Source organism: Cnephaeus nilssonii, assembly GCF_951640355.1.
Source record: "Cnephaeus nilssonii genome assembly, chromosome: 2".
In the NCBI taxonomy this organism is placed as follows: domain Eukaryota; kingdom Metazoa; phylum Chordata; class Mammalia; order Chiroptera; family Vespertilionidae; genus Cnephaeus; species Cnephaeus nilssonii.
This window is the reverse complement of record NC_137073.1, coordinates 4,371,419-4,639,870: the sequence shown is the minus strand read 5'-3', so window position 1 is coordinate 4,639,870 and position 268,452 is coordinate 4,371,419. Positions and strand designations below refer to the sequence as shown.

Genomic DNA, 268,452 nt, shown 5'->3' with positions numbered 1-268,452 from the left:
CCCCTATGTTCATAGCAGCACAATTTACAATAGCTAAGACCTGGAAACAGCCTAAGTGCCCATCAGCAGATGAGTGGATTCAAAAACTATGGTACATCTACACAATGGAATACCATGCTGCTATAAAAAGAAGGGACTCTTACCCATTCACAACAGCATGTTGGACATGGAGAGCATTATGCTAAGCATAATAAGTCAGAGAAAGATAACTATCACATAATCTCACTCATTCGTGGAATATAATGTACAACATAAACTGATGAATAAAAATAGAGAGAGAGAAGCATGGAAAAGATCGTCAAACTTCAGAGGGAAGGAGGGGGGTTTGTGGTGGTGGTAAGAGATCAACCAAAGGACGTGTATGCATACATATAAGCATAACCAATGGACACAGACACTAGGGGGGCAAGGGCATGTGCTGGGACGTGGGGGTGGCCGGGGAGAGGTCCAATGGGGGAAAAAGGGAGACATACGTAATACTATATGTAATACTTTAAACCAGGTGTCCTCAAACTACGGCCTGCGGGCCACATGCGGATGTTTTTGCCGTTTTGTTTTTTTACTTCAAATAAGATATGTGCAGTGTGCATAGGAATTTGTTCATAGTTTTTTTTACACTATAGTCCGACCCTCCAACGGTCTGAGGGACAGTGAACTGGCCCCCTGTTTAAAAAGTTTGAGGACCCCTGCAGTTTAAACTATATATATACATATATATATATATTCTCACCAAACAAAAAAAATGGTAATTCTGTGAGGGGATGGATATGTAACTAACCTTATTATGGTAAACATTTTGCAATATATACTTGTATTACATTGTACATCTTAAACGTATACAGTATTATATGTCAATTATATCTAAATAAAACTGGGGAAGAAGGCCAGGCACCTGAGCAAATAATTTGAGGAATTTTTGGTGTCAGGAATCTAGTTCAAATATTTGGGACATAGCACAGTCAATCAGTGATAAAATAAAACTTGAAATGGCACTGAATACACTTTAAGCCAATGTATATTGAGCCTAAATCAATACAAGCATAGATAATTTTGATTCCGAAAATGGAAAGAAGTTGGCACAGAAGACTAGTCATGAAAGGATGGGATCCACAGAAATAACATGTACTATTCTGGTAGTGGTTTTATTAATCTTGCCTTCTACTGACAAGCATCTGTATTTTAAACACAGAATTTGATTCCATGTTTATATATTGCAGGTTGACCATTTATTTCCATCAACACCACCAATATAATCTCGATAGGATCTTCTTAGGAGTTAACAATTTCAAGGCAGTCTTTCTCCTTCCCATTGGCTATGCTATAATCAGATTCTCAATGCCTATAGATGTCCTAATTCTAAATCAGTGTGGCAAAGCCTTTGAGCTTTCCCTAGAGATTTATGAAAGGACTCAAATTCTGTTTCATTAAAAGATATAGGATTTTTCCCCATGACTGGTTTTCTATTAGTGAAGATGCATCTGCTTTATTTATTGCACCACCATGCTTCATAGAATTAGAAGCATTGCTTGAGCAGTCAAAGCTTCCCATGAATCTAAGGCCCAAGATCTGGATTTATATTCTTGTTCTACTGTATACTAGTAGTTTCCTTTAAAAAAATTCATTTCTTCATTTATAAAATAGAATTAATTTTGTCAAATTCATTAAAACTCTAGAAACTAGAAGGGCAATTATTAGAAAACTTTATATAAAACTTTCTCACCTGAAGTGGCAGAGAGTCATTGATGTTTTTGAAATCATTGTCAAAAACAATGGCAGCCAGCACTTTATGAGATGTATAGTCATACTTCACGTACGTCTCAAACTCACTTTCTGAATAAAAGCCATGAACTGTAGAGAGGAAAAGTGTTCACTTAAATAAAAATGTCTGATAATTCCTCATGTGGGGGGAGATACTACTTTACATGGACAAAATTTTGTCAAAATATTGTAAGTTTAAAAACACTGTTTCTCAAATATTGCTATCATAACTACTTAATGGAATTTAGGGTTCAAAACAATTTTAGGTATTTTATAAAGTTCTACTACAATTTTAAATAATAATCATTATAAAGCATATACAGTAGGCAAAAGTAGGTTCAGAGTTGTTCATATAGAAAATAATACAATAATCTTACCTAATAATAGACAAACATGCAAATTGACCGTACCTCCACTACAGCACCAGCCAAGCTGGAGTGATATGCAAATTAACCCAACAAAGATGGCGATTAATTTTGCATACACAGATGCCAAGTGACGGGGACAGGACACAGGTGTTCTGCCCTTCCCCTGGTCTCTCAGGGCCTCTGGGCAGCATGGGAAGGCGGGGCCGGAGTGGAAAGAGGCGGTTCTGGGGCCTGAGTGGAAAGGGGCTGGGCCGAAGTGGAAAGTCCGTGCCAGCAGCCAGGGAAAGGAAAGCCCATTCTAGCATGAATCTTGTGCATTGGGCTTCTAGTTAATAAATAATAATACAAGAATAAACTTTGTGTTTCATGTACTCACAACTGTAAACCTAGTTTTGCCCACCCCTATATAAAGGTAAGTCACTATTCAACAGGAAAATGCAAATCACGAACACAGAGAGATACCACTTCACATCCATTGAGATGGCTACAATAAAAAAGATAGATGACAACAAGTGCTGCTGAGGATGTTGAAATATTGGTTCCTCCATAAACTGCTGACCAGAATATAAAATGGTACAACTTTAAATTAAGCCTGTCAGTCCCTCAAAAAGTTAAACACAGAGTTACCACATGAGGTAGTCATTCTACTCTTAGGTGTATACCCAAAAGAAATGAAAACATATGTCTACATTAAACTAACAGATGCATAGTCACAGAAGTACAATTTATAATAGCTCAAAGGTGTAAACAACACAAATGCCCATCAACTGATGAAGGATATACCAACTGAATACAGTATATTCATACAATGGGATATTTAACGACAAAAAGGAATGAAGTAATGATACATGCTACAACAAGGATAAACTCTGAAAACATTATACTAAGTCAAAGAAGCCAATCACAAAAAAAATTACATATTGCATTTATATAAAATCAATATGGAAAGGGTGTATATAAACATTTTATATAAAATGTTTACAATAGACAAATGTATTTGGAAAGAAAGTAGATGTTTTCCTAATATTGGTGAGGACAGGAAATTGTGGTGTCATGACTAAAGGTTATGGGACTTATTTTTGATGAATAATGCGCTAAAACTGATTGTAGTAATGGTTGCACAACTCTGGAAATATGCTAAAAACCACTGAATTGTACACTTTAAATGAGTGAATGTATGGTATGTGCATTATACCTCAAAAAAGCTATTGGGTTTTTTGTTTGTTTGTTTGTTTGTTTGCTTTTTTAAAAGTAAATCAGAAGATGGAGATAACTTAAAACCATGCTTTAAAAAAACAACACTATTTATGGATCAATAGCTGTATTGAAATACCAGAGGAAGGAATAAGTGAAGATAGATCAGCAGAAATTACCTAATTGAAACAAGAGAGAAAAAAATTTGAAAAGAAGTTGAATAGAGCCTCTTTTGGGAAATACAAAATGTCTGGCATTTATATCTTCATAGTCCGAGGAGAAGAGAAAGAAGGCCATATTGAAAAACAATTTTTAGAAATAATGCCTAAAATTCTCCAGATTTGGTGCACGAAACAAACTTACAGATTCAAAAGGCTCAGTGAACTCTGAACAGAATAAACCAAAAGAAATCCGTGCTCAGACATATCATAACCTAACTTTTGACAAAGAAAGAAAATGTCTTAAAAGTACCTAGAGAGAAATGACACACTATCTATAGGAAAATAAGGATTCAAAGTATCACAGGTTTTTTCTCCCTGAGACCAAGGAGGTCAGAAGAAAGTGGCAAATATATATATTTTTAAATATATATATATATATATATATATATATATATATATATATATATATTTTAATATTTTATTGATTTTTCACAGAGAGGAAGGGAGAGGGATAGAGAGCTAGAAACATCGATGAGAGAGAAACACTGATCAGCTGCCTCCTGCACACCCCCCACCGGGGGATGTGCCCGCAACCAATGTACATGCCCTTGACCGGAATCGAACCTGGGACCTTCCAGTCCGCAGACCGACGCTCTATTCACTGAGCCAAACCGATTTCAGCAACAAATATTTTTTTAAATGTTGAAAGGGACAACTGTCAATCCAGAATTTTATAACAAATGAAAATAACCTCAAGACCATGGAGTTGAAATAAATACATTCTCAGATGAAGGAAAACAAAGAGAATTTGTTTCTAATAGACCTGCTCTAAGAAATTATTTAAGAAATTTCTTAAGAAAGAGGAAAATGATATCAAAAGGAAACTTGCAACTTTTAGGATGAAGGAAGAGCCACAGCTATGGTAAATATGTGAGAAATAGTTTTCTTACGTTCTTTAAAATGTGTGTGCGAATTATAACATTTCCTGGTAATGTTTTCAACTTATGTAGATTTGGAAACTACAACATAAAGAGAAATATATAAAGGGATCTATATATATTGGTAATCATTTGACATTATGACAAGTGGTAAACTAGGCAGAGTGCAAAAATTAAGTATGCATATTTTAACTCCAAGAGCAACCATATATATCAGAAGTGTAACTAATCCATTTTTTTTCTTTCATGGATGATACATTTGGTGTCATATTTGATAATTTTTCAACTAACTCTAAGTTACAAAGATTTTCTCTCCAAATTTTGTCTCATTTTACTTTTAGAACTGATTAATTTTGATGCAATTTTTATTGTTTTGTTTATTGGTGTCCAATTGTTCAGCACATTTGTTTAAAAATTATCCTCCCACTGAATTCTTTTGCACCATTATAAAAAACATTCTGGGCCATTTGTGTAGGTCTGTCACTGGGTTCTTTGTCATCTGTGTCTATCCTTCTACCAAAAGCACGGTGTCTTTAAAACTACAATTATAAGTCTTAAAATTGTAATTTTAAGGTGTAATTCCTCCAACTTTATTATTTTTTACATTGTTTTAGTTCTATAAAAATTAAGGATAATCTGAATTTCTAACCTTGTATACTGATGTTTAAATTCCTCTTCACGTTCTCAATGATCTCTTTGACCACATTAATATTGGAAGGCACGTAAATCAATTCCCACTCCTGAGGATTTTTGAGGAAAGAAGGCAGGCCACTGATGGGAATAGGATTATAATATCGAGGTCCTTCAAAATTTATATTATTAAATGAACGGAATAACAAAAGCAATATCGGAAACACTGCTGCTGTTAGGACTTCAAATAATAAATTAATGTAATGCCTTCTCTAGAAGAGGAACAAAAGATAGTGTTAGTGAAGAATACACATTCAATGCCAATGAATAGTTCTATTATATTCTGCTAATTTAACACCAGAAAATACTAGTGTTTCGTGGTCTTTCTTGTACCACCCCATCCCTCTCCACTACCAACCTTCTTATAGATCAGACTATACTATTGATTAATATAGTTTTGTAGGTTTGGAAGAGCTACCTACAGCTATTAAATTGATTTTTTAAAACACACAAACACACATATCCTGAATTGCAACAGGCGGGAATTTATAGATATTTTCCATGAATGCTTTTACCTACCTTTATGGTAAAATTTTTCCAGAGAAGCACGACAAATTGGTTGAATGTCAAGAAATCCATTCTTCTACAAAGAGTGTATATTCAACTCCAAGTATGGAGAAAAGGTTTTTTAATGTTAAGTTACCTAATAATGTGAAGATCAAGCAAATAGCAGCATTACTCCTTTCTCCCAATTTTCTCCTTATTCAGACTTAAAGATTAATACAAGAATAATTATGTATTTGAGATAAAGAAAATTATATTGTTTATATTTTTCTACCTATTAATTTACTTAATATCTAATGAAGTTCCAATATGTTTAAAACACAAGAAAATAAAGAAATAACAATAAGAAGTGGTTCTATTTCTCCAGAACCTGATGTTCCCTCTCCAAGTTTCTAGGACCAGATAGATCCATAGGTGAATTCTAACAAACATCTAAATAAGAGTTAATACCAATCCTCTTCAAAGTTTTCCAAAACAATTATAGAGTAAAGAACACTTCCAAACTCATTTTAGGAGGCCACTATGATCTTGATACTAAATCCAGATAAGGACCCTACAAGAAAAAGAAACAATGGGCCAATATCTCTGATAAACACAGATGAAAAATCCTCAATGTATTCAAATTGAAGTCAACAGTACATTAAAATCACACATCATGATCAAATGAAATTTATCTGTGTTGCAAGGATGGTTCAGCATATGAAAATCACTAAATGTAATATAACATATAACAGAAGGAAGGTTTAAAATCATCTAATCATCTCAATAAATGCAAAAGAATAGCATTTGACAAAATTCACTCTTTCAGAATAAAAACATTCAACAAATTATATATACAAAGAAAATTTCTCAGCAAAATAAAGGTCATATATGAGAAGCTCACAGCTGACATCATACTCAAAAGTGAAAAACTGAAAGCTTTTTCCTGGTAGATCTAAAGCAAGGCAAGGATGCCCACTCTTGTCACTTCTATTGAACATAATACTAGCAGTCTTGATAAGAACAATTATGCAAGATTATCAAATACATCCAAATAAATAAGTAAAATTGTCTCTGTTCCCAGATGGCATAATCATATATACAGAAAACACTAAAAGCTCCACAAAAATAAACACAGTATTAGAACTAATTGAACTAAAAGAACTAATTAAATGAATTCAGCAAAGTTATAGGACACAAAATCAACATAGAAAATAAGTTGAGTTTCTAGGGAATTAAGAAAAACATAACTGAAAAGGGAATTAAGAAAACAATCCCATTTACACTAGCATCAAAAACAATAAAATATTTAGAAAAAAAACTTAACCAAAGAAGAAAAATTTTGTACATTGAAAACTATAAAACTGACACAAGTAAGTGGAAAGATATCCTGTGTTAATGTATTGGAAAATTTGAAATTGTTAAACTGTCCATATTACCTAAAGGGATCTACAAATGAAATACAATCCCTATCAAAATTCCAACGATTTTAAAGCCAAAATAGAAAACAACCCTAAAGTACACATAGAGGCTTAATAGAAAAAGCAATCTTAGGGGGAGGAGAGCTGAAGGCATCACACTTCCTGATTTCAAAGTATATTAAAAAGCTACAGTAATTAAAATAGGATGGTACTGGCAGAAAAACAAAGATACAGACCTATGGAACAAAAAAATATCACGAAAAATAGAGAAGATCCAAACACAACATAATGAACAAGTTCACTTTATATACATACATACATACATATATACACACACATATATATACATATATACACATACATGTACACACACACTAGAGGCTCAGTGCACGAAATTGTGTGAGACCCAGACCCGCAGTGCCACGAGACACATCAATGCATCTCCTGGTGACTGGTCATTTGGTCGTTATGGCGTTACGGTGTTATAGCCACTGGCCTTTTATAATACACACACACACACACACACACACACACACACACACACACACTACCTATTAATTTACTTAATATCTAATGAAGTTCCAATATGAATTCGTGCATGGGTGGGGTCCGGCCAGCCCGCCCCAATGAGGACTGATCAGGGCCAAGTCGGCGGGCGGGAGGGGAAGGGATGTGGGAGGTTGGAGGGGAGACCATGGCCCCAGTCGGGCCAGTTGGCTGCCGCAGTGCACATCATAGCAACAGGTCGTTCTAGTCGTTCCAGTCATTCCTGTCGCTTGACTTTTAGATATATATAGATATATTTTTCTACACAAAAACTTGTACTGATCAAACACACATGAAATATTTGTGAAAACTGCTCATAGTCTTTCCATAAAAGCAATAGGCAAATAAACGAATTCTGTAAAGTAGCAGGATACAAAATAAATAGCCAGAAATCAGTTGATTTTTATACACCAATAATAAACTATCAGAAAGGGAAACTAAGAAAATCATCCCAATTATAATTGCATCAAAAAAGATACCTAGAAATAAATTTAAACAAGGATGTAAAAGACCTGTACTCAGAAAATTATATGACACTGAAAAATAAATTAATGAAGATACAAATAAGTGGAAGCATATGCCATGTTCATGCATAGGAACATACTAGTATAACATAACAAAATTTCCATAATACCCAAAGCAATATATAGATTCAATACAATTCCTATCATGATATCAATGGGATATCACACAGAAATAGAACAAATATTCCAAAAATTTATATGGAACCACAGAGGAGCCTGAATAGCCATAGCAATCTTAAAAAAGAACCAAGTTGGAGGAATCATGCTACCTGATATCAAACTATACTATAAGGCTATAGTAATGAAAACAGCATATTATTCTAATTAAAACAAACATGCTGATCAATGGAACAGAATAGAAAGCAGAAAAATAAACCCAACCTCAATAAAGCCATGGTCAATTAATATTTGACAAAGCAGGTAAGAATATACAATGTGGTAAAGACCGTCTGTTCATTTAATGATGTTGGGAAAATTGGAGAGATATGTACAAAATAAATGAAACTAGACCATGTACTTACACCATGTACAAAAATAAACTCAAAATTGATTAAAGATTTATATGTAAGACTTAATAACATAAAAAGCATAGAAGAAAACATATGCAGTAAAATTTTGGACATTTCTCATAGCAATATTTTTTGATATATCTCCTCAGTCAAGAGAAACAAAAATAAATAAATATAAACAAACTAGAGGCCCAGTGCATGAAATTCATGCCCTGGGGGGGGTGTGTGTGCCTCGGCCCAGCCTGCACCCTTTCCAATCTGGGACCCCTCAGAGTTAGGGATCGGGCCTAAACCGGCAGTCGGACATCCCTCTCACAATCCAGGACTGCTGGCTCCCAACCACTTCTGCCTGCCAGCCTGATCACCCCCTAACCATTCCCCTGCCAGCCTGATCGATGCCTAACTGCTCTCCTGCCAGCCTGATTGATGCCTAACTGCTCCCCTGCCACCCCAATCATCCCCAACTGCCCTCCCCTGACAGCCCAATTGCTCCCAACTTCCCTTCCCTGCAAGCCCGGTCACCCCTAACTGACCTCCCCTGCAGGCCTGGTCTCCCCCAACTGCCCTCCCCTGCTGACCTGGTCGCCTCTAATTGCCCCCTACTGACCTTGTTGCCCACAACTGCCCTCCACTGCCGGCCATCTTATGGCTGTGGGCACCACCATCTTTGAGGGCGGGGCAGTAAATTAGCATATTCCTTCCTTATTGGCTGTGGGCACTGCCATCTTTGAGGGTGTGACAGTCAATTAGCATATTCCCTCTTTATTGACTGTGGGTGCTGCCATCTTTGAGGGCGTGGCAGTCATTAGCATATTCCCTCCTTATTGGCTGTGGGCACCATCATCTTTGCAACGACATGAGGGTCACTAAGCATATTCCCTCTTTATTAGATAGGATGGGACTACATCTAACTAAAACATTTTTGCACATCAACAAAATGAAATGACAACCCACTGAATGGGAGAACATATTAGCCAATGATATATCCAATAAGGGGTTAACCCTTTGCACTCACTTGCTTTTTTCTCGATTCCTTTATTCTACTCGGGATTTAATTTTTTAAATACCCCAGATTTTACAAAGTGCGGCAGTAGAATAAAAAACTGGAGTTTCTTTTCATACAAACTTATTTATTTGGATTTTTTTATATTTCAAATTATTGATACATTCAAAGAGTAATTTTAATCTCGATGATAACCGTGTCGAGTCACACTCGACATCCAAGTGCAAAAGGTTAATATCCAAAATTTATAAAGACTTTACAAAATTCAACACCAAAAAATCAATCTAATTAAAAAATGGGCAAAGGACCTAAATAAACACTTCTTCAAAGAGCACATACAGATGCCCAATGACATGTGAAAAGATGCTCAATGTCACTGATTAGAGAGATGCAAATTAAAATCACAATGAGATATCACCTCATGCTTATAAGAATGGCTATCATCAATAAATCAACAAAGAACAAGTGCTGGCAAGGATGTGGAGAAAAGGGAACCCTCATACACTACTGGTGGGAATGCAGACTGGTACAGCCACTGTGGAAAGCAGTATGGAGTTTCCGCAAATAAATTAAAAATGGATCTGCCTTATGACCCAGTGATTTCACTTCTGGGAAAATATCCAAAGAAACATGAAACAATAATTCAAAAGAATATTTGCATTCCAATCTACATTGCAGCATTATTTCTTTATAATAGACTAGATTTGGAAGTAGCCCAAGTGCCCATAAAAACTGCGATACTCTCTTAAGGAATTCCAACATGGTGGAGAGCAGGACCGGGGTGAGGGTGCGAGTGTGAGTGGGTGAGCGTGTGCAAGAGAGAGCATGTGTGCATGTGAGAGTGGGGGGCATCTGTCTGCAGAGACTAGGATCTGGCTGTTTGGGTGCTCCTGAAGGGCCAGCTGCTGGCCACAGCAGCTTGGGGTTAGAGAGCATGCCATTTTGGAATACCCACAGGATCCTCCTTGGGAGGAGGCTGTCGGGAGCTGCCAAGACCCAGCACCCTGAGGCTGAAGACTGACACAACTGGCCCGGCCATTGCACCCTGGTGCCCTGGCCAGGAGCCACACCCTGAACCAACTGGGCACCCTAAAAAGACAGGCCCTACAGTCATGGCTCTGCATGCCTGGCTCCCAGCCCCAAGCTGTGGCCTGACACACCTAGATATGTAGACCTACATCACAACCCTGAGTGCTCGGCCCCACTGCCATGAACCAAAGCCCCCATATGCATCTACCTGCTGCTGTGACACAGCGCTTGACCCAGCAGTCTGGATGATCAGCCTGCAGCCATGACTGAGTGCACCCAGAAGACCGCACCAGTGCCATGATCTGGCACTGCTGGCTCAGTGCCCCTGGATGCCCGAATTATCCACTTTAACCTGGATTCCTGGACTGCTCAGGCAGTGACTCACATTGGCCTGCATCAGAGAACCTCCTGGGAGGCATGGGAGCAACACAAGAGGCCAGAGTCAACAACATCAGAGGAAAATCCAGGGAGCTCCACAAACAGCAGATCTAAACACTTGTATAACAGTTGGCAAGATGTGGTCAGGGTTGAGACTTACAGTCAGCAAACCTGAGGGGAGACCCCACCATCAAATGGAGCATCAGCAATCAAGACCCAAGTACAATAGAAGAGCCCAAATAACCTACATAAGGGACATTCTTAGATCATCCAACTCAGGAGATCAATGAGGCTCCACCACTAGGCCCTACAAGATACTGTCTACATAAGGCCTTGCCACGAAGACTCAGAGGCATAGTAGTTCTATCTAATACATAGAAACAAACACAAAGATGCAGCTAAAATGGGGAGACAAAGAACCAACCCCCAAATGAAAGAAAAGGAGAAATCACTGGGAAAGGATCTTAATGAAATGGAGGCAAGCAATTTATGAGTTATAGAGTTCAAAGTAATGGTTATAAAGATGCTCAAAAAACTTAGTGAAAACTACAAGTAAATTACTGATAACTACAAGGTACTAAATGAGATCTATATAAGCATGAACAAAGATGTAGAAACCATGAATAAGAACAAATGAGAAATGAAGAATGATAGCTGAAAGAAAGAATATCCTGAAAGGAATCAACAGTATATTAGAAGAAGTTTGGTACTGAATCAGCAAATTATAAGGCAAGATAGAAAAAACACCCAATCAGAACAGCAATTTGAAAAGCAGGAGGATAATTTAAAGGAGCTTTGGGACAACATGAAACATAACAATATCCACATCATAGGGGTACCAAAGGGAGAAGAATCTGAGCAAGGAATGGAGACCCTCTTTGAAGAAATAAGAACCAAAAACTTCCCTAACCTGGTGAAGAAAAAAAGAGTTTCCCAATCAAGATGAACCCAAAAGACCCATACCAAAAGGTAAAATAGCAAACATTAAAGACAAAGAATCTTAAAGGCTGCAAGAGAGAGGCAGGAAGTTACCTACAAGGGAGTCCCCATTAGTCTGTCAGCTGATTTCTCAATAGAAAAACAGGGCAGAAGGGGATGGCTTGAAGTATACAAAGTAATGAAAATCAAGGGACTGAATCCAAGACTAGTCTATCCAGCAAGGCTATCATTCAAACTTGAAGGAAAAATAAAGAGCTTTCCAGACCAAAAAGAGGGCTAAAGGAGTACATTATCATCAAACCAACATTGCAAGAAATGCTAAATAGACTGCTTTAAGAAGATAATGAAAGAGAGAGGAACAAAGGAGGGTCATACAGAGACAAAGAAGATCACTACATAAAACTAAAGGAATCAATCCAAGAAGAAAATATAATCCCTGTTAACATATATGCACACAATATAGGAGCACTGAAATATATAAAAATACTCTTGATGGACCTTAAAGGAGAGATAGACAGCAATACAGTCATAGTAGAGGACTTTAACACCCCACTGACATCACTGGATAAATCATCTAAACAAAAAAATTAACAAGAAAACAGTGGCCTTAAATGATACACAAGATTAGATTAATTTAATTGATATTTACAGAATATTTAATCCAAAAGTAGCAAAATATACATTCTTCTCAAGTGCACACAGATCATTCTCAAAGATAGACCATATATTAGGACACAAAATAAGCTTTAACAAATTCAAGAAGATTGAAATAATATCATCTTCTCAGATAACTATGGCATGAAACTAGAAATCAACTACAATAAAAACACTCAAAAACATTCAAACACATGGAGGCTAAGTAGCATGTTATTAAACAATGAAATCAAGAAAGCATTGAAAAACTTCCTGGAAACAAATGAAAATGAACATACAACAACCCAAAATCTACAGCAGTCCTAAGAAGGACGTTCATAACACTACAGGCCTACCCCAGGAAAAAAGAAAAAGCTCAAATAAACAATCTAACTGCACAACTAAAAGGATTAAAAGAACAACCAGAAAAGCCCAGAGTAAGTAGAAGGAAGGTAATAATAAAAATTACAGAGGAAATAAATGACATAGAGACTAAACAAACAATAGAAAAGGTCAATGAAACCAAGAGCTGGTTCTTTGAAATGATAAACAAGATTGATGAACCTCTAGCCAGACTCATCAAGAAACAGAGAGGATCCAAATCAGAAACAAAAGATTTGAAGTAGCAACCGACATCACAAAAATATAAAGGATTGTTAAAAAAAACAACAACAACAACAAAAAACCACACACAAAAAAACCCAAAGCTATGAACAACTATATGGCAACAAATTGGGAGCTGACCTGGGAGGTTAGAAGAGAGAAGAGCTAAGATGGTGCCAGGGATTCAGCCAGAAACTCACAAGGCATAGCTCCCTGCATGCCTCCACCCATAGAGAGTAGTAATCAGGTTGTTGCTGACACCCCTCTCAGCGGGGAGAAGCAAACAGCGAACGTTCTTGTGGGAGTAGTCAGTGTGCATTGCACTGAACCCAGTAACTGGAGAGGGACAAAGCACAGAGATGCAGCAATGATTGTATGGCAATTGCCATTCTAAAGGGAAAAAAACGCCCAGAGCCTGCCCCTCACCTCAGCCTCTCAGTCCTGCCAGTGGCCCCACAGAGGGTGCAGCAGTGAGTGTCGGGATGCAGAGCACATTATTTGCAAACCTAAGAACTGAAACTACAGAAACTGTTTTTTTTAGCAAGAGGTGCACTTTGCGACTAATCCCACCCAACGTTGGGTAAAGATACAGAGAAGAGGCCACAGACATCTGCCAATCCTCATTACTATAGAGGGCAGAGCTACAAGAAAACAGAAAACAATCACACTAAATAACCATACATCAATAATCACTGTAAATGGACTGAACTTACCAATAAAGAGGCTCAGAGTAGCAGATTTAATAATAATAAATTTTAAAAAACCAACCATATGCTGCCTTCAGGAGACACATCTCAGCTGCAAAGAAAAATACAGACTGAAAGTGAAATGTTGGAAAATGATTCTCCAAACAAATGGCATCAACAGAAAAGCAGGTATTCTATATAATAAAAGGTCAGCCACCATAAGCATAACGACTGGAACAACCAGAGACCAGAACCACCATGGCCCCTCACCAGACTAGCCCCACCCCCAAACAAGTGGTTAGGGGCAATGAGGCAGGCAGGCGGAGTGGTTAGGGGTGATCAGGTAGGCAGATCAGCGGTTAGGGGTGATCAGGTAGGCAGACAAGCGGTTAGGGGTGATCAGGTAGGCAGACCAGTGGTTAGGGGTGATCAGGTAGGCAGATGGCCCCTTGCCGGGCTGGCTCTGCCCCCAAGCAAGTGGTTAGGGGCAATCAGGCAGGCATACCAGTGGTTAGGGGTGACAGGTAGGTAGGCAAGTGGTTAGGGGCAATCAGGTAGGCAGACAAACCCTCACAGGGCTGGCCCCGACCCCCAGAAAAGAAAGGAGGCCCAGGCCACCAGCGGTGACTCTGTGGCAGGTGTGTAGCTGGCCAGCAATCGCCCTGCAGAGGGAGGCCCAGTCCAGCCAAGCCATCGCACCCCATGCTTGTTGCCTGCAGAGGGAGGCTATAGGGGGCAGCACTGCACAGGTAGCAAGCAGTGGCAGCGGCGGGGGTGGGGCCAGCTGCCTGCAGCCCGGGGAAGGAAAGCCTCAATAGGCCCTGATCTCAGGCCAGGCCTAGGGACCCTACCCAAGGGGTCCTGGATTGTGAGAGGGTGCAGGCTGGGCTGAGGGACCCCCCTCCGCAAGTTCACGAATTTTCATGTATTGGGCTTCTAGTGGTATCACAATCATCTTGATATTCAAAGGAACAAAGTGGCTAAAATATATTTATAAAAATTAACTTGAATAATCAATTTTTGCACATAAGTTTAAATAATATTGAGAGTTTATTAGCTTGTATATAATTGTTTCTGATGAGATTCTTCTCATATATTAGTCCATACATGCTTGCCTTAATCTTTCTTCTCACAGACAATTCTATGGCTATTAAATCTAGAAGGCTGCTAGGTTGAACTTTTCATAGCAAACATTGCTTTTCATCAATAGTACAATGTAATTGCTTCAACAACAAAGTAGTTAATGTAGAGACAAATGAGAATGGCAATATAACATATCTGGGATGTAGCAAAAGCAGCAATGAGAGGGACATTTATATCATTACAGCACTATCTCAAGAAACAAGAAAATTCCCAAGTAAACAACCTAACATTACATCTTAAACTAGAAAAAGAAAAACAAAAGCAGTCCAAAGTTAGCAGAAAAAAAGAAATAATAAAAATTAGAGCAGGATTAAATAAAATATAGAACAAAAAGACTATACTAAAAATTGTGCAAGAGAGAGCTGGTACCTTTGTGGCAGGACAGTAAAAAGCTCTGAAAATTCCTGGACAAGTAAAATAGAGAAACTGAAGCAAGAAAGTTAAACAAATACAAACAATTTGAACAACTTACAGCCAGCTAGTGAATCACAAGACCTTATCTTCTGTAGCCAACAACACTTGAGAGCAAATAATTTATACCTCTCCTTCCTAACCAGAGAACACACAGCGTAAATCAGCGGTCACCAACCTTTCGGACCTCATGGATCGCCAGTGGTCTGAAGACCACGGGTTGGCAACCACTGGCTTAAATCACCTTAGTCTGGGAAATAGAGAATAGAGACCCAATTAGTGCCATTTGTGCCAGTTAAACCCAAGGACTAATGAAATTAGGGGAACAAATAATAAAACCTGATTAGAGCCAGACAGGCCCAAGATAAAAGTAAAACAGTAAAGCTGATGAAAGAGTAACCCCAAACTTATAAGGATATGCTCATTTTGATGCATCAGTATATTAAAAATGCACCTGAAAAGCTAATGAATATTCTGTGGAAACCCTCCCCTAAAATTCTCAACCACATAAGAGATAAAAACCCTGAAGGCAATGATGGGGGTTGGGCTCAGTATAGAGAGCAACCATACACCTACTCAGGCATGAACTTTTTGCTTCCTCCTAAACTCTAAGGGTCCCCATGAGACGTGCAAGCAGGGCAGCAGCAGGTAGCAGCAGCTCATTCTGGGCTCACTCCCTGACCCCGTCTCCAAGCCCCCTTTTCTCTGACTTTCCAGTGAGTTTTCCACCTTGGCTCACTTCTGTCACTGTGACCTTCACCATCCAGTCAGCTAGCAACAGCCCAGCTCACTTCTCTCCTGTAACATTTCTGGCGAACCGAAGCAAAGCACAATCTAGGCTCTCTCCTGTTGCTTCTTCTACCCTAAGTCCTTCCTTTGTTTCCCTCTCCCCAGCTTTAATAAACATACTCTCAAAATCACCCGGAATCGTGTTGTGAAATCTTTCCTATGCAAAATGAAGAACCTACACACTAAAGGCCAGCCTGAGGCATACCCACTCAAGGCCCAGTCCCTGACTGGTAATACTTTGAAAAGATTAATAAAATCGACAAACCTCTGGCTAGACTGACTAAGGAAAAAAGGATAAAAGACTCCAATAAACATAACCAAAAATGAAAGAGGTTACCCACAGACACCACAGAAAAACAGAGCATCATACAACAACTACTATGAAAGACTATATGCAGCCAAATTCAACAGCCTGGAAGAAATTGGTAAGTTCCCAGAAACATACTAGTACAACCATCTTAACTGAATCATAAAGAAATGGAAAATCTAAATAGACCAATCAATTAAGAATGAGGGAATTTAAACAACCGTCAAAAACCTCCAAGTACAAGTCCAGAACCAGATGGCTTCACTAGTGAATTGTACCAAACATTCAAAGAAGATTTGATACCCGTCCTTCTCAAACTCTTCGAAAAAATTAAAGAAGAGGCAATAATTCCTAACACATTTTATGAGGCCAACATAATCATGATACCCAAATGTGACATGGATAACATTAAAAAAGAAAACTACAGACCAATATCAATCATGAATACAGATACAAATATCCTAAACAAAATACTAGCATATCAAATACAGCAATACATCAAAAACATAATACATTATGATCAAGTGGGATTCATTGCAGGGGCACAGAAATGGTTCAACATATGCAAATAGATCAATGTCATACACTGCATTAACAAAATAAAAGATAAAAATCATATGATCATAAGAATAGATGTAGAAAAAGCATTTGACAAAATACAACATGCATTTATGGTTAAAACACTCAATAAAATAGGAATAGAAGGAAAGTACCTCAACATAATTAAGGCCATATGTGACAAATCCTCAGCTAATATACTCAATGGTGAAAAACTGTTTTGCTTCTAAGATCAGGAACAAGACAAGGATGCCCACTTTCACCAATCTTAACACTAGAAGCCCAAAATTTGTGCACTGGGGAGGGTGTCCCTCAGCCCAGCCTGCACCCTCTCCAACCTGGGACCCCTTGGGGGATGTCTGACTGCCAGTTTAGGCCCGATCCCTAAACCAGCAGTCGGACATCCCTCTCACAATCCGCCATTGCTAGCTTCCAACCGCTCACCAGCCTGCCAGCCTGATCACCCCCTAACCACTTCTTGCCAGCCTGATCAACCCCTAACTGGTCCCCTGCCAGCCCAATTGCTCCCAACTGCCCTCCACTGCTGGCCTGATTGCCCACAACTACCCTCCCCTGCTGGCCATCTTGTGGTGACCATCTTTGACCACATGGGGGTGGCCATCTTGTGCAAGGGCATCTTGTGCAAGGGCATGAGGGTCAATTTGCATATTACCTCTTTATTATATAGGATAGTTGTGTAAGTCTTAGCCAGAGCAATCATGCAAGAGAAAGAAATAAAAAGCAGCCAAATTAGGAATGAAGAAATAAAAATATCACTTTTTGCAGATGACATAATTCTGTATAAAGAAAATCCTAAAGACTCCACCAATTAGAAATAATAAACAAATACAGTAAAGTTGCAGGATACAAAATCAATGTGCAAAAAGCTACTGCATTTCTATATAATAAAATTTCAGAAAAAGAAATGGAAAATACAATTCCTTTTGCAATTGCAACAAAAATAATAAAATACCTAGGAATAAACTTAACAAAGGAGGTGAAGGACCTATACACGGAAAAGTACAATATATATTTTAAAGAGACTGAAGAAGACACGAAGAAATGAAAAGATATTCCAAGTTCATGGATTGGAAGATCAGCATAGTTAAAATTCCCATATTACTTAAAACAATACAAATTTAATACAATCACCATCAAAATTCCAATGACATCTTATAAATTAAAAAACAACAACAACACAGTTTTGTATGTAACAACAAAAGCCTGAGAACAGCCAAGCAATCCTGAGAAAACAAGAATGAAGCCAGAGGTATCACACTTTCTGACTTCAAATTATACTTCAAAGCAACAATAATCAAACAATGTGTTATTGGCAGAAAAACAGACACACAAACCGATGAAACAGAATTTGAGAGCCCAAAATAAACCCACATGTATATAAGCAAATAATTTCTACAAAGACATCAAAAATATACATGGAAGACAAGTAACCGTCTTCAATAAATGGTCCTGGGAAAATTGGAAAGCCACATTGAAAAGAATGAAACTAGACTACAGTTTGTCCCCATGTACAAAAATTAACTCAAATGGATCAAAGACCTAAAAATAAATCTGAAAAATTAATTACATAGGAAAAAATTTAGGTACTAAACTTATGCATCTTGGTGTTAGAGAGGATTTTATGAATTTAACCCCAAAGGCAAGGGAAGTATAAGGAAAAGTAAATGAATGGGACTACCTGAAACTAAAAAGCTTCTGCAGAGCAAAAAGAACTACCAACTAAACAAAACAAAGCAACCAGCCTAATTGGAGAAGTGTAGGGAGCGGCTATAGGGTCAAGCCTCGGACTGACCTATGGCAGGGCCATAAACAAGTTCCAGTTTGGAGGGACCTTATTGTCCTCCCTTGTTCCTAGGTAGCTAATGGGCTATGGGAGGTGCAGCAAGTGCTGCCAAAACAAGGATTGAGTAACGAAATAGATTTAAAAATCACAAGAGCCCTAGCTGGTTGGCTCAATGGATAGAGTGTCAGCCTGCGGACTGAAAGGTCCCATGTTCAATTCCGGCCAAGGGCACATGCCTGGGTTTCAGGCTTGATCCCCAGTAGGGGGCATGCAAGAGGCAGCCAATCAATGATTCTCTCTCATCATTGATGTTTCCATCTCTCTCCCCCTCTCCCTTCCTCTCTAAAATCAATAAAATATATTTAAAAAATTAAAATAAAAATCACAAGAACATTGTAAACATGTTGACCTCTCCCCTTGTTTTGCTTTGTGTGATCTGACTATAAAATAAAGCTTCCACTTACAGGCTGGGTCACTGTGTCCTCATCCAGGCACAGTGATCCTACTTAGCCCCAACTGTGTTCTCTTGTCTGCTTTCTTTAATCTTTCACTGCTCCTGGCCGTGCTGGGCCTGGTTCAGGAAAGATAATTGCAACAAAAATTCTGACAAAGGGTTAATATCCAAAATGCAAGGTGTCTCCCAAAAAATGTGTACACACTTTGAATAATTATTATTTCCAATCTGTTAAATGTGAAAAGAAAGAAATATCAATTGAGCTATCAGCTGTTAAATGTGTATACATTTTTTGGACATCCTATGCTAGTATATAAAGAACTCATACAACTTAACACCAAACAATCCAAATGAAAAATGGGCAGAGGAACGCAACATCCACTTCTCCCAAGAAGACATACAAATGGCTAACAGATATGTGAAAGGATGCTCAAGATTCCTAGCTATTAGGGAAATACAAATCAAAACTACAATGAGATACCACTTCATACCTGATAACATGGCTATTATCAACAAGACAAGTAATAAGGTTGTGGAGGAAAGGGAACCCTCATTCACTGCTAGTGGTAATATAGACTACTACAACCACTATGGAAAACAGTATGGAGGTTTCTCAAAAAAAATTAAAGAATAGTTACCATTATGACTCAGAACCCATCTTCTGACTATCTACCCCCAAAATTTTAAAACAATACTTTGCACAAATATATACACTCCTAAGCATTGCAGCATTATTCGCAGTGACTAAGACGTGGAAAAAATGAAAGTGTCCCTCATACATGGTTAGATAAAGAAGATGTATACATATACACATACCATGAATACTATTCAGCCATAAGAAAAGATGAAATACTGCCACTTGTGACAACATGGATGGATCTTGAGGATTTTATGCTAAGTTAAATAAGTCAGACAGAAATCAAGAGCCATAAGATTTCATTCATATATGTGGGATTTAACACTGAGCACAACAAATGAACAAATAAGAAAAAGAAGCAAACAAAAACTCATAGACACAGACGACAATATGGTAGTTACCAAAGGGAAGGGAGGTGGAGGGAAGTAGTAAAGTGTAACAGGCGTCAAATGTATGGTGACAGGGGAGGATCTGACTTGTGTGGTAAACATACAATACAATTATAGATGATGTATCATATAATTATACACTTAAAACCTATATTGTAATCTTCTCTGAAGCAAATAAATATTGAAAGGGGCATGGGACCCAGGATATAATTTTATTAACCAAAGTCACCCCAATAAGTTTAATAAAAAGTAAAAAGAGAATAAATCAAATAGAAAATTTAAAAATATCTTGAAACTAAGGAAACAGGAAACACAACATACCAAAACTAACGGGATGCAGCAAAAGCGATTCTAAGAGAGCATTTTGCAATGATGAACATCTACATTGAGAAAAAAGAAAGATCTGAAATAGATAACCTACCTTTTACACCTGAAGAAACTAGAAAAAGAACAAACTAAGCCCAAAATTAATAGAGGGGAGGAAATAACAAGGATTAAAAGCAGAAATAAATGAAACAGGGACCAGAAAAACAATAGAAATTATCAATAAAACTAAGAATTGTTTTTTTAAGATTAAATTGACAAATGATACCACACTAATACCATGGGTCATGACAGATAACTTATAAACTATTATACACCAACAAACTTGATAATCTAGAAGAAACTGATGCATTTCTAGAAATATACAACCTACCAAGATGAAGTTATTTTAAAAAATTGGACATTGTACAAACCAATAATGAATAAGGCGATTGGATGAGTAATCAAAAACCTCCTAACAAAAAAATAAACCCAGAGAGAGGCAGACTCATAGAGAGCAGGCAGACAGCTCCAGTGTGTGTATGTGTTTGGGGAGAGGGACTGAACAATAACAACAACAACAAAGAGAGAGAGAACTCAAGGACATGGACAAAAGTGTGGTGATTTGTTGGGGGTGGGGGTGGGGTGGAGGTGGAAGAGGGCATAGAGGGGATAAATGGTGATGGAAAAAATAAAATTAACAATAAATTAAAAACAAAACAACAACAAAAAACAGGACCAGATAGTTTTACTGTGAGTAAACTCTTTCAAAAAATTGAGGAGGAGAAAACACTCCCAAAGTTATCTGATAAGCCAAGGAAACCAACCAACCAACCAACCAACCAACAGCTACTTCAGGCCATTGCCAGCCGCTTCTAAAATGAAGAGTTTTTGATGGGCGGGGGTGGTAGAGGGCTTACATAATCTCATTTCATTCACCAGTTATATTTTATTCGGTTCCCTTCAAAATAATCATTAAATTCTGTACAAAAATTGACCTCACGGTAGTTGGTATTGAGCATTTAGTAAACGTCTGCAAAATAAACAATAAGGGAGCTTATTCCTCATTCAAAGGCTCAGATCAAATTTTAAAATAGCAAACACCACTGAAGCCAAGTTCCAAGCTAGACGGCAAATACCTGACAAATAGATCTTCTGATGAATTCAGAGACTAAAAGAATACGTAGTTTTAACAATGAATTAAACGATTTCCGTTTATCCTGTGTCCCACACCCCTTGCAGTCTTTACTTGCTCCAGAGAAGATGGTACTATCACCAAGAGGAAGAAGACAGGGGTCCCCTCTTTAATCTGCCCCCTCTCAGGGAAACAGTCTGGGGCGGCCCGGAGGAGGGAATGGATCTCTCTGCTGCTGGCCCCGGCTCCGGAGCCCTGGGCCGCCGGCTGGCCCTGCCCGAGAGCCTCCTCCCCACGGCCACGGGCGGCCCGCACCCGCATCTGGACGTAACCTCCACTCTGGGTGATGGCTTGGAGGGAAAGAGGTTGTGGAGGCTCCGGTGCCTGTCTGTTTCCGGCGGTGAGGGGCCTGGGGCACGCACTTCAGGGTTCTTTGCTCTGAGGGCGCTCAGCCGGGCGGCCTCCAGGGGAGTCTGAGCAGCAGCCCCTGGGGCAGGGCTCTGGGCAGGGCTCTGCGCTGGAGGACCGGGGGCTGGAGGACCGGGGGCTGGAGGACCGGGGGCTGGAGGACCGGGAGCTGGAGGACCTGGAGCTGGAGGATCGGGGGCCGGAGGACCGGGGGCTGGAGGACCTGGGGCTGGAGGACCTGGAGCTGGAGGACCGGGGTTTGGAGGACCTGGGGCTGGAGGACCTGGAGCTGGAGGACCCGGGGCTGGAGGACCGGGGTTTGGAGGACCTGGGGCTGGAGGACCTGGAGCTGGAGGACCGGGGTTTGGAGGACCTGGGGCTGGAGGACCTGGAGCTGGAGGACCCGGGGCTGGAGGACCTGGAGCTGGAGGATCGGGGTTTGGAGGACCGGGGGCTGGAGGACCGGGAGCTGGAGTACCCGGGGCTGGAGGACCGGGAGCTGGAGGACCGGGGTTTGGAGGACCCGGAGCTGGAGGACCTGGAGCTGGAGGACCTGGAGCTGGAGGACCGGGGGCTGGAGGACCGGGGGCTGGAGGACCGGGGGCTGGAGGACCGGGGGCTGGAGGAAGGGACACTCACCCCTCGGACTTCTCAACCGCCTCCGCCCTGCAGGGCTCGAGCTCCGCCACCAACGCCCCGCCCAACCGCACTGCACCTCTCCCTCCGCGCTGCCCCTCCCTGGACACGCCCCGCGGGACACGCCCTCCCAGCACGTGCCCCCTCCCCCACCCCACCCCCCACCCCATCCGACCAGGAAGCCCCACCTGCGCCCCTGCGCACGCTGCCCGGGCCGCCAGCCCCTCGGTTGACCCCTGCAAACCTTCCTCCTGCTCCCCAAGTCCGCAGATGCTTCTCTGGGCCGACCCCACCCCAACGGCACCTCCGGGGCCCCCTAACGGCTGGGCTCACAGGTTCCGAATCCTGACCCTGCTGTTGGGTGCCACGTGATGGCCTCTGGGTGCCAGGAGCTGGGCTCAGGAGCCACAGGCCAAGCTTCCTCAGAGAGGGCGTTGGAGGACTCGGCTGGACCAGGGCCTCCGCTGCTCAAGGCGTTTGCTCTTGGGCTCTGGCGGCACGCCTGGGGACACCTGCCTCACTCACCTCCCCACACCCCATCGCCGTCCCCCCCCCCCCCCCCCATTAAGCGGGGCTCCCCAGTGGGTCACGCAGGTGCCCCTCCCTGCCACCAGTCTGCCAACCACCCAGAAAAGTGTTTCCTGTTGGCCAGGCCAGGCCACAGCGCCCTGGGGTCCAGCTACCCTGAGGGCATTTCCGATGCTGGCAGGTGGGAAACAGGCCCCGCCCAGGGCCCCTCCGCATCCCCACCACCAAATGGAACAAAACTACACCTTCTCCGAATTTGTTTCTTCCTTGGGTGATTTCCCGTAGCCTTGGGGCATTCTCTTTACCTGTACTCCTTACAGCCAACCGCTGTTCAGGTGCTCAGTAGAGGACCTGATGCATAATATCTTTTGTTTCTTGCTGGAAGATGAAGAGGTGAGCTGGGGGGCAGGGAGGGACAGTGGAAGGGACTACCAGAGTAAAGGAATGTCTTAAAGGGTCAGTGATGAAGCCAACTGGGAGACTAGATGCAAGAGCTACTAAGTAGCTTCTCTCCCCCTTTGAAAGGCAGCTAGCCCGGGAAACAAATTTTGCAATTACTGAACTCGCTTTTGGGAGACCAATGGTAGTAAGGGAATGGGACTCATAGGAGGTTATATTAAGCTAAAAACAATAGAACAGAGAATACCTGTTGGATATCATCTCATACTGTGAGACTGAGACAATGAAAAGCTTGAACAAACCAGCCCAAAATGACTGTGTTGAGTGTCTGCCCCCCTTGTGGCCAGTGTGCATCATAGCGACTGGTCATTCCACCCTTCAGTCATTTGCATATTAGGGTCTTATTATATAGGATACTTAGCATGAAGCACAAACAGGCAACTCATCTAGTCTGAGCACCCCACCCATTGGGGTTGTAAGGGTTATCTGTCTTTTTGTTGCAAGTTTCAAGGTACCCCTCGCCTGGTATTGGGGTTAGCATGCAGAGTTTCAAGCTCCCCTTTGTCATTGAGTGTTGATAATCTTGTCTTGGCAGGTCTCAAGACTACTTTCGGGTAATAATAAGCCCCCTCTCCTGCCTTAGTATCTATCTATCCTACCTAACAATCCAGTTTCTCCTCTTTCCTTCTTAATCAGAGGTAGGCAAGAGTAGGAAGGAAAACATTCTATTTTCAAAGAATGTTTTTGCTTTATGTTCTTGGACTCTAAATAATCTTGGTACAAATATCTTATTTTTGGTATAAAATTATTTTTGGTATAAGATTGGTGAGTGTGTGTGTGTGCGCGCGCGTTGTTCCAGGCATAATGCTTCTCTTACCCATAACTCAACTTAAAAATAAATCTCATGGTCTTCCAGCTGTCCCATCTTACAGCTCCATCATTTCTGGATGTTTCTGTTCAAACAGAATTCTCAGAAATAGGTTGTCCCCACCTTGATGAATGCTGGTCTTACATATTTCTAGGAGAGAGAACATGAATTTCACCACGTCTTTAGATTTGCACATGCTGGACTCACAGGCACCCAGGTAAATCTATAAAGAAGGGACATATGGTCCTTTGGGGGACTCTTTATTACATAAGCATATTTACACCAACGTATACACACGCACAGGAATGCCCCTCTGCGTGTCCAGGTGTGCAGAGGGTGGCCTCAGAAGGCACAGGCCTCGGGTTGGAACTGAATCTCATGGCACCTCCTTGTTGTCATCAAGTCCATTGTTCTCTAGGTTAGCAAAGGTCAGGAAGACTTGTTCCAGTGTTATCTGACTGACAGAATAATCTTCTAAATTGAATTGCTCTTTCGCTTCCTCCAAAATACCAAACACCTTAAACGACAGAAAAGTGCCATCACCATTTGCTGTCCCTCCGGCCCCAACCCAAATGAGCCTCTCCTCCGCTTCCAACCGCTGGGAAGTTAATGTTGGGGAAAAGGCACAGCGGGGAGATGAGGACTTGGGAAGGACATCAACTGAGAACCTGAGAGGAAGCAGTTCTCTGTCCCCATTCGGTTGATGGACATGGACTGACAATGGGATTTAGGGAGCAGAAATGGAAGCAATTAAAATCTAGGGAGTCTGAAAGGTAACCTGCAGTCTCTACAGCCATTACACATGCCTGAATAGCAAATATTTTCCCCATCATTAGTGCTCTCTTAACATGTGATGTTAGAATGCATGATTTCTACAGTCACCTTTGACCAGCTATTGTCCTTGCTGGGAATGTAGTAGTTAAGGATCCCTTGGTTCTCCTGCTTTAATTCACTACCTAAAAAAAAAGTAAATATATTACACATAGGTGAGTGATCTTACAGATTTAATTTAAAATTGCCAAGATATTGCTACATTTATTTAGTTATATATAATTAACTATGAATAGACGCCATTATGACCAAAGGCGATATGATCAAATAACCCACTCTCTTTGATTTATATGACATGGTTAATTCCTTTCAGCAGATTTGTTCCTGAAGAAATAGCCTTATTATGTGAAGTTTATAATAATTAAGGGTGGCTTACAGTCACACACACAAAAAATATCAGCTCACATGCCCAGTGAATGAAACAAGCCTTCAAAAATTCTAATGTTACTACTAATAGACTTTATTTCTAAAGATGGTGCTGAGCATATGCGCCAGGAGGATGTGCAGTGTGCTTGTGTGAGGAGGAGGAATGTTGTACAGCGTGCTTGCTGGGGAGGAGAGCAGGACAAGGCCTCCTTGCTATGATTACACACCATGTAAGAGGGCAGTCATTCATGTACACCACCCACGTGAGGCTGTATTGTTTCTTTTACAGGTAAGAAACCATTTCTAATTAAAACTAACTGAGGTATTTACACTTAATGCATATTTGCAGATTATTGCAAATTGGATTAACTGGAATTAAAATGTGTTAAAGTAAAAAAATACATGTTTACAATGATGTATGGCTTTTCTTAGTAAGAATGTTAACACATGTATTGTGGCCATGATCACATAAAGCTCTGTTTTTGCCTGTTGAAATACTTCAGATAGCTTAATGAGTTATTCAAAGCAAACACTGATGAAACCACCTCATTTAGGTCAAGTAATAGTAACTCCGATAGTTCCATGTGCCACTTCCCAGCCTCTGGCCCCGCAAAAATAACCGATGCCGTCATTATCATTACGGACTCTTCTTTCTTAATCTTCTTCTTTAATGTCTTTATCTATGCACTAGAGGCCCAGTGCACGAAATTCGTGCACGGGGTGTGTGTGTATGTGTGTGTATCCCTCAGCCCCGCCTGCACCCTCTCCAATCTGGGACATCCCTCTCACAATCCAGGACTGCTGGCTCCCAACCACTCACCTACCTGCCTGCCTGCCTGATTATCCCTAACTGCTTCTGCCTGCCAGCCTGATCACTCCCTAACCACTCCCCTGCCAGCCTGATTGATGCCTAACTGCTCCCCTTCTGGCCCAATTGCCCCTAACTGCCCTCTCCTACAGGCCTGGTTGCCCCCAACTGCCCTCCCCTGAAGACCTGGTGCCCCCCAACTGCCCTCCCCTGTAGGCCTGTGTCCCCCCCCCCAACTCTCCTCCCCTGCAGACCTGATTGCCCCCAACTGCCCTACCTTGCAGTCCTGATCCCTCCCAACTGCCCTCCCCTATTGGCCTGATCGCCCACAACTGCCCTCCCCTGCCGGCCATCTTGTGATGGCCATCTTGTGTCCACATGGGGGGTGGCCATCTTGTGTGTTGAAGTGATGGTCAATTTGCATATTACCTCTTTATTATATAGGATGTGCCCCTAAATCCAGGCCAAGGATTCCTACTTTTGAACCTTATATGAATGGAATCAGGTAGGATATGTTCTCTTCTTTCTGCTTCTTTCAGTCAGTGTGTGTAAGATTCATTCATGTGGTTGCATCTTGCTATAATTCATTTATTTTCCTTTCTAAACTATAATCTGGCTTCTAAATATTCCACAATTTATTTTCCATTTAGCCACTGAAACTATAAGAATATTAATCTCCAAAAGACTACGGTCTTTTTCTGATGTTTCCTTGTCTGCTTTTGTTTGGAATGTATTCCTTTGTTTCCTTATTTTGCTTGTCTGTGCTTATTTCTATGTATTCGTAAAACAGTGACATCTTTCATTCTTGAAGGAATGGCCTTTTGTAGGAGATAAACCTTATCAATTCAACTTTGCCCTAGATCTTGATTGTCTCTTCAACCTTTGTGATTATTTTAGTAGCCTGATTTATTATTTTTTTAATACTTTTTTATTGATTTCAGAGAGGAAGGGAGAGGGAGATAGAAACATCAGAGATGACAGAGAATCATTGATTGGCTGCCTCCTGCACGCCCCCTACTGGGGATAGAGCCCACAACCTGGGCATGTGCCCTGACCAGGAATCGAATTGTGACCTCCTGGTTCATAGGTTGATGCTCAACCACAGAGCATCACCAGCCGGGCCTGATTTATTTTTGATAGGTCTCAGTGATCCCAGCCAGCACCTAGTTGGGTGGAAGCCAGATCCTCAGGCAGTAGCTTTTAAAATTGCAAATACAGTCCCGTGGGTCTGCAATTGTAAACACTGCTGACCTCAGGACCAGGAAATCTGCAAGTGACTCCTGGGTGACAGCTGCAAAAAATCAGCTTCAGCTGAGTGTGTAAGTTCCTTTCTGGAAGAAACTAGTGAGCTGTGGTGAGGCCTAAGGATGGCGTCTCCCTCCCTCATTCCCTGAGCACCTCTATAGCCTCCTGATGTGAAGCCTGATCTCAGGTTTGAGCTCTGGGATAACTAAAGGAGTCTTTTCCGTAGGCAGACTGCAGGTGTGTCTCAGTCTGCTGTCTGTGCAGTGCGTTGGGTGTGGTCACCTGCCCTGGGTGTGGTCACCAGGCTAGGGGCCCAGGAACACAAGCTCCTCTGGTCACCAGGGCAGTGTGATCAAGGGAGGTCCCTGTGTGGACTGAACTCCCAGAGTTAGTGAGGCTGGAGAAAGGTGCCCACAGCCTTAACGATGCAGAGGAAGAGCCCTGAAGAGGGAGGTGCCTGGCCTGCACTCCCCCTGGGCTAGAGAGGGAGAGGGAGAGCACAAAAGTGGCAACTTACAGCACCTCCACTACCAAGAAAATCTCAACTGGCCCCTGACCCTCCAGTGGATGCTTTAACCTTTTGCACTCAGATGTCAAGTGTGACTCGACACGGTTAGCATTAAATCCCGAGTAGAATAAAGGAATCGAGAAAAAAGCAAGCGAGTACAAAGGGTTAAGATTAACAAATAGTACGAGTTCCTTCTTTTTTACAGCAGTGTAGTATTCCATTCTGTAGAGGTACCACCTTTTTTTAATTCACTCATCTGCTGATGGGCACTTAGGCTGTTTCCAAATCTTAGCTATGGTGAATTGTGCTGCTATGAACATAGGGGTGCATATATCCTTTATGATTGGTGTTTATGTTTTCTTGGGATATATTCCTAGAAGTGGGATTACTGGGTCAAATGGGAGTCCCATTTTTAATTTTTTGAGGAAATGCCATACTGTTTTCCACAGTGTTTGCACCAGTCTGCATTCCCACCAGCAGTGCACGAGGGTTCCTTTTTCTCCACATCCTCGCCAGCACTTGTCCTTTGTTGATTTGTTGATGGTAGCCATTCTGACAGGTGTGAGATGGTACCTCATTGTCATTTTGATTTGCATCTCTTGGATGATTAGTGACTTTGAGCATTTTTTCATATATCTCTGTAAATTTTGGAGATTAAACCCTTATCTGAGATAGCATTGGCAAATATGTTCTTTCATGCAGTGGGCTTTCTTATTGTTTTGATGATGGTTTCTTTTGCTGTGCAGAAGCTTTTTATTGTGATGTAGTCCCATTTGTTTATTTTCTCCTTAGTTTCCATTGCCTTAGGAGCTGTATCAGCAAAGATATTGCTTCGGCATATATCTGATATTTTGCTGCCTATGGATTCTTCTAAACTTTTAATGGTTTCCCATCTTATGTTTAAGTCCTTTATCAATTTTGAGTTTATTTTTGTGTATGTGTAAGTTGGTGCCTAGTTTCTTTTCTTTCTTTTTTTTTTTTTTTGCATGTTTCTGTCCAATTTCCTCAACACCATTTATTGAAGAGACTGCCTTGACTCCATTGTATGCACCTGACTCCTTTGTCAAATATTAATTGAGCATATTGGCTTGTGTTGATTTCTAGGTTCTCTGTTCTGTTCCATTCATTGGTCCATATATGTTATGCCAGTACCAGGCAGTTTTGAGAACAGTGGCTTTGTAATATAGCTTGATAACTGGTAATGTGATCCCACCAACTTTGTTCTTCTTTCTGAGGATTGCTGAGGCTATTCGGGGTCATTTTTTATTCCAGATGAATTTTTGGAGCGTTTGTTCAAGGCCTGTGAAATATGCTGTTGGTATTTTAATGGGGATTGCATTGAATATGTAGATTGCTTTAGGTAGTATGGACATTTTAATGATCTACCAATCCATGAACACAGAGTATTCTTCCATTTGTTTATATCTTCCTCTATCTCTTTTTTCAATGTCCTGTAGTTTTCTGAGTACAGGTCTTTTATCTTCTCAAATTTATTCCTAGGTATCTTAATTTTTTTGTTGCAATGATAAATGGGATTTTTTTTAGTTTCTGTGAGTTCATTATTTTTGTATAAAAAAGCCATAGATTTCTGGGTGTTAATTTTGTATCCTGCTACATTGCCGAATTCTTTTATTAAGTCTAATAGCTTTTTGATGGATTGTGTTTTTTTTTTATGTACAATATCATGTCATCTGTGAATGATGACAGGTTTATTTCTTCTTTTCCAATTTGGATGCCTTTTATTTCTTCTTGTCTAATTGCAATGGCTAATACTTCCAGTACTATGTTGAACAGGAGTGGTGAAAATAGGCATCCCTGTCTTGTTCCTGTTTTTAGGGGAAATGGTTTTAGTTTTTGCCTATTGAGTATGATGTTGGCTGTAGAGCATTATGCTAAGCAAAATAAGCCAGTCGGGGAAAGATAAATATCACATGATTTCACTCATTTGGGGAATATAATGAATAACATAAGCTGATGAACAAAAATAGTGCCAGAGAAAAAAAATATTTTAGAATATAATAGAAGTAATCCTGTTATTTGCAGGTTTTTTATATTTCCTATAAGTTTTGTGATATTATACTATGTTAGTAAAGTTTTGGTAATATTATTATATTAAAATTTTTTTTGAAATATTAATGTTTATTGCATGTAATATTATTATATTTAAAATAATTTTTATTGGAATATTAATGTTTATTGCATGTAATATTATTATATTTAAAATCATTTTATTGGAATATTAATGTTTATTGTATGTAACATTATTATATTTAAAATCCTTTTTCTTGAAATATTAAAAAATAAATAAAATAAAAAAGATAAATAAATAAAATAAAGATATTTTAACTAAAAAAATAAAGAGTACCTACCAAATAGAATTGTAGTGGGTATAAGTGGGTTCATATTGATAAAGCATTTAGTGCCTGCCACATACTAAGTGCTATCCTAATATTAATGAAATGATAAATCTTCTTAAATCTTCTTCAATAAGTTCCCAAGATAAAACTCTTGACACATGATATGGTTGTACACAGAATGGACACATTTTTATGCTACTTTCCAAGTCTCATATCAGCAAGTGTAATCATTTTACGGTGTTAGAGGAATGTAAAGAAGAAGAAGCCCACAAAGAAGGTGGCACAAAGGTGTAACCAGAACAGAAAGCCATAATAGAGGTACTATATGTTCCAAAGTCTACACTGACTCACATGTGGCCATAAATATTTAAATCAATTAAAATAAAATAAATAAAAATTAATTTTCTTAGTTTCACTGGCCACATTTCAAGTGTTTGATAACCACAGGTGGCTAATGGCTACCACGTTGCACAGCACAGATCTAGAACATTTCAATCATTGCAGAAAGTTCTATTGTACAATACCGATTCACATTTTTAAAGATGGTCCTATTTCATGGAATTCAACTTTTATTTCAACTAAGGCAATTTCTAAATGTGTGATTTGTCAGGTTTCCTACAAAAAGAGGCTCACAAATTTAAAACATTTGTTGTACGGTACACATCTGATTTGGAGATTCATAAATGGCAGACCCATGAAACTCAAAGCACTGGGGAAAACTGAAGTCTTGCCCATAAAGTAGGCACAAGGCATCAGCCACTCCTTCCGAACAAGCTGTGATTGCTCTGTGAGTGTGACTATCTGAATGATGGGTACAGATGTCCCTGGGAAAGTTCCAGGGTGTACATTTGGCCAGATGCCTCCGGGCACTGAACAAAGAACGTTTCTATTGGGAGAAAGGAGGCAAAAACGGAGGCATCACTCAACTTTCCTTCAACGTTAGTCTAGATGTTGATTATTACAATTGAAGTAGATGGAATTAGAAATATTCGTAGGAATCAAATATCCACTGGACAATTTGCGATGAGTTGATTTAGTTTTGCCAGCAATTTCCTGATCCTTTTCTGCAGACACTATTTACCAGCCTCTTTCAATGGATTCTGTGTAGACTCGGATACTTCCTTCTAAACTATCTCTTGTTCACTTCGTAAAGTTCAGAACTAAAGAAATCCTCCGGGAATTGTTACAGACACTTATCTGGACTAGGCTGATTTCATTCTATTGTGGTCATGGTTTTGGTACTTATACTTGGAAAAATCCAATAAGCATCCATTTCCACCCATTGCAGGATACCTTAGTAAGGTAGATTTTTGCCTAGAACATGTTCTTGAATAAAGGGAGTGGCCACAGGAAGGCCACAGTCTATCATAGTGCCTAGAATTATATCATTATTAATAAAATATTTGATGATATAATACCTTATACTTGCATAAAGTGCATGCATCGCCCAATACTTTTACTCACATCATTTCACTTAATCCTCACAATAATCTTATGCTTAAAATAATTATCTACATTTTTACAGATAAAGAAACAAAGGCTGGCAAGGGAGAAAGAGTATAAGTCACTAGTTTAAAGACACCAATGAAGGTAGCAGATCTGAGACATGAACACTTTAATTCCAAGGCCACACACACACACACACAAAAAAAGATTAGCAAATAAATCTTCACACATAATCCACATACCTCTCAAACTGCTGCTGCCTGGGACTTGTTATCCCCCCAAAAGAAGTATCTCAGATCCCACAGCCCCACAACCCCACCACCTAGACGTAGCCTTATTGGTTTCCAATGTAAAGTGTTCTGGAGGGCCTGGTCTCTTCAGTGCAGGTCCCCAGGTTTGGAGCACTTAGTGTGGGCTCTGCCTCTCGCTCTCAGGGAGACGCTCTGAGGCATGGAGATCCCTCCCTGTTGTGGAATCCCTGCACCGGGGTGGTTTCGGTGAGCCTGTGTCTCTGCCTCTCCCACACGTCTCAATGTGGCCCTTTTATTTCTTGTGTGGAAAAAGCTTTTCAGCTAGTTTTTAGTCTTTTTCAGCAGAAATTGTTCCATACATAGCTGTAGATCTGGTCAGAATCTTTCATCTTGGACCCCAGAAAAACTTTCTTAGCTTTAGGATTTGTACTGTAGGGTTCCCTCTTCAGAGTGTTCTGGGATGTATTAAGTCACGTGACTTCTCAGTGTAGACCTTTCTCTGATATTTTCTGTTACCTGCCTCAGTCCAAACCTAAATTAGGGATGCTCTTCTCGACAGAAGATTGCTGTGTGCTCCAGCTTGGAATTAGAGGGTGCTACTGACCACTCAGTAGACGCCCCCTTCACAGGGCCATCTCAGCATGAGCTCCCCAACCTGGAGGCCCAGAGCTTCATCGCTGATCCCAGTGCTGACAATGGTATTTGCTTTCTGGATTTGCATTTTCTCACAGCTCCGTTTCTTTTACTTTCCTTCTTCTTTTCCTGTTTTCCCTGTTGATTGTTAAAGCGTTTTCTGACTTTTGTTTCTGAGCCAATTCTCAGTTAAAGATATAGGTGTTTAATTTCTACCAATTTCTTGTTTTATTTTACCAGGATGGCTTTTCAGAATACATAATCTTCCATATGGCAGAAACAAAATCATCTTATTTGTGCATTTAAAAAATACATGGTTACTTAATTTTCCTTGAGATTATGTAGAATTATTACTAAATATTCTCATTACTTTGGTCCCTTTAAAAATATATATTCTAGATGACTATTGTTTGTAATATTTATTTTCTTTAAAAATCAATATTTAGGTATAGGTTCCATATTAATTTCTTTTTGATTCTGTCATATTTTAATGGCTATTTGTTGAAGGATATTGTGAGGAAGGACTTGGCAACAACCACCTTAGTGTTGAAACTGGGCCTCAAACCCACATGCCCATTAAAGAACACATTTTTGTGTCCACATTGTTGAGGATAGTTCTTGGGTCAGAGTTTAGTTTTCTCCTTCAGGAAGAGCAAGTTGCTAGGACAGTTGACAGTAAAAGGTTTTCTGGTCACAGCTTCTCATTGTGGTAATTTAAAAATATTTGCTGAATGAATACATAAGTCAATGGACATATCAACGTGCATGTGTCATAGGCACTTCATATTCCCTATGACCAGCAGTGAGGAATTGTTTTCCCATATATCTGTTCTCCACATCTGCTCTACCATCCATTTCTTATCAATTTTCTGATTCCCATTTTTACTGGGAATTAATCATACTATTTCCCCTTGCCTAGAGATAAACTTCTAACTCCTCAGGCTGACACACAAAGGGAACTTCTGTGGTATTTTGCTCAACCTAGAAAATTAGAAACTAAGATAAAAACAGAATTATTAAGAGCCTTGCCATGTCCCTGTTTTATGTTTAGGAAAGAGCAATAAAGGAGAGAAAGAGTTTTTATCTCTGGTATTGTACATGTAGGCAGAGAGAGGCTTATTGATTTGGCATACAGAAGCAGATCTGTTCTTTTTAAAAAATATTTATTGTTGAAAAAATTATACATGGCCCTCTTTCTCCCATGGACCCCTTCTAACCACTCCTGCCCCCTGCCAGCAGATCTGTTCTTGAAAGGAAAGAAAAGCTTATTGGTTCTTCTTTGTACTGTAATATCATGTCCTGGCTGAGACCAAAGATCACAGTTACATGTTTGGGCTGGAGGGAAAAAGCCTTCAAACTTCGCATGGATGTTATATAAAAACTAGAGGCCTGGTGCATGAAATCCATGCACTGGAGTAGGGGTCCCTCAGCCTAGCCTGCACCCTCTCACAGTCCAGGACCCCTCGGTGGATGTCTGCCTGCTGGCTTGTGCTATGATGGCCTGCTGCAGCTGCATGGCCTGCTGCTTGAGCTTCAGCAGTTGCTGCACATGCATGGGCTGGGCCACCATGGTCTGTCCTGTGAACACCATCGAGTGGGTGAGTCAAATGCAGAGGCAGGCTCACCCTGAGTTCCCTGCGCTTCCCTGAGTCACTGATTTGTTCTGACTGACTGTCTTCTACAGAGAATGTCACTGGGATTGGGCCTAAGCCAGCAGTCAGACATCCCTCTCACAGTCCAGGACCCCTTGAAGGATGTAGCAGTGCTCCAAGTGGCAGGCAGCCAAAGAGGAGCCCGAATCGGGGCCAGGTGCCATGCCACTCACACTCATCCCGGTCTGCTGTGCCTGTTGCTGCCGCTCGGTAGTGCTGCTGCGGAGTCGGGAGAGGCTTCTGCCATGGTAGCTGCACTTGCCAGCTGTGAGCCCGGCTTCTGGCTGAGTGGCTCTCCCCCTGTGGGAGCACACTGACCAACAGGGGGCAGCTCCTGCGTTGAGCATCTGCCCCCTGGTGGTCAGTGTGCATCATAGCGACTGGTCATTCTGGTCATTCTGCTGTAATGGTCACTTAGGCATATATATATATATATATATATATATATACACACACACACACACACACACACACACACACACACACACACACTAGTGGCCCGGTGCACAAAATTTGTTCACATTAAAAGGGAATTAATTAGAGGAAGTATTTTAATATTGCTATTTGCCCTTTCTCTATAATAGAAATGTCAGAGATGAAAGAAAATTAGTAAAATGTATGTGAAAATCTCCCTCCTTTCAGAGTCTGGGGCACATCGCAGGACCCAGAGTCAAGTCCCTGCTCACCCACGTGCACCTTGAAATTGCGTGAGACCTAGACCCCACTGGCCCCACCCCCATTAGGCAAGATCCAGACCTGGCCAGCCCCACCCCCATCAAGCCCTGCTATGCAGGAGTGGGGGCACGCAGCCTCAGGTCCCATGGCCCAGCGCCAGGGCAGGGGATGCGGCTTGAGGTCCCCTGTCAAGCCCTGCCAGGTGGGGGACACGGCCTGAGGTCCCCCAGCCTGGTGCCAGGGTGGGGGGGTGTGGTCTGAGTTTCCCCATCAAACCCTACCAGGCAGGGGGCACAGCCTCAGGTCCCCCGCCCTGGCCAGGCGCCACACAGCCTTGGGTCCCTGCTGATTGCTCATTACGGCTCGTTACAGGAACCCCGCCTCCGCTTTAGGCGCAGACATCTTGTGTTACGGGAACCCTGCCTCCACTGTGGGCACAGCTATCTTGTGATGGTGTGATGGTCAATTTGCATATTACCGCTTTATTATATAGGATATATACATATATATTTGATAATTATGACTTAGAGATATAATTTACATGGACAGAAGAAATCCAAATCTTATTAAAGTGATATAGGAATTTAGTGTGAACCCTTTTTTTGTGTGTACAAAATTTCTTAGTATAACCAGTCACAAGAAGTTATAGAAACAACAATCCCAAAAGGAATTATATTGGTAATCCATAGGAAACAGTTATTGAAGACATAAAACATATGCATAGTGAGAACAACAAATATGATTTAATACATCTTGAACAAAATAGCCCAATCTAATTTACCTGGGAATGTCATTGTGATGAAATTTTTAAAATCATTTAATTTATCCTTTTGTGTATCAGTCTTGACCTTGACCTTTAGGATGTAAACATTGCCAAACTTGTTCTTGAGATGCTGAGGGCTGCCCAGACACACAAACTTTCCCTTCACCATGATGGCCAGCCTGGTACAGAAGGCATCGCATTCCTCCATTCTAGCAAAATAAGGTACCAGAATAATGTAAAATTGAAACATTCTCTGTTGGAGGGCCTTCTATAATTCAGGATTTTATGATTCTATTTCCAAAGGGAAGTGGAATTTGCCAATCATAAAGCTCATACTTGAGAAGTGGAAATTTTTCAAATAATGAGTATAAAACCCTCCCATAGAACATCTGAACTCCTTGTCCTCTCCCCACTCTTGGTTACATAACTTAATGGGTTCTTGACTCTTCCACTGATTAGGATTAATGAGGAACTCACATTCTCAAGCAAGTTTGCTGTCCAATATTCCTAAGGCCTCCCCTCCTCCAAATTCTCTTGTACAACCACTACAATGCTTGCCCACCGTCTTCCAAGCCTCCCCATGAGTCACACCTGTGGGAGGTTATAATAATGGTTTTCCCACTTTCACGTGCTTGTATCAAAGCATCCCAGAGCAGACGTCGGGCTACTGGGTCCATGCCAGTTGATGGCTCGTCCAGCAAAATGACTGTGGGTTTTCCCATCAGGGCAATAGCAGTACTCAGCCTACGTTTGTTTCCTCCACTTCATGGTCATAGAAGGAGAGAGAATGCAGGGAAAGGGAAGGATATATAAATCAGTTGCTTATAGGATAGTAACATTTCAAATGTTGAGAGTCTCAGCAAGCATAAAACATGAATATCCACAGTGCTGGTTAAATGTGACTTCAATGAAGTACTTCAGGCTCAAGTACAGATGTATATATCAATTATTTTTTTCATTTGAAATGGAAAGGAGTGACTCTTATGTAACTGATTTTAGCAGTATTATCACTGACATTTATTTACTAGTTCTTAGGGTGTTCTGATTTTTCAGGTACATAAATCCCACCATAATTTGTAGGAACACAAAGAACCAAACGGCCACTAGGAAGAATAAGATGCTCCCCTTTGGTATTCAGAGGCTATGGTTCAATCATAACTAAGATTTTGAGTTTCATCTCTGTATAGGAAAGACATGGAACCACATTGATCTGTCTTATTACTGTATTTTAACCTAACAACTCACTAGACAGTTTCACAATTAAATAACTGTGTGATAGGGGGAATTAGGTGATGCTGTAGGCATTTATTTTAAACACCAGAAGCACAGAGAAGCATCACAACATTAGTAGCCACAATGAAAAGGTCAGTATATTGACTCACCTATAGGTTCTGATAATCCTGTCAGCGTGGGACTCCAGTTGCAGTGAAGTCAACCATTTGCTCACATACAGCTGAATCTGGGACTCCGAGATTCCCCATAATCTGGCATACATGATCATTATTTCCCGACCAGTCATATATTCCAGCAAGGCATCAGACTGAGGACAATAGCCAACTCTTGACTTCACCTGATTATAAGAATTGCCTTGATAAGGACCCAAGTCATCAGTCCCACTGAGAATTTTTTAATGAGATAGAACACCTTTAGTTCTCCAGGCTATGCTTCTAAGAGTAGTACCAAGAATTTTCTTTTCTAAAAACTACAAAGTTATGACAAGTGGATCTATTGTCACAAATTAAAATAACAGATTCCCCAATTCAGTTTTAATAATCTGGAGGATGAAGAAGTTAGAAATAAAATCCTACAGCACCACTAAATTTGGAGCATTAGAATATAAGATTCTCCCCTCATTAATGAAGAATTCCAAGGCGTATGGCCACAAGGGATGTTCTTGCCCTGCACAGTCACTGTAGACCTTATTTCATAGAAAGGTTGAACTGGAAGCAAGCCTTTCCCACTCCCATATGCAGGATAATTCAATGAGTTGCTTTATCAATTAACCAAGCCTTTTGTAGATTTGTTTTCAGATGTACATAGACTAGATATCCAGAGAAAAGATATGAATATTAGTGTATTAAAATTAATTATTTAATTTTTTAAAATAAAGTTATTTTAAATAACTAAAATTCATAGCTTTTCTGTGGGATTTTATTAATTCATTTACAGTGATCCTAGACTCTCGGCAGAAATTAACTAAACTCTTTATTCTAGGTATGAAATTATTCTCTCATGTAATTTTTGAACATAAATTAGCTATATGGAAAGATAAGTCAGGAAAAAAATAACATGAATGCCAATATCAGAAACATTTGTAATAACTATAGGTATTGGGATTAGTAGATCAGATGAAAACAATGATAGTACTTACTGTATTTAAATAAATTTTAAAAGTTTAAAACTATTTGATAAAAGAAGAAAGTATAAAGTCATGTAGACCTTTTAGAAATGAACCATATATCTAAACATCCAGAAAAAAGAGTCATATTACAATTTCTGTGAATGGGTTGAATTTAGTTATAATGAAAGAAATTAATCTGCTGAAGATAGGTCATAAGAAAGTTCCTAGAATGCAGCACAGAAATAAAAAGTATGGAACAAATAAAGTATCATTGAAAGATTAGGATGATAAACTAGAAATATCGCATCTGGATAGTCAGAATTGCAGCTGGATAGAAAGATGGGAACAAGAGAAAGATGTGAAAACTAATAAACATTATGTAGAACTAATTTAACTAATTAATAAATTCAAGAATGCCAATAACTTCCAAGAGAATAAAAATTTAAAGATCCACATCTAAGTACTTCATATTGAAGCTTATGTAAAACAAAGAGAAAAATTATAAAGCAGCCCATAGAGGAAAAAAGGTAATATAAAGTATGCCATACTGACAGCTGATTTCTTAAAAGTAGTGGTGGAAGCTAGGTGATAGTGAAACAACATAATAATTTGCTCATTTAAAATAATTGCAGCCCTAGTTGGTTTGGCTGTGGATAGAGCATTCGCCTGCAGACTGAAAGATCCAGGGTTCAATTCTGGTCAAGGGCACATGCCCAGGTTGCAGGCTCGATCCCCAGTAGTGGGCATGCAGGAGGCAGCCAATGGATGATTCTCTCTCATCATTGGTGTTTCTATCTCTCTCACCCTCTCCTGTCCCCTCTGAAATCAATAAAAATATATTTTAAAAATAATAGTAATTGTGAACCTCAAATTCTATACACAGTGAAAATATCTTTTACCAGTGAGGATGAATTAATGGCATTTGCAGAAAGAAAGTGAAAACAAATAATAAAATGCTTTCCCCTGAGATTGTGATGGAGAAACTGTCTTCAATTGCCATTGCTATTCAATGCAGAGTAGAGGCTCTAGCCCTTGCTGTAAACAAGGGAAACAAGCATAGGATTGGGAAGGAAAACAAACCTTTTCTATTTGCAGGTGGTCATGATTGTGTAAGTAAAGATTCTAATATAATTTATAAATAAATATTAGAATTAAGAGAATTTAACAATTTTGTTGAACAAGTTCAGTATTTAAAAGTCTATTGTACTTCTATAGACCATCAATAAGGCATAAAAATAAAATCATTTAAGTTAATATTAAAAACAAAATATATTGAAATAAATTGTACACAATAAGCTGAATTCTCTTATCAATGTAACATCCATGCACAACTATTAAACTATTATTCTGAGGCACTTATTGAGAAACAAATTTATGGAAATGACATGTGTACTATAAATATGTCAATCTTCTGGAATGCCCACTCAAAATCTCAGTAAGTATATGCAAAGATAGAATATTTCCTCAACATATCTATAATTTTAAAAATTCAAGAATAACCAAAGTAACATTGAAGAACAAACTTTTCACTATTAAATATTATGACTTTTTATAAGGCTACTATAATTAAGAAAGTGTAGTACTGGCTAAAGGCTAAAACAAACAAACCTATGAAAAACAACATAGTCCAGAAACTGACTCATATTTAGGTAATACTTGATAGTTGACATTGTAGAGGAGTTGGAGCAATGATAATATCTCACCAAAATGTGCTGGGTCAACTGGTTATATGTTAGAAAAAAAATGAATATTTACCCTTATGGACAGTATGCAGATGAGTTATAGATTTAAAGGTGAAATGTAGGCCTTGGCTGTGGACCCACAGCCAGGACTCCTTCCTCCCCAGAGGCAGGCTCCTGTGAGTTCTGGAGCATGCTCCCCTCCCACTGGCCCAAAGCTTTAGCCCCGGGCACTGCAACCACGCCAGCAGCCACCACCACAACTGCATAAGCAGCCATCATCACCACAACTGGAGGAGCAGCCGCTGCCCACAAACGCCCAAGAAGCATCTGCCACCGTGACTGCTAAAGCAGCCATGTGAGCAGCTGCCACTGCAAATGCCCGAGGAGCAGCCAGGTGAGGAGGCACCACCACGACTGCTCAAGCCAAGCTATCAGTTTTAACCCCAGGCCTGGTGATCATGCAAAGAACCTAAGTATGTGTCCATCATTTTACTTTTTATCCAATCCCAGGAGTCCCCCTCCCCCGCCCTCGCTCAGCTTTGCTTTATCCCACCTCCTTAATCTCCAATGAATTTCATGTAACCCACCTATGTCCCTCCTTTAATTGCAATGTATAAATACAAATGTAACCCGCCATTCTCCAGAGCATTATCTCAATTCATTGAGGTTCTGTTTCCCGGCATATGTTGACAGTTTGGCTCAAATAAACTCACAAAAATTCTTTACAGGTTTCAATGTTTTTGTGTGTGTGTGTTTTTACGTTAACAGGCCAGTCAGGACAGTGCCTTTTGGATCAATCAATTGCAAGGATTTAGAGTTCTCAGTCCAACCAGGGGCCAGGGGTGAGGACTTCTGTCCATGGAAGCCAGCTCCCCTCTGGCTCTAAGTGAGTACTTTCCTTTCAAGACTGAAGACTCATCCCCCTGGCTGAGCTAAAACACTGAGGTTGTCTCGCTGGAGCAGAGTGAAGCAGACCAGTGCAGGCCAGGACAGACTGGCACAGAGCAGAGCAGACCAAAGCACCGGGGAGCAAACTAGCACAGTGCCGAGTAGACCAGTGTGGAGCAGAACAGAGTTGTCTGGCCTTAGGCCTGGCCAGGGCTGCCTCACAGTCGTGCTGTTTTCACACCCTGCTGTATCCCAATTGAGCTGCTTTGCACTGAACAATTTCCTTCTTCATCACACCCCAAACTGGGAATTCCTGATGGCCTTGAATTCCTGCCAATGACCATCAGTTGACAAAAGACATAATAAAGATTAGATTAAAGTAAATAAGTAAAATAGAGATTAAAATAACACTGGAGAAAATCAATGAAACTAAAAGTCAGTACTTGGAAAAGATCACAAAGTTAACAAACCTTTACTACATTGACTAGGAAAACAAGTAAAGACACAAATCACTAAAATCAGAAGTAAAGTGTGAACATTACTACTGATTCTGTACAGATATGGGGTGGGCAAAAGTAAGTTTACAGTTGTGAATATGTGAAACACAGAGTTTATTCTTGTGTAATTTATTAATTATTACATTATTTTTCCATACAAACAACTATAAACATACTTTTGCCCACCTGTGGGAACCATGCCAGGTCCCAGGATAGTCAAGGCTGGTGGGAGCACAGAGGCCTTGTTATCAATACACCAGAATGGCCAAAGGCCGCTCTGGGCATGAGCCTAAATGGAGTGTTCAGGACCCTGAGCCTGGGAATCCTAATCAGGCCAAGACACCATGAGTGGCTGCAAGGCCACACGGTACACTGTGCCCTTCAGGAGCCAATATGATTGATGTCACTGTTGGCAGGAAGCCTTCCTTGTCTAAATGGTATAAAAGTAGGTTACTCACCAGTCTAGTTGGCTGAGGCAGGAGTGAGAAGAAGTCTGCTGGATGGAGAGAGAGCAGCTGGGATGGAGTGTGTGAGGAAGTCTGCTAGAGAGAGCAGCTGGGCAGGAGAGACAGAAGTTGCTGAGCTGGAGAGCTCAGATAACATTATGACGTTAGGCGAGGCGGTGAGTCTAGGAGGCAGTGTGTGGCTGCTCAGGTAATAGCTGTGGGTACAGGGACGGATGCTGCTGTGTGGGAATGTTCACCAGCCGGTGTCCGCTGCCTGCCTGTATGGACTGTGCTGTGAGGACTGTTCTGTCTGATGGCTATGTGGCCCCTCGCTTCTGCAATAAAGACTCATCCTTATACACCCACAGCCTCTCCGGGCTTCTCCGTCTGACCCGGCGTTCTAGGAGGTCCAGCCCCAGGCAGAGGGGCTCAGACCTGACACCCGTGACTAGTGAGCAGAGGATAAAGGAGGAACTTGGACTAAGTTACCAACAGTTTGTACAGTGGGCAGGGCTTGAGAAGGACCAGCTTTGGCGCAGTCGGATAGGAGTATTTAGAAGAACACATGGACTGAGCCACTCAGAGCCAGTCAGCCCAGTAGAGCTCTTGCTGCTGGCTCTGACACTACCCATGTGTAAAGATTATAAGGCACTACCATGAATGACTGCACAGTAGCAAGTTGGATAACCTAGTTCAGTGGTCGACAAACTCATTAGTCAACAGAGCCAAATATCAACAGTACAACGACTGAAATTTCTTTTGAGAACCAAATTTTTTAAACTTAAACTATATAGGTAGGTACATTGTTATTAACTTAATTAGGGTACTCCTAAGCTGGCCTTTGCTAAAAACTCAAGGGGCCAAAGAGCCACATGTGGCTCGTGAGCCGCAGTTTGCCGACCATTGACCTAGATGAAATGGGAAAATTCCTAGAGACACAAATACTGAGACTGAATTAAAAAAATATAAAATCTGAATAGACTGATAACTAGAACAGGGATCCAATCACTAATCATAAACCTCCCAACAAAGAAAAGTCTTGAACAAGATGATTTCACTGGTGAATTCTATCAAACACTTCAAGAAGAATTTGATAGGGGCAGAAATAGGATGTTGGGGAACCAGCTAGAACTGTAAGAAATATTAACTCTGCTCTGTTAACCGTGATGGTTTTGTTCTGGTTAAGGAAGGCACACTCTAACCTGGCTGGCAGTTACACACTGGGGACTGGGAGCTCACCTGGAAATGCAGCCCACCCTCCCCGTTAGGAGCTGCAGATTACATGGGAAGATTAAGAGCTTTGTTGCAGAATCTCCAGCCCTTTGAAGACCCCAGCTCTTTTGCATATCTGTAAACTGCCCATTTGCCCTTTTGCCTACTTTCCGTTGTACTTCTACCAATATAAACAGCCTGCTTATGGTGGGGGCTGAGTAGATTTCTGTGGATGACCTGCTGCTCTCCCGTGCTGCTGGCAGATTGGAATAAATGCTCATAATGATTCAACCCTGTCTCTGCTTAATTGGCTCAAGTGTGACAGACAGCATGGACCCATTGTTTGTCCGGTTACAAGTTAACACCAATATTTCTTAAATTGTTCCAAAATTTTAAGAAGAAAGGACACCTTCTAATTCATTTTTTCGATGTCAGCAATGCCCTAGAACCAAAGCCATAAAAAGAAAACAACAGACCTACATCATTTGTGAATAATGATGCAATACCCCCTGAAATAATACTACAGAACATAATCAGTAGCCTGTTAAAAGGATTATAAACAATGACTAAGTGGGATTTATTTCTGGAATGTGAGGATGGTTTAACATATGAAAATCAGTCAATTTAAGACTCCACATTAACAGAATGAATAACCAACTTAATCAATGAAGAGAAAGCATTTGACAAAGTTTAATATGTGTCCATGATAAAAACACACAACCAACTAGCAATAGAAGGAAACTTCCTCACCATAAAAAAGTAAATATAGAAAAATACACAGCTATCACCACACTCAATGGTGGAAGACTGAAAGCTTTCCTTCAAAGATCAGGAGCAAAACAAGGATGCATGCTTTCACCACTTCTATTGAACACAGGATTGAAATTCTATACAGAGACATTTTCAAGAAAAATAAATTAAAAACATTCAAATTAAAAGCAAGTAAAATTATCATTGTTCACAGATTATATGATCCCATATGTAGGAAACCCCAGAGTCAACAGACACACAAAACCAGTTACAATAGACAAAATTTACCAAAGTTATTAAATACAAAATCAATATGGAAAAATCAGTCACATTTCTATACACTAACAATGAATAATCCAAAGAGGAAATTAAACAACAACAATAATTAAATCTACAATAGCATCAAAAACAATAAAATACTTCATAATAGAAATATTCCGAATAACCAAGGAATCAAAATACATGTACACTAACCTTGGCTGGTTTGGCTCAGTGTACAGAGCATCGGCCCTCAAATTGATGGGTCCTGGATGCAATTCCAGTCAAAAGCATGCGTTGGGTGCAGGCTCGATCCCCGGCCCCAGTGGGGTTGCATGCAAGAGGCAACCAATTGGTGTGTATCTCTCACATCAATGTTTCTCCTCTGTCTCTCCCCCTGCCTTCCACTCTCTATAAAAATCAATGGAAAAAATATCCTTGGGTGAGAATTTAAAAAAAAATAAGAAAATATATGCACACTAAAAACTACAAAACATTTAAATAAGGCATAAATAAATGGAAAGACATCCAATGCTCATGGATTAAGAGATTCAAATTAAGATGTCAAAGTTACCAAAAATTATCTACAGATTCAATGCAATCTCTATCAAAATCCTAATGATTTTTTTTTTTTTGCAGAAATAGAAAAGCCCATCCTTAAATTTCGTGTGGGGATACTTAGGATGAGCCCCACTCACCTTTCTATCCCAACAACCACCCGACAAGACCCACTCACCTTTTCTCATCATCTATCACCCTTCCTCTAGTTCAATAATGTGCATATCCTGAATGCCAATGAATTGCCCATTAGTGAAAACAATCTCAAAAAAGAAGAGATTTAGGGAACTCACTTCTTGATTTCAAAACTTGCTTTAAAGCTACCGTAGTACTGGCATAAAGACAGATATGTAGAACAATGAAACAAGATAGCTCAGAAACAAGCCTTTGCAAAAATAGTCAAATGATTTTCAACAAGGGTGCCAAGGACACTCATGAGGTAAAGAACAGCCTTTTCAACAAATGGTGCTGGGACACCTATATATTCACATGCAAAGACTGATTTAAAAAAAAATTTTTTAAATGATATATTTGAGAGAGAGAGGAAGGGAGAGTGAGGCAGAGAAAAATATTGATGTGAGAGTGAAATATCAATCAACTACCTTGTGCATGCCTCCTACCAGGGATTGAGCCCACAACTAGGGCATATGCTCTGATGAGGAATCAAGCTGGCAACCTTTCCGTGCACTGGACAATGCCCAATCAACTGAGCCACACCAGCCAAGTGCAAAGACTGAATTTTGACCCTTACCTTCTACTATATAATAATTAACTTAAAATGGATTAAAAACCTAAAAGTAAGTTCTAAAACTATAAAACTCTTAGGAAAAAAACATAAGAGAAGCTCATGACATTGGATTTAGTAATGATTTGAAAGCAAAAGCACAGGCAATAAAAAAGTATATAAGTTGTATTTCATCAAAATTTAAAAAGTTTGTGCATCTAAGGATATTGGAAAGGCAACCAACAGAATGAAATAAAATATTTGCAAATCATATATATGGTAAATGATAATTATCCAGATTACACAAAGAACTTTTCCAACAATAAAAATCAAACAACCCAAATTTAAAATGCACTAAGAAACTGAATAGGAAGTTCTTCAAAGAAGATATACAAATGGCCCATAAGCACATGTAAAGATGCTCAACATCAAAATCATTAGAGAAATGCAAGTCAAACCACAATGACGTACCACTTCACTCCCATTAGGATGGGTATTATCGATAAAAAACAAGCAAACCAAAAAACAAACAAGTGTCTGTGATGATGTGGAGAAATTGGAACTCTAGTGAATTGCTGGTGGGAATATAAAATGGTGCAGCCACTTTAAAATACTGGATGGCATTTCCTCCAAAAATTAAACTAATTACCTTATAGTCTTAAAATCTACTTTTAGAAATATATCCCAAATAATTGAAAGATATTTGTACACTCGTGTTCAGAATAGCATTATTCATAATAGCCAAGGGGTGGAAACAGCCCCAATGTTTATCAGTAGATTAATGGACAAGGTGTGGTCCTTTTATAATGGAATATTATTCAGCCTTGAAATAGTATAAAATTCTGATACATATGTGAACCTTGAAGGGATTATGCTAGATAAAATGTCAGGCATAAAAGAACAAATATTATATTACTCTACTGATATGAGGTACCTAGAATAGTCAAATTTATAAAACCAGAAAGTAGAATAGTGGATACTGATAGATCCTCCCTTCTCCCAACTGGTGGGCAGAGTATGATGTAACCTATGGCCTGGACATACCTGAGTACCTAACCAGGCACCTTATATAGACTATACATTGAACCACCAATCAGCACCTGCCAAATACCCTAAGCCCTTGTCCCTATATGACCATACATTAAGCCACCAATCAGCGCGTGCCGAGTACATTAAGCCCCCATTCCTTCCCATTCCTCCCCTCAAAAGGCGCGTTCACCTCTGCACGTGTTGCTGCTCTCCCCTTGCGAGACAGCCCGGCAGGTCCTTCTCCTCTAATAAAGCCTGCAGTCCTGGTTTTCGGCCTCTGTCTGATCTTTCAGACACCAGGGGATTGAGGGGGATGAGGAGTTACTGTGTAACTGGTAGACATTCATTTTGAAAAAATGCAGAAGGTCTGGAGATGGATAGTGGTGAAGTTTGCACAATAATGTGCATGTCCTGAATGCCAATGAATTGCCCATTGTTTACAATGTTTACAATGTTTAAAATTGGTAAATTTCCCGTTACATATTTTTACCACAATAAAATGGACAATGTTAGAAACATTATTAAAGCCCAAGGAAATGAAAAGATCATCTCTCATGTTTCATATGTGCCAACTTGGAGAGATTCCTTGAAGATTGAAAGCTCTCTTAGACTCACTGTATGCACCATTGCAAAAGGCTCCTACTTGTCTGCATCATTTCTTTTTAAATTTGACCCTTTATATGGACTATCTCTTTAGTTCCCAAGTTAGCTTTTCTGTTTGGCACCATCTTCATTTGATTTTTTTGTCATTCCTCACAAACCTATGTCCCCCCGGGGACTTGATAAGTGGTATGGATGGGGATACTTAAGGATGAGCCCCACTCACCTTTCTATCCCAAGAACCACCTGACAGGACCCACTCACCTTTTTTCATCATCTATCACCCTTCCTCTAGTTCCTCAACTTCCTCCAGTCTAGGGATCAAACGGCTCACTGTATAAATTAACCCCTGTCTCATTCTCACAACTCTGAATAAATTCTAAGTCTTCCCTTTGTCTCACAGATAACTTTCTTCAAACTATAATCCAAATTCTTAGCTTCACTTTTGTTACCAGACTACTGTTTATCCTATCCTGCAGGCCGCATGTGGCCCACAACAAATATTTTTGCGGCCCAGACAATATAACGGTATGTAAGAAATGTTTCAATAAAAATTTTGTAACTTAAGTTTTACAATATCCTGTTCTACATAATTATTGGTAACGAACTACAATGTTTACTAATGACTGATTACTACAATCATGTTGCACTCATTTCCCTTACGGGCCTTACGCGCAGGCGCACCATTTCTCTCCACTGATACTAGCAGTGAATATTTTAGCAGCTGATTACCACGTCATTAGTCTTGGACTGACTTGTTTGGTGTGAACAACAGGAAATATTTTGCTTTTGGAGAACAAGAAAAATAGGTTTATTTGCGTTACGCTTATTAATTTGTGCCAGTTATTCAGTGTCTGGTAAGTTAATGTTCAAGAAAAATATTAATTTTTATTAAAATATTCTATTATTTTATGTTAACGATTACTCATTTATTTCAGCCCTTTGTATTCAACATGTCTCTATCGAAATAAACCTACGTTTCTATGAAAATGGAAGCTTTTGTTTTTTTGTAGCCCACATAAACTTACATCTTGTTTATTTGGCTCATGTTAGCCTTTGACTTTGACATGCTTGTCCTACAGTACGCAGGCTCTCCTAACACTGTCTTCTGATGTTATGATGGCAGTGTTCAATGAACTGGGGAGGAAAGAATGCACCATCCAGGCTCCCATCACCGCCTTAGTGCAGCCCCAGTGCAGCATTCCTGCCAGGTTCCTCAGTGCAGTTCTAGTAACTAAAGCCAGTGGACCCTATTTGGGCTTTACCTTGACTGAGACTTCCTTGAACTTGACATATTTGACCATTTTCTCCTTCTTGAATATTTTCCCCACTTAGTTTCTTTTCAAGGTTATGTCCTCTTTCTTACGTAGCATGTGCAGCTAATGGCTGGCTTTTCAGGGATAAGAGGCCAGCTATCTTGTTTCAATTTGGGATTGCTCAGTCAGGCCATCCTGTTCCATCCCAAGAGGAATCAAAGCTTCAGTTTGCAACTCAATTTCAGGTCACCTTCTCCTTCCGGTCAGTCTTTCCTTCCTTACAGCACCCTGTCTGGCATATGTTAGATATTGACAGAACTTACCTTTTACGCTAACAGTTTCAAACATACTCTTGTCTTAGATTTTGCTTTTGATGCTTCACTATCTCTCCAGAATCTACTGTGTCAACAGTATCATATCAATTCCTACCATAATTCCCATCTATTCCCTCCTGCCATCTGCCTGTTACCAGTACCCCACTCATCGTGCACCTCACATCTCAGACAGTAATAGTGTCTTACCTTTTGGATATTGTTAGTGATGCTAAAGCCCTCAATGAACACATGCCCAGAGGTAGCACTCTCTTCTCCAGTCAAAATTTGGAAGGTAGTAGTTTTTCCAGCTCCATTGAGTCCAAGCAATCCAAAGCACTCCCCCTTTTGGATTGTAATGGAGATATTTTTCACAGCCAGAATGACTGGACACTTAAAATATACCTAAAAAAGGAATATAGTAAAGAATATCTGTAGGTCAAGTACAATAATCCCATGGACCACTATCTTCAGACAATAAAAATTCTTCCATTACACTAGAAAATATATACAGATCCCAAAGAAGTACAGTGAGCCCTAGACACCAATGGCATGCTCTGGGGTAGCAATGAGCCAGCTTATACTGGACAGTGAATGATGTTACCTTTATGAGCTCCTTAATAAGCACTGAAGAATCCAGCAGCTCTTGCGGCTGCCCCAGGATCCTCTTCCTTTCATTTTCTACATCTTCATCTTTACATTCTCCAGATAACTCCTTGGACACTTTCCCCTATATTTTCAAGACAAAAATTACAGAAGTGGATACCCTTTAGACCTCTGGTCTGGACTGAATGGCTTCATAAAACCTAAACTGGAAGATAATCTCAAAGATGTCAAAACTGAAGGTTTGAGTCAATTCAAGAAATTTCTGGATATCAGCTCAGCATCTCATGTACACCTTGACTAAGTTTTAAATAATAAATAGTTCATCACTAGAATGAGGGGGTGGCCCAGAGGAGAAGAAAAGGTTATTTCATATACTAGAAAGAGTGTGAATTAACATACTAATTTGTATAATTTAAATCTTTAAAAGACAGAATTTAAAATATTCAGGTAAATGGGTATAGTTTTATTGTTATTTGTTTTGTTTTTATCACTCAGATCCTTAAGAAGTAAGTCATCTCAAGAGGATAAAAAAACTCTAAAAAATACAGTAATAAATTTTTAATAAGAAATTAATTTTGCCAAAAAGAAACAGTGGGAGCTAAAAAAAAATCAGCAAGACTTAACTAGACTTTTCTTAAGCTCCCTATGCTTTATATTTCTAGACTTTTCACTGGATCCGTATGCTCTATATTTTCAAGATATATATTGCCAAATAACTGTTAGGTCTGATTAAATAATTGAATCGATCCTCCTTCCCCTGGGAACTGACCTTTAGGCCACTTCACAACCGAAATTCCCTTTGGCTTAGACCACATTATATTTTGCTTAGACCACATTCTACTTGCTAAGACCATTATCCTGCCCCCTCTGGATCTTCCTAGGGATCTGGACCCTCCCAGAGAATTCTCCACCCAGAAAAAGCCCGCCTAGAGTCCTTTAAAATCTCTACTCCCTGTCACTGGGTGCTGGCACCATTTGGGGGCTCAGTCCATCTGGTTTTTCAAATGATCTAATAAATTTATAATCCCTTACTACGTTTGGCCTCATGCATTCCTCCTTGGGCGACCCTAACAGATAGGTGTACTGTTGGCGGCGAAACAATACCAGAATGTTGCCAGTGATTGGACCTTGTTTCAGCAACCTTGTACTTGATTTCTGGCAAAGAAATAATTCAGAGCCAAGACTCAAACTAGAAGAGAAAGTTTATTTAGAAAGTCACAGAGGTAGTAGAAGTGAGCTGTAGAAAAAATGGGCTCTGGAAACAGAAGCAAAAGAAGGGCTCGTGGATCTTGAGAGAGAAAAGGGTAAAGGTAACACATTTATGAGGAAGAAGAGGGTGAGGGGAAAGGCAAAGGCATGCTCCTGGGAGAGAGAGGGAACTGGGTCCTCAGTCCTTAGAACTTTTAAGGTTGAGAGTTTTAGGGGTAAGGATCTCCATAGAATATTCATCAGCTTTCCAGGTGTGTCCTTTCAAGGTCATGACCTCCACTTATTGGTGAATGCCAGGGCAGGGGGTCATTATCAATGCAGCTGCAGCTGGTCCTCATGTCAGCCATGGCATCACTTGTCTGGTTTTGCTGCTTTCCAGGGCCTGGAGCTGAAACACAACTGAGGCCTAGATGGTGTTCCTAGGGATTCATGCTTAACACGTTAAGCGCCCAGCCTGTTTTGTCTTCCAGACGGAAAGTATAGTGTCAGTCACCGGTGACTAACGGGGCGCTTAACGTGTTAAGGGAGTGGTTGTGCAAGGACTTGTATGGGAGGCCCATGAAACCATTCTCCCTCTAAGGGGGTCTGAAACCACATGACCAGCAGTATGCCAGAGGAGGAAAGGTTAGGGGATGTAAACCACACGACCGGCAATGTGCTAAAGGAAGAAAGGTCATTCTGGGGGGCAAGTCCTTGTTTTCCCAATTTTGCCTATTCCTGGGCACCCGGGGCTTTCTGTATTTGTGACCATCTGTACTTGGTCCATCTCTTCTTCTCTGTCCCTGCCTATCACATCACTACAACAAGCTAAAAATTTTCTGCAAGAAAATAAAACCATCAACGGATTAAAAAGACAAACTGAAATGGAAGAAAATATTTGGAATCGTATAGCTGACAAAGAGTTAATACTCAAAATATATCTCCTAAAACTCAATAGCAAAATCCAACAATCTGGTTTAAAAAATAGGCAGATCGGAACAGACATTTTCCCAACAAAGACATACAGATGGCCAACAAGCAGGAGTGGGTGGGTGGGTGGGTGGGAAGAGATCAACCAAAGAACTTGTATGCATATATGCAGAACTCATGGACACAGATAAGAGGGTGGTGGAGGCTTGGGGCCAGGGACTGGGGTGGGCTACAGGGAGCCAATGGGGGAAATGGGGACATATGCAATACTTTCAACAATAAAGATTTTAAAAAATAAAAGATGCTCAACATCACTAATCCTCAGTGAAATGCAAGTCAAAATCACAATGAGATATTGCCTCATACTTTCAGAATGGCTATTGTAAAAAAGACAAGAAATAAGTGTTGTTGAGGATATGGAAAAAAGAAAAAACTTGTACACTGTTGGGAATATAAATTAATGCAGCCACTATGAAAAATAGTATTGAGGTTTCTCAAAAACTTAATAGAACTACCATATTATCCAGAAATTTCTCTTCTGGGTATTTATCCCCAAAATATGAAAACACTTATTTGTAAAGACATATGTACCCCTATGTCCACTGCAGTATTGTTAACAATAGCCAAGACATGGAAACAATCTAAGTGTCTATTGATGGATGATTGGATAAAAAATGCAATTCCTATCAAAATACCAATGATATTTTTCACAGAATTAGAACAAATAATCCAAAGATTTGTATGCAAACACAAAATTTTTCAAATACTGACAGCAGCAATCATGAAAAAGAATAAAGTGGTATCACACTACCTGATATCAACCTATACTACACGGCTATAATAAGCAGAACAGCATGGTACCGGCATAAAAATAGACACATAGATTAATGGAACTAGATAGAAACTATATGGTCAATTACTATTTGACAAAGAAATCAAGAACATTCAATTTGGTAAAGACAGTCTATCTAATAAATGGTCTTGAAAAATTGGACAAATATATGCAAAAAAGATGAATCTAGACCATCTTCTCATACCATATACAATAATAAACTCAAAATGGATTAATAACTTAAATGTAAGACCTAAAACCATAAAACTGCTACAAGAAAACATAGGCAGTAAAATCTCGGACATTTCTCTTAGCAATATTTTTTTCTGATATATCTCTTTGGGCAGGGTGACAAAAAATAAATAAATGGGACTACATTAAACTAAATTTTTTTTTGCACAGGAAGGGAAACCATCAGCAAAACAAAAAGATAAAGATTCTATGAGAGAGCATATTGGCCAATGATAGATTCGATAAGGGATTAATCCAAAATTTTTAATGACTTATACAACTCAACACACACAGACGCACACACACACACACGCACACACTTAACAAACAACCCAGTTAAATTGTAGGCAGAAAACCTGAATAGATAATTCTCCAAGAAGAACGTAGAGATGGTCAATAGACATGTCAAAATTTGCTCAACATCACTAACCATCAGAGAAATGTAAATTAAGCCACAATGAAATATCACCTCACATCTGTCAGAATTGTTATCACCACAAACAAGTAAGTGTTAATGATGATGTAGAAAAAAGAACCGTAGTGCGGTGTTGGTGGGAATTCAAATAGGTGCAACACCATGGGGAAAAAGTGTGGAAGTTCTTAAAATTGGAACTGCCTATGACCCAACAATTCCACTCCTTGGTATATATCTGAAGGATCCCAAGACACTAATTTGAAAGAATATATGCACCCCATGTTGATTTCAGCATTATTTATAGCAAAGATATAAAAGCAATGCAAGTGCCCATCAATAGACAAGTAGATAAAAAAGTGATGAAGAGATTAAGCAAAGAAAAGAAATTATAGACACAGACAAAGTATGGTGATTCCCAGAGGGAAGGGGCTTGGGGGGAGGTAGAAGAGGGCAAAGGGGATAAATGGTACTGGAAGGAGACTTGGCCTGGGGTGATGAACACACAATGACTATACTAGTACAGACGATGTATCGTACAATTGCACACCCCAAACCTGTATAATTGTATTAATCAATATCACCCTAACAAATTTAATAAGAAAACACAAAGAAAATTAAAAGAATATATGCATCCCATATATTCTTTGAGATGAATGAAAATTAAGACACATGATAACAAACTTTTTAAAATGCAGCTAAATTAGCGCTCATAGGAAAATTTATAGCTCTAAACATTTGTATTTAAAGAAGATCTCAAATCAGCTACATAACCTGCCACTTTAAGACACTGAAAAAAAGCAAAGCATACTAAACCTAAAGCAAGCAAAAGAAAAAAATAAACATTAGAACAGAAATGAATGAAATACAAAATCTGTAATAATAAAAGCATACTATGCTAATTAGATAGGACTTCCTCTGGACAAAGCAGGGGCTGCGAGGACCGGGCCTCTCATAGAAATATAAAGAAAATCAATAAAACCAAAGTTTGTTCTTTGCAAAGATGAACAAAATCCAAAAGCCTTTATTTACAATTATTAAGACAAAAAGAGAGTATACTAAAGCTACTAAAATTAGAAATAAGAAAAAAGATGTTATTACTGATGTGTGTGTGTGTATGTGTATTTGTGTATATATACCTATATATACAGAGCTTATAAAGGAATAAGCAATTGCAGACAAATAAATTAGATAGATGAAATTGTAAAGTTTTTCAAAGACACAAATTACTAAAATTGACTCAAGAAGGAAAAAAATAGACCTCGAGCAAAGTAAGCAGGAACACTGGCGAAGCAGAGGAAAGTCACTAACAGGTATGTTGTAGCAATAGTGCAGGTAGAGAGCTCAGAACCTGCCAGGGAATTTGAAAACCAGCCATTTCCAACTGGTGGGTGGGACTTTGGAGGAAAGTGGATAGAGAGGCTCTGGGTGACTCTGCATGAGAGCCTTGGCTGCTGTCAGGTGGGGCAAGCTGTCAGAAGTGAAGGGAGGCTGGGAGAGCACACACAGGCTGGACTCCAACAGCACCTTTGCGTCTGTCTTCACTGCCGCTAACCACAACGATTTTAAGAGAGCACTGTGCTGCTTCAGTCCTGTCTTCACAATCTCATGTGAATTCTTTCATCATCAACTCTAGACTGGAATAATGCAGGGAATGGGGTTCTGGAAAACATGGCTTCAGCCACGCTGGCATCATGCCTTGGTACATAGTCATCAAACTGGTGTGGAAACTAAAGATAAAGATATTCTCTTGAAAAAAGGCCAAAGAACACAATGCATTACATAGAAAAAATGATCTTAGTAATAATTTCTTCCCATCTGAATTTTAAAAAACTAGAAGGAAGTACAATGCCATTGTTAGTGTTGAGAAAAGAAGAAAGGCAGAAAAAAAAACCCTACAAATCCAGACTTTTAAATTATGTACTTCAAGAATAAAGGCAAATAATTTTCAGATAAAAGAAAATAAGATAGTTCTTCTCCAGTTCTTCACTTAAGAAATGTTTAAGAAAGTCTTCAGTCTAGAGGGAAATGATGGCAAAGGCAAACTCACTTATAAAGTAAAAATGAACAGCAGCAAAGATGCCATATATCTAGATAAATATAAAACCATTTTCCTATTAATTACTTTGAAATATGTGATCACAGCTTTCCATCAACAAAAATAATATGAACATGGTTATTGTAGAGGAAAGCAGAGCCACACTTATAGTATTATTTATCACTAGAGGCCTGGTGCACGACATTCATGCACTCGGAGGGGGTTGGGGGATCCCCTCAGCCCAGCCTGCACCCTCTTGCAGTCCAGGAGCCCTCAGGGGATGTCCAACTGACAGTTTAGGCCTGCTCCCCGTGGAGAATGGGCCTAAGCCAGCAGTCGAACATCCTTAGCGTTGCCACAGAGGCGGGAGAGGCTCCTGCCACCACCGCTGCACTTGCCAGCCATGAGCCTGGCTTCAGGCTGAGCAGCGCTCTCCCTGTGGGAGCACACTGACCACCAGGGGGCAGCTCCTGCATTGATCGTCTGCCCCCTGGTGTTCAGTGTGCGTAATAGTGACCGGTTGTTCCTCCAATCAGTCTATTTGCATATTAGCCTTTTATTATATAGGATAGTTAATAAATAATACAATGACATAGACATATGAGACATATGAAAACTATAGCATTATAACCAAGGAAGGGTAAAAATGGACATTTATGGTTTCATTCTTCTACAGTTTAAAATATTAATTCTAAAAAGACTATGGAAAATTATGTACATATTTTATAAACCCTACACTTATCACTAAAGCTAATGCAAAGAAGTATAGCTAAAAAGTCAATTGAGAAATTAAAATAGAATTCCAAGTTTATTAAAGTAACCCAAAGAAAGCCAGGAATGGGAAAGCATAGAAAAAGAAGGGACAAAGAGAAGACAAATAATCAATATCTTAGATGGAAATACAACCCTATCAATGAAGAACTAAATGCTCAAATTTAAATGCCAGAAACTATCAAAATAAATTAAAAGTTAGGAACTAACTACATGCTGTTTACAGTGAGCCACTTAAAATATAAAGGCAAAAGTTTGAAAATAAATGGGTGTAAAATGATATACTGTACAATATTAAGTACAGGAAGACTGGAGGCACCATTTGAATATCAGAGGAAATAGACTTCAAGACCAAGAATATTACCAGAGATATGGGTTGACATTTCATTAGTCAATTCACCAGGAAGATATACAAAAATAAATGTTTATTGAAATAATTATAGAGATTAAAATATATAGAGGAACAATTCACAGAATTAAAGGGAGAAATTAATCATTGTAAACCTTATTGTTAGCAATCAATAATCAACCAGACAAAAATATCAGTTAAAGACTAAGTGATGTAAGCAATACCATTAATTACCATTACAACTAACAAATCAAAATGCACATTTATTTCAAGTACACTTGGCACATTTCAAAGATGGATCATATGTTGAGCCAAAGAACAAATATCATTGTATTTAAAATAATTGAGTACAATTCAATGGACAAAATCTAAGACCATCCCTCCTAAGAACAGAAACAAGACAGGGATGCCCACTTTATCCACTCCTATTTGACATTGTACTGGAAATGCTAGCCACAGTGATCAGACAAGAAGAAAAAATAAAAGGCATCCAAATCAGAAAAGAGGAAGTAAAACTGGCATTATTTGAAGGTAACATGATATTGTACATAGAAAACCCTAAAGACTCCATAAAAAATCTACTAGATATAATAAATGAATTCAGCAAAGTAGAAGGATACAAAATTAACACCCAGAAATATATGGCATTTTTATACATCAATAATGAACTCATACAAAGAGAAACTAAAAACAAAACAAAACAAAAACAATCCCATTTACCACTGCAAAGAAAAAATTAGGGTTCCTAGAAATAAACCTAACTAAGGAGGTAAAAGACCTCCTGTACTACAGGACGTTGAAAAACAAGATGGAGAAAGACATAAATAAATGGAAGAATATATCGTGTTAATGGATCGGTAGAATCAACATCATTAAAAAGTCCACATTACCCAGAGCTATCTATAGATTCAATGCAATCCCCATTAAAATAGCAACAGCATATTTCAAAGATATAGAACAAACTCTCCAAAAAATCATATGGAATAAAAAAAGACCCCAAATAGCTGCAGCAATCCTAAGAAAGAACAACAACTCGGAGGGATCACAATATCAAATATCAGCTATGTTACAAAGCCACTGTTCTCAAAACTGCCTGGTATTGGCACAAGAACAGACATTTAGACCAATGGAACAGAACAGAGAACCCAGAGATTGACCCAAGCCATTATGCTCAATTAATATTTGACAAAGGAGGCAAAAGCATACAATGGAGTCAAGACAGTCTCTTCAATAAATGGTGTCGGGAAATTTGGTAAGGTACATGCAAAAAAATGAAGCTTGATCACCAACTGATGTCATACACAAAAATAAATTCAAAATGGTTAAAGGACTTAAATGTAAGATGGGAAGCCATAAAAATCTTAGAAGAATCCATAGGCAGCAAAATCTCAGACATCTCTCATAGCAATATTTTTACCAATACATTTCCTAGGAGAAAATAAACAAATGGGACTACATCAAAATAAAAAGCTTTTGCACAGAAAAAAAAATCATAAAAATAACAAGAGAGCCCACTGCATGGGAGAACTAATTTGCCAATGATACATCGACAAAGGTGTTAATCACCAAAATTTGTAGGGAACTCATACAATTTAACAAAAGGAAGATAAATATTCCAATTAAAAATGGGCAAAGGATCTAAATAGACACTTCTCCAAAGTGGACATATAGAAGACCAAGAGGCATATGACAAAACGCTCAGTCACTGATCATCCAAAAGATTAAAATCAAAACAACAATGATGCATCACCTCACACCTGTCAGAATGACTACCATCAACAAACAACAAGTGTTGGCAAGGATGTGGATAAAAAGGAACCCTCCTACACTGCTGATGGGAATGCAGACTGGTGCAGCCACTGTGGAAAACAGTATGGAGTTTCCTAAAAAATAAAATTAAAAATGGAACTCCCATTTGACCCAGTGATCCCACTTCTAGAAATATATCCCAAGAAATCAGAAACACCAATCAGAAAGGATATAAGCACCCCTATGTTCATAGCAGCACAATTTACAATAGCTAAGATTTGGAAACAGCCCAAGTGCCCATCAGCAGATGAGTGGATTAAAATACATGGTACATCTACACAATGGAATACTATGCAGCTGTAAAGAAGAAAGAACTCTTACCATTCACAACAGCATGGATGAACCTATAGACCATTATGCTAAATGAAATAAGCCAGTCGGAGAAAGATAAGTATCACATGACCTAACTCATATGTAGAATATAATTAACAACATAAACTGATGAACAAAAAATAGATCCAGAGACATAGAAGCATTGAACAGACTGTCACACCTCAGAAAGAAGGCAGAGGATGTGGGGTGGGGAATGGGAGGGCGGGGGACAGTTGCGAAGAGATAAATTAATGAACTTGTATGCATATATGCATGGCCCATGGACACAGACAATAGAGTGATGAATACCTATGCTGGGAGGCTGGAGCAGGCTGGGAGAGATCAATGGAGGACAATGGACATATATAATACTTTCAACAATGAAGAATTTAAAATCCTATATAATAAAAGGCTAATATGCAAATTTCCTCCTTGGGAGTTCGACTAACTGGGAGTTTGACCACTCACTATGACATGTGCTGACCACCAGGGGGCAGCGTGGAATAAAGGAAGTCCTGGCTAGCAGCTGTAAGGCCCTGATCGGTCCCCAGGCCTAGGGACCCCACCCGTGCACGAATTCATGCACTGGGCCTCTAGTATAAAATAAAATAAAAAATTATGTACTAGACCATAGAGGAACTAAATTAGGAATCAATAACAACAATATATCTAGAAAACTCCCAAATATTTGGAAATTAATATACAAACTTTTAAATAGTCCATATGTAAAAAAAGAAATCATACAGGAAATTAGAAAATAATTTGAACATTTAAATGATAATAAGAACATAAGAAATAAAATTTTTTCAGGGTACAGCTAGAGCACTGCTTGTAGGGAAATGTTTAGCATTCAATATTTATATTAGAAAAGAAGAAAGAGATAAACGCTATGGCTTCAGGTTTCATTTAAAGAAACTAGAACAATGGGGAGTAAACCAAAAGTAGATGGAAGGAAATGATAAAGAACCAAAAAAAAAAAATCAATAAAAGAGAAAATAGTCAATAATAGAGCAAATTAATAGACAAAATTTAGTTCTTTGAAGTGATCAGCAAAATGAATACAGTTTACTGTAGGTAAATTATACCTTAATAATTTTTATTTAAAAAATATATTTTTGGGGACATAGTGTTTTCTCTAGTAACTGAAGGTAGTTATATGTAGTAACATGCCATTCAGGTCTAATGTTCCATTTTTTTTAGAGTTATTAAGGCTTAATTACTCACCTTCTGGTATGTCTTATAGATACCAAAGTAAATGTATCGATTGAGAAATGCTCCTAGTTTCCACAAAGCTGTGTCCCAAAAGATAACCAAGAGAAGGTAAACAAAGCCTATGGTACTCATCATAACCATGTATAGTCCAATCCGTTTATCTTCCAAAGAATAAACAGTCTTTGCAGCATCTGAGAATGGTAAAGGGAGAGAGAGTGGCGGGGAAGGAGAGAGAGAGCTTACTGCAGGACATTGACACAACAAATACAGTCTAAGAAAACAACAAATAGGAAGAAATATAGGATAAAATGAAATATTAGGCTAAGTTGAAGAGCATCTATAGTGTGAGAAGTGATAGTTCTGCTACACAAATACCATTTGAATAATAAATTTGAAAGCTTATTTTCAAGAGTATAATATACAATAATCAAATAAGCCTATGACTATTGACATGTTAATTGATATGTTACATAAATATTGCATGCCATAAAAATATTCCTTAAATCCTTCCAGAAGTGTAAAATCTTTAATTGATAATTAGAGGAAAGTATTAAAACATAAATACTAGTGAAAAAGATAACACACTATACTTTATTATTTTATTTATTTATTTTTACTATGCTTTAAAGTGGTAAAAAATAACCATTATCTGACACTTGTGAACTTTTTCTTTTCTTTTTCTTTTTTTGTTTAAGAATAGCTTATTGAGCTTTAGAGCTAGAGGAAGGAAGAGGGAGAGAGAAGGAGAAACATCCATATGAAAGCAGAACATCAGTCATCGGCCTCCTGCACACAGGCCCCTATTAGAGACTAGCGTTCCCATTGCAGGAAGATTCCTGCAATAGGGCTTCCCGCTGCACTCTATCCCGCCCCGCCTGCTTTCCTCCCTTCTCCTCCGCGCCCCCTGCTTTCCTCCCTTCTCCTCCGCCCCGCTTGCTTGCTTCTCCGCAGCTTTGCTCCCTTCTGCAGCTCTTGGCTTCTTTCTACGCTGTCTTGATATGCAAATTAACTGCCATCTTGGTTGGGGTAATTTGCATACTCGCCATGATTGGGTGGTGGGCGTGGCTTGAATGGTGGGCGTGGCTTGGGCATAGCGAAGGTGTGGTCAATTTGCATATTACTCTTTTATTAGGTAGGATTGAGACTATATGGCCTAGGAATTGAACTGGCATCCTTTCTGGGCACAGATGGCGCCCAGCCAACTGAGCCACACCATCCAGGGCCTGAACTTTCTTCAGAAGAAAGTTGAGTAAAAAGAACAGAATGATTGTTATAATAGACTTGCAAATGCCCTTTATTTAAAAAAAATTAGAATGACTTTAAATTTACAAAAAAACAATTGAAAATAATACAGAGAAATAAATCCATATATCTCACATCCAGTTTCTCTTATTATTAACAGCATACATTGGTGTGGTACATGTTACAATTAATGAATATTAATACATCATTGTTAACTAAAGTTCCTAATTTATTTAGATTTTCCAATTTTTAAAATAATGTAACGTTCTTGCCCTGGACAGGAGCTCAGTTGGTTAGAGTGTTGTCCTGATAAGCCGAGGCTGTGGGTTCCATCACCAGTCAGGGCACACTCAAGGAAGAATAAATAAGTGGAGCAGCAACTCTCTCTCTCTCTCTCTCTCTCTCTCTCTCTCTCTCTCTCTCTCAAAATTAAATAAATAATGCAATGTTCTTTTGTTGTTGTTCCACAATCCAATCCAGAATACTACATTTAGTAGTCATGATTCCTTAGGTACTTCTTGGCTGTGACAGTTTCTCCGATTTTCCTTATTTTTGATGACACCGACAGTTTTGAGTGGTACTGGTCAGGCATTTTGTAGGATGCCCTCCAATTGGGATCTTTTTTTTTTTTTTCCACAATTAGACAAGTCTAATGGGTTCATGGGATTTGGGGAGGAAGATCACAGAAGTGCCATTTTATATCATCAAAAAAATTCATACTCTTAATATGATTTATCGCTGTTGATGTTGAACTTGATCACCTGACTGAGGTAGTTTGTCAGCTCTCTCTGCTGTCAAGCTACTCCTTTCACTCCCTTTCCATACTTTATGTGCTCCTTCACTTCTCCATCCTCCGGAAGTAACCACTATGAGTAACTGTTTTCTGAATTCCTATCTTAAATACAAGTAGACAATTATATATCCTATCTAATAAAGAGGGAATATGCAAATTTACCATCACTCCGCCACAAAGATGGCAGCGCCCACAGCGGAGGCAGGGTTTACATAACACAAGATGGCTGCACCCACAGTGGAGGCTGAGTTCCTGTAACGAGCCTTAACGAGCAATCCACAGGGACCTGCGGCTGGGCCACCCCCTTCACCCCCAGGGGGCTTGAGAGGAGACCTCAGGCCATGCCCCCCCACCTGGCAGGGCTTGATAGAGGACCTCAGACCACGCCCTCTGCCCAGCAGGACTTGAAGGGGGACCTCAAGGTGCACTCCCCGCCCCGGTGCTGGGCCAGGAGACCTCAGGCTGCTCCTCCTGCTCTGGCACCAGGCCGGGGGACCTCAGGCCATGCCCCCTGCCTGGTGGGGCTTGATGGGGGATCTCAGGCTGCATCCCCCACCCGGCAGGGCTTGACAGGGGACCTCAAGGCCTTTCCCCAGCCCGGCCCAGGCTGGGAAACCGCAGGCTGTGGCCCCCACCCCAGTGCTGGGCCAGGGGACCTGAGGCTGTGCCCCCTGCCTGGTGGGACCAGCCAGGTCTGGATCTAGCCCAATGGGGGGGGGCAGCAGGGTCTGGGTCTTATGCAATTTTGAGGCACATGTGGGTGAGTGGGAACTTGACTCTGGGTCCTGTGGTGCACCCCAGACTCTGACAGGAGGAATATTTTCATATACATTTGACTAATTTCCTTTAATCTCTGACACTTCTATTATAGAGAAAGATCAAATAGCAATATTAAAATATTTCCTCTAATTAATCCCCTTTTAATGTGCAAAAATTATGTGCACCAGGCCACTAGTTTATATGTATTCAGTAAATAATACTTTAATTTTAAAATTTGAACTTCATAGAAATAGTATAATACTTTATGTGGTATTCTGGAACCTATTGTTACTCCATGTTATTTTTTTCTGATCTCTCTATTTTTAATCTTTAATATTTATTTGTCAATTACACTTGACATTCAATATTATTTTGTACTAGAGGCCTGATGCACGAATATTCATGCAAGAATTGGCCTTCCTTCACCTGGCTGCCGGCACCACCTTCGCTCCGGCTGGAGCTGCCTTTTTGCTCTGGCCTGGAGCCACCTTTCAGCCTTCCCTTGCTGCCCAGAGGCCTGGAGTGGCCGGGGCAGCCATGGAAATGATGCAAGAATCCCACCCTGCCCCCCAGCCGCTTGGCACCTGCATATGCAAATTAACCTGCCATCTTTGTTGGGTTAATTTGCATACTCACTCCTGATTGGCTGGTGGGCATCTTGAAGGTATGGTCAATTTGTATCTTACTCTTTTATTAGTGTAGATTAGTTTCAGGTTTATAGTATGGTGGCTAGTATCCACCTGACACCATGAATAGTTATTGCATATTATTAACTACTAGAAGCCCGGTGCACGAAATTCGTGCACGGCGGGGGGTTGTCCCTCAGCCCAGCCTGTACCCTCTCCAATCTGTGACTCCTGGAGGGATGTCCGACTGCCCATTTAAGCCCGATCCTGGTGGGGCCTAAACGGGCAGTCGGACATCCCTCTCACAATCCAGGATCGGGCCTAAACGGGCAGTCGGACATCCCTCTCATAATCCAGGACTGCTGGCTCCCAACTCCTTGCCTGCCTGCCTTCCTGATTGCCCCTAACCGCTTCTGCCTGCCAGCCTGATCACCCCCTAACCACTCCCATGCCAGCCTGGTTGATGCTTAACTGCTCCCCTGCCAGCCTGGTCACCCCTAACTGCCCTCTCCTGCAGGGTTGATCACCTCCAACTGCCCTGCCTTGCAAGCCTGGTCCCTCTCAACTGCCCTCCCTTGCAGGCCTGGTCCCTCACAACTGCCCTCCCTTGCAGGCCGGGTGCCTCCCAACTGCCCTCTCCTGCTGGCCATCTTGTGGTGGCCATCTTGTGTCCACATGGGGGCAGGATCTTTGACCACATGGGGGCAGCTATATTGTGTGTTGCAGTGATGATCAATCTGCATATTACTCTTTTATTAGATACGATAGAGGCCTGGTGCACAGGTGGGGGCCAGCTGGTTTGCCCTGAAGGGTGTCCCTGATCAGGGTGGGGGTTCCCTTGGGGTGTGGGGCAGCCTGAGCGAGGGGCCTGTGGTGGTTTGCAGGCTGGCCACACCCCCTGGCAACCCAAGGGGAGGCCCTGGTATCTGGAATTTATTTTCCTTCTACAATTGAAACTTTGTAGCCTGGGGCGGCAGCCATTTCTGTGGCAGTTAATTCACCTTCTACAATTGAAACTTTGTAGCCTTAAGCGGGTGAGCCCGGCCAGGGTGTGCAGAAAGCTTTGCTTCCCCTGTTGCCGCCGGCAACCCTGGCCTGCTCTCTCAAGCTCCATTCTGCCGCCATTTGTTTGAATTTGTTTACCTTCTATAATTGAAACTTTGTAGCTTGAGTGGAGGCTTAGGCCTGCAATGGCTATGGAAAGCTTGGCTTGCTCTGTTACCTGGGAAACCTTGCTCTCTGTGGCTGTAGCCATCTTGGATTGGGGTTAATTTGCATACTCGCCCTGATTGGCTGGTGGGCGTGGCTTGGCCGGTGGGCGTGGTTTATGTAGCGGAGTGATGGTTAATTTGCATATTACCATTTTATTAGAGAGGTTATTTCTTATGCTGTATTTTACATCCTCATAACTATTCTGTAACAACCAATTTGCACTTCTTAATCCCTTCACCATTTCCACCCAGGTCCCCAATTTCCTCCCTGCTGGCAACCATAATTCTATTATCTGTGTCTATGAATCTGTTTAAATTTTTGTTGGTTTGTTTGTTTTGTTCTTTAGAGCCACATAAGTAAAATCATACGGTATTTGTCTTTTTCTGTCTGACTTTTTCACTTAGCATAATACCCTCACGTCCATCCATGTCACAGTGGAAAGATTTCATTCCTTTTTATGGCTGAGTGATATTTCATTGTATATATGTACCACCATATTTTTATCCACTTGTCTTGATGGGCACTTGAGTTGCTTCCATATCTTAGCTCTTGTAAATAATGCTGCAATATACATAGGGGTGCATATATTCTTTTGAATTAATGCTTTGGGTTTCTTTGTATATGTATCCAGGAGTGGAATTGCTTGGTCATAAAGCAGGTCCACTTTTAATTTATTAAGGATCCTCCATACTATTTTTCCATAATGGCCAGACCAGTCTGCATTCACACTAACAGTGCATGAGGTTCCTTTTCCTCCACATCCTTGCAGGCAATTGTTGTTGGTTTGTTTTGTTTTTGGTGTTGAGTATTAGGAGTTTTTTTAACCTTGGCAAATATCTTCTCCCCTTCAGTCAGCTGACTTCATTTTGTTGATAATTTTCTTTGTTTGTGTAAAGTTCTTTTAGCTTCATGTAGTCCCACTTGTTTCTTTTTTCTTTATTTACCTCTTGCATGAGGAGATATATCAGAAAAAATACTGCTAAGAAAAATGCCTGAGATATTACTACTTGTGTTTTCTCCTGGGACTTTTATGGTTTTGAGTCTTACATTTTAAGTCTTTCATTCATTTTTGCATTTATTGTTGTGTGTGGTGTAAGAAGGTGATCCCGTTTCATTTTTTTTGTACATATCTGTTCAATTTTCCCAACACCATTTATTGAATAAACAGTCTTTACTTCATTGTATGTTCTTGCTTCCTTTGTGAATTAATTGACCATGGACTTGTTTTTGGGCTCTCTATTTTGTTCCATTAATTTATGTGTCTATTTACATGCCAGGAACATGGTGTTTTGATTACTTTATCCTTATAGTATAGTTTTATATCAGGTGGCATAATAACTCCAACTCTGTTCTTCTTTTCAAGATTGCTGAGGCTATTCAGGGACTTCTGTGGTTCCATACAAATTTTTTAATTATTTTTTCTAGTTCTGTGAAATACACCATTGGTATTTTGATAGGAATAGCATTGAATCTATAGATTTATTTGGGTAGTAGTTATGTTAATTCTTTCCATCCAAGAGCATGGTACATGCTGCCATTTGTTTGAATCTTCCATTTCTTTCTTCAGTGTCTTATAATTTCCTGAGTACAGATGTTGGTGGTGTGTTTTTTTTTATCTCCTTGGTTTCGTTTATTTCTACGTATTTTGTATTTTGATGTAATTGTAAATGAGAATATATTTTAGTTTTCCTTTCTGACAGTTCATTTTGGTGTGTAAAAATGCAACCCATCTCTGAATATTTATTTTGTATCCTGCTATATACTAAATTAATTTATCAGTTTTAATAGTTTTTTTTTGGTGGAATCTTTAGGGTTCTCTACATACAATACTGTATAATGTCATATGCAAATAATCATAGTTTTACATCTTCCTTTCCTATTTTATCTGATTGCTGTGGCTAGGACTTCCATTACTATGATGAATAAGAGTGGTGAAAGTGGATGACCCTGTCTTGTTCCTGATCTTGAGGAAAACACTTTTACTTTGGTCCCATTGAGTATGATGCTAGCTATGAGTTTGTCATATATGGCCTTTATTATACTGAGGTATGTTTTCTCTATTCCACTTTATTGAGAGTGGGTGGTAGAATATGTCCAATTTATTTTCTGTGTCTATTGATATGATCATGTGATTTTTGTCTTTCAACTTGTTTATGTGATGTATCTCATTTACTGATTTGCAGATATTGTACTATCCTTGCATCACTGGAATAAATCCCATTTGGTCATGGTGTATGATCTTTTGAATATATTGCTGAATCTGATTTGCTAATATTCTGTTGAGGATTTTAGCATCTATGTTCATCAGGGATATTGGCCTGTAATTCTTTTTTTGTGTTTATCTGGTTTTGGAATTAGGGTAATGATGGCCTTGTAAAAAGAGCTTGGAATTTTTGGAATAGTTTCAGGCATATAGGTGTTAGATCTTTTAATATTTGGGAAAAAATACCCTGTGAAGCGTCTGGGCCAGGATTTTAGTTTGCTGAGAGTTTTTTTTTTTTTTTATTACTGCTTCCATTTCATCAGTAGTTATTGGCCTATCAGGTTTTCTGATTATTTCTGATTTAGTTTTAGAAGATTGTATTTTTCTAGGAATTTGTTAGTTTCATTCAGGTTGTCCAGTTTGTTGGCATATAGTTGCTCATAGTATTTTTTTAAAAAGTCTTTGTATATCTGTGGGGTCAGTTGTTACTTCACCTCTTTTGTTTCTGATTATATTTATACTAGAGGCCCGTTGCAGAGGGCTACTTGCACACGGATTTGTGCGCAGGGCTACTAGTAAGTATATAACTACTTTGGTTTATCTCTTCTAGTCCCCCCATCCCAACATTGAGGTATGCCAGTCTGTTCCATACTTCCATTATTCAGGTCTTATTTTGTTGGTCAATTCATTTTGTTCATCAGATTCCACAAATAAGTGAGATCATGTGATACATGTCTTTCTCAGATTGGCTTATTTCAATTAGCATAATGTTCTCTAGGTCCATCCATGCTGTCCCAAAGGGTAATATATCCCTCTTTCTTACAATTGTTTAGTATGCCATTATGTAAATGTCCCACAGCTTTTATATCCATCCATCTACTGATGGGCACTTGGCTGTTTCCAAATCTTAGCTATTATAAATAACGTTGCTATGAACATAGGGATGCATATATCCTTTTGGATTGGTGTTCAGTATTTTAGGGTATATTCCCAGAAGTGGAATCACTGGGTCAAACAGAAGTTCCATTTTTAATTTTTTGAGGAAACTCCATATTGTTTTCCATAGTGGCTGCACCAATCTGCATTCCCACCAGCAGTGAACTAGTGTTCCCTTTTCTCCACATCCTCTCCAGCACTTGTTGTTTGTTGATTTTTTTTAATGATAACCATTCTGGCAGGTGTGAGGTAATATCTCATAGTCATTTTAATTTGAATTTCTCTGGTGATTAGTGACTTTGAGCATCTTTTCATGTGTCTCTTAGCCATTTGTATGTTCTCTTTAGAGAAATGTCTGTTCAGGTCTTCTGCCCATTTCTAAATTAGATTGTCTTCCTTTTGTAGAGTTGAATGAGTAATTTATATGTTTTGGATATTAACTCTTTATTGGATGTATCATTGGTAAATAGGCTCTCCAATACAGTGGATTCCCTTTTCATTTTCATGGCATTTCTTTTGCTGTGCAGAAGATTTTCATTTTGATATAGTCCCACTTGTTTATTTTCTCCTTAGTTTCCTTTGCTCTAGGAGGTGTGTCAGCAAAAATTCTGCTACATGAGAAGTCTAAAATTTCACTGCCTATGTTTTTTTTTTCTAAGATTTTTATGGTTTTAATTCATTTGTCCATTTTGAGTTTATTCTTGTGTATGGTGTAAGTTGGTGGTCTAGTTTCATCTTTTTTCATGTATTTGTCCAGTTTTCCCAACACCATTTGTTGAAAAGATGATCTTCCCTCCATTGTTTTTGCCTCCTTTGTCAAATAGTAATTGACTATAATCACGTGGGTCAGTTTCTGGGGTTTGTGTTCTGATCCATTGCCTGTGTTTGTGCCAGTGGCAGGCTGTTTTGGTTATAATGGCTTTGTAGTAGGGTTTGATATCCAATATTGTGATCCCTTTGATGATGTTGTTCTTTCTCAAAATTGCTACAGGTATTCAGGTTATTGTATGGTTCCATATAAATTTTTTGAGTATTTGTTCTAGTTCTGTGAAATATGCTGTTGGTATTTTAATAGGAATTGCATTGAATCTATAGATTGCTATGGGTAGTATAGATATTTTAATGATGTTAATTCTTCCAATCCATGAACATGGTATACGTTTCCATTTGTTCTTCCTCTATTTCTTTATCCAATGTCCTATTGTTTTCCAGGTACAGGTCTTTTATTGCCTTGGTTAAGTTCATTCTTAGGTATTTTTGTTGTTGTTGCAATGGTAAATGGGATTTTTTTTTTTCAGTTTCTCTTAATGAGAGTTCATGATTGGTGTATAAGAATGGCATTGATTTCTGGTTGTTGATTTTGTTTCCTGCTACCTTGCCAAATTCATTTATTAAGTCTAGTAGTTCCCTAATGGAATTTTAGGATTTTCCTTGTACAATATCTTATCATCTACAAATAATTACAGTTTTACTTCCCCCTTTACAATTTGGATGCCTTTAATTTCTTCTTGTCTTATTGCTGTGGCTAGGAATTCAAGTACCATGTTGAATAAGAGTGGTGAAAATTGGCATCCATGTCATGTTCCCATTCTTAACTGAAATGCTTTTAGTTGTTTACCATTGAGTATTCTGTTGGCTGTTGGTTTGTCATATATGGCCTTTATAATGTTGAGGTATAATCCCTCTATTCCCACATTACTGAGATTTATTTTTTAACAAAAAAGGGTGCTCAATTTTGTCCAATGCTTTTTCTGAATCTATTTATAGAATCCTGTGATTTTTATCTTTTAGTTTGTTTATGTGATGTATCACATTTATTGATTTGAGAATATTATACCAGCCTTGTATCCCCAGAATAAATCCCACTTGATCTTGGTGTACGATCTTTTTAATATATTGCTGGATCTGATTTGGCTAACATTTTGTTGAGTATTTTAGCATTTGTGTTCATCAGGGATATTGGCCTGTAATTTTCTTTCTTTGTAGTGTCTTTACATGGTTTTGGAATTAGGATAATGCTGGCTTTGTAGAAAGAGTTGCAAGTCTTCCTTCCTATTGAATTTTTTGAAATAGGTTTTGGAGGATAGGTGTTAGTAGTTCTTTGAATGTTTGGAAAAATTCTCCTGTAAATCCATTTGGTCCAAGACTTTTGTTTGCTGGTGATTTTTAAAATACTACTTCAATTTCATCAAGTTGTTATTGGCTTACTCAAGTTTTCTGATTCTTACTGATTCAGTTTGTGAAAATTGTATGTTTCTAGGAATTTTTCCATTTTGCCCAGGTTGTCTAGTTTCTTGGCATATAGTTGTTCTTAGTATTTGCTTACCATCTTCTGCATTTCTGTGGTGTCTGTTGTTATATTGACTCTTTCATTTCTGATTTTATTTATTTGTGCCCTCTCTCTTTGTTTCTTGATGAGTCTAGGTAGGGAGTCATCAATCTTGTTTATCTTTTCAAAGAACATCCTCTTGGATTCATTGATCTTTTATAATCTTTTCTTTAGAATCTGTGTCTTTCTTTCTGCTCTGATCTTTATTATTTCCTTTCTTCTACTTACTCTGGGTTTTTTAATTTTATTTTTTGCTCTTCTCTTTCTAATTCATTTAGTTGTAGGTTAGATAATTTACTCAAGCTTCTTCTTGGTTCTTGAGGTATGCTTGTAGTGCTATAAACTTCCCTCTCAGGATTGCTTTTGCTATGTCCCATAGGTTTTGAGTGGTTGGGTGTTCATTGTCATTTGTTCCTAGGAAATTTTTATTTTCTTGCTTGATCTCATTGGTAACCCATTCATTATTTAATACCATTGTTTTCAGCCTCCATATATTTGAGTGTTTTTTTTTATTATAGTTGATTTCTAAATTCATGCCATTGTGATCCAAGAAGATGCTTGGTATTGTATCAATCTTCTTGAATTTGTATAGACTTGTTTTGTGCCCTAACACGTGGCCTATCTTTGAGAATGTTCCTTGCGCACTTGAGCAGAATGTATATTCTGTTGCTTTGGGGTGAAATGTTCTGTAAATATCAGTTACATCTATCTGATCTACTGTGTCTTTTAAGGCATCTATTTCCTTGTTGATTTTGTTTGTCTGGAAGATCTATCCAGTGATGTCAGTGGGGTGTTAAAATCTGCTACTATGACTGTATTGCTGTCAATCTCTCCCTTAAAGCCCATCAAGAGTTTTTTAATGTACTTGGGTGCTCCTATATTGGGTGCATATATATTTACAAGGGTTATGTTTTCTTGTTGAATCATTCCCTTTAATATTATGTATTACTAGAGGCCCAGAGCACAAAATTTGTGTACTTGGGGGCAGGGGGGAAGGGGTCCCTCAGCCTGGCCTGCGCCCTCTTGCAATACGGGAGCCCTTGGGGGATGTACAACTCACTGGGAGTGGGCCTAAGCCATCAGTTGTACATCCTTAGGGCTGCCATGAAGGCAGAAGAGACTCTAGCCACCATCACTGCACTCGCCAGCTGTGAGCCTGGCTTCTGGCTGAGCAGCACTCCCCCTGTGAGAGCACACTGACCACCAGGGGGCAGCTCTTGTGTTAAGCATCTGCCCCTTGGTGGTCAGTGCTTGTCATAGCAACCGGTTGTACTGCCATTTGGTCGATTTGCATATGTCTTTTATTATATAGGATGTGTCTTTTTTATCTTTTGTCATGGCCTTTGTTTTGAAGTCTATTTTGTCAGATATGAGTATTGCTACTCCAGCTTTTTTTTTCACATTCCATTTGCATGGAATATTATTTTTTCCTTCCCTTTACTCTCAGTCTGTGTGCATTTTTTATTCTGAGGTGGGTCTCTTGTAGATAGCATATATATGGGTCATGCTTTCTTATCCATTCAGTCACTCTATGTCTTCTTACTGGAGCATTTAATCCATTTACATTTAGGGTTATTATTGATAGGTATTTATTATTGCCATTTTTATTTTCTTTATGACTATGATCCTCTCTCCTTTTCTTTTTCTTCTTAAAGCAGTACCTTTAACATTTCCTACATTGCTGGTTTGGTGGTAATACACACCTTTCACATTTTTTGTCTGGAAAGTTTTTTATTTCACCTTCAATTTTAAATGATAGTCTTGCTAGACACAGTAGTCTTGGATTTAGGCCCTTGTTTTTCATTACTTTGAATACTTCATTCCACTCCATTCTGGCCTGAAGTGTTTCTATTGAGAAGTCAGCTGACAGTCTAATTGGAACTCCTTTGTAGATAATTTTTGGTCTCTCTCCTGCTGCCCCTAAAATTGTTTATTTAACATTTGACATTTTAATTATTATGTGTCTAGGTGAGGGTCTCTTTGGGTTTATCTTTATTGGGACCCCTTCTGCCCCCTGAACTTGTGTGATATTTTCCTTCACCAGGTTGGGGAAGTTTTCTGTCATTATTTCTTTAAATAAGTTATCTGTTCCTTGTTCACCTTCTTCCCCTTCTGGCATTCTTTTAATGTGGTTGTTATGTTTCATGCTGTCCCAGAGCTCCCTTAAGCTACCTTCCTGCTATTTTATTCTTTTTTCTATTTGCTGCTCTAATTGGGTATTCCAATCTACTTTTCATGCCTTTCAGTGTGTTCTTGATGTCAGATATACCATTCTTCATTTCTATCTGGTTCTTGTTCATGGTTTCTATTTCACTTTTCATGCTGCTATAGTTCCCACTGAGTTCCTTGTAATTTTCACTAAGCTCCTTAATCACCTTTGTAACCTTTACTTTGAACTCTATGTGTGATAGGTTGCTTGCCTCCTTTTATTTAGTTCTTTGTCTGGAGATTCCTTCATTTGGGAGTTGTTTCTTCATTTTTCCATCTTAGCTGCCTCTTTGTATTTGCTTCTATGTATTAGATAAAACTGTTATGCCTTCCAGTGTTTTGGGAATGGCCTTATGTAGAAAGTTTCTTGAGGGGTCCAATGGTGCAGTCTCTTTGTTCACCTGAACTTGATATTTAGGAATGACTCTTGTGTGTATTATTTGGGCTCTCCTGTTGTAATTGGGGCTTGATTGTTGATGTCCCATTTGTAGGAGAAATCTCTCCTCTGACTTGCTGCCAGTGAGATTCAACCCCAATGTCATCATGCCAACTATTATACAGGTGCTGACAGAACAGAATAAGAACCAACAGGACCAAACTAATCACACCATGAAAATCAAGGTACTCAATGCAACAACAGGAAAACTAAGAAGGAAAAACAAGAAAAAGGAAAGTAAAGAAAATATAAAAAGAATACCATAAAACATTCAACCAAAGACTCAGAGGGGTTGAAAAGAAAATGGGAGAAAGAAGACGACCCAAAATGGCTATATGGAAGCACGGAGGAATATTTTTTAAAAAGCTAATATAGGAGGAAGAAATAAAAAGAAAGCAAAAATAAATCTACACTAATAAAAGAGTAAGATGCAAATTGACCATACCTTTGTGATGCCTACAGCCAATCAGGAGTGAGAATGCAAATTAACCCAACAAAGATGGCGGTTAATTTGCATACGCAGGTGCCAAGTGGCCAGGGGTGGGGCATTCCACCCTACCCTAGCTGCTCCGGGCCTCTGGGCAGCGTGGGAAGGTGGAAAGGCGGCTCCGGGCTGGAGGCTCCAAGCCAGAGCGAAAAGGCAGCTCTGGCTTGAGTAAAGGTGGTGCCGGCAGCCAGGGGAAGGAAGGCCCATTCTTGCATGAATCTTCGTGCATCGGGCCTCTAGTGAATTAATAATAATGAATTCAAAACATAATAATAATTGATATGTTAAGATATAGATAGAAAAGTAAAATGGAAAAAGGAGAAAGACAAAATAAGAAAAATTAATAATAATAGAAAAAAGTAGAATAGAATCAAAGGGAAGAGAGAAATTAGAGAGATGCAAGAAAAAAGAGAAGAGAGGGAAAAAGAAGAAATAAACAAACAAGCAAAAAAACAACAACACACACACACACACACACACACACACACACACACACTCATAATCCTTTGGGTACACAATTTGTTTTGCTCACTACATTTTGCTCTGATGTTGTTGAGTCTGGTCCCTTGGTGTGTCTATCCTGAGCCTCCTGAGAGCTTCTCTGGTGCAGGTGAATGTGACTCACTGTTCCTTTCTGGCCCTGGGCAACCTGATTGAGGTCTGAGAGGTTCAAGCCCCTAGTAGTCCAGCAAGCAGGGAATCCTCAGTCCTGAGGCTGGGTCTTCCTGAGTCTCATGTCTTAATTGTCCCTGTTCTGAGCAGTACTCCATTCCCCCATGGAGCTGATGCTGGAGGTGTTTGTGGCAGGTGCACACAGGATTTAGCTGATGTTCACTTAGCTGCATGGACTGGAGTGGTGTCCGGGCTGATGCTAACTTAGGTGCACGGCCCCAGTGGTGCCTGTGGCAGGCACACACAGAGCCCAGGTGGTGTTCACTTAGGTGCACTGTCTGGTATTGTCTTTGGATGGAATGCACTGAGTCTGGATTCTGTCCTTGGGACACATGTGTGTGTGGGTTCTGAGGTGGGGTGCTCGTGGGTTCAGACCTTGACTACAGCTAGCCTAGCCTCTGCAGCTTCCTGCAGCCTTCTCCCAAGGAGGACCTTGTAAATCCTTCAAGATGGCATGGTTTCCGAGCCAGAGCCACACCCAGAGAGTGCCTGTGGCAATAGCAGTGACTCTTTGGCCAGGAGAGCCCAAACCGCCCACCCCCAAGACTCCTGCACCATAGGACTTACTCTCTCTCTCTCTCTCTCTCTCTCTCTCTCTCTCTCTCCTCTCTCTCTCTCTCTCTCTCTCTCTCTCACACACACACACACACACACACACACACGCACATGCACACACACACCACGTCCAAACATTCACTCACTCACTCACTCACTCTCTCTCCCTCACTCCAGTCCTTCCAACTGCCATGTTAGAATCTTCTGCTTGATTCTTATTCATTTTCTACCTCTTTTTTCATGCTGGTGTAGTTCTCATTAGGTTCCTTATAGTTCTCACTAAGTTGCTTGTATTTCTCATTAAGTTGTTTGAGCACCCTTATAACCATTACTTTTAATTCTTTATCTGACAAATTGCTTGCCTCAATTTCATTTAATTCCTTTTCTCATGATTCCTCCTTTTCTTTCATTTGGGAATTATGTCTTTGTCTCCCCATTTTAGCTGTCCAGTTGTCTGGGGCACCAGGTGAAGTGGGCCAATTGCAGGGGCAGGTTTGTGCATCTGGGGATGATGGGTCGCATTGGTTCACAGTGGTGGGTCCTATCTTCTAGTAGTGTCAGGTTAGATGTGCTGGGTCATGGTGGCAAGTCCATATGTCCAGGGGCATCAGGTCATGAACGCAGGGAACATTGGGTCATAACTGCAGGGTTGGTCTCAAGGCAGCTTGGTTGGTCATCTGGGGGCATGGGTTCAGGCACAATGGGTTCTGGTGGCAGGACCATGCATCTGGGGTCACTGAGTCACAGTGGCAGGGCCAGGTGCACCATGTCAAGGCAGTGGGACCAGTCATCCAGTGGCACTGGGTTTGCTTGCCAGGTCAGGACATCAGGTCTATGCCTCTGGGCATGCACTCGCTTAGGCAGTGGGACCAGTCATCCCAGAGCCATGGTTCAGGCACAACAGGTTGCAACATCAGGACCATGTGTCTGAAGGCGTCTTGTCCCAGCAGTTTGTCTGTGGCCTAGGGGCACTGGGTCCTGGCTTCTCCCTGCTGACTCCTTTGTAATTCCACTTTGAACTTTGTAACTTCTGCTGCTATCTTGGATACCCGCTCCATGCTGTCATTTAAAAAAATCTCTAATATGAAGTGAAATTGAATCCTACCTAATTAAAAGGTAATATGTAAATTGACCATACCATCGACACACCCACAAGCCACGCCCACCAGCCACGCCCACCAGCCAATCAGAGAAAGTATGCAAATTAACCCAACCAAGATGGCTACAGCCACAGAGAGCAAGGTTTCCCAGGTAACAGAGCAAGCCAAGCTTTCCGAGAGCTGTTGCAGGCCTAAGCCTCCACTCAAGCTACAAAGTTTCAATTATAGAAGGTAAACAAATTCACACAGAAATGGTGGCAGAACGGAGCTTGAGAGAGCAAGCCAGGGTTGCCGGCAGCAACAGGGGAAGCAAAGCTTTCTGTACACCCTGTCTGGGCCCAGCCTCTGCTTAAGGCTACAAAGTTTCAATTATAGAAGGTGAATTAACTGCCACAGAAATGGCTGCCAGCCGCGGAGGGAGCAGCAGGCTTGGCTCCACTCCAGGCTACAAAGTTTCAATTGTAGAAGGAAAATAAATTCCAGATACCAGGGCCTCCGCTTGGGTTGCCAGGGGGCGTGGCTGGCCTGCAAACCACCACAGGCCCCTCGCTCAGGCCGCCCCACGCCCAAGGGAACCCCCACCCTGATCTGGGACACCCTTCAGGGCAAACCAGCTGGCTCCCACTCCTGCACCAGGCCTCTATCCTATCTAATAAAAGAGTAATATGCAGATTGATCATCACTGCAACACACAATATGTCTGCCCTCATGTGGTCAAAGATCCTGCCCCCATGTGGACACAAGATGGCCACTACAAGATGGCCGGCAGAAGAGGGCAGTTGGGAGGTGCCCGGCCTGCAAGGGAGGGCAGTTGAGAGGGACCAGGCCTGCAAGGGAGGGCAGTTGAGAGGGACCAGGCTGGCAGAGGTTAGAGGCAATCAGGAAGGCAGGCAGGTGAGCAGTTGGGAGCCAGCAGTCCTGGATTGTGAGAGGGATGTCCGACTGCCAGTGGGATCGGGCCTAAACGGGCAGTCGGACATCCCTCCAGGGGTCCAAGATTGGAGAGGTACAGGCTGGGCTGAGGGACAACCCACCTACGTGCACAAATTTCGTGCACCGGGCTTCTAGTTGTATAATAAAGACCATTTCCTCCACCTAGTATCTTAACCTTTAGCCATATTTCCTCCCCATACCTACCCCCACCAAATGTATATTTTTAATTAATTTGACTCCATGGTTTTTAACAGATTAATTTCTTATATTTTTGTTTATATTTTTATAGTCATATCAACTTTGCATGGCTATTGGTTGTCTCTTTCTGTTGCACAATCAAAACAGCAATGTTATGGAGTGGTGATGATGGCTTTGGGATGATTACTTGTTTGCTTACTATATGAAAGCTATTTCTGTTGGTAAGTCAAAATATAATTTCTTTAATAAATGTTTTTCTGCTAGTGGTGGTGTGGATGAAGTTTTCTTATTCCCATTTAACCCTTTGTTTCTGCAGTACTTTTAACTTATGCTGTTGTCTCCTTTTTATATATCAGGCCTCTAAGGGATTGTTCATCCTTTCAATTTGTTCTTCTCAAAAGTGTTGCCTTCCCAAGATAAGAATTTTCCAAAAGTATTGAGACATCAAATCTCAGAGGCAAGAAGTTCAGAGAATCTAATTAAGAAAAATACAAACCTCCCAAGCACCAGTGAGAGATATCCTAGTAATGAAAAGAAGACAGACTGACAATAAATGATTTAAGAACCCATCTTATGATGTTAGAAAATTAATCCCCCAAAATGGAGAATGTGAAAGAAAATAATAATATCAATTAAAAATTTAGAAAACAAAGATACAATAGAAAGAATCAATAAATGTAAAAGCTTGCTTCTTTAAAAGACTAATATAATTGATAAAATCTTACTTCTGGTAAGATTTATCAAGAAAAAAATATAAGTGGAAAGATTAGGAATATGACAAATGTAAATGGCAATATCACTATTCAAACTTATAATTATTAAAATACCATAATATATTATGAACAAATTTACTCCAATAAATTTTAAAATATAGGTAAATTAAATGATCCTAGAAAAATTCTATAATGCCTCTCCCCAAATTATTATTATTATTATTATTATTATTATTATTATTATTTATGTGTAATCCTTACCTGAGGATACTTTTCCATTGATTTTTTTAAGAGTGGAAAAGAGAGAGGGAAAGACAGAGAGAAATATTGATGTGAGAGAAACACACATCGATTGGTTGCCTCCTGCCAGGGAGGAGCCTGCAACTGAGGTACATGCTCTTGACTGGAATCAAACCATGGGTCATCTTCGGTATGCAGGCTGATGCTCTATCCACTGAGCCAAACTGGCTAGGGCTCCCAAATTATTAATAGGACTAGAGGCCCAGTGCACAAAATTTGTGCATGGGTGTGGGTCCCTCAGCCCAGCCTGCACCCTCTCCAATCTGGGACCCCTCAAGGGATGTCCAACTGCCCGTTTAGGCCTCATCCCGGTAGGATCAGGCCTAAACGGGCAGTTGGACATCCTTCTCACAATCCAGAACTGCTGGCTCCCAACTGCTCGCCTGCCTGCCTTCCTGATTGCCCCTAACTGCTTCTGCCTGCCAGCCTGATCACCCCTTAACCACTCTCCTGCCAGCCTGATTGATGCCTAACTGCTCCCCTGCCAGCTTGGTTCCCCCCAACTGCCCTTCCCTGCAGGCCCAGTCACCCCCAACTTCCCTCCTCTGCCGGCCTGGTCACCCCAACTGCCCTCCCCTGCTGGCCTAATTGCCCACAACTGCCTTCCCTTGCAGGCCTGGTCCCTCCCAACTGTCCTTCCCTGCTGACCATCTTGGGGTGGCCATCTTGTGTCCACATGGGGGTAACCATCTTTGACCACATGGGGGCAGCCATCTTGTGTGTTGGAGTGATGGTCAATTTGCATATTACTCTTTTATTAGATAGGATACCCAAATAATTCATTCCTTGAAATAAGTTGTGTGCCAATTAATGTGTGATTCTGAGTGGTGATGGTATTGGGGGGAATACAAGTAAATATAATACAGTTATAATACAAAGCCTTCCCCTGGAGGTTTTTCCCATAGGTCAGGTGTGGGGAAATGTTTTTCTGCCAAGGGCCATTTGGATATTTATAACAACATTTGTGGGCCACACAAAATTATCAGCTTAAAAATTAGCCTGTTGTATTTGGTCAAACATTGAAATAACTCACCCCTAATGCCTTGGCAGGGCCAGACAAAATGATTTTGCAGGCCTTATACAGCCCGTGGGCTGGATGTTCCCCACTGCTGTCATAGAGGAAGTACATCGCACAAGGAAAGAACATAGCTTTGAATTCCAGGAAAGCTGTGTGAGATTGGGCACAGGCACTTTCCTCAAGTGACTTTTTAAAAGGTAGCTTGAGCTTGTGAAGATTTAGGATAATGTATGTAAAGTTATTAGGTGGTTGATTGTCAGCAGCTCTTAGTTCTGATGACAGCTTCAAACTTACCTTAGATTTTCTTTTGAGGCTCATTATATTTAAACGTTCTTTCCCCCAGCCTCATAAAATGACCTAAATACAGGTAGCCTGACTCCTTTGAAATATGAGCAGACCCCACATGTCTCATGGGCTGACCCTGAAACTAACTTCCTAGATACATAGGAACCCTGAGATACTTACTTTCGTCATCACAGTTTAAATAGGCAGGAGGATTTTTCATGGAGCACCATTTTTTCATGTCGTAGAAAGCAAAATAGTTAATGATGCACTTGGCCAGGTTGTAATTGGGAAGAAGCAGTAACGATCTCAGTATGAAGGTTTTGGTGGAATTTGATATCATATGTTCAATTTCTAAAAAGATGATAAGATTGGGTTTCATTATAAGAAATGAACTATCCCCAGGGGGGGAATAAAAACCCAATTTATAATCAAACCAAACTCAGGGAATCAAAAGTCAAATGATTATGCTTGAAGAACACTATTTCCCAATAGGTTTGTTCCTGTGGACAGCTAATGACAGTTTGTGTTGATAACTGAAGAGCTCTTTGATGAAGTGGAGTCAGCATAAGTCTTCCTGGCACCGTTATGAACAGAAAACGGCTATAGTCTATTTTTCCACATTTCTAACTGAATCAAGCAAATAAGGGAGGTAAAAGTATGAGATACAGCCTAGAATTCACCAGTAGAGAACACACAGGAAAATTATGATGTATTTGAGAGTAGGAAAATCTTCAAAGAAACTACAGTTGATGTGTAACTGATATCTCTCTAAAGAATGTATTGGATATGAAAAATAGACTAAATTCCTGGAGATATGAACATGCTTAATTTATGAATTGCCGTTGTAGAATTTTGATAATTCCATTCTTGGGGAAGAAGATACAGGCTAGCCTAAACACAAAGTTCACATAAGACACTTTGAGCAAGAAGAGGTGACCAAGCAGTGCCAAAGCCATGGTGATTCTGTCCTGTGGAGAAGATATTAACGTGATATAGAGGCAAACAAACTGATCCAAATTGGAGAATTCTGCTTATTGTCCACCTGAACAAATGCAAAAAATGGCACTAATTTTATAGACTAGCACTATTTAATATATCTAATCATGGAAAGCTCTATGGCTGCACTCAGATATAAGTATGGCTATTGAGGGCTAGAAAGTGGCTAGTGTGGCTATGGAACTGAATTTTAAATTGTATTTAATTTCAATCAGTTTAAGTTTAAAAAGCCCCATGTGGCTAGTGGCTACCATATTTCACAGTTCAGATATAGTCTGATATCTTGTGACTCACCCTGTAGCAACCAAGAGTATCTTCTCTTCCAAAGAGTAGAGAAAGATCTTAGGTGAGGAAGAGAAACAAAATATCTTACCTGGCAAAATGACAAAAGACTCTTTTGGGATGGGAAAAGGTAAAAACTGACAAAAATGTGTTACTAAAAATAATTATCATTCAGTTCAGCACGGGCATTGACTGTTCAGAACAGACTATAAATCAACTACATTGTAAACTACTCTATACCTGGTGTGGCCATCTAGATGTGACTTACACGGATGGAATGCCACTTGTCTAGAGACTCCCAGCAAAGGCATATTTTATGTGCTCACTTCACCAGCCCCAGCATTTGTTTTCTATACTCCAGTAGCAGTTCCTCAGTTTGTAGCATTTTAGAATTACGGTAGTTTCTTCCTGTCCACTCTGCACTTGTTTTTTTTTTTTTACTTTTCTTCTGCATCACACAGCCTAATGTATAATGTTTAACATGAGTGGCAATAGCAGTCACATTATCCAGCTCTTCATTTGTAAAGGAAATGCTTTTAGTGAGTCATCAAATATTATGTTATAGAGTTTTGCCCTTTATAAAGTTAGGCACTTTATCCCCTAATTCCATTTACTAAAAAATGTTATCATCAAGGAAGAAATAAAAAACATCATGGCAACAAATGACAATAAAAACACAACAATCCAAAATCTATGGGACACAGCGAAAGCAGTCCTGAGAGGGAAGTTCATAGCTCTACAAGCCTACTGCAAAATAACAAGAAACAATGGTAATATATTACCTAACCCTACAACTCAAATAGTTAGGAAGAGAGCAACAAGAAAAGCCCAGTGTAAGCAGAAGGAAGGAAATAATAAAGATCAGAGCAGAGATAAATGACATAGAGACCAAAGAAACAATATAAAAGATCAACAAAACCAAGAGCTGGTTCTTTGAAAGGATAAACAAGATTGATGAACCTCTAGCCAGGCTCACCAAGAAGCAAACAGAGAGGACCCAAATAAACAAAATCAGAAATGAAAGAGGTGAAATAACAACAGACCACACCGAAATACAAAGGATTGTTACAAAATACTACGAACAACTCTCTCTATTCCAACAAACTGGACAACCTGGAGGAAATGGACATATTCCTAGAAAAATATAACCTTCCAAAACTCAATCAGGAAGAATCTAAACAGCTCAACAGGCCAGTAACTATGGAAGAAATTGAAGCAGTCTTCAAAAAGCTTCCGGCAAACAAAAGCCCAGGGCCAGACAGCTTCACAGGAGAGTTTTACCAAACATTCAAGGAAGAACAAAAACCTATCCTCCTCAGACTATTCCAAAAAATTCAAGAGGAAGGAACACTTCCAAGCTCCTTCTATGAAGCCAGCATCACCCCAATACCAAAACCAGATAAAGACAACACAATGAAAGAGAATTACAGACCAATATCCCTCATGAACATAGATGGCAAAATCCTCAACAAAATTCTAGCAAATCGGCTCCAGCAGTACATCAGAAAGATCATACACCATGACCAAGTAGGATTTATCCCAGGAATGCAAGGATGGTACAATATCTGCAAACCAATAAACGTGATACATCACATAAACAAATTGAGAGATAAAAATCACATAGTCATATCAATTGATGCAAAAAAAAAGCATTTGACAAAATCCAACACCCTTTCTTGATAAAAACTCTCAACAAGTTGGGAACAGAAGGATCATACCTCAACATAATAAAAGCTATATATGATAAACCCACAGCAAACATCATACTCAATGGGCAAAAACTAAAACCATTTCCCCTAAGAACAGGAACAAGACAGGGATGCCCACTCTCACCACTCCTGTTTGACCTAGTACTGGAAGTATTAGCTATTGCAATTAGACAAGAAGAAGACATAAGAGGCATCCAAATTGGAAAAGAAGAAGTAAAGCTGTCCTTATTTGCAGATGACATGATATTGTACATAAAAAAACCAAAAGACTCCATCAAAAAACTAATAGACTTAATAAATTAATTCGGCAATGTAGCAGGATACAAAATTAACGCCAAGAAATCTATGGCATTTCTATAGACCAATAGTGAACTTACAGAAAGAGACACTAAAAAAGCAATCCCATTTACCATCGCACCAAATAAATTAAGATACCTAGGAATAAACTTAACTAAGGAGGTAAAAGACCAATACGCGGAAAACTACAGGACACTGAAAAAAGAGATAGAGGAAGACATAAACAGATGAAAGAACATACCATGTTCATGGATTGGTAGAATCAACATCATTAAAATGTCCATACTGCCCAAAGCAATCTATAGATTCAATGCACTCCCTATTAAAATACCAATGGCATATTTCACAGACCTAGAAAGAACTCTCCAAAAATTCATCTGGAATAAAAAATGACCTCGAATAGCCACAGCAATCCTGAGAAAGAAGAATAAAGTAGGAGGGTTCTCAATACCAGACTTCAAGCTGTATTATAAAGCCACTGTTCTCAAAACAGCCTGGTACTGGCACAAGAACAGACATATAGATCAATGAAACAGAATAGAGAATCCAGATATCGACGCAAACCACTATGCTCAATTAATATTTGACAAAGGAGGCATGAACATACAATGGAGTCAAGACAGTCTCTTCAATAAATGGTGTTGGGAAAATTGGACAGATACATGCAAAAAAATGAAACTAGATCACCAACTTACACCATACACAAAAATAAACTCAAAATGGATACAGGACTTAAACATAAGATGGGAAACCATGAAAATACTAGAGGAATCCATAGGCAACAAAATCTCTGACATATGCCAAAAGAATTTCTTCACCAATACTGCCCCTAGGACAATGGAAGCTAAAGAGAAAATTAACAAATGGGACTACATCAAAATAAAAAGCTTTTTTACAGCAAAAGAAACCATCAACAAAACAACAAGAAAGCCCATTCTATGGGAGAACATATTTGCAAATGCTAGCACTGATAAAGGTTTAATCTCCAACATCTACAGGCAGCTTATGCAACTTAATAAAAGGAAGATAAATGATCCAATAAAAAAATGGGCAACGGACCTAAATAGAATCTTTTCAAAAGAAGACAGAAGGAAGGCCAAGAGACACATGAAAACATGCTCAAAGCCACTAATTATCTGAGAGATGCAAATCAAAACGACAATGTGGTACCATCTCAAACCTGTCAGAATGGCTATCATTAACAAATCAACAAAGGACAAGTGTTGGCGAGGATGCGGAGAAAAAGGAACCCTCATGCACTGCTGGTGGGAATACAGACTGGTGCAGCCACTGTGGAAAACAGTATGGAGTTTTCTCAAAAAACTGAAAATGGAACTCCCATTTGACCCAGTAATCCCACACCTGGGAATATATCCGAAGAAACTAGAAACACCAATCAGAAAGGATATATGCACCCCTATGTTCATAGCAGCACAATTTACAATAGCAATGATTTGGAAACAGCCTAGGTGCCCATCAGCAGATGAGTGGATCAGAAAACAGTGGTACATCTACACAATGGAATACTATGCTGCCATAAAAAAGAAGGAATTCTCATCATTGGCGGCAACCTGGATGGAATTGGAGAACATTATGCTAAGTGAAATAAGCCAGTTATGAAAGAAAAATACCACATGATCTCACTCATTTATGGATAATAAAGAACATTATAAATTGATGAACAAAAAGATAGATACAGAGACAGTAAAGCATCAAACAGACTGTCAAATTACATGGGTAAAGTTAGGGAGAGGTGGGGGAGATAAGAGATCAACCGAAGGACTTGTATGCATGCATGTAAGCATAACCAATGGACGCAAAACTCTGGGGGGTGCGGGCATGTATGGGAGTGGGTTGGGGGGGACAATGGTAAGATATGTACACATATAATACCTTAATAAAAAAATTAAAAGTGAAAAAAAAAGAAATTTTATCAAGTATCATTTATTTTTCTGCATCTATTGAGATAATTATGTTTCTCCTATTAACCCATTAAAATGGGAATTTTATTCATAGATTTTTCTAATGTAAAAACAACCTTCTTAGATTGTTTGCTAATATTTTATTTAAAATTTTTGAATCTATGTTTATGAATGAAATTAGTTCATGATTATTTTGTCAGTTTTTGGCATGAGGCTTTTGCTAGTCTTGTAGAGGGGCTGGAGGTGTTACCTTTCTCTTTCCTGTATCACCTGGAAGACAATTCAGAATTCACCGGTAGTCATCTGGGCCTTAGGTTTTCTTGTTGAAAATAATTTAAACTATTAACCACTTGGATTCTGTAGTACAATTTGAATTTTCTAATACTTCTTAAATCAGATTTAGTGAATTTCTTTTTTTCCCTAGAAATATAACAATTTGTTCCAAGTTCTTAGACTTGTCTTTACATTGTTTATTATATCCTCTTATTTGTCAATGTGTAACAAATACATATATATATATATATATATATATATATATATATATATGTATATATATTTTATATACACATATTCTCTCTCTCTCTCTCTCTCTCTATATATATATATATATATATATATATATATATATATATATTTATTTATATACACATATTCTCTCTCTCTCTATATATATATGTATATATATTTAATATTTATTTAAATTTTATTAATTCTTTCAACTGCTGATTCATGGGGCTGTTGGTATTCTCTATTATATATTTGTTTACTACTTGATTAATTTTTGTTCTTATTTGCTCATTATTTCAACTGTGTTTACTATACTTTTTTCTAACTTATTAAGTTGGACAGTTTGTTAAGTTTTAACCTTTTTCATGGTAATAGTTAAAGCTATAAAATACCTAGCTGCACAGTATTTATGTTATTCTTCAGTTCTAAATATTCTCGAGTTTACGTTATGATTCCTTCTTTGGCCTATTAATTATATAAAAACTTGTAGTAAAATTCAATACAAGTGAATTCACTCTGCCTTATTTCTCCACAGTTATTTATTTTTGTTACTAATTTCTAATTTAATTTCAAAATGATATTGAATGTGTCTTTCATTAGTCTTCATTGTGTATCAGCTAGTCAGTTTTGTGAAGACTCCATGTGTGTTTAAAAACATGTGTTTAGAAATCTATGTTCTCTATATACTCCTTGTCTCAAGTTTATTAACTGCACTATTCAATAGATATTATTTATTGAACTTCTTTTCCTGCTTAATGCTTTAGTTACAAGAGAGGTATGCCAGTATCTCCTCTATGATATATAGTTTGCATATTTCAAGTAACTCTGGAAATTTTGATTAAATATACTTCCAGATAATATTACTAGGTAAATAAAATTTTGTAATTGTTACAACTTAATATGCAAATGAATCTGCTATCATGTAGTGAGCCTCTTTTTTAAAAAAATTTCTTTATTAAGGTATCACATATTTGTCCTCATCCCCCCATTCCCATCCCATACCCCTCCCCACACATGCCCCAACCCCCCTGTTGTCCTTAACCGAGCCTCTTTATTTCTAGTAATACTTTTTATCTCAAAGAGTATTTTTTTCTGATACCAATATTATTTTGTGGGTACTTGTTTAATACATCTTTTTATATTCTTTTATTTTCTGTATATTTATTTATTAACAGTGTCTCCTATAAAGAGAATAATGCTAAAATTGATCCAAAATAGCAGTCTTTGTCATTTATTTAAACATGCCTACGTAATTTTTCTCTCTGGCTGCTTCAAATATCTTTTTAGCATTGTTGTTCTGAAGTTTTATGATGATATGTATAGGCTAGTAATTTTTAAAAATGATTTAGTGGGCTTTCTAAAACTTAGGATGCCTGACTTTTAATAATTCTGGAAATTCTCAGCCACTATCTTTCTAACACTACTTCCTCTTCCACTAATTCTTTGTATACCAATATATGAGATCTCCTCACTCTATCCTCCATGGTTTTTCACATTTCTTTAATATTTTCCATCTTGTTATCTCATATTTCTTTTATATTCATCTTTTTAAGTGTTATTTATTTTTAATTATATTTTTTAAAAATTTTATGTACCCCAGTGACCAGACATTACATAACTTAATGCATGATTATACCAATAAATCCTGTACCTATCCATCACCATGCCTAGTTATTAGAATATTATTGGCTATATTCCTTATGCTGTACTTTATATCCCCATGACTATTCTTTAACAACCAATTTGTACTTCTTAATCTCTTTGCCGTTTTTGCCCCCTCCCATCTGGCAACCAACAAAAAATTATCTGTATCTATGAGTCTGTTTCTGTTCTGCATGTTCATTTTGTTTGTAGATTCCATTGTTAATAGATATGTATTTATTGCCATTTTATTGTTCATATTTCTGATCTTCATTTCTTCTTCTTAAATAAGACCCTTTGCATTTCATGTAATACTGGTTTGGTGGTGATGAACTCCTTTAGCTTCTTCTTGTCTGTGAAGCTCTTTATCTGCCCTTCAATTCTGAATGATAGCTTTGCTGGGTAGAGTAATCTTCATTGTAGGTCCTTGCTATTCATCACCTTGAATATTTCTTGCCACTCCCTTCTGGCCTGCAAAGTTTCTGTTGAGAAATCAGCTGATAGTCATATGGGTGCTCCCTTGTAGGTAACTGACTGCTTTTCTCTTGCTGCTTTTAAGATTCTCTTTTTTTATTTTTATTTAACTTTTGGCATTTTAATTATGATATATCTCGATGTGTGCCTCTTTGGGTTCTCTTTGTTTGGGACTCTCTGTGCTTCCTGGATTCTTATGTTTGCTTCCTTCACCAAGTTACAGAAATCTTCTGTCATTTTTTCAAATAAGTTTTCTATTTCTTTCTTTCTCTCTTCTCCTTTTGGCACCCCCATGATACATATGTTGGTATGATTGAAATTGTCCCATAGACTCCATACACTATCCTCTTTTTTTTTTTTTCTTTTTGCTGTTCCGAATGGGTGTTTTTTGCTTCCTTATATTCCACATCACTGACTTGATTCTTAGCTTCATCTCCTCTACTGTTGAATCCCTGTAAATTATTTTTTATTTCAGTTAGTCTGGCCTTCATTTCTAACTGGTTCTTTTTTATGTTGTTCAGGTCCTCACAAAGTTCCTTGAGCATCCTTATGACCAGTGTTTTGAACTCTGCATCTAGTAGATTGCTGGTCTCCATTTTATTTAGTTCTTTTTCTGGAGTTTTGTTCTCTAGTTTCATTTGGGACATGTTTCTTTGTCTCCTCATTTTGGCAGCTCCCCACCCCCTGTGTTTCTTTATATGTATTAGATAAAGATGCTACATCTCCCAGGCTTGGTAACATGGCCTAATGTAGTAGGTGTCCTGTAGGGCCAGTGGGCTATACACCCTCCTGTTGTAGTTGAGTCGTGGTTGCTGTTGGTATTTCAATAGTAGGGATTTACCCAGGTTGATCAGCTGCAAGACTGACTATGACTCTTTTATATTTATCCTTAACCACCAATTATCTCTTCAACTGTTTCAACTATGTCTAATATTCTGATATTTCTATCTATTAAGTACTTATTTAAATTATTAATTCTTTTCATTTTTCAAGATTCTATTTGGATCTTTTCCAAATCTACTTATTCTCTCTCTCTCTCCATATACATATATAATGCCCATACATATGTATCTATAGTACATGCATATGTGCAATATATGTATATATGTTCTATATGCTCATAGTCCTGACACTCTGTTACTAGTTAAATATTTTAAAAATACATATTTTATATCCTATTCTAAAAATCCTCAAATCTTAAATGTTGCTGGCCTGATTCTTATTCTACAGTTTGTGTTTTCTGGTAGCATTTGCTCTTAGGTCTTTGCTTATTTTTTTTTCTTTGTAATTTTAAGCTGATCTCAATTTCTCTAGATAATTTACCTGTGGGAATACTTTGAAGTCTGGAAATTGTGTATACATTTGCCACTCGCCTGGGAACACAATCAACTGAGGTTATTTTAAATAAATGATCAGGTTATGTTTTTGGCTTACATAGGTACTATGATTTCAAGAAACAAATCAGTATGGGGACTTGCCTGTGGTTACAAATTAAAAGGGAAATTATTATTCTTTATTCCAGTGCCAAATTCAAATTTTATAAATTTCCTTTCTGTGTCCTATTGTGGCATTAGTTAAGTTTTGTTAACCCTTATAATGAAGCCCTCTCTCTAACTTCCAATTTTAGATAGGAAGCTACTAAAACCTTTGTTGTATGTGCTTTATGCTTTCTATTCTTACCTCAGTGTTACTCACTACCTATGTAAATGTAAAGTTAAGGTAACCAGATTCTGTTAATAAGCTCATGTCAGAGATACCTTTAATACTTGCTTACCTTCAAGGACACATGCTTCCACTTTATTGTTGGCCTCTGCCAATTCCATACTTTCTTCTTAATTCATTATTTTGACAGAGTATCATTTATAGTGCTTGTTCTGCTGCTGAAAAGAGGAAGTCTCCTTTGACATTCTAATTGCCAAATCTATTGGCTTCTTTTTTTGTTCTCACCCTTCATGTCCCTTTGAAACATACTCTTCCCCAAAATGTTTTTTAAACTTTCTGAAACAGTAATTTCTTCTAATTCTTCTTATTAATTACTAGAGGCCCGGTGCATGAAATTCGTACACTCAGCAAGTGGGGAGGGGGGCCCTAAGCTTGGCCTGCACCCTCTCGCAGTCCAGGAGCCCTTGGGGGATGTCCGACTGATGGCTTAGGCCCGCTGCCCAGGGAGTGGGCCTAAGCCATCAGTTGTACATCCTTAGCGCTGCTGTGGAGGCGGGAGAGGTTCCCGCCACCACTGCTGTACTCACCAGCCATGAGCCCAGCTTCTGGCTGAGTGGTGCTCCCCCTGTGGAAGTGCACTGATCACCAGGTGGCAACTCCTGCATTGAGCGTCTGCCCCCTGGTGGTCAGTGCATGTCATAGCGACCAGTCATTCTGCCATTCAGTCGATTTGCATATTAGCCTTTTATTAAATAGGATGTTTATTGGGGTGACATTAGTTCAGTAACCAAACAGGTTTCAAGTGTAAAGCTCAACAAAATATCATCTGCACACCACCTCATTCACCTTTTGCTCAAAGAATAGTCTCTGTTCCCATTTCTTCCCCCTTTACCCTCCCCCCACCTTTTTCCTCTGGCTAACACCACACGTTGTCTGTGTCTATGTGTTTTATATATAAACTCACAAACTCAAATGCTTTAAGGGGAGTCTTCCCCACTTAGCACAATATTTCTCTTTAAAGAGGTGTGCAACATATACAGATATTGCTTTCCATAATTTTGGGATTGCTTTGAGAATTAGTGCTAAGGCATATCTCTTAACATTTTTTGTCTGCTATCCAGAGGCTTAAGTGTTACTCATGTGAAATACTCTTTTGTGACAGGGAATGAGGCAGGAAGCCTGTGCTTATGGGGCTCTGTGATAACAGGGAGAAATGAAGTGGTCAAGTGCTCAAGCCATTTCCAACTCTCGTTAGAGAAGGAAGGGTGGGGGAGATACAAATGTAAGAATACTGCAGAAGCCAGGTTTACATGCAGTAAGGAAAGAGAACTGGCTCAGTTGTAAGGAAGTTGGGTTCATACAGTTTTTCTTCTTTCTGGATAATCATATTTGGCTGCTCAGGATCTTTAAGTTAGGGAAGAATAGCTGCACCATACAACCTCTCCTCGATGAAACTGTTGGCCTCTCTCAAGAATTCAGGATTCCTCTCCACTCCTCCCTCTCATCACCACACTATAAAGTGCCCCAACATCAAGGGATAACACTTTTAAAAATAATGAGGGTCTACTGTCAAATGTATTTTTGATATGATTTATTCTAACTTACTGAGGCCTATCTTTTTAAGAAGAAAGCTGCTCTTTTGTTTTCATTTATTCTCTTTTTCTATTTCTGACAAATGAGTTTCAGAAACAAATGCTCCTAAAATGTCCAAAATCTTGTGCAAAACAGGTTTCTTAAGTCATATGATAGTGTTACTGGATGTGAGGGGAAGGAGGAGGAATCTTATCAAAGAACCATATATCAAGTTCAGTCCCATCACTTCAATAGGAAGACCCCCATTCCAGCAAACCTGGAGTGGGTTCACAGGCTCTCAGAGTAAGTTTTTATTGATTTCAGAGAGGATGGGAGAGGGAGAGAAAAATGGAAACATCAATGATGAGAGAGAATTGTTGATTGGCTGCCTCCTGCATGGGCCTATTGGGATTTGAGACTACAACCTGAGCATGTGCCCTGACTGCAAATTGAACCATGACCTCAGCTCAACCCCTGAGTCACACTGGCCAGGCTCAAAGTAATTTTTATTGACTTACATCAAGTTCAGGATGTTACCAAGCCTGGGACATAATTGTCTCTTAATGTCCTTTTATTTACACTTACCAAACTGAAATGTGGCATCTATGAGGAGACTGAAAATGCCGGAAAGGTAGCCGAACACCACAAGTTTGATGTAGGCAGAAGTACTTTTAGAAAACAGGAAGCTCAGCAGATATATGAGGGGGATGGCACTCCAGCCGAACAGCATGAAGATCAGCATTGTGTCCAGGAAGTGGTAGTCTGTGAGATACACGTCCAATTGGCAGAACTTGAACACGCCCTGGAACACAGTATACAGTGATAAAGGCAAGTGAGACCTAAGTGCAAAAATAATTGAAGCTAGAACACTTAGAAAAGGAAATAGCAAGACCTGTCCTTATTTAGCACAGAATACTCATTAATTAGATCATTTTGCCTTAAAAAAAAAAAAAAAAAGCCCTACTCGCTTCTTCTCCAAGGGTAGTCCAGAGACAGATCCACTGTAACTCCCTTTATTATTATTAATTTTTACTTGGGAAAGTTTTTTAAATTCATAAACAGAATCAGTATCTTTTCCCCCAAATAATCCCAATTCTCAACTTTCCCAGAAAGTAGATTCTTTATCTAAAGAGAAACTATTTCTTTAAATATTTTTCCTCTTCACTACATGCCTTAACCTATCACTGCTATCCACCTTTAAACTGGGTCTCCTGGTTCTATTCTACTCCCACACTCCATCACATCCACTTCTGCAACTCTGGGATTTCTTTTTTTTGTTGGTACTTTTCCCTTTACAGCGTCATTCTCAGCAACCAGTGAGGTAAGCAAGGTTGTGTCATTATTCTCGTTTCACAAACCATTTAAGTGGTTTTCCTGAGGTGGCGGACTCCAAAGTAGCCGAGGTTATTGTCTCCAGATTCTGTGCTCTTTAAATTTTGCCTCGCTGGCACTCTAAATTCCCACTCCCATGTTTTCTCTTATGTTTTTGCTATTACACTTTTTGCTTTTTAATTTGTCTTTCACTCCCCACCCCATAATTCACTGTACAGAGTAATTACATGTAGCAACAATAGGCTTTTCTTATTATTCATGTCCATCTTTTTTTTTAATTAAATTTATTGGGGTGACATGGGTTAATATTATATAGGTATCATGTATCACATCTTTATGATACATGATCTGTATATTGCATAGTGTTCCCATGATGCAAAGTCAAATCATCTTCCATTACCATATATCTGATAACCTTTGCCCTCTATTCCTAAAGCCCCTTCCCTCTGGTAACCACCATTCTATTGTCTGTGCCTATGAGTTTCAGTTTTATACCCCACATCTGAGTGAGATCATATGGTTCTTAGCTTTCTCCGACTTATTTTGCTTAGCATATTTTGAAGATCCATCCATTTTGTTGCAAATGCAGTATTTCATCTTTTCTTATCACTGAGTAGTATTCCATATATATCCACCAGAAAAATTTGAAATCATTCATTCAAAAAGATATATGTACCCCTATATTCACTGCAGCCTTATTCATCGTGGCCAAGACATGGAAACAACTGAAGTGTTCTTCCATAGATGATTGGATAAAGAAGATGTGGGATTGCTGGGTTATATGGTAACCACATTCTTAATTTTTGAGGAGCCTCCATACTGGTTTCCATAGTGGCTGTACCAGTTTACATTTCTACTGGCAGTAAATGAAGGTTCCTTTTTTTCCAAAACCTCTTCAACACTTGTTATTACTTGTCTTGCTTATAATAGCCACTCTAACAGGTGTGGGTGGTATTTCATTGTAGTTTTGATTTGCATTTATCTAATAGCTAGTGAAGTTGAACATCTTTGCATATATTTGTAGGCCATTTGTATGTCTTCTTGGTTGAGGTGTCTGTTCAGGTTCTCTGCACATTTTTTAATTGGGTTATTTGTTTGGTGTTGAGTTGTATGAGCTCTTTATATGTTTTGGATATTAACCCCTTGTCAGAGCTGTTGTTTCCAAATATCTTCCTCTATCTTACTGGTTGTCTTTTGTTTTGTTGGCAGTTTCTTTGTTGTGCAGAAGCTTTTCAGTTTGATATAGTCCCATTCATTATTTTTGCCTTTATTTCCCTTGCCTTTGGGGTCAAATTCATGAAATGTTATCTAAGACCAAGGCTCATACATTTAGTACCTATCTTTTCTTCCATGTAATTTATTGTTTCAGATCTTATATTTAGGTCTTTTGTTCATTTGAGTAAATTTTCTAACTTTTTAAAAGATGTGATTTTATTGATTTTTAGATAGACGTAAAGCCAGAGGGAAAGAGAGATAGAAACATCCATGATGAGAAAGAATCATCAATTGGCCACCTTGTGCACTGCCCCTACTGGGACTTGAGCCTGCAACCTGGGCATGTGCCCTGGCCAGGTGACCTTTTGGTGCGTGGGATGATGTTCAATCCACTGAGCCACACAGGCTAGGTCATTTGAATAAATTTTTGTACATGGAGACAAACTATATTCTACTTTCATTCTTCTGCCTGTATCTTTCCAATTCTCCCAGCACCATTTATTGAAGGGGCTTTCCTTACTCCATTGTGTGTTTTGGCTCCTTGTAAAAACTTATTTGCTGATATACATGTGGTTTTATTTCTGCACTCCCAAATCTGTTACATTGTTTGTGTATCTGTTTTTCTGCCAATACCATGCTGTTTGATTATCATTGTCCTTTAGTATAATTTGAAGTCAGGCAGCGTGATACCTCCAGCTTCATTCTTTTTTCTCAGGATTGCTTTGGCTACTTGGGGAGTTTTGTGATTCCATACAAATCTCATGATGTTTTTGTTCTATTTCTTTTAAAAATGAAATTGGGATTTTCATGGGGATTGCATTAAATCTATAGGTAGATTTAACTATGTTGATTTTTCCAATCCATGAACATGGAATATCTTCCCATTTCATTCTATCTCTTTCAACCTCTTAAAAATTTTTAATAGATTTTTATTTATTTCAGAGAGGAAGGGAGTGGAAGAGAGAGAGATAGAAACATGAATGATGACAGAGAATCACTGATTGGCTGCCTCCTGCATGACCCCTACTGGGGATCGAGCCCACAACCTGGGCAAGTGCCTTGACCAGGAATTGACCCATGACCTACTGGTTCATGGGTCAATTCTCAACCACTGAGCCACACTTATCAGGATTTTTTGCAATCTCTTTTAATAATGCTTTGTAGGAGATGAGAAGATGGCAACTGGTAGGACAGCAGTGAGGGAGAGGTTGTGAGTGAGGGAGTGAAAGGGGCATGTGTGGACATGTGTGGTGTGTAGTGTGTGTGTGTGTGGTGTGTAGAGTGTGTGTGTGTGTGGGGGGGGGGGAGACAGTTAGATCTCTCAAGTTTCAGGGGCTGGCAGACCAGGCTCTTGTGGACGGGGAGCCCCTGCCACTGCTGTGGGCACTCCCCAGGCTGTGGGGCTCGGGCATGGAGCCCATGCCATTTTGAAGGGGAGAGTGGCCTCCACTAGGAACCCAGCCTCACCATCACCCAGACTGCCTTGGACACTGCAGCCACCCCAGCCAAATTCATGCTGCCTCGGTGCAGACCTGCAGACCCCAGGACGTCCACCTCCTGGCTGCTGGCTCCTGGACACCACAGTTGCACCGCTCCAGCCCAGTGGGGCCCGCGACTTCCCCTTCCCAGGCGGGCTTCTGAACACTGCAGGCATGCTGCTCCAGCAACAGAAACCAAGAATACTGCTTCCTGGGCCACTGGGTCCTGGGCCCATCGATGAGTTGCTGAGTGTGCACCTCTGCAGGAAAAGGTGCACGGCTTCAGGTGTAGAACCTGCCAATACCACTTCCCAAGCCTCTGTACTTTGGGCCCCTCGTGAGTTGCTGAGTATGTGCCTCTTCAGCTGAGGACACAATGACTTCCCCCTCCCGTGCTGCCTCTCTGGTCAAGGTTGTGCTGTTTCAGCCACAGACTCCAAGATTTCCACATTCCCAGCTGCTGGTTCCTGCCCCCTCTCCCTCTCTGCCCGCCTCTCCCCTGTGATTCACAGAGTGAGATCACCCTGGCCAGAGTCCCCGCTGTCGCATCCACAGACTATAGGGCAAATGTTTCCCACCATCACAGGCTCCTGGACCCTCACAGTGATTTGCAGAGTGACACTACCCCAGCAAGAGTCACACCACACCGGCCAGAGTCACACTACCTCAGGCCCAGAGACCCCTTCCTCCCAGGCCATGGACTCCGGGATCTTACAGTGAGTGCAGGCCAGTGAGACCTCAGGCGCCCCTTTCCACAAGAGCCGGAACCACAAGCACACCACAACAACTTGCACCACGAGGCTGGGGGAGTCACATTGTCAGACAACCCGAGATGAGACTTCTTTTTTTTCCCATTATTTAAATTCTTTATTGTTTAACCTTTTGCACTCGGATGTCGAGTGTGACTCGACACGGTTAGCATTAGAATAAAGGAATCGAGAAAAAAGCAAGCGAGTGCAAAGGGTTAAAGTATTACATAAGTCTCCTTTTCCCCTCATAGACCTCTCCCCAGCCACTCCCACTCCCTAGCACATGCCCTCACCCCCTACTGTCTGTGTCCATTGGTTATGCCTATATGCACGCATACAAGTCCTTTGGTTGATCGCATACCTCCCTCCCCTGCCTTCCCTCTTAGGTTGGATGGTCTGTCCCATGCTTCTATGACTGGTTCTATTTTTGTTCATCAGTTTACCTTGTTCATTATATTCCACAAATGAGTGAGATCATGTGATATTTATCTTTCTTCAATTGGCTTATTTCACTTAGTATAATGCGCTCCAAGTCTATCAGTGCTGTTGTGAATGGTAAGAGTCCCTTCTTTTTTTACAGCAGCATAGTATTCCATTGTGTAGAAGTACCACAGGTTTTTAATCCACTCATCTTGATCCTTTCAAAGAACCAGCACTTGGTTTTATTGATCTTTTGTATAGTTGTTTTTTTCCGTCTCTATGTCATTTATTTCCCTCAGGTCTTTATTATTTCCTTCCTTCTGCTCACTCTGGGATTTTCTTGTTGCTCTCTTTCTAATTCTTTAAGTTGTAGAGTTAGATAATTTATTACCAGTTTTCCTTGTTTTTATTTTTATTTTTATTTTTTGAGGTAGGCCTATAATGCTATGAACTTCCCTCAGGACTGCTTTCACTGTGTCTCATAGATTTTGGATTGTTGTGTTTTCATTGTCATTTGTTTGCAGAATGATTTTTATTTCTTCTTTGGTCTCTTTGGTAACCCAGTCATTGTTTAATAACATGATATTTAGCCTCCAACTGTTTTCTTTCTAGTTGCTGCAGTGCTTGGATGGTTTATACTACCTTGTCTTTTTGTATGTTTAAATTTTCTCTTCATAAAAAGGACACCAATCAGATTGAATTGGGACCCACTCTAACTGCTTCATTTTAACTTGAATTTTAAATGCAAATAGCTATTTGAAAGACCCATCTTTAAATATAGTTACATTTTTAAAGAACTGGTGTTTAGAACTTAAACATATGAATTTTGGGGGATATAATTTAGCTCATAAAATTATTATGGCCCTGGCTTGGTGGCTCAGTCAGATTAAGTGTCATCCCATACACCAAAAGATTGTGGGTTTGATTTCTGGTCAGGGCACATACCTAAGCTGGGGGTTTAATATGGTTGGGGTGCATACGGCAGGTAATTCCTTGATGTTTCTGTTTCACTTCTCTCTCTCTCTCTGTTTCTCTCAGTCTCCCTAGCTCTCTATCTCTTCCTTCCTCCCTCTCTAAAACCAATAAGCATATCCTTGGGTGAGGATAAAAAATCATTATGAATTCCAAATATTTTCTTTCATATGCCTCTTGATTAAAATTTATACACATTTCAATGTGTTTTCTAAGATAATGAGCAAAGGTAATTTATCAGCAGAGTTAGGTTTATGATATAACTAGAAGCCTGGTGCACAAAATTCGTGCACGGCGGGGGGTTGTCCCTCAGCCCAGCCTGTACCCTCTCCAATCTGGGACTCCTGGAGGGATGTCCGACTGCCCGTTTAGGCCCGATCCTGGTGGGATCGGGCCTAAACGGGCAGTCGGACATCCCTCTCACAATCCAGGACTGCTGGCTCCCAGCTGCTTGCCTGCCTGCCTTCCTGATTGCCCCTAACCGCTTCTGCCTGCCAGCCTGATCACCCCCTAACCACTCTGCTGCCAGCCTGGTTGATGCTTAACTGCTCCCCTGCCAGCCTGTTTGCCCCCAACTTCCCTCCTCTGCCAGCCTGGTCACCCCTAACTGCCTTCTCCTGCAGGGTTGATCACCTCCAACTGCCCTCCCTTGCAAGCCTGGTCCCTCTCAACTGCCCTCCCTTACAGGCCTGGTCCCTCACAACTGCCCTCCCTTGCAGGCCGGGTGCCTCCCAACTGCTCTCTCCTGCTGGCCATCTTGTGGTGGCCATCTTGTGTCCACATGGGGGCAAGATCTTTGACCACATGGGGGCAGCTATATTGTGTGTTGCAGTGATGATCAATCTGTATATTACTCTTTTATTAGATAGTATAGAGGCCTGGTGCATGGGTGGGGGCCAGCTGGTTTGCCCTGAAGGGTGTCCCAGATAAGGGTGGGGGTTCCCTTGGGGTGTGGGGCGGCCTGAGCGAGGGGCCTGTGGTGGTTTGCAGGCCGGCCACACCCCCTGGCAACCCAAGGGGAGGTCCTGGTATCTGGAATTTATTTTCCTTCTACAATTGAAACTTTGTAGCCTGGAGCAGAGCCAAGCCTGGGGCTCCGGCAGCCATTTCTGTGGCAGTTAATTCACCTTCTACAATTGAAACTTTGTAGCCTTAAGCGGGTGAGCCCGGCCAGGGTGTGCGGAAAGCTTTGCTTCCCCTGTTGCCGCCGACAACCCTGGCCTGCTCTCTCAAGCTCCATTCTGCTGCCATTTGTTTGAATTTGTTTACCTTCTATAATTGAAACTTTGTAGCTTGAGTGGAGGCTTAGGCCTGCAAAGGCTATGGAAAGCTTGGCTTGCTCTGTTACCTGGGAAACCTTGCTCTCTGTGGCTGTAGCCATCTTGGATTGGGGTTAATTTGCATACTCGCCCTGATTGGCTGGTGGGCGTGGCTTGGCTGGTGGGCATGGCTTATGTAGCGGAGTGATGGTTAATTTGCATATTACCATTTTATTAGAGAGGATTGGAGAGTAGCAAATTTCCACAGGGTACAGAAAATAAACAAGCTCTCAAAAAATCTTTATTTAACACTCACCAGCAGTAGGCAGCAGGCAATGAAGAAGATGATGAGATCCCACAGTAGAGCAGAAAGCCAGTATGCAAGGGCATAGACCCCACTCAGAAACTGGATGTGCTTTGCCTTAGTGATTCTCTCAGTCACTGTCAGGAGACAAAAGCCACTGACCAAAAGTGCCATCCCAAAATGTATATTTATGGCCACCTTATCTCCTTCTGACAACCTAGAAAAGAAGGAACAAAAGTAGATATATAAAAAAATCAACAGCAGAAAATATAAATTTCTATCAATTGCTATTTTTAATCATAGAGATATCATCAACATTGTATAAAAGCATTTAAGTATAGCATTTTATTCTAATGAATAGAAAAACATACGTTGTGCTGTATTTATAAGCAGAGGTTGGCTGAGGTTTATTGATGACTGTTACAGAAGCATTGGGGCCAGAAGTTGACATGAAAAGAATATTGTCTAGCATTGCCAGGGACAGGGATGGTGAATGGTATGCTTGATTGTTGAACAGACCAGTAAATGTTATCTTATCTTTCTTCACCTCAATGGAAAATGCAACAATGCATAAGTGAATACAATCTTCATTTTCCATCAAATATTTTAGTAGGTCACCTAGGATAAGGATGCAATACTAGTCAGTTTGTCCAAAACACAATATATGTTCGGGAAGAAGAGCAACTAATTTTACTTGGTTATTATCCCTTTCAGTTTTCTAATAATGATTAGTTTAAACATTTGCCATTCTCTTTAAGCACTTAATTGCCCATAATTTAAATTCCTATTTCACTGAGAAAACACAGGTGGCCTGGTATAGACTCTTTATACTTACTTATCTGTCTTAAATTTATCTATGAGTACTTTCACTTATAGATTTTATTGCTTATCTTTCAGCAGACAAAAACTTCCTGTGAGAAAATGGATAAAAGAAATGAGAACTCACCTATTTTAAGGTATCATATATCTAGGAAAGCAATAAACATTTGGGGTCCAAGACCTTGGAAAGAATGAAAATGCATTCATTCTGTGTGCCTTTTTCTTTTAAGGCATTTTAGATCTGTTAATGGTGGTGGTGCTTTGTGGTAAATCCTCTAGTCCTCAGTATAGTTCATGAAGAGCTATAGCTTAGGAGTAAGACTGAGTAAGAAATAGACCAGTCCTTATAACAATTTCAATCCAGTATCAAATCGCTTAAATCGATGATTGGATTTACATCTGTCCTTAATCTTACTGGCCATCAGAAAGTAAACTTCCTCAGGAGAATACAGCCTCATGCCGATTATTTATAGCCTTCACACACAATATTTGGTATTCAATAAGAAAATTTCTAGGTATACCAAAAAACAGAACCAAGAAAGAGCACAAATAAGAGAAGCAGATCCACAGGTAAACTAGGCATTAGAGATAGAGAACTCACCAGAGAACTAGAGTCTGTAGAATGAATAAATGTTGATGTTAGAATTGAAAAACACATATTAATTACAATTAAGGATTCAATATATAACTCATAGCAGGTTGGATACAAATGAAGAGTAGATAGGAAACTAGAAGATAGGTTGATTAAAAAATAATAAGTGAATGGCACAATACAAAATGAAGAAGAAACAGAATAGAAAATAAGAGTGAAAACATTAACAATATTCTCAATGACATGGAAAATCACTATAGATACTCACATATCAAAAGAATAATAAAGTAATACTATGAACAACTGTGTGCACATTTTGATGAAATGGACTACTTCCTTAGAACATAAACTATTGCTTACCTCACCCAATATAATAGAAATTAATGAATAATTATTAAGGAAACTTAATTTATAAATTAAAAAATTTCCCCCAAATGAATATCCAGGTCGGGATATATGTTTTTCAATGTGATAGCAAGATTTCACTGTGACTTAAGGGGCATTAATACACCCTCGTGGATGTGGAGGGTGGACAGGCTCTAAAGCACTGTCAGGTCCAGATGTTTTGTCTAGAGAATTCTAAAAACTATTTATGGAAAAATAAACACTAATTATACACAATATGTTTCAGGAAACAGAGGAGGAGGGAACATTTCTCAATTTATTTTATGAAGCTAGTAATACCCTGATAGAAAAACCATACAAAAGAAGTCCAAAAACTAAAATACAGACCAGTAGCTTTCATGGATATAGGTGTAAATCTCCTTGAAAAATATTAGCAAAAATTATTCAGCAATATAAAAAAAGAGTAAAACACCATGACCAAGTGGGGTCTACTTTAGAGATGCAGTTCTGTATTTAAAATCAATCAATGTCATTCACCGTATTAATAGGCTGAAGAATACAGAACATCTACATAATCTCTACTGCTAACATTATACTTAATGGTGAAAAACTGTATACTTTCCCCCTGAGACTGGGAACAAGGAAAGAATGTCCACTCTCATCATTCCGATTCAACATTGTGCTTGAGATTCTGTCTAGTGCAATGAAGCATGAACAGAAAAAAACAAGCATATAGACCATAAATAAATAAATAATACTATTAATTGCAGATGACATAACTGCCTATCTAGAAAAATCTCAAGGAATTAACAAAAAAATTCTAGCTTTAATAAGTGAGTTCACCAAGGTTGCAGGGTACAAGAGAAACATAAAAACCAATTGCTTTCTATACACTAGAATAAATGTATAGACACCAAAATTAAAAATACAATGACATTTAACTGTTCAAAAAAGGAAATAGTTAGCTATAAATTTAATAAAATATGCACAGGATTCATGGATGAAAAGTACACCACACTGATGAAAGAAATTTAAAAGTTCTAATTCAATGGAGACACATTTTATGTGCATGGATTGGAAAACCCATGCTCATTCTTCCAAATTGATATAATTCAATTCTTATAAAAATTCCCACAAATTATTTTATAGGTATGGACAAAATCTATACGGAAAAATCAAAGGAACAAAACAATTTTGAAAAACAAGAATAAAGTAGGAGGAATAATCTACATATTTTAAGCACACTATTGTTGAATTAACAGATACATAGATTAATGAGTAGAATAGAGAACCCAAAAATAGACCCACACATGCCCCACTCATTTGGATAAAGGTACAAAAATATTAAATGCATATCATCACTCAACAAATGTTGCAGGAGCAATTGGATGTCCATAGACACAAAATTTAACCTTGATACACATCTTATACATTATACTAAAATTAATGTGAAATGGATGATAAAATGTAAAATTATAAATATTTTAGAAAACTATGAACATTTTTATGAGAAAAGTCTTCATTATTTAGGGTTATGCAGAAATTCAGACTTTGTACAAAATACACAATCCATAAAAGAAAAATTTAACAAATTGGACTTCATCAAAATAAAACTTTTTTCTGGAAAACAGATTATGATGATGAAAATACAGTTGACAGTATAAGAGAAAACATATAAATATCTCTCATAACTCAACAGTAAAAGAAAACACCATCATTTTAAAAAGAAGCAAAAGAGCCCTGGCCGTGTGGCTCAGTTGGTTGAGTGTTTCTCATGCACTGAAAGGCCATCAGTTTCATTCCCGGTCAGGGCACATGATGAGGTTGCGAGTTCAGTTCCTGGTTGGGGTATGTACAGTAGGCAGCCAATCATTGTTTTTCTCTCACATCTGTTTTCCTCTCTCTCTCCCTCTTCCTGCCTCTCTCTCTCTCTAAAATCAATAAAAAATATATTTTTTAAAAGGAGCAAAAAACATGAACACTTATTTCAGATGAAAAATAAACACACGAAAAAGATGCTCACATTAGGGAAAAGCAAATTAAAACAACAATGAAATATCACTACATACCTTCCAGAATGGCTAAAATAAAAATAATGACATGAATGGTGGAAAAGATGCGGGATATGGAAGAATAGCTTGGGACCACCATTCTATTCTGTAAGGCCTAGAGTCATGTGATACATTACATTTTCACCAAATCTTGAATAACAAAGCAAAATTCATGCTTAATTTCATGGCACTTTGCACTTTTTTACTTGAAGGAACAAGTGTCATGTAAGCAACCCACAGCTAAAATAAAATGCCTCCACTAATAATTAACATTGTGAGGCCAGTAGCCTTAAAGAGTGAATTTCTTGACTCTGAGCTGCCTCTATAAAATTGGTGACTAACAGGAAAAGAATGAAGAGGAAGCCACATATACAGTTAAGACCCTTTTTTGCACAACCAGATCTTCATCTAAGAACAAGCTTTTTCTTGATGAGCCTTACCTTGTACTTCCTTAAGTGTGTGGTTGTCGGGCTCTAGCATACTTTTAAGATGTTTTAAGAAAATCAGAGTCAAATTAGAATTCCCAGAAATTGATAAAGGCACAATGGTTTGACCATATTGACTCAAACTCATTAGTCTGGACTTCTCGTCATCATTACTACGTGCAAACCTAACATTCTCTGAGAGAAGGGTGAGTGATCCTAGAAGTGCCAGTATCTGCAGCAAAATGAGTTTCCAGTTGCGCCAATTGAATATTGCCCTCTTTATGAACATGGCACAGAACTGCTGGTGGTAGAGGGAACACTGAAGAAAGAAGAGAGGAACAGAACATTATAGACCTAAATAGGTCAACCACATTGAAATTAAAGATGAACACTGGAATTTTATGGTAGACATACATAAAATTTCCAAATACTTGGAATAGAATTCAAACATAGTATGATAATGCACAAGAGTATGTACAGCCTTTTGTCTGTATAAGGCACGGGTCAACACAATTATACCCATTCATTTCTGTATTGTTTATGGTTGCTTTTTGCTACAATGACAGGGCTGAGTAGTTGCAACAGAGACCATATGGCCCTCAAAGCCTTATATATTTATCATCTCCTTACATAAAGTTTTCTGACTTCTGCTATAAGGATTAAATAAGATATTTATGTTCTGGCTTTTGATATAGCATACTTAAAAGTCTCAATAAAATGATTTTCCTCAGTCTTCTTATAGTCAAGAAAACCAAAGTGTTTTATAGGAGGAATGGATAATTAGGAGAATAAAAGAAATGCTTGGCAACTCAAACAGACTTACCACACTGAGAATCATAGTGATTAAATAGAAATTCCTTATGTAATATCAATTACCATTGCAAAAAATTTAAAATATTGTGCATGCTTGACTATTAAGAATTATGCTCAATCCAGCTCATTCTAGCTTCAATGAACTAACAAATTTCTGGATTATCGACTTGAAAAAAACAAAAGAATTCTAAAACAGAAAACAAAAACAACTGAGAAATAACTATTAAAATCTTAATCTAGAACACATTCCTCTGCATTAAGAAATTAATTAGGTCATGGTACAGGGTGCTCCATATCTGGTTGGGTCTGCAATGCCTGAGAATTCCACACTCCTTTTGTCCAAGTATTTCAAAATGTACCTCTTGTGCCCCAACCAAATATATATCAGTTTTCTGTAAATGTCCTTACCCCAGTATTAAACATATCAGCAGGTCTTTCATTCACAGTGGACGAATCTGCTCCCTCATTTCTTGACATATTCCTATTCTGGTTCTTGACTGACACTTCACTCATCTGAGAGAGAGGCTGAGGTTGGGTAGATACAATGTCTGTTTGTGCCTCTTCCATATTATTGACCCTATATTTAAAAAGTACAAAGTATTACGTTTCTACTTTATCCCAATACATCTTGTTTGGAGAATGAGTCACAACACCCAGCTTAGAAGACTCCCTGGTTTGCTTGCTGACTGGTAGGAGCACTATATGAAAGCAATATGGTAGAGCAAGTGGTTCCCCAGCACCACTTATAGGACAGCTGCCAGACCATGGGCAAGCTAGAAAAACAAGGACAACACAATGTTTCACTAAGTGGAACTCATTCAAGTTAAAGATTAAGGTCTAACTCCTACTTTGAGGAAGTTAGAATATCTATCTATATATACAATATAAAAGCCTAAGCAACCAAACGACCGAACGACCGAATGACCAAATGACTGGTCGCTATGATGCGCACTGACCGCCAGGAGGCAGGTGCTCAATGCAGGAGCTGCCCCCTGGTGGTCAGTGCGTTCCCACAACCAACCTCCCTCAGCAGGCCAACCTCCTGCAGCCCCTCCCCCTGGCCAGCCAACCTCCCTCGGCTCTTCTCCCAGCTGGCCACCCAGATGGCCCAGATTGGGCTGGCTAACCAACCTCCCACAACCCCTCCTCCCGGCCAACCTCCTATGACCCTGATCAGCCCAATCATCGACCCCATCATTGGCCCAATTGCTGGCCCAGCCGAGGGACCCCATCCATGCACAAATTCATGCACCAGGCCTCTAGTTCCTTTGTAAAATGATGGTTATAATATTTTTTTCAATGTTCTTATTGTAAAAGAAATTACATGAGGCCCCTCCCCCTACACTTCTTAAATTTTTAATATGTGCATCTGAAAGTGTGGTGAGTTTACAAAGGGGACTAAGAGGTGGTCCTTTCCCCACTCAATGTTTTGGAGTTCGCTATGCACTGCTGCTCACCTAAAGAAGACTTCTTCAATGGTAGTGATAGAGGCACCAAAGCTAGCAATGCCCAGCTCTGTCTGTCTCCTTTCCAGATCAGTAAACAGAGCTTCAAACCTAGAGTAAGAATATGATTAAATAAGAATGAGGAGAAAATGCAAGTACCAAATCAGAAGATTTTCTTAGTTATGTATTTTTATTCTAAACTAACATTTTTTCAGCATTGGGGAAAATGTAGATCATTCTTCAATGCTCATTATAATTTCATGCCTTTGGTAAATCAAAAAGGTGGGGAAAAAGAAACTAGCAAATTACTATAGCAAATTGCTTCCCACTCTACTTTGTACTTGGATACACATAATTTTGGTTTTCTAATAATATATCAAGAGACTCTATCTATGCTAAAACTCTATCAAGATGACATAGTTGACTTATCATACACATGTATGCTATGGTCCCTTAGTCAATTATTTAGTAAATCAAGGTAGAAAATCAGACTCAAGTTAATAGTGGGAAAAAGACACTGAAAATAGAAAATGGATCAGGTTCAGTAGATGAAGATGTAGAGAGAAACATGTGATTCAACAGCCAAGGAAATCTGTAGAAACTGAGACAGATGAAACGTGGAGACATCAGGGCTTTTAAAGAAGTTTTCTTGAGAAGATTTTACAGCACTTCATATTCAAAGGATCATCTTTGCCAGAAATCTCCAGGTGCTCAAGATCATCTATTCTAGTCCCAGTACAAGCAACTGAACCTATCTGTTCATTCCAGTGTTGAAGAACTCAAATTTCCCCTTTTGGAATATCTATTAGAATTTAAGCTTCATATTTGAGCTTAAATTGCTTTCCATTCAAGTCTATGTAGTTTTGCACATTGGTTCTCAGCTGGCACCTTTAAGTTATATAATCAGGTATAATCTATCTACATGATAGACATTCACATGTTTGAAGTCCATCTCTTTCTATGTTTCATCCTTCTCAATGCATGGTTTTTCCACTAGGATTCACCCATATCTTCTTCTGCTGCTTTTACATTACTTATTAAATTAATATGAGTGCATTGTACAAAATTCAGAAAATGAATGCATATAAAAATCATTAGAATATCCTTCATAGATAAGCAGTGTTAATACATGAATATTTTCACATATTTATTAGGTTTTTTGGTGTTACACAATATATGACAAAATTAGAATTACACTGTGTGATACTTTAAAGTGCATTAATAAAGCACAAAGTGAAGATAAAGATCCATCAACAGTTTAGTAAATAAGTAGATACATTATAATATGAATGTATGATACAATAAGATCTAACTAAAATGGGATTTTTATTTATTTTTTAATTCTTTATTGTTGAAAGTGTTACATAGGTCTCCTTTTTCCTCCATTGACTTCTCCGCACCCACTCCCACCCTGCAGCACATGCCCTCACCCCCTTGCTCTCTGTGTCCATGGGTCATGCTCATATGCATGGATACAAGTCCTTTGGTTGATCTTTTATCCCCACCCCCGCCTTCCCTCTAAGATTTGATGGTCTGTTTTTGTGTGTGTGTGTGTGTGTTTTGTTTTGTTCTATATATCTGTTCATCAGTTTATGTTGTTCATTATATTACACAAATCAGTGAGATCATATGATATTTATCTTTCTCCAACTGGCATATTTCGCTTAACATAATGCTCTCCAGGTCCATCCATGCTATTGGAAATGGTAAGAGTTCCTTCTTTTTTACAGCAGCATAGTATCCCATTGTGTAGATGTACCAGTTTTCTAATCCACTCATCTGCTGATGGGCACTTAGGCTGTTTCCAAATCTTAACTATTGTAAATTGTGCTGCTATGAACATAGGGGTGCATATACCCTTTCTGATTGGTGTTTCTGATTTCTTGGGGTATATTCCTAGAAGTGAGATTACTGGGTCAAATGGGAATTCCATTTTTAATTTAAAATGGAATTTTTTTTAGTCATCTTACAAATGAAGAAATCCTAAAATCTTATCATAAAAAGTGGATAGAAAAATGCTGATAAAGGAACAAAACAAGATTCAGTACATTATAATAAGATCTCATTTCTATAAAAGTAATTATTATAATTAGTACTCATGTCAATGGATGCATGTCATGATCATGGAAAACATGAACTTTCCCAGTGATTGATTGGAGAGTGGGAGAGTGGTTGTGGGAGAGTTTTGCTTTCTAATTCATATGCTCCAGAAATAAGTAAGCTTTTCAATCTTGTCATCATATATAGATTAGCAAACTCATTAGTGATAAAATAATTAGTAATAAAACAAAATAATTATAATAGATAAATTAATAACAAAACAAATTATAATATGAACCAATCATATTGTGAATAACATATATCTATTTTTCTAATTATACAAATTTTCTTATATGCTAGAGGCCCGGTGCATGAAATACATGCACTGGGATGGGGGTGTCCCTCAGCCTGCCTGTGCCCTCTCACAGTCCGGGAGTCCCGTGATCTATCGCCCCAAAGAGATAGGCCCTGCCCACCTGACTGGGGTTTCGTGATGGATCACCCTGGCAGAGGTAGGCCCCGCCCACGCACCACAGCCCGCCGGTTGGTGGCCTGGTCATCCCTCTTTGGGGCAATCATGGAGCCCCCCAATTGACCTATTGCCCTGCCAGTTGGTGGCCTGGGCCTCCCTCTGTAGAGCAATCATGGGGCAATGGCCAGGCCCTTGACCAATCGCATCACACCCATCTTGGCTGGCCTGGCGCCAGTGGGTGTCATAGCGTGGTAGTCCGGAAGGTTGTCCGGTCGTTCTGCTATCCCATCATTTGGTCGATTTGCATATTTCACTTTTATTAGTATAGATAATACATAAATATATAATAGAGATAGTATTTAACAAAAATATTATATATAACACATGTTATATTTTGGGAAATATATAACAAGAAAAAATATTTGAGGAGAAAAAATGGCAGCCAAATAGGCAAAGCTGCCATGCACCTCATCTCAGGGCCAGATTGGAAATGCAACTAAACTGGAGAACATTCACCTGGAATTACTGAGGCCCCGCTGAGGAGACTTACATCAAGGAAAGATGGAATACACCTGGAGACGGGTAGGAAGGGCAAGGTCTCGAGAGGAGCTGACCCAGCTCCCAGGTGCGGCAGGCAGCAGGCAGAGGGAGGAGGCAGCGCTGGGCTATGGGAGAGCCATTTCCTTTAGAACAGCGGTTCTCAACCTTCCTAATGCCGCGACCCTTTAATACAGTTCCTCATGTTGTGGTGACCCCCAACCATAAAACTATTTTCGTTGCTCCTTCATAACTGTAATTTTGCTACTGTAATGAATCTTAATGTAAATATCTGTGTTTTCCGATGGTCTTAGGCGACCCCTGTGAAAGGGGTTGTGACCCACAGGTTGAGAACCACTAGCAGGGTCGCCTAAGACCATCGGAAAACACGGATATTTACATTATGATTCATAGCAGTAGCAAAATTACAGTTATGAAGTAGCAACAAAAATCGTTTTATGGTTGGGGGTCACCACAACATGAGGAACTGTGTTAAAGGGTCGCGGCATTGGGAAGGTTGAGAACCGCTGCCTTAGAAGATAAGAGGTCCAGAGCCTAGGCTGGCTGCACAACCCGGAGCACCAGAGCCAAGACCCTCAGCCCACATGACATCCAGCCTTGAAAGGAGGCAGGGCTGCTGGCTGCCGGGGAGTCTGGAGCTGGCAGACCAGAGCTGGTCAGAGAGAAAGCCAGTTTCATTTTTTGTAGTTGTTTTTCTTTTTAACCCAGAGCACAGGAGTTTTCATTTGCAATTACTCACCTGAGGCTTTGGAGCAGGGAAAGAGACATGGACTCCAGGTGCCTGAGGAGAAGCTGGGGAGGGAAGCACTGCGGGAGGATGTGGAAAGACAGCAGCCGGGAGCATTTGGTCACAGGCCCCCAGCAGCCACAGGGCAGGAAAATAAAAAATAAAAAAACTGCCCTAGGTGATACAGCCCACCCCACCCTCAGGAGCCCTCATGCCACACCCTGCATGTTGACCTTTTCAGAGCAACAAAAGCAGAGGCCACCCCTATGGGTCTGAACAGTCTCCAGGAGCATCAGTGACTGGGCTGGGGGAGGGGCCGCCCACTCCACTATCTGGGAACCAGACTGATAATTCCCCCACCAGGAGAACTGATAAAAACTCCAGGTTTCTAGCCAGCCTCATTGGTCTCCGCACAGGCTCTCTGTCCAGCCAAGGAAAGAGTAATAATTGGGGCCACTTGTGGGGGAGTAGCTCTGAGACAGGGAAACACAGCCACCACATTCCCTGAAAACTAAACAGCACCTCCCCCGCCTAAAGCCCCTTCAGAAACAGACTTTTGAGTGATTAAGACTGACAGCTGGCTAGCAGGCAAAGGCGGGCAGAGGCAGAGCCTGAGGAACCAGGGGAAGTGTGCTGACCAGCCCTGGCCCAGGCTGCTAACAAACCTGCTTCCAGGGGCAGATTGGGCCTCCTGCTGGCAGCCAAGGCCCTGGAGACACAAAGAGGAATAGGTGGATCACTGGGAGCCTCAAGCAGGTGCCAAAAGCCAAAGGCGGGCAGTCCCTGACAGTGTCAGCACCTCCCTACAGAACAGGAAGCTCAGAGTTGGCAGACAGAGAAGAGTGGGATCTAAGTGAGCTCCTAGGGGGTATTAAATTGCTGAAACAAATGCCATTTTCACTTCTTTTTTCTTTTTTTCTTTTTTTAACTTTTTTCTCTCCTTTTTTTTTTTTCTTTTCAACTTTCCTCCTGTTTTTTCCTCTCAAATTTTCCTCCCTTTTTTCTTCTGTATTCTTTTTTAATTATTTCTCTTTTCTTTCCTTTTTCCTATTTTAAATTTATCTTCTTTATCTATCTGCTTTTTTGTTATTATTCTAGTCTCTGTTGATTCATTCATGTATCTAATTTGCCTCTTTCCTTTTGCTACTCAATTTTTTTATTTTTTTCACTACTCAACTTTTTTTTTCTCTATTTAATTTCTTTTTTTCTTTTTCTCCTGTTTTCTCATCTTTTTTCCTTTTCTTAATTTAGGTCTATCAGCTTTCTCCTCTATTTTCCTTTACAAATTATTTTCTTGTCTTTTCATTTATTTTCTCCCTCCTTTATTTTAAACAATTTTCCTTCCCCTATTCCTCTAATCCTTTATTCTTATTTTATTTATTTCAGCTCTGCATCTACATATTCTGCTACCCCTTTTCTTGTTGTTAGTTTTTTAAGTGTGCTCTTTTTGTTTGTTTTATTTTGTTCTTGTGTTTTTTCTTTCTTTTTTTCTATCATTCTAGCTATCTTTTCTCTTTCTGACTTCTCTCTTCTCTGGTGGTTGCGTTTGTTCTGTAGGGGTCTGGTGCATGGTTTCTTTTGTTGTTTGTTTTTGTTGTTGTTGGTTTCTCCTGTTTTGCATTCTGATGTGTTTTATTTTATTTAACCAAGATGGAGGCATAGGTAAACACCTCTACTTGCTGCCTCCCACAACCACATCAAAATTACAACTAAAATACAGAACAACTATCATCCAGAACTGCAGGAAAGCTAGCTGAGTAGAAGTACTACAACTAGAAAGGTAAAGAAGAAAGCGCATTAAGACTGGTAGGAGGTGCGGAGGTATGGAATAGGTTGGCACCCAGGTGTGCTGCTTTTTTAATTGGGAGGGAAATACAGGCTCCCACTTGCTCTGAGCTCTAGTGCCGGGATAGACTCTGGGGGACCCAGACATATACGGGGAGAAACTGGACTGTCTGGCATCGGGGCAGGAATGCGAGAGTGGCTTTCTTTCAAATGGAGGTGCTCGCAGCAGTCATTGTTCCTGTGCTGGGACCTCTCCAGTGCAGGGCTGACTGGAAGCCATTGCTGTTTGCTCCGCCCTGGAGATTCCCTGAGACCTCGCCCCACCCAATTTACAACCTCACCCAAGCTGTGCTCAGCCACTTTTGCATATGAATGGCCTGTCCTTTCTCAGCCCCAAACCTGTCAAACAGCTGCAGCTGGGTCTGGGAGCCCCAAAGCTATCAAAAGAAAGCCCAAGGTTGGCACCAGCAGCCTGCCTTGCTTCACAGCTGGGCCTTGTATGGGCACTTCCCAACCATATACAAAGAGGAAGAATCTGCAGATCTCTCTGTAGCTCCTGCTGGGTGGCCCCAGGCAGTGGCTGACTTTGCATCTCCTTGGAGATCCAAGAGCCAGTGTACCCAGTGGTCAGTGTGAGACCATACCAGATTATAACTCTTCACATCCATAAGTGAAACACTCAAGGGGAAGACTCAGTGAGCACCAAAGCACCACTGAAGCAAGTCCTGCCCCATAAGCACAGCAGCTCTCCCACTGTAATTGCAGCTGGTCTCCATAGCAGATTGGCCTGAGGGTAAATTCCTCCCAGTGATACCAACAGCAATCAAGGCTAAACTACAAGAGTGTGCACACATCCCACAAAGGGGTGCACCAAGAGTGTCTACCTCAGGTGACTGGGGAGGCTGAGCCACTGGGCCCTATAGGACACCTGCTACACAAGGCCAATCTATCAACTCAAGGAGACTTTGCAGCTTACTTAATACATAGAAACAAACACAGGGAAGCAGCCAAAAATGCGGACACAGAGAAACATGTCACAAATGAAAGAAATGGAAGAAAGCAAACTACTGGATATAGAGTTCAAAGCTACAGTTATAAGGTTACTCAAGAATCTTCTAGAAACCTCCAAGAAACTTAGTGAAACCTTCAAGGACCTTAATGAGAATGCCAAAAAAGTGGAAAAGGGACAGTCAGAAATTAAGCATACACTGACTGAAATAAAGAATAATATACAGTAGACTAGAGGATCCCAAGAACCAAGTCAAAGATTTGAAATGTGAGGAAGCAAAAAAAAACACACAAACAAACAAACAAAAAAAACCACACCCAATCGGAAGAGCAAAAAGAAAAAGAATCCAAAAATATGAAGATAGTGTACTAGTAAGGAGCCTCTGGGACAACTTCAAATGTACCAACATCTGAATTATGGGGGTGCCAGAAGAAGAGAGAGAGCAAGATATTGAAAACCTATTTGAAGAAATAATGACAGAAAACTTCCCCTACCTGGTGAAAGAAATAGACTTACAAGTCCAGGAAGCACAGAGAACCCCAAACAAGAGGAATCCAAAGAGGACCACACCAAGACACATCATAATTAAAATGCCAAGAGCAAAAGACAAAGAGAAAATCTTAAAAGCAGCAAGAGAAAAACAGTTAGTTACCTCCAAGAGAATACTCATACGACTGTCAGCTGATTTCTCAACAGAAACTATGCAGGCCAGAAGGGAATGGCAAGAAATATTCAAAGTGATGAATAGCAAGAACCTACAACCAAGATTACTCTACCCAGCAAAGCTATAATTTAGAATTGAAGATCAGATAAAGAGCTTCACAGACAAGAAAAAGCTAAAGGAGTTCATCACCACCAAACCAGTATTATATGAAATGCTGAAGGGTATTCTTTAAGAAGAGGAAGAAGAAAAAGGTAAAGATAAAAAATTATGAACAACAAAGTAACAACAAATGCATATCTATCAACAAAGTGAATCTAAAAATCAAATGAATAAAAAATATAATGAATAGAACAAACTGGTGAATGTAATAGAATCAGGGGCATAGAAATGGAACAGTCTGGCAATTCTCAGAGGGAAGGGGGTGCGGGGGTGCGGAGAGATATGCAGTACCTATGGACACAGACAATAAGGTGGCAAGGGCCTGGGGTGGGGTGGAAACTGGGTGGAGGGGAGCTATGGGGGGGGAGAAGAGGGACATCTGTTATAATCTCAACAATAAAGATTTTTTAAAAAGGATAAACAAACAAACAAACAAACAAACAAACAAAAGAACCCTGGAAAGGATTCGGCAGTAGACTGGAAGAAGCTGAGGACTAAATCAGTGAATTAGAAGACAAAGTAGACAAAAACACCCATTCAGAGCAGCAAATGGAAAAAAATTAAAAAGCAGGAGGAGAGTCTATGGGAGCTTTGGGAAAACATGAAACATAACAACATCCACATTATAGGGGTATCAGAAGGAGCAGAATATGAGAAAGGAATAGAGAACTTCTTTAAAGAAATAATTGCAGAAATTTTCCCTAACCTGATCATGAAAAATAACTCAAATTCAGTAAACAAAGAGAATCCCAATCAAGAGGAACCCCAAAATACCCACACCTAGGCACATATTAATTAAAATGGCAAACGTTAAAGACAAAGAATCTTGAAGACTGCAAAGGAGAGACAGAGTTGCCTACAATGGAGCTCCCATTAGATTGTCAGCTGACTTCTTAATAGAAACACTTCAGGACAGAAAAGAATGGTGCAAAGTATGCAAGGTAATGATAACCAAGGGACTGAACCCAAGACTGCTCTATCCAGCAAGGCTATCATTCAAAACCTAAGGAGAATAAAGAGTTTTATAGACAAAAAAAAAAAAAGGCTAAAAGAACTTATTACCACCAAACCAGCACTGCAAGAAATGCTAAAGGGACTGTTTTAAGAACAAGAAATAGAAAGCAAAGAACATAGGCATAAAGAACAAAAATGGCAATAAATAAGTACTTATGTAGATATATAAAAGGCTAAGTGTCTGTCCATCTGACTGGTAGCTATGACACACACTTACCACCAGGGGGCAGATGCTCAATGCTGGAGCTGCTATGATATACACTGGCATTTAAAAATAAATGGCACCACGGACCTGACACCAACAAACCAATACTCAGTTTCCCCCAAGTGGGACACAGGCCCCACTACCACCCCGGTGTGACACCCCACCAAATTGCAGCTGATGCTGCCAAGACCCCAATGGTGCAAAATGCAACCCACAGCCCAGCCCAGCCCAGAAACGGTCACTGTGGGCACTGGGTAATGATGTCACATAGCAACGCTCAGCTTCCTCTCCCTAGCGACTAGCCTCCTTGGAGTTTCTTCAGCCCAGGAACCCAACTTGCTTTATAGCCAGGTGCAAACAATTTAAAGTTTAACAAAATGTTTGTGAAGCATTTTTCCTGTGCCTTATCTCATTTGATCCTCACAGAAGTCCTAGAGTAGGTAAATAGGAGACTCAGTAGAATCCTATTTTCTTTTCATTAGCCAGAAAACAGAGATTTAGAAGGTTTAGAAACTTGACCTGACTGAAAAGAAGTAAGAAATGGTGGAACTTGAAAATGACTTCAGGTTTTCTCACTGTGCAGAATATAGTCAAATACTGTGACAGTTAAATATTTTACCCTTGTTCTCCCTGCGTGATCTACAATAATAATCTGCTTCGTATTGCTATTTAATGCTGTGTTGCTAACAATTACCTGAAAGAGAAGTTGGGGTGATTCACTGGGCTGGAAAAAGTTTAGCTACATCAGAAAGCAGATCTAATTAAGCAAGTTATATATATATATACTAGAGGCCCGGTGCAATATATATATATATATATATATATATATATATATATATATATATATATATATACACTAGAGGCCCAGTGCATGAAATTTGTGCACGGAGGGGGGTTGTCCCTCAGCCCAGCCTGTACCCTCTCCAATATGGGACCCCTCGAGGGATGTCCGACTGCCCGTTTAGGCCCAATCCCGGTGGGCAGTCAGATCCCTAAACGGGCAGTCGGACATCCCTCTCATAATCCAGGACTGCTGGCTCCCAACTGCTTGCCTGCCTGCCTTCCTGATTGCCCCTAACCGCTTCTGCCTGCCAGCCTGATCACCCCTAACTGCCCTCTCCTGCAGGGTTGGTCACCTCCAACTGCCTTCCCTTACAGGCTTGGTCCCTCTCAACTGCCCTCCCTTGCAGGCCGGGTGCCTCCCAACTGCCCTCTTCTGCTGGCCATCTTGTGGTGGCCATCTTGTGTCCACATGGGGGCAGGATCTTTGACCACATGGAGGCAGCTATATTGTATGTTGCAGTGATGATCAATCTGCACATTACTCTTTTATTAGATAGGATAGAGGCCTGGTACAGGGGTGGGGGCCAGCTGGTTTGCCCTGAAGGGTGTCCCGGATCAGGTGGGGGTTCCCTTGGGGTGTGGGGTGGCCTGAGCGAGGGGCCTGTGGTGGTTTGCGGCCGGCCACGACCCCTGGCAACCCATGCAGAGGCCCTGGTATCTGGAATTTATTTTCCTTCTACAATTGAAACTTTGTAGCCTGGAGCGGAGCCAAGCCTAGGGCTCCCTCCTAGGCCTGCAGCCATTTGTGTTGGGGTTATAATTGAAACTTTGTTGCCTTAAGCGGTGGGCCCGGCCAGGGTGTGCGGAAAGCTTTGCTTCCCCTGTTGCTGGCGGCAACCCTGGCCTGCTCTCTCAAGCTCCATTCTGCTGCCATTTGTTTGAATTTGTTTACCTTCTATAATTGAAACTTTGTAGCTTGAGTGGAGGCTTAGGCCCGGCAAGGGCAGGCAGAAAGCTTGGCTTCCTCTGTTACCTAGGAAACCTTGCTCTCTGTGGCTGTAGCCATCTTGGTTTGGGTTAATTTGCATACTCGCTCTGATTGGATGGTGGGTGTGGCTTGTGGGCATGGCTTGTGGGTGTGTCGGAGGTATGGTCAATTTGCATATTTGTCTATTTTTAGATAGGTTATGGCCAAGTTGACTAGCGCGTGCATGATACATATAAAGCTCTCACTAGCGCCAATCACACGTGTGTGTTTCGATCTGTTATTGTTGATCATGAACTTGGTGACATTTCTATTATAGAGAAAGGGCAAAATAATATTAAAATATTCCTTCTAATTAATTTTCTTTCAATGTGCACAAATCCATGCACCAGGACACTAGCCAATAATAAACGTAAATGTAAATGGCTTAAATGCTCCAATCAAAATATATAGTGTAGCTGAATGGATGACCCATATACTATCTATAAGAGACCCACTTCAGAACAAAGGACTCACACAGAATGAAAGTGAAGGGATGGAAATTAAAAAAAAAAAAAAAAGCTGGGGTAGCAATATTCATATCCAACAAAATAGACTTCAAAGTGAAGGCCATAACAAGAGATAATTAAGGCCACTTCATAATACTAAAAGGATTGATACAATAAGAAGCTATAACACTAGTAAACATATATGGACCCAATACAAGAGCTTCCAAATGTCTAAAAATTTTTCTAGAGGAGTTCAAGGGAGAGATCAACAGGAATACAACCATAGTAGGGGACTTTAACACCCCATTGACATGTGGGGTGTTAAAGTATATTCCAACAAACTGGACAACCTGAACAAAACTGTGAAAAACAGTATGGAGTTTCCTCAAAAAAATTAAATATGGAAGTCCCATTTGACCCAGTGATCCCACTGCTAGGAATTTATATATATATATATATATATATAAGCCTAAGCGACCATCACAATCGAATGGACAACGGACAACCAAACAGGCTGCGTGGGGTGACCAGGCCCATGGGGGGGGGGAGCAGTTGGGGGCGACCAGGCCAGCAGAGGGGGGCAGTGAGGGGCAACCAGGCTGGCAGAGGGGGGCAGTGAGGGGTGACCAGGCCAGCAGAGGGGGGCAGTGAGGGGCAACCAGGCTGGCAGAGGGGGGCAGTGAGGGGTTACCAGGCCAGCAGATGGGGCAGTTAGGGGTGATCAGGCAGGCAGGCAGGTAAGCAGTTAGAAGCCAGTGGTCCCGGATTGTGAGAGGGATGTCCGACTGCTGGTTTTGGCCCGATCCTAAACCGGTAGCTGGACATCCCCTGAGGGGTCCTGACATCTACACAATGGAATACTAGGCAGCTGTAAAAAAATAAGTCTTACCATTTACAATAGCATAGATTGACTTGGAGAGTATTATGGTAAGTGAAATAAGCCAGTCAGAGAAAGAAAATTATCACATGATATCACTCATACATGGGATCTAATGACAAAATAAACTGATAAGCAAAATAGGTTCAGAGACATGGAAGCATGTTCAACACACACACTGTTGAACCTCCTGGGTGGGTGGGAAGAGACCAACCAAAGAACTTGTATGCATGTATGCATAACCCATGGACACAGACAATAGGATGGTGAAGGCCTGGGCGGAGGTTGGGGGACAGGTTAGAAGAGGTCAATGGGGGCTGGGGGAGAGTGTACATATGTAAAATTTTCAACAATAAAGATTTAAAATTGTTTTTTAAAAAGAAAACATATTTGGTAAACTTGAGTAAAGCTGCTTTTCTAGTTATGTTTTATGATACATTACATACAATGTCTTATACATATGAATATATATAAAATATATAGTATATTTAATATATAAATATTATTTAAATTATACATGTATAATATACTTTGAGGGAAATACAAAAAAATATAAAAAAAGAAACAAAATGTGACCACATAGAGTATACTACTATTAGCATTTGATGCTATCTATTATATATATATTAACTTTAGATTTCCTTTTTACTAAGGTATAACATATATAAAGTACATTAAATATAAATGAATATTTATATATGTTCATAACTAGACAACCATCCATATTAGAGAACATTTTTAGCATCCCAGAATTCAATTTTAGCATTCCCCTTTCTACTCAATAACCCACTCCCCTGCATATGTGCACACACACACACAGAAACACACTCTACACATTTTATCATTTTAATTTTAGAATACCATAATCAAAAATTTTAGTCTTATCTCTTCTTGAACTTTATGTAAATGGAATCCTATGGTCTATACTGTTTTGCCCAATACATTGTCTGTGAGATTTATTCATGTTGTGTATACCACTAGTTTATTCTTTCTTATTGTTGAGTAATAGTCAACCATTTTCAGCTGTTTGGGGTTTGAAACTATTATGAAAAGGTGTTTATAAATATAAACACTATTTTATAAAAATATATTTATAAACACTTTTTCATAATAGTTTCAAACCCCAAGCAGCTGAAAATGGTTGACTATTACTCAACAATAAGAAAGAATGAACTATCTTTGATCGACATTCTTTGAGGTATACACTAGGAATAATTGCTGGGTCATAGTATGCGCACAAATTTAGCTTAGTAGAAATGGTCAAACATTTTCCAAAGCCCTTTTACCATTCCCTCAGCAGTGAGACTCAACTGCCATGTTTACATGTCCTTTCAGTTTTAACCATTCTCATGGGTGTGTAGTGGCAATGTACTCATCTCTTTTTATTCTTTGAAATGTTGCTTATAGTTCTGGGAAGAATTCTTGACAGTTTTCTCTTTCATTGTTTCTCTTTTCTGCCATAATTATTGGTCAGATTTTTATTAGCCAAACAGGAATTTTATTTCACTTTATGTCATTTTCCCTCTTCACAGAGCCCTCTGATAGATTCACAGTGTCCTCTTCGACTGGATTCACATTATGAAAGCAGAGTCCTAAGTTTCAGTACATTCATTTTCAAGGTAGGCATTTCTTGTGATTCTTTCATTTTCAAATTCAGTATCCTTCCTATAGCTCATTTTTCTTTCATCCTTATGAAAGTAGATTGATATTTATTCAGGTAAATAAATGTATATTAGATCAATGCCTGGTAAAAAGTAAGAGCTCAATTACTATTAGCTAACCAAACTATAGCTGGAATGAAAATCATTAAGAATCTCTGAAATAACTGGATCCATAGGTATTTCTTTTTCTTACAATCCTCCCCCCTTTTTTTAAAAAAAACAAACACAAAACTCTCCATATTAGAGAAGACATTCTTCCCTAATTCCATGATTTTTATTTTATTTCTAGTGAGTCTATCATTCCAAATCTGGATATATGGTATAGCAATCTACAATTAGTTGTTCACCTCTAAGATCTCTCTCTTTCTCTCTCTCTCTCTCTCTTTTTTTTTCCTCCAGGTCCAAATGATTGGTAGGGGATGTGATTAACATCATCTACTTCCAAATGTGAAGATATGATAAAATATGAAGACAACATGGTAAATATAAAAGGTATATGGTAAAACATTGTCTGCTTCTAAATAGTTTAATTTCCTTTTTTATTTTTGAGAATGTCACGTGTCCACATGAGTGAGGATAGGTGGGGAATGTGATAAGTTTAAGAAGTGTTTTACCTTAGTCTCCAGAGAAATTCCTGCAGCTTCACATGAATCACAACCATCCTGAGGGGCCAAAGCTCCCACCTGGTTCCTGTTCTCTAGGGATAGATATCTAGAATTTTATTTCCAATTCTCTCTTCTTTCATTCCTGCTTATGTTAAGGGTCCGGGTTCTATTCCTCTACTTGATCCCATTGTTCCATGCTACTGCTTTCCAATAACTTTCAGATTGCTAAATAAAAAGTTAAAATCCACTCATCTACTGATGGGCACTTGGGCTATTTCTAGATCTTAGCTATGTAGATAAATGGATAATAAAGATGTACATTTATACAATGGAATACTATGCAGCTATAAAAAGGAGGAACTCTTACCATTTGCAACAGCATGGAGGGACCTGGAGATCATTATGCTAAGCAAAAAGAGCCAATCAGAGAAAGACATGATCTCACTTATATGTGGAATCTAATGAACAAAATAAACTGATGAACAAAATAGATCCAGAGACATGGAAGCATGAGCAACAGACTGACGAATCTCAAAAGGAAGGGGGCAGTAAAGATTAACCAAAGAACGTGTATGTATATGTGCATAACCCATGGACACAACAATAGTGCAACAGAGGCCTGGGGAGCAGGCAGGAGCAAGATGGAGGGGGTCTACAGGGGAGGGGGGCAGGGGGCGAACTGTAACACTTTTTAAAAAAATTTATTTTCTTTATTATTTTTTTAAATTTATTTTTATTACTGAAAGTCTTACAGATGTTGCCTTTGTTTGTTTGGTGTGTTTTTTCCCATTGACTCCCCACCATCCTTCACCCACCTCTCCCAGGCCTTCACTACACCATTGTCTGTGTCCATGACTATGCATATAAGTTCCCTAATTAATCTCTCCCTTCCAGCCTCACATTCCCACCTTTCCTCTGAAATTTTTCAGTCTGTTCCATGCTTGTATATCTCTGGTTCTATTTTATTCATGAGTTTATTTTGTTCATTAGACTTATTTTGCTCACATATGATTGAGATCATGTGGTACTTATCTTTATCTCTTATTATCTTAATATTTCCATTCACTCTACTCACCACACAATTTTTACTCTACATACAAATACCACCCATTAACACCAATTGAAACCAGCCCACTACAACCATAAGGTTACATCCCTCTCTTCAGTGCAAATGGCAGCAAGGACTAGAGATTTGGCTTGTTGAATGACATCTACTTGCTAAGCCTGAAGAAACCAGGAAAAGCAGCAATAATTTCCTGTTATCTAAACATCAACATTAGCATTCTCTTAATCCATACCTGTGTGTGTAGTCTTTGGGTAGAATAAAAGATAATTCATTCATAACATTCTTCTCCAAAGTGGCTGATGGTATATGATAATATATCAATTTGGAGATTTCTTCGACATTACAGAGAGGTTCCTTCACTATGACTATGTGGTATCCCACACCTGAGAAAATCCATTAAAAAAACAACTTTGTTATTTCCCTTATTCTAGTGAGACTCCACTGGATTTTCATGACTTGGATGAACAATAATAAGGTATGGCATGCCACAATTAAATTTGATTACAAGTCTAAAAAGTCTAATAAATGCTTCTTTTGTAATTTTATTATTTTTCTTACAGACCAATAGATAAGAGATAGAAAGAAAAGTTTCTGTGATCTGGCCTCTTGTATTATATACACTGAAATCTGAGAGAACAAGATTTATATTCATTAAACACATATTTATTGGGTGCCTACTATGTGCAAGTAAGTAAATAAATCAGCTAAAACTCTTATCCTTCAGAGACATGAGAAATCTTTCCAGAGTATTCTGTACTTTTACTAGGTCCACTGCACAAGCCTTCCAGAAGTTGGGGATGGGTAGTGACAAAAATCCCTCCAGGGTTCTCCAGGAATTTGTAGAAAACATTGCATAGCATTCTGATAGCCCATGGTATGACAAAAAGGCTGGAGAAATAGCCAGGGGATTCATTAGTCTTTTGCTGCAATGGCCCTTCAAAGGTTTGGGAGAGGGTAGTAGGGTAGAGAGAAACCCTTTAAGGTAAAACACTGCAGGGATGGATAACAAAGAGGATGTGTCAGATAAAAAAACAACTGGGAACTAGACTGTAAAGAGAACTCTATAATCTCATTCATGCACAGATCCCAACCTCTGCTAAGAGCAAAATCCTAATCTCATTCTTAAAATGTTTGAAGACAGCTATGATCAGTATCTAAATACAGTAGGTCCTCGGGTTACGTCGGAGATCTGTTCCTACGGTGCGATGTAACGCAATTTTCACCATAAGTTGGAACCCACCTACATAAGCACCTACGTCACTCACATGGAGTACATACACAGCAGTAATGAAGTGAAACAGTAAAAAGAAATTTAAAAGAAAGATAACAATTCCTTACCTTTACTTGTGGTAAATAAATAATAAAAAACATAAAGCACATATGTACATACATCGAAATAACGAAACTTTTTTTATAAATAAATGGAAGATGGCGACATAACCACGAAACAATGTACATTACGTCCAATGTAACCTGAGGACTGTCTGTAAAGTTGTAACACAGTCCAATATTTGCTCAAATGCAGGTCATATTTATTCAGTTGTCTACTACAATAGTGGCCAACATATCAAAGCATACCCTTTTCTGAGAATAAGTATGAAGTACTTTATTCTCTCTTTTTTAAAATATATTTTATTGATTTTTTACAGAGAGGAAGAGAGAGGGATATAGAGTTAGAAACATCGATGAGAGAGAAACATCGATCAACTGCCTCTTGCACACCCCCTACTGGGGACGTGCCCACAACCAAGGTACATGCCCTTGACCGGAATCGAACCCGGGACCCTTCAGTCTGCAGGCTGACGCTCTATCCACTGAGCCAAATTGGTTTCGGCTAAGTACTTTATTCTCTACTGTTATTTTATTCACAGTGATAGTCATAAAAGTTACAAAACATGCAAAGAAGAAAATATAACCCTAAATATAATGAAAAAATCAATAGAAGTGGAACAGAGGTATTTTTCAAACAAAAGAAAAATATATCACAAGAATCCAACTCTATAAAGTGGAGAATATGACTTACCTAATAGAGAACACAAAATAACCATCATAAAGATGCTCACCAAAGTTAGGATAATAATACATGTGAAAAATGGGAATTTTAGCAAAGAAAGAGAAAACTTAAAGCACTAAAAAAGAAGTCATAGAGCTAAAGAATATGATTAAATAAATTGAAAAATTCACAGAGGGGTTAAAAGAAGACTAATGAATGAGTGACCTCCAAGTCAAGACACTGGAAATTATTCATTCAGAGGAGTAGAAAGAAAAAAGAATAAAGAAGAGTAAATAAAGCCTAGGAGATCAATAGAATACCATCAATAGAACAATATAGACACTATAGGAGTTGCATAAGGAAAAGAGAGAAATAACAAGAAGGTTATTCAAAGAAATAATGGCTAAAAACTTCCCAACCTAGGCAATGGACATGAAGATTCAGGAAGCCCAGAAGATGTATACAAGATGAATTCAAAGGAATTCACAATGAGTCCCATTTTAATCAAACTAGAGGCCTGGTACACGAATTTGTGCATGGGTGGGGTCCCTTGGCCTGGCCAGCAATCAGGGCCAATCGGGTCAACCAGGGGGAGGGGACACAGGAGGTGGGCCGGCCATGTGAGGTTGGCTGTGGGAGCACACTGACCTGCATTGAGCATCTGTCCCTTGGTGGTCAGTGCCCATCATAGCGACCAACCAACTGGTCATTTGGTCACTTAGGCTTTTATATAGAGAGAGATAGTCAAAAGTCAAAGACAAAGAGAAAAATTTGAAAGCAGCAAGAAACAAGTAAGTTGTCACATACAAGGATGATCACTAAGTTATATAATGTCTAATCACAAGACATTATAGAAACCAAAATAATATTATATATCAACTTTAATTGAAAAATTAAAAAATATTTAAATTTAAGAAAATTTATTAGACCAGTGGTTGGCAAACTCATTAGTCAACAGAGCCAAATATCAGCAGTACAACAATTGAAATTTCTTTTGAGAGCCAAATTTTTTAAACTTAAACTATATAGGTAGGTACATTGTCATTAACTTAATTAGGATACACCTAAGCTGGCCTTTGCTAAAAACTCAAGGGGCCAAAGAGCCGCATGTGGCTCGCGAGCCGCGGTTTGCTGACCACTGCATTAGACTATCAACAGATTCTTCAGTAGAAACCGTAAAGGTTAGATGATATATTCAAAGTGCTGAAAGAAAAATCTTCCAACCAAGAATACTATACTGGCTAAACTGTCCTTCAAGAATCTATATATATAAAAGCCTAAACGACTAAACAACTGAACAACCAATCGACTGATCGCTATGATGCACACTGACCACCAATGCTGCCCCGGTGGTCAGTGTGCTTCCACAGCAGGAGCACTGCTCATCTGACTGTTGTGTGCCAGACGCAGGGCTCATGGCTGGCGAGCACTGCTGCCGTGATGCAAGCCTCTCCAGATCAGGACTGACTGGGCATGAGTCTGTGGCAGGCACAGTGGGGCCAGGATGAGTGGGAGTGGAAGGCAGGAGCAGCAGGCAGGAGCAGAAACACATGTACAGTATAAAAGAAAAAATCACATGATCATCTCAGTAGGTGCAGAAAAAGCACTTGACAAAATGTAATACACTTTCATAATAATAACTCTCAATAATTCTGATATAGAAGCAACTTAACATAATAAATGCCATGTTAGACAAACTGACTTCTAATATCATACTCTATGGTGAAAAAATAAAAGCTTTTCTTCTAAGATCAGGAATAAGACAAGGGTAACCACTCTTACCATTTCTATTCAACAAATCCTGAAAGTTTTATTTGAGTAATTAAGCAAAGAAAAAAATGGTATCCAAATTAGAAAGAAAGAGAAAAAATGATCTTTGTTTACAGATGATATGATATAGGCAACCCCAAAGACTCCACAAAAAACACACACAAAACTGTTATAGCTAATATATGAGGTAGGATAAAAAATCATCAAAAAAATCATACAAAAATAAATTGTATTCCACATATTAACACTGTACTATCCAAAAAGAAAATTAAGAAAGTAATCTCACAATAGCATTAAAAAAGAATAAAGAATTAAGCTTAAGTAATGAGGTGAAATATTTGTACACTGAAAACTAAAATGCATTGATAAAAACATTAATAAAAAATTAATAAAGACACAAACAAATGGGAAAACATCCTGTGTTCATGAATTAATATTGCTAAAAATGTCAATAGAACCTTAAGTGATATGCAGAGTTAATGCAATCCCTATCAATGCAATCCCAATGGCACTTATTATAGAAATAGAAAAAGATCCTAACATTAATTGAAAACACAAAAGACCCTGAGTAACAAAAAAAATTTTTTTCAAGAAAGAACAAAACTGGAAGCATCACACTTTTCGACTTCAAGTATATTATACAGCAACAGTAATTAAAACAGTATGGTACTGGCATAAAATTAGAAAAAAAATAGATCAATGTAGTACAATAGAGCAGCGGTTCTCAACCTGTGGGTCACGACCCCTTTGGGGGTCAAACAACCCTTTCACAGGGCTCGCCTAAGACCATCGGAAAACACAGATATTTACATTATGATTCATAACAGTAGCAAAATTACAGTTATGAAATAGCAACGAAAATAATTTTATGGTTGGGGGTCACCACAACATGAGGAACTGTATTAAAGGGTCGCAGCATTAGGAAGGTTGAGAACCATTGCAATAGAGAGTCCAGAAATAAATCAACACATATATAGTCAATTGTTCAACAAGGTGCCAAGAATACACGATAGAGAAAAGATAGCTTCTTCAGCAAATGGTATTGAGAAAACTGGATATTCACCCACCAAAGACTCAATATGGGCCCATATTTTACATCATACACAAAAATTTTACATCATTGCAAAAAATACAATCAAAGTGTATTTAAGACTTAAGCATAAGACTTGACCCTATAAAATTCCTAAAAGAAAACATTGGGTAAAAGCTTCTTTATATTGATCTTGGCAATAATTTTCTTGGATATAACACCAAAAGCACTGGTAACAACAGCAAAAATAGACAAGTGGGGTTACATCAACCTAAAAACCCTCTGCACCAAAAAGGAAACAATCAATAAAATGGAAAGGCAAACCTGTGGAATAAGAAAGAGTATTTGCAAAGACTATAACAAGTAAAGGATTAATTTCCAAAATATATAAGGAACCCCAACTCAGTAGTAAACTCAATAGCAAAAAGACTAATATCCTGATTTTAAAATGTGTTAAAGATTTGAATAAAGATTGCTCAAACACACAGAAATGGTCATGAGGTATATGAAAAGATACTCAACATTACCAATAAAAACCACAATGAGATATCAACCCACACCTATTAAGACAACTACTAAAAAACAAAAACAACAACTGTTGGGGAAGATGTGAGAAAACTGGAACCCTTGTACACTATTGGTGGTAATGCAAAATGTTGTAGCTACTGTAGAAAACAGTTTGGAGGTTCCTCAAAATTTAAAATTAGTCAGTCAGAGAAAGACAAATACCATGTGATTTCACTTATATGTAGAATCTAAAACAAAACAAACAGAAACAGACTCATAGAAACAGAAACCAAAGGGATGGTTACCAGAAAGGAGTAGGTAGGGGATGGTTGAAACAAGAATAGGAATATAGACAATAATCCTATAAAATAAAAGCCTAATATGCAAATCGACCAACTGGCAGAATGACCAGTTGCTATGATGTACATTAACCACCAGGGGGCAAATGCTCAATACAGGAGCTGCCCCCAGCCTGCAGGCCCCAGGCCAGCAAAGATGGGTGCCAGCGGGGGCCCCCGATGCTCTGCCGGTAACCCCACAGATTGGCCCTCATCGTCGGCCAGGCCTAGCGACCCTACCCATGCATGAATTTCATGCATAAGGCCTCTAGTCTATATATATAAAAGCCTAATACGCAAAGTGTCCCCTTGGGAGTTTGACCGGGACACTGGGAGTTTGATCGCTCTCTATGATGTGCACTGACCACCAGGGGGCAGCACGGAATGAAGAAAGGCCCCGGCTGGCAGCTGGAAGGCCCCGATTGGCCCTGAGGGCCAGCCAGGCCTAGGGACCCTACCTGTGCATGAATTTCATGCACCAGGCCTCTAGTATTGCAATAAGTTTACAAGATGACAGATGATTACCAGAATTAGTTGGCTGATCATAATGCAAGGTATAAAAACGTCCAGTCACTATACTTTACACCAAAACCAATGTAACCAATATAAGGTTGTATAACAACTATGCTAAAATAAAACAATAAATTTTGTAAACCAAAATAATGTCACCCCAATATATTCAGTAAAATAAATTAAAAAACCAGAGCTACCAAATGATCCAGCAATTCCACTTCTGGGCATTTATCTGAGGAAAGCAAAAAAACACTAACTTGAAAAGTCATAGATCCATTTTGAGTTGATTTTTAAAAATATATATATATATATATTTTATTGATTTTTTACAGAGAGAAAAGGAGAGGGATAGAGAGTTAGAAACATCGATCAGCTGCCTCCTGCACACCCTCTACTGGGGATATGCCCACAACCAAGGTATATGCCCTTGCCCGGAATCGAACCTGGGACCCTTCAGTCCGCAGGCCACTCTATCCACTGAGCCAAACTGGTTAGGGCTTGAGTTGATTTTTGTGTATGGTGTAAGATAGTGTTCCAACTTCATTCCTTTGCATATGGCTGTCCAAGTTTCCTAACATCATTTATTGAATTGACTGTCCTTTCCTCATTATATATTCTTAAGATTTTTTTTGTCATAAATTAATTCACCATATATATGTGGGTTTATTTCTGGGTTCTCTTCTGTTCCATTGATTTATGTGTCTGTTCTTACACCACTAAAACTTTTCTGATACACAGGTGACAAGATTTTTGCACAGAATCCACAAAAATAGTATCAGACCTAACATGTGAATAAACAAGTTCATAGTATACAAGATCAACATAGAAGTCATTATATCCTATATAATAAAGAGGGAATATGCTAATTGACCCTCACACCATTGCAGATAGCAGTGCCCACAGCCAATAAGGAGTAAATATGCTAATTGACTGCACTGTCCTCAAAGATGGTGGCACCCATAGCCAATAAGGAGGGAATATGCTAATTGACTGTCATGCCCTCAAAGATGGCAGTGCCCACAGCCACAAGATGGCGGCACCAGAGCAGTAGGTGCATGGCAAGGCTGAGCCTGCCCCTGGGCGGGCCTGGCTTTGCCACGTGCCTGCATCCAGAGTCCCACAGTCTCCTCAGCCCCCCAGCTGCCCAGGGCTGGACCAAGACACAGGCAAGCCTTGGATGGCAGCTACCCAGCTGCCCAGGGCTGGCCGAGGCTCAGGTAACCAGGGCCAGCTGAAGCTTGCGCTGCTGGCAGTGGCAGCAGCAGAGGTGTGATGGTGGTGTCGCCTTCCCCTGATCGCCGGGTCACCTCCTGCCCCTGAGGGCTCCTGGGCTGTGAGAGGGGGCAGGCCGGGCTGAGGGAAACCCCCTCCAGTGCATGAATTTTCATGCACTGGGTCTCTAGTATCTAAATATTAGAAAAGACAAAATTGTAAAATGAATTTAAATATATAATATCATTTACATAAAATTAAAAGGCTTTTTTGTAGAATTTGACAAAATGACCCTAAAATTCATATGGAACTAAAAAGGGACTAAAACAGATGAACTAATTTTGAAAAAAACAAAAAGTTAGTGGATTTACATTACCTGTTTTCAAGACTTACTACAAAGACACAGTATTCATGACTATGGTATTTGTAAAAAGATAGACCTAGGTCAATGAAACAATAGAAAACCCAAAAGTAGACCTACATATAAAGAGTCAACTGATTTTCATCAAAAGTGCCAATTCAACAGAAAAAAAAAAAGAGTTAAATGTATTCTGGATATTCACATGGAAAAATCAACATCAACAACTTACCTAACACCATTCACACAAAAATTAACTTGCAATAGATCATAAACTTTTAGAAGCTAGAACCATAAAAAATCCAGAAGAAATATAAGAGAATATATTTGCAACCTTTGCATAAGCAAAGGTTTTCTTAAAAGCATGGACCAAAAAAAGGAAAATAATTGATAAACTGGGCTTTTCAAAATTAAAAGGTTATGCTCAATAAAAAAGATATTAGCAAAAAATAAATAGGCAAGAAACGCATTTGAGGAAATATTCACAATACAAATATCTGACAAGGGACTTTCAGAATATGTGAATTGCAAATGAACAACAAAAATGATACAAAACCAATATTTATACTTCACAGAGTAAATTATACAAAGAACCAATTTGTACATGAAAATGTACTAAATATAATTATTCCTAAGAAAATGAAAATTAAAGTAATAGATATTGTTTCACATTCTCTAGATCAGCTAAAATCCAAATACAATACCAAAATACTGGTATGGATGTAGAGCAAATTTATTTCTCAAACAGCTGGTAGTTGTAAAATAATACAAGCACTTTGGAGACTCTTTTGGCCGAATGTACACTTAATAATTGACCAAGTAACTACATTCCTATGTATTTTCACCCAAGATAAATTTTTATCAAACAGAGAGTTTTACAAGCAAGTTTACAACATATTCATTCATGATATTTGGAAATTAGAAATGACCTAAAACAACCTAAAAATCCATGAAGAGTAGAACGTGTGTTCTACTGATACATGCAGCAACAAAGATTAATCTCAAACTACTGTGCTGAGGTAAAGAAACCATAAACAATAAATCATTGTGTATGATTCATTTATGTTATGTTCAAGAACAGGCAAAATTAATGTATGGTAATAAAAATGAGAAAGCAATTGCCTTTGGAAAAGGGAATTGATGAAAAGAGGTTAAAGGGGACTTTCTGGAGTCATAGAAATACTCTGTATCTTGCTTTACTTGGAGTCAAATAGGCATATACAATTGTAAAAAGTTATCATACTGAGCATGGAATATCTATTCATTGTACTCCACATAAATTACACTTCAATTAAAAATTTTTCCTCTATAGAGGAGAAACAGATAATAAACAGGGTAAATTAATAAATTATATATTTTATTAAGCTAGTGCTTCAGGAAAAAATGGAAAGAAATATGAAAAGTTGGAGATAAGGTAATGAAATTTTATTTAGGGGGCCAAAGAAAACTGATATATAGATAATTTTAAATAATTACCTGAAAGAAGTAAGGAAGATATTAAGACATATTTGGCATTTTTATGTTTAGAAAAAGTCTTCTCAAAATTAGAATAAAATATTCTGCACATACAGAAGCAATTTTATACTGATTTAAGCAAGGAATAGATAACTTATTCCTTAAATTTTTCATAGAATTCATGAATATATCTATGTATTCATCACCCATCTACTGTCTATCATCTATCTATCTATTGATATAGCTATCTCATTAAAGGCCCAACTGCAGTTGGGCAAATTACAATTTAAATGGATGTCATATGAAAGAAATAAACATGAAATTTGGACAATGCAATAGTTTTGAAAAATTTAAATATGACCATTGTTTCAAAGGGCTCATAGTTGAACCCAATTAAAAGAATAGAGGGAATCACTGAAGTGATTGGTAGATATAAAAAAAAACACAAAAATTGTTAAATAATATTATTAAGATATCAATATCCATAAAAGTTATGTTAGAATAATATTAAGACATCAATATCAAAAGAATTATTAAAGGGAGAGAGACCATATATTTTTTTGAGGAAAAATGAAGAGCCACAGCATCGCAAGGATCCCTTCACCATGATGGCAATGCGGTCGCCCAGGACGTCAGCTTCATCCATGTAGTGGGTGGTCAGTAAGACGGTCCGGCCCTGTTTATACTGCTGAAGGAGGTCCCAGGTGGCCCTTCGCGAGGCGGGGTCCATGCCAGCTGTGGGCTCATCAAGTATCACCACCTAGAGACCAGAACAACAACTCCATGACCACGTTAAACACGACGGATTAGTGCACTGGGGTCTTTCCAGTCACTTGTCCAACTAAGCTAAAATGATAAGCTTGGACTAAAACTGAATTAGGAATGCTGGACTGATTCCAAACCTATGGCTATTTTATTCCAACAAGGTTGGTAATGTAAGCACATCAGGGATTTGGGAGCCCCCTTTTAGAGTTAGATACATATAAGCACATGGGTTTGTGTCAGCTTTAGACCTGCTTCAGTGGGGATCCATTTTTAGCTTTTACTTTACTTTTACCTTGGAGTCCCCTATAAGTGCTATAATGATGGAGAGTCTGCGCTTCATTCCTCCACTCAGTGACACTGAAAATGCATTTCGCTTTTCCAGAAGGTTAAAAGCAGACAGCATACGGTCAATTTCCTTAGGGTGCATCTTTCGAGGGATTCCTTTTATCTAGGAAAAGAAGGCAGACTTTACATGGTGCTTCCAACTTCATCGTCAGAAACATGTTTCACCAGCTCTTTTCTTACATCATCTACAGTGTCTTCTTCCCTTTGCCTCTCTTTATGTTTAAAGAAGAATTCACCAAAAATAAATTTTTTAACTTTCTAAGAATAAGGATATTGATAGTAGGTACTCTATCTTAAGTACAGGAATAGAGTGGAAATAAAGCAACATGTCTTTGGTTACCACGCAATAGAAATAAAGGTGTTCTGCTACTGTCAAGTAATTAAACAACAAGTCCTGCTGGGGACACAGGCCCAAGCTTTTCCTGATCTGGACCATCTGTTTTGAGATGGCATATCCATTAACATAGGCCTCTCCACTGGTAGCAGGATAGAGACCTAGAATCAAGCAGAAGACATACAGAAGCTTAGTTTTCATGAGGGAACAGGACAACAAACTGTTCATTAGCACATGAACTTCAAAATATACTTGTAGATTACTCATTAAAATTAGTAATTTCTCAGCACCTCACAGCTGTTTGAATGGCTATTATCAATAAGACAAATAAGTGTTGGAGAGGATATGAAGAAAAGAGAACCTTCGTACACTGCTGGTGGGTATAGTCATTCTGAAAAACCAGTATAGAGATTTCTAAAAAAATTAAGAATAGAGCTACCATATGACCCAGCAAGCTTTTTACCAAGTATCTACCTGACAATTTTGAAAACAATTATTCATAAATAGAGATACATATGTTTGTTGCAGCATTATTTACAATAGACAACACATGGAAATAACTCAAGAGTTCTTCAGCGGATGATTAAAGACATGATACATATCCTATCTAATAAAGAGGGAATATGCAAATTGACCATCACTCCATCACAAAGATGGTGGCACCCAGTCCTCTCAGACCCACCAGAGTTCCCCAGCCCCCGGGAGTGGGGCAGCTGCTGAGAGCAGGCAGTGTGAGTGGCCTGGTGGAATGCTTGCTTCATCACTGTGGCAACGAGGCAAGCATTCCACCCCAGCCACGGAGGGCCTCTGGGCAGCAGACACAGAGCAGCCAGGGTGGGGGCGGGGGGAACACTTGTGTCATTGCCACGGTGACAAGGCAAGCGTTCCACACCTGGCTGTGGATGGGCCTCTGGCCGGGTCCAGGCGTGGAATGCTGTGTCATTGCCACAGTGATGAAGCAAGTGTTCCATGCCCAGCCGTGGTGGATGGGCCTCTGGCCGGGGAGGGCAGTTGGGGCCATGAGGCCAGCTGGGAGGGAAGTTGTAGGCCATGAGGCCGGCCAGGGAGAACAGTTGGGGGCCATAAGTCTGGCAGGAGAGGGCATTTGGGGGCCATGAGGCCAGCAGGGGAGGGCATTTGGGGGCGATCAGGCCAGCAGGGGTGGCAGTTGGGGGTGAGCAGGCTAGCAGGCAGAGTGATTAGGGACTATCGGGCAGGAAGGCAGGTGAGTGGTTAGGAGCCAGCGGTCCCGGATTGTGAGAGGGATGTCTGACTGCTGGTTTAGGCTCAATCCCACAGGGACATTCCCTGGCAGTTGGATATCCCCTGAGGGGTCCCAGATTGGAGAAGGTGCAGGCCGGGCTGAGGGACACCCCAGCCATGCACAAATTTCATGCACCAGGCCAATAGTATAAAAATAAAAACATGTAACACAAATAGTGGTTGATTTGGGTGACATTTGTTGCCAGAGGGAAGGGGATAAGGGAAAAAGGGGGTCCTAATATAGGGTGACAAAAGATTCTGGGTGGTGGGCACACAGAGTAATATATCCAGGTCTTGTAACATCTAAACCCATACATGAAGCCCATATGTTCATGTTGACAAATGTCACTCCAACAAACTTAATAAGTAAAATAAAAACATGAAATATTACCATTTACCACAACATGGATAGACGTAGAGAATATTGTGCTAAGTGAAGTAAGTCAGATAGAAAAGGATAAGAACTATATGATTTCACTCATATGTAGGACATAAAACAAAAAGCAACGAACAAATGCATAGATACAGACAATAAAATGATGGTTACCAGAGGGGAAGGGTGAAGCATCCATCTTATATGAAAACTGCTGTTTGAGAATTTTAACCCTGCTAATTGACTTCTGTAAATTCTTGCTTGCTAAGACTACTCCCACTTCAGATAGGCATTAAACTTTCCCCAGACAAGGTTATCAGTGCTGGCGCCAGGCTAGGCCTCTGGTTGGGGTCTCAAGGCCCAGCACATACGTGCTCTTTAAGAACTTGCAAAGGGGGCCGGAAATACTCCATATTTGGGAGACAAAGAAGGTAGAATCATATAAATAGGGAGAATTCCTGCCCAGAATTTGAGATACATTTTCCTCTGGACCCACGCATAATAAATGTAACTCCATCTCTCTAAGTATTGCTTTGTTCTTCTTCGGTTTTCTGTAACATTTTTGGTTCCCTGAACCGGGGAATAACTGAGCTTGGCCTTTGGCCTCTGGTGAATGGGCCAGGTTTGGGGCATGGGGGAACCGGATAGGCCTCCGGGAGGTACCGCTCTGCTGATTTAGTATAATTGAACTGGGGGACTCTGGGCACTCCTGGACCTCAGCCCAGGACCTGGCTGGCATCTGGAGAGAGTGGACGGACACTTCTGGACCTGTTGACAGAATCTGTAAGGTAGGGGCCCAGTCAGTTCAGCCCACTCCAAGTGAGTGGAAGGGGGAGCTTGATCACCTCCCCGGAGGCCATAGAGCTTCCTCAGGCAAATTAATCAGGAGTCAGGAATCAGGTGACTGTTTAAACTCTGGGTAAATATCTGGTAGGAGTCAAAAACTCACTGTTTGGTGTATAAATGTAAGTGTGAGATTCTGTGTAAAGTGAAAGCTACTTTGTACTGTCTGGCTATACACATGAGAGTATTTGTTATCTCTTTCTATTGTTTAATTTGATTAAAGATAGGGCAGACCTACTGTGATGGTCTGCAAATGTCTTAAGCAGTGCTGCTGAGTTATTTTTCTCAGAGACGTTTGCTCTCTACCACAGTGGGAGGGAATCGGCCGATTTAGCTAATAAAAATTTCTCTCTCTCTGTTTGTATGTTTGTATAAGTAAGGGTTTCAATTTGCTCTGATTTGTGAATTTGCTGTATTAAACTGAAATTTTAAAGTCCTAGGGTTAATTTAAAGGTATAAATTTGTAATATTTCAGAGAACAAAGAACTTTTATTTATGGCTTTCTTATCACTTTTGGTGATCGGAGACTTCCAGGGATAGGGCTTACAGCTCCGCAGGGCGGAGAGATTTACAGGCCCTGTCCCTGGCTGTGACATCATAGTCCAACGTTTGTTTAACTTACTGTTTTCAGTTATTAGGATCCTCATAGAGGACATAACCTGTCTTTCCCTTCCTCTCTCATCCTGATTCTAATAGCATCTGTAACTGGATTAAAGATCTTTTCTTTCAGGAGGCCATCCAGGCATTCAGTTCGCAAGAAATATCCCTACACACCCTTATCCTCATCCGCTATCTTTTCAGGCTGACTAATAGTCATTTTTCCACAGGTCAAAACTCAGCCTTCAAAAGGGAGGACTGCTACAGCAGCAGTCTGTAGTTTTCTCTGAAACTCCCACTGTTTCTTTTTCTCCCCTCTGTAGGAATTGTCTTCTTCTGACTCGCAATTGGAAAGGGAGACAAGCAATTGGACTGGGGGATGGGACGGGACAGGTGGGGAAGGGGTTGTCAGAGAAATCAAGAGTGGTAAAGGAGGAGGATTTAAGATCCTCTAGGAGTCTAGGGGCTTAGAGTAAAAATCTATGAGGGAAAACAACGGTTACAGATTTGAATGAGAAAAAAGTATCCTTAAATGTAAAAAGCCTGGTTATACAGGATCTCAGACCGCTTGCTTTATTTCCCCTGCTAAGGACAGAGTAAATGGTTAATGCAGAAAAGGTTGGGGGGGGGTGTATCAGCAGTTAATTATGAAGCTGGGAGAGATAGGTTTTTGTTTATTTTTACTGGCTGCAGACCGCTCTGCTGGCATAGGTGTCTTATCAGAACTTCTAGCTGCCCTGGTGATTTAAAACTGGTTGCTAGGCAGACTCAGCCTCCAAGAGCCAGATGAAAGAAGGGGGTAAAGAGGGCTGGATGCCTGAGCTGCCTGCAGTGGCCCTGGAAGAAGCCTCAGCAGCAAGAAAAGTGGGGGACAGCAGACATTTACCTGACACTAGGGCTGCCCCGCTGCTACTTAGGCCTTTGGCTTGCTGGCTGCAGCAATTAAACCAGAAGCCAGTGACTGCTACTAGCCTTCCTGCAGCCCCAGGAATAGGGCAGCAGGCCCGGGATCTGTGAAAGCAGCAGATAGAGCTAGAGGAAGCTCCCTGTTTGCAAATGTACTTTTCAGTACCTGTTGCTGCTGGAAGAGGAGGGACTGAGATCCCTTTCCAGTGCACTCCCTTGGGAGAGGCCTGGTCGCTGCTCTGCCACAAAGGGGACTGGCGGGAAGGCAAGGGGTTTAATACCCAAGCCACTGCCACAGAAGTGCTTTGCAATATGCAAAGCTGTTTCTAACTACAACTCTGGCTGTTTGGAACTGGCAGCTTAAAGTCAAAGAGCAAAGGAAAGGCACTCTCCCTGGACCGGGGAGCCTTTAGGACTTTGAGATTTTCCAAGAGAGGAGGAGTCTGACTGAGGGATGGCAGAGACCCTGTTGGGTTGGAAGGACTTAAGGCCACATGTTAAACTTATAAATTACAGCTTTCTAGGCAGATGTCCAAGCCCAGATATGTAGGGGTTAAGCTGCCTGTTTACAGCAAAACAACTTTCTCCCGTGCCAGAATAAAATTTAGGGAAATTAGACAGGCTGTGTTTGTGGCTAGAAAGAAGAACTGGCCACCTTGCACAGCCCTGACAGTGACCTGCAGAAAACTGTATAATAGACTTAGATGATACCTGCGCCTTCATGGACATGACTCCAGAAAGACAAGGACAATTTTGCTTTATGTGGGAAGGTCAAGAATAGACTTTAGTCACCTCCCTAAGATATTTGTGTAGCCCTACCATGTGTCATATATGGTAGCAGAAGATTTGGCTCCCTCAGGTGGCCACAGTGCCAATATTGTACTTCATTGTATTAAAAATATTGCATTAACCTTACAGATTTGAACACAGTTGCCAAAAGGGCAGGTGCCCAAATTGGCAAGGAAAATACCCATCTGGTTTTAGTCTCTATTGAAAGACAGTTGGCAGCCTATACACTGTCTTGCAGGCCTGTGTGACCATGCCCATGTCAGGTGTGGCAAAACCCTCAACTTTAGGAAACTTGGGAAGGCCTGTTTGGAACAGAGGGAAGTAGTGTGTACCAGCCCTCTGTTACAGGAATTACAGACCCCGTGAGATCCTGTGACATGTGAGACCATGTAAAGGAATAAAGCTCCCTTAGTCCTTTCTCAGAGGGTATGTCACCCCTCCCAGAGACCATATAAAATTTAAGGACAAGTCAAGTGGGGGAACCCTACTACAAGGACAGCTATAATTGTCTACTTGAATACAGACACATTTTGAATTTCTCCTTGTCATTTGAAGACAGTTATATTACTCTGAAGAATCCATAGAAAGGACTGACAAGGAAAATCAGAAGATCTTAAAGCAGGTCAGTATATTTTTCTCCTTATACAATTCCTCTGAAATTTGGCAATACTTAATAAATCATGGCAATATGTTTCTCTACATAAATTCAATAAGACCGGTTTCTAATAGTGGTTTTATTGACCAAAAACTTTAACTGGAGTGTCATGTTTTAAAGAGCCCTGTCTGAACTCTGAAGACTTGAAGCCAATGAGTGCCAAAGAAAAGCCTGGTATCCTCCTAGAGAGCCCTAAAAATGGCTGGTGCTGGAGCATCAGGCCCACGCCCTACCATCACTGGTGGTTGGTCAGAGTAGAAGGGGAGCAATAAGGATGACTCTGCGTCCCTGCGGAACCCCACACACTGTAGGCCGTGACGCATAGGAAGTCTACTGAGATGGGCCTTAAAACCTAGGGCGTGGGCCCAGGTAGAGTCGCTGCAGGTGAGGGATTCACCTAACTCAGCAGATACTACAGGCAGGCCTGATGGCAGCTGGATGGTTTGGCTTCCTAGCCCTACGGGGCACAATAAGATTCAATCATGAAATTCCGGCAAAGGTAGTCAGTTACCATTCTTGTTGTGTTTATACAAAAAATCAGGCCAAATTAAATACAATAGGTAAATTAGTCTTTATCTGGCTCTTTAGATAAACATAGAGGTAATTTTGAGGAGAAAAATTCTATTTCAATAGAGGTCATTAAAACTGAAATGTTTTCTTTCCCTTCCACCGGATCATTTGTTATAGTTTGTCTCTGCCAGGTCACAAGCCCACCTCCTTCTGTGCTCAGGCCTCATCGTCCCTGTGACACACAGCAAGGATCTCTTGGCTCTGAGAGAAAACTTTGTCCCTCCTCAGCACAAAGCAGCTACAGAAGTAATTCAATGTCCATTTTCCCTAAAAGAATTCAGAGCCAGGATCCTTGAGATAATATATTAGGCAGTTAGACATGAGCAGAGCAAGGACGATGGGCCAACTTGAGCTACCAGATGTAACTAAGTATTTAAGAGAAGGGGCATAGCCAAAGAGGTACTCACCAAAGTCTCAGGCCTAGAAAAGTCTGGTAGCCTATTTATCCAAAAGACTTGACCCATCCCTTTGCATTTGGGTGACCTACTTGCCTCTGGGCGGTAGCAGCCACAGCTATGCTTATCGAAAAAGCAAATAAGTTAACCCTAGGGCAGTAACTAATCAAATCTGCCCCCACATGAGGTAGAGGTTTTACTCCAGAACACACTAGAGAACTGGATGTCAAACACTTGAGCCACCCAGTTTCAGGCTCTCTGGTGGACAGAAGAAAAATCAGTAACAATTTATACTGATAGCAGGTACGCATTTACAACAAGGTAAGTGTTCTCCACAGAAGCAAGAGGGAACCAGGCCACAGATGAAGCTGCCCGGGAGGCTGCCCTAAAACCAGTGGGGCCTCTACAGATTCTAGTGACTCTTCCAGATCCTGACGTACCCAATCTAGAAAAGCAAAAATCCATAACCAGTCTTTATTCAAGTTCTTACAGGCTTTACAGTCTACCAAGGAAGCAATTCAGAAGCACATCTGAGATGCTCTGCCTGTACCAACTTCTGATCTGGTTTATCCCTTCCACCCTGGTGACTCTGTTTGGGTAAAGAAATTTGCCACCCAAGGATTGACTCCTACCTGGAAGGGACCACCTCCAAGGCAGTCAAGGTCAACGGAATCCCAACGTCGCTTCATCACACCCGGCCTAAGACAGCCCAGGAAAAATTGAGAGTCCAGGACTCTTCGGACTCTAAAGATTACTCCTGGCCCTCCTTTTGGACCCTTATATAATAAGCAGGCCCACTAATGTTATTAGGCAGAAAATTAAGATTATAGTCCTCAGGGGTAAATATACTACAATGACTAAGAGTCAATGATTTGACTATGTACATAAAACCAGTGGGGAATGAAGCATCCATCTTATACGAAAACTGCTGTTTGAAATTTTAACCCTGCTAATTGGCTTCTATAAATTCTTGCTTGCTAAGACTACTCCCACTTCAGATAGGCATTAAACTTTCCCCAGACAAGGTTATCAGTGCTGGCACCAGGCTAGGCCTCTGGTTGAGGTCTCAAGGCCCAGTACATACGGACTCTTTAAGAACTTGCGAAGGGGGCCAGAAACACTCCATATTTGGGAGACAAGGAAGGTAAAAACATATAAATAGGGAGAATTCCTGCCCAGAATTTGAGATCCATTTTCCTCTGGACCCACGCGTAATAAATGTAACTCCATCTCTCTAAGTATTGCTTTGTTCTTCTTCAGTTTTCTGTAACAAGGGGAGTGAGGAAAGGATGGAAAGGGTAAAGGAAATAAATACAAGATGATGGCAGGAGACTGGACTATAGGTGGTGAGCACACATCAGAGTATACAGATGTATTATAAAGTTGTACACCTGAAATTTGTTATTAAACAATATTAGCCAGATACATTTAATAAAAAATAAACTAATATTGAAGCCCTACTGAGCTTTAAAAAAATTTGAGGCTTTTGTGGTACCTTTAAGAGAGGCATTTTGTTTCTATGTTTTTAAGTTTTAATTTTGCAAAAAAAAATACAAACCTACAGAAAAGTTGACTGCTGGTTTAGGCTCAATCCCACAGGGACATCTCCCGGCAGTTGGACATCCCCTGAGGGGTCCCAGATTGGAGAAGGTTCAGGCCGGGCTGAAGGACACCCACCGCCATGCACAAATTTCGTACCTACATAAGTTCTCTTATGTGATCCATTTTAAAAAATAATTAGGAATATCTCACACAAAGGAAAATTCTAGAAAATATAAATTGTTATCTTTGAAGTGAAGAGATTAGAAAGAATTTTTTATTTCATTAACTATATGTTCTAATTTTCTTTTCAAAAGAAAACTTTATTGTTGAGAGTATTACAAATGCATCCATTTTTTCCCCATTTCCACCTCCACAGGGTTCCCACCCCACCCCAGTCCTTCACTATCCTATTGTCTGTGTCCATAGGTAATGCATATATACATACAAGTCTTTGGGTAATCTCCACTCCCCAACCCCCGGTTCTATTTTATTCATCAGCTTATTTTTGTTCATTAGATTCCCTGTTTATTTTGAATTTTTAGATTCAATTGTTGATCGATATGTATTTATAGCCATCTTATTGTTCATATTTTTAATCTTCTTCTTCTTAAAGAATACTCTTCAGCATTTCATGTAATACTGGTTTGGTGGTGATGAACTCATTTATCTTTTCCTTGTCTGTGAAGCTCTTTATTTGACCTTCAATTCTAAATGATAGCTTTGCTGGGTAGAGTAATCTTGGTTGTAGGTTCTTGCTATTCATCATTTTGAATATTGCTTGTCACTCCCGTCTGGCCTGCAAAGTTCCTGTTGAGAAATCAGCTGACAGTCGTATGCGTGCTCCCTTGTAGGTAACTAACTGATTTTCTCTTGTGGCTTTTAAGATTCTCTCTCTGTCTTTACCCCTTGGACTTTTAATTATGATGTGTCTTGGTGTGATCTTTTGGGTTCCTCTTGTTTGGGGTTCTCTGTGCTTCCTGGACTTGTAAGGCTATTTCTTTCACCAGGTAGGGGAAGTTTTCTTTATTCTTTAATTTTATTGTCTAATTTTTACATATGTCTCCTTTTTCCTCAGTAGACACCCCTGCCCCCAGTCATTCCCACCCTGGGCAAGTCCCAAATGCCTCAGTGTCTGTGTCCATTGGTTCTGCTAATATGTATGCATACAAGGACTTTGGTTGCTCTCTACTCCTCCCCCACCCCCAATTCCCTCACACACACACCTCAGGTAGGGGAAGGTTTCTGTCATTATTTCTTCAAATAGGTTTCAATATCTTTCTTTCTCTCTTCTCCTTCTGGCACCCATAATGTGAATGTTGGTACCATTGATGTTTCACAGAAGCTCCTTACACTATATTTTATTTTATTTTATTGTTTTAAAGTATTACAAATAGTAGTACATATGTCTCCTTTTTTCCCCATTGACCTCCCCCCAGCCTCCCAATACCCCCTGGCACATGCCCTTACCCACCCCCAGTGTCTTGTGTCCATTGGTTATGCTTATATGCATGCATATGAGTCCTTTGGTTGATCTCTTACTTCCCCTCAACCCTTCCCTGCCTCTGCACTGTAGTTTGACAGTCTGTTCGATGCTTCTTTGTCTCTGTATCTATTTTTGTTCATCAGTTTATAATGTTCTTTATATTCCACAAATGAATGAGATCATGTTGTGTTTATCTTTCAATGACTGGCTTATTTTGCTTAGCATAATGCTTTCCAGTTCCATTTATGCTGTTGCAAATAGTAAGAATTACTTCTTTTTTATAGCAGCATAGTATTCCAACTGTGTAAATGTACCACAGTTTTCTAATCCACTCATCTGCTGATGGGCATTTAGGCTGTTTCCAAATCTTAGCTATTGTAAATTGTACAGCTATGAAAATAGGGGTGCATATATTCTTTCTGATTGGTGTTTCTGCCTTCTTGGGATATATTCTTAGAAGGGGTATTATTGGGTCAAATGGCAGTTCCAATATTAATTTTTTGAGGAAACGCCATACTGTTTTCCACAATGGCTGCACCAGTCTGCATTCCCACCAGCTGTGAAGAAGGGTTCCTTTTTCTCCACATCCTCTCCAGCACTTGTCGTTTGTTGATTATAGCTGTTCTGGCAGGTGTGACATGGTACCTCATTGTTGTTTTGATTTGCATCTCTGGATGATTAGTGACTCTGAGTATGTTTTCATATGTCTCTTGGCTTTCTGTATGTCCACTGTCAAAAAATGTCTATTTAGGTCCTTTGCCTATTTTTTGATTGGATTGTTTATCTTCCTTTTGTTAAGCTGTATGAGCTCCCTATAAATTTTGGAGATTAAACCCTTATCTGAGATAACATTGGCAAATATGTTCTCCCATGCAGTGGCGTTCTTGTTGTTTTATTGATGGTTTCTTTTGCTGTGCAGAAGCTTTTTATTTTGATGTAGTCCCATTTGTTTATTTTCTCCTTAGTTTCCATTGCCCTGGGTGCTGTATCGGTAAAAACATTGCTACAACAAATGTCTGCTATTTTGCTGCCTATGGGTTTTTCTAAGATGTTTATGGTTTCCCATCTTATATTTAAGTCCTTTATCTATTTTGAGATTATTTTTGTGTATGGTGTAAGTTGGTGGTCTAGTTTCAATTTTTTGCAAATATCCAATTTTCTCAGCAGCATTTATTGAAGAGACTGTCTTGACTTCATTGTATGCTCTTGCCTCTTTTGTCAAATATTAATTGAGCATAATGGCTTGTGTAGATTTCTGGGTCCTCTGTTCTGTTGCATTGGTCTATATGTCTGTTTTCCTGCCAGGACCAGGCAGTTTTGAAAACAGTGGCTTTGTAGTATAGCTTGATATCTGGTACTGTGAATCCTCCAACATTGTTCTTCTTTCTAAAGATTGCTGCAGATATTTGAGGTCTTGTTTTATTCCATATGAATTTTTAGAGAGTTTGTTCTATGTCTTTGAAGTATGCTATTGATATTTTAATGGGGATTGCATTGAATTTAGATTGCTTTGGTTAGTACGGACATTTTAATGATGTTGAGTATACCAGTCCATGAACACAGTATATTCTTTCATTTGTTCATGTCTTCCTCTATCTCTTTTATCAGCATCCTGACATTTTCTGAGTACAGGTCCTTTATCTCCTTGGTTAAATTTATTCCTACCTATCTTAATTTTTTGTTGCATTGGTAAATGGGATTGTTTTTTTAGTTCCTTTTCTGTGAGTTAATTATTGGTGTATAGAAAATCCATAGACTTCTGGGTGTTAATTTTGTATTCTGCTACATTGCTAAATTCATTTATTAAGTCTAGTAGTTTTTTTTATAGAGTCTTTTGGGTTTTTCTATATACAATATCATGTCATCTGAGAATAAGGACAGTTTTACTTATTCTTTTCCAATTTAGATGCCTTTTATTTCTTCTTGTCTGATTGCAATGGCTAGTACTTCCAGTTCTATGTCAAACAAGAGTGGTGAGAGTGGGCATCCCTGTCTTGTTCCTCTTCTTAGGTGAAATGGTTTTAGATTTTTCCCATTGAGTATGATGTTGGCTGTAGGTTTGTCATATATGGCTTTTATTATGTTAAGGTATGATCCCTCTATTCCCACCTTGCTGAGAGTTTTTATCAAGAAATGGTGTTGGACTTTGTCAAATGCTTTTTTTGCATCAATTGGTATGATTATACGGTTTCTATCTCAGTTTGTTTAAGTGATGTATCACATTTATTGATTTGTGGATATGATACCATTCTTGCATCCCCAGAATAAATCCCACTTGGTCATGGTGTATGATCTTTCTAATGTAATACTGGATTCAAGTTGCTAGTATTTTGTTGAGAAATTTGGCATGTATGTTCATGAGAGATATTGAGCTATAATTCTCCCTCTTTGTATTGTCTTTATCTGGTTTTGGGATTAGAGTAATACTGGCTTTGTGAAAAGAGCTTGGAAGTGTTTCTTCCTCTTGAATTTTTTGGAATAATCTGAGGAAAATAGGTTTTATATCTTCTTTGAATGTTTTATAAAACTCCCCTGTGAATCTGTCTGGTCCAAGGCTTTTGTTTGTTGGAAGTTTTTTGATTACTGCACCAATTTCCTCCATAGATATCGCCTATTTAGATTTTTTTATTCCTCCTGGTTGAGTTTTGGAAGGTTGTATTTTTCTAGGATTATGTCTTTTTCTTCTAGGTTAACGAGTTTGTTGGAAGAGAGTTGCTCATAGTGTTTTATAAATGATTCTTCGTATTACTGTGCGGTCTGTTGTTATTTCTCCTCTTTCATTTCTGACTTTGTTTATTTGAGTTTTTTCTCTTTGTTTCTTGGTGAGCCTGGCTAGAGGTTTATCAATCTTGTTTATTCTTTCAAAGAACCAGCTCTTGGTTTCATTGATCTTTTGTAATGTTTTTTCTCTCTATGTTTTTTATTTCCACTCTGGTCTTTGTTATTTCCTTCCTTCTGCTCACTCTGGGCTTTTTTTGTTGCCCTCTTTCTAATTCTTCAAGTTGCACAGTTAGATGGCTTATTACCAGTTTTTTTTTGTTTGTTTGTTTGTTTTGTTTTGTTTTGTTTTGTTTTGAGGTAGGCCTGTAATGCTATGAACTTCCCTCTCAGGACTGCTTTCACTGTGTCCCAAAGATTTTGGATTGTTGTGTTTTCATTATCATTTGTTTCCAGGATGTTTTTTTTTATTTCTTCTATGATCTCTTTGGTAACTCACTCATTGTTTAATAGTATGCTCTTCAGTTTCCAATGTTTGAATTTTTTATTGTTTTTATTATAGTTTATTTCTAATATTATGCCATTGTGATCTGAGAAGATGCTTGATATGGTTTCAATCTTCTTGAATTTGAAGAAACTTTGCCTGTGTCCCAATATGTGGTTTATCTTTGAAAATGTCCCATGTGTGCTTGAGAAGAATGTATATTCTGTAGTTTTGGGGTGGAATGTCCTAAAGATGTCAATTAAGTCCATCTAATCTAGTCAGTCGTTTAGGATTGCTGTTTCTTTGCTAATTTTTTTATATAGAGGATTTATCCAGTGATGTTAATGGGGTATTAAAGTCTCTTACTATGTTGTATTGCTATTGAGCTCTCCCCTGATATCTTCCAGAAATTTTTAAATGTATTTGGGTGCTCCTGCATTGGGTGCATATATGTTTACCAGAGTTATAACTTCTTGTTGTATTGATCCCTTTAGAATTAGGAAGTGGCCTTCCTTGTCTCCTGTTATGGCCTTCACTTTGAGGTCTATTTTGTCTGATATAAGTATTGCTACCCCAGCTTTTGTTTCATTTCTATTTGCCTGTAAGATATTTTTTCATCCCTTCATTTTCAGTCTGTGTCAGTCCCTTGTTCTGAGGTAGGTCTCCTGTAGACAGCATATATATATGTCATGTTTTCTTACCCTACAAAGATGTCTTTTGATTGGAGCATTTAATCCATGCACATTTAATGTTATTATTGACAGGTACTTGTTTGTAGCCATTTCTGTACTTTATGCCTGTGTTCCTTCCTCCCTATCTATCTCTTCTTTTTACAGCATTCCCTATAGCATTTCTTGCATTGTTGGTTCAGTAGTGATAATCTCCCTTAGCCTTTTTTTTTTTGTCTGCGAAGCTCCTGATTTTCCCTTAAATTTTGATTGATAGTCTTGCTGGATAATGTATTCTTGGACTCAGTCTTTTGGGTTTGCATCACTTTGTGTACTTCATTCCATTTCCTTCTACCTTGATGTGTTTCTGTTGAGTAATAATTTGATAATCTGATGGGGGATCCTTTGTAGGTAATTCTCTGTCTCGTCGTGCAGCTTTTAAGATTTTCTCTTTGTTGTTAACATTTTCCATTGTAATTATGATGTTTCTTGGTGTGGGTCTTTTGGAATTCATCTTGCTTGGAACTCTCTATATTTGTGTGAATTTTTTCTTTCCTATATCAGGGAAGTTTTCTGTCATTATTTCTTCAAGTAGATTCTCTAATCCTTGCTGAACTTCTTGTCCTTCTGGCACCCCTATTATACATATGTTATTTCATTTCATTTCATGCTTTCCCAAAGCTCCCTTAGGCTCTCCTCCTGCTTTTTCCCCCCTCCAGTTGCTGTTCATATTGGGCTTGTTTCTCTACCTTATCTTCTAACTCACTAATTTGGTCCTCTGCTTCTTCTAGTCTACTGTTGAAACATTCCATAGAATTTTTGATTGTAGCTATATCACTTGATTTCTTCCTGATTTTTGCATAGGTTGTTGATTTTCTTGTCCATTCAGTTTATGAACTGTATGACCATTACTCTGAATTATTTTTTCTGTCATATTGTATGCCTCTGTTTCACTTATTTCCTTTCTTTGTGATTCCTCTTTTTCTTTCCCCTGGGGATTGTTTCATTGTCTCCCCATTCTAGCTGTCACCAGAAGGTCCAAATGCTGAGTTGTGGGGGCCTGAAACATGTGCAAATGGGAGCATCACACCACCCAAGTGTCGCTGAAGAGCTCTGACACTGAGACATGTGGCTGCCATGTATCAGTGGGAGCCACATGTGCCAAGAATCAGAGTCACTGGCACTCAGTGTGGCCTTATGTGTGCACCTAGAATCAGGGACCCCACATGCACTATGCTGAGAAAAAGTCCCCATGGGCATGCACCAAAAATCAGAGTCCCCTAGCATGTGCCAGGAGTCAGAATCCTCATGTGCACACACCAAGAATTGAGTATCAGAGTCTCTGTTGCTTGTTGCAGCCTCACACTGAGAATCAGGGTCCCTGTGTGCACACGTGCTGAGAATCGGAGTCATTGGCACTCACTATGCACATACAGAGAATCAGTGTTCCTGTGCCCATGCAATGAGAAACAGAGTCCCCATGTGTGCATGCCACGAGTCAAGTCACTGGTGCTCAGTGCAGTCTCTCGCATGGAGAATCAGGGTCCCTGATCTTCTGGGGGGCCGGGCTGCACAGCCGCTCAGTGTCAGTGGGAGGCCCACTCCTGCACCATGGGAAACAGACTCCCATGTGAACATGCCCAAGGTCAAAGTCAGGTAGCACAGCCAACACAGGGCAAGAGGCCTGGCTGTGCACTGCAGGAAACAGATTTCCCATGTGCACGCACCCAAAGTCAAAGTTAAGTCACACAGCCACCCTTTGTTGGCAGGAGGCCTGCTCACGTGGAGCAGGTCTAGCAGGTCCTATGCCACTGCAGTGGGCTGGCAGGGAGGGGAATGGGCTCTGTGACTCACAGAAATCTGCGTCTGGGATGTCTGGAGTCTTGGTGTCTGTGGGTCTGCAGATGTGGTAGCAGGTCTTTGCTCCAAGTGGCTGTAGGGTCCCGGTTTGCATCTGAGACCAGATTAGGTGGTGTGAGGCTAGGATCCTAGTCACAAGCAGTTCTGCTTTTCAATATGGTGTGGTTTCTGTGCCAGCGCTGGCCGCCCTGGGGTGTTTGCAGTGGCAGCAGGGTTTCACAGTCTAAGACTGTCCAGTCTGGCAGCCCCCTGAAAGACCTGCAGGATCTAACTGTCCCTAGCTCTCTCTCACACACATACACACACCACACATGTCCACACACTTTTCTATCACTCCCTCACTCTCTCACACACCCTCACTCCCTGCCTTCTTGCCGGTCGCCATCTTCTCCTTACACTATCTTTATATTTTGGATTATTTTTTATTTTGCTCTTCTGATTGGGTGTTATTTATTTATTTTGGCTTCCTCATATTCCAAATTATTAATTTGATCCTCAGAATCCTCTGCTCTTCTGTTGATTCCCTGTAAATTTTCTTTATTTCAGTTAGTGTATGTTTAATTTCTGACTTTTTTTTTTTTCATGTCTTTGAAATTCTCACTAAGATTCTGGGAATTCCAATTAAGTCCCTTGAAGCTCTCATTAAGTTCCATGAGCATTATTATAGCCATTGTTTTTGAAATCTGTATCCTGTAGTTGGCTTCCTTCCATTTAATTTATTTCTCTTTCTGGAGATTTCTTCTATTCCTTCATTTGTGACATGTTTCTTTGTCTCCATATTTTGGCTGCTTCCCTGTGTTTGTTTCTATGTATTAGGTAGAGCTGCTGTGTCTCCTGCAATTAGCAGAGTGGCCTTGTGCAGTAGGTGTCCTGTAGGGCCAGTGGCTCAGCCTCCCTAGTCATCTGAGCTGTGTACTCTAGGAGCATCCCTCTGAGGGCTGTAAGCACAGTCTTGTTGTAGTTGGTCCTTGATTGCTGATGGCATCACTGGGAGGAGTTGACCTCCAGGCCAATTGGCTGTGAGGACCAGCTGTGTCTACAATAGAAGAGCTGCTGTGCAGGAGTCACCCCTATGGACCAGGACTTGCTTCAGTGGGGCTTGAGTGGGTCACTGTGGATGTGTAGAGTTGTAATCTGGTATATCTCCAACTTTGTTCTTTCTCAATAATGCTGAGGCTATTTGCATTTTTATGATTCCATATAAATTTTTGAAATGTTTGTTGTAGATGTGTGAAATATGCCATTGGTATTTTTATAGTAACTGAGTTAAACTGGGTATGGACATATTAATGATGTTAATTCTTCCTATCATGAGCAAAGTGTATACTTCCATTTATTTGTATCTTCTTTAATTTCTTTCTTCAGTGTTTTATGATATTCTAATACAGGTCTTTTACATTCTAGGGTAAATTTATTCCTAGGTATTTTACTTTTTCATACAATTGTAAATGGGATTGTTTTCTTAGTTTCCCTGTCTGATAGTTCATTATTGGTATATAACAATACAATTTCTGGATGTTGATTTTATACCCTGTTATATTGCCAAATTCATTTATTAACTCTAGTAGTTCCCTGGTGGATTCTTTAGGGTTTTCTATGTACAATATCATATCATCTATGAATAATGAGAGTTTTACCTCCTCCTTTCCAATTTGCATGCCTTTTATTTCTTCTTCTTCTCCGATTGCTCCAGCTAGGACTTCCAGTACTATGTTGAATAAGAGTGGTTGAATCAAACACACCTGTCTTGTTCCTAACCTTAAGGTAAATGCTTTTAGTTTTTCTATATTGAGTATAATACTACCTGTGGGTATCCATACAGGGACTTAATTGTGTTGAGCTATGTTCCCTCTATTTACAATGTGCTGAGAGTTTTTATCATAAATGGATGCTGAATTTTGTAAATTGTTTTTGCATCTACTGATATGATCCTGTGATTATTAGCCTTCATTTTGTTTATGTGATATATCATATTGTTTTGCACAAATTGTACCAACTTTGCATCCCAGAAATAAATCTCACTTGATTATGGTGTATTATCTTTTCAATGTATTGCTGGATTTGGTTTGCTAATACTTGGTTGAGGCTTTCTGCATTTATATTCCTTAGGGATATTTACCTATAATTTTCTTTTTTGTAGTGTCTTTATCTTTTTAATTAGGATAATGCTGGCTTTATAAAATGACCTTGGAAGTCATCCTTCCTTTTGAATTTTTTGAAAAAGATTGAAAGGATTAGGTGTTAGTACTTTGAATGTGTGGTAGCCATCTGGTCCTATAAAGTCATCTGGCCCAGTACTTTTGTTTGTTGGAAGTTTTGTTTTGTTTTATCTTTTTATTACCACTTCAATTTCATTAGTTGTAATCAGTTTGTTCAGATTTTCTCTCTTTTTTAAAAATCTTTATTGTTTAAAGGAGTGGTTCTCAACCTTCCTAATGCTGCGACCCTTTAATACAGTTCCTCATGTTGTGGTGACCCCCAACCATAAAATTATTTTCGTTGCTACTTCATAACTGTAATTTTGCTACTGTTAAGAATTGTTATGTAAATATCTGTGTTTTCCGATAGTCTTAGGCGACCCCTGTGAAAGGGTCATTCGAACCCCAAAGGGGTCGTGACCCACAAGTTGAGAACTGCTGGTTTAAAGTATTACATATAGTATTACATATGTCTCCTTTTTCCCCCATTGACCTCCTCAACCCCCAGCACAAGCCTGACACCCCTACTGTCTGTGTCCATTGGTTAGGCTTATATGCATGCATACAAGTCCTTTGGTTGATCTGTTCCCCATGCCCCCACCCTCCCCTACCTTCCCTCTGAGATTTGGCAGTCTGTTCAATGCTTCTCTGTCTCTGTATCTATTTTTGTTCATCAGTTTATGTTCATTATATTCCACAAATGAGTGAGATCATATGATATTTATCTTTCTCTGAATGGCTTATTTTGCTTAGCATAATGCTCTCCATGTCCAATGATGTTGTTGCGAATGGTAAAAGTTATTTGATTTTACACCAGTGTAGTATTCCATTGTGTAGATGTACCAATTTTCTAATCCATTCATCTGCTGATGGGCATTTAGGCTAATGAGCTATTGTAAGTTGTGCTGCTATGAACATAGGGGTACTTATGCCCTTTCTGATTGATTTTTCTGGATTCCTGGGATATATTCCTAGAAGTGGGATCACTGGGTCAAATGGCAGCTCCATTTTTAACTTTTTGAGGAATCTCCATACTGTTTTCCACAGGGGCTGCACCAGTCTGCATTCCCACCAGCAGTGCATGAGGGTTCCTTTTTCTCTACATCTTCGCCAGCACTTGTCATTTGTTGATTTGTTGATGATAGCCATTCTGACAGGTGTGAGATGGTATCTCACTGCCATTTTGATTTGCATCTCCTGGATGATTACTGACTTTGAGCATGTTTTTATGTCTATTGGCCTTCTGTATGTCCATTTTCAAAAAGTGTCTATTTAAGTCCTTTGCCCGTTTTTTGATTGGATTGTTTACCTTTTTTGTTAAGATGCATGAGTTCCCTATAAATTTTGGAGATTAGGCCCTTATTGAATATAATATTGGCAAATACGTTCTCCCATGCAGTGGGTTTTGTTGTTTTGTTGATGATTTCTTTTGCTGTACAGAAGCTTTTTATTTTGATGTAGTCCCATTTGTTTATTATTTCTTTAGTTTGCTGTATCGGTAAAGATATTGCTATGACATATGTCTGATATTTTGCTGCCTATGGATTCTTCTAAGATTTTTATGGTTTCCCATCTTAAGTTCTTTATCCATATTGAGTTTATTTTTTTGTAAGGTGTAAGTTGGTGGTCTAGTTTCATTTCTTTGATTGTTTCTGTCTAATATTCCCAACAGCATTTATTGAAGAGACTATATTGACTCCATTGTATGCTCTTGTTTCCTTTGTCAAATATTAATTGAGCATAATGGCTTGTTTCAATCCATTTGAATTTTTGAGAGTTTTGTAAATTTCTGGATTCTCTGTTCTGTGCCATTGGTCAATGTGTCTGTTCATGTGACAGTACCAGTCCATTTTGAGAACCATGGATTTATAATATAGCTTGATATCTGGTATTAGGATCTCTCTGACTTTGTTCTTCTTTCTCAGGATTGCTGCAGCTATTCAGGTTCTTTTTTTTTTTAAATCCCATTTGAATTTTTGAGTTTGTTTCTGCTCTGTGAAATATGCCATTGGTATTTTAATGGGGATTGCAGTGAATGTATAAATTGCTTTTGGTAGTATGGACATTTTAATGATGTTGATTCTACCAACACATGAACATGGTATGTTCTTTCATTTGTTCATGTCTTTCTCTATCTCTTTTTTCAATGTCTTATAGTTTTCTGAGTACAAGTCTTTTACCTCCTTAGTTAAGTTTATTCCTAGATATCTTAATTTTTTTGTGGTGCAATGGTAAATGAAATTATTTTGTTTGTTTCTCTTTCTGTGAGCTTATTATTGGTGTATAAAAAAGCCATAGATTTCTGGTTATTAATTTTGTATCCTGCTACATTGCTGAATTGATTTATTAAATCTAATAATTTTTAAATGGAGTCTTTAGGGTTTTCTATGTACAATATCATATCATCTGTGAATTATGACAATTTTACTTCTTTTCCATCTTGGATGCCTTTAATTTCTTCTTCTTGTCTGATCGCTATTGCTAGCACTTCAAATATTATGTCGAAAAGGAGTGGTGAGAGTAGGCACCTCTGTTTTGTTCCTATTCTTAGGAAAAATGGTTTTAGTTTTTGCCCATTGAGTATGATGTTGGCTGGAGATTTGTCATCTATGGCTTTTATTATATTGAGGTATGATTCCTCTATTCCCACTTTGCTGAGAGTTTTTATCAAGAAAAGGTGTTGGATTTTGTCAAATGGTTTTTATACATTAACTGATATGATTATATGGTTTCTATCTCTCAATTTGTTTATGTGATGTATCACATTTATTGATTTGTGGATACTGTACCATCCTTGCATCCCGGAATAAATCCCACTTTATCATGTTGTATGATCTTTCTAAAGTAATGCTGGATCTAATTTGCTAAGGTTTGTTCAGGATTTTAGCATCTATGTTTGTCAGGAATATTGGCCTGTAATTCCCTTTCTTTTACTGTCTTTATCTGGTTTTGGAATTAGGGTAATGCTGTCTTCATAGAAGGAGCTTGGAAGTGTGCCTTCCTCTTGAATTTTTTGGAATAATCTGAGATGGATAGGTTTTAATTCTTTGAATGTTTGGTAAAACTCGCCTGTGAAGCCATCAGGTCCAAGGCTTTTGTTTGCTGGGAGTTTTTTGATTACTGCTTCAATTTCCTCCATAGTTATCAGGCTATTCAGATTTTTAAATTCTTCCTGATTGAGTATTGGAAGGCCATATTTTTCTAGGAATATGTACATTTTTTCTAGGTTGACCAGTTTGTTGGAATAGAGTTGTTGATAGTATATATTTTTTAACAATAGTTTGTCTTTCTGTGGGGTCTGTTATTTCTCCTCTTTCCATTCTGATTTTTATTTGAGTCCTCTCTCTGTGCTTCTTGGTGTGCCTGGCTAGAGGTTCATCAATCTTGCTTATCCTTTCAGAGAACAAGCTCTTGGGTTCATTGATCTTTAGTTTTTAGTTTTTTTTTTTTTTTTTTTTTTTTTATCTCTATGTCATTTATTTCTGCTCTGATCTTTATTATTTCCTTCCTTCTGCTCACTCTGGGAAGTTTTTGTTGCTCTCTAATTCCTTAAGTTGTAAAGTTAGATAATTTATTACCCGTTTTTCTTGATTTTAGAGGTAGGCCTGCAACGCTATGAACTTCTCTCTCAGGACTGCTTTCACTGTGTCCCATAGATTTCGGATTGTTTTATTTTCATTGTCATTTGTTTGCAGGATATTTTTTATTTCTTCTTTGATCTCTTTGGTAATCCAATCATCCTATATAATAAAAGGCTAATATGCAAATTATCCCCTCGACTGGGTGTTCGACCAGGATTTCCACCAGGAGTATGACCAGAGGCCGGGGCCAGCTGGCCAACTGCCCGTGGCCCCTTCCCCTGGCCATCCCCACCCCTAATAGACCCCCCACACCAAACGTGTGTGGGGCAGACCAGCCAACTTCCCACAGCCCCTACCCCCAGCTGGCCCTGCCCCTGATTAGCCCCCACACACCTATTGGGCACGGGGCCAGCCAGCCAATTTCTCAAGTTTAGCACCAATGAGACAGCCCCTCCCTCCAGCCGGCCTGATCTGTTTGGCTCTGATTGGCGCAGGCCAGCTGGACCCCACCCATGCACAAATTTGTGCACCAGGCCTCTAGTTGTTTGACAGCATTCAATTTAGCCTTCAAGTGTTTGAAATTTGTGATTGTTTTTATTGTAGTTTATTTCTAATATTATGTCATTGTGATCTGAGAAGATGCTTGATATGATTTCAATCTTCTTGAATTTGAAGAGACTTTGCCTGTGTCTCAATATGTGGTCTATCTTTGAAAATGTCCCATGTGCAGTTCAGAAAAATGTATATTCTATAGCTTTGGGGTGGAATGTTCAGAAGATGTCAATTAAGTCCATCTGATCTAGTGAGTCATTTAGGATTCCTGTTTCTCTGCTGATTTTTTTTGTCTAGAGGATTTATCCAGTGATGTCAATGGGGTATTAAAGTTCCCTACTATGACTGTATTGCTGTTGATCTCTCCCTTGATATCTTCCAGATTTTTTTTTTTTTACTTATTTGGGTGCTCCTGCATTGGGGGCATATATGTTTATCAGAATTATATCCTCTTGTTGTATTGATCCCTTTAGTATTATGAATTGGCCTTCCTTATCTCTTGTTATGGCCTTCACTTTGAGGTCTATTTTGTCAGATACAAGTATTGCTACCCCAGCTTTTTTTCTCATTTCCATTTTCCTGAAAGATATTTTTCCATCCCTTCACTTTTAGTCTGTTTCAGTCCCTTGTTCTGAGGTGGGTCTCTTGTATATAGCATATATATGGGTCATGTTTTCTTATCTATTCAGCCACTCTATGTCTTTTGATTGGAGCATTCACATTTAAGGTTATTATTGATAGGTACTTGTTTGTAGCCTTTTCTATTCTTTATGCCTATGTTTCTTCTTCCCTTTCTATTTCTTGTTTTTACAGTCCCTTTAGCATTTCTTGCATTTTTGGCTTGGTAGCAATAAACTCCCTTAGACCTTTATTTGTCTGTGAATCTTCTGATTTCCCCTTCCATTTTGAATGATAGCTTTGTGGATAGGGCATTATTGGATTAAGTCCCTTGCTTTGCATCACTTTGTATACTCCATTCCCTTCCCTTCTGGCCTGATGTATTTTTGTTGAGAAATCATTTGATAATATAATGATATGTTCTTTGTAGGTAACTCTCTGTCTCTCTCTTGCAGCCTTTAAGATTCTTACTTTGTTGTTGATATTTGCCATTATAATTATGACATGTCTTTATATAGGTCTTTTGGGGTTCATCTTGTTTGGAACTTCCTGTGCTTGTGTGACTTTTTATTCCCCAAATCAGAGAAGTTTTCTGTTAGTATTTCTTCAAATAGGTTCTCTAATCCTTGCTCCTCTTCTTGTCCTTATGGCACCCTTATTATATGTATGTTACTTCATTTCGTTTTTTCCCCAAAGCTCCATTATGTTTTCCACTTGCTTTCTAATTTATTTCTCCAATTGTTGCTCAAATTGGACTTGTTTCTCTGCCCTGTCTTCTAAACCACTAATATGGTTCTCTGCTTCTTCTATTCTACTGTTGACACCCTCCATAATGATTTTATTGTAGCTATATCACTCTTGATTTCCTCTTGATTTTTTTTTTAACTTTAAATAAATTTTTATTTCACGAAGGTCACATAATTGGATATTTCTCTACTTTGTACACAATTATTCTTACTCTCCACAAAAAGGCTGCTTCTTCACTTCTCATCAGGTGGTGACAAACACTAAAATCTTGATTTTAACAGAACAGTAGTAAAAATGCCTCAGTGATTTAAGTTGAAAGCAGTACATTGCTAGATGGCTCTTGCTATTATCAGGAATGTACAAATGTATTTTTATTCAAAAATGCAAAATAAATTATCTGCAGGCATGGACAATTACAGCAGTAAACTATTGTATGTTGTCAACTGAAACCAGTAACTGATTGTTAGAGTGATTTTCTTGAACATCAGCAAGCCTTTTATTCAATCATTTCCTTCAACTGACTTCTCTGAAGTTATAGGTAAGGAGATGCTCTGAGATTACTCTCAGTTCTCAGTAATGATGGTAAAGAACTATTCCAGGGCTTGAACATGCCACCTCCCATTCCACCCATCCCACCCATCCCAGGGTCCTTCTCCTCTTTAGGAATTCTTGTGACCACAACTTATGCTGTTGTTACCAGAGAGGCCACACCAGCAGCATATAGTAAAGCAGTTCTTACAACTTTAGTTGGAGCAATGATTCCTTTTCCCACCATATTCACAAAATCTCCAACCATGGCATCGTAACCAATATCTGAGCAACTTTGCATAATTTTCTCAACTATCAACAATCCCTCAACACCTGCATTCTTAGCCATGGTCATTGCAGGAATTTCAGTGCTTTCTTAATAATTTCTATACCAATTTTTTAAAAATATTCATTAGTTGGAGTTAATGAGTCCAAGGCTGGAATGCACCAAAGCAGGGCACAGCCCCCTCCCAGAACAATGCCTTCCTCCACAGCAGCTCAGGTAGCATTGAGGGCATCTGTGAGTCTTTCTTTTCATTCACTTCAACATCATTTGTCCCAGAAACCTTCAGCACAGCTACCCCATCTGAGAGTTTGGCCAGGCATTCATTTAGTTTTTCCTTTTCATATTCACTAGTTGTGATATCTAACTACTCAAAGATTTCTTGAATATGTTTTTCAATTTGAGCCTTTCCTTTTCCTTTCAAGTGCATGGCATGATCTTTGGTCACAATGACCTCTCCAACTTTTCCTAAGCCATGAGGCTGAATGTCTTCTAGATTGACAGTCAATCCTTCTTCTCCAAACACGGCACCACCAGTAGCAATAGCCATGTCTTTAAGCTGGTTCTTCCTATTGTCCCCAGAACCTGGAGCTTTGACTGCTGCAACCTGAAGACCAACTTTTAGCCTAGTCAAAACTCATGTACTTAAAGCTTCTCATCAACATCTTCAGCAATTATGACCAGGGGCTTACGGTGAGCATTGGAAATTTCAAGAGCAGGTACAATGGACTGAACACTAGAAATTTTCTTTTCACTCAACATATGCATCTTGGAATTCACATTTCTGACCTTTTGCTGTATTAATAAGGTATGGAGACATATAACCTCAATCAAACTTCATGCCTTCAATAATTTCTAATTCATCATTCAGTGTTTTTCCATCCTTTACAGTAATTATGCCTTTCCTTCCAAACTTTTTCATTGCATCAGAAATTATGTTGCCAATTTCTTTGTCTCCATTTGCAGAAATTGTAACAACATGAGCTATTTCTTCAGGGGTTTCACAGGTTTAGACTGCTGCTTAAGTTCAGAAATTACAGCATCAACAGCTAACATCACACCTCTCCTGATTTCCACTGGATTAGCACCTTTACTGATCTTCTCAAAGCCTTCCTTGGCAATGGAGCATGCTAGCACAGTAGCAGTCATGGTGCTATCCCCAGTTTCTTCATTTGTATCATTGGAAACATCTTGAACAAGTTAACTCCAATATTTTTATATTTATCTTTTAAATCAATGGATTTTACAACGGTCACACCATCTTTTGTTACTTTGGGACTTCCCCAACTCTGTTCAAAAATCACTGTTCTTCCCTTTGGACCCATAGTAATGGCTACAGCATTGAAGCATTATGGCTCGAGCCTCTGCACCAAATTTTACATCCTTGGCATAAGCCCAAGTGAGATGAGGAGCCAATGCCTTGGACACGGGCCTAATCTGGCAAAGGACTGTGTGTAATCGAAGCATTTATTCAGGGCAGTGGCAGGGCATGCAGGTAGTGAGGCAGGACATTGGCGGCAAGTGAGGGCTTCTCTTGTTTCTTACATAAGTTGTTGCTTTTTCTCATCCATCTGGTTTATGAACTGTATGATCATTACTCTGAATTATTTTTCTGACATGTTGCATGCCTCCATTTCATTTAGTTCATTTTCTAAGAATTCCTTTTCTTTCCTTTGGATGTTTTTCTTTGTCTCACTCATTTTTACTATCACCAAATGGTCCAGGTGCCGAGTTATGTGGGGCTTGTGCCACAGTGGTGGGTTGGCAGGAGCATCATGCATTCCAAGAGTCTCAGGAGAGCTCAGGCACCAGGATGCATGGCCACAGTGGGTCATTGGGAGACTCCCATGTGCCGAGAAACATGGGAGAGCTCAGGCGCCAGGATGCGTGACCACAGTGGGTCAGCAGGAGCCTCACACAGACCAAGAGTCATGGGAGAGCCCAGGGGCCAGGATGCATGGGGCTTGTGCTGCTGTGGTAGGTTGGAGGGAGGGGAATGCACTCTAGGACTCACAGGAGCCTGTGGCTAAGCAGGCTGGAGTACCGGTGTTCATGGGTCTGCTACAGTAGCAGATCATAGCCAGAGTGGCTATAGAGTCTTGGGTTGCATCTGAGGCCAGTATGGATGGTGGTGAGGCTGGGCTCCTAGTCACAGCAGCTCTACCCTTCATGATGACATGGTTTCTGTGTCAGTGCCAGATGCCCAGGAGTGTTTGCAGCAGTACTGGGGGCTCCTCATCTAGGAGAGCCTAGTATGCCAGTCCCTGAGACTCCCACAGGATCTAACTGCCACACACACATACACACCACACACACACACACACACACACACACACACACACACACACACACATACACCACACCTCCACACACTCCCCTTTCACTCCCTCCCTCATTCACACTCTCTCTCTCATTGCCGTCCTGCTGGCTGCCATCTTGGCTCCTCCCAGATTTTCTCTTTCTTCTTTATTCAGTTGTGGGACATTGTATGTTCCTAGAAACTTATCCATTTCTTCCAGATTCTCTAATTTGTTGGCATATAGTTGTTTGTAATATTTTCTTATAATCCTTTGTATTTCTGTGGTCAGTTACTTCTCATTTTTCATTTATGATCTTATTTATTTGGGTCCTCCCTATTTTTTCTTCTTGAAGAGTCTGTCAAGAAGAAATGTTTGTCAATTTTGTTTATCTTTTCAAAGAACCATATCTTGGTTTCATTTACTTTTGTGTTGGTTTTATAGACTCTATTTTGTTTATTTCTGCACTGATATTTATCATTTATTTTCTTCTACTCACTTTAGGTGTTGTTTGTTGTTCTTCTTCTAGTTACTTTAGGTGTAAGGTTAGATTGTTTGAGGTTTTTCTTGTTTCTTGAGTTTTTCTTGTTTCTATAATGCTATAAATTTCCCTCCTAAGACTGCTTTCCTGGTGTCCCATAGATTTGGGCTTGTTGTGTTTTCATTTTCATTTGTCTCAAGGTATTTTTTGATTTCTTCCTTGACATCACTGTTAACCCATTCATTGTTTAGTAACATGTTATTTATTTATTTAATATATTCCTATTGATTTCAGAGAGTAAGGGAGAGAGATAGAGAGATAGAAACATCAATGATGAGAGGAAATCATTGATTGATTGCCTCCTACATGCCCCCAACTGGGGATTGAGCCTGCAACCCAGGCATGTGCACTTGACTGGAATTGAATCCTGGACCCTTCAGTCCACAGGCTGATGCTTTATCCACTGAGCCAAACCAGATAGGGCATAACATGTTATTTAACTTCCATGTGGTTTTCAGTGTGTTTTTTTTCTTGTGATTTCTAGTTTTCATTTGTCTCAAGGTATCTTTTGATTTCTTTTGATTTCATTTTCATTTGTCTCAAGGTATCTTTTGATTTCTTCCTTGACATCACTGTTAACCCACTCATTGTTTAGTAACATGTTATTTATTTATTTAATATATTCCTATTGATTTCAGAGAGTAAGGGAGAGAGATAGAGAGTTATGTTGATAGGGCAAGTGCTTGAAATGTTTCAATCTTCTTAAATTTATTGAGACTTGATTTGTGTGATAATATATGGTATTCTAGATATAGTTTCATGTGTCTTAAAAAGAATGTATATTCTGCAGCTTGTGGGTGAAATTCTCTGAAGATATCAATTAATTCTACCTGTAATAGTATGTCATTTAAGACTGCTGTTTCCCTGTGAATTTTCTGTCTGCAATATCTATCCATTGATTTAAATGGGTGTTGAAATCCCCAACTATGATTGTACTACTGTTGATCTCTTCCATATGTCCATGAAGCATAGCTTTAAATATTTGGGTACATAAGTATGTACAAGGGTTAAATTCTCTTCTTGGATTGATCCTTTGTTTTAAAGTCTATTTTGTCTGATATAAGTATTACTGCCCCAGCTTTTTCTTATTTCCATTTGTATGAAATAGCTTCATATAGAAGGCATATATAAGATTCTTGTTTTCTTATCCTTTCAGCTATGTATGCTTTGACTGGAGCATTTATCTTTAAAGTGGTTATTGCCATATTATTCTTTACTAGGGGCCCGGTGCATGAAGATTCATGCAAGAATGGGCCTTTCCCTCCCCTGGCTGCTGGCACTGCCTTCACTCTGGCAGGAACTGCCTTTCCGCTCCAATCCAGAGCTTCCTTTCCCCTCTGGCCCGGAACCACCTTTCGCCTTCCCACGCTACCCAGAGGCCCGGAGAGGCTGGGGTGGTGTGGAACACCTGCGTTGTCACCATGGCAACGATGCAAGCGTCCCGCCCCGCCCCGGCTGCTCAGTGCCCGCATATGCAAATTAACCCACCATCTTTGTTAGGTTAATATACATTCTCACTCCTGATTGGTTGGTGGACGTCGTGAAGGTATGGTCAATTAGCATGTTACTCTTTTATTATGTATAGATAACTATGTTCCTTTTGTTTGTTTTCTTTTTTCTTCTTAAAGAAGTCTCTTTAAAATTTATCACAGTGCTTACTTGGTGGTAATGAACTCCTTTAGGTTTTCTTGTCTGAAAATCTTTTTATTTTTTCTTTAATTATAAATGATACCCTTGCTGGCTAGATTAGTTGTTTTAAATCCTTGCTTTCCTTTACTTTGAATATTTTGTGTTAGTCCCCCGACCTTAAATTTTTCTGTTGAGAAATCAGCTGATGGTCTTACTGGAGTTCCCTTGTAGATAACTGACTTTCACTTTCTCTTTTTAAGATGTTCTTTGTCTTTAACTATAGCCATTTTTATTATGATGTATCTTGGTGTGGTCCTCTTTCAGTTCATATTGTTTGTGAGTTATTTGTCTACACTTCCTTGACTTGAATGCCTTTTTTATTCACCAGGTTAGAAAAGTTCTGTCATTAATTCTTCAAATAGTTTGTCAATTCATTGCTGTCTTCTCCTCCGGAACCCCTATTATGTGGACACTAGTGGCTTGGTGCATGAAATTCGTGCACATTAAAAGGGGGACCCAGAGTCAAGTCCCTGCCCACCCACATGTGCCTCAAAATCACGTTATACCCAGACCTGGCTGTCCCCCTGACCCCATTTGGCTAGATCCAGACCCGGCCAGTCCCACCCTTGTCAAGCCCCGATAGGCAGGGGGCATAGCCTCAGGTCCCCTGGCCCAGCGCCAGGATGGGGGGCATAGCCTGAGGTCCCCCGTCAAGCCCCACCAGGCAGGGGGGGGCCACAGCCTCAGGTCGCCCGTCAAGCCCCGCTGGGCAGGGGGCATGGCTTGAGTTCCCCCAACCCAGCACTGGGGGTGCACCTTGAGATCCCCCATCAAGCCCTGCTGGGTGGGGGGCATGGCCTGAGGTCCACTGTTAAGCCCCACCAGGCAGGGGGGTGCAGCCTCAGGTCCCCTGGCCTGATGCTGGGGCAGGGATTGCGGCCTGAGGTCCCCCAGCCTTGTGCCGGGGTGGGGGGCACGGCCTGAAGTCCCTTGTCAAGCCCCATCTGGTGGGGGGCGTGACCTGAGGTCCCCCAGCCTGGCACTGGGGCGGGGGGAGCAGCCTGAGGTCCCCTAGCTCAGCACCAGTACGGGAAGCACACCTTGAGGCCCCCCATCAAGACCCGCTGGGTGGGGGGTTGTGGCCTGAGGTCCCCCAGCCTGGTGCCAGGGCAGGGGGGCACTGCCTGAGGTCCCCAGTCAAGCCCTGCCAGGTTGGGGGCACGGCCTGAGGTCCCCTGTCAAGCCCCGCCAGGTGGGGGGCATGGCCTGAGGTCCCCCGGCCTGGTGCCAAGTCAGGAGGTGCAGCCTGAGGTCCCCCAGCCAGGGCGGGGTCATGGCCTGAGGTCCCCTGTCATGCCCCATGGGGGCAGGGGAGGGTGTAGCCTCAGGTACCTGCTAATTATTCATTAAGGCTCCTTAAGGGAACTTGGCCTCAGCTGTGGGTGCAGCCATCTTTGTGATGGAGTGATAGCCAATTAGCATATTCCCTAATTATTAGATAGGATTCTGTGAAGTTACTCATTATCCCAGAGGTCCCTTAAACTATCCTCCTTTTTAAAAATTCTGTTGAATTTTTGCTGCTCTGATTGGGAGTTTCCTGCTACCTTCTAAATTGCTGTTTTGATCCTCTGCTTAATCATCTGTTGATTCCCTCCAGTGTATTCTTTATTTCAGATATTGTTTTATTTCTGACTAGTTCTTTTTTATGGTTTCTACATCCATTTTGTTTTGTTTTGTTTTGTGTTTTTGTTTTGTTTTGTTAATCCTCACCTGAGGATTTTTTTCCCCATTGATTTTCAGAGAGAGTAAAAGGGAGGGGGGAAGAGAGAGAGAGAGATCAATGTGAGAGACACATTGACAGGTTGCCTCCTCCATGCACCCTGACTGGGAACAGGTAAAGAACCCAGAACCCAGGTACATGTCCTTGGCTGGGAATTGAACCCATGACCCTTTGGTGTATGGGCTAATACTCTAACCAGGGTTCTATGTCCTTTTTAAAAAAAAAACACGTTATTGTTCAGATTATTACAGTTGTTCCTCTTTTTCCCCCCATAGCTCCTCTCCACCCAGTTCCCACCTTACCCTCTGTCCTTACCCCCCACACCGCTGTCCTCATCCATAGGTGTACGATTTTTGTTCAGTCTCTTCCCACAACCCCGACACCCCTTTCCCCAAGAATTGTCAGTCCACTCCCTTTCTATGCCTCTGATTCTTTTATATTCACCAGTTTATTCTGTTCATCAGATTTTTTATTCACTTGACTTTTAGATTCACTTGTTGATAGATATAGATTTGTTGATCATAATTTTTACCTTTACCTTTTTCTTCTTCTTCCTCTTCTTAAAGAATACCTTTTAGCATTTCATATAATACTGGTTTGGTGGTGATGAACTCCTTTAGCTTTTTCTTATCTGTGAAGCTCTTTATCTGATCTTCAATTCTGAATGATAGCTTTGCTGGGTAGAGTAATCTTGGTTGTAGATTCTTGCTATTCATCACTTTGAATATTTCTTGCCACTCCCTTCTGGCCTGCAGTTTCTGTTGAGAAATCAGCTGATAGTCATATGGGTACTCCCTTGTAGGTAACTAACTGTTTTTTCTCTTGCTGCTTTTAATATTCTCTCTTTGTCTTTTGCTCTTGGCATTTTAATAATGAAGTGTCTTGGTGTGGTCCTCTTTGGATTCCTTTTTTGGGGGGTTCTCTGCGCTCCCTGGACTTGTAAGTCTATTTCTTTCTCCAGGTGGGGGAAGTTTTCAGTCATTACTTCTTCAAATAGGTTTTCAGTATCTTGCTTTCTCTCTTCTTCTGGCACTCCCATAATTCGGATGTTGGTACGCTTGAAGTTGTCCCAGAGGATCCTTACACTATCTTTATATTTTTGGATTCTTTTTTCTTTTCCAGTCGGGTGTTTTTTGCTTCTTTGTATTTCAAATCTTTGACTTGATTCTTACGATCCTCTAGTCTGCTGTTGGAGACCTGTATATTATTTTTTATTTCAGTCAGTGTATGCTTAATTTCTAGTTGGTCCTTTTTCATATCCTCGAGGGACTCACTAAATTTATCAGCCTTTTCTAGAAAATTCTTGAAAAACCTTGTAACTATGGTTTTGAACTCTATATCCAGTTGTTTGCTTTCCTCCATTTCTGTCATTTGTGACCTGTTTCTTTGTCTCCACATTTTGGCTGCTTCCCTGATAGAGTGGCTTTGTGTGCTAGGTGTCCTATAGGGCCCAGTGGCTCAGCCTCCCCAGTTACCTGAAGTGGACACTCTTGGTGCACCCCTTTGTGGACTGTGTGCACAGTCTTGTTGTAGTTAAGCCTTGATTGTTGTTGGTATCACTGGGAGGAATTGACCTCCAGGCCAATTGGCTATGAGGATCAGCTGTGTCTACGATGGGAGAACTTCTGTGCTGGAAACACCCTTATGAGGCAAGACTTGCTTCAGTGGTGCTTTGGTGCTCACTGAGTCTACTCCCTGAGTGTTTCCCTTATGGATCTGAGGATTTGTAATCTGGATGGTCCTACTCTGACCCCTGGGTACACTGGCTCTTGGATCTCCAAGGAGGTGCTAATTTAACTTCTGCCTGAGGCCAATACCAGCAGTAGCTATGGAGAGATCTGCAGATTCCTCTTGTTTGGGTTTCGGAGTAATACATCGTAAGTCTGTATTAGATGTATTACTTGTTTGGGTAATACATCGTAAGTCTGTATTAGATGTGACCAGATGAGGCCCAGCTGTGAAGCAATGCAAGCTGCTGTGGGGCCTTGGACTTTCTTTTGGATGTTCTGGGTCTCATTGACTCAGCTGCAGTTTGTTAGGTAAGTTTAGAATTCAAAGGACCAGTCCATTCATGTGCAAAAGCTCTGCTCTCAGCTTGGATGGGGCGGAGTCTCAGGGCAGAGCAAACAGCAATGGCTTCCTGTCAACCCTGCCCTAAGAGGCCCCTGGATCTCAGTGTCCTGAGGTAATAGCTGCAAGCACCTCTGTGAGAAAGCTGCCCTTGAGTTTCGCCTGCTGCCAGACAGTCCAGTTTCTCCCCATATGAGTCTGGGTCCCCAGAGTCTCACCCGGAACTGGAGTTCAGAGCAGTTGGGAGCTTGAGAAAGCCAGCTGGGTACGCAGTTGCCAGCCCTTTCCATGCGCGTGTCTTTGCACCTTTGCACTTCCATAGCTCCTGTGAGTCTCAGTGTGTGTTTCTCTTTCCTTCTAGTTGTAGAATTTCCACTCAGCCAGCCTTCCTATGGTTCTGGATGATGTCCATTTTGTCTTTTAGTTGTAGTTTAGAAATTGTTGTGTGAGGCAGCAGTTCAGGTGTTTACCCTATGCCACCATCTTGGTTTCTCTCTATGTCCTTTTTGATGATTACTATCTCTTTGGTGAAATTCTCTCTAAGTTCTAAGTTTCTTGAGGATCTTCATAGCCATTGCTTTGAACTCTGTATCAGCCGTTGTTTACCTCCATTTCATTTAGTTCTTTCTCTGGGGATTTCTCCAGTCCTTTCACTTGGGTTATGTTTCTTTGTCTCCCTATTTTTGCTGCCTCTCTGTATTCATTTGTGTATATCAAGTAAATCTGCTATGTCTCCTAGTTGGCATGGTAGCCTTATGTAGCAGGTGTCTTGTGGAGCTCAGTATTAAAGTCTTCCTGATCACCTGAGCTAGGTGCTCCAGGAGTGTCCCTTGTGTGGGTTATGTGAGCTCTCCTGTTGATTGCTTTTGGTCCTTCTGTGAGGTGGGGCTGACCCTCAGGCAGGTTGACTATGAGAATCAACCCCAACCATGGTGAACAAGCTGCTGTGCCAGGGCTAACAGCATGAAGCAGAATTGTCCCTAGCAGGATCTGGTGCATGCTGAGATCTCCTTTTTGTGATGTTGTGGAGATACATTGGTTGTGCTCTATGTGGTCTAAAGCATACCATCAGGTGTATTGGTTCTGGGGTATCTTGGCCATGATTCTGATGCAGTTCAATATTAGGCACTGCCTGTGACTGGCCCTCAATTATTAGTTGGGTACTATAAAGTGATCCATAGTTTTTGGCTGCCTCTGCAGTGCATGGCTATGCATGAGAGTAGCCAAGATGCACACCAAGGCTCACTTCTCCCAGCACCAATCCTGGGGGAAAGTTGGCAAAAGGCCCAAGGCACCAGCCTGCTGGTTACCTGTTAGGCTCCATCACTGAAGGAGCTTCTGGTGGTACATGAGTTGCATGAGGTAGTTTCTCAGTGAATCACCAGGTAGGGATGAATAGTGGTCATCAGACTGATACATATGTAAACTTGAAGCCAGTGCTTGGTCTGAGGCCAAGATTACAATAAGGCTACTCACCAACTGCTGGGTATCCATAGAACGTTGTGGTGGGGCAGGGTCTCAGAGATTCATCCGGGTGAGGCCAGCAGAGTTCATCAGGCCCTAACAGACCAAGATTTGTCCACATGGAGGGAGGGCTCTATACAGAAACAGTGGCACCAGTAGTGTGTGCAAAAGATAAATGGCCCCTGCTCTAGAGCCACACAACTCAGTCTGCTGCAATTTTGCTTGAACCTCCTTGAGAGTCTTCCATGAAAGTCTGCATCACAGGGCCAGGCTGGCAATAGCCATCAGACTTCTCTGAAGGGCATGAGCTCAGCCAGACATGGCCACCAGGAGTTGGGAGGGTGAGAATAGAAGATCTCCTCCCCAGGGGGGGCGGGGGGAGACACTAGTCAGGTATACATGAGAGAGTAAATGTACCTCACCCCAGAGCCACACAACTCAGTCTCTAATACATCGTAAGTCTGTCTAAACCTCCTCAAGAGGCCACTAGTAAAGTCTCCACTTCAGGGCATGAGCTTGGCAGGGCAACAGGGAATAGGAAAGGAGTTACTATTGTATTCTAACAGGCTAATGTCATATGGAGAGGAGTGCTTGTCCCAGGGAAAATGGTGTCAGTGGGTGGTGTGGGAAAGGGACTCAGAACAAAGACCCTGGTGGCTGTCCTTTCAGCTCTCTCCCTGGAGCCTCAACCCATTTTCTCTTTGTATGACCCCAGCCCATTCTGAGCTACACTCCCTCTACCAGAGCCCAGGGTGAGTGGCTACAAATGATATTTAGTTCACTGGCCTTTAAAAGGTTGCCTGGGTTTCAAGCAGACTCCCCTCTCTCTCCCTGAAAGACAGAATCCTTGCTGATTTTCACAGCCAGATTTTATGCGGTCTCCTCTTCCAGTTGTGGTGCTCTATGCTGAGGAGCTCTACATGGGGTTGAGACCCCACACTCTTCAGGGGTCACCTGAAGATATACCTCCTGATTCTCAACAGCTAAATGTGGCTGCAGGGCCAGCTCTTTTCATATCTCTGCCCTTCTTACAGTCTCAAAGTGGCTTCTTCTGTAAATCCTTGGTTATAAGACTTCTGTTCAGCTGATATTCAGTTAGATATACAGGTTGATTGTTCTATAATTTAGCTGTAATTCCAATTCATTGCTGTGAGGAGGTGAGTGCAATTTCCACCTGCTCCACTGCCATCTTGGATCCCTTACCTATGTTAATTTTTAGTAATTCTTTTTTCCTGTTGTTCAGACTGTATAACCTCTATTAGTCTATCTTCAAGTTCACTAACAATTGTCTCTCTGACAATTCTAATCTGCCAATGAGCTTCTTAATATATTTTTCACTTTGGTTATTGTGCTTTTAAACTCCAAAATCTCCACTTGGTTTTTAAAAATAATTTCTAGCCCTGGCCAACGTTTCTTAGTGGTTAGAGCACTGGCCTGTGAAACAAAGGATCATAGGTTCAACTCCTGGTCAAGGGCATGTACTTGGGTTGTGGGTTTTTCCCTTGGCTCTGGTCAGGGTGCGTGTAGTATGCGACCAATCAATGTGTCTCTCTCACATTGATGTTTTTCTCTCTCTCCCCCTCCCGCCCTTCCACTCTCTCTCTCAATGAAAAAAAATATCCTCGAGTAGGGATTAACAATAAAATAAAAATAATTTCAATTTTTCTATTATATTTTCTACTTAATGAGATTTTTTTCATACTTTCCATTATTTCTTTAATCAGTTTCCTTTAGTTTTTTTAAAATTATCTTTACTGTTGAAAGTTTTACATATATCCCCTTTTTTTTACCCCATTGACCCATCCCACCCCACTCCTGCCCACCCCAGCTTTCACCGCACTATTGTCTATGTCCATGTGTTACGCCTATATGCATATAAGTTATTTGTTTTTTTCACACGTTTATAATGGCTACTTTGATGTATTTGCAAAATCTGACACCTGGTATCTCTCACAAGTCATTTACAACTTAAAAAGACAGAGTGTTACTAAACAATTTTATGTATCACTGAAATGACTAAACTATTAATATCAAGTGGATTCATAAAAACGTGTAAGCTTAATCTACAGTGTCTACGTGAGGACACCCTCTGACCAGAGTTAAATACATACCTGAGAGAATAGATAGAGTAGTAGATTTTCCTGCCCCATTATGTCCTAGAAGAACAGTGATCTGTCCCTCATATAAATTCAAAGACAAGTCTTTTATAGCTATCTTGGTAGTGTTCTGCACTCGGAATTCCTGTGAAGGAAAAACCCAAAAATACTAATTTTATCTACACCAATCACTTTGGAAGAACAAGCACTTATGTGAATTATCTATAGAAGAAACAATACCACATAAACTCATGAAGCGGAAAAATCAAAATGTAAGAAGTAAAAACTGAAAAGGGAAAAAATGTGATAGCATAACAAAAGTTTTAGAATTTCACAATAAATCTATAAATACCCCTTGAGCAATCTCATCCATTCTTGCTTTGGTTCAATAATCATCTTGAAGTTGATAAGGTTATAATCTTTTTCAGTCAATGCCTTTGTCCTCCTCTTATAAAATATAGATAGGACAACTGAAAATATAGATAGGACAACTGAAAATATAGAGAGGACATCTAAAATTCAAGTGTCTTATGTGTAGACTTGCAGCACTTCTGTTTAATGCAAAAATATGGAAAGAGCATCATTCCCACTCTAGCAAGCAAGTACCTAGTAAGTAAGATTCAAAATCATAACTTTACTTGAACCCCTCAGAGAGGTGAGTTTATCAGGCATCTAGCTTTAAATTTAAGGAAACATGTCTTCAAGGAGACATGGTATATAAATATTTGCTTACCTGGAGCAGAAACAGTCACTATAAAAACTAGTGAGAAAATGTTAGTTAAATTTTTAATTATAATGAAGTGAAGACAGCTTAAGAAACAATATTTAATGGGAGAGTTGGTATTCAAGCACATTTCATTCAGACTTAAAGTATATATTCCTTCCAACACATGCCACTGATGGTGAATAAAGACAAACCATCTGTGTAACAAAAAGAAAATGCTATTTCTTTTTAAGCCCAAATGGCAGTGGTGTTTTCTACCTAGGTGTCCTCATTCTGCCTTGTCCCTAGACTTGAACACCATTGTCCCGTAACTGCTTATTTGAAACCTCTGCTTGGATGAACGTTTAAGTGTCTCTGTAGCTCTTAATTCCCCAAAGTTTCACAAACTTACCAAACAAATTTCAAATTCTCCCCCCAGTGTCTCCAGTATCCATAAATTGCTCCACTAACCACCAATTTGCTCAAGCCACAACTGACAGCCACTGTGATTTCCTCCTTTTCCCTCAATCGTACATCCCACTGAGCAGCAAGTTTTCTTCAGTTCTAACTCCAAAACATATTCTGAATCTGCATAATTTGTTCTCCACTACCACAAGCCTTCCCTGCTGCCATCATTTACCTATGCTCTTATAAAAGCCTCCAATCTGTTTACTTCCTTCCATTCATACTCCTCGCAGCTGCCAGTGTGGTCTTTTCAAAACATAAATCAGATCATGTCCCTCTACTTCATAAATTCCTATAGTTTTAATTATTGCCCAATATTTAAAAAATAGAATCCAAGTATTACCAAGTATCTTATAATTTTCCAAGTATAGGTCTTATACATCCTTTGTTAAATTACTGCTAGGTTGTTGTTTTTTAAGCAATTGCAAATGGGATTGTTTTCTTATTTTGCCTTTCTGATAGTTTATTATTGGTGTATAAAATGGAACTGATTTCTGGATATTTATATTATACCAGAAGCTCGATGCACAAAGATTCATGCAAGAATAGGCTTTCCTTCCCCTGGCTGCTGGCACACAGCGGGCTCGCTCCTGGCAGCCTGTGCAGTGGCGGCTGTGGTGGCAAGCCCTGAGCGCTCTGGCGCTGCTTCCTCCTCGCCCTCCTTCTCCAGAGAGTTCCTCTGTGCAGTGCTGGCTCTCCTGAGGAGGCACGGAGGGGAAGGGGTGGGGGGAGTGAGGCAGGCGGGGAGGACTGGAGAGTTGGGTGTGCTAGTGCATGTCACTTTCCCATTGTGAAAGTGGGATGCACCTGGCCCCCTTCCTCATCCTCTTCCTCCTTTGCCCTCCCTCCACGCCCATCGCCCCTCCCCTCTTGCTTTGGCAGATAGGGAGGAGGAAGATCTGATAATTTGGGTTACTGTGTAGGTGGCCTCTTTCATCTATTCAAAACAAAGCTGAGCCGCCTGTCCCCTGCTGCTACTGGCTGCCACCATTGCCCGCCCCTTGGCTGGCCCAGGGCTCCTGGGGTGCGCTAACTGTGCACCGAGCAAGCTCCCGAGTGCATCCCTTTAGTATCTCTTTTATGTCCATTGTTATATCTTTCTTTATTTTTGATTTTATTTATTTGAATCCTCTCTTTTTCCTTGGAGTGTGATTAATGGTTTGTTGATCTTGTTTATCTTTTTAAAGAAAGAGCTCAAGTTCCACTGACCTTTTGTATTGTATTTTTAGACTCTATTTTGTTTACCCCTGCTCTGATCTTTACTATTTCCTTCCTTCTACTCACTTTGGACTTTGTTTATTGTTCTTTTTCCAATTTATTTAGGTGTGAAGTTATATTGCTCATTTGAGATATTTCTTGTTTCTTGAGGTAGGCTTGTAATACTATGAATTTCCCTCTTAGGACTGCTTTTGCTGTGTCCCATAGATTTTGGGTTGTTGTGTTCCCATCTTCATTTGTTGCAAGGTATCTTATTTCTTCCTTGATCTTATTGCTAACCCATTAATTGTTTAGTAACATGCTATTTAGCCTCCATGTCTTTGTGTATTTTTCAGTTTTTTTCTTGTGATTGATTTCTCGTTTCATACTATATGGTCAGAGAATATGCCTGATGTGATTTCAATCTTCCAAAATTTATTGAAACTTGTTTTGTGTACTAACATTTGGTTTATCCTAAAAATATCTTCCATGTGCACTTTAAAAGGATGTATATTCTGCTGCTTTAGGGTGAAATTCTCTGAAGATATCAACTGAATCAATCTGATATAATATGTCATTTAAGGTCACTGTTTTCTTATTGACTTTCTTTCTGGAAGTTCTACTTATGTCAATGGGTCTTAAAATACCCTAGTATGACTATCACTGTCAATCTCTCCCTTTATGTTAATCAAAATTTGCTTTTTATATTCTGGTGCATAAATGTGTACAAAATTTATGTTCTCTTGTTGGATCGTTATGTAGTATCCTTCTTTTTTTCTTACTATAGCCTTTTAAAATCTATTTTGTCAGGTATAAGTATTGCTACCCCAGCTTTTCCTCATTTCCATTTTCATGAAATATCTTCTTCCATACATTTAATTTTAGTCTGTATGTATCTTTAGTTCTGAGGTGGGTCATGGAGACAGCATGCATGTGGATCCTGTTTCTTATCCATTCAGCCACCCTATGTCTTTTTATTTGAGCATTTAAGTTACTTACATTTAAGGTGAACCTTGATAGCTATATATTTATTGTCATTTTATTTTTGAAATTATATTCCTCTGTTTTGTTTCTTCTTCTACTGCTAATAATAATAATAGTGCTAGTTAGTAAAGCAGGCCCTTGAAAATTTCTCATAATACAAGTTTGGTGGTAACAAACTCTTTTAGCTTTTTCTTGTCTGGGAAGCTTTTTTATTTTGTTTTGTTAATCCTCATCTGTGAACTTTTTTATCATTAATTTTTAGAGAGAGTGGAAGGGAGGGAGAGAGGGGAAGGAGAGAGAGAGAGAGAGAGAGAGAGAGAGAGAGAGAGAGAGAGAGAGAGAGACATCAATGTGAGAGAGACACATCAGTTGGTTGCCTCCTGCATGCACCCCAACCAGGACTGGGGATCAAACCTGCAACCCAGGTATGTGCCCTGACTGAGAATCAAACCCGCAAGCCTTCGGTGCATGGGCTGACACTCTATCCACTAAGCACACTGGCCAAGGCATGGGAAGCTTTTTATTTCCCCTTAAATATTAAATGATTGCCATGGTGGGCAAAGTAGTCTTGATTATAGGTCCTTGCTTTTCATCACTTTGAGTATTTTATGCCACTCCCTTCTGGCCTTCAAAGTTTCTGTTGAGATTTCAGCTGACAGTGTTATGGGAGCTCCCATATAGGCAACTAACTGTTTTTCTCTTGCTGCTTTTAAGAATCTCTCTTTGTCTTTAAACTTTGACATATTATGATGTGTGTTGGTTTGAGCCCCTTTGGGTTCATCTTGTATGGGACTCTCTGTGCTTCCTAGACTTATGTGTCTTTTTTTTTTTAATCACCAGGTTAGGGAAGTTTTTGGTTATTATTTCTTTAATCAAGTTCTGGATCTTTTGCTCTCTGTCTTCTCCAGATATCACTATAATGCAGATGTTATTAAGCTTCATATTATCCCAAAGGTCCCTTAAACTATCCCCATTCTGTTTAGTTATTTTTTTCTGCTCTGATAGAAGGTTTTATTTCCTATCTTGTCTTCCATATCACTGAGTAGATTATCTGCTTCATTGAACCTACTCTTTATTCCTTAAAGTGTATTCTTGGTGTCATATATTGTATTCTTCATTTCTCTATGGTCCTTTTTTATGTTTTCTATGTCCTTGTTCATGCTGTTGTAGTTCTCACTAAGTTCCTTGAGCATCCTTGTGACCATTATTTTGGACTCTATATCTGATAAGCTGCTTGCCTCTATTTCATTTAGCTCTTTTTCTGGAGATTTTTCCTGTTCTTTCACTTTGGGTCCCCATTTTGCTGCCTCTTTGTGTTTGTTTCTATGTATTAGGTAGATCTGCTATGACTCCCAGTCTTTGTGGGGTGGCCTTATGTAGTAGGTGTCATGTGGGACCTAGTCACACATTATCCTTGTTCTCCTGAGCTGGGTGCTCTAGGAATGTCCTTTGTGTATGTTATGTGGGCCCTCCTTTTGTAATTCAGTCTTGCTTGCTATTGGCCCCTTGGTGCATGGGATTGACGCTCAGGCTGGCTGCCTATGAGGCTCAACCATGACTATAGCATGAGAGCTGTTGTGCAAGTGCTGACCACACGAAGCAGAATTCAACAGGTTTAGAGCCTGCTGAGATCTCCCTTTGAATATGCTGCTTGTGAAGTTGTTGAATCCTGTTCCAATGTTGTCTGAAGCTGGCTACTGGGTGTGTTGGTTCTGGGCCTCTTAGGAGGGACTGCAGGGCAGGTTAATGTCAGGCATGTGTGTGACTGGCCCTCAGCAGCCTGTTTGGAGCTACAAGCAATTCATAGTTTGTGGTTGCCTCTGCTGGGCTTGGGTGTATGTAGAAAGGACCAAGCTGCGCACCAAGGTTTTTTTCTAGCATTGGGCCAGAGGCAGGTCAGCAAATGTTCCAAGAGTTCCCACAATCCGTTTCCACCTGCCTTTGCCTGATGGCTACTTGTTAGGCCCAGTCACTGAAAAAGCCTCTGGTGGAGTAAGAAGGATCTCCTGTGAGGGGAAGGTCCTGGCCAGGCTTCAGGGAAGGTAGTGGGTGTGGTTCCTGCCCCAGAATCACATGAATGTGTCTGCACAAATTTTGCCCTGACCTCAGCCAGGTGGAGCCATTAGAAGTTAGGTGAGTGGGGCCTCTGAAGCCCAGAGATTGGGTTTGCTAGAACCCAGGAAGGTGGTTCAGTCAGATCTTCCATGAGGGGAAAGTGCCTGTCAAATTCACAAGAAAGTGGAGGGAATGAACCCTACCCCAAAGCCAGACAACTCAGGCACTGACACCCCCTGAGTCTGTCCAGACCTCTAACACCCTGGCCAATGCAGCTCACTCCTCAGTAGGGCCTGAATTCCCCAGGGTGGTGTGAGAGGGTGTCCAGAAGGTGAGGCAATTGCTTTTCCCAATGCTGATGCATCACAGAGGGGAGTGCTCCACCCAAGAAGGTTGGCATCTGCTGTATGGGGGTTGTCACCTCAGCTCCCTCCCCAGAGCCACAAACCCCAAACTCTCCTCAGGCAATTCTAGTCCACCCTTTCTCTGCTGGAGCCCAGGATGAATAGCTGTGAACAAAAATTTGTGTGTTGGCCATTTAAGAGGGTTCCTGTGTCTCTAAAGGACTCTTGTCTTCTGATGGTGGACAGAAACACTTTTGCTTTTCACAACTGATTATGTGGGCACCTCTTCCTGGTTCTGGGGAGTTGGGCTTATAGTTTAGAATCCACCTTCTCAGTGAGAACCTTCCTCCAGCTGAAATAACCCTCCAGAACCTCAGTTGCCACTCATGGGAGTGGGACCAGGCCTTTTCACATCTCCACCCTTCCTATCAGTCTCAATATGGCTTCTTTACTATAAATGCTTGGTTAAAAGTCTTCAGCTAGTCTTCAGTTGGTTATTCATGATGATTGTTCTTTAACTAGAGGTCTGATGCACAAAATTCGTGCAAAAGTAGGTCTTCCTTCCTCCAGCTGCCAGGACCGGCTTCCCTCTGGCACCCTGGACCTGGGCTTCCCTCACAGCCCTGGCTTCATCTGGAAGGTTGTCCCTAAGGACATCTGGAAGGATATCTGACCTAATTAACATATTATACTTTTATTATTATAGATTTAGTTGTAATTCCAGTTTGATCCTGGGAAGTAAGTATAGTTTCCACCTACTCCACCATGATCTTGAAATCCTCTCAGAATGGCCATTTCTGGACACATAGCATTACTTGGTGTCCCATGCTTCATCTCCACCAAGCCCAACAGCATACCAGGAACTGTTTTTGAAAGGTAGTTCTCAGCTTCAGATCAGCATTGTTAGTCTCCCACTGAAGCTTGCCATGAAATCAGCATATCCTCTCCCAGCATGACACCTCTAATGCCAGGGTCTTCTGGGTTGTGATGCCCAAGCAGCAGGGCTGCTTTTACTATAGCCTGGACCTGCTACAGCACCCATTCCTGCTCTGGACTCCACTCAGAAGTGGCAGCTTTTCACATCATTTAGTATAGGGAAAAGCAGTATCCCCATATACACAATATGCCTCCAAAACCTGAAGTGACCTACTAGGTATTATTCTTCCTTTTTCATGGTGAGAGGTGTAAACTACACTAAGTCCTCCTTTACTCTGGAAAGGATAACTGGCAGGTCCCAGACAACTAAACTCCTAAAATATTACTGATGTAATGAGCCCCCTGAATCTTTATAGGCTTTATCTGTCCCCTCCTAAGAATACATGTGTCTTACCAAGGCTTCCAACATACTAGTCATTTCTTGTTTATCTGGTCCAACTATCATATAGTGGACCACAGTGACACTCTGCAAGATGAATGGCAAGTCCAGGTCTGCTCAAATTATATTAGAACAGAGGGCCAAGGAATTTATAGCCCTAGACAAATCCTTGAGTACTGTTGTTGCTCATTTCAAATGAATACAAAAGTCTTTGATCCTCATTTCTGATGGTGATGGAAAAAAAGAAGTTGCCATATCAATGGCCCAATATCATGTTCTTGGGCTGTGTCTATCTCCTACCATAGATGAAAAGTACCACATCTGGCACAACAGCTGTAACCTAGTTTGTGGTATTTGTCATCCCCTAGGATCCATCTGGATAGATTTTTGCAAAAACTAAAGTGGTGAATTAAATGGAGGGAGATATAATGGGGTATTGCTCTTCATATCACTCTAATCTCTGCCTCTCCCCCTTCCGCCCCCCCCCCCCAGAATGTAATATTGATTTTGATTGTCAAAGGATTCCACTTGGTTATCCCCAGTATGACAGCTCTTCTTGAGGCCATGGGGTCAATGCATGGGTTAATATAACTACCAAATATGTCATTTCTAATTATACATTCAACTACTGTGAAAATGCCCACTAAGTGGGTCTATAGTCCCAGTGTACCCACTATATGCCAGACAAGGACCAGAATTCCATTAATTACCCAGCCTGCATATACTCCTGCTATAGTAAGAGGGCCATGATGATATTTTGATCTCTGAGTATGGTTACTCAAATAAATGGCTAAAGTCCCTTTGCAAAATGTGTGTAGTCATTATCATGTACATTTGCAATGATGTTGCAGAGTGTTTCACTTAGCAACCCAGCTCTTCTTCAGTCAACGGGTGTTGTTAGCTCTGAACACTGGAAACTGTGAAAGAGACCACTAATTTGCACTGGGCACCTGTCCTCAACTCTTGATGATCTATCTTTTCTTTCTTTCTAGTTGTATGGCTTGAGTAATATCCTTGTTGTCTATCCATCTATCTTGCCTCAAGAAAACTATGATTTTTTAACAATCATTTGTGGATCAGATGTCCCAGACTGGCACTCCATACTTGCCACTTATTAAAAACAATTGTTCCTCCCCATGCCACCACCTGGCTTTGATTATTTTGGAGTCATAGCTCTACAGCTATCAGTGAGTCCAGTTCTGTTAAAGTAGCTTCTACTTCCAGCAGTTATGTGATGCTGGTGTTCCTCTCACTACACGTTCCTTCCTTATTGCTTTAATAAATATCTTCTGAGCTTACCAGCGAAGCATGGCATGTAGTACATTAGATGGGTGGGACTGGTGCAGGGTCTCTCTGAGGCTGCAATCATGATGACAACCAGGGCTCCAGTCATCTGAAGGCCTGACTGAGACCGGGGCATTTACCACCAAGCAGGCATTCTTAAGTTGGTATTGGTTGTTTTGGGAAGCTTTGGTTCTCATCCATATGAGCTACTCCACATGGCAGCTTGAATGACATGGTGGCTATCTTCAGAGCATGATATTCAAGACCAAAGAAAAAGCTACAATGACTTCCACATCCTGGATGTCCCATACATCATTTCTACAATATTACATAGTCACAGAGGTCAGCCATATTCAGTGAAGGAGAGGTCTGTCCAAGGATGTGAATGCAAGGAAGTGAGAATCTCTGGAAGCCGTCATGAAGGCTGCCAACAATTATCCACCAGGTGTCTCCAATGATTCATATTCTTCCCAAACATGCCTTCATCTGCTCCCAGTTCCACAAAAGTTTTAATCCTTTAATAGGATCAGCTCAAATTCCAGGGTCTTGTCACCTAAATCAAGTCCAGGTGTGAATAAGACTTTTGTGGTCTAGTTTCTAGAGAACACCTCCTAAAGTACAATTACTCCATATCTGAAAAACTGTGAACCAAAGAGACATGAAATCTATCATCCCCCATCCTGCCCCACAAATCCAACATAAAATGGTGGCATACACATAGGTTAACCACTGCACACATTCCCACCGAAATAAGCGGAAAAGATTGACATCCACTAATTGGAATGTTGACAGTTCCTTGATTAGGTCTCAAAAAGAGAATCCTCCTGGAAGGCTCTTGGCTCGTCCCGCTGTGGTCAGCTCTGCCTTCTGAATCATGCGTCCATGAAAGGCAGCTGATGGCTACAGCTGGTTTTTATTTTCGGCTTGCTTTCTATTTGTAGATTTTGGTGATCCAAAGTCCTCTTTTTACTTTTTACTATCTCTGTCTTAGGTATAAGCTGCTGATATTTATTCTGGTACAGTTTTATTTAAAACATTGCACTCACTCTAGTGACAACATCCCAGGACCACAAATAAATTTGAAACAATTCTTCTCTACCTGTGGCTTCTGCTGAGGCTCACACAATGCTGTTTGATTGAAAAGCTCTCTGAGGCACTGCCTTAGATCCTTCTTCTATCTTAAAAACAAAGGGTTTTAATCACCATTTTGGCTTCAACATTATATAATGTTTTTCTGACAATGACCTGGATTTTCTCTTTGATTGGAAGCCACTCCTTAATTTCAACATCATTTGCCATCTATAGAGGCTAAAAATTATCAAAACCAATACCTGTCTCCTTTATGTTAAACAGTCCTTTCTTCTGCTTCTCTTTCCTCTCACATAAACTACATTTTACTTAAGGCAACAAAAATGCAGGCAGTTCCTTCATTAATATGCCTGAAAATATCTTTAGCTCAAACAGTTCGTGAGGTACATTTTCTTTCTATTTCCATGTTATTGCAGGTGATGGTATCTATATATATAAAAGCCTAATATGCTAAGTGTCCTTCCCACTTTCCAAACAGTTGCTATGACATGCACTGACCACCAGGGGGCAGGCGCTCAATGCAGGAGATGCTGTGATGCACACAGAGAAAGGACACCATGGACCTACTGCCACAAAGCAACACTTGGCTTCCCCCAAGTGGGACACAGGCCCCGCCACCATCCCAGAGCAACAGCCCACCAAATTGCAGCCGATGCTGCCATGGCATGAAATGCGGCCTACAGCCCAGCTCAGCCCGCAAAGGGTGGCTGTGGGTGCCAGATAATGATGTCACATATTTGTTGACATTCTGAAGTTGAAATTGTCGACAGAATATGTCTGAAGACCAACTATTGCCATAATGTACCTCTGAGGCTGAAAGAAAGCAGCGTCATGGACAGAATATGTCTGAAGAACAGTTATTGACAGGTACTACCAATACTGGTAGGCACTGCCTTCATAGCGAAAATGAGGTAAATGAGGATGCAATTATTGAACACAGTTGTGGCAGAATAACTGTTACATCTCAATTTTGCCTATGATGGAAAACTTACTCAATGTTGTAGCAAAGGCAACATTTTTCCAAATGATATCAATTTTTCCAGAATACCCAGCATATTTAAAACAATTAATGATAGGGGGCCTGGAGAAGGGTGGGGCCGGATGGGCCTGGGCCTAAGTGCTCTGGCGCAGTGTGCTCTCTTTAGGGCAGTGAAGGCGACGTGCTGGGGAAGATGGAAGACTACCAGAGTGCGGAAGAGACTGCTTTTGTTGTTGACGAAGTGAGCAACATTGTGAAAGAGCTATAGAAAGTGTTATTGGTGGCAACGCCTATCAGCACAGCAAAGTCAATCAGTGGACCACAAATGTAATAGAACAAACTTTAAGCCAACTCACCAAGCTGGGAAAACCATTCAAATACACTGAGTGGCCAGTTTATTATGATCTCTGAACACATAATAATTGGGCCACTCAGTGAATATATATTAGAGGCCTGGTGCATGAATTTGTGCATGGGTGGGGTCTGGCCAGCCTGGCCAGGGGGAGGGAACATGGACGGTTGGCTGGCCTGCCTGCTGGTCGAACTTCTGGTCGAGGGGACAATTTGCATATTAGCCTTTTATTATATAGGATATACACGGAGTGGCCAGATTATTATGCATTCAGAGATCATAATAATCTGACCACTCAGTGTGCATTGTGACCTGTATAATTATGCAGAAGAATGGAGCAGGACTATGCACGGCGAGTTCTTGCTTCTGGGACAGCTCTACTGATGGGAGTTCACTGTGCGATGGGAAAACGAGACCATGTACTACATTGTCAGTGCCTTCGGACTGTCCATCTGATTGACCTCTTCATCCTCCCGGGTTCTTTCTCCTCTGTCTCAACTTTTCTCTCCGATCTTCTAACCACCAGCCATGAATTCAGTGAACAGCTTTCCCACTCTGTCTGTTTTCTGTGGCACTCTCAACATGCAGAGAAAAACCCAAATGACCACACTGTTCTGTGATCAGCACACCCTCAGTCACATGGATCCTTCTTGGGCAGTCGGAACATGGACTGCCACGTGTCCACACTTTGAATATCTCTGTTCAAAGGTGCTAAACACTCAACCTGCTAGTGTGAACCTTTCTCTACTCTGAAATCATTCAAACCCACTATTTTTTCCACACTTTGTACTTTTGTTAGAATAAATTATTCCAAATTAAAAAAATAAATAAAACAATTAATGATAAATGAAGATTCTGACAGTAAAAATTTCATGGCAAATATTCATTTGATCAATAGTTCTTTTGCTTTTGCTTCAAATTTTGCATCACCATCAGGATATGGGCCATAGTGTTTTAGAATACACATTCAAGTTTATCACCATACTGGAACTTTACATCCTTTGGATGGTGTTTCTTGGAATTTTGCTCAACTCTGTATTTTAGATACAGCTGTAGTGACGAGTAAAAGATTAGCAATGCCAGAAAACCCTAAATAATCACATTTTAAAACACTGTGTCACACCAGTTGAAAATCGCTCTTCTACACTCTACATTTTAAAATGAACATATTCATAGAAGACCACAATTATAGTTTATAGAAAGCCTGATACCATTCTGGAGGAAGGAGAAAATTTTATTATATTTTGTATAAATTTCATTTATATCTTTCTCAAAGGAAGTAAACAGAATGCCCATAACCTTTTATCATCATGTGATCTTTTTCTTGGTATTTCCAATAACAAAAATTTACAATGAATTGTAAACTAAGTATCAGTTTCATCAAGAAAAGAGATGTGTGAAACAATACCTTGCACAAACGTTGAAGCTGGATACCTGCCACCAAATCAGTAGGTTCAACTTCAAAATACTTGGTTTCAATTTTCTCGTAAAATTGCTTTGTTTCATTTGTTTTCTTTGGTTTTTCCCCAAACCAGTAAGAGTGCTAAGAAGAGAATAAAATGTAACTATTGCAAACACCACTGAAGAAAACACAGTAGGAAGTCATTTAGCCTGCTACCCTTTATGTTGAGATGGGCAGAACATTTCTGGGGATGAAGTTTTAGAACTAATTGGCTATAATTTGAACCCCCAAGGCATAAAAAGAGACAACTCTATTTAATCATAACTGTCTGAGAGAAACCAAAGGAAATTACTGCAAAATGAGGTCACAGCAGAACATATTACATCACTCCGCCATGTCTTCTCTTAGCAATGCATAAGGCAGTGATAATAAGAGGAAAAAAAGAAGGGAGACAAGATGTGTATGCTGCCCATTTTTCTATGGCTCTGGCTGTGAAGAAATGTGGCTAATCAAATGTGGTGAGCACCACGATATGGAACATAACTAAACTTCTCCGTGTTAGTATCCAAAGACCCCATCCTATGTTAACTTCATTATGCTGGAGTACAACCCTTATGAAACACTAGCCTGCAAAAGTGATGGATTATTAAGAATTGTAAAGTTTGGGATGGCAGGCCATGAACTACAGATTACATATACAGTAGAGGCTTTCTAGTGTATTAGGAAAAGGTTAGTGAATTCATATGCCTGAAGTAATTAGAATGATTCTTTCACCTGACCTATTGACTCAATTATAGACAGGGCAAAATTAATTACTGCTGCATTTTATATAAATTACAAATCATGTCCATAAGGACTGTGGCCTCTCTCAATAACAGAAGCAGAACAACTCACCAGCAAAAAGAAGTTCCATGGCTTGGGCACACCATACTCTCCAGGAAAGACGGCTTCTATGTACCAAGCCACAAGGCCATACAAGACAGCATCAAGTAAAAATATTCCCAGTATATGGGCAAAGACAAAGTTCTCCACCGTGTTTGGTGAGAAGATGTTACTCCATTTAATTCCAACTTCTAAGAGGTAACAGGAGACATTAAATTTAGGTGGCAACTGACACAAAGTTATTTTATGTGTATCATAATGAAAGAGTGAAAAAAGTTAATGTTCCCTAGAGATTACTATTATGTTCAGCTACTTTCTTACACTGTTAGAATTTAGGACATCTGAGCAAGTAATCATGTAATATGCCTCCTACTATGACAAAGACAAACAATCAGTAATAAATTACACAAAAATAAAATATACTAAAAAGTCAGGAAAATAAGTTTCACAAAATATAAGCAGACCTATAGGTTTTGACCAAGCATGCCAAACTCACAGCCCGCGGGCTCACAGCCCAGCCAATATAACGGTGTGTAAGAAACGTTTTAACAAAAATTTTGTAACTTAATTTTTACAATATCCTGTTACACATAATTATTAATAATGAACTACAATGTTCACTAATGACTGATGACTATAATCGTATTGCATTCATTTCACTTACGTGCTTACGTGTAGGCGCACCATTTTTCTCCACTAATACTATCAGGGAATATTTTAGCAGCCGATTGCCACGTCATTATTGTTGGACTGACTTGTTTGGTATGCGCAAAAGGAAATATTTCACTTTCGGAAAACAAGAAAAATAGGTCTATTTGTGTTACGCTTATTAATTTGTGCAGTTATTCAGTGGTTGGTAAGTTAATGTTCAAGAAAAAATATTAATTTTTATTAAAATGTTCTATTATTTTATGTTAACGATTACTCATTTATTTCAGTCCTTTGTATTCACCATGTCTCTATTGAAATAAACCTACATTTCTATGAAAATTGAAGCTTTTGTTTTTTTGAGACCCAGGTAAAGTTAAACCTTGTTTATTTGGCCCATGTTAGCCTTTGAGTTTAACATGCTTGGTTTAGACAGTGGCTCCTCTCCCCACCCCGTCCTCATACAAAATGTTCACTGACATATGTAATTTTGGAAAAATGCCGTCACTGCACAGTAGAGATGAATGAGGGGGTAGAACAGACTAGAGGGGGTTTTGCATAGTTTTGCATTGATGGAAAAGGGAAGAAGGAAGCTATTAAAAGGCAGACTCATGTCACTTCATTCCTACCCCTAAACAGAAGGTGGCAACTCCAAAAGGAGTATGGAGAGACCCTAAAAGATCTGAGGCCTGGCCAGTGTGGCTCAGTGGTTGAGCATCGACCTGTTTCAGGAGGTCACAGTTTGATTCCCAGTCAGGGCACATGCCCCGGTTGGGGCTGCATCTGCAGTAGGCAACGTAGGAGGCAACCGGTCAATGATATTCTGTCATAATCGATGTTTCTATCCCTCTCTCCCTGTCCCTTCTTCTCTCTGAAATCAATAAAGACATTTAAAATTTTTAAAAGACCTGAGTAAATTTATGGAGGGAATGTGCAAACTCATGCACTATAGGTGATGGTATAAAGTAGTGTGAATTTTTTTTAGGACAGTAATATTAAAACTGTGAATATCCTATGAGAACACGGCAACATTTACAAGGTTAACACTCACTGTCTATTTCTGCCCTGACAAGGTATTTGGTACCCAGTGCCATTGCAACGTTTGAGCTGAGGAAAAAAGCCAGCTTCTGGGTGAGTGTCATCTGTGCGTAACTTGAAGAGATCCTGGGAGCTGGAAAGTAGCTGATTATGTAAATGAAGCCTCCAAGAGATATAGCCAAGTGTGCTGCCCATAGGAGAGAAATAATAAGGTCAAGTTAAATAACTGAAAAGCTGAAATTCAAATGCTTTGGTTTTATTATGAGCGCCCTAAAAGAAGCACATTGGTCTGCTTCGCTCACCACTACTTCCTCAGCACATTGTAAAATGTTTGACACTTATTAAGTGCTTAAAAGTATTTTTTGAATGAATAAAAGGTAAAAGTTAAAACACTACTTTTTCTTGAATTTATCATTAGACTAGAGGCCTGGTGCACGAAATTCATGCACGGGGAGGGGAGTGGTTTCCCTCAGCCCAGCCTGCACCCTCTCCAATCTGGGACCCTGGTGGGATCGGGCCTAAATGGGCAATCAGACATCCCTCTCACAATCCAGGACTGCTGGCTCCCAACTGCTCGCCTGCCTCTGCCTGAGTGTCCCTAACCGCTTCTCCCTGCCAGCCTGATCACCCCCTAACCACTCCCCTGCCAGCCTGATCGATGCCTAACTGCTCCCTGGTCGGCCCGATTGCCCCTAACTGCCCTCTCCTGTTGTCCTGGTCACCCCTAACTGCCCTCCCCTGCCAGTCTGGTCGCCCCCAACTATCCTCCCCTGCTGGCCTGGTCACCCCTAACTGCCCTCCCCTGCTGGCCTGGTCACTCCTAACTTCCCTCCTTTGCCAGCCTGATCACCCCTAACTGCCCTCCCCTGCAGGCCTGGTTGCCCCCAACTGCCCTCCCCTGCAGGCCTGGTCCCCCTCAACTGCCCTGCCCTGCAGGCCTGGGTCCCCCCCAACTGTCCTCCCCTGCAGGCCTGGTCTCCCCCAACTGCCCTCCCCTGCAGGCTTGGGTCCCCCGCAACTGTCCTCCCCTGCAGGCCTGGCGCCCCCCAACTTCCCTTTCCTGCAGGCCAGGGTTCCCCCTCCAACTGTCCTCCCCTGCAGGCCTGATCCCCCCCAGCTGTCCTCCCCTGCAGTCCTGGCGCCCCCCAACTGCCCTCCCCTGTAGGCCTGGCGCCCCCCAACTGCCCTCCCCTGCAGGCTTAGGTCCTCCCTGCAACTGCCCTTCCCTGAAGGCCTGCCCCCCCCAACTGTCCTCTCCTGCTGGCCTGGTCCCCCCAACTGCTCTCCCCTGCAGGCCTGGGTCTCCCCCAACTGCCCTCCTCTGCCGGCCTGGTCACCCCCAACTGCCCTCCTCTGCTGGCCTGGTCACCCCTAACTGCCCACAACTGCCCTCTCCTGCAGGCTATCTTGTATCCACATGGGGGCAGCCATCTTTTGACCACATGGGGGTGGCCATCTTGTTTCTTGGAGTGACGGTCAATTTGCATATTATTCTTTTATTAGATAGGATATGCAATAACTATGACTATTGAAGCTTTTAATGGAAATTCACCTGTTTATTATCACTCAACATAAAATATTGTAAATACTATCATTGGCATAATCAGAAAATACCTAGATCAGCGGTCGCCAACCTTTCGGACCTCATGGACCACTAAATTCATAATTTTAAATCTTGCAGACCACTAATATGATTTTTTTAAAAAAGATAAATACATTGTAAAATAATGATCAGAGAACTTCCATGTACCTATATAACAGCATTATAAATACTTAATCATAATAAAATCTTCAAAGGTTGTTTAATTGTAACAAATTTGTTAAAGTAAGTTTAATTTTTACAAAATAATTGAAGCTTATTTAAGTATTACAAAATTTTAGAGTGTGATATTTGCTCCTGTTTGCTTGAAATAAGTTTATGGATATTTGGCTCCAATGACATTACTGCAAGACAGAAAGCCGTATTTATTTCAAGCTGAAACCGGTTCTGAGTTTTAATTGCTGTGACAGATGAAAATGTTTTTTCGCACAAATATGTTGTTGAAAATTGAATCAAAATTTTCATTGCTTTTTCACTCAGCAATGGGTATTTACTTTTAATGGAGATCCAAAAATGGGGTCTTAATAAGGATGACTGGAATTTAGCTGTGAGACCGTCGTCAGATGATGGATCGATGAGGCTTTCTTTTTCATTCGTGCTGAAATTGCTATCTTCAATGTTTGCCACAAATGGATCTATTATCCATGTTTTGCCATGTCTGGGATCTTCTTTCTTTGGGTAATAACGACCAGAAGGCTCTGTGAGTGATTGTAGGTGCAGTTGAACAATGGTTGCCACCTGCCGGTTGACATACTTCTCTCTCACAAATTCCTCAAAGCTTGAAAACATTTGCAGATCTTCTTCAGCCAACTGTGTCTGCCACAGTAATATTTTATTTTGAAAAGCATCTATTTTACCTCGTAGTGTGAACACGTCCTTAAGTTGTCCTTGCAAGGATATGTTTAATTCATTTAATAGAGAAAAAATACCTTCCGGGTATGCAAGCTTGGCTACTCATCGTCACAGAAGAGTTAGAACTTCTAATTTCGGATTATTTTGCTGCTGGAAAAATAATTTGACTTCTTTGTGCAGGGCGAACAGTTGGGTTAGTATCTTGCTCCTTGACAGCCATTTCACCTCCTCGTGAAGAACAAGGCGAATATACTGAAAACCCATTTCTTTGCAAAGTGCCTCAAATATTCAAGAATCAAGCACTTTGTGTCGAATTGCATTTATAATTTTAATAACATCTGATAATACTTCATGTAGTTTTTGTGTTGTTTTTTTTTTTTTTGCCGCAAATTGCTCACAATGTACAATGAAGTGTGTAGACAAAATGTCTGGGGGACCAACATTTTTCACCTTTGCAATAATTCCTGAAAGATGTCCAGTCATGTTTATGGCACCATCTGTACATATGTCAGAAAAAGAATCAGAATAAAGGTCAAACAGTTCATAAACCAGATGGATGAAAAAAATCAGCAACTTATATAAGAATCAAGAAGAAATAAAGAATGATATAGCTGCAATTAAAAAATACCATGGAAAGTTTCAACAGTAGACTAGGAGAAGAAGAGGACCGAATTAGTGAATTAAAAGACAGGAAAGCAAAACACACCCAAACTGAACTGCAATTGGAGAAAAAAATTAAAAGACAGGAGGAGAGCCTAAGGGAGCTTTGGGACAACATGAAATGAACCAACATATGAATAATAGAGGTGCCAGAATGACAGGAAGAGGAATAAGGGTTAGAAAACCTATTTAAAGAAATTTCAGAAAACTTCCCTGATGTGGGAAAGAAAAGAGTGACACAACCACAGAGAGTCCCAAACAAGATGAACCCAAAAAGACCCAAACCAAGACACATAGTAAGTACAATGGCAAACATTCAGGACAAAGAGATAATCTTAAAGGCTGCAAGACAGAGACAGAACATAATGTACAAGGGATCTCCTAATAGATGATCAAATGATTTCTCAACAGAAACACATCAGGCCAGAAAGGAATGGGACGAAATTCCCAAAGGGTTGCAAAGCAAGGGACTGAATCCAAGAATACTCTATCCATCAAGACTATCATTCAAAATTGAAGGGGAAATAAGGAGCTTCACAGACAAAAAAAAAAAAAAAAAAAAAAAAAAAAAAAAAAAGGCTAAGGGTACGCTACCAAGCCAGCAATGCAAGAAATACTAAAGGAACTGGTGTAAAAAGAAGAAATAAAAAGGGAAGAAGGAACACAGGAACTAAAATAAAAATGACTACAAACAAGTACCTATCAGTAATAACTTTAAACATAAATGGACTAAATGCACCATGTCTTTTGGTGCATTTACCATCACACCAAAAGACAAGGAGTGGCTGAATGGATAAAAAACATGACCCCAATATATGCTGTCTACAAGAGACCCACCTCAGAACAAGGGACTCAAACAGACTGAAAGTGAAGGGATGGTAAAATCTTTCAGGCAAATGGAAATGAAAAAAAAAACACACACACAAAACTGGGGTAGAAATACTTATATCTGACAAAACAGACCTCAAAGTGAAGGTCATAATAAGAGATAAAGAAAGCCACTTCATAATACCAAAGGGGTCAATACAACAAGAGGATATAACTCTGGTAAACATATATGCACCCAATGGAGGAGCACCCAAATACATAAAAAAAAAAACCAAACTGGAAGATATCAAGGGAGAGATCGATAGCAATACAGTCATAGTAGGGGACTTGAGTACCCCACTGACATCACTGGGTAAATCCTCTAGACAAAAAAAATCAGCAAAGAAACAGGAATCCTAAATGACTCACTAGATCAGATGGACTTGACATCTTCAGAACATTTCAGCCCAAAGCCACAGAATATATATTCTTCTCAAGTGCACATGGGACATTTTCAATGATAGACTACATATTGGGTAACAGGCAAAGTTTCTCCAAATTCAAGATGATTGAAATCATATCAAGCATCTTCTCAGACCACAATAGCATAATATTAGAAATAAACTAAAAAAAATTCAAAAACGTGGAAGCTGAATAGCATGGTATTAAACAATGATTGGGGTACCAAAGAGATCAAAGAAGAAATTTTTTAAAAATCCTGGAAATATATTTCAATGAAAACACAACAATCCAAAAATCTATTGGTCACAATGAAAGCAGTCCTGAGAGGGAAGTTCATAGCTTTACAAGCCTACTTCAAATCCAAGAGGAAGGAACACTTCCAAGCTCATTCTATGAAGCCAGCATTACCCTAATCCCAAAACCAGATAAGGACAAAAAATGAAAGAAAATTACAGGCCAATATCCCTCATGAACATAGATGCCAAAATCCTCAACAAAATTCTAGCAAATCGGATCCAGCATTACATCACAAAGATCATCCACTGTGACGAAGTAGGATTTATCCCACGGATGCAAGGATGGTACAATATATACAAATCAACAAACGTGGTACATCATATAAACAAATTGAGAGATAAAAATCACATAGTCATATCAATTGATGCAGAAAAAGCATTTGACAAAATACAACACACTTTCTTGATAAAAACTCTCAGCAAGGTAGGAATAGAGGGATCATACCTCAACATAATAAAAGCCATAGATGACAAACCTATAGCCTACATTATACTCAATGGGCAAAAACTAAAACCATTTCCCCTAAGAACAGGAACAAGACAAGGATGCCCACTTTGACTGATCCTGTTGGACATAGTACTGGAAGTCCTAGCCATAGCAGTTAGACAAGAAGAAGAAATAAAAGGCATCCAAATTGAAAAAGAAGATGTAAAACTGTCATTATTTGCAGATGACATGATAATGTACATAAAAAACCCTAAAGACTCCATCAAAAAATTACTAGACTTAATAAATGCTCAGTCACTCATTATCTGAGAGATGCAAATACAAAATTAATGCCAAGAAATCTATGGCATTTCTTGACACCAATAGTGAACTTACAGAAAGAGAGATTAAAAAACAATCCCGCCGAAACCGGTTTGGCTCAGTGGATAGAGCGTCACCCTGTGGACTTAAGGGTCCCAGGTTCGATTCCGGTCAAGGGCATGTACCTTGGTTGCGGGCACATCCCCAGTGTGGGGGGGGGGGTGCAGGAGGCGGCTGATCGATGTTTCTCTCTCATCGATGTTTCTGACTCTCTATCCCTCTCTCTTCCTCTCTGTAAAAAAATCAATAAAATATATTTTAAAAAACCAAAAACAATCCCATTTACCATCGCACCAAAAAAAGTAAGATACCTAGGAATAAGCTTAACTAAGGAGGTAAAAGACTACCCAAAGCAATCTATATATTCAATGCACTTCCTATTAAAATACCAATGGCATATTTCACAGATCTTGAAAGAACTCTCCAAAAATTCATCTGGAATAAAAAAAAAAGACCTCGAATAGCCACAGCAATCCTGAGAAAGAAGAACAATGTAGGAGGGATCTCAATACCAGATATCAAGCTGTATTACAAAGCCACTGTTCTCAAAACTGCCTGGTACTGGCACAAGAACAGACATATAGACCAATGCAATAGAATAGAGAAACCCAAAATCAAACCAAACCACTATGCTCAATTAATATTTGACAAAGGAGGCAAGAACATACAATGGAGTCAAGACAGTCTCTTCAATAAATGGTGTTGGGAAAATTGGACAGGTACATGCACAAAAATGAAACTAGACCACCAACTTACACCATACATAAAAATAAACTCAAAATGGATAAAGGACTGAAACATAAGATGGAAAACCATAAAAATATTAGAGAAATCCACAGGCAGCAAAATCTCAGGCATATGCCGAAGCAATATCTTCACCGATACAGCTCCAAGGGCAATGGAAACTAAAGAGAAAATAAACAAATGGGACTACATCAAAATAAAAAGCTTCTGCACAGCAAAAGAAACCATCAACAAAACAACAAGAAAGCCCACTGCATGGGAGAACATATTTGCCAATGTTATCACCGATAAGGGTTTAATCTCCAACATTTATAGGGAACTCATACAACTTAACAAAAGGAAGATAAACAGCCCTATCAAAAAATGAGCATCGGACCTAAATAGATACTTTTCAAAGGAGGACATACAGAAGGCCAAGAGACTTATGAAAAAATGCTCAAAGTCACTCATCATCTGAGAAATGCAAATCAAAACAACAATGAGGTACCATCTCACACATGTCAGAATGGCTATCATCAACAAATCAACAAATGATAAGTGCTGGCGAGGATGCAGAGAAAAAGGAACCCTTGTGCACTGCTGGTGGGAATGCAGACTGGTGCAGCCACTGTGGAGAACAGTATGGAGTTTCCTCAAAAAATTAAAAATGGAACTCCCATTTGACCCAGTGATCCCACTTCTAGGAATATATCCCAAGAAACTAGAAACACCAATCAGAAAGGATATATGCACCCCTATGTCCATAGCAGCACAATTCACCATAGCTAAGATTTGGAAACAGCCTAAGTGCCCATCAGAAGATGAGTGGATTAGAAAACTATTGTACATCTACACAATGGAATACTACGCTGCAGTAAAAAAGAAGGAGTTCTTACCATTTGCAACAACATGGATGGAGATGGAGAACATTATGCTACATGAAATAAGCCAGGCAGAGAAAGATAAATATCACATGATCTCACTCATTTGTGGAGTATAATGAAAAACATAAATTGATGAACAAAAACAGATCCAGAGACAGAGAAGCACCTATCAGACCGTCAAACCTCAGAGGGAAGGTAGGGAAGGATGGGGGTAAGGGGGAAGAGATCAACCTTGTATGCATGCATATAAGCCTAACCAATGGACACAGACACCAGGGGGGTGAGGGAATGAGTGGAGGGTGGGAGGGACAATGGGGGGATAAGGACACATACATAATACCTTAATCAAGAGAGAAAACATTTTATAGAAAGAAACAGAGATAACATTAATAAAATCAGAAATGAAAGCGAAGAAATAATAACTGACACCACAGAAATACAAAGGATCATTTAAAAATGCTATGAAAGACCATATTCCAACAAATTGGAAAACCTGGATGAGATGGATATATTCCTAGAAATATCCAATATTCCAAAACTCAATTAAGAAGAATCAGAAAACCTAAATAGGCCAATAACTGCAGATAAAATTGAAATAGTAATAAAAACTTCCAACAAACAAAAGACCTGGTTCAGCTGACTTCTAAGGGGAGTTTTACCCAACATTCAAAGGAGAACTAAAATGTATACTCCTCAAACTATTAAAAAAAAATTCAAGATGAAAGAACACTTCCAAGCTTTTTATATGAGGCCAGCATTACCCTAATTCCAAAACCAGGTAAGGCGCTGTCAAGAAGGAGAATTACATATCTGATGCACATATCTGCTAATATCCTTAACAAAATATTAGCAAATTGAATCCAGCAATACATTAAAAAGATCATACACCATGACCAGTTGGGATTTATTCTGGGGATGCAAGGCTGATACAATATTTGCAAATCAATAAATGTGATACATCACATTAAGAGATTGCAAGAAAAAAATCACATGATCATATCAATTGGTGCAGAAAAAGCATTCAACAAAATCCAATACCCTTTTTGATAAAAACTCTCAGCAAAGTTGAAATAGAGGGATCATATCTCAACATAATAGAGGCCATACAGCCAACATCATACTCAATGGGCAAAACCTAAAAGTATTTACAGTAAGAACAGGAACAAGACACAGATGCCCACTTTCACCATTCTTGTTCAACATAGTACTGGAAGTCCTAGCCATAGCAAACAGACAATAAGATAAAAATAAAAATGCCTCCAAATTGGAAAGGAAGAAGTAAAACTGTCATTATTCCCAAATGTCATGATATTGTACATAAAAAAAGTCTAATGAGCCCTAGCTGGTTTGGCTCAGTGGCTAAAGTATCAGCCTGGGGACTGAAGGGTCCCAGGTTCGATTCCAGTCAAGGGCACATGCCCGGGTTGGGAGCTCAATTCCCAGCTGGGGGCATGCAGGAGGCCGATCAATGATTCTCTCTCATCATTGATGTTTCTATCTCTCTCTGCCTCTCCCTTCCTTTCTGAAATCAATAAAAAAAATATATTTAAAAGACCTTAATGATTCTACCAAAAAAAAAACAAATACCAAAATAACATTTGTAAGTTGTTCATTATCACCAATTACTTTAAATGTAAATGGGTTAAATTTTCCAATTAAAATTTGAGGCTATCAGGAGGGACAGTTTTTTTTCCTTAGGGGATAACTTAGAGATTATAATTAACATTTTAAACTATTTAATTTTACTTACTACCAATTTAGCTTGAGTCATATACAAAAACAAAAGATAATAAATAACGTCTTTTTTGCTCTCCTCACTCTGAAAATTGAAATGATTTTTGGAGCTATGTGCCAGAAAAGCTGAGAAAGTGTGCTGCTAGTGGATACACCAACTGAATGAAATACTGGACAGTAACTCAAAGTCATGTGAAAAAAACAAAGAACTCCCATTGGGAAAACTGTGTAAGTAAATATAAAAGCCAGTACTATAGTATGTTTGTTTGTTTGTATCCCCTCTATTTCTTTCTATACTATTTAAAAGGTAAAAGCATAAAAATGATTATAAACATATGTTAATAGGTATACAAACATAAAGATATAATTTATGAAAATACCAACATAAAAAGGGAATGGAGATAGTCAGAAACAAAGTTTTTGTATACTACTCAAGCTAAATTGGTAGTAAGTAAAATTAAATAGTTTAAAATGTTAATTATAATCTCTAAATTATCCCCTAAAGGGGGGGGGGGACCCCTGGAAAATATATAGAAAAGAAAATGATAAAAAAATCAAAATGGAGGATAAAAGTAACAAAAAGGTATGATATACAAAAAACAAATACAAAAATAACATTTGTAAGTTGTTCATTATCATCAATTACTTTAAATGTAAATGGGTTAAATTTTCCGATTAAAAAATGAGGCTATCAGAAGGGACATGTTTGGTTTGTTTTTAAAAATTCATTAAATTATTTGTTTTTAAAATTATTTTTTATTTTTAAATTATAGTTGACATACACAATTATATTAGTTCAGGTGTACAATCCAGTAATTAGACATTGTATTACTTACTGAGTGATCTCATACCCATCTGACACCATATATAGTTGTTAGGATAGTATTGACTATATTTCCTAAACTGTACTTTGCATGCCCATGACTGTTTTGTAACTACAAAGTTGTACTTGTGAAAAGATTAAATACAAAGAGAGAATCTTAAAAATAGCAAGAGAAAAGCAGTTAACTACAAGGGAACTCCAATTAGACATCCAGCTGATTTTTCAACAGAAACTTTGCAGGCTAGAAGGGATTAGCAAGAAATACTGTATTTTCCGGAGTATAAGACGACTGGGCATATAAGACAACCCCCAACTTTTCCAGTTAAAATACAGAGTTTGGGATATACTCGCCGTAAAAGACTACCCCTCTTCCAACGCACACCAAATAAAAATGAAGGCATGTGCTGGGGGGTAGGGGAGGCTGGGGGGAGGTCAAGGGGGAAAAAAAAGGAGACATATGTACTACTATTTGTAATACTTTAAACAATAAAAGAGAGGGGGAAAAAAGACACCCGGCGTATAAGATGACCCCCGACTTTTGAGAAGATTTTCCTGGGTTGAAAAGTCATCTTATATGCTGGAAAATATGGTATTCAAAGTGATAGAAAGCAAGAACCTACAACCAAGATTACCCTATCCAGCAAAGCTTTCATTTAGAATTGAAGGACATATAAAGAACTTCCCAGACAAGGAAAAGCGAAAGGAGTTCATTACTGAAACAGTATTACATGATATGTTAAAGTTGGGGGACAAGGGGGAGGAGGAGAAAGAGGAGGAAGAGGAGGAGGAGGAGGAGAAGAAAGGAATAGGAGGAGGAGAGGAAGCAAGGGACTTAAAAAAAAATGATCCCCAGCAATTCAAGATAATGGAAAAGTAGGTGGAAGATACACTCACCTCCTCCCAGGATCAAACTGGAATTACAACCAAAATATAAAATAATCAACCTGAATAAACAACTGAACACTAGCTGAAGAGAAGTCTTATAAGCAAGGATTTACAAAAGAGGTCACATTGAAACTGGTAGAAAAGGTAGAATTGAGAAAAGAACTGGCCAGGCTCCCATGGTGGGTGGGAGGGCAGCCGAGATTCCCAGGGGATATTCCAGCTGCAAATATTCCCCCTGAAGATCAAAGGGTCTCAACCCCACACTGGGCTCCCCACCACAGAGCATCAGGAAGAGGCACACATATAATATCTGGACAAACCCTGGCATCCTCATAAAGAGCCAATGCACACAATCTCATTTGCATTCCCTTAACTTGTGCTCTGGTGAAGAGAGGATGAAGTGGACTAGAGTCATGTGAGGAGAGACTGGAGTTTGGGGCTCTGGGAAGTGAGCTGAAGGGACAGCTGTCCGGATCCCTGTGCTGAGTCCCTCTCTCATGCTCAGAAGCCATCTTTCTTGGGTGGAGCACTCCCCTGCTTACATTGTCAGCCTGGGGGAATGCAATAACCCCACCCTCTGGACTTTCTGTTCCCCCACCCTGTGGGCTCACTACCCTGCTGAGGAGACAGCTGCCTGGGCCAGAGTGTAGAGATACAGGCAGACTCAATGACTGAGTTGTATGGTGTTAGGACAATGGATATCTCCCCCCCCCCCCCCCCCGGCCCCAACAACTTTCTTGTTAAACTGACTGGAGCCTCCTCTTCTAAGGATATACACAAGACCTACCCTCCAGACTCTGGGCTCTCAAATGCTGGTGGCCATGACCTGCTAAGCACTGGCTGCCCGTGAAGTCTGAGCCAAATCCAAGACAGACTGAGTGTGTTGGTTTGGGGCAGGAGCTTCTCCTTGTCCTTTTCCCCAAGCCTGACTAGAACTTCTCCCTAAGGGGAGATCCACTAGCCCCACCCTCATGAATTCCAGGGTCCCCACCCTGCTAAGCATAGGCTTCCAGAAGAATCTGGGATTTACTGAATAGTATGGCTCTAGGGACAAGAGACAATTTTCCTTCACACACCTGACTGGTGCAGAGACTTCCCTTCACAAGGCCAAATCTTGGGCTGTTTGGACCTGATAAACGCTGCTAGTCTCACCCTGACAACTCCTGAAGAACCCAGCTAACCACAAAGGTCCACGGGCATCAAGTGTGGAGCAGCTAGACTTGGTATACGGTATACCCTGGGACATTTGCTGAGTGGCCTCAGACCCAGAACTGCCACCAAGCCTGAACCTGTGTCAGTCTGGTGAACACCACTCATCCCTACCTGGTGAGTCCATGGGAACCTACCTCATGCAACTCAAGTACTGCCAGAGGCTCCTTCAGTGACTGAGATTAGCAGGCAGCAAGCAGGTGGAGAAAGGCAGAGATGGATATCAGAGTGCCTTGGGCCTATTGCTAATCTGCCGCCAAACTCAGTACTGAGGGAAGCAAGCCTTATGTGCAGCTTGGTCCTTCCCATGCTTGCTAAGGCCCAGTAGAGACAGCCGCAAACTGCATCACTTTGTAGCTCCGCAAAGTATACCCAGGGCAAGTCTCAAGAAGCATCTAAACTGAACTACACCAGAGTCCCTACCCAGAGGCTTCAAAATAGACACACCCAGTAGCCTGCTTTAGACAACATCAGAGCAGGATCCACTAGCATCATAAACAATATATCCAAAGGAAGATCTCAGCAGGCACCAGACACTGTGCAGGCAAATTCCCACTTCATGTGGTCAAGAGCAGCACTGAAATTCACACAGTGTGTGTGTGTGTGTGTGTGTGTGTGTGTGTGTGTGTGTGTTGGGGGGGGGGGCAATCTGTTATATGCAACCAACCTGAGAGTTAACACTACACACAAAGGGGCCAATAGCAATCAAGAGTCAATTACAGCAGGAAGGCTCACATAACCCACACAAAGGACATTCCTTTGAACACCCAGTTCAGGTGGTCAACAAGATTGCACACTGGGTCTCTCAGGACACCTACTACACAAGGCCACCCTATCAAGACTGGGAGACATAGAATTTTTACCTAATACATAGACACAAACACAAGAGGCAGTAAAAATGGGGAGACAAAGAAGCATGCCCAAAGGAAAGAACAAAACAAATATCCAGAAAAAAGCTAAATGAAATGGTGGCATGCAATTTACCAGATAGAGAGTTCAAAAAATGATTATAAGGAAGCTCAAGAAACTTAGAGTGAACTTCAAAGTACTTAGTGAGATCTTCTACAGCACGAGAAAGGACATAGAAACCATGGAAAAGAACCAGTCAGAAATGAAGACTAGAATATCTGAAATGAAGAGTGTACTAGAAGAAATCAATAGTAGGTTGAATGAAACAGAGGATCAAATCAGCAAGTTGGAAGAAAAGGTAGCAAAAAACACTCAATGAGAAACACAAAAAGAAAAAAAGGATTTTAAGAAAATGAGGATAGTCTAAGGAACCTTTCAAACAACATAAAGGTGACAACACAAAAATTATAAGGGCACCACAAGAAGAAGAGACAGAGCAAGAGATTGAGAACTTATTTTAAAAAATAATGCCTGAAAATTTCACTAACTTAGTGAAGGAAAAAGACACACAAGTCTTTTAAAATGTCAAAGATTAAAAACAAAGAGAGAATCTTAAGAGCAGCAAAAGAAAGAAGAAAGACATAGAAGAATCACTCTACCTGATATCAGACTATATACAATGCCATAGTAATAAAAACAGCATGTTATGGACATAAAAACAGACATATAGATCAATGGAACAGACTAAAGAATCCAGAAGTAAACCCATGCCTTTATTATGGTGAATTAATATCTGACAAAAAAGGAAAGAACATACAATGGGGTACAGACAGTCTAGTCAATAAACAGTGTTGAGAAACTGGGCAGATATGTACAAAAATACACTCAAAATGGATTAAATACTTAAATGTAAGAATTTAAACCATAAAAATTGCAGAAGAAAACATGAGCAGTAAAATTTTGGACACTTCTCATAATAATATTTTTTTCTAATATATGTCCTCAGTAAATGGAAACAAAAGAAAAAAAATAAACAAATAGAACTAAATGAAACTAAAAAGTTTTTCTACGAAGAAAACCATCAACAAAACAAAGAAAACAACCCACTGAATGGGAGAACATATTCAGCAATATTACACCTAATAAGGAGTGAATATCTAAAAATATATCAAAAACTTATATAACTAAATACCAAAAACTACAAATAATCCAATTAAAAATGGGCAAAGGACCTGAATAGACACTTCTTCAAAGAGGACATACAGATGACCAGTAGACATATGACAAGATTCTCAACATCACTAATCATCAGATAAATGCAAATTAAAACCACAATGAGATAACACCTCATACTTGTCAGAGTGACTATCATTAATAAAACAACAAACAAGTGTTGGTGAGGATGTGGAGAAAAGGGAACCCTCATGCACTGTTGTTGGGAATGCAGATTTGTGAAGCCACTGTGGAAAACAGTATGGAGGTTCCTCAAAAAACTAAAAATGAAAGAGCCTTGTGACCCAGCAATTCACTTCTGGGAATATATCCAAGGAAACCAAAACACTAACTCAAAAGAAAGAATATATGCACTGCTATGTTCATTGCAGCGTTATTTACAATAGCCAAGATTTGGAAGCAGCCCAAGGGCCCATCAGTGGATGAGTGAATAAAAAATCTGTGGTACATTTACACCATGGAATACTATTCAGCCATAAAGCCAAAGGAAATCTTGCTTTTGCAACAGCATGATGGTCCCAGAGGGTATTATGCTAAGTGAAACAAGCCAGTCAGAGAAATACAAGTACCATATGATTTAACTTACTAGTATAGTAAAATCTAAAGAACAAAATGAACAAACAAACAAAACTGAAAGATGGTGGCGCCCACAGCTACAAGATGGTGGTGCCCAGTCCCCTCAGGCCCACAGCTGCCCAGGACTGGCCCAAGATGCAGGCAAGCCTCGGATGTTGGATACCCAGCTGATGCCCGAAGCACAGGCAAGCCTCAGATGTCAGCTGCCTTCCCGTTTAGGGCTGGCCCAAGGGACAGTCAAATGACTGAACTAACAGGCTGCGTGGGGCAACCAGGCTGGCAGGGAGGTTAGTAAGGGGTGACCAGGCTGGCAAGGGGGGCAGTAAGAGGCGACCTGGCCAGCGGGGGGGGGGCAGTTAGGAGCAACAAGGCTGGCAGGGAGGGGGCAGTTGGGGACGATCAGGCTGGCAGAGGGGGGGTAGTTAGGGGTGACCAGGCAGGCAGGCAGGTGAGCAATTAGGAGCCAGTGGTCCAGGATTGTGAGAGGGATGTCCAACTTCCGGTCTAGACCTCCAAGGGGTCCCAGATTGGAGAGGGTGCAGGCTGGGCTAAGGGGATTCCTCCACCCGGTGCATGAATTTCATGCACCAGGCCTCTAGTATTCATATAATAACAAAACCCCAAAATATATGGAGAAAAACTGACAGATTAAAGGGGGAGAAAACTCTATAATAATAGTTGGAGACTTCAATAACCTGCCTTCAATAATGGAAAAAACAACTGGACAGAAAATCAATAAGTAAACAGAGGAATTGAACAACACTACTAACTAACTTTACCTAACAATATTAATGGGGAAAGAGTGAAACTTTCCCCCTAAGACCAGGAACAAGACAAGGATGCTTGTTTTCACCATTTCTATTTAACATTGCATTGGCAGTTCTAGCCAGAGAAAGTAGGCAAGAAAAAGAAATAAAAGTCATCTAAATTGGAGCAGAAGAAGTAAACTTATTTCTATTATTTCTATTTGCAGATGACATGATCTTATATGTAGAAAAATCTAAAGAATCTACAAAAATATATAATAAATTTAGCATTGTTGCAAGGTACAAGATCAATTCAAAGTTAGAAATATTATTAAACCAAGGAGTTTCAAAAAGTATACATTGAAAACTACAAAACATTCTTCAATGAAATTAAAGAATACCTAAATAAATGAAACATCTCATGTTCATGAATTATAAGACTTAATATTGTTAAGATAGCAATACTCCCATAGCAATTTTCTCTCAAAATCCCAATGATCTTTTCTGAAGAAATAAAAAAGCCAACCCTAAAACTTGTGTAGAATTGCCTGGGAACCTGAGCAGCCAAAACAGAGAATAAAATTGGAGGACTTACACTTCCCATTTTCAACAATGACTGCAAAGGTATAATTATCAAAAGACTATGTTACTGGTCAAATAAATGGCATCATGAGAGGTCACCTTGGTCTCTCCTTGAAGTTCCCACAATTTAAACAGCTATAATTCAACAAAGAAATCCCTGCTCAATGCACAAATACATCTAAGAGATCCATGAATTGCAAAATGAAGGTGGGCAAGGAGGAGCAAACCAAGGAGGTAGGGACGGAGAAGAGTTGAGATGGCCTAGAGACGCAGCCTGGAGTTCACACCCCAGGGCTCACTAAGGGGCTCAGCCTTGAGGCAAGAGGCATCAGATTGCTGCTGGCACTCTCTTCAGCCAGGAAGAGCAGATACAGTGAGCATTCCTGCAGGGGGGTCAGTATGAGCTCTGACTGAACTCAGTGACCTGGTCAGGGAATGAGAGGTGTGAACATGGTTATCAGGCAATCAGCATTCCAGACAAACAAAGCTGTGGAGCCTGGCCACCTCCTGTCAGCCTTCCAGAGACAGCTGCAGGCCGCAGAAGAGGCTGTAGCAGTGAGTGTCAGGTTGTAGAGCACATTATCTGCAAACCTAAGATCCGGTGCTACAGAAACACTTTCTCACTGAGCAACAGGCACACTCTGTGACTAATTCCAGGGTTCGGGAGAGACAGAGGAGGGACTGCAGAGGTTTGTCAGTCACCATTGCTGGAGAGCAAAGCAATGAAGGAGGTGGCCAACTTCCCCAACTCACCCCACCCATACACATTGCAGCTGCATGACCAGCAGAGTCTGGCTGCAGGGGGCAGCACAGGGATTTCACAATTTTAGAACACCATCACCCACCACATTCCCCCATGGGCTTAGTCCCCTGAGATTTAGGCCACCTGAATATAGATGAGACACTCACCATCCCAAGAATCACAGGCCATTTTCCACCACCCTGCAGAGAGCTTAAAAGCCAAAGCAATGCAGGGGAACAAAAAAGTTGTGATTCAGCTACTGAAAAACAATAGAAAGACTGCTTATGAACCAAGTACAGAAGTGCCACTCATACATAGATACTTAGACAGAGAAGGAATCCGTAAGTACCATGCATAACCAACAAGCAGCACAGAATGAAAATGAAAAATCTCCAGCAAATAAACTTAAAGACATGAAAATATGTGATTTAAATGATAGAGACTTCAAGACTGCAAAATCTCAATGAGATGCAAGAAAAAACTCAGAAAACCAAGATGGCGGCATAAGGTAAACACCTAACTGTTGCCTACCACAACAATTTTGAAACTACAACTGGAAAACAGAGCGCACACCGTCCAGAACCACCGGAAAGCTGGCAGAGTGGAAAACCTACAACTAGAGGAAAAAAGAGAGGGGGACGCTGAGCCTCAGGAGCTGTGGAGGTGCGGAGATCCGTGAGCGCGGAAAGGGCGGAAAGGGCGGAAAGGGCGGGTGGCTGAATACACGGCAGGCTTGCTCGCAGCGTGGAGAGGGAGGGCAGCAGACGCTGCGTGGCTAGATTTCTCGTTTGGGAGAAAAACAAAACCTCCCGACTGCACTGAAATCCAGCTGCGGTCGGGGAGAAACTGGTCTGCTTGGCAGCGGACAAGGCTCGAAAGCTGCCTTCTCTCAGAGGCGTGCAGCCATTGATTAGGGCACGGAGAAACCGACCCTCTTAGGGCGGAGCAGAAGGAAACCAAGTTTGTCTGCGCCATTCTGAGACTCCGCCCCATCCAAGCTGAGCACAGAAGCTCTCCCAGCGGAGACACTGCTGATCCTCACAGCCAACTGGCTTGGAGATCAATTCCCGCCAGTGATACCAACAATCCCAACCACTCTGAACTCCAGTTTCTGGGGACACGCGGGGGACCCAGATGCCTACAGGACTCTCGGCCGGTCGGAGAGTGAGAGTGACTTTTCTGTCGGTGTGGACGACACCAGATTTCAACCACTCTCATAAGGGACACATTCAAGAGGCAGACTCAGTGAGCACCAAAGCCCTACTGTGTCTCCAGCACAGCAATTCTTCCATTATAGACACAGCAGGCCCTCACAACCAATTGGACCGTAGGTCAATTCCTCCCAGTGTACCAATAGCAATCAGGGCTTTTAACTATACCAAGAAATAATGACAGAAAACTTCCCCCACCTGGTGAAAGAAATAGACTCACAAGTTCAGGAAGCGCACAGAACCCCAAACAAAGGGGAGTACCAAGAGCGACCACCTAGGGTGATTGGGGAAGCTGATCTACCGGCCCCTATAGGTCACCGACCACACAAAGCCACTCCATCAACACAGGGAGGCAGCCAAAATGTGGAGACATCAAAGTATGTCACAAGTAGGAGAGATAGATGAAAGCAAACTAATGGACGACACAGTGTTCAGAACCATATTTATAAGGTTACTCAAGAATCTTCTAAAAACTGCTGAGAAACTTGAAGAGACCTTCAAGGATCTTAATGAGAATACCAAAAAAATGGAAAAGGACCAGTCAGAAATTATACATACACTGTCTGAAATAAAGAATATACAGAGTAGTCCACCGCACCCGAAGAGTCAAACCAAAGATCTGGAATATGAGGAAGAAAAAAACACCCAACCAGAGAGGAAGAAAGAAAGAAGAATCCAAAAGTGTGAGGATAGCAAAAGGAGCCTCTGGGATGTGTTTAAGCGTACCAATATCCGAATTTTGGGGTGCCAGAAGAGAGAGAGCAAGATACTGAGAACCTATTTGAAGAAATAATGACAGAAAACTTCCCCCACCTGGTGAAAGAAATAGACTCACAAGTTCAGGAAGCGCACAGAACCCCAAACAAGAGGAATCCAAAGAGTACCACACCAAGACACATCATAATTAAAATGCCAAGGGCAAAAGACAAAGAGAGAATCTTACAAGCAGCAAGAGAAAAACAGTTAGTTACCTAGAAGGGAGCACCCATACGACTGTCAGCTGATTTCTCAACAGAAACTATGCAGGCCAGACGGGAATGGCAAGAAATATTCAAAGTGATGAATAGCAAGAACCTACAACCAAGACTACTCTACCCAGCAAAGTTATCATTCAGAATTGAAGGGCAAATAAAGAGCTTCACAGATAAGAAAAAGCTAAAGGAGTTCATCACCACCAAACCAGTATTATATGAAATACTGAAAGGTATTCTTTAAAAAGAGGAAAAAGAAGAAAAAAGTAAAGATAAAAATTATGAACAACAAATATCTATCAACAAGTGATTCTAAAAATCAAGTGAATTCAAAATCTGAGGAACAGAATAAACTGGTGAACATAATAGAATCAGAGGCATAGAATGGGAGTGGATTGATAATTCTCAGGGGAAAAGGGGTGTCTGTGTGGGGGGTATGGGAAGAGACTGGACAAAAATCATACACCTATGGATAAGGACAACGGGGGGGCGGGGGGGAAAAAAGGAGAAACAATTGTAATAATCTGAACAATAAAGATTTATTAAAAAAAAAACTCAGTGAGATGCATGAAAGACAGATTGACAGCTTAATGAACTCAAAAACAAATTGAGTACTTTACCAAAGAGATCAAAACTTTAAAAAAGGAATCTAATAGCCCCGTCGGTGTGGTTCAGTGGTTGAGCATCGACCTATGAACCAAGAGGTCACAGTTAGATTCCCAGTCAGGGCACATGCCCAGGTTGTGGGCTTGATCTCCAGTGGAGGGGATGCAGGAAACAGCCGATCAATAATTCCTTCTCATCACTGAAGTTGCTGTCTTTCCCTCCCTCTCACTTCCTCACTGAAATCAATAAAAATATATGTTTTAAAAATTTTAAAGAAAGAACCAAATAGGAATTCTGGAGATGAAGAACTCAATTTAAAAAGATAAATAATGACTAGTGAAAAAAAAAGAATGACTAGTGAGCATAAGAAAAACAGCTGACCAGACAGAGGAAAGAATTAGTGATAACAACCATAGTAATCTAGAAATTAGCATAAAAAATATTTTTTAAAAACTCTACAAAAACTATACTAGTAAATATAGTTTTTGTAATATATATATACACATACATATATATATACATATATATATATATATATGTATATATATATATATATTACAAAAACTATCTGACTCCATCAGAAAAAACCCCCACACAATATAATAATAAGAGACAAACCAGGAGAAAAAACAAAGAGGGAGAACAGAGAGACTATTTAACAGTTGATGAGAAATTACCAAACCTATAAAAAGAGCTAGATGTTCAAATCCAAGAAATAAAGAGGACACCTAATTACCTCAATCCAAAAAGGCCCTCTCCAAGGCACATTGTATTAAAACTGTCACAAATTAATGACAAAGAAAGAATCCTCAAAGCAGCCAGGGAAAAGAAGCCAGTGACCTACAAAGAAAATCCCATGAGAATATAATTAGATTTCTCAGCAGAAACCATACAAGGGACGAGAGAGTGGAATCAAATGTTCCAACTACTGGGCAGGAGGAGAAAATGGCGGCTGAATAGACAGACCTGCCGTGCACTTGTTCCCAGTGCCAGGCTGGAAATACAACCAAATTGGAGACCTTTCAGCTGGAATTTCCAATAGCGGTCCAGCTGAGGTGACTTATAACAAGGAGGAACAGAAGGGACCTGGAGACCAGTAGGAAGGACGAGATCCAAAGAGAGGGGCTGCCCAGAACAGACTCACCTGCCCTTGGCTGTGGTGGTGACCAATCAACAGTGCCTCTGGACCTGCCTGCAGTGCCACCCGCTAGGGCATGACCCACAGCGCCTGTTTCATCCAAGCAGCTACAAAAGGTAGCAAGACTGCTGGCGACAGAGTCTAAATCTGGCAGATCAGAGCCAGTGGGGGAGAAAACCGCACTGCTGCTGTTTTTTAAATCTCTAAACCCAGAGCACAGTAGTTTTCACTTACAACTACACACCTGAGGCGTTGGCGCAGGGAGGGAGATGCGACAGGACAGGTGTGGGTGGAAGGCAGGGCAGGAAGACCTGAAAGAGCAGTAGCCTGGAGTCCTGCATTCGGTCATTCATAGGCTTCCAAACCCCAAGGGCCATTTTCCCTTGGGAGGAGCTACCTCCTCCAAACGCCCAGAGAGCAGGTAATGAAAAAATAACAAACGCTTTAGGTGATACAGCCTGCCACACCCTGAATTTTGAGCTTTACTGAGGAAACAAAGGCAGAGGCCAAGCTTATGGGGTCTGAACAGTCTCAAGGAGCCCTGACCAGAGTGAAGGAGGGGCCATCCACCCACTATTCTAGGAACCAGACTGATAAAAACTCCAGAGTCACAGCTGACCCCATTGGTCACCATACAAGGATCTCTGTTCAGCCACGGGCAGAGTAATATTTTGGGTCATTTGTAGAGGAGTAGCTCTGGGACAGGAAAGAACACTCATCATATTCCCTGAAAGAGAAACAGCACCAAGCCCACCGAAAGCCCTGTCAGAAACAGACTCCTGGTCATGATTGACAGCTGGTGGACAGGCAAAGAGGGCAGACTGGCCCCTCCTGCTGGCAGCCAAGGCCTGTGAAGACAGACATAAGCAGAGGAGCAGTTGATTGCTTGGAGCTTCAAGCGGTGCTAAAAGCCAAAAGGCAGTGTCTGACAGTGGTTAGCTCTTAAGTAAAGTCCTAACAAGAAGCCCAGAACTGGCAGACAGAACAGAAGAGTGGGGTCCTAGGCCAGCTCCCAAAGGGCAATAAAAATCGGCTGAAATGAACTACATTTCACTTCATTTTTTAAATTTCCTTCATTTTTTGCACTTATTTCTTCCTCCCTTTTTTCCTCCCGTTTTTCTTCTCCTTTCTCCTTTTTAGTTTTTCCTTTCCTTCCTTTCCCCCCTTTTAAAAAATTGATCTTCCTTATCTATCTGCTTTATTAATTTGTTATTATTCTAGTCTGTTGTTTTGTTCATATATCTAATTTCCTCTCCCTGCTCCTGCTCAAACCTCTGGAGGAGAAATGCATGCTACTGAATTTCCATTTTTCTTTTCTTTTTCTTTTCACTACTAAATTTCTTTTATTTTTATTTTTCTCTCTTCTCTTTCTATTTTATTCTTCTCATAAATTCTTAACTTGTTTCACTTCCTAAATTTAGGACTATCTGCTCTCTCCTCTCCTCTCCTTTTCGATTTTTTTTTCTTTCCTGTCTCCCCATTTCTTTTCTCCCTCATTTATTCTAAACCATTGTCCTTTCCCTATTTCTCTAATTCTTTAATGTTATTTTCTTTATTTCAGCTCTGCATAAAGAGATTCTGTCCCCTCTTTTTTTCTGGGTTTTTTTGTTTGTTTATTTGTGATTTTTGGTTTATTTGTTTGTTCTGTTTTGTTTGCTCCCCATATTTTTTCTTTCTTTTGTTTCTGTAATTCTTGCTCTCTTTTCTCTTTCCTAATTATCTTTTCCCTGGTGGCCACTTTTGTTGCAGCTATAGGTGTCTTGTGTGTATTCATGTCCTGTTCTTTCTGTGTTGTGTCTTGTCTTGTTGTTTTGTGTGCTGTTCAGTCAGCACCTCCACAAAGGCTGGCACGACATGGTAGGGAGTGAGCCACATAATCAGACACCATGAGAAGAAACTCCATACACAAATGGGACAATAACATTCAAGAGCCAACTACATCAGGAGAACACAAATATCTCAAGGAGGGGGCCTGCCTAGATCACTCATCCCAGGAGACCAGAGAGACTGCCCCACTGGGTCCCACAAAACATCTTCTACATAAGACCAACCCAAAAAACCTGGATGGCATAGCAGTTTGATCTAATACATAGAAACAAAAACAAAGGGGAAATGAAAGAAAAATGGGGAGACAAAGAAGCAACCCCAAAATAAAAGTAAAGGAGGAATCACCAAAAAAGGAACTAAATAAAATGGAGGCAAGTAATTGGCCAGAAAAAGAATTCAGAGTAATGGTTATAGGCATGCTCAAACCTCTGGAGGAGAAATGCATGCAACTGAATGAGAATTATAAGGAGCTGAATGAGAAATATACCATGAGTAAGAATGAAGAGGAAATGAAGAATGATGTAGCTGCAATAAAGAACACAATGGAAGGTTTACACAGTACATTAGGAGAACCTGAGGACCAAATCAGCGAATTAGAAGACAAGGTATAAATAACACCCAGGCAGAGAAGCAACTGGGAAAACAAGTTAAAAAGCAGATGAGTCTAAGGGAGCTTTGGGAAAACATGAAACAAAACAACATCCACATAACAGGGGTACCAGAAGGAGAGGAAGCTGTGCAAAGAATAGAAAACCTGTTTGAAGAAATAATGACAGAAAATATCCTTGACCTTGGGAAGAAAAGTCACACAAGTCCAAGAAGCACAGTGTCCCAATCAAGATGAACCCCAAAATACTTAAATTGGCAAACATAATAGAAAAAAAAATCATAAAGGCTGCAAGAGAGAGATAGAAAGTTACCTACAAGGGATCTCCCATTAGACCAGTGATGGGCAACCTTTTGAGCTTGGTGTGTCAAACTTCGCCAAAAAACTGAGCATAACTCGGGTAGTGTGTCACTTTGAGGAAAAAAACTAACTCCAAGACTCTAGTTGCAAATGTTTCATCCTCAGGAGTAGCAAATGTTTCATCCTCGGCATGCGGTCGCATGTCATCAGAAATGGCGTGTCATAGGTTCACCATCACTGCATTAGACTATCAAGTGATTTCTCAACAGAAACACATCAGGCCAGAAGGGAATGGAATGAAGTATACAAAGTGATGAAAAGCAAGTGACTGAATCCAGGAATACTCTACCCAGCAAGGCTATCTGGGTAGGTGAAATCAGGAGCTTCGCAGACAAAAAAAAAAAAAAAAAGGCTAAGAGAGTATATTACAAACAAGCTAGCGATGCAAGAAATGCTAAATGGACTGTTGTAAAAACAATAAATAGAAAGGAAAGAAGGAAAACAGGAATAAAAAATAAAAATGGCAACAACCAAGTACCTATCAATAATAACCTTAAATGCAAATTGATTAAATGTTCCAATCAAAAGACATAGGGTAGCTGAGTAGATAAGAAAACATGATATATATAGATATAGATATAGATATAGATATAGATATAGATATAGATATAGATATAGATATAGATATAGATATAGATAGATAGATACACACACATATCCTATATAATAAAAGGCTAATATGCAAATTGACTGAATGGCAGAATGGTCACCATAACGCACACTGACCACCAGGGGGCAGACACTCAACACAGGAGCTGCCCCCTTGTGATCAGCATGCTCCCACAAGGGGAGCGTCACTCAACCAGAAGCCTAGCTCAGGGCTGGCAAGCGCAGCGGTGGTGGTGGGAGCCTCTCTCGCCTCCATGGCAGTGCTAAGGACCCCTCAGCAGATGTCCTCCTGCCAGGGCCTAAACCAGCAGGCAAACATCCGCCAAGGGGTCCTGGACTGTGAGAGGGCACAGGCTGGGCTGAGGGGGACCCCACAAGTGCACGAAGGTGTGCACTGAGCCTCTAGTACTTACATATGACAAAATAAACCTCAAAGTGAAGGCCATAACAAGAGATAAGGAAGGCCACTTCATAATACTAAAGAGATTGATACAAGAGGATATAACTCTGGTAAACATATATGCACTTAATACAGGAGCATCTAAATATATAAAAAAAACTTCCAGAGGATATCAAGGGAGAGATTGACAGCAATACAATCATAGTAGGGACTTTAATACAAAAATGACATCACTGGATAAATCTTCTAGACAAAATATCAACAAGGAAACAGCAACCCTAAATAATACTCTAGAACAGATGGAACTAATTGACATCTTCAGAACATTCCACCCCAAAGCTATAAAATATACATTCTTCTCAAGTGCACATGGGACATTTTCAAAGATAGACCACATGTTAGGACACAAACTAAGTCTCTACAAATTCAAGAAGACTGAAGTCATATCAAGCATCTTCTCAGACCAACACTGACATGAAATTAGAAATCAGCTATGGTAAAAAGAAAAAATCTCAAAAACAATCAAATATGAGGAGGCTAAATATTATGCTGTTAAACAATTAATGGGTTACCAAAGAAATCAAAGAAGAAATAAAGAACATCCTGAAAAACAAATGAATACACAACAATTCAAAATCTATGGAACACAGTAAAAGCAGTCCTAGAGGGAAATTCATAGCACTACAGGCCTACCTAGAAAGAAAGAAAGAAAGAAAGAAAGAAAGAAAGAAAGAAAGAAAGAAAGAAAGAAAGGAAGGAAGGAAGGAAGGAAGGAAGGAAGGAAGGAAGGAAGGAAGGAAGGAAGGAAGGAAGAAAGAAAGAAAGAAAGAAAGAAAGAAAGAAAGAAAGAAAGAAAGAAAGAAAGAAAAACTGGTAATAAGTTATCTAACACTACAATTTAAAGAATTAGAAAGAAAACAAGAAAATCCCAGAATAAGTAGAAGGAAGGAAATAATAAATAGAGTGGAAACAAATGACATAGAGAAAAAACAACAACCCACAATACAAAAGATCAATAAAACCAAGAGCTGGTTCTGGTTCTTTGAAAGGATAAAGAAGGTTGATGAACCTTGTAAACAAGCCTGACTCACCAGTAAACAAAGAGAGAGGCCCCAAATAAACAAAATCAGAAACGAAGGCGGTGAAGTAACAACTGACCCCACAAAAATACAAAAGGATAGTTTTTAAAAAAATACTATTAATGACTTTATTCCAACAAATGGGACAACCTGGATGAAATGGACATATTCCTAAAAAAAATACAATCTTCCAGAACTCAATCAGAAAGAATCAGAAAACCTGAATATGCCAATAACTACTGGTGAAATTGAAGCAGTAATAAAAATAAAATAAAAAACTCCGAGGAAACAAAAGCCCTGGTCCAGACAGATTCACAGAAGAGTTTTACCAAATATTCAAAGAATAACTAACACCTATTCTCAAACTATTTGAAAAAATTCAAGAGGAAGGAACACTTCCAAACCCTTTCAATGAAGCCAGCATTACCTAATTCAAAAACCAGATAAAGACACGATAAAGAAAGAGAACTACAGGCCAATATCCCTGATGAACACAGATGCTAAAATCCTCAGCAAAATTTTAACAAATCAGATCCACCAATACATTAAAAAGATCATACAACATAACCAAGTGGGATTTAGCCAGGGATCGAGGCAGGTACAATATTCACAAATCAATAAATGTGATACAGCACATAAACAGATTGCAAGACAAAAACCACATGATCATATCAACTGATACAGAAAAAGCATTCAACAAAATCCAACACCGTTTTTTGATAAAAACTCTCAGCAAAGTGGGAATAGAGGGATCATATCTCAACATAATAAAGGCCATATATGAAAAAGCTACAGCCAACATCATAGTCAATGGGCAAAAACTAAAAGCATTTCCAGTAAAAACAGGGACAAGACATGGATGCCCACTTTCACCATTCCTGTTCAACATAGTACTTACACCATACACAAGAATAAGCTCAAAATGGATAAAGGACTTAAATGTAAATCATGAAACCATAAAAGTCCTGGAAGAAACCATAGGCACCAAAATCTCGGACATCTCTCGTACCAATATGTTTACTGATACATTTCCTAGGACAGTGGAAACTAAGGAGAAAATAAGCAAATAGGACTACATTAAAATAAAAAGTTTCTACACAGCAAAAGAAACAATCAACAAAATAACAGAGCCACTGCAAACCCTTACCTGAGATAACATTGGCAGAACATATCTGCCAATGTTATCTCAGGTAAGGGTTTAATCTCCAAATTTATAGGGAACTGATACAACTTAACAAAAGGGAGACAAACAATCCAATTAAATAGGGGGCAAAGGACCTAAATAGACACTTCTCCAAAGAGGACATAGAGTTTGGCCAAAAGACATGAAAAAATGCTCAAAATCACTAGTCATCCAAGAGATGCAAATCAAAATAACAAAGAAATATCACCTCACACCTGGTAGAATGGCTGCCATCAACAAATGACAAGTGTTGCGAGGTCGTAGAAAAAAGGGAACCCTAGTACAGTCCTGGTGGGAATGCAGACTGGTGCAGCCACTGTGGAGAACAGTATGGAGTTTCCTCAAAAAACTAAAAATGGAACTCCCATTTGACCCAGTAATCCCACTTCTAGGAATATATCCCAAGAAACTAGAAACACCAATCAGAAAGGAAATATGCACCCCTATGTTCATAGCAGCACAATTTACAACAGCTAAGATTTGGAAACAGCCTAAGTGCCCATCAGCTGATTAGAAAGCTGTGGTACATCTACACAATGGAATACTACTACCGTGTGGTAAAAAAGAAGGAACTTTTACCATTTGCAACAGCATGGATGGACCTGGAGAGCATTATGCTGAGTGAAATAAGCCAGGCAGAGAACGATAAGTACCACATGATCTCACTCATATGTGTAATCTAATGAATGAAATAAACTGATGACCGAGAATAGATCCAGAGACACAGAAACATGAACAGACTTTTGAACCTTAGAGCGAAGGCAGAGGAGGTTGTGTGAGAAAAGATCAAACAATGAACTTATATGCATATATGCATCACCCATGAACACAGACAATGGGGTGGTGAGGGCCTGGGGCAGGGGGATGGGAGCTGGCTGGGAGAGGTTAATGGGGGGAAGAGGAGGGCCTCTGTAATACTTTCAACAATAAAGATTTTAAAAAATATTCCAACTACTGAAAGATAGAAATTACCAGCCAAAAATAATACATCCAGCAAAGTTAGCTTTTACATATAAAGGAGAAATAAGTACTTTTCCAGACATACAGAAGCTGAGGGAATTTACCACCAGAAGATGTCCATTGTAGGAAATATTCATGGAGGTCATTTTACCTGAAACAAAGAACGAAAGATCACCAAACCACAGGATAGGGTAAAAGCAGGGTTATAGGTGTTTGTATGGAAAACAACACAATAATAAATAATAATACAAAATAAACCCTGTGTTTCACATACTCACTACTTTGCCCCACACTGCCTGAGTAATTTCACCAAAAACCTTAGCATAAAAAGGTAAAATCTGTGACAATAAAAATATAAAAAAGAGGAGGGGGCAAAGGCCTGATTTTTACAAAGGGGGATGGAGATAAGATGCATTCAAAAGTAAAAGGACTACTGAATACCTGAAACTTTCTTTTACATAAACCTAATGATAACCGCGCGCGCGCGCGCACACGCGCGCGCGCGCGCACACACACACACACACCTAAAAACCAAGACACACAATTAAAAAAATATATATGGAATACCAGCAAACCAAAACAGCAGTCAGAAACACAAAGAAAAAGAACCGATGGCGGCACAGAGCTACACCAAAACAAAGATAAAATGGCTTCTTAGGAAATCCTCATACATCAACAATTAACCTAAATGCAAATGGACTGAATTCACCAATAAAAAGGCACAGAATAGACACTTAGATAAAAACAAAACCAAACCCAATGGTTTGCTACCTTCAGGAGACACATTTCAGCTACAAAGACAAATACAGACTCAAAATGAAAGTGTAAAAAATGATTCTTCAAGCAAATAACATTCACAGAAAAGAAAGCGTAGCCATACTTATATCTGACAAATAAATTCAAAGGTAACAAGAGAAAAGGTGGACATCTTATAATGGTAAAAGGAATATTACATCAAGAAGACGTAACACTTCTTAATATCTATGCACCTTGTCATGAAGCCATGAAAGATATAAAACAACTACTAACAGAATTAAAGGGAGAAACAGACCAAAACACAATCACAGTTGGGGACCTAAGTATGCCATTGACAATTATAGGTAGATCATCAAAACATAAAATCAATAAAGAAATATCTGCCCTAAATAAAACATTAGACCAAATAAACATACTTGACATTTACAGAGCCTTTCATCCCACAACATCAAATTATACATTCTTCTCTAGTACACATGGAACATTCTCAAGGATGGACTATATGTTGTTACACGAAACAAGCCTCAACCATTTAAGAACAGTGAAATCATACCAAGCATATTCTGATGACAATGCTTTGAAATTAGAAATCAAATATAAAAGGTAAATGGAAAGAATACACAAATATGTTGAGATTGAATAAAATTCTACTAAAAAATGACTGAGTCAAAGAATTAATAAAAGGTGAAATCAAAAGATATATACAATTAAGTTCTAGAACTTAATTCATTCCAAAAGGTGGTTCAAGAAGCGATTTGTTAAAAAATGTAATCATCTTCCCATTAGAAATAATATTGATTTAATCCATTAAACCCCCAAATGATTCCTTGTTTTAACTGTCTTATACAGTACATGCCTAAGCTCTATCATTTTTCTCACACTTTTCTTTTCACTATTGCTAACCTTCTTAGGACTAATGGTGACTTACTATATATATATATATATATATATATATATATATATATACACACACACATATATATATATATATATATACACACAAGAGGCCCAGTGCACGAAATTCGTGCACGGAGGGGGGGTTGTCCCTCAGCCCAGCCTGTACCCTCTCCAATCTGGGACCCCTCAAAGGATGTCCGACTGCCCGTTTAGGCCCGATCCCTGGGATCAGGCCTAAACAGGCAGTCGGACATCCCTCTCACAATCCAGGACTGTTGGCTCCCAACTGCTTGCCTGCCTGCCAGCCTAATCACCCCCTAACCACTCTGATGCCAGCCTAATCACCCCCTAACCACTCTGATGCCAGCCTGTTTGCCCCCAACTTCCCTCCTCTGCCAGCCTGGTTACCCCTAACTGCCTTCTCCTGCAGGGTTGATCACCTCCAACTGCCCTCCCTTGCAGGCCTGGTCCTTCTCAACTGCCCTCCCATGCAGGCCGGGTGCCTCCCAACTGCCCTCTCCTGCTGGCCATCTTGTGGTGGCCATCTTGTGTCCACATGGGGGCAGGATCTTTGACCACATGGAGGCAGCTATATTGTGTGTTGCAGTGATGATCAATCTGTATATTACTCTTTTATTAGATAGGATAGAGGCCTGGTACAGGGGTGGAGGCCAGCTGGTTTGCCCTGAAGGGTGTCCCGGATCAGGTGGGGGTTCCTTTGGGGTATGGGGCGGCCTGAGCGAGGGGTCTTTGGTGGTTTGCAGGCCAGCCACGCCCCCTGGCAACCCAGGCCGGCCACGCCCCCTGGCAACCCCTTCCTTCTACAATTGAAACTTTGTAGCCTGGAGCGGAGCCAAGCCTGGGGCTCCCTCCGAGGCCGGCAGCCGTTTATGTTGGGGTAATAATTGAAACTTTGTAGCCTTAAGCGGGTGGGCCCGGCCAGGGTGTGCGGAAAGCTTTGCTTCCCCTGTTGCCGGCGGCAACCCTGGCCTGCTCTCTCAAGTTCCATTCTGCCGCTAATTGTTTGAATTTGTTTACCTTCTATAATTGAAACTTTGTAGCTTGAGTGGAGGCTTAGGCCTGGCAAGGGCAGGCAGAAAGCTTGGCTTCCTCTGTTACCTAGGAAACCATGCTCTCTGTGGCTGTAGCCATCTTGGTTTGGGTTAATTTGCATGCTCGCTCTGATTGGATGGTGGGCGTGGCTTGTGGGTGTGTCAGAGGTATGGTCAATTTGCATATTTGTCTATTATTAGGTAGGATATGCCTGTTCTTATCGCAGTCCTGGGCTATTTTATTACAGTGGCCTTGTAGTATAGTTTGATATCAGATATTGTGATGCCTTCAACTTTGTTCTTGCTGAGGCTACTTGGGGTCTTTTTTTGGTTCCATATAAAACTTTTGGAATATTTGTTCTAGTTCTGTGAAAAATGCTATTGGTATTTTAATATGAATTGTGTTGAGTCTATAAATTACTTTGGGTAGAATGGACATTTTAATGATGTTAATTCTTCCAACCCATGAACCCAGTATGTCTTCCACTTATTTGTATCTTCCTCAATTTCTTTCTTCAATGTCCTATTGTTTTCTGAGTACAGGTCTATTACCACCTTGGTTAAATTTATTCCTAAATACCTTATTATTTTTGTTGTAATAGTAAATGGGATTATTTTCTTAGTGTCTATTTCTGTAACTCACTGTTGGAGGATATTAATTTTATATCCTCCTACTCTGATGAACTCAAATTATTAGTTCTAGTAACTTTTCAGTGGAGTCCTCAGGGTTTTCCATGTACAATATCATGTCATGTATGAATACTGACAGTTTCAATTCCTCCTTTCCAATTTTAATGCCTTCTTTTATTCTTCTTGTCTGATTACTGTGGCTAGGATTTCTAGTATTACGTTCAATGGAACAGACCAGAAAGACCAGAAATTAACCCATGCCTATATGGTCAATTAATATTTGACAAAGAAGACAAGAGCATACAATGGTCTAAAGGCAGTCTCTTCAATACTAAATGGTGTTGGGAAAAGTGGACAGATACATACCAAAAAAAAAAAAAAAAAAGGCAACTAGACCACCAACTTCACCATACACAAGAATAAATTGAAAACCTATAAAAGACTTAAATGTAAGTCATGAAACCATAAAAACCCTAGAAGAAAACATAGGTAGCAAAACCTCAGACAACTCCCGAAGCAATATTTTTGCCAATATATCTCCTAGGGCAAGAGAAGTAAAGGGAATAATAAACAATAGGACTACTCCCAACTAAAAAGCTTTTGCACAGCAAAAGAAACACTCAACAAAATGAAAAGAAAACCCACTGTTAGGTTTGATCGAGCAACTGAATTGATACTCCTACCCCAGGAACTGACTTTTCAGGTCATTTCACTAATAACATTACCTTTGCAGAGACCACATTTCACTTGTGGTGACCACATTCCATTCTCTCCCCTCCTGGTCTGCATAAAGAAGTCTCCGCCCAGAAAAAGCCCACCAAAAGTCCTTTAAAGCTGCTGTCTCCTGTCACTGGGGGCTGGAGCCATCCAGGCTCAGTCACCTGGTATGTGGATGATCAAATAAATTCATAATCCCTCACCACTCTGGCCTCACGGATTCCTCCTTCAGCGACCTAACACCCACTTCAGCTTAGAACATATTTGCCAATGATACATCTGATAAGGGTTAATCTCCAAAATACTAAGAACTTATACAACTCAACAGCCGGAAGACAAACAATCCAATTTAAAAAATGGGCAAAGGACCTAAATAGACACTTCTCCAAAGATGACATACAGATGGCCAGGAGACATAAAACAACAACAACAACAACAACAACAAAAAACGCTCTTCATCACTAATCATCAAAGAGATGCAAGTTAAAACCATAATGAAATATCAACTCACCAGAATGGCTATCATCAATAAATCAACAAACAACATGAGCAGGCGAGGATGTGGAGAAAGGAAACACACTGAAGCTTTATTTAAGGTGGCCTTCCCCAAATGGCTGGCTAAAGACAATGTGTGAATGTTTACGATGGAATACTCCTCTGCCATTAGAAAGTTTGCACGGGGCAGTGGTCACTGAGCAGCTGGGACTCCTCGGGTGCACCTTATTCTGCTCCCTCCGCAGCCATGTCAGACAAGCCTGACGTGCTGAGACAGGGAAATTCGGTAAGTCAGAACTGAAGACAGAAATGCAAGAGAAAATCACTACATTCAAAAGAAGCGATTGAACAGAAGCAAGCAGGCAAATTTAATGAGGCACATGCCAATATGCACTGTGCGTTCTACAAGCATTGCCTTCTTATTTTTATTTAATTTTGTAAAATGCAAAGAGGTAAGATCAGTTTAAATGACTGTGCTGTCCTTTTCACATCAGAGAACTACTGAGAAGGGCTGGCTATCTGCAAAGGGCTGGGGGCTTTGAAACAAGGTTGTTAAGTTTTCCATGATAATAGGCAGCTCCCAGATGGGGAGAATGGGCTATATTTCTGGAAGAGTTCCCAGCCAGGTTAAAATGTGCTTTCTTTAATCAAAAAAACAATCTCAGTTAAAAGAGCAGGATTAATATATCTTACTATTCTAGCTGGCCCCCAACATCCTATGTCTGCCCCTGTCATTTCCCCACTGCTGTTTCTATCATCACATGTCTATGAGATTAGTTTTAGATGAAAAAATCTCATTCTGCTGGACTGCATTTGCATCTGCCTTGAAAGTAGTTCTTGAGGATGGAATACAGTGAATTCAGGATCTACAAAGATGAAGACATTGAATACAGCAGCAAGCTATCAGATACAAAAAATAAACAGGAGAAACATTAAAAAGAATTCCTGCAACCCAGACAGACAGGCTGAGTAGCCAGGAAATTAGGTTGGATAAGTCAATTCCAAAAAACCCTTCTCGTTGTTTTACAAAGATTAAAACAGCACATTCCTTTAAATTCCTCACAATCGCCGTTTTGCCCCAACAGCAAATCTATTGCTGCCCGATTCTCTAGAACTGCCCCCCTGGCCTGGCTCAGCTCTTGATTCAGCCCATGTATGGCCCTGGAAGTGGCATTCAGAGCCTTTACCATGCCACAAGCCAGCCGGCTCATTGTGCATTAAGGGAGCCTGCCACTAGAGCTTCACAAAAAAGGCCAAAGCCAGTCAGCAGGGCTCCCAGGGGAGATGGTCGGTGCCGTCTGCTGCCACAGCCATGACAAGGTCTCTTGGTTCGGACCCTGTGATCCTCCCCCCCCACCCCCACCCCCCATGCTGTAGGCAAGGATATATGAGTAAACAGTCACCCCACATATCAGAAACCAGCCGCTGGCAGCTTAGTATGTCCATTACTGTAAGGAAGGGTGAAATTATGAGAACCATTTATATTGTAGTTATTAGATTTTTAAAGACAAAAACTAGAACACTCAGTTGTTGTTTTTATTAATCCTCACCCAAGGATATTTTTTCCATTGATTTTTGGAGAATGGAAAGAAAAGAGGGAGGGAGAAAGGGAGGGAGGGAGGGAGGAACATCTATGTGAGAGAGACAAATCTGTTGGTTGTCTCTCACACACACACCCCAACCAGGACCAGGGATCAAACCTACAACCCAGCTATGTGCAACCCTTTGGTGCACAGGCCAATGCTCTAGCCCCTGGGCAACAGCAGCCAGGGCTGGTTGCACTTTTATTTATTTACTAGAGGCCCGCTGCATGAAATTCGTGCACGGAGGCAGAGGGGTGTCCCTCAGCCCAGCTTGCACCCTCTCCAATCTGGGACCCCTCAAGGGATGTCCGACTGCCCGTTTAGACTAGGATCGGGCCTAAACGGGCAGTCGGACATCCCTTTCACAATCCAGGACTGCTGGCTCCCAACTGCTCGCCTGCCTGCCTTCCTGATTGCCCCTAACCGCTTCTGCCTGCCAGCCTGATCACCCCCTAACCACTCCCATGCCAGCCTGATTGATGTCTAACTGTTCCCCTGCCAGCCTGTTTGCCCCCAACTTCCCTCCTCTGCTGGCCTGGTCACCCCTAACTGCCCTCCCTTGCAGGCCTGGTCCCTCTCAACTGCCTTCTCTTGCAGGCCTGGTCCCTCCCAACTGCCCTCTCCTGCTGGCCATCTTGTGGTGGCCATCTTGTGTCCACATGGGGGCAGGATCTTTGACCACATGGGGGCAGCCATATTGTGTGTTGGAGTGATGGTCAATCTGCATATTACTCTTTTATTAGATAGGATAGAGGCCTGGTGCACAGGTGGGAACCAGCTGGTTTGCCCTGAAGGGTGTCCTGGATCAGGGTGGGGTTCCCTTGGGGCGTGGAGAGGCCTGGGCGAGGGGCCTGTGGTGGTTTGCAGGCCAGCCACACCCCTGGCGACCCAAGCAGAGGCCCTGGTATCTGGAATTTATTTACCTTCTACAATTGAAACTTTGTAGCCTGGAGTGGAGCCAAGCCTCCAGCTCGCTCTGTGGCTGGCAGCCATTTCTCTTGGGATTGATGTATCTTCTATAATTGAAACTTTGTATCCTTGAGTGGAGGCCTGGGCCTGCCAGTGTGTGTGGAAAGCTTGGCTTCCTCTGTTGCCGGGGAAACCCAAGCCTCCCTTCTGGTAGCCATCTTGGTTGGGGTTAATTTGCATACTCGCCCTGATTGGCTGGTGGCATGGCTTGGCTAGTGGGAGTGGCTTATGTAGCGGAGTGATGGTTAATTTGCATATTATTCTTTTATTAGAGAGTATTTATTATTTATTTTAGAGAGGAAGGGAGAGGGAGAGACAGAAACATCAATGATGAGAGAGAATCGTTGATTGGCTGCCTCCTGCATGCCCCCTACTGGGGGGTCAAGCCCACAACCTGGGCATGTGCCCTTGACCAGAATTGAACCTGGGACGCTTCAGTCTGCAGGTCGACACTCTATCCACCGAGCCAAACTGGCTAGGGTTGGTTGCATTTTTACACACCAATATTGAACTACCAGAAAGAGAACCTAAGAATAAACAATACCATTTATAATTGCATCAGAAAAATAAAATACCTAGGAATAATTATAACCAAGAAGGTAAAAGTCCTATATTTAGAAAGTTATAAAACATTGAAAAAAGAAATTGAAGAAGATACAAAAAAAAAATGGAGCTGTGTAGCATGCTTATTGATAGGAAATATTAACATTGTTTAAATGTCCATACTACCCAAAGCAATCTACAGATTCAACACAATTCCTATCAAAATACCAATGTTTTATTTCTCAGAACTAGAAAAAGTATTTCAAAAATTTATATGGAACTGCTAAAGACCCTGAATAGCCACAGCAATCTTGAAAAAGAAGAACAAAGTTGGAGGGATCAGCGATCTGATTATCAAACTATACTACCAGGATATAGTAATCAAAGCAGCATGTGCTGGCATAAAAACATACATATAGACTAATGGAACACACTAGAGAGACCAGAAATAAGCCCACACCTTTATGGTCAATTAATACTAGACAAAGGAGGCAAAAATATACAATGGGGTAAAGACGGTCTATTCAATAAATGGCACTAAGAAAATTGTATAGATAATTGACCAAAAAATAAAACTAGACTACCTTCTGCACCATACATAAAAAACTCAAAATGGATTAAAGACTTAATGTAAGACTTGAAACTGAAGCATCCATCTTATTATAAAAACTGCTGTTTGAAATTTTAACCCTGCTATTTGGCTTCTGTTAATGCTTGCTTGCTTAAATAATAAGGAAAATAAGACTACTCCCACTTCAGAGAGGCCATTAAACCTTCCCTGGACGAAATTGTCAGTGCCGGCACCAGGCCAGGCCTTTGGTTGAGGTCTCAAGGCCCAGCACATATGGGCTCTTTAAGAACTTGCAAAGGGGGCCGGAAACACACCTTATTTGGAAGACAAAGAAGGTAAAAACATTTAAATAGGGCAAGTTCCTCCATGTGGGGGCCCAGAATTTGAGAGACATTTTCCTCTGGGCCTGTGCGTAATAATAATAATAATAATAATAATAATAATAATAAATGTAACTCCATCTCTCTAAGCATTGCTTGGTTCAACTCCAGTTTTCTGTAACAAAACCATAACAATTTTCGAAGAAAACATAAGCAATAAAATCTCAGGCATTTCTTGTAGCAATATTTTTTTCGGGCAATGGAAACAAACAAAAAATAAGCAAATTGGACTACATCAAACTAGAAAGTGTGTGTTGTTGTTTGGTGTATGGGACAATGCTTCAAGGGCCAGCAGAGCATCATGTTGAGTGAAATAAGCCAGTCAGAGAAACACAATACCATATGATCTCACTCACCTGTGGAATCAAACAAACAAGCAAAATAGAGACAGACTCATAGATGGAGTGCAGGCAGACAGCCCTGGTTGGGGACAGGGCACTAGGGGAGAAAGGGAGAGAGATTGAGAAAAAAAGAGAGAACACAAGGACATGGAGAACAGTGTGATAATTGTGGGGGTGAGGGGTGTGTGGAAGAGGGCATAGAGGGGATAAATGGTGATGGAAAAAAATAAAATTTAAAAGTTTTTGCACAGCAAAGGAAACCATCAACAAAACAAAAAGACAACTTACTGAATAGGAGAACATAGTCATGAATGATACATTTAATAAGGAGTTAATACCCAAAATTTTAAAAGAACTTACACAACTCAATGCCAAAAAACACACATTCCAATTAAAAAATGGCAAAGGACCTGAACAGACACTTCTCCAAAAAGGACATGCAGGTGGCCACTAGACATATGACAAGATGCTCGACACCACTAATCATCAGAGAGATGTAAATTAAAACCACAATGAGATGACCCCTCACATCTGTCAGAATGGCTATCATCACTAAATCAACAAACAAGTGCTGGTGAGGAGGTAGAGAAAAGGGAACCCTGTTGCACTGCTGGTGGGAATGTAGACGGTGCAGCCACTATGGAGAACAGTATGGAGTTTCCTCAAAAAATTTAAAATGGAACTGCCTTATTATGTAGCAATTATACTTCTGGGTAAATACCCAAAGAAACCCAAAAAACTAATTTGAAAAGATATATGCAGCTCTATTTTCATTGCAGTGTTACGTACAATAGCCAAGATATCAAACAACCCCAAGTGCTCATCAATAGATGAGTGGATAAAGTGCTGGCACATATACACAATGGGATATTACTCAACCATTAAAAATAATGAAATGTTACCAGTTTCAACAGCATGATTGATCTGGAGAGATTATGCTAAGTGAAATATGCCAGATTAAGAAAGACAAATGCCATATAATTTCAATTACATTTGAATCTAAAAACAAAACAAAACAACAACATAAAAACTAAAATGGAAACAGACTCATAAAGAAAACAAACTGACGGTTGCCAGAGAGGAGAGGAGGTGGGGGTCTGGGTAACAAGGATGAAGGGGTTAAGAAGTACAAATTGGTAGTTACACAACAGTCATGGGGTGTAGAAGGGATATAGTCAATAATATGGTCAATAGTCAATAATATGGTCAGACCTACATATGGTGACAGGTGGTTACTAGAAATATCAAGGGAACACTGTGTAAGGTATATGATTGTCTAGCCATTATGCTAGACACCTGAAAATAAAATAAAATAATGTTGAATATCAACTGTAATAATAAAATTTTTAAAATAAATTTTAAAATTGCCATAAGGTTACATTTGTATTTCTAGGGCAGCACAAATGAAAGTTTGACAGCACTAAACTTTGGAAAGTATGCAGAGCAACAGGAACGTTCCTCTCCTTCCTCAGGTCAGTTAGGACATTCACAAACACTGTGACACAGCAACCCCATTGTGTACAGAGTGACATGCTTACTCACAGGTGCCAGCACACACACAAAATGTTCAGAATATCTAGGTTGTTCCAAATAGAAAACATTAGTATTTGTTCTCTACTTATTTTACTCTTTGGTAAAAGATTCTGCCTCACTTTGACATATTACTTCTTTACCACCTGGGTTGGGTGTTCCCTTTTTTGGCGGGGGGCTGCTTGTAGGTTTTATGTATAATCCTGTGCCTTGTGAGGACCAATCAATTAATAATACTCATGATAATGTACTGAGCTATTTGGTCATGTGAGCCCTCAAAAGGGCAAGGAAACAGCCTGGCCGGCATGGCTCACTGGTTGAGCATTGACCTATGAACCAGGAGATCACAGTTGGATTCCTGGTCAGGGCACATGCCTGCGTTGTGGGCTCGATCCCTAGTAGGAAGCATGTAGGAGGCAGCTGATCAATGATTCTCATCATTGATGTTTCTATTTCTCTCTCCCTCTCCCTTCCTCTTTGATTTCAATAAAATATGTTTTAGAATGCAAGGAAACAATTTTTATTTGCCTTTGTATATTAGATAACATGCCAGCATAAGTGAAGGGATGAATGAATGAATGAATGAATGAATACTTGCTCATTTGACTTGACTTCCATTCCAGTCTCCCAATCCTTCAATAATGTTTAAAAACTACCTCTACAGCAAGCATTTTTAGGTTTACCTCAGCTTCAATCTGAAGTTGGAGTATTTTAATCCTTTTTCGTGTGTACATTATGCTCCACTAATTTGCATTGCTCTCTGCATGTCTGTCAAATCATTTTTGAGCATGTGATTGATATTCAATATCAGATCCATGGGGCAGACACTGTATTTCAAATACATAGCATACAATAAGAATATATTATTAAGTGCAAGGACCCTTCCTTTCAGTGAAGCAATTTTGTTGTTTTCTTCCTCCACACACTACAGTATCATCACCAGATCCGGGCAGACTTGAGTCTCTGTGACAGAGTACACGGAAGCCATCTCAATCTCAACCCTTCCTAAGAAATGTTTAAACAGATGCCCTGCATGAGTTAGCAGCTAAAGGAAGACACACAAATATGGTCTTACTTTGATGTTTATCCTTTATCACATGAATGCTACACTACATTAACTTTAATGCTGTCTTCATTCCTTTTCAAATCATTTCAAATTCATATACTGTACTTGTTTTTTCAGCGAACAGAGGCTATCAATGAGATTGCAACTAAAGTTCAGAAGGAGCTTCCAAATATGATCCTCATTTAATCACTGAGCTTTCCCAGGAGGAGATTTAGACTCACCTTTATTGAAAAATGTGCTGACCATAAAGCTGAAGAGTATTGTGGAGATGGCAAAACACAGCAAAAAGACAAAAACAAGAGACGGGTCACTGTACTGGATGATCGGCACAGGTTCCATCTAGCAAAAGAACCAGGAAGCAAGATTAGTCACACCCTCAGTGGTCACAGCCAAACAAAAATGGAGATGGAACATCTGTAAGTATTTTTTTTTAAATATATTTTATTGATTTTTTACAGAGAGAAAAGGAGAGGGATAGAGAGCTAGAAACATCAACCAGCTGCCTCCTGCACAACCCCCTACCGGGGATGTGCCCGCAACCAAGGTACATGCCCTTGACCGGAATCGAACCTGGGACCTTTCAGTCCGCAGACCGACGCTCTATCCACTGAGCCAAACCGGTTTCGGCCATCTGTAAGTATTTTAACAGTCCTGGTGAAACATGGCAGCGCTCAGGGAGATGGGGAATAAACAGTCACTGTCTACAGAAGCTCCACACATGTAGGTTTAAAGGCACTCTGTCCGGGATGAAGCAGGCACACGCTCGTTCCCTGGCAACCCAAATGCAAGAGGCCCACACCAGGTCTCTGTTTCCCTCTTAAAGTTGAGCTGCAGATACTTGCCTTGACATAGAAAAGTAGGCATGTCAAAGAGATGATAACCATATACAAAGTGAGAAACGTGAAGAAATAGGCAGCCCAGAGCATCCAATTGCTGAGTCCTATCATGAGCTGGTACTCCTGTGGAAAAGTTAACACAAACCAAATGTATAAAATTTGTACTTGTATAAAATGCATTCACAGCATAATCTGATTTACTTTTCACTACAACTAAAATGGGTTATGTAACATCATACCCAGTTCATGGAGATAGAAATCAAAGCTCAGAATGTCAAGTGACTTGATTACAGAATGGCAATGCTATGATGCTTATAAACTCTGGCATGATTTATCCAGAATCAGATATTGTTAAGACATAAAAAACACTTAAATAAAACTATAAACCACTTAGATTAATATTTCCTTCCTATTAATTACATCCTCTTCCAGGAGGCATTAAAGAAATATACACCGCCACGAGTGAACGCTAATTTAAACTCAGACTATAAATTATTTTGATGTGTTAATGCAGGTTCATCAGTTGTAACAAATAGACCACCCTGGTGGGGGATGTGGATAATATGCATGTGTTGGGGCAATATAGGGAATCTGTAAAACTCAATTTTGATGGACTTTGAAGACATTGTGCTAAGTGAAATAAGTCAGACAAAGAAAGATAACTACATATGGAATCTAAAAAAAAAAAGAGAGAGAGAGAAACAACAAAAACAACCTCATAGATAGAAAAGATACTGGTGGCTGCCAAAAGTGGGAGAAGAGGGGTGGGCAAAATGAGAGAAGAGGATCAAAAGGCACAATTTCCAATTATAAGATAAATAAGTCATGGGAATGTAATGTACAGCATAGTGCTATGATTAATACTGTATTATATGTATTTGTTTTTGTATATGTATTTGTTATTTTTTAATATGTCTTTATCGATATTTTAAAGAGAGGAAGGGAGAGGAATAGAGATAGAAACATGGATAAGAAACTTCATGGATCAACTGCCTCCTACACGCCCCCTACTGGGGATTAAGTCCACAACTATGGTATGTACCCTGACCAGGAATCCAACCAGTGACCTTTTGGTTCATGGGCTGATGCTCAACTACTGAGCCACACTGGTCAGGCTGTATTATATATTTAAAAGCTGCTAGAGAGTAGATCCTAAAAATCCTCATGAGATGACAAAAAAATTTTGTAACCATGTCTGGTGATGAATGTTAATTAGACTTACGGTGGTGATCATTTCACAATGTATACAATACAGAATCATTTTTCTACTCCTAAAAATAATATAATGTTATATGTCAATTATACCTCAATAAAACCAAACTTTATTTCTTTTTCTGTCCCTTCTTTCCTTCCTTCCTTCCTTCCTTCCTTCCTTCCTTCCTTCCTTCCTTCCTTCCTTCCTTCCTTCCTTCTCTTTCCTCTTCTTTTAAAAGGCTTTCTATAGGTTCTTAAACAAGATGATTACATCATTGATTACCTGTCTTCATTTTTAATAATAGTCACCGAAAGCTATAAATTTCCCTTACAGCTCAGATTTAGCTGCATATTAACAATTTTGAGTTGTATTTTCACTATTATTCAGTTTGAAATATTTTCTAATTCTTTGTAACATAGTCTTTGAGCTATTGATTAATTATAAGTTTGTTGTTTAATTACACAAATACTGGAGTTTTGCTAGATAACATAGTTACTGAGTCTTAATTTTCCATCTATTATTATTTTTAAAATGTACTTGTATTATTTCATTGCTTTTAAGTTTGAGACTTGTTTTTTGACAACATATGGTCCACTTTCAAATATTTGCTTTTTCCTAGATGTACTGCATTTATTGAATCTGTAATTCAATTCCACTTTGATAAGAGACTAATCTCTATAACTTTAAGTATCTAGTTTATCAGTGCACTTTAAAACAATATGTATTGTGCCATTATCAAGTATAGTATTTTATAAACATTACTTAGGTTAAGGTAGCTGAGAGTATTGTTGAGTCTCATTTTAGATCCAAAAACACAAATGGGTCAAAGTGAAAAGATGGAAAAAGATATTCCATGCAAGTGGTAACCAAGAGAGCTAGGGTAGCTATACTAATAACAAATAAAATACACTTAAATCAAAACTGTTACAGGAGATAAAGAAAGGCATTGTATGTTGAAAAGAGTTTATCATGAAGGTATAATAATTATAACATGTGTGCATCAACAGCACAGCTCCAAAATACAAGAATTAAAAATTACAGGATTAGCCTGGCTAGTGTGGCTCAGTGGTTGAATGTTGATCAATGAACCAAGTGGTTCTATTCCTGGTCAGGGTATATGCCTGGGTTGCAGGCTCAATCTCCAATAGGGGGCATGCGGTTTCTCTCATCAATGTTTCTGTCCCCTCTTTCTAATAATCAATAAAACACATTTTTTTAAAAATTATAGAATTAAGGGAGAAGTAGGTCTACAATAATAGCTGGACACTTCACTATACCACTTTCAATAATGGAGAGAACAACAGGACAGAAGATTAATTTAAAAATAGAGGACTTCGCCCAGCTGGCATGGCTCAATGGTTGAGCGTCAATCTATGAATCAGGAGGTCTCGGTTCAATTCCTGGTCAGGGCACATGCCCGGATTGAGGGCTCGACTTCAGTGGGGACATGCAGGAGGTAGTCAATCAATGATTCTCTCTCATCATTGATGTTTCTATCTCTTCCTTCCTCTCTGAAATCAATAAATATATATATTTTTTAAATATAGGACTTGAACAACACTATAAATCAATTGAACCTACTGACAGATACAGAACACACTACCCAATTACAGCAGACTACAGATTTTTCTCAAGTGTGCACAGAATATTTCCTACATGCCCCCAGGATAGACAATATGCTAGGCCACAAAATAAGTTTTACTTCATTTAAGAAGATAAATCATAAACAGTATCTTTCCTAAAGACAATGTATTAAAACTAGAAACCAATAACAAAAAGAAAACTAAAACATTCAAATATTTGGAAGCAACACAATCTTAAATAACCAATGAGTCAAAAAAATCAGAATGGAAAGTAGAAAATATCTTGAAATAAATCAAAACAAAAACACAACACAACAAACTTACAGGAGGCAGTTAAAGTAGGGCTCAGAGGGAAATTTGCAGACATAAATGCTTACACTAACAAAGGAAGGTCTCAAATCAGTTACCTCAGTTTACACCTTAGAGAACTAAAAAAGAAAACTAAAGCCAAAGCTAGAAGAAGGAAGAAAATAATAAAGCTCAAAGTAGATAAATAAAATAGATAATAAACAATAGAGAAAATCAGTAAACACAAATACCAACAGAATTGACAAGATTTTAGCCAAATAACTAAAATGAAGAAAAAAACTCAAATTATTAAAATAAAAAAATGAAATTGGGGACGTTACTTCTAATATTGCAAAAATAAAAAGGATCTTAGAGCACACTATAAATGGCTGTATGACAAGTAATTGGGTAACTTAGATGAAATGGATAAATTCCCAGAGACACACAACCTGCCAGACTGAATTATGAAGAAACAGAAAATCTGAACAGATTAATAATTAGTAAGGAGATCAAATCACTAATCAAAACCTTCCAACAAAGAACATCCCTGGACCAGAAGGCTTACCTGGTGAATGCTACCCGATATTTCAAGAATAATAAACAACAGTTCTTCTCAAACTCTTCCAAAAATCTGAGGAAGAGGGAACACATTCTAATTCATTCCTTGAGACCAGTATTACTGTGATACCCAAGTCAGACAGATACACAGGCAAAGAAACTACAGAACAATATGTCTTATGAATATTGATGCAAAATCCCTCAACAAAATAATAACAAACTAAATTTGGCCACATATTAAAAGGATTGTGCAGCATGACCAAGTAGAATTTATTCATGGAATGTAAGAGGGTTCAACATACAAAATTAATTAACATAATGCACCACATTCAGAAAATTAGGGAAAAACACATTGTCATCTCAATTGATGCAGAAATTGAAAAACTGATAAAACACTCAAAAAACTGGGAATAGATGGAATCCTCCTCAACCTAACAAAGGTCATATGTAAAAAACTATAGCTAACATACTCTTTCACCTAAGATTGGGAAAAAGGCAACGATGCCAGATTTCAATGCTTCTATTCAACCTAGTTTTACAAGTTGTAGTCAGAGCAATTAGGAAAGAAGAGGTATCCAAATTGTAAAAGAATTAGTAAAAGTATTGGTAGATGGTATGATCTTGTATGGAGCAAACCATAAAGATTCCACACACAAAAAAAGTTAGAATTAATAAATGATTCATCAAAGTAAAAGGATACAAAGACAATAAGCAAAAATCAGATGAACACCGGTTTTTGCAGTACCAGTGAGCAATCTGAAATGGATATTAGGAAAATGATTTCATCTACAATAGCATAAAAAATAATAAAATACTTAGAAATTAACCATTGAGTGAAACACAACTGAAAAGTGAAAACTCGGTCAAGTTTTCAGGCCAACACATTCACCATACTTTTGAAAATTAGAAAACACTGACAATGCCAAATGTTGGTAAAGATACAGAAAAATCTACACTTTCAAATATTGCTAATGGAAGTGCAAATTGGTAGAGCTTTATTGGTAAACTTTGATGTTATCTACTAAAGCTAAATATGCATAACCTAACATTTCGCAAAAAAATAAAGAACTACATATATAAAATGTTCATAGATGCATTACTAATAATACCCAAACTCCACACAATAAAGAAAAATAGTGATAGTCATACTATGGAATGTTAAAACTTATAAAACTCAACAAATATAAATGAACTACAGCTACATATGTAGCAGAATGAATCACAGAGACACAAAATAGTGCACGATTACATTTATATCAAGTTCAAACACAGATAAAATTAACCAATAATAAATGTTTTGAGGATACACAAGCAGCCTTCTATTGTTGGCAGTGTTTTATTTCTTAGCAGGGTCGTGATAAAGTGGTCATAGTTTCTTTATTATGAATCCATTCAACTACTCTACTATAGCTTGAATGTTTGTGTTCCCTCAACATCCTATGTTGAAAATGAAATCTCCAATGTGATGGCACTCTAATGGGGCCTCTGAGAGGTAATGAGGTGATACTGTTTTTACAAAGGAAGCCTGGGAGTTGTTCTTGCTTCTTCCACTTTGTGGGTACACAATGAGAAGGTGCTACTTATGAAACATGAAGTAGGTTCTCACCAGACACCAATATGTTGGCACCTTGACCTTGGACTTTTTAGCCTCCAGAACTGTAAGAAATAAATTTCTGTTATTCATAAGCTACCTAGTTTGTGATATTTTTGTTACAGCAGCCTGAATAGATTGACATGTACATGTAGTTTAGACACTCTTTCTGGGTGTATGCATGTTATACTTCAATGAGAAATTTTAAAATAAAAGAGAATCAGTATTTTAAGCCATATGGTTGATGTTTGTGTATCATGTTCTGGGGACCCAAAAGAAAAAGTGTTAATTTATCATTGATAATTTCACAGATTTATCAAAAAATTCAGAAGTCAGAAATTAGTAAACAGTTATTGAAGTTGAATTTTATCTAAATTCACCTAGACACAATTTCACAAACCAAATTATTTATTTGTATTTTACCTTATTCCAGGTATATTTTAAAACATTTGGCATTTAAATTCTATCTGCAATATTCTTGTGAAATTGTCTTCTAGAAATAAAACTAAACACCAAACCAAGAATTCAAATAAAGACAAAGTTTTAAGAAATTGCCTGAAGATTTAAGTGCTCACTTCTTGTCTGCTACTGAATCATAACCACCCACCAATGCTAAGTGGGTAGAAATAGTCCAACCTTCCAGAAAAGTTTTCCTAAAAGTTTATTTTCTTCATTAGATTCCACATATAGTACTTGTCTTTCTCTGACTGGTTTATTTCACTTAGCATAACAAACAAAATAGAAACTGACTCAGATACTGAGAACAGACTGACAGCTGTTGCGGGGGAGGGGTACTAGGTGAAAAGGGTGAAGGGATTAGGAAAAAAAATACCTCATAGACACAGACAACAGTGTGGTGATTATCAAAGGGAAAGGGGGTGGGACAGGTACAAGAGGGAAATGGGGGGATAAATGATGATGGGAGGAGACTTGACTTGGGGTGATGAGCACACAATACAACATAAAGATGATGTATTATAGAACTGTACACCCCAAACCTGTATAATTTTATTAAACAATGTCACCCCAATAAATTCAATAAATTTTTTTTTAAACATTTGCCTGAAAGATCCAACACTTTCCACAGAGCTCTATGTCACAAGAAAGTGGAGTTACCTTTAATCGGTTTTCCTTTTCCCACACAACTGACTGAATGATGGTAAGATAATTCACAATGAAGATAAATAAGATTACTAAAGGGGCGAAAACAATAAATAGATTATAGAAGAAATCATAATAATATGTTGGGTATGGAAATCTCTGAACAAATACATGAACATTTTTGAACAACTGTTGTGCGATCTTGCGGTTATGATATTTCATGATGGCCTTATCCAAGGCATGCTGCATAAGCAGGAACCCTTCAGAGATGTACCCTAAATAAGAAAACAAGGGTTACTAAGTACAACAGAACAATAAATAGTTAAGCTGAACAAAGAAAAAGGCAATAAAAGTATGTCAAAGATAAACAACAAAGTTAATGCTGTGATGAGGCCCTTGCCAGTCTCAATTTACAAAGCCCTATTTAGTACACACTAAATTTCAGTTTGGAAAGATGAAAAAAGTTCTGGAGATGTATGGAGGTGATGGCTGCACAATGTACTTAATGCCACAGATCTGAATAGTTAAAGGTGGTTTAAGTGGTAAATTTTATTATGTACACTTTACCACAATAAAAAAAGAGTTTTTAAAAAATTTACACACAGCTATCATGGTTCCCCCATACAAATACATAACACTTTTTTTTTTTTAAAGATCCTAATTCGCCCTAACCAGTTTAGCTCAGTGGATAGAGCATCGGCCTGCGGACTCAAGGGTCACAGGTGCGATTCCCGTCAAGGGCATGTACCTTGGTTGCGGGCACATCCCCAGTAGGGGGTGTGCAGGAGGCAGCTGATTAATGTTTCTCTCTCATCGATGTTTCTAACTCTCTCTCCCTCTCTCTTCCTCTCTGTAAAAAAAAAGTCAATAAAATATTTTTTTTTTAAAAAAAGATCCTAATTTCCAGCTTCCCAGAAGTTAAATATTGCGAATAATATAGAGCTGCTTTCTGCAATTTCAATCAACTGAAGAGCACTGTATTAATTACTGGACAGGGAAAGACTTTGATTCTGTACATTGACATTTGAAAAAGTAAATGAAACTCAAGCTGAGTGAGTTATATGAACTGATGTCCACTAAGGCAATGCTACTCAGTGAGCCTTAGATCTGTCACAGTGTGCAAATACTCTCTTACTGGTAGACGAATTTACTATAGAAATTAAAAGCAAACACTTAAAAACTTTTATAGAAATTTGGCTTTGCCATGACATCTAAAAACTGGTCTTTCTATTGATCTATATAAGACCTTTATAGGCTTTAAATATAAATCATGTGTCATATTTTCTCCACTGTGAATGATGCCTTTTAATTTTTTAATAGTCTTTCATATGATCATAAGTACTTAATTTTAATAAAGTTCAACTTATCATTTTTTCTTCTATAGTAAACTAGAGGCCCAGTGCACGAATTCAAGCATGGGTGGGGGTCCCTTGGCCTGGCCGGTGATCAGGGATGATCAGGGCCATCTTGCCCAGTCTCTATCGGGGCCCATTGGGGCCAGCCAGCTAGGAGAAGGGACCACAGGAGGTTGTCTGGCCATGGGAGGTTGGCTGTGGGAGCACACTGGCCACCAGGGGAAGCTCCTGTGTTGAGTGTCTGCCCCCTGGTGGTCAGTGCGCGTCATAGCAAATGGTTGACCAGTCTTTTGGTTGCTTAGGCTTTTATATCTATACTAGAGGCTCAGTGCACAAAATTCATGCGGGGGGGGGGGGAGAAGGGGGATCCCCCCCAGCCCAGTCTGCATCCTCTCCAATCCAGGACCCCTCGGAGGATGTCCAACTGCCAGTTTAGGCCTGATCCCGGACATCCCTCTCACAATCTGGACTGCTGGCTCCTAACTGCTCACCTACCTGCCTGCCTGATCGCCCCTAACTGCCCCCCTGCCAGCCTGGTCACCCCATGCAGCCTGTTGTTCAGTCATTTGTCCATCCCTCACTAACCCCTCTGAAAGCCTGGTCGCTCCATGCAGCCTGATGTTCAGTCATTTGGTTGTCCCTCACTAACCCCTCTGCCAGCCTAGTCACCCCACGCAGCCTGCTGTTCGGTCATTACTGTTACTGTGATGGCATCCTGGACAATTTGCATATTCCTCTATTATTAGCATCTTACCTAATAATAGACAAACATGTAAATTGACCATACCTCTGCTATACCCACAGCCAATCAGGAGTATGCAAATTAACCCAACAAAAATGGAGGGTTAATTTGCATATTCAGGCGCAGAGCAGCCAGGCGGGGTAGGACACCTGCTATGAGGGGGAATGAGGGGGCGGGGAGAGCTACAGGAGCGGTGCTCCAGCCAGGAGCGGGGACTTGGCGGCTCCCGGTTGCCCGGGAGGAAAGCCAGGGGAAGGGAGGCTTATTCTTGCACAAATATCGTGCAACGGGCCTCTAGTCTATATAGAAAGAGGTAATGTGAAAATTAGGCCGGGATGCCGTAACGGTCACAACCAGCTCAGGAGGAGGGGCCTGGCGTGGGCCCAGAGCCTGAGAGAACAACAGACAGGGCGGCCATGCCCAGCCCCAGAATCGGAGAGAACAACACGCATGGGGGGTGGCCCCCAGCCCCAGCACCGTGGCTGTGGCGCTCGGCTGCTGGGGCCAGAGCAGCAGACACACAAATCCACAGGTGATAAAAAAGAAAAAAGAAAGAAATGTCATATCCTATGAAAGAGACATTTTGAAAATGCCTAAAGAAAGTTGTCATTTTTTTGTGGTGAAGGGACTGGAGTCCATGTTGATGAAAACACCTTAGCAGCTGCAGTGGCCGGCAGTGGCAGCAGTAGCAGGGTGATGGGGGTGGCGCTTTCCTCTGATTAGCCCGGTTGCCTCCCGCAGAGGGAGGCCAGAATGCAGCTTAGGACATCCTAAGCCATCAGAAGGACATCCCCTGAGGGCTCCCAGACTGTGAGAGGGGGCAGGCTGGGCTGAGGCGACCCCCCACCCAAGTGCATGAATTTCATGCACCGGGCCTCTAGTCCTATCTAATAAAAGAGTAACACTAAAATTAACCATCACTCCGCTACACCCACAAGCCACGCCCACCAGCCAATCAGGAGCGAATATGCAAATAAACCCAACCAAGATGGCTACGGCCACAGAGAGCAGGAGGAAGGCTTGGGTTTCCCTGGCAATGGAGGAAGCCAAGCTTTCCGCCTGCCCTTGCCGGCCTAGGCCTCCACTCAAGGTTACAAAGTTTCAATGATAGAAGATAAATAAATCCAAACAGAAATGGTGGCAGCCATGAAGCTGGAGAGAGCAGGAGGCTAGGGTTGCCCCCGGCGATGGAGGAAGCCAAGCTTTCCACACACCATGGCTGGCCCAGGCCTCCGCTTAAGGCTACAAAGTTTCAATTATAGAAGATACAAAAATCCCAACAGAAATGGCTGCTGCCATGGAGCAAGCAGAAGGCTTGGCTCCACTCCAGGCTACAAAGTTTCAATTGTAGAAGATAAATAAACCCCAGATACCAGGAACTCTGCTTGGGTCGCTGGAGGCATGGCCGGCCTTCAAACCACCACAGGCCCCTTGCCCAGGCCACCCCACGCCCCAAGGGAACCCCCACCCTGATCCAGGACATCCCTCAGGGCAAACCAGACAGCCCCCACCCATGCACCAGGCCTCTATCCTATCTAATAAGAGTAATATGCAGATTGACCATCACTCCAATACACAAGATGGCTGCGCCCATGTGGTCAAAGATCACTGCCACAAGATGGCCACCACAAGATGGCAAGCAGGGGAGGGCAGTTGGGAGGGACCAGGCCTGCAAGGAAGGGCAGTTGGGGGCGATCAAGCCAGCAGGAGAGGGCAGTTAGGGGTGACCAGGCCGGCAGAGGAAGGGCAGTTGGGGGCGACCAGGCCTGCAAGGAAGGGCAGTTGGGAGGGACCCAGGCCTGCAGGGGAGGGCAGTTAGGAGTAACCAGGCCTGCACGGGAGGGCAGTTAGGGGCAAACAGGCTGGCAGGGGAGCAGTTAGGCATCAATCAGGCTGGCATGGGAGTGGTTAAGGGGTGATCAGGCTGGCAGGCAGAAGCGGTTAGGGGCAATCAGGCAGGCAGGCAGGCGAGCAGTTGGGAGCTAGCCATCCTGGATTGTGAGAGGGATGTCCGACTGCGGGATTGGGCCTAAATAGGCAGTCAGACATCCTTCAAGGGGTCCCAGATTGGAGAGGGTGCAGGCTGGGCTGAGGTACACCCCCCCATGCACAAATTTTGTGCACCGGGCCTCTAGTAGATAATAAAAGCCTAAGTGACTTTTATGGCGGAACGACCAGAACGACTGGTTGGTATGATGTGCACTGACCACCAGGGGGCAGATGCTCAACACGTCAGTGCACTCCCATAGGGGGAGCACCACTCAGCCAGCAGCCAGACTCATGGCTAGCTAGTGCAGTGGCGGCGGTGGGAGCCTCTCCCACCTCCACAGAAGCACTAAGGAGCAGTGAGCCAAGCAGTAAGGAGCAAAGAGCAGGCAGGTGGTAAGGAACAAGGGGTCCCAGACTGTGAGAGGGCGCAGGCCCGGCTGAGGGACCCACCCCCCAGTGCACGAATTTCGTGTACCAGGCCTCTAGTATATAGATAAATGACTGCCTACCTGCTAAATCAGACATTCTTATAAATTTTGTTGTAGAAGCTTTATGATTTTAGGTTTTACAGTTATGTTTATAATCATCTTGAATTTTATGTAGATATGAGTTAGTAATCAAGATTCATTTTTTCCATAGAGATATCAAGTTATTCCATCACAGGTTATTCATAAGATTTTCTTTGATTCTCAATGAGTTACATTGGCAACTTCATGGAAAATCAAATAATTGTGTATTAATCTATTTCCAAACACTTCATTCCTTCTATTGATCTGTTTGTTCATCTACATACCTATATGGCAATTTCTTTTGTTGTTGTTGTTAGAGTAAGGCTAGAATGTTCTCAAACATTGTTATTCCTTTTTAATATTATATAACTAATCCAGACCCCAGACCCTTTGCATTTCCATACAAATTTTAGAATAAGTTTGCAAATTTCTTCAAAAAAGTCCTGCTGGGATTTTTGACTGTCAGTGTATTCAATTTAGGAAGAATTTTCATATCAACATTTTTGAATCATTGAATCAAAGAGGCTAAGATATCTCATCTTTTGTTTAGGCGTTTTAAAATTTTCTCTTAGGAATGTTTTGTTACTTTGCGAGTAATTATAGAGCTGCTTTCTGCAATTTGGTGTTGATTTATAATTTATTTTTGTATACTGGGTTTTATCTTGAGATTTTACTAAATTATCCCATCATTTTTTTGTGGATGTCTTTAGAATTATCTACACATGTGATTCTATCAACTGCAAAGAAAAATAATTTCACTCTTGTTTCCCAAAACATACGATTTAATGCCCTTTAATGTTCTTTTCCTGGTATAGGCTAGGACATTAATGATATGCTGAATAGAATTGATGAGAGCAAACATCTGTGCTTCAATTCTGACATTAAGGGGAAATGTTGAGTATTTTACCATTATTAGTAAGCTACATAGGTTTCACATGTGCTTTTACTAGATTGAGAAAATTCACTTTTATTGTTACTTTGCAGGGTTTTTAAAATATACTTTTTACTTTGGGGGAAAAATAATAGTCTTACTAGTACAGCAAAGCTGCAAAGGTTGTAGGGAGAGCTATATGCACATGAATTTTTGTTTGTTTGTTTGCTTGTTAATCCTCATGGAAGGATATTTTTTCCACTGATTTTTTTTTTTTAGAGGGGGAGAGAAAGAGAGAGAGAGAGAGAAAGAGAGAGAGAGAGAGAGAGAGAGAGAGAGAGAGAGAGAGAAATGTAATGTGAGAAAGACCACCAGGCAACCATTGATTAGCTGCCTCCGACATGAATGGTCGGGTGGAACTTACACCCAAGTACGTGCACTTGATGGGAATCCAGCCAGTGACCCTTAGTTTGCAGACTGACACTCTAACCACTGAGTACACAGGCCAAGGCTACACCATGCGTTCTTTCTAGGGGTTTATTATCACCTCGAGCAGGCCATAGTACATAAGCAGATCTACCATATTAAAAATTTATAAGGGGAGTGGTTAGGTGAAAAAAATGTCTAAAAAGTTTCCCTAGAGGAGCAACAATGAAAAAATGATTGAGGAATATTGCTATATACCCTGCACTGAGCTTTCCTAATATTACATCTGACATTACCATGGTACATTGTCAAAACTAAGAAATTAACATGGACACAATACAATTTCTATTTTATACAAACTTATTAGGATTTCACCATTTTTTTCCTGTGATTTTTTTCTGTTCCAAACACCATCCAGGATACCATATTGATTTCAGTTATGACCCCATAGTCTCCTCTGAGCAGGGACAGTTTATCATTCCTTCTGTGATTTCATGGCCTTGATAGTTTTAAAGAATACTTGTCAGGTACTTTGGAGAATGCTCCACAAATTGGGTTTGTCTGATACTTTTTCATTAATAGAGTAGAGTTATAAGCTTCAGGGTAAAATACCATGGAAGTGAAGTGCCTTCTTCATCAAATTATATCAGGAAATATTTGATATCAAGATGACATCACTAGTGACATTAAACTTCATCATTTGGTTAAAGCGGTGTTTGCTATTTTTCTCTATTGCTAAGTTATGGTTTTCTAATTTCCATAATCTATTCTTTGGAAACAAGTCATTAAGTGTGGCCCACACTCAAAATAAGGGTGAATAAGTTACATCTCCTAAAGGGGGGAGTATCTACATATATTATTTGGAATTCTTCTGTAAGGAATATTTGTGCATTCCTACTTATTTATTTATTTAATCATTCCATTATATAAATACTAGAGGCCTGGTGCATGAAATTTCATGCACAGGTAGGGTCCCTAGGCCTGGCCGGCGATCAGGGCCGATCTGTGAGGCAACTGGTGGGGTGATCAGGGGTCCCTGCTGGCACCCACCTTGGAGGCGACCAGCAGGGTGATCGGGGGCCCCTGTTGGCACCCGCCTTGGCTGGCATGGGGCCTAAGGGCTGGGGGCAGCTCCTGCATTGAGCGTCTGCCCCCTGGTTGTCAGTGCATGTCATAGCAACTGGTCATTCTACCGGTTGTTTTGCCATTTGGTCGATTTGCATATTAGGCTTTTATTATATAGGATGGAATCATTGAGATTCATTTTGCTCTATGGGTTATAATCAGTTGGGTTTTTGAGATATAATAAACACAAAGTTTAAAGTTTTCATGTATTTTTTTTAAAATATGTTTTTCTTGATTTGAGAGAGAGAGGAAGGGAGAGGGATCAATAGAAAAATCGATGAGAGAGAAACACCCATCAGCTGCCTCCTGCACACAGCGTAGTGGGGATTGTGCCTGCAACCTGGGCATGTATCTTGATCAGGAATCAAACTGGTGACCTCTTGATTCATGGGTCGACACTCAACCAGGGAGCCACACTGGCCAGGCAAGGTGCTCATGTATTGATTTGACACTTACATAATCCTACCTAATAAAGGGGGAATATGCAAACTGACCATAACTCCATTTTAAAGATGGTGGCCCACAGCCAATAAGGGGGATTATGCAAATTGAGGGTCACTCTGCGACAAAGATGGCGGCGGCCAGGCCAGGACACTTGCATTATCACCACGGCGACGATGCAGGCATTCCACCCCACCCTGCCCGTGGAGGGCCTGTGGGCAGTGTGCAGACATGGAGGGGCAGAGCGGCCGGGGCTGGTGGGCAGTGCGCACAGGCGCAGAGCAGCTGGGGCAGTGGGCAGCATGCTCCGGGCAGCCGTGCAGTGTGTGCAGGCATTCCACCCTGCCCAAGCCACTCTGGGCCTGTGGGCAGCGTGCACAGAGAGCCTCTGGGCAGGGGAGGAGGGCTGGCAGAGGGCGGCCTGTACTCCCCACATGGTGGCAGTGGCAGCCATGAGCATGCCAAGCGGAGCCTGCAGGCCGAGCTGAAGTAGCGCCTGCAGGCCATCAGCGCCGAGGAATGGCTGCGCAAGTCCCACCTCCTGGCCCAGAAGGTGTTCGATCGCAGGGACATCCACTGTGGTGGGCTAGATTCACGTCCTCCTGGGTGCGCCATGGGGGTTTGCGGATCTGCGCAGCCATAGACCTCGGTGCGCGCATCCTCTCCTCCCGATGTGCGAACGTCCCCCAGCACGCTGTCACCCACGCGCGCCTGCAACAGTCCCAGATCATGGTGCACGCAAGTTCCCCCCTGCCCCTCTGCCGCACTTCCGTCAGCCCCCGCATGCCTACATCCCCCACAGGACAAGCGCACATCCCCTCGGGCATGCTCACATCCTTTGGAGAGTGCCAGCGTGTTCTGGGTGCTGAGGGTGGGTGCCTGTGAGATGACAGTGAGAGGGCAGAGTGGTGATGCCCTGTTCCCGCGAAGGCCAGTGCGGCAGGGAAATCGCCTCCTTGGGTCTAATGCAGGTGCTGAGGCGGGAGCAGGTGCGGACAGACACACCTGGTGGGCGCCGGCGGCCCTCGCTGAGGTGCCTTCAGTCAGCGTTCAAGACTGAGAACCCAGAGGAGGCGAAGAGTTCCATCCTCTCAGTGAAACAGTGGGATAGTCGGGGTGACTGCAAATTGACCATAACTCCATGATAAAGCTGGTGGGAAGTGCACTTTGGGTGCTGGCGCCCAAGAGCGAAGGCCGCCCTGACTGAGCCTCGCTTGCTCGGGGCCTAGTGCGCTCCTACCGGGCAGCAGGTGACAGGATGTGCTTTTCCGAGTTGATGAGAGAAAACATTTGATTCTCACACTGCCCGCGAAGTGGAAAGTGGACTGGGTAGACATGGGGGAGTGAGCGACGTTCCCTGTCTGGGGGTTCCAAATCTGCCATTGGTTCCTTCCACTGCTGAAGAGATATATACAGGGTGTCCCCCGAAAATGTATACACACTTTGAATACCTACTAGTTCCAATGGGTTTAAGCATGAAAAGAAAGAAACAACAATGGAGCTGTCATCTGTTAAAAGTAAAAGTATGGGCACAAACCAGCAGTTGCACATTCCCCAAGGGGGCCCTGATTGGAGAGGGTGCAGGCTGGACTGAGGGGGCCCCCTCCCGCCCCCAACCCCATGCACAAATTTCGTGCCCTGGGCTTCTAGTGTAAAATAATTACCACCATGCATTAGCAAAAACCTCCATTAGTCATAATTGACATTCCTTTTTTCTGGTGAGAACATATAAGATCTACTCTATTAGGATCTTTCAAGTATTTAACACACTGTTACTAGGTATAATTACCATGCTGTACATTAGGTCCCCAGATTTTGTTAATCTGATATTGAAAACTTGTACCCTTTGACCAATAGCTCCGGATTTTCTCCACAACTTGGTAACCACCATTTCACTTTGTTTCTGAGTTTGGCTTTTATAGATTCCACATATAAGTCATATCATGCAGTATTTGTCTTTCTCTGCCTCACTTAGTTTACCTAGCATAATGCCCTCAAGGTTCATCCTACTTGTTGTCTTAAACTCTGATGACACAAATGATAGATCCCACAGGTCCCTGAGATTTGGTTCCACCTTTTATCAGTGTACTTTTACTATGTGGTTCAGATTGCAATAAATCCTATTATTCTGTCTTCCAAGAAGTGCTTCTTTCATCTGTCACTCCATTCTGATTTTGAGCCCACACACTGACCTTTTTATTTCAGATATCATATTTTATAATATTTATTTTTCATAAAATTTTTACTTTTTTAATTAAATTTATTGGGTGACTATGGTTAATAAGATTATATAGGTTTTAAGTATGCATTTCTGATACATCATTTGTATATTGCATTGTGTGCCCACTACCCAAAGTCAAATCTTATTCCATCACCATATATTGAACCCCCTTTATCCTTTACTACCCCATACCCTTTCCCACTGGTAGCCACCATACTGTTGTCTGTGTTTAACAGTTTTTGTGCATTTTTCTTATTTATTCATTTATTGCTTTCAGTTTTATATCCCACATATAAGTGAAATATGGTTCAGTTCGACTTATTTCACATAGCATGATTTCTCAACATCCATCCATGTTGTCGCAAATGTCAGTATTTCATCTTCCTTATGGCTGAGTGGTATTTCTGATATGAAGATACTGAGGCACTTCATTATAGCTTCACACAAGTAGAAGTCTAGACTCCTCACTTGCCTTTTGCCGCCCTGGCAGGGGACAAGTTCAGTGTTTCCTGCTGTGTTGGCTGAAGAAGAGTGGTTTTAGGTTTTGTCTTGCTGACTGCCCCTTTCCTGGCTCTATGCAGACTTTTATTGGGGTTTTTGTCTGAACCTGTTGATACTTCTGGATTGCTAGATTCTTCAGCTTCAAATCTGGGATATATGAGGGAAAAAAAACAACAAAAAACCAGGGCATTTATCACTATCATGTCCCTTGGGTCTAGACATCACTGCTGGTTTGGCTGCTTCTCCTGTCTTTTAGAGTCTACTGTGAATGTTTTATATATAATGTACAAGGTTTATATTGTATTTAGTGACAGGAATAAGGACATGTAAGCCTATAGTATCTTCCCAGAAATGGAAGTCTGTAACTACTTGATGTTGCCTCAGAGCTCTTGAATATGCTCATTTTTTTAATTATTATTTTTACTAGTGGCCCGGTGCACGAAATTTGTGCATGGGGGGGTGTCCCTCAGCTCAGCCCGCACCCTCTCCAATCTGGGACATCCCTCTCACAATCTAGGACTGCTGGCTCCCAACCACTCACTTGCCTGCCTGCCTGATTGCTCCTAACTGCTTCTGCCTGCCAGCCTGATCACCCCCTAACCATTCCCCTGACAGCCTGACCAACGCCTAACTGCTCCCCTGCTGGCCCAATTGCCCCTAATTGCCCTCCCCTGCCAGCCTGACCAATGCCTAACTGCTCCCCTGCTGGCCCGATTGCCCCTAACTGCCCTCCCCTGCCAGCCTGACCAACACCTGCTGGCCCGATTGCCCCTAACTGCCCTCCTTTGCCAGCCTGGTCACCCCTAACTGCCCTCCCCTGCAGGCCTGGTCCTCCCAACTGCCCTCCCATGCAGGCCTGGGTCCCCCCAACTGCCCTCCCATGCAGGCCTGGTCCCTACCAACTGCCCTCCCCTGCTGGCCTGATTACCCACAACTGCCCTCCTCAGCCAGCCATCTTGTGGCAGCCGTCTTGTGTCCACAAGATAGGGGGCAGCTATCTTTGACCACATGGGGGTGGCCATCTTATGTGTTTTAATGACAGTCAATTTGCATATTACTCTTTCATTAGCTAGGATGTCAGATTTAAATATGTAACATTAAGTATTGTCTCACAGGTCACTAATGCTTGTCCATTTTTTAAGCTTTTAAATTAATAATTTAAAGTATATTAATTCTGTGGCATTTCACATATTCGCAAGGTCATGTAACACCCACCTCTGCCTTGACCTAAAACATTGAGACCACCTAAAAGAACCACCACACCCACTGAGCAGTTAACCACTCCTCCTCCTGTCAATCCTGGCAACCACCAATCAATCTGCTTTCTGTTTCTAGATTTATCTATTATGGGTATTTCATATATGGAATCATGATATGTGACCTTTGTGCCTGGCTTCTTTCCGTTAGCATACTATTTTCAAGGTTCACCCATGCTGTGGCTTGTATCAGTACTACATTTCTTTATATGACTGGATAATGTCAATATTTTTCTTCCTCTGCTTTAGTCTGGATAATGCATATTGTGTGTATTCACATTTTTTATTATTTGTTGTGTTCTATATGCTATTAATCTCATCTAATTAAGTGTATTTTTAAAAAATATATTTTTATTGATTTCAGAGAGGAAGTGAGAGGGAGAAAGAGATAGAAACATCAATGATGAGAGAGAATCATGGATTGGCTGCCTCCTGCAAGTTCCCCACTGGGGATTGAGCCTGCAACCCAATGACTGGAATCAAACTCAGGACTCTTCAGCCCGCAGGCCGATGCTCTATCCACTGAGCCAAACCAGCTAGGGCTAATTAAGTGTATTTTTATATTATAACTACCACTTGTTTTAGTTTAAGTGTCTGCATTTCTGCCCTGAAATCCCTGACCTCTTCACCCACTGTGGCCATTCTTTCTTGTAAACAGCTCATCACACTCATAAAGTGTCTTAAAAGTCCTTGTCTGCTAATTCCAATATATGGTTTATCTATGCAGGGGATAGATATGCACCTATTTATGTTCACTTTTTCTTTTGATTTTGGGAACATTTTCCTGCTTCTTTGCATATCTTGTAATTTTGGATTTTATGCCAGACATGATTAAAGGAACAATGGACAAGAAAGTATAACTTTTGTTTTCTTTTGTTGAAAATGCCAGCTCCTTTCTTTGTAATAAAATTAGAGAAAAAAGTTGAGCTTTTATTTAATATACTTTTTATTGATTTCAGAGAGGAAGGAAGAGGGAGAGAAAGATAGAGACACCAATGATGAGAAAGAATACTTGATCAGCTGCCTTCTGCACGCCCCCTACTGGGAATCAAAGCCCAAACCCAGGCATGTGCCCTTGACTAGAATAGAACCAGGGACCTTTCAGTCAGCAGTCTGATGCTCTATCTACTGAGCCAAACCAGCTAGGGCAAGCTGAGCTTTTAAATTCCATGAGTTTAGTTGAGCCAAACCTGGGCCTCAGCTTATATTAAATCCAGTTCACCTGTGATTCCAAATGGCATCCTTTATCCCTTTGCCCAACTTCCCATCTACTGTGCCATTGATAATGGTCATCTATCTATTACTTTGTTAGGCTCACAAGTAGGACAGGGTTGAGTACAGTTGCAGAGAGCTTTGACTTGGCTTGGGATAAAATTCAGCAGGTTCCCACAATATAAACATTATAAAACTCACAAACCTCTGCTTTCTGGTCCATCTACATTGTTAGTAACTAAACAAAAAGAGGCTCAACTTCAATAGCTATTAGAGAAATGAAAATCAAAACCACCTTACACCTGTTAGAATAGCTGTTATCAACAGGACAGGTAAGTGCTGGAGAGGATGTGAAGAAAAGGAATCCTCATTCACTGCTGGTTCAGCCACTGTGGAAAGCAGTCTGGCGGTTCCTCGAAACATTAAGAATAGACTGACCATATGATATAGCAGCCCCTCCTCTGGGTATCTACCTGAAAATTTTGAAAACATTTACCTGCAAAGATATATGCACCTCTATGTTCATTGCAGCAGTATGCATGGTAGCCAAGACATGGAAACAACCGAAGTATGCTTCATTAGATGACTGGATACAGATGTGGTATATGTATGTGGAATACTACTCAGGCATAATAAAAGATGAAGTACTGCCATTTGTGACAACAAGGATGAACCTTGAGAATATCATGCTAAGCAAAATAAGTCAGAAAAAGTTAAGAACCATATGATTTCACTCATATGCGGGATATAAAACTAACAGCAACAAATGAATAAATAAGAAAAACAAACAGAAAGTCATAGACTCAGGGAACAGTATGGTAGTTATCAGAGGGAAGGGGGGATGGAAGTAAAGGGTAAAAGGGGTCACGTAAATGGTGACAGAAAAATATCTGACTTTGGGTGGTGGATACACAATGCAATATACAAATGATGTAACATAGAATGGTACACTTGAAACCTATATAATCTTATTAACCAATGTCACCTAACAAATTTAATCAAAAAGAAAGAGAAAAAAAAAAACAAATAAATGTCTTTATTAATTCATTCTCAGTGTAGTTTACAAAAGTATTGCTCTACAAAGGTTTGAGTATTAAAAACAAAACCAAACCTGGACCTTCACCCCAAATATCCACAGCAACCCTGAGAAAGAAGAACAAAGTTAGAGGGATCACATTACCAGATATCAAACTATATTACAAAGCCACTGTTCTCAAAACAGCCTGGTACTGGCACAAGAACAGACATATAGACCAATGGAACAGAACAGAGAACCCAGAAATTGACCCAAGCCATTATGTTCAATTAATATTTGACAAAGGAGGCCAGAGCATACAATGGCGTCAAGACCATCTCTTCAATAAATGGTGTAGAGAAAATTAGGCAGATAAATGCAAAAAATAAAACTAGACCACAATTTACACCATACACAAAAATAAACTCAAAATGGACAAAATACTTAAATGTATGATGGAAAACCATAAAAATCTTAGAAGAATCCATAGGCAGCAAAATAGCAGATATATCTTGTCATAATATGTTTACTGATACATCTCCTAGGGCAGCGGTGGGCAAACTGCGGCTCGCAAACCACATGCGGCTCTTTGGCCCCTTGAGTTTTTAGCAAAGGCCAGCTTAGGAGTACCCTCATTAAGTTAATAACAATGTACCTACCTATATAGTTTAAGTTTAAAATATTTGGCTCTCAAAAGAAATTTCAATTGTTGTACTGTTGATATTTGGCTCTGTTGACTAATGAGTTTTCTGACCACTGTCCTAGGGCAAAGGAAACTAAAGAGAAAATGAACAAATGGGACTACATCAAAATTAAAAGCTTCTGCACAGCAAAAGAAACCATCAACAAAACAACAGGAGAGCCCACTTGCATGGGAGAACGTATTTGCCAATGTTACATCTGATAAGGGTTTAATCTCCAAAATTTAAAAGGTACTCATACAACTTAACAAAAGAAATATAAATAATCCAATTAAAAATGGACACAGGACCTAAATAGACATTTCTCCAAAGTGGACATACAGATGTCCATACATATGAAAAAAATGCTCAAAGTCAATAATCATCTGAGAGATGCAAATTAAAATGACAATGAGGTACCATCTCACACTGTCAGATTGACTATCATCAACAAATTAAAAAATGACATGTACTGGTGAGAATGTGGAGAAAAAGGAACCCTTGTATCCTGCTGGTAGGAATGCAGACTGGTGCAGCCTCTGTGGAAAATAGTATGCAGTTTCTTCAAGAAATTAAAAATGGAACTTCCACCTGACTCACTAATCCCACTTCTAGGAATATATCCCAAAAAATCAGAAACACCAATCAAAAAGAATATATGGACCACTGTGTTCATAGCAGCACAATTCACCATAGCTATGATTTGGAAACAGCCTAAGTGCCCACCAGCAGAGGAGTGGATTAAAAAACTGTGGTACATCTACACAATGGAATACTATGCTGCTGTTAAAAAAAAGAACTCTTGCCATTCACAACAGCATGGATGGACCTGGAGAACATTATACTAAGCAAAATAAGCCAGTCAGAGAAAGATAAGTTATCACATAATCTCACTCATTTGTGGAATATAATGAACAACATAAATTGATGATAAAAAATAGATCCAGAGACATAGAAGCATGGAACAGACCATCAAACCACAGAGGGAAGGTAGGGGAAAGTTGAGGAGGGGATCTAAGAGATCAACCAAAGAACTTGTATGCATATAAGCATAACCATTGGAGACAGATAATAGGGGGTGAAGGCCTTGGCTGGGGGTGGGGGTGGGCTTGGAGAGAACAATGGGGGATAAAGTGGACATATGTAATACTTTCAACAACAAGAATTAAAATAAAAAGAAGTACAAATTAGCAGGTACAGAATAGTCATGGGGATGTAAAGTACAGCATAGGAAATATAGTCAAGAATATTATAACTATGTAAGGTATTCGATGGTACTAGACTTATCAGGATGATCACTTTGTAAGCTATATAAATGTCCAGTCACTGGGCTGTGCACTTAACACTATACTGTACCTCAACTCTAATAAAAAAAAAACCCAAAAAACTATTATTAATAAGTAAAATTGGAAGACAAAGAAACAACCCCCAAGTGAAAGGAAAGGAGGAATCACCAGAAAAGTAACTAAATAAAATGGAAGCAAGCAATTTGTCAGTTAAAAAATTCAAAGTAATAGTTAGAAGGATGCTCAAACAACTTAGTGAAAACTACAAAGAACATAATGAGAATTGTAAAGAGCTGAGTGAGAATTATACCATCATGAAAAAGGATATGAAACAATGCATAAGAATCAAGCAAAAATGAAGAATAACACAGCTGAAATTAAGAACACTGGAAGAGAGAGACAAAATGGTGGCTGTATAGGAAGACTTGTCCTGAGCCTTCTCACAGAGCAGATAAAAGAAACAGCTGAATCGAATAACATCCACCCAGAATTGGCAAATTAAATGCAGCTGGGAAGGAAATCCATGGCCAGAAAGCAAGGGGCATGCTTGGAGAATGGTAGGACCAGGGATTTGGGCTGGAGAGAGAGACACACGCACAAACAGGATGGGAGGGTCAGGAGGAAACTGCGCTGCACCAAGTCTGCATCCCATGGGGACAGCGTAACACTCAACTGTGGAAGGGGGTCCACAGGGCTGCTGGCAGGAGAATCTAGAACTAAGCCCACAGCGGTGGGAGGCTGTGCCCAGAAAGGCAGCCTGAAGTTCTGCACCAGTGGCACAGTGCTGGGGGGAGAGAGACACACAGCGGCACGGTTGCTCTGTCTTTATGTTTTCCTTGCTTTTACTCACTAAACCCAGTGCATAGGATCTTTCAAATACAAACACTCACTGAGGCTGCGGTCCAGGGGAAGGTGGTTTTGTGGAAGCTGGGGAGCAGGGTGAGAAGAGGCGATCAGGAGGCCAGCTCTGGAACAGTCTGGTCCCTCCAACCCTGAACAGCCATTTTCTCCTGAAGACCGGGCTCCTCCTATTAGCACAGCTGCACCTAGCCTTGAGCTTTGCAGGGAAACAAGATTTCTGACTACCCCCAGGAGTCCTCGGGGACTGGGTAGAAATCCATTTGGTCCCAGAAACTAATACAGCAACACTGCCACTAATACAGCAGGGGCTGGGTTAGAAATAGACACTGTGTAAACACAACTGAAAGCAGGCAAAAAAACAAAGCAGGCAAATTGATCCCACCTGCCTGAAACCAAGTTGTGGAGTCTGACACAGAGAAGCAATGGATCACTGGGAACTTCCACATGATGCTGACTACCTAACAGGAAACAGACACAGCAGACAGAACAGTAGAGAGGGTTCTTAAACCAGCCCCCATGGAACATTTAAACTCAGCTGAGGTGAATGACACTTCACTGCTTCACTTTTTTATTTTTTATCTTTTACTTAAGAAATTAAAATTTTCTTTTTCTTTATTTTTTTTACTTTATTTACTTATTTATTTTTTTACCTTTTATTTCTTTTGGACTACTGTTCTATATTCTATTTTTATTGTTTATCATTATTTTACTTTATCTCATTTTATCCTTTTTGCCAACTTTTTCTTCCTCACTTCTCCCCTTTTCATCCTGTTTCTCTTCTCATGTTCCTGATTTAGTTTTTATCTCTCCTTTCTTTTGACTCCTTGTTAAAAACTGATCTTCTTTATCTGCTTTATTGACATATTACTATATAGTACTCTCTATTGGTTTACTCATATATCTAATTTCATCTCCCCTGCTCCAAATCCATGCACCCATCTCTTTTCTCTTTCTGTGTTAGCCAATTATTTTTTGTTTGTTTGTTTTTGTTTTCATTTTATGCTTTTGTTTTTCCTCTCCTTGCTTGCTCTCTTCTTCTACTAATAGCTTAATTAGTTTCACTCACAAAACTCAGGCCTATCTATATATTCATCTATTTTTGGAAAATGGGAATAGAATAGTTGCACTCTTTTCTCTGCCCTAATTCACTTTTCTCTGGTGGTCACCTTTATTTAGGGTTATCGGTGTCATGAATACATTCATGTTTTGTTCCCTCTGTGTCATGTCTTATCTAGTTGTATTTTGTGCCTTTTGACCAAGGAGGTAAAGAGTGGGCCACATAACCAAATACCCTGACAGGAACAAAAATGTGGAGACAAAGAAATAGCCACCATACAAAAGAAAAGGAGGAATCACCAGAAAAGGAAGTAAACAAATTAGAGGCCAGCAACCTATCAGAGAAAGAATTCAGAGCAATGGTCATAAGAATGCTGAAAAGGATGGAAGACAACCTCAACAACATGTATAAGAATCAAGAGGAAATGAAAAAGAACCAAGAAGAAATGAAGAATGACATAGCTGCAATAAAGAACACAACTGAAAGCATCAACAGTAGACTAGAAGAAGCTGCGGACCACATCGGTGAGCCAGAAGACAAGGTATGAAAAAACAACCAGGCAGAGCAGCAACTGGAAAAAGACTTAAAAAGCAGGAGAGCCTAAGGGAGCTTTGGGACAACATGAAACAAAACATCTGCATAATAGGGATACAAAAGGAGAGGAATCTGAGCAAGGAATAGAAAACCTGTTTGAAGAAATAATGACAGAAAACATCCCTGATATTGAGAAGAAAAAGTCCAAGAAGCTTACAGAGTACCAAACAAGATGAAACGAAAAAGACTGACATCAAGACACATTATAATTAAATTGCCAAATATTAGAAAGATCATACACCATGACCAAGTGGGATTTATTCCGGGGATGTAAGGATGGTACGATATTCACATATCAATAAACGTGATACATCACATAAACAAATTGAGAGACAAAAAAATCACATAATCATATCAATCCATGCAGAAAAAGCATTTGACAAAATCAAACACCCTTTCCTGATAAAAATTCTCAGTAAAGTGAGAATTGAGGAATCATATCTCAACATAATAAAAGCATTATAAGAGAAAACCTACAGCCTACATTATACTCAATGGGCAAAAACTAAACCATATCCCCTAAGAACAGTAACAAGACAGAGATGCCCACTTTTACTATGCCTGTTTGACATAGTAATGGAAGTGCTAGCCATAGCAATCAGACAAGAAGAAGAAATAAAAGGCATCCAAATTGGAAAAGAAGAAGTAAAACTATTATTATTCACAGATGACATGATATTTCACATAAAAAGATTCCATCAAAAAAACCGCTAGACTTACCCTAACCTGTTTGGCTTAGTGCAGTGGTCGGCAAACTCATTAGTCAACAGAGCCAAATATCAACAGTACAACGATTGAAATTTCTTTTGAGAGCCAAATTTTTTAAACTTAAACTATATAGGTAGGTACATTGTTATTAACTTAATTAGAGTACTCCTAAGCTGGCCTTTGCTAAAAACTCAAGGGCCCAAAGAGCCGCTTGTGGCTTGCGAGCCGCAGTTTGCTTAGTGGATAGAGCGTCGGTCTTTGGAATCAAAGGGGTCCCAGGTTCAATTCCGGTCAAGGGCATGTACGTGGGTTGTGGGCACATCCCCAGTAGGGGGTATGCAGGAGGCAGCTGATTGATGTTTCTCTCTCATCGATGCTTCTAACTCTCTCTCTCCCTCTCCCTTCCTCTCTGTAAAAAATCAATAAAATATATCTAAAAATAAACTACTAGACTTAATAAGTGAATCTGGCAATGTAGCAGGATACAAACTTAGCACCCAGAAATTTATGGCTTCTTTATACACCAATAGTGAACTCACAGGAAGATAAACTAAAAAAACAACCCCGTTTACCACTGCACCAAAAAAATTAAGATACCTAGGAATAAACTTAATCAAGAAGGTAAAAGACCTGTACTGAAAAAATTACAGGACACTGAAAAAAGAGATACAGGGAGACATAAACAAATGGAAGAACATACTGTGTTCATGGATTGGTAGAATCAACATCATTAAAATGTCCATACTACCCAAAGCAATTTACAGATTCAATTAAATACCCATTAAAATACCAACAGCATATTTCACAGACCTAGAAAGAACTCTCCAAAAATTCATCTGGAATAAAAAAAAAAACAAAACCACCTCTAAATAGCCATAGCAATACTGAGAAAGAAGAACAAAGTTGGAGGGATCACATTACCAGGTATCAAACTATATTACATAGCCACGGTTCTCAAAACTGTCTGGTATTGGCACAAGAACAGACATATAGACCAATAGAACAGAGAACTCAGAAATTGACCCAAGCCATTATGCTCAATTAATATTTGACAAAGGAGGCCAGAGCATACAATGGAGTCAAGACAGTCTCTTGAATAAATGGTGCTGGGAAAATTCATCAGATACATGCAAAAAAATGAAACTAGATCACCAACTTACACCATACACAAAAATAAACTCAAAATGGTTAAAGGACTTAAAGGTAAGATGGGAAACCATTAAAATCTTAGAAAACTCCATAGGCAGCAAAATATCAGGCATATGTCGTAGCAATATCTTTACTGATACAGCTCCTAGGGCAATGGGAACTAAGGATAAAATAAACAAATGGGACTACATCAAAATGAAAAGCTTCTGCACAGCAGAAGAAACCATCAACAAACAAGAAAGCCCATTGCATGGGAGAACATATTTGCCAATGCTATTTCAGATAAGGGTTTAATCTCCAAAATTTACAGAGAACTCATACAAATTAACAAAAGGAAGATAAACAATCCAATAAAAATAATGGGCAAAGGACCTAAATAGACACTTTCTGAAAGTGGACATACAGAAGGCCAAGAGACATATGAAAACATGCTCAAAGTCACTGATCATCCGAGAGATACAAATCAAAACAACAATGAGGTACCATCTCACACCTGCAGAATAGCTATCATAAAAAAAAATCAACAAATGACAAGAGCTGACGAGGATGCGAAGAAAAAGAAACCCCATGCACTGCTAGTGGAAATGCAGACTGGTGCAGACTGGTGCAGTCACTGTGGAAAACAGTATGGAGTTTCTTCAAAAAGTTAAAAGTGGAACTTTCATTTGACCCAATAATCCCACTTCTAGGACTACACTGAGTGGCCAGATTATTTTATTATGATGTCTGAATGCATAATAATCTGGCCACTCAGTGTATATCCTATATAATAAAAGGCTAATATGAAAATTGTCCCCTCGACCAGGAGTTCAACCAGCAGGCCGGCCGGCCAACCGCCCATGTCCTCTCCCCATGGCCAGGCTGGCCGGACCCCACCCATGCACGAATTCATGCACTGGGACTCTAATATATATATATATATATATATATATATATATATATATATATATATATATATATATGTGTGTGTGTGTGTGTGTGTGTGTATATATATATGTGTGTGTATGTATATATATATATATATATATATATATATATATATATATATACATACACACACACACACACACACACACACACTGAGTGGCCAGATTATTATGCATTCAGAGATCATAATAATCTGACCAATCATTGTATATCCCAAGAAGCCAGAAACACCAATCAGAAAGGATTGTGCATCCCTATTTCATAGCAGCACAATTTACAATAGCTAAGATTTGGAAAAAGCCTAAGTGCCCATCAGCAGATGAGTGGATTAGAAAACTGTGGTACATCTACACAATGGAATACTATGCTGCTATAAAAATGATCTTTTACCATTTGTAACAGCATGGATGGAACTGGAGAGCATTATGCTAAGCAAAATAAGCCAGATAGAGAAAGATAAATGTCACATGATGTCACTGATATGTGGGATATAATGAACAATATAATCTGATGAACAAAAATAGATCCAGAGACAAGGTAACACTGAACAGACCATTCAACCTCAGAGAGAAGGCAGAGGAAGAGGGGGCGGTTAGAAATCAATCAAAGGACTTGTATTCATGCATATGGATAACCAATGAACACAGACACTGGGGCAGTGGGGGCTTGTCCTAGAGGGTAGGAGTGGTGGTGGTGGGGGGCATCAGTTGGGGAAAAAGGAAAAATATGTAATACTTTAAACAATTAACAATGATCATAAAAAAGAATACTCTGGAAGGATATAACAGGAGACTAGAAGAAGCTGAAGACTGAATTTGTAAATGAGAAGACAAAGTAGTGATTGGAGGGAAAAAGCAGGAGACTTTAAGAAAGCTTAGGGGAAACATGAAAACTAACAACATATGTATAATAGGGATCTCAGAAGGAGAAGAATCTCAGAAAGGAATAGAGAACCTATTATAACAACAGAATACTTCCCTGACCTGGTAAAGAAAAAAGTCACACAAGTCCAGGAAACATAGAGTCACAAACAAGATGAATTCAAAAAGACCTATGCTAAGACATATAATTAAAATGGCAAATGTTTAGGCCAAAAAGAATCTTAAAGGCTGCAAGAGAGAGACAGAAGGATGCCTACAAGGGAGCTCTCATTAAACCAGCGGTTCTCAACCTGTGGGTCGCAACCCCTTTGGGGGTCGAATGACCCTTTCACAGGGGTCACCTAAGACCATCAGAAAACACAGATATTTACATTACGATTCATAACAGTAGCAAAATTACAGTTATGAAGTAGCAACAAAAATAATTTTATGGTTGGGGGTCACCACAACATGAGGAACTGTATTAAAGGGTCGCAGCATTAGGAAGGTTGAGAATCACTGCATTAGACTATCAGCTGACTTCTCAATAGAAACACTTCAGGCCAGAAGGCAGTGGCATGAAATATACAAAGTAATGAAAAGCAAAAGACTGAATCCAAGACCATTCACTTCAGCATGGGTATCACTCAGAATTGAAGGTGAAATTTGAAGCTTCACAGACAAGAGAAAAAAAAAAAGCCTAAAAGAGTTTATGACCACCAAACTAGCAATGCAAGAAATGCTAAAGAGATTATTGTAAGAAGAAGAAATATAGGGAGAGGGATGAACATAACATAGGCATAAAGAGTAAAAATGGCAAAAGTAAGTAACTATTAATAATAACCTTAAATGCTTTATTTGCACTCGGATGTCGAGTATGACTCAACACGGTTAGCCTCGGTAGCAGCTCTTTTTATACTCTTTGAATGTATCAATAATTTGAAATATAAAAAAATCCAAATAAATAAGTTTGTATGAAAAGAAACTCCAGTTTTTTATTCTACTGCCGCGCTTTGTAAAATCTGGGGTATTTAAAAAATTAAATCCTGAGTAGAATAAAGGAATCGAGAAAAAAGCAAGCGAGTGCAAAGGGTTAAATGCTCCAATCAAAAGACATAGGGTAGATGAGTGAATAAGAAAACATGATCCATATATATAGTGTCTATAAGAGACCCACCTCAGAACAAAAGACTCACAAAGGATGAAAGTGAAGGGATGGAAAAAATTCTCCATGCAAATGGAAATGGGGAAAAAAAAAGCTTAGATATCAATACTCATATCTAACAAAATGAAAGCCATAACAAGAGACAATGAAGGCCACTTTATAATACTAAAAGGATGGATAAAACAAGAATATATAACCCTGGTAAATATATATGCAGCCATTATAGGGGCACCCAGGTATATTTTAAAAAACTCCTGGAGGACTTAAAGACAAAGATCAACACCAATATATCATAATAGGGGACTTGAATACCCCCCTGACATCATTGGATAGATCTTCTAGACCAGTGGTCGGCAAACTGTAGCTTGCGAGCCACATGTGGCTCTTTGGCCCCTTGAATTTTTAGCAAAGGCCAGCTTAGGAGTACCCTAATTAAGTTAATAACAATGTACCTACCTATATAGTTTAAGTTTAAAAAATTTGGCTCTCCAAAGAAATTTCAATCGTTGTACTGTTGATATTTGGCTCTGTTGACTAATGAGTTTGCCGACCACTGGTCTAAGGGAACTTTGGGACAACATTAAATGAATTGGAGGGATCACAATACCCAATATTAAGCTATATCACAACGCCACTGTTCTCTAATGTGCCTGGAACTGGCACAAGAACAGACACATAGACCAATAGAACAGAACAGAGAACCCAGAAATAGACCAAGTGATTATGCTCAATTAATATTTGACAAAGGAGGCAAAAGTATACAATGGAGTCAAGGCAGTCTCCCTTCCTCTCTGAAATCAATAAAAATATATACATTTTTAAAGTTGAAAAAAATAGCCCTAGCCAGTTTGGCTCAGTGGAAAGAGCATGAGCTCGTGGACTGAAGGGTCCTGGGTTAGATTCAAATCAAGGGCACATACCCCGGTTGCAGACTTGATCCCTAGCCCCAGTCAGGGCATGTGCGGGAGGCAACCAGTCGATGTGTCTCTCACAGGGATGTTTCTCTTTCTCTCTTTCTCCCCACTTCTCCTTCCTTCCCTCCCTTTCTAAAAATCAATGGAAAAATATCCTAGAGTGAAGATTAACAAAAACAAAAAACAAAGAAAAGAAAAAAAGTTAAGGAAATATATGTACAAATAGTGATTGTTCTTACTGTAAAACTAGGATTATTTAAGTAAGTGTGGTTGAAGATCTGCTCACCAGGACTCCCTCCAGTTGGGTCTCGTTCATTTCTGGGTCCTATGGAAGGAGACTTTGGAAAGAGAGTATCTGTTTCCCAGCTTTCAGGTCCGAAAAACTCCATATACATGTTCCTCTGAGAACTACTAAAACGCAAATAATATTTTACCTACAAGGAGCAAATGGAAACAAACAATATCCATAAACAAAAGCATAATTAAGCAGGAATGAGCAACAAAAGAACGTTAAAGTGCAATGGGAGCCTATGGCCCAAAGGCAGGCTGAGGCTGCAGCAGTGGGTGTGAAGTCAGGACGTGAGCACAATCTGGTTGCAAGGCTGTAGATGGACTTGCCCCAGACAGACAGCTGCTTGCAAACTAAAAGGAAATATACCAAAAGGTTTTGTTAATTTCTCTTCCCATTATGCTCAATAAGTGTCCTATGAGGAAAACCTTCCCCTCCTAGAAGTGATTGTTAACATAAGAATCCTGCCTGAGCCCTGGCCAGTTTGGCTCAGTGGATAGAGCATTGGCCTGTGGACTGAAAGGTCCCAGGTTCGATTCCGGTCAAGGGCCTGTACCTTGGTTGCGGGCACATCCCCAGTAGGGAGTGTGCAGGAGGCAGCTGATCAATGTTTCTCTCTCACCGATGTTTCTAACTCTCTATCCCTCTCCCTTCCTCTCTGTAAAAAATCAATAAAATATATATTTTTTAAAAAGAAGAATCCTGCCTGAGGATAAAAGAGTATATTCAAATGTAAATGCAGAGTGCTGCATAGTTTAATTGTTGAATGAAAGATAGTACTAATTCTGGAGAACTGCATGAACTTCTATGTAGGACACAATGCAATACTTGAGCAGCAGGGTCAAGACACAGAAATCAGTAGGATCAGGAGGGGCAAGCAGAAGACATAAGTCAAGGTAAATATTCATATGTTCAGTTATCACAACAGAAGTTTTAGGCACTTATTACATACTAGAGGCCCAGTTCATGAAATTTGTGCGGAGGCGGGGAGGGTGTCCTCTCAGCCCAGCCTGCACCCTCTCCAATTCGGGACCCCTCAGGGGATGTCCGACTGCCAGTGTAGGCCCGATCCAGGGGCCTCTGACAATCCTGGACCACTGGCTCCTAATCATTCACCTGCCTGCCTCCCTGGTCGCCCCTAACTGCCCCACCATACTGGCCTGTTCACCCCTCATTGCCTCTGCATGCCAGCCTGACCACCCCTAACTGCCCCCCTGCCAGCGTGGCCACCTCTTACTGCCCCCACACCAGCCTGGTTGCCCCTAACTGCCACCCCCCCCCCCCCCCCGCCGCCAGCCTGATTGTCCCTCACTAACCCCCCTGCTGGCCTGGTCGCCCCACACAGCCTGTTTGTGCAGTCGTTTGTTCGTCCCTCACTAACCCCCCTGCTGGCCTGGTTGCCCCACACAGCCTGTTTGTGCAGTCGTTTGTTCGTCCCTCACTAACCCCCCTGCTGGCCTGGTTGCCCCACACAGCTTGCTTGTGTAGTCATTTGGTCGCCCCTCACTAACCCCACTGCTGACCTGGTCATAGGCAGCCATCTTTGTGAGGGTGTGATGGTCAATTTGCATATTACCTCTTTATATAGGATTGGAGGATTAAGACAGAGCCCCTGTTACTCAAGGAGCTCAAATTCTAGTAGAGGAAAATTACGTATATTTATGCTATAGTAAAATCAGTGCCTGAGATATGTATAGGAAATGTGTGGAAGTACCAAGGAGTAAAGGAGTGGGTGTGGTTGGAAGAGACAGTGTACAGTGAGTCACAGTAGCAATCTTAAGGCTAAGTCAGAGTAATCAGCCAAGGGAGAGGAGCAGTGTCAGGGAGGTATCCAAGGCATAAGGGGAAGCTTGAACCCGCACAGAGACACTTGGAGCAGGCTCTATGCAAGCTGCTAAGCCCACACCAGTATCAGTAACATAAGACTTATGTCTTGACTTATGTCTTCTGCTTGCCCCTCCTGATCCTACTGATTTCTGTCTTAACCCTGCTGCTCAACTATTGCATTGAATCCTACATAGAAGTTCATGCAGTTCTCCAGAATTAGTACTATCTTTCATTCAACAATTAAACTATGCAGCACTCAGGCACGAGGAAAGTTGGCATCTAGGAAAGAGATGAGGGGGTGGGAGGACAGAATGAAAAGCTTCCCACAACCTACTTATACCTGGGGCTTTTCTTACTTTTCGTTCCATTGTCAACCATCTGTGTCTTAAATGCGCAACTATGGTTCCATGAACACTTTATTTCTCTCAACACCAGAGACACTAAGTTCAAAGCACTGTCCTTGCCTCTCCTCCTGGGGGACTGGCACCAGACTCCTCTTTAGTGTCTACACATGTCCTAATTCTAAGTTAGCCTGGCTAAGTCTTAGCACTATTTTCCAGGTTTAGATTTAGAAATGATGAGATTCATTCAAAAGAAAGAGGAAAGTTTCCTTCTTGTGTTCTATGCTCCTGACCTCAAGCTGCACCTGCTCGGTCACCCGGTCCCCTGCCCAGCAAACGTGCACGTACACGGCTCACCGCCACGTGCAGAGCTGGAGGCTGCTGCCGAGCCAGATACAGCGGCAAGAGGGGCCCCTCAGTGGTCACTGTTGCCTATGACTGACTTATAAGTAGAAGGCTGGGTAGGCAGTGAATTCAAATCTTCCCCCACCAACACAAAGCCCTGGTGCATAAAGGCAGAGACACTGACGTGGTTAGATTTGGGTTTACATCCCTGCTCTGCTATGTATAAGCAGTATGATCTTGGGTAAATTACAGTCTCCCGGATTATAAAATACTTCCACTTCATTAAGTCCCTGGAAACTAGAAGTATAACCATAGAGTTTCTACAAAAAACTTTCTTACCTTAAGTGGCAGAGGATCATGGCTATTTTTGAACTCATGGTCAAAAACAAAAGCAACCATCACTCTTTCAGAGTTATTCTCTTGCTTAACATAATCTTCAAAATCTCTTTCTGAAGGAAAGCCTTGAACTGTAAAGAGAGAAAACTCTAATATGTGAGTTGATCACTTAAAGACACAATGTCTGACAGTCCTTCCTATCTTTAAAATGGAAAACACTTTACATGGATGAAAGGCTATCAAAATATTATAAATTTCAAACCACTGTTGCTAAAACATTGGTATAATGAACTAATGCATATTTGGAGTGCATAAAATTTTTAGGAGTTGCCAAAGTTTTATCACAAGCTTAGAATACAATTCCTCATTATACTAACTGCACACTGAAGAAACTATAAGGAAAAGGGTGTTTCATATTGTGTTTTGAAATTTCCAACTTAAAGGAAAATATAAACAAAATTTATCTATGCAATCTATTCAAAGTCTGATACTATTGTGATTTCTAACATATAAATAAAAAATAGTCAGAAATAGAGGAATAAAACCACTTTATAGTTTTAATATTTGAGGCAATTATTTATTTTCTTTTTTATTAAATTTACTAGAGGCCCAGTGCACAAAAATTCATGCACTCAGGGGGGCCCTCAGCCCGGCTTGCACCCTCTCACAATACGGGACCCCTCGGGTAGGGTCCCTAGGCCTGGCCTGAGATCAGAGCCTATCGGGGCTTTCCTTCCCCAGGCTGCAGGCAGCTGGCCCCACCCCCACTGCTGCCACTGCTTGCCATCTGTGCAGCGCTGCCCCCCCCTCCTCTGCCACCAGTGGCCTCCCTCTGCAGGTGACAGGCTGGGGTGCAATGGCTTGCTTGGCTGGGGGTGGGGCCAGCCCTGCGAGGGGCCATCTGATCTCCCCTAACCACTTGCTTGTCTGCCTGACTGCCCCTAATGCTTGCTTGGGGGCAGGGCCAGCCCAGTGAGGAGGCATCTGCCTACCTGATCACCCCTAACCGCTGGTCTGCCTACCTGATCTCCCCTAATCACTTGCCTGCCTGCCTGATTGCTCCTAACCGCTAGCTTGGGGGCAGGGCCAGCCCAATGAGGGGCCGTCTGCCTATCTGATCTCCTCTAACCGCTGGCCTGCCTACCTGATCACCTTTAACCACTTACCTGCCTACCTTATCACCCCTAACCACTGGCCTGCCTACCTGATCACCCCTAACCCCTCTGCCTGCCTGCCTGATTGCCCCTTACCGCTTGCTTGGGGGCAGAGCCAGCACTGACTTCCAGTTGGTCAGCCTCCAGTCATTACTGGTCGTTACGATCCAGGGTTTTTATATATGAGGATTGAGGTAACACTAGTTAACAAAATCATACGGCTTTCAGGTGTACAATTCCACAACACATTATCTGTGCACTGTATTGTGTGTTCACCACCCCAAGTCAAGTCTCCATCCATCACCATTTATCCTACCTTTACCCTCCTCCATCTCACTAGCCCCTCCTCCCCCTGGCAATCACCACACTGTTGTTCATGAGCTCTTTCTCTTTTTTGCCCAGTCCCTCCACCCCCACCATCCAGCCCCCAACACTGACAGCCATCAGCTTGCTCTCTATGAGCCTGTTTCTAGTTTGCTTGTTAGTTCAGTTTGTTCATTAGATTCCACATATGAGTGCCATCATGTGGTACTTGTCTTCCTCTGTTGCTTATTTCACTTGCATACTGCTCTCCAGGTGCATCCATGCTATTGCAAAGGGTAAGATTTCCTTCTTTTATACAGCCGAGTAGTATTCCATTGTGTAAATGTCCCACAGCCTTTTTTATCTACTCATCTTCTGATGGACACTTGAGCTGTTTTCAGATCTTGGCTACTGTAAATAATGCTGCTTTGAACACAGGGGTACATACATTCTTTCTGACTGGTGTTTCAAGTTTCTTAGGATATATTCCCAAAAGTAGACTCGCTGGATCATAAGGCAGTTCTATATTTAATTTTTTGAGAAAACTCCTTACTGTTCTCCACAGTGGCTGCATCAGCCTGCATGCCCACCAGCAGTGCATGAAGGTTGCCTTTTCTCCACATCCTCATCAGCACTTGTTTGTTGATTTGTTGATGGTAGCCATTCTGACAGGTGAGGTGATATCTCATCATGTTTTTAAATTTGCATCTCTCTAATGATTAGTGATACTGAGTATCTTTTCATATGTCTATTGGCCATTTGTATGTCCTCTTTGGAGAAGTGTTTATTCCGGTCCTTTGCCCATTTCTTAATTAATTTTTCTTGCTGCTCAGTTTTATAAGTTTTTTATAAATTTTGGATATTAATCCCTTATCAGATGTATCAGTGACTTGTTTTCAGCTAGTCTTCAGCAAGTTGGTTATTCAGGCTGATTGCTCTATAATTTAATCGTAATTCCAGTTTGGTCCTGAGAGGAAGTGAGTATAGCTTCCACCTACTCCATCGCCATCTTGGATCCTTATTTGCCACAATTATGTTTCAATATTTGAGCTCATCCGTCAAGGAATTTAGCCTAAATCAAGTTTAACATAACTGAAATTCTTTTAATGTGACAACAATTGTAGTTCTAAGATATAACACTTAGGCTTTAAATATCAGTATATAATTTGTGTACACTAAACATTTTCTTAGGAGTAAACATGTTTTTTTCTTAAATTATCTCAGATTTGGCCAGTAGGAGCCTGTAAACATGTTTTTGATGTGAAGAGGATAACAAAGGCTTCAACACCCTGATTTCAGGTGCATCACCCAAGAACTGCCCTCTCGCAATCCAGGACCCCTCAGAGGATGTTGGAGAGCCGGTTTTGGCCAGATCCCCGCAGGCCAGGCTGAGAGACCCCACCAGTGCACAAATCCATGCACCAGGTCTCTAGTAATGTAAAATGCTTGGAAATAACCAGCAAAAATTTTAAAAATTCTCATATAAGCACTTCCAGTTCTAGCTATGATAGAGTAGCTTACATAAGATTAAACTTTCCCACTGCATAAAAGTTGAACAAAATCTATAAAACTGCTTGAAATGCACAAGGTGAATTGCCCTGAAAGCAATTGCCAAATGTTGCTGATTTACTGAGTTGAAGAAAAAGAGGTGAGAGTTCAGGCTGCCAAAATGGATGGGACTTAAGAGGCAAAATTCCAAAGAGAAGAGAATAGCAGAGAAGTGAGGTGAAAATTCAGCATGTATATTCCCCTGAAATCAGTGGCCAGCTCCGACCCTGGGCATGCACAGGGTAAGACTGCAAGAAACCAGCAGGTGGCAGGACACAATGCTGGGCAGTGATTGCAGCAGCTGGGCAATGCTCAGAGCAAGAATGGAGTCCATGCCTCACTAAGGTAGGCAGGCTTCATCCAGACTTCCAGCTGACCCCTAGGCAGGCCACACCCTAAGAGCAATGACCACACCCTAGGAGAAGAGGTGTCCCTCAGGAGTAAAAAGAAAACTGAATAGAGCACTCCTTACTGGAACTTAAACCAGTCTTCACTGGAATCAAGTTGACAGCCCTCCAGAAGAAAACTTAAACTCTAAAAAGCCTCTAATACTTTTCACCCACAATTTCTGTTATTAAAATATAAGATATATAGGAAGGTAAGAGGGGGCGAGGGAATGGGAGACATCTGTAATACTGTCAACAATAAAATAAAAAAGGTTCATAAATAAAGTAAAATGAATACATATAAGATCCTATCTAATAAAGAGGGAATATGCAAATTGACTGTCACACCATCACAAAGATGGCAGTTCCCATAGCCACAAGATGGTGGCACCCAGTCCCCTCAGGCTCGCTGGAGTCCCCCAGTCCTTTCAGCCCAGCTGGGGGGTTGCAGGTGCATGGTGCGGCCAGCCCTGCCCTCAGCCCCCCAGCTGCCCAGGGCCGGCCCAAGGTGCTGGCAAGCCTCGGAAGGCGGCTGCCCAGCCTCCCAGGGCCACCTGAGGCTCAGGTAACCAGGACCAGCCAAGGCTTGTGCTGCCGGCAGTGGCAGCAGCAGAGGTGTGATGGGGACATCACCTTCCCCTGATCCTCCCGCTCCTGAGGGCTCCTGGTCTGTGAGAGGGGGCAGGCTGGGCTGAGGGACCCCACTCCAGTGCATAAATTTTCATGCACCAGGCCTCTAGAATGTTATAAAACAGGACTCAATGACTTAAGAGAAAAAATGTACACAAGTAATCCAGATATCAGAACTTTTTGGTAGGGATTCTAAAGTTACTATAGTTAGTAAATTTAAAAATAAAATATTTTTTTAGAGAGAAATGGAAAATTTCAGAATTGAGAAATATTTTTAAAGCAATTCAACAGAAAGATTTCATGACCTAATAATTTCAAAATAAATAAGCAAAAAGGAAATTTTAATATTATTTTAATATGTATAACCTTTTAATTATTGATGACACCTAGTTGAAAATGTAATACCCTCCTCAACAACTAAAGGAATAAGTAGGTAAAAAATAGTGAGAACACAAGAGGTTTGGAAAGCGTGATGATTAACCAACTTGACCTAGGTGACATTCATAGGACACCACAAGCAAATGCTACAGAACACAGTCTTACATATGCACATGGACCATTTATCAAAATACTCTATAAACTAGCCATAAACAACTCTCAAAATTTCAAACTGACATTATAAAGTGTATGCTCTTATTCAAGGAAATTAAAATAAAAGCAACAACAGAAAGATAATAACTAATCCCCAGATGTTCGGAAGTTAAATAATATACTTCTAAAAATCCCATGTATCAAAGAAGGAATCAGAATGGAAATTTCAGAATATTTTGGGTAACCCAGAGTAGCCTGTAAGAGACTAAATTTATTAGAATATTTGTGGTGTATACTTAAAAAATTATTGAGATTTTGCATTCTTCAGCTTCAATGGTATTTTTATAATAAAAAATGTTTTGAGATGTCACCTACTCTCAAGGACTCTCAAATCCATTGAGAAACAATAACAACAAAAAAGATTGAAAAAAATACGCTGCTGAATAAACATATGTGTATAAAGAGTGGGGGCACTGGAGAGATGCCCACCAAACTCCTGATGATTTTTATTTCTGGGAGGAAGAGGAGAGAAATTGAGTTAAGAATGTGAGAGTAAGTGAAGAAGGGGGAACTTTTATAATAATTCTAAATAGCCCGAGTCTTCTATACAGCATTCCTCTGTGACTCGGGCAACATTTTTATCGAAGCAATGTTTGAAATAACGGACAACTTTGTATGCTTCCAGAAGGAGCACTCCTGCTTATGCTGTCCCTTTGAATACCTTTGACACGCCATCATGTACCCCTGGAGTTATACTTCCCAAGGTTTAAACAACACAACTAGAAACAAGGAAGATTGAGTATCACAGGATTGGATAATAATCTAGAATAAAATAAATTGATCATCTAGTTTTTAAATACTACTATTTGCTTTGAGATCTAGGAAAATATATTTTTATCTGAATTTAACTCTCAAGTTTAACCAAGCCATGTTGTTATACTTAGGAGATTATTACCTGGTTATGCTGACATCTTACAATGTTTTACTTGGAAGATTATGCCCAGTGAAAAGGTTGCAAGTGTGTCTTCACTGAAACAATTTAATAATGCTTTTTTCCCCCCAGAAAACCTTAATTTCTAACCTTTAAAATTGTAGTGTAAATCTCTTTTCACAGTTTCAACGATATCCTTCACCACAACACTTTTGGAAGGCACAAAAGCCATTTCCCAGACCCTAGAAGGGACTTCTTTGAGGAATACAGGCAACTGATTAACAGGCTGCCGAGAGTATTTGAAGGGCCCACTCTTCGTGATAGCCGCAAATCTGCGTGTTAACAGAAGCACGCCAACGAACAGGACAGTCAGGATGAGCTCCGCAACCAGAGCCGTGCACTGCCGGCGCTGCGAGAGGAAAGGAGACTGTTAGCCGAAGAGCATATTAACTTCGCAAATGACTGGCTATTTGATATTAACAGCCTCTTCATAAAAGAAGATATAGATGGCAAAAAAAAAAAAGCTCAATATACTAGTACACTAGCAGCAGTTTCCTGGACTGTCTTTCTCTCCTCCTATGAGTCATTTCTGCTATTCTTTCACTTTCTGAGGACCCCACTTATGTGCAAGAGATAACCCCGCTCCAGAAACTGCCACAGTATGAACGAAATGCAGTGACTGGACTGTCAGATTATTCCCATGACCATCTCTTAGATGTTGCAATAATCCTATATATAGCTCAACTTACCTTTAAAATAAAATTCTTCCACAGAAGAACCATAAATCTCTTCAACTCCAACAAATCCATTCTTCAACTCTAAGGAGGAAGTAAACGTTTTTTTAAATAAGATTCTCTAAAAAAAGGTAAATTTTAGACAATTATTTAAATTTGAAATACTTAATTGTCTCATCAGTCTTAAAGGATGACAACAGAAACAAAAAACATTTGAAATATTTCAGAAGTTGTTTCTCATTACATTTTTAATTTAGTCAGCATCTACTGAGCTTCTAATAATATACTAAACTTTAAGCACAAGAAATGGTCAGTGAGTTACTGATGCAAGTTTCCAGGTAAATTTGGCCAGTAGCTTTTCCAATTCTTATCAAAATACAAATTCAGAAACAATACAAAACAAATAATCACCATCGGCAAAAAGCAAATTAAAAGAACAAACATAAAATAACATCAAACCTGTAAGCCCAACATGCCACTCAACAATTTGTGAAATTGGAAATACCTACATTATAACATTACTAATGGGAGCAGATTCATTCTTAAATTTAATGAATATTTTCTGAATATCTACCATGTGCCATATTAAGTGTGGGTGCACAATGGGAAACTAAACAAAGAAACCCTTCCCTCATGGTGTGGGTGGGCAGCATGGTAGGTTATTATAACCCAGATATAAGGACAGACAGCCAAGATTGATTTGCTAGCTCTACCACTATCTGTGTGACCTTGAACACTTAACTCCAATTTTGGAGGGCTACCAAGAAGAGAGCTGAAATTTGGGGCCAAGAAGGAAAGGCATATCCTATCTAATAAAAGAGAAACATGCAAATTGACCGTACTTCCACTATACCCACAAGCCACTCCCACCAACCAATCAGGAGCAAGTATGCAAATTAACCCAATAAAGATGGCGGCAGCCATGGAGCTGGAGCAAGCAGGCTTGGGTTGCCCCCGGCAATGGAGGAAGCCAAGCTTCCCCTGCCCTGGCCTCCACTCAAGGCAACAAAGTTTCAATTATAGAAGATAAATAAATCACAGACACCAGGGCCTCTGCTTGGGTCACTGGGGGGCGTGGCCAGCCTGCAAACCACCACAGGCCTCTTGCCCAGGCTGCCCCACGCACCAAGGGAACCCCCACCCTGATCCTGGACACCTTTCAGGGCAAACCAGCCAGCCCCCACCCATGCACCAGGCCTCTATCCTATCTAATAAAAGAAAAATATGCAAATTGACTGTCACTCCCACACACAAGATGGCTGCCCCCATGTAGACACAAGATGGCTGCCTCAAGATGGCCAGCAGGGGAGGGCAGTTAGGGGTGACCAGGCCGGCAGGGGAGGGCAGTTAGGCGTGACCAGGCTGGCAGGGGAGGGCAGTTAGGGGCAATTGGCCTGGCAGGGGAGCAGTTAGGCATCAATCAGGCTGGCAGGGCAGTGGTTAGGGAGTGATCAGGCAGGTAGGCAGAAGCGGTTAGGGGCAATCAGGAAAGCAGGCAGGCAAGGAGTTGGGAGGGAGCAGTCCTAGGTTGTGAGAGGGATGTCCAACTGCCAGTATAGCACCGGGATCGGGCCTAAACAGGCAGTTGGACATCCCTCGAGGGGTCCCAGATTGGAGAGGGTGCAGACTGGGCTGAGGGACACACACACCACCACCCCCCGTGCACGAATTTTATGCACCGGGCCTCTAGTCTTATGAATAAGAATGAATGTGGCCCAAACCGGTTTGGCTCAGTGGATAGAGCTTCGGCCTGCAGACTCAAGGGTCCCAGGTTCGATTCCGGTCAAGGGCATGTACCTTGGTTGCGGGCACATCCCCAGTAGGGGGTGTGCAGGAGGCAGCTGATTGATGTTTCTCTCTCATCAATGTTTCTAACTCTCTCTCCCTCTCCCTTCCTCTCTGTAAAAAATCAATAAAATATATCTAAAAAAAGAAAGAATGAATGTGAAGGGCACTGGCCTTCACAGGGATTGCAGCCCAATTTCAAGTAATTTCTATCTCTGATACCAGATGAAGATGATTCCCAGATCACAAATGCCTACAAGTGCCTGGCATAAAAAACAACTCCACTCTGGAGAAAAATAATACCATCCTAGAATCAAATATTCCTACAAGCAATTTTTCTGAATCTGGGCCAAAATTATCAGAAGCAAAATTTAAAATAACTATGCTTACCCTTTTCTTTTTTTTCTTTATATTGAATTTATTGGGGTGACACTGGTTAATAAAATTATACAGATTTTAGGTGCACAATACTACAACCCATCTTCTGTACACTGTATTGTGTGTTCACCACCCCAAGTCAAGTCTTTAGCCATCACCATTTATATCCCAATATACCCTCCTCCTCCTATGCCCCCAGTTCTCCACCCCCACCACCAGAAATGCCCACACTGTTGTTCATGTCTATGAATTATTTTTTTCTTGCTCAATTCTTCCACCATCACCCCTGTTAGAAACAATGCGAGTCCCCCAAGTCAGGGGTCTTGGCAGAACACAAAACATACTCAGGAGCCAGGTAGCAAGGCAAAAATCTTTACTCCTACAGAGAAGGGTGCGCACACATGGCCTGGAAGCGTGCGCACACTGAGTAGGCGGTCTGCTCGGGATTTATAATCCCTGATGCACGTGACCTGTCCCTTGCTCTTGTTTGGAGCTCAGGCACACAATCTCTCACAACTGGCTAATTCAAAGGGAGGGGCTGGCCTTTGCTGTTTCAAGATGGCGGTCCCCAGGGGAGCTGCAAGCCATGTGGCCAACATGGCGGCTGCCAAGTCACGCAGTCCAAAATGGCGGCTGTCTAAACTGTTCTTTGACAGAAAAGATGATTTGCTTCTTCTCATAATTATTTGTTTCTTCTCACAATTCCCCCTTTTCTTTATTTAAACTCTTTTCTTCATTCAAACTTGGCTGATACTCATTGACTTTCCTGCTTTGCAGTGTCTAAGAGAAGACTAACTTGCTGTTTGGTCAATGCAGTTTCAATTAGCCTTTGGATAAGACATGGATGATGTGACATCCCATCACTGTAGCTCCTAATCAAAGGGGTGAAGTGGACACCATCACTCTAGTGCATCAGAGAAAGGACATCGATCCCAGGTTCCAACTCACTCGTCACTAAAGCTGCCAATGCCTTAGGCTCAGTGATGGTTCCTGTGCTGTGTTGTCAGGGATGGATGTACAGCACTGGCCCCAACATTACACATGTTCCTCCTTTTTATGCCAGAATCATATCCAAGGCCAACCTGTTCTCCCAGGTCACCCTGCTGCTGGCATCTAGCTGTTCACTGTCCCTTTAGCTGCATCTCAAGCATAGTTAACGAGCCTTTGCTGGTTCTAGAAAATGTAATTAATCCACTACATTCTTGTTCACAGTGGGCCACCAGCACAGGACAGACTCAAACCCTGCGGTAATCTGATTTCTAGCCTTAAACTCCTTGGCACTCCTCCTGGAACCCCAATGGGATCTGTGTGTATATGGGGATCCAAGGAGCCCTCCAGATGCTCTCTCCTCTTCCTAGTCTGTCTGTCCATTGAAAAAGGTTTATGATATGCCAATGTCAAAGGGATGGCCAATTGTATCAGAGCACAAGGTCCACTCCAACTGCTGGGCAAGGCCACAAGTCAGGGTCCCCCATAACACCACCAGACATCAGCACGGGGTACCGACAGTGCAGCACGATGGGCTTCTGAGGATACTCGGCCATTTACGCATCCAGATAAATTTCTCATAAACTCCAAGCACTGTTCCCCCCCTTGAGAGGCAGGAGGTATAGTGTACGTCAGAGGACGGGCCAGATAGTTGTTTTTGTTTTTGGGTGGGGGGTCCTAGCTCTTTACCTCGGTTGAATGGGAACAACAGGGCGAGAGTCTTACAGGAAGCATTTCCCCAGGTGGTTTCATCCTGGTACAAGGCAAGCACATATTCCATCCCGTTACTGTCTGAGGTCCATCCGAATGGAAATGGGACCACTTAGACCCCTAGCCTTCCAGCTGCACAAGCGTAACAGTGGCTTTTATTTAGGGTGTACACAGAATATTTAATCCATTCCATCCAGGCATTCATTCCCTTATATCCTACTTCTATTTGCATGGTGGTGGCAGTGGTCTAGAGGATCTTGTCCTGTGACATCTACTCCTAAATCTAGTCCTTGCCAATCTTTTGACTAAAGGCTGAAATATCCAAGTCATTCAAGTTATCTATAACTGATAACTTAACTGGGTAAGCATGATCCAGATTGTACACATTTCTCCAGCCCACATTGTAAGCCCCAGCAATGTGCCAGATTCCTAAAGCAAATAAAGCTCAGTACATGATGGTTATTAAGAGAGCCCAGAGTTTTTAGCATCAATTTTAAGGGGATATGTCCTGGTATGGCTGTTCCAGTTGAGGTGTGTCTGCCCTTAACCCATGTGTGATGGGTCCAACCTTACACTGCAGTCCGAACAGCAGTCTTTGTGGTAAGGAAGACAGGTAAAGTCCTTCCCAGGAGGGTTCCAACTTGCTTCCCTTCCAAGTCTTGATTAGAACAAACATAGTCTTCCGGTCGATGGTGATGAACCAGAAACTCACGAAGGCCTTGAGTCAGGAGGCCTTCTAACCTGAGAGAGTTAAAGTAGAAGAGATACCCAGTACATAGTTCTTAATAAATTTGTCCCTAATTTCCTTTGTAGGAAGATCTTGAGGCATTCCAGGGCCTATTGGAATCACCTACAGACAACTCTAGGTAAAAAAAAACCACAAAACTTTTCTTAAAATTCAAACCCTAGGAAGGTTTTCAAACTTGATTTTACCAAAAGATTATATATTTCTGCTATCAGTCTTCTTGAGTATTTTGACATAGCTATTTACCCTCTGTTTAGGGAGGCAAAATACAAATCATTTACTCTTAAGAGTCCTTGGTTTAGGGAAGATAGAGTTTTCTAGATGGTTGCAAACTGCTGTTGAAATATCTCAGTTTCCCTGTTCTGCTTGTCCTGGCTTACTGGCCTGTATCATTTCATTAGTTTCCTTTTAACATTTCTCTTTTCCTTCTTATCACATACACAACCTTTACAAATCTCACTTCAAAATTAGCCTTCAAACCTTCTTTCTATGTCCTTCAAAAATGCATAACCATGCCTCAGTCCTTCCATTAAGTATAATTCTTCACTTTTAGAAACCTTAATTTTTCAAAACAGTCAGCATTTCTTAGATTAACATTTATGAACGTACTTTAAATGAACTTTTACTTTCAAGAAAATATACCTTCAACAAAGTACAAGAGACCTTCTGTAATAAAAACTATGAGCAGGCAAATTAAAACTTGTCTAGCAGTTAATGTTTCAGTTTTTTTAAAAAAAATATTTAGATGTTTACCATTTAACCCAGCAATGCTCAAAGCCTTTAAGTTAATTAAGAATATTATTATAGGAGCAGGCTTGGATTTAAACTACTATATTCTTCCTTAGAGATAACATCTAAGGCAGGGGTCCTCAAACTTTTTAAACAGGGGCCAGTTCACTGTCCCTCAGAGAGAAGGAGGGGAGTTGGAGAGTGCGGCGCACATTCCACACATGTGCACCGCAGGCCCGGGACGAGTTGGCTGCTAAGCAGGACAGGCAGCGGCGGCAAAAACACCCAGCGGGCCGGATAAATGTCCTCGGCGGGCTGCATGTGGCCCGTGGGCCATAGTTTGAGGACCCCTGTTCTAAGGTTATTGCTGCGGCTTCTGTTTCTGGCCCTCCAGGCCAGCCCTTCCCTATGCCGTTTGTTTTACCATTGTAAACATTATGTTAGTTTTCTGTTTTTGCCTTCCTTGTTTTTATGTACATAGATTTTCTGAGACTCTTTTAACAGCTTTTCTGCACTTCTATTCTTCCAGTTCTCTACCCTTGCAGTTTTCTTGAAATGTCAGGCCAACTAATGGTGACAAATGTAATTTTTAATATTTCTTGGCCCAACAGGTCCTCAGGGTCTGGCCCAGAGTGCTTTCTCATTTGATCTTTTAGTCTTGGTAAAATTCGTAAGGCCCTTCTTTGCTTTGCTGAATATTGAAGGCCTATTTAGGCTCTGATTTAGGAAATCTCACATCTGCTGGAAGCACTCTAGGGCCAGCCAGGTGCTCCCTTTCCCAGACAGCCATAGCTGACTTTCAAATCACTCTCCCTCCTTTTAGTCTAGCTAGTCAGCTGAGTCTTCCAGCAGAGGTTTTAACTCTTTTTATTGCTCCAACTCCTTTCGCAGCCTATAAAAGCTGGTTTCTGGTGGTGCAGTGGCCTCATGGCACTTGGAGCCTTATCAAGATAGCTCTCCTCCCGAGGGGGAGGCTGGGATTGTAAATCGCCATCTTGGCTGTTCCCTCAGATCGTCCCTGGGTCACATAAGGAGGGGAAGGCAGGGCAAGGGTCTCATTGCCCTTGTTCTCTTTTAGGCTTCTCTGTCTTTACAGGGAGAAACAGGACTGGTCCCTTCCTCCAATAGAGAGCACAGTCAGTCTCCTGTTGAGTGACTGGATTTTCATTATTAACATATTTATAATTATTACTGAAAAGCTTTACCTAAATTCATCATTTTAGTTACACCTATTTATTATATCTTAACAACTTTGAGATTTTTTAAAGCCAATTATTATCAAAAGCATTTTCTTGACTAATTTTGTAACAAGGATAATTCAATGTGAAAGTACCATTTTATTTGAATTGTGCTGTTAACTATGATTACCCTTTCTGTTCAAAGAAAAGACACGCTAATCTGGCTGGGAGTTGTATGCCTCCAGGACCAGCCTTGGAATGTGGTCCACCCTCATTCAAGAACCGCCCATTCTCTTGCTGCCATGCCCCAAGGTCAGCCTTAGTTCCACCTCGGCTGGCCTGCGCGGGTTTGTGACATCACAAGCAGGTGCGGGCCACCCACTTCCATCCCAGTCCTGTTCCAGTCCCATTCTGGTCCTCTCCCAGTTAATACCAAAGCTGACAACTGGATGTTTAATGGACATGATGCTGGGTGGGTTTTTTCAAATTTCTCTGCCCTGCTGAGTTTGGCAAGTACCAAAGTACTGCCTCCCATTCTGCCGCTTGGAAAACTTAGGCTTTTTTTTTCCCTTTCCCCTCCTGCTTTGCCTCAAGTGGGGAAGATAATAGTTTGTTAGGCTTGGAATTAGCTGGCCTTTGTTTTAAATTTCCCTGGGTTGCAACCTTTACAAATTATACACTTTTAAATTAATTTAGAATTTTAACATTTTAACCCAGCACAGAAAATCATAAATCAGGGAAGAGCAAATTAAAGTCCCTACTTTACAGATATAAAGACAGAAATCTCACTAGCTAAGAGTTTCTGGCAGGCTAACACCCTGCCAGGAAGAGCAAGATGAATCCCCAAGATTAAGGATTCTTGGCAGCTGCTGGGACTTTCCTGCAGTCTCTGTCATGGCTTCAGCCTCACCACACACAACTGGGCTTCTCCCAAAGCGGGACTTGCCCCATCTTTAAACAAATTAAACAAAAAACAAAGAGACATAAAACATCAACACACACTCTAATACAGGTGTGCACAACACTAAACGTTTACACCAAGAGCAATGTCTCTGTCCCTGGTTCAGGAACTTGCCTCCCCAGAACCTCAGCATTCTCCCAATGGACTATTTTGGGGGAATGTATTTCCTAGGCCTAGAATTTCTGTTTCCCATCCTTGGCAGGTCCCTTGTGACTATGTACTCACCCCCCCCCTGCCCCACCCATGTTGGAGGTTTCTCGTGCTCCCTGAGATCTGCTTCGTCCCTCTCTGGCCGCTTCCCTTGCAGGAGAACAGAACCACAGATCAGAACTCCGCACTCACTTTATGTCCAAGACACATCCCAGTCACATATACCCGACCTCCGAGGACACCCAATCACCAAAGCAGTACTCAGTCCATTTCCCACCTTGGCTCATGCATGAGGTCACCTGATTGCTGCGGGTCTTGCTCTGGCCCTTCCTACATTGCTGGCTGACTATGGATCCTGAGCTTGTAGTCGGCCCAGGGGTAATGGCTGTCCCTCTCACCAAGGCCACCACAACTTGGCAGCAGGGTGCACCTCCTCAGAAGAGGGGTCCAATTTCCCTGTTGCGACAAATGGTATCCCAGATGAGCTCCCAAATTGTTAGAAACAAGGCGAGCCCCCCAAGTCAGGGGTCCTGGCAGAACACAAAACATACTCGGGAGCCAGGCATCATGGCAAACATCTTTACTTCTACATAGAAGGGTGCGCACATGGTCTGCAAGCACGTGCACACCGAGCAGGTGGTCTGCTCGGGATTTATAATCCCTGATGCACGTGACCTGTCCCTTGCTCTTGTTTGGAGCTCAGGGGCATAGTCTTTCATAATTGGCTTATTCAAAGGGAGGGGCTGGCCTTTGCTGTTTCAAGATGGCAGTCCCCAGGGGAGCTGCAAGCCATGTGGCCAACATGGCAGCTGCCAAGTCATGCAGTCCAAAATGGCGGCTGTCTAAACTGTTCTTTGACAGAAAAGATGATTTGTTTATTCTCACACCTCCCACCAACTCCCCAATAGTTCTCAGCTACTGTGGAAAGCAGTATGTGGAATAACCTCAAAAAGTTTAAAATGGAACTGCCTTATGACCCAGCAATTCTACTTCTAGGAATTTATCCGAAAAAACCCAAAACACTAATTAGAAAGTATATATGCATTCTTAAGTACATGCAGCATTACTTGCCATAGCAAAGATTTGGAAGCAGCCCAAGTGCTCATCATGGATGAATGAAAGAAAAGCTATGGTACAACACTGGATGGTATTGCTCAGTGGTTAGAGTATTTGCCTGTGCACCAAAGGGTCGAGGATTTGATTCCTGGTTAAGAGCATGTACCTAGGTTGCAGGTTCAATCCCAGGTCCTAGTTGGGATGTGTGTGGTCAGCAATCAGTTGATGTGTCTCCCTCACTTGGATGCTTCTCTCTTGCTCTTTTTCTCTCCCCTCCTCCCTTCTACTCTTTCTAAAAATTAATGGAAAAAATATCCTCAGGTGCTCTACTAGCAACACTCCATAGTCAAGACACCATTATGAAAACCCCAAAGCATGGCTGAGCTGAGTGGATGGCCCCATCTGGCCAAGCTCAGTGGGCAGTCCTGCTTGATTTGGGTCCACAGCCAGAGAGCCCAAGGCCATAGAGCCTGTTTCATGACCCAACCTATGCAGGCTGGCAAATTCATTTGACCATTATGGAAGACAGTATGGAGATTCCTCAAAAAATTAAAAATCGATCTACCAATAATGCAGCAATTCCACTTGCAGCATACATAACTGAAGGGAAAGGTTATCTCAGAAAGACATATGCACTCACGGCCATGTTCACTGCAGCATTACTTACCCTAGCCAAGGCAGGGAAAGCCTATGTGGAATATCCATCAGCCATTAAAAGGGAAATGCTGCCATTTTCAACAATATGTATAACCCTGGAGGGCATTATGCT

At 40.3% G+C, this 268,452-nt stretch overlaps 1 protein-coding gene and 2 pseudogenes across 3 annotated transcripts; 1 reads left to right on the top strand and 2 right to left on the bottom strand.

The window, feature by feature from the left end:
- Positions 1-25,008: 25,008 nt before the first annotated feature.
- Positions 25,009-262,710, bottom strand: LOC307110038 (phospholipid-transporting ATPase ABCA3-like; the record flags this gene model as incomplete). The annotated part of the gene is given in 30 exon segments (XM_079789076.1): positions 25,009-25,149; positions 25,515-25,588; positions 36,186-36,376; positions 36,759-36,929; positions 37,550-37,737; positions 48,930-49,124; positions 49,324-49,449; positions 59,422-59,600; positions 78,595-78,763; positions 90,057-90,278; positions 97,218-97,422; positions 97,577-97,823; positions 101,453-101,756; positions 102,659-102,827; positions 103,708-103,806; positions 119,026-119,176; positions 128,519-128,729; positions 129,027-129,182; positions 129,420-129,574; positions 164,959-165,088; positions 177,119-177,253; positions 178,007-178,185; positions 179,694-179,867; positions 218,854-218,971; positions 219,475-219,591; positions 225,800-226,059; positions 249,935-250,082; positions 252,790-252,917; positions 258,420-258,601; positions 262,670-262,710. Coding segments are annotated over 30 exon segments (4,965 nt in total).
- LOC307093208 (60 kDa heat shock protein, mitochondrial-like) lies at positions 152,788-154,533 on the bottom strand (annotated as a pseudogene). Its single transcript has one exon. The product of its transcript is annotated as a 60 kDa heat shock protein, mitochondrial-like (transcript).
- On the top strand, positions 175,552-176,166 carry LOC307092298 (dynein light chain Tctex-type 1-like; annotated as a pseudogene). The gene is made up of 2 exons: positions 175,552-175,744; positions 176,097-176,166. The product of its transcript is annotated as a dynein light chain Tctex-type 1-like (transcript).
- Positions 262,711-268,452: the final 5,742 nt, after the last annotated feature.